The sequence below is a fragment of the Panthera leo genome, chromosome B1, assembly GCF_018350215.1.
Source record: "Panthera leo isolate Ple1 chromosome B1, P.leo_Ple1_pat1.1, whole genome shotgun sequence".
NCBI lineage: Eukaryota > Metazoa > Chordata > Mammalia > Carnivora > Felidae > Panthera > Panthera leo.
In genome coordinates this window covers 171490453-171778810 of record NC_056682.1, presented here as the reverse complement: position 1 = coordinate 171778810, position 288358 = coordinate 171490453, and the positions used below count along the sequence as shown (strand labels likewise).

At 37.0% G+C, this 288358-nt stretch overlaps 2 protein-coding genes and 1 non-coding gene across 8 annotated transcripts; 2 read left to right on the top strand and 1 right to left on the bottom strand.

Annotated features, from left to right (window-relative positions):
* The first annotated feature begins 46659 nt into the window (after positions 1-46659).
* Positions 46660-46814, top strand: LOC122218882. The gene has a single exon (XR_006202170.1). It is a non-coding gene; the product is annotated as a U12 minor spliceosomal RNA (small nuclear RNA).
* Positions 46815-64773: 17959 nt separating this feature from the next.
* Positions 64774-101291, top strand: UBE2K (ubiquitin conjugating enzyme E2 K). Of its 5 annotated transcripts, none has more exons than XM_042936572.1 (9): positions 64774-64948; positions 71459-71513; positions 72504-72567; positions 73666-73759; positions 78041-78099; positions 86143-86225; positions 97547-97646; positions 100564-100692; positions 101032-101291. In XM_042936572.1, exons 1-9 carry the CDS (start codon positions 64918-64920, stop codon positions 101104-101106), a joined length of 690 nt encoding a protein of 229 aa, XP_042792506.1. In that variant the 5' UTR covers positions 64774-64917; the 3' UTR covers positions 101107-101291. The 5 variants fall into 5 exon arrangements, with proteins under 5 accessions (XP_042792506.1, XP_042792509.1, XP_042792507.1 ...); XM_042936575.1 differs by lacking the exon at positions 64774-64948 and adding an exon at positions 70753-70838; XM_042936573.1 differs by lacking the exon at positions 64774-64948 and adding an exon at positions 70753-70838 and having other exon boundaries at positions 72466-72567.
* A 41064-nt stretch (positions 101292-142355) lies between these two features.
* Positions 142356-278583, bottom strand: PDS5A (PDS5 cohesin associated factor A). 2 transcript variants are annotated; one of them, XM_042936570.1, is made up of 33 exons: positions 278479-278583; positions 277449-277626; positions 233928-234131; positions 232767-232853; positions 232171-232268; positions 227364-227490; positions 224667-224747; positions 222429-222569; positions 219497-219612; positions 217043-217137; positions 216161-216306; positions 213863-214014; positions 212282-212395; positions 209947-210028; positions 208580-208628; positions 208256-208395; positions 201604-201719; positions 191234-191339; positions 189373-189533; positions 184893-185016; positions 183911-184069; positions 181192-181260; positions 179951-180087; positions 176731-176854; positions 176212-176416; positions 175641-175755; positions 161264-161396; positions 160527-160646; positions 156456-156518; positions 155570-155715; positions 154168-154276; positions 148832-149184; positions 142356-143431 (listed from the first exon to the last, which is right to left on the bottom strand). In XM_042936570.1, exons 2-33 carry the CDS (start codon positions 277584-277586, stop codon positions 143428-143430), a joined length of 4014 nt encoding a protein of 1337 aa, XP_042792504.1. In that variant the 5' UTR covers positions 277587-277626; positions 278479-278583; the 3' UTR covers positions 142356-143427. The 2 variants fall into 2 exon arrangements, with proteins under 2 accessions (XP_042792504.1, XP_042792505.1); XM_042936571.1 differs by having other exon boundaries at positions 278443-278521.
* Between the last annotated feature and the right edge of the window lie 9775 nt (positions 278584-288358).

The window sequence follows — 288358 nt, the reverse complement described above, 5'->3', positions numbered from 1 at the left end:
AGATTTATTATAAGCAATTTGCTCATGCAATTAAGGGGCTGACAAGACCCAACATCTGCAGGGTGAGTTAGCAATCCGGAGACTGGGGAGAGCCAATGGTAGGGTTCCAGTCCAAGTTCAAAGGCCTGAGAACCAGGAGAGCCAATTTTCATTTCCAATTCAAAGGCTGGCTGGCTTGAGACCTAGGAAGAGTTGATGTTTCAGTTTGAGTCTGCAGGCATAAAAAATTCTTCTTCACTTGAGAGAAAGTTAACCTTTTTGTTTTAGTCAAGTCCTTCAACTGATTGGATGAGAACCACCCACATTTGTGTGGGAATGTGCTTTACTTAGTCTATTGATTCAAATGCTAATCTCATAAGAAACACCTTCACAGATACACCCAAAATAATATTTTACCAAATATCTGAGCACCCCAAAACTCAATCAAGTAGATACATAAAATCACAGGTATTATCAACATATATAAATTAAAATATGTTTATTTCTTTGTCCTCCCTACTCTTTAAAATGTTTATAGTATCATTGTTCTAGAACAAATATATCGTTTCAGTATTTGTTATTTGAGTCTTATGAATTTCTTTTTCCAGTCTCTAAATGAGTTATTGTAGACAGTGTCTTTATTTCACAAATAACTGGAAAGAATAGGGTGATAATATTTATTGAGTACCAACCATTTATTTAGAATTAGCTATATACTTATACATTTAATTTTCACAGCAATCGACTGAAGTACGTAAGATTACTATCATTTTAGAGATGAAGAAGCTGAGACTCAGAGAGTTTAAGTAACTTGCCCTAAAGTGGTAGAATATGCATCTAGAAGTAGAAACAAATCTTAAAATGTCATATTCTTTTGGGGCATGTGGGGAGCTCAGTCGCTTAAGGGTCAGGACTCTTGATTTTGGCTCAGGTCATGATCTCACGGTTTGTGAGTTAGAGCCTTACTTGGGGCTCCATGCTGTCAGTGTGGAGCCTGCTTGGGATTCTCTCTCTGCCCTTTCCCTACATGTGTGCTCTCTCTCTCAAAATCAATAAAATAAACTTCAAAAAATGTCATATTCTTTCTACTCCAACTTATTATCATTAAAAAGCTATATGACTGAGGCAAACTAATTAATTTTGTCAGGCCTCAGTTTTATTTGCAAAATGAGTACAAACTAGATGATTTCCTTTTCCTTTAAGATTTTATTCTTTAAGTAATTTCTGCACTCAATGTAGGGCTCAAACTCACAACATCAAGATTAAGAGTCATCTCTACCAACTGAGCCAGCCAGGCATCCCTGAACTAGAGGATTTCTTGGGTCTCAATTGTTAGAGTTCATGGCAGACATTTAAAATTATCTACCCAATATCCATTAGCCTATTCTTCCTTGCCAAAAGAATAGGGACAAATTCATTTAGCATACTTCTTTTGGCCTTTCACGTTTACCCTTATTCTTACCTGAATGCAGACATGATACTAAAAGAGAAACATCATGTCCCAATTCCTTGGTGTAATGTTTGTTTTCTACTGTTCTTCTAGATAATGATCTTTTCAACTTCATCCCAGGATCCAGTGTTGACCTTCAAAGTACAATGTGTCTACTCAAGGATAGAAGCAAAATGATTATAGTTGTGCAAAATAAATATACATATATTTTAAAACCATAAGTTTTTCCTTAGTACAGGGAAAACTGTACTGATGTAATTTGGAAAATATAGAGAAATTGGAAATAAGAAAAAAATAGGAAGCTTATTATTCCTTAATCAAGAGAAAGAAGGGGTGCCTGGGTGTCTCAGTTGTTTAGGTGTCTGACTTGATTTTGGCTCAGGTCGTGATCTCATGGTTCGCAAGATCGAGCCCCACGCCAAGCTGTGCGCTGACAGCATGGAGCCTGCTTGGGATTCTCTCTCTCTCCCTTTCTCTCTCTGCCTCTCTCTTTCTCTCTTTCTCAAAAATAAACTTTAGAAAGAAGAAACCAGAAATTTTGCTGGTCATCGTGGAATAATCAAGTGTAAAACTGCAATAAACATATTCAGCAACTACTTTCAGACAGTGTACAATTAATTGCATAGACTGCAGTTTCTCAGAGAAAGAAAATTCATGAGGTGAGTCTCATGATTGACCAGCTCTCTGCCTAGGGAAAACTTCCTAACTATAGTGCAGATAGCTTGAGTCTGAGCAGAGCATAGGAATCCTACTGAACTGAGGAGGCAGGCATGAGAGTGTGTGGCCTCTGAGTTGGCTAAAATCTCTGAGTTGGGGTGAAGCATTGGAAAGGAACAAGCTGTACAGAAAGGGAGGTCCAGATACATCTGTATCTATATCTAGCTATACCTATCTCTATCTATATCACTATATATATTTTGTTCCATTGATCTATACAGTGCTACATGCATATACATGCATATTTATACATATATATAGAGAGAGAAAGATCTAGATCTAGGTATATAAATGTATATAGCTATATGTCTCCTGTCTATCAACACAGAAAAAGCATTTGGTAAAATAAAATAACCACTCATGACATAAATTTTCATCAAATTAAGAATAGAAATGTTCGTAGTCTAAGTATAAATGTACAAAAACTACAGCTAGTAGCACACTTGTTGATGGACAAAGGACTGCTTTCCCTCTAAGACTAGGCATAAAGATAAGATATCCACATGCAACACATCTAGTATTATTGTATTAGAGGTCTTAGCTAATGTAACAAGGCAAGAAAAAAAGATACAGAGATTCAAAAGGAAAAAGTAAAACGGTTTCTATTCACAGATCACATGATTGCTTACTTGCATAGAGAATCTTAGGGAATATACCAAAAAAGTGCTATAATTAATAAACAAATTTAGTAGGGAAGCACGGTTAAAGAATCACTTGTATGTCAAAATACTAGCAACAAACCACTGGGAAAAAAATGTAATGCTATTTATAATAGCATTTTAAAATAGCATAATTATTAAACTAAAAAAAAAATAGCATAATTAGGAACAAATTTAACAAAAGGTATCCAAGGCTTCTTCACTGAAAAAAGGTAAAGCCTGACTAAGAGAAATTAAGGATGTAAATAATAGAAAAATGCATTCAGGGACTGAAAGATCCAAAATTGTTAAGATGTTAGTTGTGCCCAAATTGATCTATAAAATCAATGCAATCTTTTTAAAAAATGTTTATTTATTTGTTTTTGAGAGAGAGAGAGAGAAGGCACAACTTGGGGAGGGGCAGAGAGAGAGAGAGAGAGGGAGACACAGAATCAAAAGCAGGCTTCAGGCTCTGATCTGTCAGGACAGAGCCTAAAGTGAGGCTTGAACCCACAAACTGTGAGATCATGACCTGGGTCAAAGTCAGACGCTCAACCGACAGAGCCACCCAGGCGCCTCTAAAATCAATGCAATCTTAATCAAAGTCTCTGAAGGCTCTTGGGAGAAATAGACAAGCTGATTTTTAAATTTGTATGGAAATGCAAGAAACTAAGATAACCAAAACAATTCTGGCGAACTTGTTATTTCAGCGCTATTTGTTGAAAGACTTTCCTTCCCCCCATTGAATTGCTTTGATGTCTTTGTCAAAAATAATCTTGTAACTGTGGATCTATTTGGGGGCTATTTTGTTCCATTGATCCATTTATTGATTTTATGCCAGTACAACACTATCTTGATTGGTCTATATTAAGATGGTTGTTTCTATGACTGGTTCTAGAGGCTGTAGCCCACAGGACAAGTACTCAGGAAAGGAAGATGGGTGTGATGTGAGAGAGGCAAGAACAAACTTAAATTTGTGAGGTTGAGCTGGATATCGATAGGATGGATTGGAACTCAGGTAGGCCTTTCATCACCTCAAAGCTTGTACCTTTAATGATGGGGGTGTAATGCAAGGAATCCATCTGGTGCCTTTTATCTAAGAGCTATTTGCCCAGGAGGTGATGAAGCTGAAGGAGATCTGGCAGGAGCTAGAGTTGCTTACACCAGCAGGTGAGCCAACAGAGATACCTGTAACACTTGCTGGTGCTCTGCACCGACATTACGAGTATGTGAAGAAGATGACTGCTACTTCATTTCTCATGCAAAAAAATAATCCCTTATGGCCCTGGAACTACGTGTTGGGCCACCATTCTCCATAGTTCCCTCACTTTTCTGTACCTTTTCAGAGCAAGAGCAGTGTCAGACCTTATCTTGGAATATCTTTTAAAAGATATTTGTATAGTGAACAGTCCCAAAAGAAAGATAAAGGGGCACCTGGGTGGCTGAGTCATTTAAGTGTCTGACTCTTGATTTCAGCTCAGGTCATAATCACAGTTCATGGGATGGAGCCCCTTGTCAGGCTTAGCACTGACATCTAGAAGCCTGCTTGGGATTCTCTCTCTCCCTCTCTCTCTGCCCCTCCCAACCCCTGCCAGCCTCTCTCTTTCTTTCAAAATAAATAAATAAACTTAAAAAAAAAAAAAAAAGAAAGAAGGAAAGAGATAGCGTTTTCCTCTGGGACAGAGGGCAGATTTATTTGCTCTGCAATATAGTAAGAAAATAATGTAGTAATGACACCTTCCAAGGCAAAAGTAGGGTGGTTTGCTTGCAGTCCATTATAAAAGATTGGGAGTTTTCCTAAGCTCAAAGTCCCTCAGCTGTGACACAAACCCATTACATGTGTAGCACCCATCCACCTGAGTCTACCTCCATGCCACCCCTGTGGGATTTGGTGGGGGTGGGCATGAGAGCAAAGGAAATGTATGAACGTGAAGCTCATGCTGCCTGCTTACGCTGTGAGAAATAAAGTTCTCTATCTCTAACCTGGGTATCTTATGTCTTCTGCCGGATGCATGAACTGTGGCAGATTTTTAAGAGGGCAAAATCTGGAAAATGTAGTCCCAGCTTAGCTGAATTGACACAACACAAATCCACTGCAGAGAGACGAAGGGAGAGAGCAATGAGGGGGGTGGAGAGGAAGGAGTATGTGGTAAAATGTTAACAATTGGTAAATCCAGATGAAGGCTATGTGGGTATTCACAACACTTTCTTTCTTTCTTTCTTTCTTTTAAATATGTAGTGATTTCTTTTTTTTTTTAATTTATTTATTTAGAGAGAGAGAGGGAGAAAGCAAGTGAGCACAAATGGGAGAGGGGCAAAGAGAGAGGGAGAGAGAGAGAGAATCCCAAGCAGGCTCTGTGCTGTCAGTGCAGAGTCCAAAGCGGGGCTCGAACCCACAAACCATAAGATCATGACCTGAGCTGAAACCAAAAGTCAGATGCTTAACCAACTTAGCTTTCCAGGTGTCCCTACACTATTCTTTCAATTGAAATTTTACAAAGTAGAAAGTCAAAAGGGGAAAATCACCCAGACCGCTATACGAGACAGAAGAGTGGGAAGAGTTGAAGCAGGGATATTAGTTAGAAAATCTTAAACACAAACCACAAACCAGAAATCTAGGAGCCATTTGACCAACTTCCTTTCCCACATCTAAACTATTACCAGGTCACAGAGGCAATGTAATCTCCTCATCAGCTTAAATTTTGACATAGTCTCTTTTTCACTACCAATACTTAGATTAGGGCAAGACTAATAAAACAGCCTCCTAATTGGGGGTCCTGCCTCCAGTCTAGCCCTCTACAAGCAATCCTCCATATTGCTGTCAGGATAATCTTCAAAGATCTTTTCTGACCATGTCATTTCCCTACTCAAAACCCTCTGCAGCCGGGACAAAATTCAATCTCCTTTACACAGCCTACATGAGATCATGATCTGCACCCCACACTTAACTTACACATGCATCAGAACAATGGTCACATCTTTGTTTCCCACGCACATCATCCTCTTGTACATGATATATCTGCTGCCTGGAATGTCCTTTCCACCTTGGCTTCTTGCTGCGTACCTAATCATCCTTTCATATTTGGTGACTGCGACATTCACTGGTGCTCTGAGACACTTTCCTAAACCTCACAGTGAGAATTTCCTCCTCTGAACTATTTCACAGCCTTGCACATGCTTCAGTTGTTTCACACAGCACACACTGTTATATTATTTATTGGCATGACTGTCTTCCCAACGAGGCCATGAGTGCCTTACAGGCAGAGACTGACTCATAGTTGTAATCCAATGCAAAAGACAGAGACGACATGTGGCAGGTGTTCTAGAACAGCTCATTGAAGCAAAGTGAAAATCCTGCCGCTATAAGAGAATTTAGGAAAGGCAGAGAAAATATGAAATACTGAAAATGCCAAGCATAAACTTTGTGTGGCTGAATTCTAAGATGCCCACCCAAAGAGTCAGCTCTGAGTCACTTCTTTTGAAGTTTGAAAACACAGAAATGAAGCAACTGAATGTAGAATTTTAACCACTTACTTTGAAAGAAAAGGTTTCTTGCTAGCTATTTGAAGAAATACAAAATGATGGCAAATATCTTTTTAATAAAATATCTATGGAAATTCAAGTCAAGTATTAAAACATAAGGCTAGTTCACCTCCCCAGAGGGAATGAATAACTTGGAAGAGGGAAAATGGTATCAATAAAATTTCTATTGTTGTCTTTTTCCTGCATTATCATTTTGTACTTTCTGAGAGATGGGACTCAATTTCTATTTCTACCATTTAAAAGGTCCTCCATAGTAATCTAAAAAAGCTGAACTCAGAGAAACAGGGAATAAAGTGGTGGTTGCTAGGGGCTGGGGGTTGGGTGGAGGAGGAAGTGGGGAAATATTGGTCAAAGGTACAAACTTCCAGTTATAAGATTGTCCAGTTCTAGGGGCTGATGTACAGAATGGTGATTATAGTCAATAATACCATATTATATGCTTGAGAGTTAAGAGAGTAGATCTTAAATGTCCTCACCACAAAAAAGAAATGGTAATTAAGTGACAGGATGGAGGTGTTAGCTAATTCTTCGGTGGCAATCCTTTGCAATATATAAGTGTTTGTACACCTTAAACTTATACAATGTTATATGTCAGTTATATGCCAGTGAAGCTGGGGGGAAAAAAGGTCTTCATTTTAACAATAAAGCTGTTGAATTACTGCCTGAAACTCTGCATTTTAGAAGAAACGTTGTAAATAGGATACTTTATAGTTATTATGTTTATGTAGCAGAACAGCTCTAAAATGCTTTGAAATAGGCAAAATAATTTTTAAAGCAAGGTTTTGTACTAAACTGTTTAATAAATTAATCTAAAAATACTACCTTGTAATAATAGTGTTCAACAGCACCAATACATAAAGGCAGTGTCAGGAAAATTGATGTCCTCAGCAAGAAGAACAAGGAACAGAAGGTGTAATGATAACAGATGACAGAGGACAAAGCAGAATTCATCAGCTCCTACTTGGCTTACATTTTCCATCACAAAGAATTATCCCCAAATTAAGAAAGGTAAGAGCTACATGTGAAAGACAGAATTTTATTCCAAGGCAGGTGAAGATGTAAGAAAGCATCCAGCCATTTACTGCAACTTCACCTCTCTGGTTTAGTGCCAGAATTTGAAATGTGGTGGTAACTTTGTTGGGAATCGGAGAGGTGCCAGAAGACTTGAGATGGACAAATGTCCTCATTTTCTAAAAGAAGAAACTATAAGCCTGTGAACACATTTTTTCCTTGGCGAAATTCTGGAATGGAAAATTAGACAAATGGTTTGTGAATCTCTAAAAAAGTGGTGAAAATAAGGCACAGCCTGAATTCACTAAAAAATAAGTGGATCTAAATGAAGTGTTCTACCTTTCTAATAGGGTCCCTACTCTCCCCAGTCTGACCCCTACAGGGTGATACAAGGGAAGAAGGCAGAACTCCAAGTGGGATGAGACTGAATTCCATTCCCAGCTCCCCCACTTGCCAAAAGTGAGACTTGGACACTCAGACTCTTGGAGCCTGTCTTGTAACCCAAATGTGACCGAGCTTCTTCAGGCTAGCCATGCTCTTACCCAGGGACTTACTTGACATCAATCTCACACATGGGGTCTTATTACAAAACAACAATGATTCAAACTTTGAAAGTATTGATAAATAATGGGTATTATGTCATACATGACACAGCAAAACTTCTTAAAAATCCCCTTATCTAGGGGCGCCTGGTGGTTCAGTCGGTTAAGCGTCGAACTTCAGCTCAGGTCATGATCTCACCCTCTGTGAGTTCAAGCCCTACATCAGGCAGCTCAGAGCTGCAACAATGGCAGCTCAGAGCCTGGAGCCTACTTTGGATCCTGTGTCTCCTCCTCTCTCTGCCCCTCCCCTGCTTGCACTCTCTCTTTCTCTCAAAAATAAAATAAAAACATTAAAAAAAAATCCCTTATCTAACCTCTTTCCCTAAAATTCTTCCTCTTGAGGGGTACCTGAGTGGCTCAGTCAATTATGCATCTGACTCTTTATATCCACTCAGGTCATGATTTCACAGTTCATGGGATCGAACCCCACATCAGGTTCTGTGCTGACAGCGTGGAGCCTGCTTTGGATTCTCCCTCCCTCTCTCTCTCTCTCAAAATAAATAAATAAGCATTTTAAAAAAGACAAATTATTAAAAAAAAATTCTTCCCCTTGAGAATCTACACTATCTCCTTCACTTCTAACTCTCTCAAAGCAAACAAACAAAAAACAAACAAAATTTAAAAAAACCCACTACTGTCTCCACAGCTTCTCCAGGTATGCTTCTGCTTTCCTACCAGTCGGTAAAATACCAGTATTTAGAAAAATGAATATGTAGTTAGCCTAAACCAGACCACACTTACATGTACCCTAGGGAGCCTGAATTCTATCACATCAAAAATTAAAATAATAACATCTATATCAGAGATTTTTGAAAGGACTAAATTAAAAGTTATATATGAAAAAGATTTGGGGGACACCTGGGTGGCTCAGTCAGTTAAGCGTCCGACTTCAGCTCAGGTCATGATCTTGCAGTTTGTGAGTTTAAGCCCCACATCGGGCTCTATGCTGACAGCTCGAAGCCTGGAGACTGCTCTGGATTCTGTGTCTCCCTTTCTTTCTGTCCCTCCCCTGCTCACATTCTCTCTCTCTCTCTCTCTCTCTCTCTCTCTCTGTCTCTCTCTCTCTCTCAAAAATAAACATTAAAAATTTTTTTAAAAATTTTGCCTCATCACTCAATAATGAGTAGGCATTATTATTCATCACTACTCTCACTTCTGTAGAGAGCAGGAAAATGGTATGGACCTTGTAGATCCTTATTTTGTCAAGGCATTTGACAAATCTTCATGGACAAGGAGGGCTGGATGATAGTACAGTTTATTAGAAGCTGGAACAATTTATACAAAGGTGAGATAGAAGTTTCTAGTCATTTGTTAAAGACCTCTATGGTTCTATCCTGTTAAATATTTTCATGAGCCATTTAACATAAAGGAGCATATTGGACACATGGTAATCAAATTTGTAGTTAATACAAAATGGGTGGTGATTCATAGATGACAAGTTTAATGACAAAATGAAGAATCCAGAAGATCTAAAAAGGCTGATACAAAAAGTAACTTAATATGTGTTAATGTAAAATTGAATTTCCCCCAATGGTTACCTCTCACATAATTATAGCACAATAACAAAACCAGGAATTTGACATCAGTACAAGGTGTGTGTATAATTCTATGTCACTTTCTTACATGGGTAGATTTGTGTAACCACTGCTACAATCAAATTCACTGGTGTTGACATTTTACCTTACTCCTTTTATGCCCCTTTATTCTCCTGAATTTGTAATATAATTGTTTTAAATATTTCTTCTACATACATTGAGAACCACATTAGACAGTGTTATAATTTTTGTTTCAATGGCCAAACATAGAAAACCCAAAAAAGTCTATTGTATTTACCTATATTTTTTGCTCTGTGTTCTTTCTCCTTGCATGATGTTACAAGATTCTTTATCATTTCCTTTCTGTTTAGAAGAGAACTTACTTTAGCCACTCTTTTGATGTACGTCTAATTTGGTGAATCTGGTGTCATATTCTTTTAGTTTTCCTTCGCCTGTGAATGTTTTGATTGATTCTTCACTTCTGAAGGATGTTGTCTCTGGATAGAGTTCTGGGTTGACAGTTCTCTTTCACAACTCCAAAAATGTTGTGCCATTTCCTTCTGGCCTCTGTGGTTTCTGATAAGAAGTCTGCTAATATTTCAATTGTTTTCTCACTATAGGTAATGTTTAATTTCTCTGAGTGCTTTCAAAATTTTCCTGTGTCTTCAGTTATTAAAAGTTTACTATGAAGTGCCTTGGGGCGCCTGGGTGGCGCAGTCGGTTAAGCGTCCGACTTCAGCCAGGTCACGATCTCGCGGTCCGTGAGTTCGAGCCCCGCGTCAGGCTCTGGGCTGATGGCTCAGAGCCTGTAGCCTGTTTCCGATTCTGTGTCTCCCTCTCTCTCTGCCCCTCCCCCGTTCATGCTCTGTCTCTCTCTGTCCCAAAAATAAATAAAAAACGTTGAAAAAAAAAAATTAAAAAAAAGTTTACTATGAAGTGCCTTGACATGAAATTCTTTAAGTTTATCAACTGTTTGGAGTTCAGTCAGTTTCTTGCATTGTTTATGAGACTTTTGGTCTGTTTGCTTGTTTGTTTTGCCAAATTTGGGAACTTTACAGTTACTATTTCTTCAAATACTTTTTCAGCCCTGTTCTTCCTCTCTGTCCAGGACTCTGTAGATACGACTATTAGACTTTTTGTCGTAGCCCCACAGTCCTCAAGATTCTGTTCATTTTTCTAAAAATCAATTTTCTCTCATTGTTCAGAGTGGTAATTTCTGTTTTTCTATCTTTAGGTTCACTGATTCTTTCATCTGTCCTCTCCATTATTCTGTTGAGCCCATCCATTAATATTTTTATTTTGGTTATTGAATATTCTAACTCTAAATTTCCATTTCGTTCCTTATATATCTTATTTCTTTCCTAAGACTTTGTTTCTTTGCAAAACTGTCTATTTTTTTAAAGCATGCTCATAATTGCTTATTGGAAGATATTTATGATATCTACTTTGCAATCCTTACAAAATAATCCTAACATCTGTGTCATTTTGGTGTTGGCATCTGTTTTTTGTTTTGTTTTGTTTTGGTTTTTTTTGCATCTGTTGTTTTTTTTTTTTTTCATTCTTTTTGAGATCATCTTGGGTTTTGGTATGAATGATTTTTTATTGAAACCTGTATATTTTGGGTGGTATAAGACTCCAGATCTCATTTATTTTTTAAATGTTTGTTTATTGTTGAGAGAGAGAGTGCACATGTATGTACGTGAGTGGGGGAGTGGTAGAGAGAGAGGGAGACAGAGAATCCCAAGTAGGCTCCATGCTGTGACCGCAGACCCAGACATGAGGCTCAAACCCACTAATCAGGAGATTGTGACTTGAGCCAAAATCAAGAGTAGAACGCTTAACTGACTAAGCCACCCAGGCGCCCGGATTCCAGATCTTATTTAGATTTTGTGTTTTAGCAGGCCTCCTCCACTCTGATGGGTAAAGAGGTGTGCTACCTCATTATTGCCAGGTAAGAGTGAAAGTGTTAGTTCTCTTCTATGATACCATGGGTGTAGGAAGGAGCATTTGATTACTGTTGAGTAGGGGCAGGAGTTATGGCTCCCTATGTGGCCTCCGCTGACACCATGGAGGTATTTATGGCATTGGTACCACTGACAGGTGGTGAAAGTCCTGACTCTATTAGGCCTATCCTGACACCAGTGACAAGGAGAAGGAGTGTTGTGGGTGAAGATGGAAGTCCAGGCTCCCCATATGGTCTCCACTGACATCACAGGGAATCCTATGCTCTTAACCACCAAGCAGAGATGAAAGTCATAGCTCTTCACTTGGCTTTCTCTGACACTTACCCAGGTAGGGGGATTGGGATGACTCATTGGGATGACTGGAAAAAGTGGAAAGGCTCCCCACGGGGCCTTTGCTGGTGATTGTGTGGGTGGAGCCACAGGTTGTTTTCTGTGATGTTTGCATAATGTAGAACAGTTAATGTTCAAAGGTTTTTTTTGTCTAGCAAACTATTCCTTTCCTGGTCCTTTGGCTAGAGAGAACAGGCTTTTCTTGGGGACATTCTTTTTTAAATCAGTGTCCATTGGTAGTTCCAAGGTGCTGGTTTTTCTAATATCCAGTCTGGAATATATGCAGTGAAAAGAAAACCTGGGAACTCAGCACCATGTTATTCCTTGGTTCCTAACATCGTTAACTGGTCGACTTTCTCCTCTCCATGTATCCAGTAGTTTTAGTTGCACTCAGGGGAAGGAATAGGGAAAAGTACATCTATTCCATTTCTTCCTGGATGTAGAAGTCTATGCTAACTTTTAAAATCCTCTAACTTTTAAATACCTCCATCAACCTGAGGAGGTAACTACTATTATAGCCATTTCAGTGGGTAACCCCATTTCATGGGGAAAGTGAGTACAGAGAGGTTAAGTCATTTGCCCAAGATCACCCAACTAGTAAATGAGGATATGAGATTAAACTGAAGCAGTCTGGTTTGAACCCATGCTCGTGACCACCACATGGGCTTCTGACAACCATTTATTGATTGATCACTCCATTTTGGTCAAAGTATCATCACATTTAATTTTATTCATTAATTCAAAAAATATTTATTGAGCACCAATTATGAATCACTTTGTACTAGATATAAAGATACAACATAAAAAGACATGGTCCCTTGGGGCGCCTGGGTGGCTCAGTCAGTTGAGCTTCCAACTTCGCCTCAGGTCATGATCTCATGGTCTGTGAGTTCGAGCCCCGCGTTGGGCTCTGTGCTGACAGCTCAGAGCCTGGAGCCTCCTTCAGATTCTGTGTCTCCCTCTCTCTCTGACCCTCCCCTGTTCATGCTCTGTCTCTCTCTGCCTCAAAAATAAATAAACGTTAAAAAAATTTTTTTTTAAAAAAAGACATGGTCCCTGGCCATAAGATGATTACAGTCTAGTAAAGGGCATAGAAATATGAATAAATAATCATAATAGAACATTGAGTGCAATAGTAGATATATGTGGTAGATACAGTGGCTGCACAAAAGAAGACATGAGTTTGTTTGGAGAAGGAAGGAAAGCTTCACAGATGTTTAATTTGGATCTGGAAAGAATAGTATTTCAGTAAATGGATGAGGTAAAGAAGGAATTCCAAGCAGAGAGAACAACGTACACAAAGGCATGAAAGCATGAAAATAGATAACATCGCATGGTTGGGAAGCAGAAAATAGAATGACATAGCTGTTGTTCATGGTGCATTGTTGTGGGGTAGAAGGTAGCATTTTTTTCCCCAAATTATCCTGACACTATCTATTAAATAGTTCATTATTTCTCTACCAATTTGAAATGCCACATGTACTGCATCCCAAATCTTTATGAACTGTTGAATCAGTCCATTCTATCTATACTACCTATTCAGAAAAATGTTTTGATTCTCAGCAGCTTTAAAGTATATTTTAATATCTAGTAGTGTCTTTCTTTTCCAAAGATTCTTAGATTTGGGATGAAATGGTTCAGCGGAGAAAAAAAAGTCCCCTCAGAATTTTAGTTGGAATAGCATTAAATTTATAAATTATTTTGGGAATAATTACTAAGTTATTAATAATTTATGGGATAAGATGCAAAAATCATTAAAAATTTGAGTCTTCTAATAAAGAAATGTGTATTTTTTTGTCTTCTCAATAAAATTTCATGGTTTTTCTTAATGTGCTATGTAATTATAGTGTTTATTGCTAGATAATTATTTTAGTTTTATCTTGTGAAAACACAATTCTGAAATTGATTTTTTAAATTATTATCCAAATACATAGTGAACTCATGTCAAAGTTTTGTTTAATTCATTAATGAGAAAATCAGTAAAATTCTGAGCTGTTTCAGAAAAGGAGAACTAGGGGTTCCTGGCTGGCTCAGTTAGTAGAGTGTGCAACTCTTGATCTCAGGATGTGAGTGTAGAGATTACTTAAAAAAAAAAATCTGGGGTGCCTGGGTGGCTCAGCTGGTTAAGCATCTGACTGTGGCTCAGGTCATAATCTCATGGTTCATGAGCTCGAGTCCTGTGTCAGGTTTTGTGTTGACAGAGAGGGGCCTGCTTGGGATTCTCTCTCTGCCCCTCCTCCACTTGTACTTTCTCTCTCAAAATAAATAAACATTAAAAAAATAAAATAAAACCTTTAAAAACAAAGGAAAAGGAGAACTAGAAACATATAGCTAGTGGAAAATGGAATGCTGAAATAAGAACACTAAATTAGATGCAAAAATGGTCAGTGTGCTAAAGGACAATAAAATATAATCTTGGGCTTATCCTCACTACCAACAGAAAAAAAAAATCATTGCACCCTATTCATTCCTATGCATTCAGTTCAACTATTACAGTAAAAAATCTGGTCCCTAATCAATTAATCAATTAATGGTCAGAGTTACAATTTCTGAGTCAGATCATCCTTGGGCAGCTTATTTTAAAATGCATTTCTTAAAATGCTGAAGCTCAGAATAGCCAACATAGTATGAAGAAGAAAAACAGGGGCACCTGGGTGGCTCAGTTGGTTAAGAGTCTGACTCTTGATTTAAGCTTGGGTCATGATCTCATGGTTTGTGAGATCAAGCCCCACATCAGGCCCTGCGCTAACAGCTCGGAGCCTTCGTGGGATCCTCTCTCTCCCTCTCTCTCTGCGTCTCATCCCCCCTCTCAAAATAAATAACTAAACTTAAAAAAACAAACAACAACAAAAAAAACCAAACATAGTCTAACCATATACTTAGGATATAACCTAGCAATTAGTCTCTTAGGTATTTACCCAACATAGTTGAAAACTTATGTCCACATAAAAATCTGCAGGTGGATGTTTATAGAAGTTTTATTCATAATTGCCCCAAACGAGAAGCAACCAAGATGTTCTTTAGGAGGTGAATGGATAAACTATGGTACATCCACACAATGGAATGTTATTCAGTGATTAAAAGGAGTTAGCTATCTGGGGCGCCTGGAAGGCTCAATCAGTTAAGGATCCAATTCTTGATTTCAGCTCAGGTCATGATCTCACGGTTTGTGGGATTGAGCCCCACAACAGGCTCTGTGCTGACAGCATGGAGCCTGCTTGGGATTCTCTCCCTCTCTCTCTGTTCCTCCCCAACTTGTGCTCTCTCTCTCTCTCTCTCTCAAAATAGGTAAACATTTAAAAAAAATTTTTTTAATTTTAAAAAGGAGATAGTTATCAAGCCAGGAAAAGCCACAGAAGAATCTTAAATACATATTGTTTAAATGAAAGAAGTCAGTTTGTAAAGGATACATACTGAGTGATTCCAACTACATGACAACATGGAAACAGTGAAAAGGAGACAGTGAAAAGATCAGTGGTTACCAGGGAGAAAAGGAGAAAGAGGTGGAAGAGGGATTAATAGGTACACTACAGAGGATTTTTTAGGCAGTAAAACTCCTCTGTATGATACTGTAATGGTGGATACATGATATTGTGCATTTGTCAAAGCCCGTACACACAAAACCCCATATATACACAGAGTAAACTCTAATGTGAACTATGGACTTCAGTTAATAATGATGTATCAGGATGTCTGGGTGGCTTAGTTGGTTAAGCATCCAACTCTTGATTTTGGCTCAGGTCACGATCTTAAAGTTCATGAGAACTGTTTAGAACAGGTTTAGAGAAAATTCAGTAAATACTACTGAGAGTTCCCATATTACACTTTCCTCATCCCTCACAGTTTCTTCTACTATTAACATTTTGCACTAGTGTGGCACATTTGTTATCCTTGATGGACAAAATATCCTTTGCATTATTTCTTAAAGTTTATAGGGGCACCTGGATGGCTCAGTTGGTTGAGTGTCTGACTTCGGCTCAGGTCATGATCTCGCAGTTTGTGGGTTTGATCCCCACATTAGGGCTCTGTGCTGGTAGCACAGAGCCTGCTCGGGATTCTCTCTCTCCCTCTCTCTCTTTCTCTCTCTCTCTGCTCCTCCCCCATATACACTGTCTCTGTCTCTCTCAAAATAAATAAATTAATTTTAAAAAATTCTCAAATACTCGTTATTTCTGGAGCAGTGGTTCTCAAATGTTTCCCTGTCCCAGAATCACCTGGAGGATTTATTAAAACATAGATTGCTAAACTCCAATTCACAGTTTCTGATTCAGTAGCTCTGGGACGAACGCCAAGAATTTGCATTTCTAACAAGTTCCCAGGTGATGCTGATGCTACTGTGAACCACTGTTTTAGAATAGCCTAACCTAAGTAGTCTTCCCCCCTTCCAGTTCCTCTCCATTTCCTTTCAGGTTACTGAGAGCTGCCAGTATCAATCTTTCTAAAATGCAGTTTCCATATATCACTACCTTAATAAAAAACCTTCAATAATTCCCTAATGCCTCAGATATAAAAACTCACACTCTTTTGCATAGCATCAGATAGGATTCTACAAACTTAAGAGAAACAGGTCATTTGATCCAAACAGTAGTTCCTTTTGGATTACAAATTAGTGTCTTTTTTTTTTTAATGTTTATTTATTTTCAAGAGACAGAGAGAGACCGAGTGAGAGCTGGGGAGGAGCACAAAGACCAGGAGAAACAGAATCTGAAGCAAGATCTAGGCTCTGAGTCATCAGCACAGAGCCCAATGTGGGGCTCGAACTCATGAGCTGTGAGATCATGACCTGAGCCGAAGTAGGATGCTCAACCAACTGAGCCACCCAGGCGTCCCACCAATGTATCTTTTATTTCTTTTTAAATAACTGCTTTACTGAGGTGCAGTTTGTATACAATAAAATTTACATTAAAATTTTTGTTTTTATTTTGGAGAGAGAGAGCATGAGCGAGGGAGAGGGACAGAGGGAGAGAGAGAGAATCTTAAGCAGGCTCCATGAGTGTGGAGACTGACAGAAGGCTTGATCCCATGACCCTGGGATCATGGTGAACTGAGCTGAAATCAAGAGTCAGATGTTCAACTGACTAAGCCACCCAAGTACCCTCAAATTTACATTTATTTAGGAGTGATGAGGCTGGTGAGGCTATTTGTTTTTTAAAATAACACCTTTATTGGGGCGCCTGGGTGGCGCAGTCGGTTAAGCGTCCGACTTCAGCCAGGTCACGATCTCGCGGTCCGTGAGTTCGAGCCCCGCGTCAGGCTCTGGGCTGATGGCTCAGAGCCTGGAGCCTGTTTCCGATTCTGTGTCTCCCTCTCTCTCTGCCCCTCCCCCGTTCATGCTCTGTCTCTCTCTGTCCCAAAAATAAAAACGTTGAGAAAAAAAAAAATTAAAAAAAAAAAAAAAAAAAAAAAAATAACACCTTTATTGATATATAATTTATATACCATACAATTCACCTGTTTAATGTGAACAACTCCATTGTTTTTAGTATAGTCATAGAGTTGTGCAATCACCATCATAATCCATTTCAGAACATTCTCATCATCCCAAAAAGAAATTCTCAATTCCATGCCCATTTGCAGTTACTTTCCATTCCTCCCTCCTTGCTTCCACCCCTCCCCTCCAGGCCTAGGCAACCAGTAATTTATTTTCTGCTTGTATAAATTTATCTCTTCTCAATATTTCATATAAATGGAATAACACGATATATGGCCCTTTGTAACTAGTTTCTTTCACTTAGCATGATGTTTTTAAAGTTCATCCATGTTGTAATATGTGTCAGTACTTCATTTCTTTTAATTGGTGAATAATATTCCATTGTATAGATACACCACATATTGTTTATCCATTCATCAGTTGATGGACATTTGCACTGTTCCCATTTTGGGGCTATTATGAATAATGTTACTATGAACTTTTGTGTATATACTGATTGGTATCTTAATATTTAAAATTAATTCCTAAAACCACAGCCTCTGAACTCCCAACACATGTAATTTCTGTGCCACTTATTTTTATTTAATTGTGTTTTAAAATTTTAAGGTTTCTTTTTTTAAGTTTATTTATTTATTTTAAGAGAGAGAGCGGCAGAGGAGCAGAGAGAATCGCAAGCAGGCTTCATGCTGTCAGCTCAGAGCCCAACTCAGGGCTTGAACCCATGAACGCTGAGATCATGACCTGAGCCAAAATCAAGAGTTGAATGCTTAACTGACTGAGTCACCTAGGTGCCCCTATTTTATTTTATTTTTTTAAGGGAAATTTTTAATTTTTAGAGGAAGGGGTTGGTGTTAATTTATCTTTGAAAGAGAGAGACAGAGCATGAGTGGGGAGGAAGAACAGAGAGAGAGGGAGACACAGAATCTGAAGCAGACTCCATGCTCTGAGCCATCAGCCCAGAGCCTGACATGGGGCCCAAACTCAAGAACTGTGAGATCATGACCTGAGCCAAAGTCAGATGCTTAATAGACTGAGCCACTCAGGCATTATCTCTCTCTCTCTCTCTCTCTCTTTAATGTTTATGTATTTATTTTGAGAGAGAGAGAAAGAAAGTGGGAGAGGGGCAGAGAGAGAGGGAGAGAGAAAATTCTAAGTGGGCTCCACAATGTCAGTGCAGAGTCCGATGAAGGGCTCAATCTCATGAACTGTGAGATCATGAGCTAAGCTGAAATCAAGAGTTGGACACTTAACTGGCTGAGCTACCCACGTGCCCCAAGATTTTATTTTTAAGTAACCTCTACACTTAACATGAGGCTCAAACTTAGAACCCTGAGATCAAGAGTCACAAACTTTACTGACTGAGCAATAAGGTGGCACTTATTTTTAAACTACCATATGCTATCTTGTATTTGTATGTATTTTAATGAGATATTCTACTTCCCCCAATAAATTGGTAGTTTCATGAGCAGAGTCCATATCTTATTCCTCTATGTATCTCTAACATCTAATATAGTTACTTGTATACTCATAAATGGTGATAATAGTGGCTTTTATTCAAAGGTAAGCTTTGCTTGGGAAGAAAGAGAAGAATAATCCTCTGCAGTTAAAAGCTTGAGATGATCCCTCACATATATGGTCAAATAATTTTCAACAAGGGCCAAGACCATTCATTGGGGAAAAGACAATCTTTTCAACAAATCATGCTGTGAAAACTGACATCCACATGCAAAATAATGTAGTGGGACCTTACCTTATACCATATTCAAAGATTAACTTAAAATGGATCAAAGACCTAAAAGTAACAGCTAGGGGCGCATGGGTGGCTCAGTCGGTTAGGCGTCCGACTTCGGCTCAGGGTGTTTTCTCAGGGTTCATGAGTTCAAGCCCTGCGTCGGGCTCTGTGCTGACAGCTTAGGGCCTGGAGCCTGTTTCAGATTCTGTGTCTCCCTCTCTCTCTGCCCCTCCCCTGCTCACGCTCTGTCTCTCTTTCAAAAATAAAGATTTAAAAATTTTTTTTAAAAAGTAACAGTTAAAACTATAAAAGTCTTAGAAGAACTTTTTAAAATAAATAAATACTCCCTACAACTCAACAAAAACAAAACAAACAACCTGATTTAAAAATAAGCAAAAGAGGGGAGCCTGGGTGGCTCATTCAGTTGCGCACTCAACTCTTGATATTGGCTCAGGTCATGATCTTGCTGATTGTAGTATCAAGCCCCGCATCAAGATCCATGCTGAACATTGAGTCTACTTAGGATTCTCTCTCCCTCTCTCTCTGCCCCTCCCCAATCCCACCTTTCTCTCTCTCTCTGTAGATAAGTAAATAAACATTTAAAAAAATAAGCAAAAGACTGGGGTGCCTGGCTGGCTCAGTCAGAGAAGCATGAAATTCTTGATCTCTGGGTTGTGGGTTCAAGCCCCATGGTGGGTATAAGATTACTTAAAGAAAAATAAAATATTATAAAAAAATAAGCAAAGGACTTAAATAGATATTTCTTCAAAGAAGGTATACAAATGGCCAATAAGCACATAAAAAGATGCTTGACATAACTAATCATTAGAGAAGTGCATATAAAAAGCACAATGAGATACCACCTCACAGCTGTCATGATGGTTATGAACAAAGAAACAAAGTAAGAAATGTTGGCAAGGATGTCGAGAAATTGGAACCCTGTGCACTGCTGGTGGGAATGTAAAATGGTGCAGCTGCTGTGGATAATTTTGTGGTAGTTCCTTTAAAAATTAAGTGTGTTGGGGGGGCACCTGGGTGGCTCAGTTGGTTGAGAGTCCAACTTCGGCTCAGGTCATGATCTCACAGCTCGTGAGTTCGAGCCCTACGTGGGGCTCTGTGCTGATAGCTCAGAGCCTGGAGCCTGCTTTGGATTCTGTGTCTCCCTCTCTCTCTGCCCCTAACCCACTCATATTCTGTCTCTGTCTCTCTCAAAAATAAATAAATATTTTAAAAATTTTTAATAAATAAACACATTAATTAATTAATTAATTAATTATGGGGGCGCCTGGGTGGCTCAGTCAGTTAAGTGTCTGATTCTTGATCTCAGTTCAGTTCATGATCTCATGGTTCATGGGATTGAGCCCCACATTGAAACCCACATTGGGTTCTGTGCTGACAGCATGGAGTGTTCTTGGAATTCTCTCTCCCCCACTGTGCTCTCTCTCTCTCAAAATAAATTAAAAATAAAAATTAAAAGTGCCTTTAAAAAAATAAATAAATACAGGGCTCCTGGGTGGCTCAGTTGGCTGAGCATCCGACTTCAGCTCAGGTCATGATCTCACACCCTGCGTTGGGCTCTGTGCTGACGGCTCAGAGCCTGGAGCCTGCTTCGGATTCTGTGTCTCGCTCTCTCTCTGCCCCTTCCCCTGCTCATGCTCTGTCTCTCTCTGTCTCTCTGTCGGCGCCTCCCCGAAAAAAAAATTTTTTTAATTAAATATGGATAGGGCACCTGACTGACTCAGTTAGTAGAGCATGTGACTCTTGATCTTGGGGTTGTGGGTTCAGGCCTCACATTGGGGGTAGAGTTTACTTCAAAAAAAAAGTTAAAAAATTAAATATGGATTACCAAGTAGCCCAGTAATTTTACATCCAGGTACAGACTCACAAAATAATTGAAGCAGGGTCAAAGAGATAATTTGCACACATATGTTCCTAGCGGCAGCCAAAAGATGAAAACAACTGAAGTGTCCATAGATAGATGATGAATAAACAAAATGTGCCATATATATACAATGGAATATTATTCAGTCTTAAAAAGGTAGGAAATTTTGACACATGCTACGACATGGATGAACCTTGGAAACATTACAAATGAAACAAGCGAGATACAAAAGGACAAATATTGTATGATTCCATTTACTTGAGTACTTAGAATAGTGAACTTCACAGAGACAGAAAGTAGAATAGTGGATACCAGAGGCTGAAAGGAAGGAAGAATGAGAAATACAGAGTTTCAGTTTGGGATGATGAAAAAATTCCAGGTGGTGATGGTTACACAACAATGTGAAGATAATGCCTTGAACTCTACACTTAAAAATGGCTAAAATGGTAAATTTTATGTTATGCATATTTTACCACAACTTTTAAAAATAAAAAATAAAAGGTTTGGGGCACCTGGGTGGCTAGTTGATTAAATATCTGACTTCGGCTCAGGTCATGATCTCGTGGTTTTGGGGTTCGAGACCCGTGTTGGACTCTATGCTGACAGCTCAGAGCTTGCAGCCTGCTTTGAATTCTGTGTCTCCCTCTCTCTCTGCCCCTCCTTAACTTGCACGTACCCTCTCTCTCTCTCCCTTCCTCTCTCTCTCTCTCTCTCAAATAAATGAACATTAAAAAAAATTTAAAAATAAGAAAAAATTAAAAGGTTGAGAAGAAGTGTTGTAAGGAAGCCTAGTGAGAGCCTGGTATAAACCCTTGGTACTTAGGTTTATATAATGACAGAAATCTAAAAACCTAATTATCTGGTGTAGAAAATAAGGTTTTATTGTTTTTTAAAAAATAATATTATTTATCAATAAGTGTGCTTAGACTACTTACTACTGCAGACATATTCAAAGCTCTAATTGTGGTAGTATCTAAGTGCTTTCCTGCACTTTTCAGATGGGAAATATGGGAATGTATGTTTCTTAATCAAATACACAAAATTGTGGAATAATAAATTATCAAATTTTTAAATTATGCTATTTAAACTATTTTTATTTAAAATTAACCTTCTGGGGTGGAGGGGAAAAAAGAAAATTAAAAACACAAAACTAACCTTCCTAATGTTAACTTAAAAATATATTATACTATTAGGTTAAAAATGTATAAGAATTCACAACATTGTTAATACATTGACATCATAAAAAGAAGGATAAGATGTAATTTGTAATTGCATCAAATCCTGAGCACAGTGCTTTTGCTGAGATGTTCACATGATAAGTCTTCCTCCTGCTACTTTGGATTATGCTTTTCATTACAGCTCTCTTACGCAGAGAAGCCTGGCCTCTGTAGGGTCTCCTGAGAGTGCCTAAGTCATGCTGCTCACTAGCTTCAGAGGGCACAGGGGGAATCATTTGCATAATGCTCCCCTAAATCTCTCGGAAGAGACACTAAAAGCTGGATCCTTCACCTTGGAAAGGAGCCATTCCCTGGGATGGTGCAGTTGAATGCTCAGCTACAGACATCTGCAAGTGGCTATGAATTTCTACTCCAGGAAGCACCAAGAAAGGAAAGATATTTGTCTATTATTCATAGAGCAATACCTGAAGTGGTCACTTTCAGTTGGTCCTTCTGAATTAGGTCATCACCCTGGTGGGGAAAGTTGGAACACTGGCCTCCTCTAAGTAATCCTAATGCAGAGGCTACAGAACAGTGGAGACAGAGTGGCAACTTTCCTCAATAACAGCAATATCCAGGAAAGTAAGAAATAATGGTTATACCTTGGTATATCAGACAGGGCCTTGGCAGGAAGCAGGTGGTTTATCAGAAGAGTTTGTTAAAGATACTATAAAAGTTACAGGAAGCTGACAAAGGCTAACAGTAAGGACCACATGGTACCTCCAGGTTTGAAAGGGTAAAGGGAGCAAGATTATCAGAATCCTGGAAGAGCAATAGCAGTAGCTATAGCTGAAAGGGAGATCTTGGACAGAAATTTTAGCCTTTGGTAGCCACTACGGCATTGGTGAGCCTTGGCCTCATCTCCTGCCAGAGCCTCCCATCCATTGACCACATTCAAGTGGAATCCAGAAGATAATGAAGTCTTATTGATGTGAAGACAATATTATAGATCATACTTTCAGGTTCTGGGGGCACAGAGTAAAGAATGTTGGAGAGTAGATTTGCAGAAAGCAAACAAAGACCAGCTGACCAACTTAATGAGGCTGATATGATTTATGAAATTCTGTATTCTAAATGAATAATAAATAATTGACATAATTGACATAATCAAGTAGGTAGAACTAGTTGTGGATTTTATTCAGTGGGAAGTTCATGGTCTTTGAGGTGACCAAAGGAAGGGGATTTTGAAGAGTGGCTTCTAAAGGATTAGGATCTTTTCACTGGAGCCCCAGAAATTCTAGGCTCTAAAATAAAGGACTCTGGTGTAGAGGACAGAAAGAAATTAACCAACTCAGCAAAAACAATTGAGATGGTCAGCGGAGGGTAGTCTATGGGAAAGGTGGATAGTGTCTTAAACATGAAGTATGAAGGCCCTGTAGCCTTGTCCCAGTTGTAGCTGCATATTCCTTGGAAAGAGTGAAATGATAAAGTCCTTCCCTTAAAAAGTCTCACCTATAGAACCTCTGCACCTAACAGGAAACAAATCAGTAACTTAAGACAAGGAAACATATTCTATGCTATTAAAATCAGCTTTCCACTCCATGCTGCAGATATCCTGAAAGCCATAATGGTGGGAGTTATGCTTTATTCTCTAAATTTAGAAAAATACAGTGTGCATTACAATCAATACTGTGGTGCCCACTGGCCTGGGGCTAAGTTTAGAAGTTCGACTGTGGATCTAAATGCTGCTTTCCACTCTTGCTGCTAGAGCTCCTCACCCCAGCTGGGGCGGGTAGGGGAGAGAAGCTAACAAGATGGGAAGGGCAGAATTCAGTGAAAGAAAAAAGGCAAAATGACCTCAGAGTTATGACTGGGTGTTTCAAAAAAAAGTTAAATGAGAGGCTTGGGTAGAACAGGCAGTGATGAGAGAAAGAAAGGAAAAAAGCTGGCAAACACAAGGTCAGGAAAGAGCAGTAGGGAAAAAAATTGCTCTGCCTTCTGAACAACAGGAAATTTAAATCTGAAGAGCAGTAATAGTAACTAGCAGGAATTACAAAAAGGAAGACTGGCTATTATTATCAGGAGTTAGCAAAGCACTATAATGCCTTACTTCATTTTTTTTTTTTTTTTTACGTGAATCAACACATCAAAACACATTGTTCTGTTAGACGTGATGGAAGAGTTACTAGATTAACTCCATTAATCTGAAACCAAGTTTACAAATTTCACATATATAACAAGTTTATGTAAATTATATATTCTTTTTTTTTTACAGGAACTTTTTTTAATTTTAATTTTAATTTTTAAATTTATATCCAAGTTAGTTAGCATATAGTGCAACAATGATTTCAGGAGTAGATTCCTTAATGCTCCTACCCATTTAGCCCATCCCCACCTCCCACAACCCTTTCAGTAACCCTCTGTTTGTTCTCTATATTTAAGAGTTTCTTATGTTTTGTCCCCCTCCCTGTTTTTATATTATTTTTGCTTCCGTTCCCTTATGTTCATCTGTTTTGTATATTAAAGTCCTCATATGAGTGAAGTCATATGCTTTTTGTCTTTCTCTAATTTCGCTTAGCATAATACCCTCTAGTTCCATCCACATACTTGCAAATGGCAAGATTTCTCTTTGATTGTTGAGTAATATTTCATTACATATATATGTATATATATATACGTATATATATACGTATATATATATATATACACCACATCTTTATCCATTCAACTGTCAATGGACATTTGGGTTCTTTCCATACTTTGGCTATTGTTGATAGTGCTGCTATAAACATTGGAGTGCATATGCCCTTTTGAAACAGCATACCTGTATCCCTTGGATAAATACATAGCAGTGCAATTGCTGGGTCATAGGGTAGTTCTATTTTTAGTTTTTTGAAGAACCTCAATGATGTTTTCCAGAGTGGCTGTACCGGTTTGCATTCCTACCAGCAGTGCGAAAGAGATCCTCTTTCTCCGCATCCTCGCCAAAATTGGTTGTTGCCTGAGTTGTTAATGTTAGCCATTCTGACAGGTGTGAGATGATATCTCATTGTCATTTTGATTTGTATTTCCCTGATGATGAGTGATGTTGAGCAGTTTTTCATGTGCCAGTTGGTCATCTGGATGTCTTCTTTGGTGAAGTGTCTATTCATGTCTTTTGCCCATTTCTTCACTGGATTATTTGTTTTTTGGGTGTTGAGTTTGAGAAGTTCTTTATAGATTTTGGATACTAACCCTTTATCTGATATGTCAGTTGCAAATATCTTCTTCCATTCTGTCAGTTGCCTTTTAGTTTTGCTGATTGTTTCCCCCACTATGCAGAAGCTTTTTATTTTGATCAGGTCCCAATAGTTCATTTTTGCTTTTGTTTCCCTTTCCTCTGGAGACATGTTGAGTAAGAAGTTGCTGTGGCCAAGGTCAAAGAGATTTTTGCCTGCTTTCTCCCCTAGGATTTTAATGGCTTCCTGTCTTACATTTAGGTCTTTCCTCCATTTTAAGTTTATTTTTGTGTATGGTGTAAGAAAGTGGTCCAGGTTCATATTTCTGCATGTCCCTGTCGAGTTTTCCCAATGACATTTGCTGAAGAGACTATCTTTATTCCATTGGATATTCTTTCCCGCTATGCCAAAAATTAGTTGGCCATACGTTTGAGGGTCCATTTCTGGGTTCTTTATTCTGTTTCTCTGACCTGAGTGTCTGTTTTTGTGCCAGCACCATACTGTCTTGATGATAACGGCTTTGTAATACAGCTTAAAGTCCGGAATTGTAATGCCTCCTGCTTTAGTTTTCTTTTTCAGGATTGCTTTGGCTATTTGGGGTCTTTTCTGGTTTTACACACATTTTAGGATTGCTTGTTCTAGCTCTGTGAAGAATGCTGGTGTTACTTTTTTTTAATGTTTATTTATTTTTGACAGAGAGAAAGAGAGAGACAGAGACAGAACATGAGTGGGGGAGGGGCAGAAAGAGAGAGAAAGACACAGAATCTGAAGAGGCTCCAGGCTCTGAGCTGTCAGCACAGAGCCCGACGCGGGGCTCGAACTCACAAGCTGTGTGATCATGACCTGAGCCAAAGTCAGACGCTTAACCAACTGAGCCACCCAGGTGCCCCAAAATAGTGAGGGTTTTAGGGGCATCTAGATAACTCAGTTGGTTGAACATGACTCTTGATTTTGACTCAGGTCACGATCCCAGGGCTGTGGGATCAAGCCCTGTGTTGAACTCCCACCCCCACCGGCACTGAGCATGGAGCCTGCTTAAGATCCTCTCTCCCTTCCCACTCCCACCCCCACGTCGCACACACAAGCATGCACTCTCTCTCAAAAAAATAAAAAAATTGAGGATTCCAAACAGCATTATTTACATGAGCTAAACAATATTTGTTAGAAATTAAAACAAAATAAAACAAAACAAAGAAATTAAAACAAATTATTGGAACATATATTTAAACATATATTTAAAATAACTATAGGGGCGCCTGGGTGGCTCAGTCGGTTGAGTGGCCGACTTCGGCTCAGGTCATGATCTCGCGGTCCGTGAGTTCGAGCCCCGCGTCGGGGCTCTGTGCTGATGGCTCAGAGCCTGGAGCCTGTTTCAGATTCTGTGTCTCCCTCTCTCTGACCCTCCCCCGTTCATGCTCTGTCTCTCTCTGTCTCAAAAATAAATAAACGTTAAAAAAAAATTAAAGTAACTATAATAAACCTATTACATACTTACGTAAATATCTTTAGTGAGAAATGGGCTATATTTTCTAAGATAAAATCTCTTTAATGCCTGACTTAATAGAATGCAGCTGGATTTTCATATATGCTTTTGCATTCAGTATGTTGCATATATTGTTTTGGTTGAAGTATATGAAGAAAATCCAACCTCACACAGATATGTAGTTGGAAAGGGAAGAAATACTTTAATAACTTTTTCAGATATTTGTGGATCTTATTCTTCAGTACTACACTAAATCCAGACAAGGGGTCCTTCCTCAAAGGTTAGTTGCAATGTGGAATCTGAAATATTACCAGTGAACTTTTTGTACTCTGTTATATTAAATCTACTGGTCTGTCTCAAACCTTGAACAGATGCTTTACCCATGCATGATTTTGTAACATCATGCCTTGGTCATTTGGAAAATATTGGTTCACCGACTTAATGCGGATCTTCCAAATATGAACACATTTCATTGTACAATTAAAAGCATTCATATTTGTTACAATCACCACCAATTTAATCAGAAATATCTTTGGGGCGCCTGGGTGGCTCAGACAATTAGGCGTCTGACTTCCGCACATGTCATGATCTCACAGTTCTTGAGTTCGAGTCCCGCGTGGGACTCTGTGCTGACAGCTCAGAGCCTGGAGCCTGCTTTTGGATTCTGTGTGTCCCTCTCTCTCTGCCCCTCCCTCACTTGCTTTTTCTCTCTCTCAAAAATAAATAAACATAAAAAAAAAAAAAGAACAGATGACTTCAATTAAAAAAAAAAAAAAAAAAAGAGGGGAGCCAGGGTGGCTCAGTCAGTTAAGCATCTGACTTCAGCTCCCGGTCATGATCTCCCGGTTCGTGAGTTCGAGCCCTGCGTCGCACTCTGTGCTGACAGCTCAGAGCCTGGAGCCTGTTTCAGATTCTGTGTCTCTCTCTCTCTCTCTCTGACCTTCCCCCTTCATGCTCTGTCTCTGTCTCAAAAATAAATAAGTGTTAAAAAAATTAATTAAAAAAAAAGAAATATCTTTAAGTGTATTGGGAAGCTGTCAAGTCACAATGGCAGATATATTTTCTAAAGCTCAAATTTTCAGTTGAAAGTTTAACTTTTATCATTGGCAAAAAGTTCTGCCAGTTATGTTCCTTGAAGTGACAGGCTTACCTAGTTCATTTTTGATAAAATATTGCCAAATACCCAACCCTTGATAAACATAGTTTGTCTCAATCATTTTAAGTAAAAATGGTATTCCATGGAAATAGTGTCTAATTTAGTTCACAACTCAACCAATTTCACAGACTTTACCATGTGCCTTATGCAGCAGAAGTGCTTTCTCTATCCTTCCCATAAATCACACAGAATATGAAGAAGGCATGTATTCAAAAGTTTAAGTTTAATAACATCAACACTTTCTGCTGCTTCTTCAAAGGCATTCTAAAGTGAAACTGGTTAAAAAAAAAATAAAACAGGGTGGGGGTGGTGCCTGGCTGGCTCAGTTGGAAGAGCATGAAACTCTTGTTCTTGAGGTTGTAAGTTCAAGCCCCATGTTGAGTGTAGAGATTACTTAAAAATAAAATCTTGGGGTGCCTAGCTGGCTCAGTTGGTTCAGTGTCTCACTGTTGATTTTGGCTAAGGTCATGATCTTATGGTTTATGGAATCAAGCATCAGGTTGAGCTCTGTGCTGACCACACAGAGCCTGCTTGGGATTCTCTCCCCCGCCAACCCCTCCCCAGCTCACTCTCTCTCTCAAACTAAATAAACATTAACAAATAAAATAAAATCTTTTTTAAAAAGTGAAACTGGTATTTTTTTTTTAAAGTAAGTTCCATGCCCAATGTAGGGCTCAAACTCATGATCAAGAGTCTCATGCTGCACCGACTGAGCTAGCCAGGTGCCCCTAAAACTGGTATTTTTAACAGTGAGTGTGTGATATTAATAAAATTATTACTAGTACAGTAATTGTTTTTGTCTACTATTGCTTTTATATCATCAGTGCAAATGTCAACACAGTATAAGGCAAATAATGCCTTAGTTGTACTAAGATTATAGTTTGGTCATTGCAGACTGACCCCTGAAAACATCTCAGGGGCCCCGACATTTCTGTGGATTACACTTTGAGATGAATTCTCCCTATCCCTGACAAAATGTAATTCCTGCAATTCCAGAGGTGTTCTGTTTCTTGTTCATTGATACACCTTTAGGGCCTAGATCATGCCTGGCACATAGTAGACACTCAATAAATAGTTGATTAATTTTTAATGAAGTAACCAACCAGAACTACATCATAATAATGAAGAGTTTATAATCTGCATTACTGGAAACTCATTTTTAAAAAATTAGTTTTGAATAGGTGAAATATACAAGAGGTTACATGGTGAAAGTCTCCCATTTTGCTTTCTCGAAGGCATTTAAGTTGCTTTCTCAGAGATAACCAATACTGTCAGTTTCTTATGCATTTTTCCAGTGATATTTTGAGGATTCACAAACATTATATACACAAGCATATTCATTTCTTCCCTCACATACATGGTGGTATACTGTACACAATATATCCTGCATAGTGCTTTTTAAAAAGTAAACTTTGGGGCGCCTGGGTGGCTCAGTCGGTTAAGCGGCCAACTTCAGCTCAGGTCATGATCTCATGGTCTGTGAGTTCGAGCCCCGCGTCGGGCTCTGTGCTGACCGCTCAGAGCCTGGAGCCTGTTTCAGATTCTGTGTCTCCCTCTCTCTCTGCCCTTCCCGTGTTCGTGCTCTGTCTCTCTCTGTCTCAAAAATAAGTAAGTGTTAAAAAAAATTTTTTAAAAAGTAAACTTTTTGTGGGGTGCCTGGGTGACTCAATCAGTTAAGTCTTCCACTCTTGGTTTAAGCTCAGATCATGATCTCACAGATCATGAGTTTGAGCCCCACATTGGGGTCTGCACTGATAGCACAGAGCCTGCTTGGGCTTCTCTGTCTCCCTCTCTCTCTACCCCTCCCCCATTCGCTCTCTATCTCTCTCTCAAAAAATAAAGAAATAACTATAAAAGTAAAGTTTTTCTTTTGGAATAATTGTAGATTTATAGAAAAGTTTCAGAGATGCTTATGTACTCTTTACTTACTTCTACTAATGTTAAGTCTTACATAACCACAGTACCATGTCAAACTGAGAAATTAATATTGGTACAATACTATTAACTAAGTTACAGAATTTATTTAGATTTCACTAGTTAAGTCCTTTCAGTTCTAGGATCTAATTCAATACACCACATTGCATTTAGCACAGTGGTTTTTTTGTTTTTTTTGTTTTTTTACTTAAAATGTACTTTGGGAATTATATCAGTTAATATGCAGTTGCCTCATTTTCTGGAAGGACTGTAGAATGATTTTCTATAAGTAGAATATCAGGATCAATGATTATGTGTATTTAAAAATTACCTAGCCTCTCTCCCCCAAAGAAATGACCATACTCTTCTAAGTAGACCGCTCTGTGATTTGAGTGCTGCCAAGTTTCTTTGAAGTCCAAGATTAAGATTAGGGACTGAATGAAGCTGATAAATGTAAAGTACTAAAACAGTTTTTGCACACTTCAAAATAATTACTTTTAGTGTACCAACACAAATACACATAAAAATTGCATGATTTACATTACACCAATAACTCATTGTACCATGACCCACATGTATAGCTGGTTCCTCTTAGGACCACTAGGGGGCTCTGCTAGAAGGGTTTTTATAATTTATGTTAGTCCACTCAGGGAAATGTTTCCAAATGATGCTTTAGAATTCTGACCTCTTAAAACCTCAAAGACATCATATAGTCCAGCTTCCTTATTTTGCAGATGAGGAAACCAAGGTTGGCTAAGATAGCATGGAAGAGAGCTGGAATCAAAAATCCCCTCTAGGTTCGTGTGGCAGAAGTTCAAGAATTTCTTTTCCATGTGCCTCCACTTGAATGATTCACTGCTAATGGCTATTTCCTTACTGTTGCCATAACTTTAGTAATTTTTGCTAAGACTGTATTTGTGATATTGTTCTAGGGTACTTTACTAATTGATTAGGTGAACGGAGTTCATGAAATGAAATAAAAAACTTCTAAATAACCTTTTTTTAAGTTTAGAAAAAAATTTTTAATTTTGTTTTATTTTTGAGACAGAGAGAGACAGAGCATGAGCAGGGTAGGGTCAGAGAGAGAGGGAGACACAGAATGTGAAGCAGGCTCCAGGCTCTGAGCTGTCAGCACAGAGCCCCACGCGGGGTTGGAACTCACGAACTGGGAGATCATGACCTGAGCCGCAGTCGGACGCCCAACTGATTGAGGCACTCAGGCACCCCTAAATAACCTTTATTACTTATTTCGGAATGTTCTACTTAAAGTACCTCTCAGCACCAAAACCATATTGCTTACTGAAACCCTAGCAACCACTTTCAAATTGCCTTTCAAACTTACTTTCCACTTAAAACATTTTACTCTTATCTTCATTTGTTCATTCAATATTTATTGAGTGCTTACTAGTGCCAGACACCGTCGTAGGCCCAAGGCTTACAGAAGTAAAGCTGCCCTTTCCACGCCAGAAGCATGTATTTCTCCATTTTTCACTTTAATATACAAACTATTTTCACATGCTTTAGTGTGGTGGTTCTCCTAGTGTGGTCCCTGAATCAGCAGCAGGGGCAGCAGCACTTGAGAACTTGTTAGAGATGCAGGCAGATTGTTAGGCCCACCCCCCACACTAGGGATGGGGTCGAGGAATTTTTTTCTTTTTTTAAGAAGCTCTTCAGGGATTCTGATGTACACTCATGGTTAGAAACTATTAAAAGTCGGGATTAATTATCTAAGTAGTTCAAAGATCAACATCTGACTTCTAAATCCATCTCAGGCATATCCAATGAGTACCGGTTTCAAATACACCTGCTGGGACCCAACAATGACCACTCTTAATTCAGTGATTTGTAGTACCTGGAATGATCGTAATAATACTGCCACCACAATGGCTTCAGAAGGAAAACGAGCGCAGTGGATTTTCTGGGCTTATACCAACAGCAAATGGGCCAGATCGAGTTCTGGAAGGGTGTTTTTATAGACTAGACACAACCAGGCACATTAAGCCCGTGGGTTCTGGGACTGGCTGAGTCAGGACGGCGCTCACAGCCGAGTGGGGCCGCGTGAACCCGTTAGGTCGGGCTCAGCCTTCAGTCAAAGGCCACGGCTGGAAGCGGCGACCACACCACAGAGGCTCGAAGAGGGGCGGAGGCACAGGAGAGGACCCAAGAGACCCGGGCAAGGCTGGCCAGCGCGGAAGCCGCACCCTCCTGGCCCCAGACGCCGGCAGGGCGGAGCCACGCGGCCGCAGCTCCAGCAGAGACGCGCTGCGCGGCGCGGCGCGGCGCGGCGCGGCGCGGGCTAGCGTTTGAGGCGTATGGGGCTACAACGGGAGCGGCTGCGCCGCTCGGCCGGGTCAGCGTCTTGCGCATGCGCGGACCCGGCGCCATTTTGGTGGCCGGGCGCGGAGGTGATTCCACACTGAGGAGAGCGCGGCGGCCGGGGTGGCGGTGGCAGCGTTCGTGTGCTCGGGTGTGAGTCGCCGAGGGAGGAGGCGGTGGTGGAAGAGGTGGCGGCGGTGGCGGTGGTCGTAGCGGTGGCGGAGGAGGCGGGTACGAATCAGCTGCGGGCGGAGACATGGCCAACATCGCGGTGCAGCGAATCAAGCGGGAGTTCAAGGAGGTGCTGAAGAGCGAGGAGGTCAGAAATGAACTCCCGGACATCCCCCACCTCAGCCCAGGGTGGGAGGGTTCTTCCAGTAGCGACTTCAATGTCCCCGGTAACCCCTGGGTGGCCCTCCTTGCGGTCGCCCATCTGCCTGTGGGGAAGCAGCAGTCTCCCCCTGCTTCCGTCGCCTTCCCCTCCCCTCCCCGGGCCCTGGGATGGACCATCTCGCGGGCGGGTGGTCTGGAGAGGAACACGGTTTGGGGGGCAGATGGAGAAGGGGGCACTTCTTGGAGGGGTGTGGGCTCTAGAGAGAGCCCCGAGGCTGTGGCAACAGCTGGAAGTGTGGCTGTAGGGTGTGGAGGGAGCAGGCCGAGCCTGAGAAAACCCGGGAAGTGGGTTGGGGGAAGGGGAAAGGTGGTAACTGGATCCGGAGAGCCGCGCTGCTCAAAGGCCCACACTTTTAAGGGTATTCTACATTATAGCCTGTTTGGCCTCCACTGTCCTTTCCTTAGGGAAGGAACGGTAAAGGATCTTAGGTGTTGATGAAAAGAGGACGATCAGAGTTACTCCTCTTAGTTCGGTGTTGGGAGAGAAGAGGAGACATAAGGGATACTATTTTATTTGAATGGGGGATAAGGGAATTTTCACCTGAGGTAGGAAATTAATTCCAAATTAGATTATCTCGTTTTCACGCTCCCCCCCCCCCCCCCCCCCCCCCCCCCCCCCCCCAGTTCCTAGGCCTCTTTTCTGTTGACATCTAAACCTTTTTGACTGGGTGAAGGCAAGTTGTTTGGTGTATTAAAGGCATTTAAATATTTTTCGTTAGGAAAAAATAATGGAGAGTAGAAGTAGCTTATTTCAAAATACTGTTTACAAGTTACATATCAGTCTCTCTTAACACAATGCCTCTGTGACTGTTGGGTTGTGCCATGAAACTTCATTATGATGTCCCTCATAGTTAACTTCTTACTTTCGAAAAACAGCCCTATTTAAAACATGGGATTTCACCAGATATTAGTACATTATTATATCTCCTTATTGAGTAGGTTTATCCCGATGTAACCTGAAATTATTTAAAAAAAAAAATTTTTTTTTGTCTCAAGCTGTTTATGAGTCCTGAGGAATTTAAATACTTTAGTGTTGGCCATATTTATGTATATAACATATTCACAACATCCTAGTGATTTGACTCAAAACTATGCAATTATCAGTACAGTTTTTCATACCCAAATCAACAAGAATGTCAAGTTTTTCCTCCTTGGATTTAACAGAGATGAAAAAGTAATACTGAAATAGTTATTTTCAAGATGTCACATACCATTATAGAATGTATCATTGCTATTTGTATTTTTCTTATGTTGAACTTTGATAATCTCAAAGATTTGTGAAATTCAGCATTCTAAATATGTGATGAGTAATTAACATAAATGATAACACTTGAGCTTTATATCTGTCACTGATTCTACAGTTATTATCTTTCCAATTAGACTTGGAGAATATAATTCTTTAAAATTACTTAAAAATAACAAATACTAGCAGATTTACTGAAGGTTGTAGTATATAAATAATGATGTGTTTTACAGAGCATGTGTATGAACTCTGACCTCTGTATTTGTTCAAGTGCCAAAACTCTGAATGGAAGGATGACTTTGTATTTTTTGTGATACAGTGCAGAAATAGGGTCATAAATGTCTGTACTGATAAACGTGAAACAATGATTCTAACTTTTTATTTGCAAGAAAATATATTCCAGCACAGTTGACATATATGTTCCTAGTGAAAGATTCATCTAATACTGTTGCCAACAGCCTAAAACATTTTTTCTATAAAGTTGTACATGCCTGAAACTTAATGTAAGACTTCTAATGCTTTATTTTTTATTACTTAAAAATGGTAAGTTGCTGCTTGTAATTCATATGGTCTCTTTGCTTTATATGAGGAGGCTTTCACCATATTTTTAGTACTTCCAATTAAAGCTTAAAAAAATCTTGTATTGCTCTCGTAATGCCTATTGTTAAAATAATACTGCTCTTTATATGTAAGGGATGATGAGGGCTGGCTTCAAGTAAGCGTTATAGTTTTTCAGACGAAGAGAACAGGAAATGCAAACACAAATTATTTTAAGAAGAGTGCCTTTATAAATTTGGAAGGAAACTTCTTCCAGAAAAGAAGTTGCAAAGAGCATTAAGGAAAGGGTCAAATAATTTAAACTGGATTATAACCAATAAACAGCTTTATTTTAACCAATGTTGTATTTCATCCTATTTTAGTAGGCCCAGTTCTATAAGTGTATTATGTTGGTTTTTTATTTGGAGCTCTTTGAAGGACTTGTACAATCTACATGTTTCCTTATTACGTGTGTAAATGCAGTATTTTGAGCGTCTGGTCAAGTAATCAAGTATTTCATCATGTCATCTATGTAAATCTCCAGTTTTCAAAGTTTGTTTCATATACTTGTATTTACTAAGAATACTGACTGATTTAAGGGCTTTTTTTTTTTTTTTTTTTTTTTTTAAGTTCTTTTATAAAGATAGCTGGTATCTGCTGATTCTGACCTTAAGAAGTTATAAGTGGGCATTCTTGGAGTGTGTTAATTAAAATATAGCCTCCAAGATAAATCAAATGTGAAAAGCAAGGTGCAGAATAGTGTGGAGGAGGCCACTATTTGTGTTGCAAGAAGGGGGAAATATGTGTATTTGTCTCTGCAGGTGAAAGGATTAATGAGGAGAAATTGCTAAAATGTATTAGTTATGTATAAAGGATTTGGGTGTCTGGGGTAACTGGCATCAAAGGATCCCTTTTGAATTTTGAGACATGCAAATATGTTATTTACTTAATAAATAAAGGCATCTAGGCCTTTTTTTCCTGGAGACTGTTTGGAAATCCATCCTTTTATGTGTCAGACATTAATTTTAAATCTGTGTGAATTTTAAGTAGTATTTCAAATTGCCAGGAATGGGAAATTGATTAAAGTACCTTTTATAGTTACTTTATGAGTCGAATTACATAAGTGTTGATTGTGAGGGTATAATAAAACTATAATCTATATTCACAGATTGTGTTATTAATTATTATTGCTGTTAATAACCACTATTTGTAGAGTGGCTCTCAGTACCATTTATTTATGCATTATTGCTAATTTTCAAGAACAATTCTTTAAATTAGATTTCTTATTTCTTAGATGAGGAAATTGAGATTCAAAGAAGTTAGATAATTTGTCTGTAAACATACAGGTTTTGGGTTTGGATCTAGATCTCCTAGTTTTTATATTGTATCACACTGTCATGACTTTCCAAGGATAGGCATACTTTAATTATTTAAAAATAGTTGAGACTGGTTTGTGTTACTGGTTAAAAGGATTTAAACCAGTCTAATAGTTTAAACATTAAAATAAGTGTTACCTGTAATTAAAGATTTACTTGCATTTCAATACGCAAAATCCTTTTAAATTTGAAGCTCAGTGAAGTAAAATGCCCTTAGGTCAATGCACGTACTGTTGTTTGTTTTTGTGTTATATATTACCTGTAGTTTTTTCATATTGTAGCTGCACTTTGCTAACATTCTTTTTAGGATTCCAATAGGGAATATTTAAATCTGTGGCATTAAAAATTGGTTTCATGAAAACTGTTACTGTGTAAGTTTTCTTTTAAGTGTTTAAATGGATTTTGTATTTAGTGTCATTTTAAATTTAATATATTTTATATATAGAGCTAGTAGGCAAATCTTTAGAAGTTAAAGTCTTGATTACTGTAGACCATAGTTCCTCATTTTTGGCACTGTTGACATTTTAGGCTGATAATGAATTCTTTGCTGTGGGTGGCTCTCTGAGTTGTAGGATGTTAAGCAGTATCCCTGGCTTCTATCACTGGTGGCCGGTAGCATAGCCAACCCTCCTCCCTACCCTCCCTGCCAGTTATAAACTAAAAATGTCTGCAGACTTTGCCAAATGTTGAGAACCGCTGCTATAGAAAAAACTTTAGAAGAACGTTTCAGACTATTAACTATGTAAGATGTGTGGTATAATTTATTGAACGGATGAATGAATAGTAAAGGTACAAAAAAATTTTATAACATGGCTATTACTAGCTTTGAATGTTGTTTTGTTTTTAAGACTTTGAGTTTTTCCCTTTGTAAATTAATGATCATCTTTTTCTTGTAAACTTTTTCCTTTTTGATTTAAAGAGAAAGGTGAAATTCCCTGCTGAAAATGAATGTAACCAGAATTTGAACGATATTTTTAATAAGAGTACAAAAGTGGTTTGCTTTCACAGTTACATAAGTTACAGCTCTGTATAACTTAAATAGTGTGTGTTATGGGGTTCTCTGTGTGGATTGAGTGAGGAAAGCTTTTGATTGGGTAAAAAAAAAAAAAAGGAGTCTGGCTCAATAATACTGTTTGGGTTGCATTTCTTGTTTTATTTCACTATTATAAAGATTTTGATCAGGCATAGCTTAAAATTTTTTTTTAATGTTTATTTATTTTTAAGAGAGAGACAGAGCATGAGTGGGGGAGGAGCAGAGAGAGGGGGAGACACAGAATCCAAAGCATGCTTCAGGCTCTATGCTGTCAGCACAGAGCCCGACGTGGGGCTCGAACCCACGAACCATGAGATCATGACCTGAGCTGAAGTCGAGCTCTCAACCGACTAAGCCACCCAGGCGCCTCTGATCAGGCATAGATTTAAATGCATAGGGGATTCCCTAGCATGTCACCGTTTTGTAAAGAATATGTGTTCTTATTTTCCAGTAAATAATGATATTAACAGTTATTGAGCATATTGACCATAGCCCCAAGAGACTTGGTTGGAGATAGATTAAAACTTAGTTAAATACAAAGGGTAAATGTTATGGGAGTTCTGAGGGTGTGTGTATGGAGGGAGGGTTTTTTTTTCTTTTTTTTTTTTTTTTTTTTAAGTTTTCATTTTAATTCCAGTTAGTTAACATACAGTGTTATCTTAGTTTCAGGTGTACAATATTGGAGGGAGGTTTTTGAGCTAGGGTCCAAAGGAAGGTTAAGACTGACCTCAAATTTCAGAAGACAGTGCCAGAGGAATTACAGGAATACTGGAATTTATAAGTACATTTTTTTTTCTGTAGGCACCTGAATTGGAACTAGGGAGCAGAGATGATTGGCGAAAATTAGGCAAGAGACACATTTACATATTTTGAAAGATTGCATACACAGCCCTGATATACTGAAAACACGGTTGTGGAATTAACACCTAAGTATCTTCACTGTTATCTTTAGGAAAAAACACCTTTTTCATATCAAAGTAAAATTTAACAATAAGGTGTGACCAGCACCCAGATCAGATCTGAAACAATATTATAAGCACCATAGGAACCCCCAACTGCCCCTTTCTAGTCACTTTCTGACTTGTTTTTTGAGAGAGCGATGGAGACAGAGCATGGGAACAGGGGAGCGGCAGAGAGAGAATCCCAAGCAGACTCTACACTGTCAGTGCAGAGCCCGATGCAGGGCTCAAACCCACAAACTGGGAGGTCATGATCTGAGCTGAAACCAAAGGTCAGACACTTAACCGACTGAGCCATCTAGGCGCCCCACTTTCCTGACTTCTAATAGCACAGATTAACTTTAAATATGTTTGAGTAAAAGAATAGACACAAGTGTATACTATATGTGTTTTAATTTTGAAGGTTTTCAAAAGATAACCTTTATTTGTTCAAAAAATATTTAGTGGTGTGTATATATATATATACACATTAGTGGTGTGTATATATATATACACATACACATACATAACGTGTACAACAGACTATTGGCAATGAAAAAGAATGAAGTCTTGCCATTTGCAACAATGCGGATGGAACTACAGCGTATTATGCTAAGTGAAGTGTCAGAAAGACAAATACATGATTTCACTCAAGTGGAATTTAAGAAACAAAACAGATGAACATAGGAGAAGAGAAGGGAAAAGAAGATAAAAACAGAGGGAGGCAAACCATGAGACTCTTAAATACAGAGAACAAGAAATTGAGGGTTACTGGAGGGGAGGTGGGTGGGGGGATGGGCATTAAGGAGGGCACTTGCTGGGATCAGTACTGGGTGTTGTATGTAAGTGAAGAATCACTGGGTTGTACTCCTGACACCAATACTACACTGTATGTTAATTTGAATTTAAATTAATAGTGTACTATATATATCTACTCATATATACTATATACTACATATAATAGTGTCTTAGAAAACATGTTAAAATGCATGGAGTATTAGAATTGAAAGACACCATACATCTAGGCCAAATTCCTCATCTATAAGATCAGGAAACAGGCCTAGAGAGAGATTGATTGTTGTTCAGTGACACACATCTGGTTAACGAACCCAGGATTTTTGCATACCAGTCCATTCCACCCTTTATATATGGTCACTTTACTGGACTTTTTTTTTAATGTTATTTTTGAGAGAGAGTGAGGAAGGGACAGAGAGAGGAGAGGAACAGAGGATCCGAAACAGGCTCTGTGCTGACAGCAGCGAGCCCAGTGGGCTCCAGCTCATGAACATGAGATCATGACCTGAGCCAAAGTCAGATGCTTAACCAACTGAGCCACCCAGGTGCCCTGGTACTGTTTTTTTTCATGAATAATACTATAAATGCTAATAAAACTTCAAGTAAGAGTGACAGTTTAATATTGGCTATTGTATTTAAGTATATCTTGCTTTTTTTCCCCCTCTCGGTGTTAGAACTTAAATTTGGGAGGAGGCAGAGATATTTCACTCCTTAAGCATGATACAGTAAATTTAGCTTAGTAATTAAGAGCGTGGGCTTCAGAATTAGATTTGATTTGAGTCCTGGCTTTTCTACACTTAACCTGCAGCACTGACTCTGTATCTTAGTTTTCTTATTTGTAAGAATGTAGGAAGATTAAGAGCATCTGTACAGTGCTTAGATCAATGCCTAGGACATATAAATGAATAGCCTATAAGATACCAAAGTTAGTGATATGTTCATATTCTGCTTATTGTTGTTCTTGGATCCTTCAGTGGTGTAGTGATAGCTCTATGAGAATTTGCCTCAAGAAAAGATTTAAGATGAAGGAGCTTTAGTACTTCTGATAGTGATTCTTTGTCATCTGTGTGCAAACAACCTGTGGCCAAGGGGAATTCAGAAAAATATATCTGGGTTTTGTTCTCAAGGTGTTAATCTTTCTTTAGGAGACAGTTAAAAATTGGGGAAGAGTTTTTTAAAATGTGATCTTTTTAAGTGAAAAAGAAATACATTATTTGGAAGCCTTTCAGATAATACAGTGGATTATTTGGGATTTCTTGATATGGCTTTGGTTGCTTTGAACTGAACTAAGAAAACCAGATTCTAATTCTATGGTCTATGTAATCTTCAATCTCTTCGTAAAATTCCTAATTTATTATTTGTTTATTTATTTTTTTAAATTCCTAATTTAGGGGCTCCTGGGTGGCTCAGTCAGTTGAGCGTCCGACTTCGGCTTGGGGCACGATCTCGCGGTCCGTGAGTTCAAGCCCCGCATCGGGCTCTGGGCTGATGGCTCAGAGCCTGGAGCCTGCTTCCGATTCTGTGTCTCCTTCTCTCTCTGCCCCTCCCCCGTTCATGCTCTTTCTCTGTATCAAAAATAAATAAACATTAAAAAAATTTTTTTTTAATTCCTAATTTAAAATTGGGTCTTGGAAGCTAGAAAGTGGCAGTCACATCCATCTAACATCCGTGGTGGTCTCTTAGTAATTCTGAGATGAGAGACCTTCATTTCATCCAAAATTCTTGCCCTTTTTCTTCCTTTAGTTCTTTGTTTTTATTACAAATTTAAAATAATAAATACCTATAATTGAATGCATGCTGTCTGCCATTTTATGTGTATGGCAGCCTTATGAGATTGGTGTTATTCTTGTTTTCCAGATTAGAAAATTGGAGCTCTGAAGAAACTAAATAATTTACTCAGTATCAAGCAATTTATTGGTGGAACAGGGGTTTGAAACCAGGTCTCTGACTCCCAAACATTTACTGATTAAGGTGTAAAAAAGAGTGTACAATCATATCTTCTGCTTGCTTCCTGCTCATTATTTTTAAAGATTTTTTTTAAATTATGGAATATTTTACACTTAGAAGTTTAGAAGACAGTCAGTCGGTGTGAACATCTTTTATGTCCATGGTATAGATTTAACAGATCTTAACTCTCTTATACTAGATTAACTTTTAACTCTCCCCTCTCCCCCAAGAAGTTAAACAAACATACAGATGAAGATCACTTTGTAACCTTTTCCCTATTCCATTCTCTTAGAAGTAATCATGTGCAGAAGATGGCCTATATCCTTTCCATTCATACTTTTGTTTTTACTATTGAAACCATAGTATTTTTGAGTGTAAAAATACTTTTTAGTGTTTTTAAAAGTTTAAAAAATTTTTTTCATAGTTGACTAATATTCTATATCGGCAACTTTTCTTCTTAGCCTTTTTTTTTTTTTTTTTTAGAATTTGTCCATGGCAGTGCATATTGCTTTAGTTCTTTAAATTATGTAGAATTCCACATCAGGTTTTGTTTGTTTCTTTATTCATTCTCAATGGGCAGCATGAACTTTGAACATTTAGCCCTTTAAAAAAAGAGAAAAAGAAAAAGAAAAAATCAAATATCATTATGTTTTCTTGGGCACATAAGAATTTTCCTAGGAAGTAGAATTGCGGGATCTGTGTGTGTTTTGCATCTTTTACATCACTGGGTGTTGCTTCATTGTTCTATGGATGATTGTATCATTACACTTCTCTAGTGGTGTATAGGTTCTGGTGACCTGACATTTGTAAGACTTAGATTTTTGTCAGGGCCCCTGGGTGGTTCAGTTGGTTAAGCGTCTGACTCTTGATTCCAACTGTTAATTTTGTCTCAGGTCATGATCTTGGGGTTTGAGAGATTGAGCCCCATGTGGGGCTCTGCTCTCATAGTGAAGAGCCCACTTAAGATTCGTTCTCTCTCTCTCCCTCCCTCTCCCCCCCTTCTCATACACACACCCCACACACACACACACACACACACACACACACACACACTAAGCATAAAAAAAAGGACTCAGATTTTTGTCAGTCTGATGGATGTGGAATTGTAGCTTATTCTAATTTTAATTTCCTTCACCAGTAGAGATATTAAGCATATTTTTGTGTTTATTGGCCATTAGGCATTCTTTTGTGAAGTTAGTGTTTTCATTCCTTACCCATTTAAAAAAATTTGGATAGTTTGTATTTTTCTTATTGATTTGCAGAAATTCTTTATGTATTTATATGTATTTACATTATGTGACTTTTTTTAACTTTTGTGCTCTTTTTTTTTAAATTGTGGTATGCTATACATGTAAAACTTAAACATCTTGTATATTTTTAAGTGTACAGTTTTAATGGCATTCGTTAACATTGTACAACCGTTACTACCATCCATTTCCAGAACTCATTTCATCTTGTAAAACTGTGAAATTCCCACCAAAAACTCTTTACTTCTTTTGTTGCCCAGTCCTGGAATTCATCACTGTACTTTTTGTCTATGAATTTGACTATTACATGTTATTTGTCCTTTTATGACTGTCTTATTTTGCTTAACTTTGTCATATTATCTAACTGAAGTTTAATTTTTAAGTAGTCACATTTTTTGGGCGGTACCTCTGCCTCAGTTGAGTGTGCAACTCGATCTTGGGTGAGTTCAAGCCCCACATTGGGGGTAGAATTTACTTGAAAGAAAGCAAGAAGTCACATTTTTCTATCTTTTCCTATATGGTATGCTTTTTGTATTTTGTTTAAGAAATCTTTTCCTACTTTGATTATTGTAAAGATATTCTATGCTTGGTTACAGGAACAAATCAAATATAGGTTATATTCCCTAACTTTTTTTTTTTTTTTTAACGTTTATTTATTTTTGAGAGACAGAAACAGAGCACAAGCAGGGGAGGAGCAGAGAGAGAGAGAGAGAGAGAGAGAGAGAGAGAGAGACAGAATCTGAAGTAAGCTCCAGACTCCCAGCTGTCAGCACAGAGTCTGACGTGGGGCTTGAACCCACGAACCGTGAGATAATGACCTGATCTGAAGTCAGATGTTTAACTGACTGAGGCACACAGGTGTCTCCCCACCCCCCCCACCCCCAGTTTTTTTTTGTTTTTTTGTTTTTTGTTTTTTTTTGGTATTCCTTAACTTCTGCGTTCAGGCTTTTATCCTGACCATATAATATGGAAACTACTTCAGGCATTACCAGTATCTTCCGATACATCAGACTAACTTCTCAGCGGTCCATTTTGTATACCTTTCACTTCCATTTCTGTATCAGAACTTGCCTCTCTTGGTTACTCTGATCCTGCTTTTCTGGTTTTCCTTGAATACTATCGTTTATTTTTTGTTTTTGAGAGATCATACATGCACTCGAGCAAGGGAAGGGGACAGAGGAGCAGAGGGGGAAAAAGAATCTTAAGCAGGCTCCCTGCCTAGTCCAGAGCCCGACTCAGGGCTTGATCTCATGACCATTCGGTCATGACCTGAGCTGAAATCATGAGTTGGACACTTATCCAACTGAGTCACTCAGGGGCCCCTGTGTCACTACTCTTGGTAAGTTGATTTCTTCTCCCATTCTCCATTTATCTTTTAAATCTTTGTTTCCTCTTTTACATTCCTTTTAAACACTCTAGGTCAGGTTTGCAAAGCTCAGATGGGCTATTTATAGTAAAACTGTTTGCTTATTTACACTTACTTCTCTGCAACCTCTGTTCAACCCTCCTAGTGCCACGCCACAGAATTTAATTTTTAAAATATGATCTTGTCATTTTCCTTTAGGTTTTCTACTGCCCATTGTACAGTCAAAACTTGCATACTTTTGTTCTAGTCTATCTTTCCTGACCTATATCCTGTCAAGTCTCAACACAGTTGCATGCCTACATGTACCTCACTCTCTCAGACCTTCAGCTACACTAAATTGCATACTGTTTAGTGCTGTGTCTGCCTGGGATAAGCTCTTACCTCCTCCTTTGCCTTTTGAAATTTACTTACCCTAAGATGCCTTTCCTCATAAATCTCTCATGAAAACACAGTTTACTTTTGTTCTCCAGTGTCACTTAGGATTTTGTTAGAGCAGTTACTGTGTTGGTAACTGTACATATGTTTTTCTGCTCCTACTCGATATCATTGAGCTCCTTGAGATACTTACTCATCTTTATTTCTTCACCTTGTATAGTGCCTGGAATGTAGTGTGGGCTTAGTAACATTTAAAATAAGCCACGGTGCTTGGATGGCTCAGTCAGTTGAGTGTTCAACTCAACTCAGGCCATGATCTTACGGGTCTTGAGTTCTAGCCCCACCTTAGGCTTTGTGCTGGCAGCATGGAGCCTGCTTGGATTCTCTGTCTCCCTCTCTCTCTGCCCCTCCCCTGCTCATGCTTACTCTTTCAAAAATAAACATTAAAAAAACATTTTAAGCCAAAAAAAAACTTTGATAGGCACCTAATATTTTTTTGGAGCTGCTGTCCAAAGTGCAAAACCTTTGCATAGGTTTAGGGCAGGCCTGTTAACTCGGTTAATTATTTTCAGCCTTTTTGCAATTACATATTTTTCTAGTGATTACAAATGCAGGACTGGTATATGTAACCTTCTCTCAAGTGACTGGGTATTTTTAGGTTTCTTTGTTTTGTGTGGACTCTCCTATTTGGGATTGGCATACTCAAGTGTAGATTTCTGATACTATTGCTTTTCAGCAGTGATAATACATTTTGTGCTTCATTTTTCTTAAATCATTTTGTAGTAGTTCCTTTTTTCTTTAAATATATAGAATATACTGAAGTTTATGCATCTGTTGAACATTTGGTTATTTTCCAGCTTTTGCTGGTGTACATGGGTAAGAATTTTGGGTGTGTATCTTAGAGTCATTGGGTGTTTGAATGAGGTATTAGGTGGTTAGATGTGTCAGACATTGTATCTATAGGCTTGCTCATACTTTGGCTATATCCTTAGGTGTTTACTTAGGTGCTTTATCTCTATCTGCTGGCTCTTAGGAACTGTGAGTGTGAGTCATTGAAGGCAGAGACTTATCTTACATTTTCAGTTCTCCATTGTTTAGCACACTGCCAGGTAAGCAGGAAGCACTTGTTTTCCCACATGAGTTTAAGGACTTTTTTAAGTGCCAGGGAGCTCATCCCCAATCACTGTAAAAGTAATACTGCTTATTCTGCTTCTGAGACTAGGGACTATAGTATATTGATAAAGGTGGCCTCTAGACCAAGTTGGGTTTCTGTTTAAGTGTTGATAATGTAGTCAGGTTGTGATTTGGGGTAATAGTCAAAGCCAAAAACTGGGAAATAAGATGGTGGAAAGGCAATCTATTTTTGTTTTATTCTGTAGTTTTCCCTGTTAAAGATTTCAAGGAGCATCTATTCAATATTATATATGACATCGTCTGTATCAGTGTGGGTTAACTCTTAAGTTTACATTTTCTCCACTTATTCAACAAATATTTTTTGAATGCCACCTATGTTTGTTAGTAAGATATAGTCTATGCTATTATGGACTAAATTATGGTCTAGTAAGGCAGTGACACATTGACAATTGTATGTGTGTTTGTTGAGTTTAAATAAGGAGAACTGTGGGGGTGAGGTAACCTAACCTCAGGGAAAGAGTTCCTTGGGAATAACCCTTAAACTGAAACTTGGGAGAATAAATTGGAATTAACTTAGTCATACATTAGGATCATCAATTCTTATATGCCTATAGAAAGCACTAATAATCATTATACAGTCAAGAATGTAGAACCATTTAATTACTTTTCCCTTTTAAATAGCCAATTTTTGTGAATACAAAAGTAACACATACTTGCTTATTGAATTTTGGAAAATACATAGAACTATAATAAAGTAAAAATTATGTGTAATCCTACCCCTGGGGATAATCCTTTTCTTATGTTTTTGTTTTGTTTGTGATATATTTTAGATATACAGAGAAACATCTTAATTTTGGTTATTTCCTTCCATTGGTTTTTAATGTGTGTTCATATATACACGTATTTAGAAGTTGTTTTTTGTTTTTTAAGCGAGGCTTTTTTTTAAATGTTTATTTTTTTTAAAATTCTTTTATTATTTATTTTTGAGAGAGGGTGTGAGCATGGGAGGGACAGAGAGAGATGGAGAGACACAAAACCGGAAGTAGCTCCAGGCTCCGAGCTGTCAGCACAGAGCCCAACACGGGGCTTGAACTCCCAAACCATGAGATCATGACCCGAGCTGGCTGAGCCACCCAGGTGCCCCTAATGTTTATTTTTGGGAGAGAGACTGAGCGTGAGCGGGGGAGGGGCAGAGAGAGAGGGAGACACAAAATCCAAAGCAGGCTTCAGGCTCTTCTGCTGTCAGCATGACGTGGGGCTCAAACCTGTGGACTGTGAGATCATGTCCTGAGCTAAAGTTGGATGCTTAACCGACTGAGCCACCCAGGCACCCCCATATTTAGAAGCTTTTAAAAGACCTTTGAATATAATTCGAATTTGACTTGCATCCCAGATTTGTAATTTTTAATGTCTTTTAGTCATTTGAAGCTGTCTTTCTCTACTAGAGTCCCTACTCTTGAGAAGCTCTAAAGTAAGCATCATGGCTCCTCTTTGTATCATCAGTATCAACACGTCTTTAATTTAACAAATATTTGAAGGCTTCCTTTATGCTAGGTATTGCTGTGTGCTGAGAATATAGTGATGAGTGGGGCAAGGTAAGACAGACAAGTGATAAAAGTGCGGAGAAATATGTTGTATAGATGAAATTAATTAGTTGGGGTTTTTTTTAATGTGTATTTTGAGAGAGAGCATGCGTGCTCGCAGGTGGTGTGCGCACTCGCAGGTGTGCGCACAGGTGTGAGGGGGCAGAGTGAGGGAGACGTTGAATCCCAAGCAGGCTCCATTCTGTCAGCGCAGTGAGATCATGACCTTAGCCTAAATCAAGAGTCAGATGCTTAATCGACTGAGCCATCCAGGAGCCCCTAACTGGTTGTTTTTGATTGTATGTTTAGAAAAGGCCTTTTCTAAGACTTTAGACTTAAATTGAGATCTTAATGATAAAGCTTGTTTCTAGGGGAAGAAAATTCCAGATCAGAGGAAATAGTTAATACAAAACCCATAAAGTAGGAATGAATTTGATATGTTTAAGCAAGCAAAAGGAGGTTATTGTAGCTGGAGTACTGTAGGTAAGAGGCAGAGAATGACGTAGGCAGGAGCCAGATGACATAAAACTTCTAGGCCCAAAGTAACGAGTTTGTATTTTAAGTGACTCTAAGAGCCATTTGAGGATTTAAAGAAAGAAAAGAACAAAATTTTTGTTTTTAAAAGACCACTTGGATGCCTTAAACTTCTGAGTAAGAAAAAATAACGATTTGGGTGATGCCTGAATCCTCACTGCTAATGTGAGATGAGATGAATTTCTGAGTGGGTAAAGGTTGCCCCTAAGGTGACCTGCCTGTTTTGTGGGATCCTTGGGAGTCAGGATCTGCCTGTCCCCCCTTTAAAAAAAAAAAAGACCACTTTCGCTGCTGTGTGGAGAATGTATTAACCAAAGATGTAAGGAAGAAGGATTTAGGAGTTAGGGGTTGAGTTTGGCTGGATGTAACCAAAGAAATGGTAGTAGTGGGTTAAACAATAGGTAAAGTCAAGAGAGAAGTATCCTAGAGTTTCGTGGTTAGAGGTTTTAAGGTGTTAATAGACTACTAACTTTGAATTTACCAGTAGGAGTTTGACCCTTGTCCTTAAACTCTTCAAAATGCCTGGCAGAGGTTCAGACAACATTTCTGAATTTTCAGAAAGGGAAACGCATTACCTACATGTCCAGCTGAGTTCACCCTTTTTTTTTTTTTTTCAACGTTTTTTATTTATTTTTGGGACAGAGAGAGAGACAGAGCATGAACGGGGGAGGGGCAGAGAGAGAGGGAGACACAGAATCGGAAACAGGCTCCAGGCTCCGAGCCATCAGCCCAGAGCCTGACGCGGAGCTCGAACTCACGGACCGCGAGATCGTGACCTGGCTGAAGTCGGACGCTTAACCGACTGCACCACCCAGGCGCCCCTGAGTTCACCCTTTTTAAAGAGCTTTCTGAGAAATCCCATTCAGTGACTTCTGTTTTTATTTATTTTTTATCCAGGATTGTGTCATAATTTCTTGGTTTAAGGAAGACTAGGAAATGTTTTTAGCGGAGCACATTGCTCCCCAGTTAAAATCAGTGTTTCATTAGTAAGGAAAAAGAAAAGAAAATTGGTTAGGCATTTTGTCATGTGGGGGTGGGGAATGGCAGGAATGAACTTAGGAAGATTATTTGGGAAGCCTTTCTAGATAGCGTAGGCAAGAGATGATTGTAGCTTGGGGTTATGATAGAATAGGAGGCTGAAGAGAAGTATTTGGAATATGTTTTAAAGGTAGGGTCACAAGAGCTTGCTGATGTTACAGATGAAAAGTGAAGAAATGAGAAAAACACCTAGACTTTTGTCTTTAGCAACCAGACAGATGATGCTGCTAATTTCTGAGATGGGAAAGAGTGGGAGGAGCACATTGAAATTGTCTGGGAAGATTAAGATTTTTGCTTTGTTCTTGTTAAGTTAAAGCTTAGACTGGATGACTTAAGTCTAGGAGAATTTAGTTAGAAAAGGAGGGAGTCTAGGACAAAGTCCTGGTTTTTGTCATGGACCCCTAGCATCTTTTGAAGTTGAGCCTAGAAGAAACAACAAAAGATAAGAACAGTGAACTATTAGTGATATATTAGGAAAACCAGGGAGTGTGGTATCATTGAAACCAAGAGAAGACAGAATTCCGAGTGTGGTCAACTTTATTATGGTGCTGAGTGGGAGAAATGACATTGAATTTGAGATGCAGTGATTATTGATGACCTTGACTGGAATATTTTCATTGGAATGCTGAAGACGGAGTTATGATTGGAGAGAGTTAGTAAAAGAAAATGAGATAAGGAACTGACACCTTAGAAAGCTAAAGCAACTTTTTTAAGGCTTTGCTTTGACAGGAGCAGAGAAGAGGGGGAGCTGCAGAAGAATATGACTTCAGAGATCTTTCTCAAAAATAAAGAAGCATTTAAAAAAAATAGACACAGAGCGAGAGTGGGGGAGGGGCAGAGAGAGGGAGACACATAATCCAAATCAGGCTCTAGGCTCTGAGCTGTCAGCACAGAGCCCGATGTGGGGCTCGAACCCACGAACTGTGAGATCATGACCTGAGCTGAAGTCAGACGCTTAACCGACTGAGCCATCCAGACGCCCCAGCTTCAGAGATCTTTAAAAAAAATTCTGAGGGGCACCTGGGTGGCTCAGTCGGTTAGTCCTGCAACTAACTCTTCATTTCTGCTCAGGTCATGATCTCACGGTTCATGGGTTCGAGCCCTGCATTGGGCTCTGCACTGACAGTTCAGAGCCTGCTTAGGATCCTCTCTGCCCCTCCCTGCTTGTGCTTTCTCTCTCTCAAAATAAATAAACTTAGGGATGCCTGGGTGGCTCAGGCGGTTAAGCGTTCGACTTCAGCTCACATCATGATCTTACAGTACATGAGTTCGAGCCCTGCGTCGGGCTCTGTGCTGTCAGTTCAGAGCCTGGAGCCTGCTTCGGATTCTGTGTCTCCCTCTCTCTCTACCCCTCCCCCACTCACGTTCTATTTATATCAAAAAATGAATAAATGTTAAAAAAATTTAAAAATAATAAACTTAAAAATTGATATTGATTATATTTATGTGTTGATGGATGGGAGAAATTGATTATGCTAGAGAAAGGAGGAGTAATTGAATGTGTAACGTTCTTGAGAAGAACGGAGGGGTGGTATCACTAGCATAAATGGAGGAGCAAAGACACTTAGGGCAAATGTTAAGTTTTCATTTGGGATTTGTGGTCTTCACTTGAACATGAGACCAATTAATGATGGTTGTGTGTTATTGTCCCCAACCCCAGCAGTGCTGCTTCAGGCAGACACAGAAAGGATTTTTGTTTTTTGTTTTCAAGTTAATTGGGGAATAAGTTTAACTAGCAGTGGGGCTTTGCCTTATGAGTACCTCGAAGGAACAAAAGCACCAAGGTTTGCAAGGGAGTGATTGATAATGAGGGAGAGTGGTGATGTTCGATTAAGCCAGCTAGTAGCTGGGTTTGGAGTACTAAAGTGAACTTGATTTCAAGAATTTCGGAATCTGAGAAACTTGAAATGGATTTCAGAGAAGGTGTAATTTTGGTGATGACAAAATCGAGTGTATGGCCATGGGTTTAAGATCTTATGGTCTGTAAATATCAGAAGCACAGTCTTTGTTTCTTTGTTGTTTTTTGAGAATTTAGAAATGTACAAAGATGACACATGTAAGCAACAATCTCATCAGTCACAGATATCTGTTGCTATTACCATCCTTTTTTTCTTTATACCAAATCAATGTCTTGGTTACATACCAAGTATTGTTTTGTACTTTTTTCTCTTAATATATCTTGTATTTTCTGTGTGACATTAAATATTCTTTTAAAACGTTTACTGTTTAGGGGTGCCTGACTGGCTCAGTTGGTGGAGTATGTGACTCTTGATCTCGGGTTGTGAGTTTGAGCCCAAATTTGGGTGCAGAGATTACTTAAAAATAAGATCTTTACCTGGATAGCTCAGTGGGTTAAGTGTCCAATTCTTGATTTCAGCTTAGGTCATGATCTCATGGTTTGTGAGTTTGAGCCCCATGTTGGGCTCTGTGTTGATGGTGCAGAGCTTGGTTGGGATCCTCTGTCCTCTCTCTGCCTCTCCCCTGCTCATTCTCTTTCTCTAAAAAATCAACTTTTTAAAAAGTTTAAAAAAAAAAATAGGGGTGCCTGGGTGGCTCAGTTGGTTAAGCATCGGACTTTGGCTCAGGTCACGATGTCACAGTTGGTGAGTTCCAGTCTTGTGTCAGGTTCTGTGCTGACTTGTGTCAGGCTCAGAGCCTGGAGCTTGCTTTGAATTCTGTGTCTCCCTCTCTCTCTGCCCTCCCCTGCTCACACTGTCTGTCTCTCTCAAAAAAAAGCCATTAAAAATTTAAGTAAAAATAAATAAAATCTTTAAAACAAAATGTTTACTGTTTAAATATTAAATAGTATTAAATATTAATAGTAAGTTACATATTTAATATTTGGTATTGCCTGACTAAACCATCCTTTTTTTTATTATTATTTTTTTTTAAGTTTTATTTAAGTAATCTTTACACCCAACATGGGGCTCGAACTCCCAACCCCAAGATCAGGAGTTCTATGCTCTTCCCACAGAGCCAGCCAGGTGCCCCTAAACCATTCTTTTGTTGAACATTTAAAAGTTATTTTTTCCACTGTGTGTGTGTAGAGAGAGAAAATGGAATATCTTTACATAATTTTTATATGAGTTTATTTTCCTAAGATAGATTTCCTGGAAAAAAGTTACTGGGTCATAGTGTCTGAACTTTTCATATGCTTATGACCAAAGTGCTTCCCAGAAAGTTTGTTGTCAATTTCTGTAGTACTGGCACTGCATGAGGCAGCCCATTTCATCATATTCTCACCATTAATACAATCTTTTTTTAAAGTCAAATAGAAAAATCAATTGTCCAATTTTATTTTTTTATTTAACTTTTTATTAAGAAAACTTTTGGGGCACTTGGGTGGCTCAGTTAGTTGAGTCTGACTTTAGCTTAGGTCCTGATCTCGCAATTGTAGGTTCAAGCCCCACATCAGGCTCTGTGCTGACAGCTCGGAGCCTGGAGCCTGCTTCAGATTCTGTGTTTGTCTCTCTCTCTGCTCTACCCCCGTTGTGCTGTCTCAAAAATAAGTATTTTAAAAAATTTAAAAAATTTTTTCAAGTGGAAATTTGAAATATACTTACATTCTCACTACCTAGGTTGAACAATTGTTAATGTTGCGGTTATGAAGATAATTCACTACCAAAATCTTGAGCATATATCTCCTAAAAATAACATTCTTTTACGTAACCATGGTATCATTATCCTACCTAAGAAAATGTTAATTCCTTGATATCTAATATTCATATTACCTCAGGTAACTAAAAAATGTTTCATAGTTTTTTGGGGGGCGGAACAGGATCCACTTACAATTTACAAATTGCATATGGATGTAATTTTTAGTCTTTTAAAATTTACACTGGTTCTCCCCACACACCCTTCTTTTTTTTTCCTCTTTTTGACACTGAAAATCCTGGAGATTTCCTTATGGTGGTGCTTTTTATATTTCTTATAAACTGGGAGTTTATGTGTAAAGCTTTGACTAGGTTCAGTTAGACATTTTTGACAAGTATAGTATATAGTTCATACTGAGTCAGTTTAATAGATCTGTAATAATATCAGGTTGTTTAGTGATGCTAGGTCAGTTGGATCTTGCCCGAGTCAGTTATTTCATTGGGGGTTGCAGAAATTTGGTTTTCCTAATTACCAATTTTACATTTGTATAGCTAATTATATATAGATGTATATATATATATATATATATATATATACATCTATATATTATATATACGTATATGCAAACACAGTATTCTTTTAGAAATGAGTTTTCTGTCACCAACTGGAATGAAAATTATTATTAAAGATTTGGTATAATAGTCATCTCCACTGGCAATAAATGGTTTTCCCCTTTTTCTTTCTCTTTCTTTCTTTCTTTCTTTCTTTCTTTCTTTCTTTCTTTCTTTCTTTCTAAGTTCATTTATTTTGAGAGCTAGAGAGAGAGTGTGAGCAGGGGAGGGGCAGAGAGGGAGAGAGAGAGAATCTCAAGCAGGCTTGGCACTGTCAGGGCAGAGTCTGACTCAGGGCTCTAACAAACTGTGAGATCATCACCTGACCCCAAATCAAGAGGCGTTTAACCAACTGAGCCACCTAGGTGTCCCATCCTCTTTCTCTTTCTTTCTTATCAGTGTGTGGATGTCTTAGTCCACCTGTGTTACCATAACAAAATGTCATAGACTGGATGGCATAAACAAAAATTAATTTTCTGACAATTTTATTAGAGTTGGAGACTTCCAAGTCACAGCTTCAAAAGCAATTTGAGATTTGTTTCAGTTGTTTGAAATTTTTGTGGTTAAAATAACATTTATGCAAAATAAATTCATGTTGAATTTTATGAAAGTGTTTGTGTTTAGGGGTGCCTGGGTGGCTCAGGGTGTCCAACTCTTGATTTCAGCTCAGGTCATGATCTCACAGTTCCTGTGATTGAGCCCCACCTTGGCTCTGTGCTGACAGTGTGGCACCTGCGTGGGATTCTTTTTTTCCCTCTTCGCCCCACCCCTGCTTGGTGCACAGGCACTCTCTCTCAAAGTAAATAAACTTTAAAAAAAAGTGTTTAGATGGAAGGATTACTCTAAGTGGTAGAAGTAATAGTATAGTTTGTCTTTCCCTTTTTTAAGAAAACTAATTTTGTCTCAATTTTAGATACATATTCTTTGTCAAAGTAAAGGCTGTATTTGTCAGATTAAGGCATTTCCAGATACCTTTTTGATAAAAGTTTTCATGGAGTGAAGTCATTCTTGAATTCTTAGAATAAATCCCTCTTGGTCATAGTGAATAGTACTTTACATTTGTAATGGTATATTAACCAAGATTTTACTCAGAGTTGTATATCTTTTCGGTGAGACTTGCCTGTATTTGTTCAGAATTGTCCTGATTAAGTTTGGGGGCATCAAAGCCATATTTATTTTACAAAATGTGTTTATGATTGTTCTATCCATTTCATTGTTTTGAAACCATATGGGATTATTCTTTGTAAATTGGGGTGGATGTGTGTTTGAGAACCAGGTGGCTTTTTAGAGTGGTTGCTGAAAGGCATATTTTTTTGTGAATTTTTCTTTTTCTGTGTTAATATTTTGTTCACATTCAAAATGTTTGTCAGTTTAGGTGTCTTTTAAAAAAACTTTTCCGTAATACATCTCATTATTTATGATGTTATTAATGTGTAAGTAAACTGAGGGCGTGGTTTGCCTCAGTTTTTAGTTTCTTTTCTTTTTCCTGCCTTTAGTTTACTTATTCTTTGTCTTAACAGTTGAGCCTGTGACTTTTCAATTTTATTTTAGTTCCATGTTTCTCTTCCTTTTTGTTTCAGGTTTTTTTGTTTGTTTGTTTTTTACTTATTTATTTTTAGAGAGAGAGAATCTTAAGCCTCCATGCTCAGTGTGGAGTCCAAAGCAGGGTTCGATCCTACCATCCTGGGATCATGACCTGAGCCGAAATCAAGAGTGGATGCTCAACTGATTGAGACACCCAGGAACCACATGTTTGAGATCTTTAGTTTTGTTAGTTTTTCTTTTTTGCTGTCAGTACGTTTTATCATTTAAAGTTCCTTTGGCTTTGGGGCACCTGGGTGGCTCAGTCAGTTAAGCGTCCAACTTCGGCTCAGGTCATGATCTCACGGTTTGTGGGTTCGAGCCCTGCATCGGGCTCTGTGCTGACAGCTCGGATCCTGGAGCCTGCTTCTGATCTGTGTCTCCCTCTGTCTGCCCCTCCCCTACTCACGCTGTCTGTCTCTCAAAAATAAATAAATGTAAAAAAAAAAAAAAAATTAAAGTTCTTTTGGCTTTTTTTTTCTTAAAGCTTCTGTATTTTGAGAGAGAGAAAATCCCAAGCAGGCTCCACACTGTCAAGAGTTGGGTGCTTAACAGACTGAGCCACCCAGGTGTCCCTTAAAGTTCCTTTTTGACTTTTCTTAATGATACAGGAATTTGGGTGATTAAAAAAAAAAAAAAAGGTTGTTTTAAATTAAGGATATAGTGTCATTGTGAAAAATTTTTTAGTACAGAAATAATACAGGGTAAAATTTTTTGATACTTACCCTTTCCTTCCTCCCCTGAGTCCTCATCTTCTCTTTCAGAGGGAACTTTCAACAATTTTTTTCTATGCATTTATATATTTAGTAAATACAGGAACTCTCAGTTTATGAATTTCCATAAATAACAAGGGTATAGCCACACTAAAAGCATTTTAGCTCTGTGTGTGATGATAGTTGTTGTAAAAGAAAGCTTGTGCAGTATCCCAAGATTTAAGAAGAGCAACTTTTTTCAAAGTTTTATTTAAGTAATCTCTATACCCTATGTGGGGCTTGAACTCAGTGACCCCAAGATCAGGAGTTGCATGCTTTCCAACTGAGCCAGCCAGGCGCCCCCAGAGTATTTTCGTTGCTCTGGAAATCCTGTGTCATCCTGTCCATCTCCCCACCACCACCACCACCACTGCTGACCTTTCTGCTATCTCCATAGTTTTTTTTTTCCAGAATGGCCTATAATTGGAATTGCACAATATGTAGCCTTTTCAGATTGGCTGCTTTCACTTAATAATAGGCAGTTAAGCTTCCTCTGTATCTCTTCATGGCTTGATAGCTGTTTCTTTTTATTGCTGAATAATATTCCATTGTCTGGATTTACCACAGTTTATCTATTCATCTACAAGTATGTCTTGGTTGCCTCCAAGTTTTGGCAATCATGAATAAAGCTGCAATAAACATCCACATACAGGTTTTTGTGTGGACATAAGTTTTCAACTCCTTTTGGGTAAATAACCAGGGAGTATGATTGTTGTATTATATGGTAAGAGTATGTTTAGTTTCTTGAGGAACTAACATTGTGTCTTCCAGAGTCACTGTATAATTTTGTATTCCCACCAGCAATGATTAAGAGTTTCTGCTGCTCCACAGTTTGCCAGCATTTGGTCCAGATTTTGGCTGTTCTATTAGGTGTGTAGCGGTATCTCATTTTTTCTTTATATTTGTTTTGAGAGAGAGCTCGGGCAAGCGGAGTGGCAGGGGGAGAATCTGTAGCAGGCTCAGTTCTGTGAGCATAGAGCCCAGTGTGGGGCTAGATCCCATGAACCATGAGATCATGACTGGAGACAAAATCAAGAAATCGAGTCAGATGCTTAACCCACTAGGCCACCCAGGTGCCTCATTATCTCATTGTTTTAATTTGCATTTCCCCCATGACATATGAAGTGGACCATCTTTTCATATGCTTATTTGCCATCTGTGTATCTTGCTTGGTGTGGTGTATGTTAAGGTCTTAGCTCATTTTTTAATTGTGTTGTTTGTGATTGTTGAGTTTTTACAAGTTTGTTGTGTATTTTGGGTAACAGTCCTTTATCATATGCATCTTTTGCAGATACTTTCTCCCAGTCCCTTTTTCCTTCATTCTCTTGAGATTATCTTTTGCAGATCAGTTTATTTTTAAGAAGTCCTACTTATCAGTTATTTCTCTTATGGATTGTAGCTTTGATGTTAACATGTAAAAAGTCATAGCCATACCAAGTTTAATCTAGATTTCCCCATGTTATTTTCTAGTAGTTTTACACTTTTGTATTTTACATTTAGGTCTGTGATCCATTTTGAGTTAATTTTCTTTTTTTTTTTTTTAAGTTTATTTATTTATTTTGAGAGAGAAAGAAGCCAAGCAGGGGAGGGGCAGAGAGGGAGAGAGAGGATCCCAAGCAGGCTCTGCACTGTCACCACAGAGCCCAATGTGGGGCTCGAACTCATGAACCATGAGATCATGACCTGAGCCGAAATCAAGTGAGACACTTAACTGAGCCACCCAGGCACCCGGACCAATACCATGTCTTGATTACTGTAGCTTTATGCTAAGTCTTGAAGTTGGGTATTATCAGTCCTCTGTTTTTTTAGTTCTTTGATACCATTCATCAGAACTTAATGGTTTTCCTCATAGTTTTTGTTTTGTTTTGTTTTAATGTTTATTTTTAGAGACAGAGAGACAGCACAAGCAGGGAAGGGGCAGAGACAGAGGGAGACACAGAATCCATGAAGCAGGCTCCATCCAGTCTCTGAGGTGTCAGCACAGAGCCCGACAGGCTTGAACTCACAGCACGATCATGACCTGAGCCAAAGTGGGATGCTCAACCAACGGAGCCACCCAGGCGCTCCACCTCATATAGTTCTTTTACATATTTTGTTAGATTTATACTTCAGTATTTTAGGTTTTTTGGTGCTAATGTTAAGTGGTATTGTGTTTTTAATTTCAGATTCCACTTGCTCATTGCTGATATATAGGAAAGTGATGGACTTTTGTATATTAATCTTATATCCTTTAACCTTGCTATAATTGCTTACTAGTTCTAGGAATTACTTTTGTCATTTCTTTCAGATTTTCTACATAGATGGTCATGTCATTTGTGAACAAAGACAGTTTTATTTTCTCCTTCCTAATTTGTATGGCTTGTCTTTTTTTCTTATGGCATTAGCTAGAACTAGTATAATGTTGAAAAGGAATGGTTAGAGGGGATATCCTTGCCTTGTACCTGATCTTACTGAGAAAACTTTAAGTTTCTGACCATTCAATGTGATGTTAGCTGTAAGTTTTTTTGTAAATATTATTTATCAAATTGAGAAAGTTCCACTCTACTCCTAGTTTACTGAGTGTTTTTATTGTGAGTTGGTTTTGGATTTTGTGAAGTGTTTTTTTTTTGCATCTGTTGATATGAGTGTGGTTTTATTACTTTAGCATATTGATGTGGTTTATTACATTAATTGACTTTTGAATGTTGAACCAGCATATATACCCAGGATAAATCCCACTTGGTCATGGTGTACAATTGACCCTTGAACAACACAGGTTTGAACCACACAGGTCCACTTTTACATGGATTTTTTTTTTTAAGTTTGTTTGTTTAGAGAAAGAGAGCATGAGCAGGGGAGGAGCAGAGAGAGAGAGTGTGTGTGAATCACAAGCAGGCTCTGCACTGTCCACGTGGAGCCCAATGTGGGGCTCAAACTTCCGAACAAATCTCAAGATCATCACCTGACCTGAGATCAAGAGTCAGACCCCTTAACTGACACTTAACACTTAACTGACTGCACCACCCAGGTGCCCCTTGACTTTTTTCTCATACGTATATGCATTCAATGTGACTCTTCCTCAAAGCACTACTTTTATCACATCCTGCAAATTTTGATAAGTTGTCTTTTTTTGTTTTCCTTTAGTTTAAAATATTTTAAAACTTAAATTAAGGTGTCTTCTTATGTGTTATTTAGAAGTATGTTGCTTGTTTATATTCAATTTTTTATTTAAATTCTAGTTAACATATAGTGTGATATTGTTGTCAGGAGTAGAATTTAGTGATTCATCATTTACATACAACACCCAGTGCTCAACACAAGTGCCCTCCTTAATACCCATCACCCATTTAGCCCATCTCCAACCCAGCCTCCCTCCATCAACCCTCAGTTCTCTATTGTAGAGAGTCTCTTATGGTTTGTTTCCCTATTTTCCCCCCTTCCCATGTGTTCCTCTGTTTTATTTCTTATATTCCACATATAAGTGAAATCATATATTTGTCTTTCTCTGCCTGACTTATTTCACTTAATATAATACACTCTTTCATCAGTGTTGTTGCAGATGGCAAGATTTCATTCTTTTTGATGGTTGAGTAATATTTCATCGTGCATATATACCACATCTTAATCCATCAGTCGACAGATATTTGGGCTCTTTCCATAGTTTGGCTATTGTTGATAATGCTGCTAAAAACATTTGGCTACAGGTATCCCTTCAAATCTGTATTTTTATATCCTTTGGGTGAATACCTAGTACTGCAGTTGCTGGATCACAAAGTTCTATTTTTAACTTTTTGAGGAACCTCCATACTGTTTTCCAGAGTGGATATACCAGTTTGCATTCCCACCAACAGTGTGAGAGAGTTCCCTTTTCTCCACATCCTCACCAGTACTTGTTGTTTCTTTTATTGTTATTTTTAGTCATTCTGACAGGTGTGAGGTGGTATCTCATCATGGTTTTGATTTGTATTTCCCTGGTGTGTGATGTTGAGCATCTTTTCATGTGTTGTTAGTCATCTGGATGTCTTTGGAAAAATGTCTGTTCATGTCTTCTGCCCATTTCTTCACTGGATTATTTGTTTTTTGGGTGTTGAGTTTGATAAGTTCTTTATAGATTTTTGAATTCTGGCCCTTTATCAGATATGTTATTTGCAGATATCTTCTCCCATTCCATAGGCTGCCTTTTAGTTTGTTGATTGTTTCTTTTGCTGTACAGAAGCTTTTTATCTTGATGAAGTCCCAGTAGTTCGTTTTTGCTTTTGTTTCCCTTGCCTCCAGCAATGTGTCTAATAGGAAGTTGCTGTGGCCAAGGTCAAAGAGGCTGCTGCCTGTGTTCTCCTCTAGGATTTTGATGGTTTCCTATCTCACATGCAGGTCTTTCATCCATTTTGAATTTATTTCTGGGTATGGTGTAAGGTAATGATCTCACAGTTCTTAGGATCAAGCCCCCCATGTTGGGCTTTGCACTTCTGTCTTATCTTTTATTGAGCATTTTATATGACTCCATAGTGGATTCATCTGTTTCTCATTATAGTTTTATTGTTATTGCCTGATGTATTTTGAAATTCGGTTCTTAATGCTCATTGACATCTTTATCATTATGCTTTTTATCCCTGGTAATCAATTTTCTTTCTTGCTTGCTTGCTTGCTTGCTTTCTTGCTTTCTTGCTTTCTTGCTTTCTTGCTTTCTTGCTTTCTAGCTTTCTAGCTTTCTAGCTTTCTAGCTTTATTTATTTAAGTTCTCTACACCCAACATGGGGGTCAGATTTATGACCTTGGGATCAAAAGTTGCATGCTCCTCCAGCTGAGGCCATCCAGGTGCCCCTATTCCTGGTAATTTTTCTTGCTCTGAAATCTACTTTGTCTGAAATTGAAATGACTACTCCAACTTTCTTTTGATTACTGTTAACATAGTGTATTTTTCTCCATCCCTTTATTTTTTCCAAAATTGTGATAAAATACACTTACCATTTTATTATTCACATTGTCGTGCAACTAATCTCCAGAATCTTTTCATCTTTCAAGATTGAAACTCTCTGTCTATTAAACAATAACTGTTTATCCTCCTCTTCCCCCAGTTTCTAGCAACTGCCTTTTTACTTTTTGTATCTGTAAGGGGACTCATACAATATTGTAGTTTAGTGACTGGCTTATTTCACTTAGCGTAACATCCTTAAGGTTCATCCATGTTGTAACGTGTCAGACTTCTTTACTTTTTAAGGCTGAATAATATTCTCTTATGGGTATGTACCACATTTTGTTTATTCATCTGTCAACAGACACTTGAGTTGCTTCTGCCTTTTGGGTTTATTGAATAACGCTGCCATGAAAGTGGGTGTGCAAATTATCTTGAGACCCTACTTTTTAAGCATGTACCTGGAAGTGGAATTGCTTGATCATATGGTAATTCCATTTTCAGTTTTTTGATGAACAACCATACTGTTTTCCATTGTGGCTGTGCTGTTTTACATTCCCACCAGCAGTGTACTAGGTTCTGGTTTCTCCACGTCCTTGCCAACACTTGTTATTTTCACCTTTTTTTTTTTTTAATAGTAGCCATCCTTGATAGATCTGTGTGTCTCATGACTTTGATTTGCATTTCTGTAATGATGTTGAGCATCTTTTTATGTGCTTGTTGGCCATTTGTATATCTTGTGGAAAATGTCTATTTAAGAACTTTACCCATTTTTTAAAGGGTTTTTTTTTTGTGTGTTTTTAAAGTTTGTTTATTTTTTGAGAGAGGGGAAGGGGCAGAGAAGAAGAGAGAATCTTAAGCAAAGCTCCATGCTCAGCATGGAGCCCAATGTGGGGCTCAAACTCACGAACCATGAGATCAGGACCTGAGCCCAAATCAAGAGTCAGACACTTAACTGACTGAACCACCCAGGTACCCCTACCCATTTTTTAGTTGGGTTCATTTTTTGTTGATTTTAGGAGCTCTTTTATATATTCTAGATATTAATCACTTGTCATTTATATGATTCGTAAATATTTTCTTCCATTGTATAGGTTGCCTTTTGACTCTGTTGACTGTGCTCTTTGATGCACAGGAATTTTTCACTTTGATGTAGTTCCAGTTAATTTTTACTTTTGTTGCCGGTTTTGTTTGTGTCATATCCAAGAAATCATTGCCAAATCCAGTTGTCATGAAGCTTTTCTTTTATTTTTTTTTTCTTAGTTTTATAGTTTTACCATGCCTTTTACTGTTAACATGTTTTTGCCTTTATGTATAAAAATGAGTTTTGGGACATCTAGGTGGCTCAGTTCGTTAGGCCTCTGACTCTTAATTTCAACTCAGGTAATGATCTCACAGTTCTTAGGATCAAGCCCCCATGTTGGGCTCTGCACTTCTGTCTTATCTTTTATTGAGCATTTTATATGACTCCATTGTTTCTTCTCTTAGCATATTATTTGTGCTTTTTTTAAAGTTTATTTATTTAGAGAGCACACATGAGCACACAAGCGGGGGAGAGGCAGAGAGAAAATCCCAAGCAGACTCTGCACTGACAGCATGGAGCCCCATGTGGGGTTGGAACCCACAAACCGTGAGATCATGACCTGAGCCAAAGTCAGGAGTTGGAGGTTTAACCGACTGAGCTACCCAGGTGCCCCCATTTGTGCTTGCTTGCTTTCTTTCTCTTTCTGTTCGTTCGTTCTTTCTTTCTTTCTTTCTTTCTTTCTTTCTTTCTTTCTTTCTTTCGTAGTTGCCTTTGAATTTGCCATATACGCTTATAAGTGCCCTTTCACATAACACTGTACTAGTTCACAGGTAGTACAAGTACTTGGTAACAAAATCTACATTTCCTCTCTCCTGTCCATTATAACATTTGGCATTCATTTCACTTACACATAAGGTTTAATCACCAGGTACTTCGTTGTTATTGTTTTGAACATAATTGATCTGTTAGATCAATTAAGAATAAGAAAAATCAAAGATTTTATTTTACCTTTTTCCTCTAATGCTCTTCCTTTCTTTATGTAAATTCTAAGTTTCTGATGTGTTTGTTTTTCCTACTTCTTGAAGAATCTCTTTTAATATCAGTTTTTTTTTATGTTTATTTATTTTTGAGACAGAGAGAGACAGAGCATGAACGGGGAAGGGGCAGAGAGAGAGGGAGACACAGAATCGGAAGCAGGCTCCAGGCTCTGAGCCATCAGCCCAGAGCCCGACGCGGGGCTCGAACTCACGGACCGCGAGATTGTGACCTGAGCTGAAGTCGGACGCTTAACCGACTGAGCCACCCAGGCGCCCCATGAAGAATCTCTTTTAATAGTTCTTGCAAGATAGGTCTGCTGGCAACAAATTTCCTATTTTTTTAAAAACTTTTTTAACGTTTATTTATTTTTGAGAGAGAGAGAGACAGAGCACGAGCGGGGGAGGGGTACTGAGAGGGGAAGACACAGAATCTGAAGCAGGCTCCAGGCTCTGAGTTGTCAGCACAGAGCCTGACGCAGGGCTCAAACCCACGACAATGAGATCATGACCTGAGCCAAAGTCGAAGTCGGATGCTTAACCGACTGAGCCCCCCAGGCGCCCCTCCAATTTTTATTTGAGAAGTCTATTTATCTTTATGTCTGAAGAGTAATTTTGCAGGATATAGAATTTTACATTGGTGGGGCTTTTTGCTTTCAGCATTTTACGTTTATTTGTTTGTTTGTATGTATGTATATTTGTACCCAGTATCTTTGCTCCTTTATAGGCAAGGGGTTTGGTTGGTTGGTTGGTTGGTTGGTTTTCTGGCTCCTTTCAAGTTTTTCTCTGTTTCTGATTTTCTTCAGTTTGAACATGATATGCCTAGCTATGAATTTTGGTGGATTGATCCTGTTTTATGTGTTGTTGTTGTTTTTTAAGTTACTTATTTTGAGAGAATGTCTGTGAGCATGAGTGGGGGGGAGGGGCAGAGAATTGCAAGCAGGTTTTGTGCTGGATTTTAAGAACCTTGAGATTATGACTGAGCTGAAATCAAGAGTTGAACGCTTAACTGACTGAGCCACCAGATGCACCGGGATTGATCCTGTTTTATATTCTCTGAGTTTCTTGGATCTGTGATTTGGTGTTTGTCATTAATTTAGGGAAATTCTTAGTCACTATTGCTTCAAATATTTCTTCTTTCCCTTTCTTCTCCTTCTGGTATTCCATTACTTGTATGTTACACCTTTGAGTATTCTGTTTTGTCTTTTTCATTTGCTTTTCCTTTGCATTTCAGTTTTGAGAGTTTCTGTTGACATTTCTTTTAGCTCACGGATTCATTTTTAATTTTGTTACAATTTTTTTTTAATTTCTAGCGTGTTCTTTTGATTCTTTCTTAGAGTTTCCATCTCTCTGCTAACATTACCCATCTGATTTGGATGTCAAATTTTTCCATAATAGCACTTAGTGTATTAATCACAATTTAAAATTTTTAGTCTGATTCTAGCATTTCTGCCATCAGAGTCTTTTTTTTTTTTTTTTTAAAAGTATGCCTTATAATTCTTTTCTTGAAAGCCACACATGATGTACTGGGTAAAAGGAACTGAGGTAAAGAGGCCTTTGGTGTGAGACCTTCTGTCTGTCTGACCAGGGATTAGTCTCTGTTTGCTGATTGCTGTAGTGTAGATGTCAGAATCTAAAATCTCCTCTGATACCCTTGTTTTTGTCTCCCCTGTTGCCTTTGGGGTTCTTTAGAGACTTTTTTTTTTGTTTGTTTATTTAGTTTGAGAGACAGAGAAGAGGAACAGAGAGAGGAGAGAGAATTTAAAGCAGGCTCTGCACTGTCAGCACAGAAGCCTATGTGGGTCTCAAACTCACAAACTGAGATCATGACCTGAGCTGGAACCAGAGCTGGATGCTCAACCAATTGAGCCACCCAGGCACCATCTTTAAGTAAGGTCTGAGACCTGCAGTTCTTTGAGTTATAACCCCTGTTATTGCACAGGAACCCTATTGATGTGGTGGCTGGGGGAGGGAAAGCACTTTATAGTCCTGTAATTGGGTCTCAGTCTTTTTAGCTGTGATTTTAAATGCTTCTCAGTCCCCTTCCGCCCTTAGATGTTACTGGAAGTCTGGAGGGATTTGAAATCGGATATTTTCCCTTAGCTTAGGTTGGTTAGATCTGTTAAAAAAAACTCTAGTTGGTTAGGGTCTGGTGAAAGTTTCTCTTGAGGAAAGGCCTTATTAGGCAGAATACCCTGGGTGTAGAGGCACCTGGGTGGCTCAGTTCGTTGGTATGACTTTGCTCAGATCATGATCTCATGGTTTGTGAGCTCAAGCCCCACGTTGGGTTCTGTGCTGACAGCTCAGAGCCTGAAGCCTGCTTTAGATTCTGTGTCTCCCTCTCTCTCTCCCCCTCACCCATTCACACTTTGTCTCTCCCAAAGAATACCCTGGGCTTATTTCAGAAAGGCTTCTTTCCACTTCCTCCTGCCAGAAGCATGAGGGCATTTTCTCTTATCTTCACTGTGTAAACCTGGTAGGGATCCTGGAGGTAAAAACTCAACAAAAGTGGGAAGGCTCCTTGGGAGTTTTTCCCTTTAAAATTCATCCTGATTGTGTCTCTAGCAGTTTGTCAGTTACAGTTTAGGTTTTCCTACCTGAGTAATGGTTCATGCAGAGATGCTTGTGAGCTTTTGCCCTGGTAAGTTTTGAATCTTATTTTCTGTCTTCTCAGTTTTGGGGGCAGCAGTTTGCCCTGAGACTTCAATTCTCTGGTGGATTTAAGAAGAGTTGTTGGGGGCGCCTGGGTGGCTCAGTCGGTTGGGCGTCGGACTTTGGCTCAGGTCATGATCTCATGGTCCGTGAGTTCAAGCCCTGCATCGGGCTCTGGGCTGACAGCTCAGAGCCTGGAGCCTGTTTCGGATTCTGTGTCTCTCTCTCTCTCTCTCTGACCCTCCCTTGCTCATGGTCTGTCTCTGTCTCAAAAATAAATAAATGTTAAAAAAAAAAAAAAAGAGTTGTTGATTTTCAGTTCCCTTTTTTCCTTCTGTAGGTGGGAGTGATGTCTTCCAAGTTTTTACATGTTGGATTGGAAACCAGAAGTATACTCATTTATTTTTGTTTGTAGTATTCTCTATTAAATTGCACCATAATTCCTGTGGACAACCCTCAGTTAATGGATACTTAGGTTATTGTTTTTCATTATATTTAATGTTTCAGTGATTACCATTATGGTTATATATTTTTTTCTACCTATAATGAAATTATTTCTTTACGCAGTTTCTAGGAGTGGTAATGCTGGGTTAAAGAGTGTGACAAATTGTATGGTGTTAATCCTTCTTGTTGTATTGCCATTAAAAGGGTTTCTGAGCTTTATTGGTATCCCTTCAACTTTAACTAGTATTGGATATTAAGAATTTTGACAGTTTAGGGGCACTTGGGTGGCTCAGTTGGTTAAGCATCTGACTTTGGCTCAGGTCATGACCTGGTTCATGAGTTCAAGCCCCACATTGGGCTCTGTGCTGACAGCACAGCACCTGCTTGGATCCTCTATCTCCCTCTCTCTCTCTGCTCATGCATGCTCTCACTCTCAAAAATAAACATTAAAAAAAATTTTTTTAAAGAATTTTGCCAGTTTAGAAAATGAAAAATGTATGATAAGATTACTTTGCATGTGGATGTCCAACTGATCTAACACTGTTTTTGTTGAAAATATTTTTTTTTCTCTATCCAGTTGCCCCTTTGTCAAAGATTAGTTGACTACATAGGTATGAGCCTTTCTGAGTTTCCTATTCTGTACCATTGGTTTGTCTTTCCTCTTACCAATACAATGTTGTTGATTTTAGTAGCTTTATAGTAACCCTATCAGAAGTGGGATTTAATCCAGCCAAAAAATGGGAAAAGGAGTGACTGTTCTCATACAAGGTAAGGTGAAGTAGTGTACAAATGTGGCTGTGGATATCACCTTTGTTTTCATATTCTGATACGATTGTAAACATTAGAAAGTTTTAATCCAGGCATGTTTTAATTCTGGGCATGTATTTCTTTTATAAATTAGTAAGCCAGTTCTGGAATGTATGGAGCCCTTACTATGCGCTAGGTACTGAATTAAATTTAGACCCTGTTCTTAAATTCTCGCTCCCAGTAAGTGACTTTTAAAAGACTATTCTTGATCAGGATGATTATGTTAGGAATCACATCCCAGACTTAATTCCTGAAGATTGTTAAATAGTTCACACTAGTAGTGTGGGAAAAGGTTAGAATTTCATTGAGGATAGAAAAATGAGACCTACACAGCTTACATTCACATAACTTTCTCTTTGAAGTGTTCTTTATATGAGGTCAGTCATTTATTTTTTCATTCTGGATTTCACCCATTCTTCCCCATTCCATCTTGTTCATTACATTATCTGTCATCCTTTATTTTACTTGTTTTATTTAAAGATTTTATTTTTAGGGACACCTGGGTGGCTCAGTAAGTAGAGCATCTGACTTCTGCTCAGGTCATGATCTCAGATCATGATCTCTGTCAGCACAGAGCCCGCCTCGGATCCTGTGCCCCCCTCTCGCTCTGCCCTTCCCCCATTTGTATGTGCATGTTATCTCTCTCAAAAATAAACATTTAAAAAAAAAGATTTTCTTTTTAAGTAATCTCTATACCCAATGTGGGACCCAAACTTCTAACCCTGGCATCAGCAGTCACATGATCTACTGACTGAGCCACCTGGGTACCCCTGCCATCCTTTATTTTTACCCTCTCCCTCTCTACTATAGCTATCTCACTAGCATTTAAACTTACTATTTAATGGTTATGTTAAGAAAACTTGTCCTTCTACCCTCTTTCTCCAACTTCTGCTCTACTTCTCACTTACTCTTTATAACCAGAATTTGTTCTCTGTATGGTCTCCATTTCCTCACTTCTCATATACTACCCAATTATAGTGGATAAATTACCATTTGACTTTTGCAAGGACCATCAGTCTTTTTAACGTGTTTTGTAGAAAAAATTCTTTATGTGTTTAAAATAGTTTTCAAACAGTACCTTGGTCTCCCATTTACCCCAGATCCATAGTTCTTAGTTTTACTACGCTTAAGCAAACCACTATTGCCAGTTTCTTATGTATGTTTCTGGAAGGTGTGTGTGTGTGTGTGTGTGTGTGTGTGTGTGTGTGTGTGTACACATTCAGGGCTTTCAATGTGAAGAAAATAACTATTTTGCTTATTTTTTCTTTATGCAGTCTTAAGAGTGATATTTGTAAAATCTAAAATTTCTTTGAGTAAGTGTAAAATAAAAATTCTAAATGATAAAATATTGTGTTATAGTGTAAATAAAGGTGTTTTTTTCTTTTTGGCATATATCAGGGCATCCTGTAACTGATGGTATCTTAGAGTCAGTGAAATAAAATGTGTATATCTTGGCTCACGAGTCATTTTTCAAACCCGGCTTCACTAATTATTAGCTCTGTGACCTCCTTGTATCTCAGATTCCTTATTGGTAAATACATAAAATTGTTAATGAGGGTTAAGCGAGTTATTACATATAAGTCAAAATGCTACTTATAAGGTGTTACATAAGTATTAGTATTAGCTATGATTATTACTGTGAGCAACATTAACTTACTCTCTCCTTAAACATTTTTCTTCCTTTGGTGCCAGTGATAACAGACTATCCTGATTTTTGCTGTCTTGCTCATCCTCATATCTTTAGCCCAGATCACTCCTGAACTCTAGACCTGAGTTTTCAACTATGTACTTGGCCCTTAGGATATTCAGTTCTCAACATGTCCAGAACTGAATTTTTTATTTTCCCTTTCCCCAAACTCTGACCTCCCAATTTCTTGTTTATCTTAGTTTAATTATACTATCATCTACTCAATGGAAAAAGCAAGCTGTAAGAGTGATCCTTGTTTCTTCTTTAAGAGGTTATACACTTTGTTTTAATAGCTTAGTCCTAGAACTCTTACCTCTCTTCTCTCTCTTAATTAATTTACTTCTTTTCATCTAAGTAGATTTTCTCTCTGTTTCTGCTTTAATCTACCTCCAGGCTTTTTTCCTTCCCTATAGTTGGTTATTCTTTAAAAGAATCAAATCTCCTTGTCAGGTTACAACTTTCAGTGTTTCTCATTGTTTTTCATGACCCTGCATAATCTGGCTCCTGCCTACCTTTTTTGCTTCATTTCTGCTCCTTTATTCTGTGTATTCTAAGCACATGGGTGGCTTTTCAATTCTTAAACATGCTAGGTCCTTTTTTGCTTCTGTTTTGTACAGGGTGGACTTTCTACTTGAAATGCCATCATTGGCTTTACCAGATTAAATCTTTTAATGGTAGTTTCCTCAGGGAAGCTTTTTCTTACTCTAAAGATTCCATCTTTGTTAAATATTACTCTCATGATATCCTGTACTTCATTTAATAATATTACAAATTATTGTTTAATATTTAAGAATAAAGGCTCTGTGGGAATAGGGTGGGTTAGAGAACATTTCTGGTCAATCATTTTTACCACTCAATCCCTGTTAGCCTTGTGAATAGTGTTAGCCTTATGAATAGGATACTCAGTAAATATTCATGGGGTTAATATGTTCAGAACTTTTAAAAAAAATTTTTTTTTTTTTTAACGTTTATTTTTGAGACAGAGAGAGACAGAGCATGAATGGGGGAGGGGCAGAGAGAGAGGGAGACACAGAATCGGAAGCAGGCTCCAGGCTCTGAGCCATCAGCCCAGAGCCCGACGCGGGGCTCGAACTCACAGACTGTGAGATCGTGACCTGAGCTGAAGTCGAACGCTTAACCGACTGCGCCACCCAGGAGCCCCCAGAACTTTAATTATTCTGCATTATAGATTGTGTGAAGTATGTGATAGAAATTCACAAAGTAAAATTTAAATGACACACTGTTGTAATTGGAGAGGCTATTATTTCCTGGTTCTCTAGAGCTGTACTTGTCCAGTACTGTAGCCACTGGCCACATGTGACTTTTTTTCAAGTTTTAAAAAACTTTTTGAGTTTAAAAAATGTACAATTCAGTGGTTTATAGTATGTTCACAAAATTGTGCAACTGTCACCATTATCCAACTCCGGAACATTTCCCCTAAAATAATCCTTGTACCCATTAGCAGATCTTTCCCATCTCTCTTCCCTCTCCTCTCCTAATAACCAATAATTTACTTTCTGTGTCTGCAGATTTGCCTATCACATGTGTCTTTTGAACACTTGAAATGTGGACAGTCCAAATTGAAAAGTGTTACAATTATAAATTACACACTGGATTTTGAAGACTTTGTATTTTAAAAAAATGAAAATATCTCAAATTTTATTTTGATCATAGGTTAAAATGATAGTGTTATATATATATATATATATATATATATATATATATATATATATATATATATATATGAGATAAATAAATCATTGAAATTAGTTTCTCTACTTCCTTTACTGTTTTTAATGTGATTACTAGAAAATTTTAAAGTACATTTGTGACATACATTATTATCTATTGAACAGTACTGTTCTAGAACTTGCAGTTGGTAAGGGTCATAAATGTTCCCCATGGCCATCTAGTCTCATAGTTTCCATATCAACCTGCTTTGGGTATGTGACATGCCCCAAGTTTCAGAGGATCTTATTTTATTTTACTTTATTTTATTGAGAGTGAGTGGGGGAGAGGGGCAGAGGAAGAGCAAGAATCTCAAGCAGTCTCCACACCTAGTGCTGAGGCTGACATGGGGCTTGATCTCTTGACCCCTGGGATCATGACCTGAGCCAAAATCAAGAGTCAGATGCTCAGCCAAATGAGCCACCTGGACCCCCCTAGAATTTTTTTTATAACTGCTTGAAAGGTGGAAATCTTTCTTATTTGGGAGGGCCTTAGGATAGTAGGGGAAAGAGAAGTCATTTATATTAAATTATGTGAACATAATGGCAACTGTTAAATCTTAAGCCTCTGGGGCACCTGGGTGGCTCAGTTGGTTCAGCATCTGACTTTGGCTTGGCTCAGGTCATGTTCTCACAGTTCATGAGTTTGAGCCCCATGTCAGGCTCTGTGCTGACATCTCAGAGCCTGGACCTGCTTCAGATTCTGTGTCCCCCTTTCTCTCTGCCCCATCCTGCTTGTGCTCTTTCAAAAATGAATAAACATTAAAAAAAAATTTAAAAAGCCCTTTTAAGCCTCATTTCCAACAAATTAGGAAAAACTGAATTTCACATTCACTTGCATTACACCCTAAATTTTGGTAGCTGTGATTTTTTTTGACTTTTTTTTTTTTTTTTTTTTTAACGTTTATTTATTTTTGGGACAGAGAGAGACAGAGCATGAACGGGGGAGGGGCAGAGAGAGAGGGAGACACAGAATCGGAAGCAGGCTCCAGGCTCTGAGCCATCAGCCCAGAGCCCGACGCGGGGCTCGAACTCACGGACCGTGAGATCGTGACCTGAGCCGAAGTCGGACACTCAACCGACTGAGCCACCCAGGCGCCCCAACCTTTTTTTTTTTTTCTTAAGTGAGAGTGCTAGCAGGGGAGAGGAGCAGAGGGAAGAAGAGAGAGAATCTCAAGCATACTGAGCATGGAGCCCAGTGGATACTCAGTGCCATGACCCTGGGATCATGACCTGAGTTGAAATCAAGAGTTGGGTACTCAACCAACTGAGCTACTCAGGTGTCCCACTACTTGTGATTTGACTAGGACACAAATTAATAGTTTCTTTACTGGATATAAGAATTTATCTATAATTTTAGGGGTAATGTAGAGCTATATTGGTTTATCTAAATTTAGGTTGAAATTTTTAGAGTAAATTTTCCAGAGTAAATACAAGTAAGACTAATGTGACAAATTGTCCTTAAAAAACATACAGTATTTGCTTTCGTGGAAGTTTTCTGCTCCAACATCATTGTTAAAAGTCAACACATTACAGTGTTAAATGACTATACATTCAGCATTTACTATATGGCGGGCATTGTCTTATATACTGTATTAGTTCATTAAATTCCCCCATGAACTGTATGTAGTAGGTACTTTTATAATCCCCAGTTGACAGATGATGAAACTGAGGTACAGAATGGTTAATTAACTTGCTCAAGGTCACATAGTAAGTTTAAACAGGTTAAATAATAATGTACTTAGAGCTTGTTTATGTATGTATGTATGTATGTATGTATGTATGTATGTATGTATGTATGTATGTATTTAGAGGCAGAGACCGTGTCAGTGGGGGAGAGACAGAGAGTGAGACAGAGAATCCCAAGCAGGCTCCACACCATCAGCACAGATCCCGATGTGGGGCTCGAACTCATGAAACCATTAGAACATGACCTGAGCCAAAACCAAGAGTCAGACACTTAACCAACTGAGTCACCCAGGTGCCCCTGTACTTAGAGCTTTTATGATAAAATCTTTGTTTTTAGTTTTTCCTACTAGAATGTAAGCTCCAAGTGGGCAGGGACTTAGTTTTGTTCACTAACACTTGATATATCTTTCTGGCATATAGTAGAACCCAGGAATTATCTGAAAGAATTTTGTGATAATGGTATCAATTCACCAAAAGACTTGGCCTTGGAAATCTATTAAAACTGCTTTAAGTCCGCACCATTGCAAATTGGCAGTAATGTTAATTTACCACATCCAAATTACGTTCAACATTATGTGCTATTTTGCATGTTTTCTGTTATATTTTAATAATCTTTACTAGGAACTGTAGTTCTATTCATCTCTTTTCCTTTTATCTGTTAGAAATGCATTGGAGCAGCAAAGGGACATCAGAAAAATCAAGACCAGCAGAGGTCCCACTGTGTGTTTAGTTGAGTTGGCAGAAGAAGGTATAGAAAAGCAGTTTTGCAGGTGTTCTCATAAAAAAATGTAGTACAGTGATAACACATTTCTTCAGGGTTTCATCCAAAAGCCTTAGCATTCCTGGTCATTAAAATGAATAACACATTGTTTTGTTATTTATTTTAAGAAACAACATTTCCATTCTTAGACTGGAAACACAACTGTGAAATAAATTTTATAAAATAAGGCTTTGAAAGCAAAGGTTTTTATAATTGATACTGTCACTTCTATCCACAATATTCTCATTTAAATTGGGTATGTATTCTCATTTTACAGTAATAAAATTGAGAGATACTAAGTGACTTTGCTGAATTAATGCCACAAGTAAGTGGTAGAACTAGGATTCAACTCACATCTGTCCGACTTCCATACTTCTTTAAATACTGTCATTTTTTACCATTTTCTATCTTCCTTACAATACTTGAGTCTTAAGTGGGATTTTAAGTTAGTTTGCTGAGGGCACTGGGATCAGAATTTTGGATTGTGGAATAAACTGGATATTAAACTGTGGAGGTAACGAAGGGTAATTGTTATGTGATGGAAAAAGTAAGCTGTGAAAAATCTGTCTTTAACTTTCCATTTTCTTTTTATCTTTGGTTATCTGCAGATAAGGACCTTACTCTAGACCATATAGGATGCTTCTTTATAATGGATTCATCATGGTGATTGTATTTTTTTTAGCTAATTTAGTAAAATTTTCATACACTTATAGTGTACTTTCTCTAGAGAAAAGAAAGAAAAAAAAGACCCATTTTCCTCTAATTATAATTTGGGGGTAATGAGGACAGAAATAGGACAGAGGTATACTAATAAAATTAGTAGTTTTTATTTAGCATTTTACTAACTCAAGAATTGGTGGCAATCCAGAAGGCCGCTTTAGGTATAGGACAGAGGTATACTAATAGGACAGAGGTATACTAATAAAATTAGTAGTTTTTATTTAGCATTTTACTAACTCAAGAATTGGTGGCAATCCAGAAGGCCGCTTTTCTAATTTCTGTTACCTCCTCTTTTCCTCCCAAAACTTTAATCATGTCCTTTACTATCCTGACATTTTAGGGCTATTTACTTCTTTTTGGAAAGGGAGTACTGTGGGAAGCTATAAAGAACTTAGAAAGCATTGATGATGTGCAAGATCTAATTACTCTTATTTTACTTAGAACTGTCAGGGGAGAAATGGAAGTCCGTAGTTCTACTTGTGGCTTCTTAAATTGGTTAGTGAAAGTGTATATGGCGCCTCTGATTTTCATTTTAACATTATTCATTCCTGTGCATACTAGACGAAGTATTTTATCATTGGTAAAATTGTACATTTCATCTTCTGCAAATACCAAGGATGTTAATGATTTTTTAGGGCATAGGATAGAGTTTGCCATGGTATGTTTATCATTACTTTTAATTTTGGTATAAAATTAATTTCAGAAAAATATGAAATACTTTGATCCCAAATATTAGAAGGTTATTAAACCTAATTGTAATGTTTTTAAAATGCATAAAGTTTTAAAATCTTATTAAAAGATAAGATTAATTAGGAGTCATGTGAAATCTTTTAACATTTGGGTTTTAAGTTACAGATTTTTTCAGTACTTAACATTCTGTATTAAAACTGTTTAGCACAGCAAAAGAGTAAAAATGGTATTTTCTGTTGGAAGTTGGGGGAAGAAGGACCTTAAAACAGTAATTCTTACATTGTCATCCATTAACAAGTTTAAGAAGGTAGGTTTGAAATAAAAAAATTTATTATTGAAATCTTGTGAGGCTTTTTCCATAAGAGCAGATATATTGTGTCACTTAGGTAACATGTTACTTAAGTAACAAAATATGAAGTCCTAACCAAAAAAATGAAAACGTAACTGATATATTAAGGATTTATGTTTTTAACAATTGAGAAAAGGAGATTTGCCATATTAGGAATATAGACCTAGACTAGTAAAGTGTAGTGTAGATTAGAAAATATAAGTGGAGAGCTCGTTTGCAGATGAGTACTTTTGAACATGAATGTGAATTCCACTGGAGGGTTTTCTGAATCATTTGAAGGTCACCGTTGACTCAGAATGGATTGAGAAATTGAAATGATACTATAGATGTGAAAGGACTTAGAGAAATACAAAGTGGGAAGTAAATAGATGTAGATAAATTTAAAAGTCTGTTTTGAAAAGTAGGTAGTTGCCACTGAAGTAAACTAAGCAGTTTAGCTTAGTTTAAAACTAAGCAACTTAAATTGAAGAAGGCATTAGATGATTCTAGTGAGGCATTGATGCTTCAAGAATTTTCATGGAAAGAGAATGCTTGGAGTTTTCACCATCTGGGTAGATGGTATATTATTTCAGTTAACCTAAACATCTAGAGTTGTGGTTAGTTCAATTGAGACTTTATACACTAAATGGCTTTTAGTGACCTTGAATTTTCTGTTTATATGTATAGAATCCATGTAACCTGGGTTGTAGTATAACAGCATTCATCTACAGATGAATAGATGGATCACTTTGGACTGAACATACATGAAATTGGCAAATGTAAAATAGGTGTCTGCTATTTTTGTCTAAACATTCCAGTAAAGTCAACAAGCCATTGTACTGTTCAAAGTGGTGTTATTTCATTAAAAACATTGAAGTGAAAAATTGTTAGCTTTTTGGTTTTAAATATTCTTAAAACTGGCTAATTAAATCCTAGAAAAGCACAGGCAATTATTTTTACTAGAGGAGATAATCAAGTTTATGAAAGAGGGTCTTCAAAATTTTTTATAGGTAATACTTTAAAATAGGCTTTTTTCTTGCTGATATGACTAACATTTATTTTCTGTTTATTTTTAAGACGAGCAAAAATCAAATTAAAGTAGATCTTGTAGATGAGAATTTTACAGAATTAAGAGGAGAAATAGCAGGACCTCCAGACACACCATATGAAGGCAAGTACTTTTTTCTGTATCAAAATATTGTGTGTATTAGAACTTGTCTGAAACATTAAATCAGAATAATCTTAAGCATCCTTAAAGTACATGGAAGGTAACTTCATTTGGCTTAGGGTATTACAAGAATATTTAAATAATAATTTTAGGTATTTATATAGACTGATTTTTCTTACTGAATTTTAGCTAATTTTTTTCTTTCCCCAACATAGATTTAGTTAGGGCCAAATTACAAGTTATATAGTTAGAATTTAACAGGGGAAAACATCTAGCATGTCAAGCCTCTAATTTACATGGACTGTAGATGCTCAGTTATCCTTCATATGGTATCTATAACAAACCTTGCCTTAAATTTCTGACTGATAAAATATTTATTAAAAAAGCTTCCCTCCCCTGTTTGTCATTTAGCATTTCATTCATTCGTTCGTCTTCGTACAGGCTGTATTCCAAATATTTAATTTTCTTTATTCAGGAAAGCTTTGAGTGATCGTTTCAAGACACATAGAAAAGAAAGGAGGCAACTTTGCTGAACTTTGTGTTCACAGATTTAGTCTGTAGTTACTTTAGACAGTGGAATTGGGTGGTAAGATAGAAGGAAGCTTTATAGCTTTTTATTTCCTCATTAGGCAAACCTTCGGTAATGAATATTATTATAAATTTGGGTTATATAGCATAACCAAGGTTCTTGCATATAATAGGCACTCAAATGTATGGTTAATAGAAATCATATAACAGAATTTGTAGTAGTAGCATTTATTGACTTCTTATTTTTAGAGCTTTACATGTATTTTCTTATTTAATCTTTGCAACAAACCTTATGAGGTAAGTAGTTATCATTGTTTCATAGATGAAGAAATTTAAGCTCAGAGAAGTAACTTGTTTAAGGTCACACATCTAAATGGCACATCTGGGATTTGAGTCCTAATAGCCTATGACTTCAAAGCCTATGTTTCTAATTACTTTCTGCTTTCGAATGAATGAAGATTGACTGAATATTGGAAGTGGTGGTTATGTCTATTTTGATTGGGGCAGTCTGTAATGAATAGTTAACCAGAAGTTATCAGAAAACCAAAAGTTATCAGAAAAATTCAATATTCTAGAATATCTTTCAATTTTCATTTAAATTTTTAAAGACCCTAGGATGTCTTTAGCATATTCTACCAAATCTTAAATGATAAAATTTTATTTTGTTTTATAGTTCATAATTGCCATTTCTTGACCTCATTTAGTTTTAGATTGTTTATTGAGTGCCTCCTATATGCCAGGCCTTGTCTGGATGCTTTCATGGATGTTATTCACTTAGTCCTTTTGGCAGTCATTAGGTGGAAAAGAGATCTTTCGTTGTCTTATAAAAATCAAGTTCATCTTAATAGTAGATGTTGTATGTAATGATGCACTAGCAGCTTCTTAAAGGCAGGCATTATAAATATTCTTGAATTTTTTAGGTTGTTTAGGATAAAAGACAGTACGGCAGTAGCATTATCATTCTAGAACTCTTCCAGCAAACTGGTATTTATAAACAAGGCACCTCCTGAACCAAATTAAATAGGTAGAATGTTCATTATTCTCTTAGCAACCCTTAATAAAAGTAGATGAATTTTTAGAAATTGGATATAATACTCATTTGTAGTAATAATAAGTTATATGTATATATGTGTGTGTATATATATATATGTATGTACATATATACACACACACACACACACACACACACACACACAAAACATACTCTTTATTAATTGGAAACAAGTTTGGTCATATTTAAGTTTATTTCTGCTGCTGCCACTAAGTGAGACATTAATGTTGATAAGACTGGTTGGTTTGTATTTTTGTTTGTTTTTTGATAGACTAGTTTTAATATGCTTTTTGTATAAATTGTATTCTTTTTATCATAAAACTATTGAAGAAAAGCACTGAATATTCAAGGGCATAAACTTAGATACTATTTTTGAGACATGAACATGAGGAGTATTTTGATAATATTTATTGCAGGGTTGATAGTTTTTGATAGTTTTTGTTTTGTCTTTTAAACCTCAATAGCTAAGGCAAGTGTTTCCATGTAGAATGTTAAAACGTTTATAATCATCATTAACTAATGAGGCAACTATGTTGTGTTAGAAGTAATCAGGTTGAAAAGTAGAATACCCATGGAAAAATTACTGTATTGCACATGTTATTTAACTCTCTTTTCTTCTTTTGCCTTAAGAGCTGAGTGGCAAAGGAGCAATTTAGTTCTTGAGCCTTTTTTCCTAAGAGGAGTTGTGAATTTATGGAATAGTTGTTGATATTTTAAAAACCTTACCCCTTCCCTGTCTTCCTTTTAGATTAAGTTAAATTTAAAGATTATAAAGTTTTAATACCTAAAGCTGTTCATAAAGAAATGATTTATAGCGAAAACTTTTAATATGAATAATGTAGTTATAAAGTTAGTTCTGTCACTCTGGTATATTTATATATATCCAATAATATTATGATTAGTGCAGTGGTTATATGTTGAAAGTTGTCAGAAAATAAGGCAAGACAGAGCATATAAATGGCATGTAGAGTAAAAATAGGATTGGGAGACTCTAGTCCACTATTTACATAGTATATCTGGGCTCTCATGCCCCTAAGAGAGAGTTTTGGACATTCAAGAAGGAACAACTTTATATGAAAGGTTATAAAGACACCATAATCTAGAATTTATCAGAAAAAGTAAGATTCTTAGGAAAAAGAGCCTACACATTAATCAGGACAAATTTATTATACTTCTATTTGAAGCTAGCATTTGTAACTGTAAATATAAATATAAACAGGTGTATCTATATACACAAAACTTTCTCAGGTACTCTTCTCTTACCTATCCTTGTTTGTTTCTTTTGTTTTGACTACTTTCCTTTATGTTTATTTCACTGTTGCCATATGCTTTGTGATTTCAGGCACATGCATCAGTTCAACTCATGCATCAGTCATTATGGGATTCCATTAAAAAGAATTAGCAAGAAAAGGGCTTGAAGAAAGTGGTTACCAAGTGAATTGCTCTTTTGTTTTTCTCCCAGATCCACATTCATCTATTCTTAACAATGGAGGAAGTGGATTTGAGAAAATCCAAGATATACTGAGAATGGAATGTATGAAATTTTGAAGTTAATAATGCTAATGCATAGTTTTTGTTTTATTTTACTTTCATTATAGAAAGTTTAAGATACATACAGAAGACAAATGGTATAATGAATCCTTGATATACTCCTAATCCAGCTTAAATAACTATCAACTCAGGGCCAGTCTTTGATCTTATCCATCCCTTGATTATTTTGATGCAAATCCTACGCATAGTTTCATATGTAAATACTTCGGTAGCACAGTTTTACTATGTTTTAGAATAATGAGTATTCTACATTAATGGGTCATAAAATCTTAGTTTTAGAAGGTTCCTTAAAGTTAGGATTCAAATTCACCCTCTCATCTAGTGGAAGACTTCCTCTCCAGGGTTTTTTGAGAGACCATTATCTTCCCCTTGAATTACCCCAGTTAATGGGAAGCTAGATAAACTTCTTTAAAATACATATTTGGCTGCTAGTTGCTCAAGATAACTTCAAAACAGAAAGTTGCCTTCTGTTTATATATTACTGGTTAGAACCACCTCTTTTGTTGTGTTTAAATACCTATTTAGAGGAAGATAATAGCTTTTTGTCTTTATGCCTACCTGTTACTGTCGAATTTTATTTTTTAAATTTTAACAAGAAGTGTTGGCCTTTAATTTAGGGCACAAGTTAAAAGTTTGGGGCATTTCTGCATGTGAGAGAACCAGTTAGAAATAGATTTTTTCAGTTTATGACATAACCATATGTCCTTTTTCTCTGTACCATCTCTGCCTTTATACCTCCTTACCGTTTTTTGTTTTTTGTTTTTTTTTTTTTTTAATTCCTTCCATATTGTTTGTTATTTAGCAACTCTTCTCAATGTGGACTAGAAGAAACAAAAGGAGACGGGACCTGTCCGTATTACCTAATTGTTCCAATGAAGCATTGGATTGTCTGTGGATTTAATGTATTCATCTATCTCCAGTCCTATTATTCACTGATAAGCTAATATAGTTATATAAAATGGCTATTTTATATGCTTTAAATAACCTTTAAAAACTAGTGTTTTTTTATTTCCTTTTTGGGTTTCAGTGTTAAAATGAATTTGTTGTAATTGAATATAAAGTAGTACATGTTTTGAGATGTTGTATCACTGTATTTGGCTTCACACATTTGACATGAGCAGCATTCTTAACTTTCTGTTTTCCCTGTTTTTTAGGAGGAAGATATCAGCTAGAAATAAAAATACCAGAAACATATCCATTTAATCCCCCTAAGGTATTGTAAGCCTATTTTTTGTGCATGAACTTCTAAAATTTTTTTTTACCCATTTAATTTATATTTTGGTGCTTACTAAGATTACAGCTTTTTGAGTTGTATGTGTAAATTTAGTGTGGACAAGATTTCAGGTAATGGCAGATGGTTTGCTTCTGGAATTAGAATGGAAAGCAAGCTTACTCAGAGACAGCTAGTAATGGCTCTAGACAGGAATAGGAGTTTCATCTGACAATGGCTTAAATTCTAGGTCTGGAAAAATTGGCAGTGTTTCCAAATTTAGCGAACCCTTATACAAATTCTTACTTGCCTTGAAGAAGTATTTTTTTAGGGAAGAATATATTCTGAATTCATTCAGTAGTTATTTGAATACTGTGTGCCAGTATAGCAATAAATAAGACATACTGTCCTTCCTTTCATGGAGCTCACATTCTAGCAGGAAAATAAAATTATGAACAAACAATTGTAACTGGTGAATGTTAAAAGATGAAACAGCCTGGGTCATGTATAACAAGGGGAACTGAATTAAAACTTATTTTTTCACTAAACAGCTTCCTTTATTTTATTTAAAAATTTTTTTTAATGTTTATTTTTGAGAGAGAGAGAGACAGAGCGACAGAGAGACAGAGAGACAGAGCGTGAGTAGGGGAGGGGCAGAGAGAGAGGGAGACACAGAATCTGAAGCAGGCTCCAGGCTCTGAGTGTCAGCACAGAGCCCGATGTGGGACTTGAACTCACAAACTCTGCGAGATCATTACCTGAGCTGAAGTCAGATGCTTAACCAACTGAGCCACCCAGGTGCTCCTGAACAGCTTCCTTTTAATCTTTTGCTGTCATCACTTTAGTTAGGCATTCAACTTTATTACTTTTCCTGTTTTGCCTATTTAATCACCTTTCTATCTCTGCCACTCCTGTTCATTCTTTGCACTGCTATAAATCTTCTTAAAGTGCAGTTTTGATGTTTCTTTTCTTTCTTTGTTAATAAAGTCTAAACTCCTTAGCTGGGCATTTAAAACCTTCTGCAGCTGGACCCCAATCATCATGTTCTGGAATTTATTCAACCTATTGGTTGTTCCCATTTAAGAAAAGACATGGTAATGGAAGTTCCAGGATGCGTTGGGGTCACCTACTGAGTTTGGAGCGTCTATTATTCTGTTGCTTATGTACATCTATTTTCTGATAACACCAGTTTGATTTTTTTTAATTGTCATAAAATACACATAAAATTTACCATTTTAACCATTTCTTTTTTTATGTCTTTTTTTTTTTTTTTTTTTAAATGTTTGAGAGAGTGCAAGTGGGGGAGAGGCAAAGAGAGGGGACAGAGGATCCAAAGTAGGCTCTGTGTTGTCAGGCTTACAGCAGCGAGCCCATTGTGGGGCTCAAACTCATGAACTGTGAGATCATGAGCTAAGCCAAAGTGGGAAAGTCAACTGGGCACCCCCCATTTTAACCATTTCTAAGTGTAATTCAGTGGCATTAAATATAGTCACGTTGTTGTGCAGTCATCACTACCATCCATTTCCAGAACTTTCTCATCTTAATCTGTTAAACAGTAACTCCCTATTACTTACCCCATGCCCACAGCTCCATAGGCAATGTTCTACTTTTTCTGTATGAATTTGGCTATGTGAGGTACCTCAATTAAGTGGAATCACACAATATTTGTCCTTTTGTATCTAATTTCACTTCATATAATGTCTTCAAGGTTCATCCATATTACATACAGCATGTATCAGAATTTCATTCCTTTTTAAGGTTAAATAGTATTCCATTCATATATGCTACATTAAAAAAATTTTTTTTTAACATTCATTTATTTTTGAGAAAGAGAGAGAGACAGTGCAAGCAGGAGAGGGGCAGAGAGGGAGACACAGAATCCAAAGCAATCTCCAAGCTCTGACCTATTGGCTGAGAGCTCATGACCTGAGCTGATGTTGGATGCTTAACTGTCTGAACCACCCAGGTGCCCCTATATATGCCACTTTTTTAACCATCAAGGAAGGAACATTTTGGTTGTTTCTACCATTTAAGCCTGGTTGATTCTTTTTTCTTGCTTTTTTTTTTTTTTTTTCTAGTATAAAAGTAGTTTGCGCTTTTTGTAGAAATTTAAGAAAATTACATATTGAATTATTTTAAAAAACATTTTTCAATATTAGCACTTAGAGATGGCCACGATTAAGTTTTCATCTTATATCTGTGACTTAATTTTCATCCTCATCCTGGTTACCCTCCACTGGTTTCAATCTAGGTTGCAGTGTTATCATTGGAATGAATAGTCACTTGAGGATACTTTAAATTGTTGAATACCATAAGTTTAACAGAAGATTTTATTTTTTACTTTTTTTTTTAAAGTTTATTTATTTATTTTGAGAGAGAGACAGCGTGAGTGGGAGAGGGGCAGAGAGAGAGGGGGGGAGAGAGAGAGAGAGAGAGAGAGAGACCGACCGAGACCCAAGCAGGCTCCACGCTGCCAGTGCAGAGCCTGATGTGGGTCTCAGACTCCCAAAACCATGAGATCGTGACCTGCTGCCACTTAACTGACTGAGCCACCCATGTGCCCATAAACAGATGTTAAACGTTTAGTGATAAGGTTGCCCTCATAGCCTACAAAAACTTTTTAATGGAAACAAGGAGGAAGAAAGAAAAGACCTCAAAAGAGACTGCCCTCAACCACTATATTTTTTACCATTAAATAATGGCAGTAGCAGCTGTCACTTGGTTTGTGCCAAAAATTTTATATGCCTTTCCTGCGACAGTGTTTATAATAGTTCTAATAAATGAGGGAACTGAGGCCTAGAGGTTAAATAGAACGCAAATCCCATAAGGCCCAGTGTGCTCCACTTTTTTTTATCTTAATGAGGAAGGAGTGAGTCATAATCTCTAAAACAGTAAATATGACTCCACCAAGAACAAGAGCAATTCACTGAAGTTCAGATGTACTTCAGCCATTTAACTGGCTTTATGATTTATTTTAAGTAATCTCTGTGCCCAACGTGGGGATCAAACCACAATCCTGAGATCTAGAGTGGCGTGTTCCAAGTGAGCCAGCCAGTCATCCTTGGCTTAATTATTTTAGGCAAACTGTCTTAACTGCTGTGTGCCCCAGTTTCTTCATCTGTAAATCCTCCCTTGGGATTATAAAGATTAAAGGAATTAATCCATGTGAAAATTATTTCAATAATTCTATCAAACATTTTTTCACATATTTGATACATCTGACATCAAGATACACCTTTCAGTGGATGTGATGTCATAATTTAATTGGCAGAGTTTTTTTCTTAGGGTACATAATCTAATGGTGTATTAAATAATTCATGGTACCTGAGATTTAATGAAATAGTAGTACTTAACAACTGTGCCTACACAAAGTAAGCATTATGTAAATATTAGCATTAACCAGCGACTGCCACTCTAAAAGGCCCTTCTTGAAGCAGTCTGTTGGCTTCCCCTCTGTGACATCATTTGAAAATTCAGCATTGACACTTAAATTTCCTGTATAAATTGACATTCTCATTCATTGTTGGAGGGAATGTAAAATGTTGGAGTTGCTTTGGTACATAGTTTAGTCAAAATGGTTAATACAGGGTTAGCTTATTCTACTTTTAGGTATCTACCCAATAGAAGTGAAAACATCTGTCCACATAACTTGTACATAAATGTTCATACCAGCACTATTCATAATGACCCAAAAGTGGAAATGACATAGATGTCCATCAACTGAATGGATACACAAAATGTGGTAGGTTCATGCCATGGGATATTATTTGTGTTATAAAAATAAATGAAGTACTGATAATGTGGTACAAGATAGATGCACTTTGTAAACATCATGCTGCATGAAAGAAGCCAGACACAAAAGGCCACACATTGTATGATTTCATTTATATGAAACATTGGAAGAAGCAAATCCATAGAGACAAAAAAACAGATAGGTGGTTGCTTAAGACTGAGACTATGTGAAGAATGGGGAGTGACTGCTGATGGTTACATAGTTTCTCTGTGAATATGCTAAAAACCATGGGGTTGTGCACTTGAAATGGATAAATTATGATCTCAGTGGAAGTGTTTATTTCCCTCTATAGTCTTATATAGCTCCACAGTGATTGCGTAGCCCTGGCTCTGTTTCAGGCACTTGATATTTTATTTAATCATTGAAATCACTGTTTTATAAGTCCTTTTCTTATTAGCACAATGAAAAAAAGAGACTCATAATCTAAGAACAGAGTTCATGTTGCTCTTCAGACCACAACTGTCCTAATTCCAGCCATTGCATATTGGGGTACCTTCAAGATTTAGAAAAGTCTTCCTTCAATCATTCAAATGTGTTCCCTCTGGCTTCAACTAGTCAGTTGTAGTTATAATTTAGTATTATTTTAAATATGGTACTCATTTATGGCATTAAGCTTTCGCAGTAAATGTTAATGAACATATAAATGTGTTCTAGATATGTACCATATTGATTTGAATTTTTACTGATGGGTAAATATAACAAAGAATGGAGTTATATTTGTAAATTTCTGGCTGGATTATGTTCACATATGTTTAATATTGTGGGCTTATGCTTAATTTTAAGCCTCATGAGATAAAAGTATCAAAGGTAGCTGGCTAAATTCTCTTACTGTGCAGGTAAAATTGCCCAAGATTGAAACTTAGATTGAGGAGCGCCTGGTTGGCTCAGTCGGTTAAGCGGCCAACTTTGGCTCAGGTCATGATCTCGCAGTCCATGAGTTGGAGCCCCGCGTCGGGCTCTGTGCTGACAGCTCAGAGCCTGGAGCCTGTTTCAGATTCTGTGTCTCCCTCTCTCTGACCCTCCCCCGTTCATGCTTTGTCTCTCTCTGTCTCAAAAATAAATAAATGTTAAAAAAAAAAAAATTAAAAAATAAATAAAAAAAAGAAACTTAGATTGATAGCTTAATAGTGGTCACAGAGTATTTCTTATTTTTATTCTGCAATAAATTACTAACCTGAAGAGCAAAAAGTTTGCTTCTAGATGGAGGAGGTATATCTTTGAGTCAGCTGAATATAGTGTAAGAAGAATTTTATTCAATGCATACAATCAGTGTTATTTCTGGAGTGAACTATAATGAAAAAACTCATTAAATTAGGAAAACTCTAGCTCAGTGATTTGTCCAATTATGTATTGGAGATTAGGTTGTGAATTTTCCTCTTTCGCCTTGGCATTATAAACATAGTTTTTATATGTGAAATTAAGTATAAATACCATTGCTAATAACCTTTTTTAAAAAAATTTTTTTAATGTTTATTTTTGAGGGAGAGACAGACCATGAGCAGGGAAGGGACAGAGAGAGACACAGAATCTGAAGCAGGTTCCAGGCTCTGAGCTCTCAGCACAGAGCCCAACATGGGGCTTGAACTCACAAGCCATGAGATCATGACCTGAGCCAAAGTTGAATGCTTAACTGACTGAGCCACCCAGGCTCCTCTCATTGCTAATAATTTTTAATGGGTCTGCCCACCTGCACAGGCATATTTAAAATAAAATAGTATTTTCTTTTGTACAATAAGTTAGTTAAAGTTGGTTTAATATTGTTTTGTGATCAGGGTCAAATATGACTAAAGTAGGTCATGGTAAGTGTCATTGTATTGTTACTTTTATACTTCATCCCCTCCAAGTTTTTTTGACATTTTTGTTGATATATAACAGAGATGTTAGCACTATGGGAGAAAGTGATGAGTATAGTAGATCTGAATTGTGTGTACAGAATAATAGGACAAAATTCTGGACACCTGTGGATACCATTGGTGATAGTAAGGCTTGAGAAAGATAAAGACATGAAAAATCTGAGAAAGGAGGTAGTTGATAAAGAATAACAAAGAAGAGAGGAATAGGGGAGAAAGAGTGGTAAACCACAGAAAAAACTAGAACATTTATTTACATCTATACTAGTGGATAATCAGTGTCTTCTTGAAAAATTTTTTATTATATCATTTTTAAATTCAGAAGTATTTATTCTAACTGTAGATTATAGTACAAGTAAGAGTTTAATAATTTCCTTGATCTTGCATATATGCATGTTTGTCTTCGTATGTCTATAGAGATCATGGTTTGAAGATGACTCTTTAAAAAGCAAGATACCTTAGATCACTTGCCTACACCATAAACATTCTGACAACTTCAGCAGTAATTTAAAATTAATTTTCCAATCTTGTTGAAAAGATTGAACCAACTTTTGTTTTAAAGTCACAAAATGCTATAATGTCCTTGAGTTACGGAAATTATGGCATCTGGTTATTTTATATCTTTAAAACATATCTGATTCATTACTTAAGGCTCTTTAATGACTTCTCATTCCCTTCATGTAAGCCCGCTTTCTGAAACCAACCTTAGCCTATCTCTCATGTCATCTTAAAAATATATATATATATTCAGTTTCAGAAGTCTGGCTTACATGAAGGGAATGAGAAATCATTAAAGAGCCTTAAGTAGAGTAGTGAATCAGATATGTTTTAAAGGTTACTCTTGGGTTTCAATGTGGAGAATGGATTTGAGGAAGCAAAACTGAAGGTAGTAAAGTCATTAGACTGTTTAGTAACCAAAGTGTAGAATGATGGTCTTGTTTAATGAGATTGTGATTCTGTGGATGTCATCTTTGAAAGCAATAAAATTATTTTAAGAACAAAAAAAGGATCAGGGCATGGAAAGAGCCCCTCAGTTTTAGGTATTTTGTTGAAGTGCTTTTCCAGCATATAAGTTAATGAGTAATTAAGTGAGGAAGTAGTAACAGGTAGTATAGACAAATTGAATCACAAGGAGAAAAGTGGAAGCTATCTGTTTAGCTTCTTTCCATAAATAGCTTAGATTTGAAGCATATATTGATGAGTCAATTTTTGGAAAGTACTATAAGCTTGGCTTTTATAGTAATTAATCTATTAGGTGTAAAGGAGTTTTGACTCCGGTGACTATTGTAACCTGTTAGATATAATAACAATAATAGGTTCCCTCCCCTCCCCCCAATAACAGTTGGTCCCCCCCCCCCAAAAAAAAAAACCTCATAAGTAAGAGACGATGAACTACATTTCATTTCATGGTGATCTGTTAGAGATAGCATTTTCACTTTGTTGGTTTCTTACTCATCAGTGCTGAGACAAATAGGCAATTGGAGACTCAGAATCTGAAATGAGATTGTATAAGTGTGTGTGTTGTTCTATTGCTGGCTAGTTGTTTGATTTTGGATAAATTTTCTTTTTTTTTTTTTTTTTTTTTTTTTTTTTTTTTTTCATTTTATTTTTAAAAATTTTTAATGTTTATTTTTGAGAGAGAGAGAGTGTGAGTGGGGGAGGCTCAGAGACAAAAGGGAGACACAGAATCTGAAGTGGGCTCCAGGCTCTGAGCTGTCAGCACAGAGCCCAGCCTAGGGCTTGAACTCACGAATGGTAAGATCAGACCTGAGACAAAGTCAGATGCTCAACAGACTGAGCCATCCAGGCATCCCTGGATAAATCTGTTAAACACTAAGCCTTAGTGTCTCCTCAGTGCCAGTATCTTCCAAATGTTTGTTGAATTATTTTTTTAAAAAGAAATTGAGGGAAAAAAAATGTTGCAAAATATTAGAAGCCATCTTACAGCTACTTACTACTTAAATGCTTCCAAGCACTGATTTTACTTACTTTGTCCTTCACACCTCTTCTGCATCCTACTTGACACTAAATAAATTGCCATTTACTATCTGTATTAATTTTGATTTTATATTACTTCATCTACCTAAGTGGATTTTAGTCTATGTTGTAGTTATTATAGCATGGAATATTATGCTAGGTAAATTATAAACACCTAATAATTGTTGGGTTTCTTTAGAGGCAGAACATTTATTAAAAGGTTTAAAAATAATGTATGTCAGTGACAACATTCAGCTTACTGAATGCTTTGTCTTCCACACCCCTCCCTTCAGGTAGGCAAAATGATGGTAATGTAAGTATGGACATTTTTTTTTAATATGAAGATTTCATTTTCCTGTAGTTCTATTTGAACTATATGTGTTTTATTTCTGTTACTTAAAAACTCAAGTGTGCTTTATATTCTAGGTCCGGTTTATCACTAAAATATGGCATCCTAATATTAGTTCCGTCACAGGGGCTATTTGTTTGGATATCCTGAAAGATCAATGGTAAGAGATTTTGAATTCACCTTCTCCCCTCTCTCATATGAATTCCAAACTATATTTAGAGTGTTGCCTGTGTAATTGCCTCAGAACATAAGCATATATTATACTTTCTCCTATTTGGGCTGTAATTTTGAAACTTTATAAAGTCTCTTAAGTGCATAATCAAAAATGTGGTAGATTTGAGATCACAATCATTATTTAAATAGTGACTTATTAGGTAACGTTAGATACTAGCTCTTACATCTTGAAAAGCTTTGATTTCATTTATTTTGGTAAATTTAGTTCTTGCTATCTCTGAAAGATGTTTGTGAAAGACTAACATAATTAAATATTGAAGTAATCAGCTCTGACTTGGATGTAATATAGGCAACAAAAATATTGAAAGTTGTGTTAATTGGACAGAGTTAAGGTTCTCAGATTTGAAGAAAGGAGTGCCTTTGTAGGTGATATCTTCATTTGTATGGCACTTTATACTGCTTTCACATGTTTTGTCTGATCTGATTTTAGCACAGTGTTCTTACCCTTTAAATTCAAACCTAGCTCTGCCATTTACTGAACTGTCGTCCTGAGCAAATTACCTAGCTTTTGTGCCTTAGTTTCCTCATCTCACAAATAGGGTTAACACCTGCTTCATAAGGCTGTTAAAAGTATTACATGAATTGGTTTATGTAATTTTCTTAGAGTAGATCCTGGCATAGTCTAACAACATGGATGGAAAAAACTAAAGTATAAAAAGACATTGGAGTGGGAGAAAACAGTAATAAGTTTATGTGTTTGATTTGTTAAGAAATGGAAAGAATAGAACCTGAACAGGATGAAACAGGAATGACAACATTTAGTGTTTGGATGATTTGGTTTATTTAGTAACTGGATAAACAGACAAGAGTTGTCGGTTTGGTTTGGTTTTTCTACTCTTTTTTTTTTTTTTTTTTTTTTTTCAATATTTGTTTATTTTTGAGAGAGAGAGACGAACAGACACACCATGAGTGGGGGAGGGGTAAAGAGACAGGGAAACACAGAATCCGAAGCAGGCTCCAGGCTCTGTGCTGTCAGCACAGAGACTGATGTGGGGCTTGAACCCATGAATGGTGAGATCATGACCTGAGCCGAAGTCAGATGCTTAACCGACTGAGCCACCCAGGTGCCCCTTGTTTTTCTATTCTAATAGCACATCTGGGTAAAGCCGCCTCCCTCAGATCATCTCTTGGGATCTAGTTTCTTGATATATATTCCATACTGTTAAACATTGAGTAGTGTGGAATAGACCTAATCTGTCCTTCTTTTAATTTGTAGCTTTTTGCAATTTATAGGACTCAGTATTTTTATCCATAAAGTTATCTGAAAGGCCCAGGCCCCTTATAATAGCTCAATCATTCAGTGGTACTAAGGAATGTTTGCAGACATTGTACTTTTTATTCACTTGGTTTCTGGGATATTAGGTCTTCTATTTCCCCCTTTCCTATGTCCACTCCCAGACTCCTTGACTCCTTGACTCCTTAACTAGTTTCTCCCTTTTCTCCTGGAGCTTTGCACATGACAGTACTTGAAAGCTAAGTCTTTACCTATGCTCCTCTTCATCTATACTCACTTTCTTGGTATGCTTATCTGATTTTATAACTTCACTTTTTAAATACCAGCAACTCATAAATTTATCTTTCTTGAACTCCAGGCTCATATCCTGCTACCTGCTTAACATCTTTACTTGACTATGTATATAGTAGACATCTCAAACGTAAACATGTTGAAAACTGAACTGATAATCCCCTAACCCAAAACCTGGTTCACCCCATCTAAGTTATTGACAGCTAAATCCTTGCATTTGCTCTGGCCAAAACATCCTCATGATCCTTGGTTCTTGTTTCTCTGGTACCCTGTATACCCTGTTTGCAAATTTTGTTGGTGAAACCACCAAAGTCTTATAAGCAGTTGCACTGCTACTAACTATCTGGCCCACATCACATTACTTCTTTCCTGGATGATTACAGTAGCCTGCCCCCCTGTTTGTAACTTTGCCCTACTCAGCAATTCTCAGCAGCTAGAATGATACACTCTCCTCCCTGTTCCCCCCGCCCCCCTTTTTAAAAACAAATAAAGCTCTAGACTGAAATTTTCCACCGACTTCCCTTTTTGCTCAGAGTTAAGCCAGCAGTACTACCACATCTGATTATCTCCCTATAGATAGTTGAAAGAAGATGGTGAATGTGTAGAGAGAGAACTTGAACTTTTGTACTGAAACACTTTGTGTCAACTATTCTCATTTCCTTAGGCAGGTGTGAAGTAGCTAAATTTAGTCTCATTTCATATCTATATAATTGAAATGTTAAAAAATAATATCAGATAAAATAGGTGAGATTGGATATACATGGATAATCCTACCTACCCTCTCCCCCCCACCCCCCCATTTATTGAGGTATAATTGGCAGTCAGTGGATATTCATGTTTAGGCTTCAGAGCTGGAATTTGGTAAAGAAAACTACAAGATAGTAATCTTCAGAAAAATAAATTGAGTAAACATTGAATAATTTGGGATAGGTGTGCTAGAAGACAGTTTGTTAGTCTTGGTCTTTTATTAGTATATATGGATGGCGATTTACCTTTAATATTTAACAACTTAATGTTAGTATGGTTTATTTCTTAACTATACAATGTGTTGTATGAAGAAACTATTCTCTGGTGTTTTTCCACTGACACCTATTCTGAATATAGGGGATAGAAGAAAATAACTACACATAAAAATTGCACTCAGTGAAACTGCCCTTCCAAAAGCCATAAACAGGCATTAAGAGAATATTTAGATGACTGATAAGCAATACTCAGTGTCATTAGTCATCAGGGAAATGCAGATTAAAATTACAATTAGATACTACTACACACTTATAAATAGTTCTCTTGCATTGATGGTAGACATATGGTTCAACCACTCAACCAGCGGTATCTACCAAAGCTAAACATACACCTTTGATATAGCATAGCAAATCCACTCCTAAGTCTATATCCAAGAGAAATAAGTGCATGTCCACCAAAAGACTTGTACAGGAATATTTATAGCACATTTAGTCACACCATAACAACCCCATATATCTATCTATCTATCTAGACATATATATATATATATATATATGTCTAGATAGATAGATATGTCTAGATAGATAGATAGATATATATGTCTATATAGACGTATATATATATAGACACACAAATAACATGGATTATTCTCACAGGCATGTTGAGTGACAAAAGCCAGACGTAAAAGAGCATGTACTGTATAGCTTTTTATAAAATTTAAGATAAGCCAAAACTATGATAGAAATTAGGACAGTGGTAGGGGTAGATGAGGGTTGTGAAAGGGAGTTGCATGAGAAGGCTTTTTGGAGTGCTGGAAGTACTCTATATTTTGATCTAGGTGATGATTACATGGGTGTTGTATACATATATAAAAATTCATCTAGCTGTATAACTCTGCTTATTATACTTTAATAAAAAATTAAAACAAAAGTTGCCATTTTTAAGTAGTTGTCAGTGTTTTAAATAAACATCGATTATGTTGATGGTCTTCTGGAAGACCCTTAATAGAAAATAACAGTCAACAATAGAGACAGTTCACATGGCTATTGTACATATTGAAGGCCTTACTCTGTATGCATGAATATATATTTTTTAATTTTATTTAATTTTTTAAATTTATATCCAAATCAGTTAGCATACATATAGTGCAACAATGACTTCAGGAGTAGATTCTTTAATGCCCCTTAACCCATTCCCCCTCCCACACCCCCTCCAGTAACCCTCTGTTTGTTCTCCATAATTAAGAGTCTCATGTTTTGTCCCCCCCGTTTTTATATTATTTTTGTTTCCCTTCCCTTATGTTCATCTGTTTTGTCTCTTAAAGTCCTCTTATAGTGAAGTCATATGATACTTGTCTTTCTCTAATTTCACTTAGCATAATACCCTCCAGTTCCATCCACCTAGTTGCAGATGGCAAGATTCCATTCTTTTTGATTGCTGAGTAATAATCCATTATATGTGTGTATATGTGTGTGTGTGTGTGTGTGTGTGTGTGTGTGTGTGTGTGTGTGTACAACCACACATACATATATATACATACAACCATATGTATGTATGTATATATATATATGTATGTATGTATAACCACATCTTCTTTATCCATTCATCCATCGATGGACATTTGGGCTCTTTCCATACTTTGGCTATTGTTGATAATGCTGCTATAAACATATGTCCCTGTATGCATGAATATTTAATTTGCCATCTTAACTGTGTTTCTGTGATCTGAGCAAAATTGATTTACTTAAGATAGATTTGTAAGGTATGTCAACCACTGATTATTAAAATTAGCTGACACAAGTTGAAATTTCATAATCCTGTTTACCTGTTAGGATTTGTTTTTTACATACTAAATCCTAAAAATCTCAATGCATTGTGTATTTAGTTAGTACTGTGTAAAACAATAAATGGAATGAAAGATTGTATGTTCAGTTGTATGCTTTTTTCACATTACTATGTTTAGATTTAAAATTTAGAGCAGTCAAAAAATTCATATATTTCTTTACACTATCAAAGATGTTATAATTTCTGTAGTACTTAGAGCCAGAAGACTAGGTTTTGTTTTGATAGTAATTTTATTACAACTAAATTAAAACAATGTCATTCTTTACCATTAATTTTCTTGTCTAGCTTTTTAAAACTTTACATTTAAAGTGGTTTTTTTCCTCTATCATTCATTTTTAAAAATTTTTTATTGGAGGGGTGCACCTGGGTGTCTTAGTCAGTTAAGCATCTGACTTCAGCTCAGGTCATAATCTCGCAGTCTGTGAGTTCAAGCCCCACATCAGGCTCTGTGCTGACAGCTCAGGGCCTAGAGCCCGCTTCAGAATCTGTGTCTTCTCTCTCTGTCTTTCACTCTCTGCCTCTCCCCCAGTCACACTCTGTTTCTCTCTCTCTCTCTCTCTCTCAAAAATAAATATTAAAATTTTTATTTTGTATTGAAGTATAGTTGACATACAGTATTAGTTTCAAGTGTCATTTATGTTTATTTTTAGCTAATTTTTTTTTTTAATTAAAAAAATTTTTTTTAAGTTTATTTATTTTGAGAGAGACAGACAAATTGGCAAGTGGGAGAACGAGAGGGAGAGAGAGAATCCCAAGTAGGTACAGAGCCCAATGCAGGGCTCAAACCCACATAACTGTGAGATCATGACCTGAGCCAAAACCAAGAGTTGGTGCTCAACCGACTGAGCCACCCAGGCGCCCCTAGCTAATTAATTCTTAATGATTTATAAATACCTCCCCCAACATTTTATTAAGAAAAATTTCAAGCATACAGAAAACATAACGTTTTCTCTTTAAGATTGTTATGAATGAAGTCTTAAGATTTTTTTCTTCCATATTGAGAGCAAACTATCCCTTCTAACATGTTCACCTTTAGGTCCTTAGTTTCTGGTTTTGAAAGTGGTAATTTCAGAGGTCTATTATAGTAGTTTGTGTCTTCCCAATAAAGACAGTGGAAATAAAGGAAAAGTATTTTTAAGTATTTATATTAAGGACTTATGACTCTCAAAGAGAAGAGCTTCTCACTTTAAAAAATGTGTTAAAAACTGAGAACAAACTGAGGGTTGATGGGGGGTGGGAGGGAGGGCAGGGTGGGAGGGAGGGCAGGGTGGGTGATGGGTATTGAGGAGGGCACATTTTGGGATGAGCACTGGGTGTTGTATGGAAACCAATTTGACAGTAAATTTCATATATTAAATAAATAAATAAATAAATAAATAAATACATAAATAAATAAATAAATAAATAAAAATAAATAAAAAATGTTTTTGAGGCTCCTACATGGCTCAGTCTTGAGGGTTCAACTCTTGATCTCAGCCCAGATCATGATCTCACGGTTTGTGAGATTGAGCCCTGTGTCGGATAACAGCACAGAGCCTGCTTGGGATCCTCTATCTCCCTCTCTGCCCCTCCTCCCACACATTCTCTCTCTATCGCTCTCGCTCTCTCTCAAAAACAATGTTTTTATACTGTAAAATGCATATGACATAAAATTTACCGTCTTGGTGTTTTTAATTGACCTATAACATGGTAATCTTAGCTGTTTAAAATAAGTATACAGATGAGTATTATTAAGTATATTCACATTGTTGTGCTACCAGTCCCCAGTCCCCAGGTTGTTTTTTTTTTTTAATAAGACTTTATTTTTTTAGAGCAGTTCTAGGTTCACAGCAAAATTGAAAGAAAGGTATAGAAATTTCCCATATACTCCCTGCCCCCACACATGCATAGCCTCCCCCATTATCAACATCCTCCATCAGAATGGTACATTTGTTATGGTTGATGAACCTACATTGACCTATCCCAATCATAGTTTATATTATGGTTCACTCTTAGTGTTGTCCATTCCGTGCATTTGAAGAAGTGTATGACATGTATCCATCATTGTGGTATACTGAGTACTTTCACTGTCCTAAAAATCCTCTGTGCTTTGACTCTTCATCCTTCTACCACACCCCCTCCCCACCCTTTCATGTTTTGAAACTGAAACTCTTCACCTCTACACTTATTTCCCATTCCTGTCTTGCTCCAGCCTATGGCAACCACCATTCTACTTCATGTCTCTGTGAATTTGGCTTTTCTAGGTACCTCATGAATCATAGTATTTGTCTTTTTATTCCTGGCTTCACTTATTAATTTAATGTCATCAGGATTCATCATGTTGTAGCATGGGTCTGATTTGTCTTTTTAAGGCTGAGTAATATTTCATTGTGTGTAGATAGATAGATAAAGATCACATTTTCTTCATTCATGGGTTGATGGAAATGAGTTACTCTCACCTTCTGGCTATTGTGAGTAATACTTGTTATGAACATGGGTATACTAGTATCTAAGTCTCTGCTTTCAGTTATTTTGGGTCTGTATCTAGAAGTGGATTTGTTAGATCATATGGTAATTCTGTGTTTAGGTGTTTTTTTTGTTTGTTTTGTTTTTTGAAGAACTGCTATAGTGTTTTTTGTAATTGTTGCTCCATTTTGCATTCCCACCAACTATGCCCAAGGATTCCAGTGACTCTACATCTTCACCAGCAATTGTTATTTTTCTGTTTTGTTTGAGAGTAGCCATCCTAATGGATGTGAAGTAGTGTCTCATTGTTTGGTTTCCTTAACAATTAGTGATGTTAAGCATCTTTTCATGTGTTTATAAGCTATTTTTATATCTTCTGTGGAGAAATGTTTGTCCAGGTCCTTATTTTTTGAGTTTTTGTTGTTAACAGCAATTCTTTATATATTCCAAACATTAACCCTTTATCAGATATGATTTGCAAATATTTTCTCTCATTCTGTGGGTTGCCTTTCACTCTATTGATTTTATCCTTTGCACAGGTTTTTCTGTCTATACAGTTAACTTGGATGTAGTTACACCAGTTTCTCCAGTTTTCCTATTGTTGCCTGTGCTTTTGATATCCCATCCAAGAAATTCAACCCCAATTGTGAAGCTTTCCCCCTATGTTTTCTTCTAAGTGTTGTATGGTTTTAGCTCTTATGCTTAGTTCTTTGATCCTTTTTTTTTTTTTTAAGTTTTTTTAAATTTATTTTTGACAGAGAGCATGAGTGGGGGAGGGGCAGAGAGAGGGAGGGAGACACAGAGTTCTTTGATACATTTTGAATTAATTTTCATATATGGTGTAAAGCAAGGGCCCAAATTCATTCTTTTGAAAGTTCATCAAGTTTTTTTTTAACATTTATTTATTTTTGAGAGAGAGAAAGAGAAAACTTGCAAGAGTGGGGGTGGGGGCAGAGAGAGAGGGAGACAGAGGATCTGAAGCAGGAAGCTCTGTGCTGACAGCAGAGAGCCCAACGTGGGGCTCGAACTCAAGAACCAGGAGATTGTGACTTGAGCTGAAGTCGGATGCTTAACCAAGCCACCCAGGCGCCCCAAGAGCTCATCAAGTTTTAAAGAAAAATGTTTATTGCCTTGAGATAAAAATATAAATCTATCTATGTAATGTTATTAAGGTTTTGCTAAGATTTGTGAGATTTTTAAGTTTATTTATTTATTTTGAGAGAGAGAGAGAGAGAGCGTAGGGTAGGGGCAGAGAGAGAGAATCCCAGGCAGGCTCTGCACTGTTAGTGTAGGGGCTGACATATGGGGCTCAGTCTCATGAACCATGAGATCATGACCTGAGCTGAGATCAAGAGTTGGATGCTTAATTGACTTAGCCACTCAGTTGCCCAATGATTTGTGAGATTTAGACGGCTTTTATTTTACATGTTTTCATTGTTTTTATTACAAGTTAAAATTATAGTGAGTTTAATAATTGTTTTAGTATGAAATATTCCTTTGAGTGAAGATTTATCTTTAATATTCAGATAACTTTCCTTGAAAAATAATTATATTAATTAAAAATTATGTAACTTAAGATTTTGTTTAATGTCACGGATTTTTTCACTGGTGTGCTTAAATAAGTTCAATGGAATATTAGAGTAGCCAGCTTAACTTTATATATCCTATTTCTGTGATAATTTGTATTTTTGTCTCTTCTGGATGATTTTCAGGTGATGGAGGTGAGCTTTATGCTGATACATGTAGGCAGCTTTTGATGTTCACGTACCTTTAGACATTCTCTTCAAAATTACCCAAATAGAGGGGCACATGGGTGGCTTAGTCAGTTAAGTGTCCAACTTTGGCTCAGGTCATGATCTCACAGGTTCATGAATTCAAGCCTCACATTGGCCTCTTCTGTCAGTGTGGAGCCCACTTCAGACCCTCTCTCCTTCTCTCTGCCTTTCCCCCACTTGTGCGTGCACACACTCAGAAATAAACATTAAAAAATTTAATTACCCAAATAGACAATGAAAGTAGTGTATTTTTTTTAATGTTCATTTGCTTTGAGACAGAGTGTGTGAGCAGTGGAGGGGCAGAGAAAGGGGGAAAGAGAGAATCCCAAGCTGTCAGCACAAAACCTGACTTGGGGCTCAATCTCACCAGCTGTCAGATGATGGATGACCTGAGCCGAAATCAAGAGTTGGACACTTAACTGACTGAACCACCCAGGTGCCCCAAAAGTAGTGTACTTCTAATTAAGAAAGATTTCACCTTGTCACAGTGATAACGGCAGGACAAGAATGAACATTTAAGTGCTAAATACCGATTTTTATGCTTTGATTCCTGTCTTAAAAGAATATCCATTCTAAAGATGGTGTACCTGTTGGTTGAAAGTAACTTTTGTAAGCTCTTAGGAAATATAGAACCTTATTATTATTTTTTTTTATGTTTATCTATTTTTGAGAGAGAGCACATGCAAGAGAGGGAGGGGCGGGAGGGGGGGAACAGAAGCAGGCTGTGCACTCTCAGTACAGAGCCCAGTGCGGGGCTCAGACTCAAAAGCCATGAGATCATGACCTGGGCCAAAGTCAGATGCTTAACTGATGAGCCACCCAGGTGCCCTGGAAGTTTAGAACCTTGGTTTAGAAAAACAATCTCCATTTTTCCAGCCCTGTTTCAGAATTAGAAATTTCCATTACATAACCATATATAGTGGTTTAAAAAGCTTTTAAAATCCTGTTCTCTTTAATGCTAGTTTAGCATTTCAGCTAACTTTTGTGTCATAACCAGTCTCTTCCTTTTCTGATTAAACTTCTCAAAAAGGTAGATTGAGAAATAAAAATTTTTATTCTGGTAGCATTTTTTTTTTTTTAATTTTTTTTTTTTTAACGTTTATTTATTTTTGGGACAGAGAGAGACAGAGCATGAACGGGGGAGGGGCAGAGAGAGAGGAAGACACAGAATCAGAAGCAGGCTCCAGGCTCTGAGCCGTCAGCCCAGAGCCTGACGCGGGGCTTGAACTCACGGACCGCGAGATCGTGACCTGAGCTGAAGTCGGACGCTTAACTGACTGAGCCACCCAGGCGCCCCTCTGGTAGCATTTTTGATGATTCATTTGTGATGCAATTTTTCTCTCATATATAAAATACAGAACTACAGTTTTGATACTGATTTTATTATATTGGTTTAGAGTAGCCCTTCTCAATTAGCTCAGGCTGTAATCCCCTAAAACAGTATTTCTCAAACATTAGGTTGCATCTGAATCACTTGGAGTGGGGTGCCTGAGTGGCTCAATCAGGTGAGCATCTGACTCTTGATTTTGGTTCAGGTCATGATCCCAGAGTCGTGGGATTGAGCCCCATGTCAGGCTCTGCACTGAGCTTGGGATTCTCTCTCCTTCCCCCTTGCTTGTGTACTTGCTCTCTCTCTAAAATAAAAAAATAAAAGTTGTTTTAATTAAAAAAAAAGTGTTTTAAGATGTTAACTAAAAAAACATCACTTGGGGTACTTGTTAATCCTACCCTGGCATTTCTGATTCAGGAAGTCTGGGATGAGGCTGAGAATTTTCATTTCTTACAAGTTTCCCAGGTGATGTTGACACTACTGGTTGGTGAAACTACACTTTGTGGGATACAGTGCCTTAAGGCATCTATTGTTGGTTAAGGCCTCCATTATTGGTAATAAATTAACCTTTATTGTAATAGTCAAAGATGGTACCATTCTTGGGAAAATTGAGAAAATAGTCACTTGGTAATTTTCTCTGTTCCGTGGTTAAAATGAGGAATCCAGTTGAAAAGGATTGGATTAGAATGATCTAATTTGTGTGGTTAAAATGGGCTTATTATTTAATGCTCCTTCAACTTTTTAAATATTTCACTGTTGCATTTATTATATTTATGAATATTTCTATACTGGTCAGACAGCTTTTTTAACAGAAACACGAGAATCCTTGCTGGTTATGTAGATACCATTTTTTTAAATAAATACTTGCTTAAAAAATACATTTAGAAGCATGAATTTAGTGGTGATATATTTTAAGTAAACTTGGTCTGTTTCAGAATGTTATGGAGTGCTTTTAGGCTTTCTTGAAAATAAGGGATATTTGCTTGATGGTATCTTATATGTTTTTGGAGTGGCATTGAAAGAAAGTTACACATACTAGTTTATCACTTCATGTGTAGAGAAGTGGGTAGAAAATTAAGTCAGTGGATAAAGTTGACTAGAAGGATATTGCCAACAAAAAGAAAAGGAAGGCCAGTTCAGGACACTTTGAATTGTCTTAAGAAATAGACTCCATTCATTTTAAAGTCAAGAAGAAGAAAAATATGGTAGGTAGATATATAAATTTCTACAGTTTAGCTACATGATTAAGATAAAATCTAAATTATTTTTATCTCCAGTTTTTATATTTTATTCAGGAAACATCCACTTTGGTTTTTGTCATGCAGTGTGTTCTTAACTGGAATATTTTCCTGTTTGAATTTTAGGGCAGCAGCAATGACTCTCCGCACGGTATTATTGTCATTGCAAGCCCTGTTGGCAGCTGCAGAACCAGATGATCCACAAGATGCAGTAGTAGCAAATCAGGTAAGGTAGCTGCTTTTATAAGACCTTCTTATACTTACCTATAATTCTTTACTACCATAGTGGTTTGCAGTGTTAACACATGAGCATAGTTCCATTGAAACTAAATTTGGAAATGGTTTTCTTTCTTGTGGTAAGATAATTTTTTCAGATATAATAGTGAAAACTTAATTTACTGATTTTTAAAATACTAATTTAATTGGATATGTGATAGATGCTTTTTTTAAAAAACACATCAGTGGAAATTTTCAAACACACAATGTGAAAAGAATTACACAGTGAACACCCATAGTCCTGCCTACATCTGGATTCTGTGATTATTTACTGTACCTGCTTTATCATGTGTGTATCCATCTCTGTCCTTCAGTTTAGTGATGATCCCTCCCCTGATGATCATTTTAACCAGCTCTTGCTATAGCTGAAGTGGCATGGTAAATGTTACCAAGGATCTTAACAGAGGACAATAAATTACAAGTAAATAATGTTTTATTGCCACACCCCTTTGTTTACTTTCCAGCCACAAAGTGGCAGAGTTGAACAGTTGGAACAAAGACGGTATGGTCTGAAAATTGAAATAATTATCTGGTCTTTAGAGAAAGTTTGCCAACCTCTAAGCCATTAGGATTTACTGAGCTTTTTTTTTTTTCCCCATCTAAAAATTTTTCTTCTCTTGACTTGAGATACAACACTCTCTTCATCTTGGTAGTTGTAGTTGTTCCTTCTTAGTTTCTACAATTATTTCTCTTTTTCCTCCCTCTTAAATATGGTTCCTTGGTTTTGACACTGTTCCTTTTATTTTCCATTATATATGGTAACTTTGGTGATCATATCCATACTGATACAATCACCTGTAAGTTGAGAAAATGTTTAGGCTTTGACCTCTCTCTGAGCCCAAGAGCCTATTCAGAAACAGGATAGCCCTATATGAATGTTTCACTGATACCTCAGCACAGTATTCCCAAAACTGAACCTAGAATCTTAAATCCTGTGAACTTTCTATCTTTATATTATACTATCATCAATTTAAATGTCCACATCACAGACTTGGAATTTCTTTCTGTCTCCTTTTCTTTTGTTGATTCCATTCCCAGTATCTCTTTCATCATACTTCTCTGATTTGCCTTAGTTCACATTTTTAAAAATGTCTCCATTCGACTGCTCTTATACCTGCCCCTTCTTCGGCCTCTTCCTTCCCCCATCTTCTACATTGATACCAGTTAGCTTTGTAAAGTACAAATCTTATTTTACTTTACTACTAAAAACCTATTGGAAGCTCTGCTATTACCTACTTGGTAAATCCAGATTCTTTAGTTTGCAGAGCTTTTCCATGATTTGAACTGTCTACAAACCCAGCTTATCTCATCTAAATTCTTACTGTTCCTTGGATTCCTTGCCTTTTCAAGATGGGATTCATTTATACTGGTTATTTCCCCCAATTTGTCATGTTTCCTCTGCCTGAGGAAACTTTCCTCTTAGTAAAACCTGTTCCTTTCCCTTGAAAAGCTGTTCACTCCTTGTTTAATGTATATCCTTGTTAATATGGTCTGTTGTTTGTCTCAGAGTGCTTAGAATTAGGGTTTTACGTGCTACATATATACACTGTTCATTCCCTCTGGGTAGTCAAAACCATAGCTTGAGTCTCAGCTTTGAGTTCCTATTGGAGATCTGAGCCTCAAAGCCTGAAGTTGGTCTAAGCACTTTCTTCTTGTTCCTAAAAGAGTTCAATAATTTGACTTATTCTCTTATTAAGAATTAACATGGTAGAAACTAGGTTTTTCATTTTAATATACAGTAGAAGCTTATCAGTCTTAAAATATTCAATACTTTTAAAAGAAATATTAAAATGAATTGAATAGTTATTTTAAATTTATACGTCACTTGTTAAGTAATGTTGGCCTCAGAGTATTTGAGAATAAATTTATCTCATTCCAATGAGAATGGGAAGTATTACATTTTAAAAGTACTTTATGGTACTTTTAAGAGATAAGTTCAGGGGCGCCTGGGTGGCGCAGTCGGTTAAGCGTCCGACTTCAGCCAGGTCACGATCTCGCGGTCCGTGAGTTCGAGCCCCGCATCAGGCTCTGGGCTGATGGCTCGGAGCCTGGAGCCTGTTTCCAATTCTGTGTCTCCCTCTCTCTCTGCCCCTCCCCCGTTCATGCTCTGTCTCTCTCTGTCCCAAAAATAAATAAAAAAAAAAAAAAAAAAAAAACGTTGAAAGAGATAAGTTCATAAACCTTTCAAAACATGCTGTAAATCAGGGCACCTGCCTGGCTTGTTCGGTGGAACATGCGACTCTTGACCTCATGGTTGTAAATTCGAGCCCCAAGTTGGGTGTAGAGACTACTTAAAAATAAAATCTTTTTTTTTTCCTTTAAGTAGTTTCCATGCCCAACATGGGGCTTGAACTCAACCCCATGATCAAGAGTCCCATGCTCTCCAACTGACCCAGCCAGGTGTCCCCAAAATAAAATCTTTAAAAAAACAAACAAACAGGCATTGCACATGGCATATCCTTAAATCACTGTATGCTAATACAGCTCTAGCAAAACAGTGAAGTCTAGTTGTATTCTGTCCTGAACTGTGGTTAGTACAAAGGTCAGTTACATTTATTAGTGAATGTCCACCTAGTTTTAGAAGCAAATAATTCTGTTTAGCTGTATAATGTTTGACACTTCACGTCCAACTTCAGCTCTGGTCATCATCTGGAGGTTCATGGGTTCAAGCTCCACATTGGGCTTACACTGGCAGTGCAGAGCTTGCTTGGGATTCTCTCTTTGCCCTTCCCCTGTTTGTGCATGTGCTCTCTCTCTCAAAGTAAATAAACTTCAAAAAAGAAAAGAAAAGAAACAAGTTCTTAGGCAATTAGGTATTGAATACTACTACTGTATTGTCATGTCATTTGATTTTTTTCTCCATATAGTACAAACAAAATCCTGAAATGTTCAAACAGACAGCTCGACTTTGGGCACATGTGTATGCTGGAGCACCAGTTTCTAGTCCAGAATACACCAAAAAAATAGAAAACTTATGTGCTATGGGCTTTGATAGGGTAAGTATATAAAAGCATACTTATTTTGATACATTTATTGATTGACTTAAAATTATTGCTGCAAATCCTTGGCTGACAAAAGTGTTTCAAAGATACTCTCTAAATCTAGTTTTGATAAACTTTCTTCTGTTATTATAATCAGTGATTTTTCTTTTCCCTTTGCTAATTCCAGTCATTGGTTTAGGAGCTTTTTATGCACTACAAATGCCAGGCAACTTAAAAAAAAAAAAAAAAGAAAACAAGGTGTGATTTCTCAATATAAAGATAGTGCATGATTCAGTATTTTAAAAATATTTTCTTGAGATTTGATTTTTTTGTGTCCCCTTTTCTTCTCTACAGAATGCAGTAATAGTGGCCTTGTCTTCAAAATCATGGGATGTAGAGACTGCAACAGAATTGCTTCTGAGTAACTGAGGCATAGAGAAAGAGCTGCTGATATAGTCAAGCTTGCCCTTTCTTGAGGAGCATCAACATCTGTTATTTTTAGGATTCTGCATAGATTTCTTTTAAACTGGCATTCTTGCCTAATGATGTTATCTAGGCACCATTGGAGACTGAAAAAAAAATCCCTGCTCTGTAAATAAAGCTAATTAAACGTCTGTGTAAATTTAAAAAGGGGAAATACTTTAATTTTTTTCTTAATAGTGTAAAAATTCTTTGAGCTAAGCTGAAACCATGGAAAAAACATGCTACTTTAGTGTTTAGCAGTGTACCAAGACTAGCAAGAGTTTGCTTCAGGATTTCGTTGAATAATTAAGATAATATTTTGAGTGTGTCAGGGCCATTCAAATTGTTGGTGTTGCATCACAGCTACCTTAACTGTTTTTAACATGGATCCTCTGTGCCTGTGAATTTACTTGCATGCTTGTACTTGACTTCTTAGGATGGGTAGCTGAAAAGACCACCATTTTAAGCATTTGAGAATTCTTAAATATGAGATTTATCCAGAATTGAAGATGGTGACCTATTCAGAGCCTTTTTGTCCTTGTCCACAGACTGGGACACCATATCTATTTTTCCCCCTCTTACCACACACAGCTAATATTCTGATGGTAAATTTGTATTCTGTATTTGTTGGGGAAATAATGCCGAGGGGCATTACCCCTTGCTCCATTTTTAGGTCGTCCATTTGGAATGTTTTGTTACAATTCTCCACTCCTAAAACTTTCCTATGTGAGTAATAACGTAAAAATGGAGCTGCCAATTTTGTTCCTCTTGCAGAAACAGCAAATATTTGATGTTGCAGTATTCCCAAGATTTAATGAAAGAACCCAACTTAGTTTTTCAGTGAATTTGACATCTTTCTATTTTTAAACTGATGAAATTTTCTTTGAGCTCTTCCAAGGATGCAATCAACTATTTGCAGTTTTTTAGCCTAATTTTGGCTTTATAGAGATTGCTTTATCAGGTACTTTAAAAGTCACTCTTGCTTGCATTTACCCCTATTGACACATGAAAGCTGTGTGGTGTTTTACTGTACATACTTCACATACACATAGGAATAGAAGTGTGTTATAAATCTAGCTTTCTTTATGATGTTTCTGATAATATGAGAATTGAAAACTTTACCTTTTCTTGTACATAGTCAGACTTTCTATTCGTATTAAAGTTACATTTCATTCTAAGTTCAAAAGTTTGAAAATTATTAGTTTTGCAAGCTCAAACACTAATGTGACCATTTTATGAAGACTGAAATGGACTTATGCAGTCAGTTCTATACATAGAAACACAGTTCTTATTAAATTTTCAGGACCAATGCAAAATAACAAAAATGTAATGGAATGAGAATGAATTAAAGTAAGGCTGTATATTGAAAGTCATTTTATAAAAGGTTTGCTTTCTTCAAGTGTTATTTATCCTAAATTACAATCGTTAAGTGTTTGCAAAATAATTTTGAACCATAAATTCAGCATAATTTCATTTGACTTCTCAATAATCTTAGAAGCAATAAAAGAACCATTATTAAATATATTGTAATGTTAAAGATGTGAAGGTTCTTCCAAAAACTTGTAAGGCTTTCCTAATTAATAGTAAGCTCTTGTAGTTGATATTATTGCATACTAAACACAAGTTGGTATGTTTTTTTCCCCTATGTGTTTGCTTAAGTATAAATTCCTTTATACAATCACCTCCTTTAATTGTTATAGTTTAGTTACTTTCTAAGATGCCAAAGGAAATAAGATTTTTCTTTATTTATTTTAAATAGCTAAAACCTTGTACTTTATATTTTGAAGTAAGGTTGGGATTGTGTGAAAATGTGAACAGTTTTGTTCTACTGTTGGTTAGAATTAACTTTTTTTTTTTTTTTTAAGTGGAGGGTGGCTTGGTAATACTTGGATTATTTTAAATATCAAACACATCTACCCAATTTACTATTTGCCTGTATTATCAGGGTATATTTAATTCTCCTGTGGTTAGACAAAAGAACGAACTCAGAGATTACTAAAGTCAAGCATTACATACTTAGCTCTTGGAGGCAGCTATACCTTTATACCTTGCCTTTGATTTTTATGCACATTAACCCCATCTACTCCTCTAACTATTCAGTGCCCAGGAAATTGAAAAGTACAATATTTGGTATGAGAGGTTCTCCATAATGCAGTTTTCACTTCAAAAATTTATTTACCTCATTTACATTAAATGTGATAATTCCTCTTTCTGATGTATTTCCCACTGCCCTTCTTCTTTTTTATTTCTCTACAGATAGATGTATTTCCCCAAACATAGAAATTAAGGCAATTGCTTTTTTTCCTTTGGTCTTACATGTTTGGGAAAAGGACACTGAAAGTGCAGGTCTAGGGGAAAGGTACCCTGGTAGAAATTATTTTTATAATTCTCAGTTTTTTGTGATTCGTCGGTTGTAAAGGCCTCAAAAATTATGGTTAAATATATATATATAAATTTATATATATATAAATTTATATATATAAATTTATATATACATATATAAACTATGTACAAGAATATATATATATATATTCTTGTACATAGTCAAGAATATTTATATATATAAAATAGTATCTCATTTAGAGCAGGCAGATTTGCTAGAGGTCACTGATAATCTAGTAGGCTTTTATTATAATTGGGTCTATTTCCTGGGTATGTGCCCGACTTTTAAAAGGACAAATACTTGTATAGTATTTCACTACAGATTACTGAATGAATGAATAGCAATTTGTCACCCAAATAAGTATACAGTAGATGGTTTATAAATATTTGAGGAACTTTGTACTAAATTAGATTCTGAGTTGGCTACCCAAAATATTTGGAATTGTGACTGTGGTTTACTTAAACACATAACACATAAAAGTATGTATATGTTTGGATTCTGAGTATTTTGCTTTTGAGGAGAGTAATCTATGAAATGAACGTAAGACTGACTTTTTTCTTTTTGGAAGTATTTCACATTTGTGATTGTTGGTGGCGCTTAAAACTATGCAAAAATAATTTTTTTAAAGTAACTCTAAGAAAGAATTGGCATTTAAAGTGGATATTGCTTATTTTATGCACTACAGAATACAACATATTGTGTTACTATTTAGGCTGCTTATTAATAAGTTTATCGATGTGAAAAAGCAGATCTTGGCTATAAGTGTATGCCTGATTTGAGCTTTTAAAACTCTGCAATAGGGGTATGATTATGATTCCACAATACAGGAAATTATAGGAATACAATAAAGCATTTTTATTGTTTTAAAGATTTAAGATGGATTCAGGCACGGAAGGGTTGGAGCCAGGTATACTTTCTTGTACAAAGATGGAATCAATGTTTGGATGTGAAAAAGGAAGCTGTCTGTTTACAGTTAATTTTATTTCATGGACTTTAGAAAATGATGTTGTATTAATCACTTTTTCTAGTTCAAGAAATTTCAATTCCAGGGTACAAACCATTGATTTAAAAAATTTGCATTTCCATTCCTTTAGTACCAGTTTAAAATAAATGCTTAACATCACCTGTTTGCTATCACTGGGGAAGAAGGCAATTTGAAGTACTTACTGATAAATGGCCTTTTTCTCAAATGTTACTTTTCTGCAGTGTCTAACACATAATGTCACATGTTCTGTTTGCACTGTTGCAATATGGATCAAAAATCTTGTGGCATAGGGATAGGGGAATGTTAGTATCTCCCTTGTCCTGTTTGTTCTGTTACTACTTTATTGGACTGATCTACCCTCATAAACCTGTGATCACCTAAATGTAAGTTGTGATTGTGTCACCTTTTGCTTGGTTATTTCAACCATGCTGCTATATATAATCAGGTGTGGCACAGTTTATCAGTTTGGTTCTAGGGGGTGAGTGAATACAAATCATTGCACTGTGCTGTTAAACGATCCTTGTGTGCTTGCTGTTACCTACTTTTTACAGGCATCATAATAAAAGCTAGACTATTTCTTTGGGGGGAAAGAGACTTATTTAATGTAATTTAAAGACTTTTCCAATAGAAAATGAAATACTATTGAAAATATCTATTTTTTAGCTTTCAGCAATTGATGGTGCTTTGTTGTGGTGTCTGCTGGAAGTCTACTGCCATTATAGGGATTCTCATTAACCTCACTGAGAAAGAACCTTGCTTGTTAGCTTCTCTAGATCTCTATTCTAAACAATCTGTTAGTGATGATAAATTCTGTAGGAGGGTCTATTCTGAGCCATTAACTTCCTGTAAGGGGAAAATGGATGGGTTAACCAGAAAGACCATTGAAACAGGGTGGGTTATGGGTGGAGGGTCGGGTATTTGTCTTGAGAATTAAAAGCTACGAAACACTTTTGTACACAACTGATTTTTTAAAAAATAAACACATTTTTAAAGATGTTGAATTTTTTTTCCCCCTTACTGGGAATTCTTAAAAATAAATGCATGCATGTTTTCCCCTGAAAATGGTTATATCTTCTTTCTGGGTACTCCTCTTAGGGATAGGCAGTTAAGCTTCCACATTGCTTTGAGCAAGAAAAGAACCAAGTAGATAGGTCTCTTAGACAAAGTTCATAGTGATGAGCATATGATGATAAGTGGAATAAATTATATTGGGTCTTTGAATTTAAAACTGCATTGAAACTGTTGAATTCTAAAGTTATTTATTTGAAAATAGAACATTGGTTAGGTTCGAATCCAAAATTTAGAGTAATCCAGAATGAATCTGTACTGAAAGTAATGTTTGTTCTTTTTTTATATATGCACAGAAATCATTCTGGAAATGAGGGTGCCTGTTACCATGGAAAAAAACTGAATTGTTTCAGAAAGTCCTGGGTTACTATCCTTGGATTACCCCCTACCTCCAATTCTGATAAGAGAGGCTATGTTGGTTAGGGTTTGTACTAGTTCTTTCACAGGGTGAATCTGATTGTTACTTTATGTCTCTAGGGCATTCATAACCAGCTTTCAGCAGACCTATGACTTTTCTGTAGCCTGGAGATGGAATTTGCTCCTGGCTGGAATACCAGCATGAAGTCCTCTTTTCATGGAGCAAGCTGAATCTTTACATATTAAATCAAGAATAACAGATGGAATTCAAGTGAGCTCTCATACCCATCCCTAGCAAAGGATGGTCAGTCAGGTTTAAAGATTTTCAGTGAAAAGCATGAAGTTTACTGATCCCTTTTAGAAGTATATCCCACAGTAATGTGTCTGCTCTTGGATTTATGTAATGTTCAATTTACCCCATTTAATTTCAGTAAAAAGACATTAAAGCACAACTTAACTCTATTTAATCTTCCTATTGTAAATTATCTTTTAATTAGATACAGAACCAAGGTCAAGAAAGCCAAGCTGTTTAAATACTCTATACAATATTTGTAGAGCCTTTTTTAAAGTATACATAGGTAAAGCAAAACAAGTACTATAAAACTGGACATTGGAGAAACCCAAAGTATATTTTAATTCTTACAGAGTTGATATACCTAATACTGTGTTTCTCATTTACAGCATAAAAGCTTTGCTGCATATGCAGAATATACCTACCTTGATTGAAGGGCAGCTAGCAGTGTCTTTTCTTCACATACACCGCTAACATAGAGTTGTTTAGTTATTGTATTTGTTCCTCAGTTCATTTTTAATATGTGAGATCTATATATTCCTTTTGGTACACATTGTTATTTGCATTAGATGAGTGACCTTTGTGTCTTGAGCAATATTGAGGAGCAAGAGTAATGACATTGGCATTGCACTGATACTCTTCTAACAATATAGAATTCTAGAATTTTAAGGAGAAAGGGTGACCTTACAGTCTCATTCCTTTATATATATGTAATTAAATGAGTTAGATACCCAGAGACATGGGGGTTTTGTTGTAAACCCATCATACTGTTATTTATATGTCCCTACTAAACCTGGTAGCATTTTAAGACCTGTAATGCTATTCTTGTTTTCCTTAAAAATAGGAAATATGGAGGGATCATTTGCAAGCATGAAAAGGAAAACCAGTTCAGGTGGGAGTAAGGTCTTCAAGGAAAGTGTACCCAAACCAGTCAAACCAATGGTATGAATTAAACAGAATGTTTTGGTAATTTCAACCGTAATTAAGGTTCCATGACTTCTGCTGATGTTGATTTACATGTACCAAACATACTTTTTTTTTCTGTTTTTGGAATAAGAAAATAGCATTCTTTGTTTATCAAACCCATAAAAAATGACCTTTTTAAACCATAAAATCTAATAGACCCTAAAAACTATTTCATTCCATTTTTTTTATTTTAATATTTTATTCCACCTCAGTTACTTCTATAGTTGTATGTCATACTTCTGTGTATATGAGGAGAGCTATAGCTCCTTTCAGGTCAGCCTTAAGATGTCATGGCACAGAAGTAGTCAGAAGGCAACATTTTTTATAAAGGAACGAATTTGGAGTGCCTTGCTGGCTCAGTTGGTAGAGCATGCGGCTCTTGATCGTGGGGTTATGAGTACAAGCCCTACACTGGGCATAGGACTTACTTCTCCCCCACCCCAACCCCCATAAAAGAAAGAAAAATGAATTCAAGGTAATAGTAATTAGCATGGTTGATTTTCCTTTAAAAATGTTTTCCAAATGATAAATGTGTATTTTTAACAACCATCAGTAGGGAAGAGTTCATAGTGGAAAATCTATAATCCTTTTCCTACCTGTAGTACTAATCCATTGAGACCATAGCTTTTAAATGTTTCTGGTGGGTTTTTTAAATAGTATTTTTAAGTTTACTTAAGGAACTTCTACCCCCAAAGTGGGGCTCGAACTCAGGACTCCAAGATCAAGAGTTGCATGCTCTTCCAGCTGAGCCAGCATTAGAAGCACTAAATGTTTCCGGTTTTTGTTTTTATTTTACCTAAGCAATGTACTCACCTCTCTGTAAGTAACTCTAGGCTTTGTTGTTAACACTAAGTTAATTATATTTCTGTGCCATCAATTATACCTACTATCTCTTGACCTCCTTATTTTTGTCCCTAACCTTTACCTTCATTTAGTACAGATGGTCCCTGACTTAGAATGGTTTGATTTACTTTTTTTTTTTTTAACTTTATGATGGTGTGCAAAAGCAATATGCATTCATTAGAAGCTATACTTTGGATTTTGGTCTTTTCCTGGGTTAGTAGTATGCAGTATGATATTCTCTTACAATGCTGGGCAGTAGAAGTGATCTGCAGATGTCAGCCACATGATTATGAGGGTAAATAATGATACACTTAGAACCTTTCTGCACACATATAGCCATCCTGTTTTTTACGGTTAGTGCAGTATTCAATAAGTTACATGAAGTATTCACTTCATTATAAAATTGACTTTGTGTTAAATTATTTGGCCCAACTGTAAGCCAATGTAAGTGTTTTGAGAATGTTTAAAATAGGCTAAGCTGTAATGTTAGGTATATTAAGTGCATTTTCAATTTATGATATTTTCAGCTTACTATTGTTTTAATGGTACATAACTCCATTGTAAATTGAGGAAGATCTGTAATGGAATTTAGGTTGAGGGAGGACTGTTGCATACATGAAAGCATTGAGAAAGTAGGGTGACTTTGGGGGCAGGATATGTATAGGTAAGGGGCACCTACTCGAATAGAAATTGCTTTGGAACTGATGTAGAGTTAAAAAGTAAACTGAAAACAAGGAAGTTATATCTAGATTGAGGTAATAATTAGAAGGTGAAGATAGAAGGAAAAGACTATGAAAGGAAGGAAAGGCAAAAATGATGAAAAGGCACAAAGATCAAGGTTTTAAACCTGAGAAGGGCAGGGTAGGAAGGGAAAAGAGTGCTGTGTGGGAGGGAAGACATCCATGTAGGGACTGCAACCAAAAACCTTATTCCTAAATGGTAATCCTTTTAATGTGCCCACGTTGCCCTTCCAACCTTCTATCACCAACTCTCTCAGCCTAATTCAGTAGATTAATACTTTGTTCACTGGGCCTTTGAGGAGCTGCTTCTTTTCCAGACATAACTCCTTATACTCTTTGTTACTTTCCATAGGTCTTATTTAGATTTTTTACATCACCCAGCAGTTCTTTTTCCCAATACCTCTTTCCATTAAACTGTTTATGCTTTTTTTTTTTCTCTTCTGCCTATTTCACTTTCTGTCATACTTAACAAATGCTGCTTCCTGAATAGTTTGCTTCCTTGACCTTTTCTTTAGTCTTTAACTCTGGCAGTTTAGGTCTGGCTTATATCATTAATATGAAAATTGGTCTGAAAATTCTGCAGCCTTTCGAATTACAGATAACAAAAAAAAAAACGAGCACTTTACTTGTCCAGAGGTAACATGATGACTGGCATTGTCAGACTAAGAATATGGGTTTGCTAGCCAAAATCTTTCTTGTTTTATTTTAAAAGCATTTTGTGTGTGTATGATAAAAATATGCTCATTCAGGAAACTTAGACTTAAATTAAGTCCTAATCCTATTTCCTAGAATTTACTTAATATTCTGGAGTATTCTTTAATGTACTGTTTTTATACAACTAAGCCAATACTTGTCAATATTCAGCTTTTTAAAACATAATCACAGCTCTTTAAAATTTTTTTATGTAAATATTTTAAATGGCTATAGGTAAGCCATTTTACATACCAGTTACCCTACTAGAGGTGTAGATTGTTTTGGATTTTTCTCTGTTACACATTATGCTGCATGGGCTTCTGATTAAAAACATGATGGGTGCCCCAAATGCTTTAATACTAGCTTCTTCCTAAAACTGGACTGAAATGACATATTTTTAAAAGTAGTAATCTATAGAGACGAAGCATGGAAAAGAAAACAATGCCAGAATACTTTTGGAAGATGGAAAGCAGACAGAGGAGTAGAAACTGATTTAGTAGTAGAGCACATGTAGTTCAAACCTAATTGTCTACAGGAGTGTTTATTTTAAAAGTAAGATGATTTGTTCCTTAAGACTCAAAGACCTAGAGCTAGGAGAAAACAGACCTTGCAGAATGTGGGTATGAAATGTTGGGCTGAGAGTGGGGATTGGTTGACAATGTATTTCCTTCTACCCAGTAAGGTAAGTAGCTAGGTTACTACTCTATCCTTACCATGGAAGTAGAAGTACTCTTGAGGATTTAAAACAAGTCTTCAGATTGAGATACTGTTATAGATTGGAAATGGAGTTCAATTAAAATTCTGTATACTTGGATAGTAGATTCCTGGTTTCTAGAATGCTGACAGTTAAGTCTCAGGGAAAAGGAGACAGGATCCTTTTCTGTAGAAATTCTATCATCCCAGAGAAAAGACCTTCAAAGAGATTCAGACATTTGGAGATTTTCCAATGAGAAAGCAAAGTTCCCTACCCAGTGAACCTCAAAGTATGAACAAACTCAAGAATTACCAGATTAAAAAAAAAAAAAATTTTTTTAACATTTATTTTTGAGAGAAAGGAGACACAGAATCTGAAGCATGCTCCATGCTCCAGTATGTCAGCACAGAGCCTGACATGGGACTGGAACTCATGAACCGCGAGATAATGACCTGAGCCGAAGTCCGATGCTTAACTGACTGAGCCACCCCTCAAGAATCACCAGATTTTTGAAGATTGCTCCACCAGTAATGACCAAGACCAAAACAGGATCAATACAGGGAGAAGAAAATCTGAAAATATAACTGTCTTCAAAGATAAGATATTGCATCCATGAGAAAAGTACGGAATGCTTTATATAAAGTAGATTTTGTAAATTATAATTCACATAAAATTTAGTTAAAACATTTGAAGTTTAAGGAGTACAATAAAAATTTTAAAATACAGAATGTTTGAAATTACAAGACCACTCCAGAAGGTTCAACATCTGGCTAATGGGACTTCTTAAAATGGAATGAGGCAAAGTATTAAAAAAATAATCAGGGAGGGGCTCCTGGGTGGCTCAGTGGTTATATGTCTGACTTCAGCTCAGGTCATGAACTCACTGTTTGAGCTCTACCATGGGCCCTGTGCTGACAGTGTGGAACCTGTTGGGATTCTCTCTCTCTCTCTCTCTCTCTCTCTCTCTCTGCCATTTAAGGACACTCCTTTCTACTTTGAAAAAGCCTACTGCACACCCCACGCAATGAATGAAAAAACACCCACAGCGGGCCATATTTTGTTTCAGAACATTAGGAAAATGAGACAGCCCAAAAAATGGAATTGGGTATAAGAATTTCATCGTTTCTTAATGATACGGGAAGCTAGGACAATGAAGCAGTGACTTAGAAGTTTTGAGTCAAAATTATTATTTTTTAATATTTATTTTGAAAATGAAGAGGGTAAGGGTAGAGAAGACAATCACAAGCAGGCTCTGTGCTGTCAGTGCAGAGCAGGACTTTGGGCTCAAATTCAAACCATGAGATCATGACCTGAGCTGAAATCAAGATGCCCAACTGAGCTACCAAGGCACCTGAGTCAAAATTATTTCTAAGTATTCTCAGCTGAGGTGTCTGTAGACTAAAGATACTTTCATATATTCAAGGTCTCAAAACATTTTCGTCTTTCATTATCTTTTTCCTGGGAAGCACCTAAATGATACGCTCGCCAAAATGGAGGAGTAAGCCATACAAAAGAAAGACAGCTACAACATAGGAGCTGGTTATGTCTGAAATGAGTGAAGAGAAATCCAGAATGTCAGCTGTGCAGCAAGCCTAAGCAGCCATTCCAATACATAGAGGACCAGAAGGATGAAATAGTCTGGAGAAGATCAACAAAATGAAAGGAGCTGATATATTATCTAATATATTTTTACCATGTATAAAATTACATTGCAATTAACTGGAATGCAAGGAAAAAATTAATATTGGGTACATAGAAAAGTAATCAAAAAGAAAAAAATGTAAAAAAGAAGGTATGGTCTTTTGGCAATCAGTAACCATATAGTCCTAATGTAAACTGTTATATCAGAGTTGTCAAATACTAAGACATGAAGAAAGGAAATGGTCTGTATTTATGTTTTAAATCAGTGAATACAAACGTAGTAGAAGTTTTCATATTATTTTGAAAATGTCTTTATAGAATGCAATGAGATGTGTGTCAAGATATGCTGTGTGCTTTTAACAGACTTGCTGAGATGTAATCACATACCATATTATTCACCTATTTAAAATGTACAGTTCAGTGGTTTTTAGCATATTCAGAGTCAGGCATCTGTTAGCTCAATTTTAGTCCATTTTTATTACCCCAAAACAAAACTCTGCAGCCTTTTACTAGTCATGTGTTTTTTAACAATCTTTCAGGGGGCACCTGGGTGGCTCAGTTTGTTGGACGTCTGTTGATTTCCGTTCCGGTCATGATCCCATGGTTCAAGGGTTCGAGCCCTGCATCAGGCTCTGCACTGACAGTGTGCAGCCTGCTTGGGGTTCTGTCTCTCCTTCTCTGCCCCTACCCCGTGCTCTCTTTTTCTCAAAAATAAATGAATAAACTTTAAAAAGGAATCTTTTAGGAGCTGCTGGGTGGCATAGTTGGTTAAGCGTCGGACTCTTGATCTCATTTCAGATCTTGATCTCAGGGTCGTAAGTTCATGCGTCACTTTGGGCTCCGCACTGGGAGTGAAGCCTACCTTAAAAATCTTTTAGTAATAGTTGACTTAAAATCTATACTTATTACTTTGATAAAATAAAAAATGTATCAAACTACTCTTTTTTTTCCCCTTAATTAAGGACAATCTACAGAGGTTTGCTTTATTGCTAAAATACTTTCCTGTGATGTACTAATAAATAGTAACACTAACATGTGAAAGTGTCACCCCACTCTTGCTGAAATTTATGAATTTGTTTAAAAATACTTAATGTGAACATGCAAGAAATGTGGGTTTTTAAGATGTGATGGGGGCGGGCACCAGGGGGTGCTCAGTTGGTTAGGTGTCTGACTTTGGCTCAGGTCATGATCTTGCAGTTTGTGAGTTCAAGCCCCGTGCTGGGCTCTCTGCTGACAGCTCAGAGCCTGGAGCCTGCTTCAGATTCTGTGTCTTCACCTCTCTCTGCCCGTCCCCTGCCTGTCTTCTCGTTCTCTCTCTTTGTTTCTCAAAAATAAACATTAAAAAATTTTTTTAATAAATGAAAATTAAAAAAAAAGATACACTGTGATTGGGAACCTTTCAAGGGCTGATTTGTATTGGTATGCTTCTCTGTTCAGGTCTCTTGTTCACTTGAATTTTGCAGTCTTAATTATTTCTTAAGAAATTAGAATACTTCTTAAGATGTACTTTTTAAAAATTCTTTTCATTTTACAATTGAAGAAACAGGATGGGCAACAGACCAGGACTCAATGAATAGTAACCTAACTGAACCAGATTTCAAACTTAGACATTTCTCACATCCTTACCTATGTTCTTATTTTACCATCCTATTAAGAAACATCTTAGTTATTTTCAAAACTATATTGAACATCTGATTTCCCTTTAGCATTTCAGTGCTGGCTTCTGATTAAAACTAAAATGGATTGGCACATTTATCCCTCATTTCTCCTAAAGACAACATATAAAGGAATACAAGATAATTATACATATAAGCTGACAGCAATGAAGAAAAATAGGATAGACTCAATAATGAATAAAAATCCTGCAAAGTAGGAACCAAATGGGTATGCACTAGAGCTATATAAGGAAAAAACTACAGCTTAGGTAAAATACAGAGAGCTTTGAACTGTGGAGAAGGATGGGCCTTGAAGGAACTAGGCGTTGTGTGAAGATATAAGTTGGATAAGGGGCTAAAAATGGGAATTAAGTGAAAATGAGGATATATAACTTTCATTTGGTGGGGGGAGAGCAAGAGACAGCGTGAGCTTAAGGATCTTAAGGCACCCCTAAGATTTTAAGTAATCTCCACACCCAACGTGAGGCTCGAACTCACAACCCTGAGGTAAGAGTCGTATGCTCTTCTGAGGGCCAGGCACCCCTCCCTCCAGGATTATTTTAAGAAGAAGGCTGGCATTCAATAAACTATAGTCACGGTACTCTCAATCATCTTTCAGTGTCTATTAATCATATGCAGGAAACTAAGATAAAATTTGAGAAAAGCCTTCAACATGAAAGAGAGGCCAATGTGAAAAGAAAAAAAAAAAAATAGCCTGGAGGAAATAACTTAGAAGTTAAAACAGAAATCAAGGTATTGATGTTGAAGAATTCATTGCACCCACCCAAAACGAACAGGATGCTATGAAAAAGAAACTTGGGGTGCCTGGGTGGTTCAGTTGCTTAAATGTCCAATTCTTGATTTAGGCTCAGGTCATGATCTCATGTTTGGTGGGATCAAGCCCTGTGTCTAGCTCTGCACTGACAGTGCAGAGCCTGCTTGGGATTCTCCCCACTCTCTCTCAAATAGATGTTAAAAACAAAACAAAGAGCTCTTAGAAGTTTTAGTGATTACAGAGGTGCTTGGGTAGCTAGCTCAGTCAGTTAAGCCTCCAACTCTTGATTTGGGCTCAGGCCTCCTCTCACAGTTATGAGATAGAGCCCCATGCCTGGTTCTGTGCTGGGCATGAAGTTTGCTTCCCTCTCCCTCCCCTGCTTGTGCTCTCAAAAATTTTTTTTTCAATGATTACAAAGTTAAAAATTTTTTTATTTTATTTTATTTTTTGTTGTTTATTTTTGAGAGAGGCATGAGTAGGGGAGGGGCAGAGAGAGGGAGACAGAATCTGAAGCAGGCTCCAGGCTGCCATCTGTCAGCACAAAGCTCGACACTGGACTCAAACTCAAGGATTATGACCTGAGCCAAAGTCAGACACTCAACCGACTGAGCCACCCAGGTGCCCCAATTTTCTCTTGGCTTTAAGGGGCCCCCAAAGCATTCCTTTTAATAATGATAAGACCACTACCATCTGGCACCCACTTTATCACAACAAACTGCTTAAGAAACCAGTCCCAAGGAGGAAGCTGTAATCTTAACTGATTACTCAAACTTCTAAGACTCTTCAAGGCCTAATCCCATCATGGTGTGTGTGTGTCTGTGTCTGTGTTTGAGAGAGAACATGCACCTGAACAACAGAGAGGTGAGAGCGGGAGAGAGACAAAGAATGAATCTTGACTCAACGTGGAACCCCATGCAAAGCTCGATCACACAACCCTGGGATCATGACCTGAGCCAAAATCAAGAGGCCAGAAGCTCAGCCAACTGAACCACTCAGGAACCCTGCCTCAATCATACTTTTGATCTTGGTCTACTTTATTCACCCAATTCAAGACTCAGGGTTATTTGACAACACCTAAACTTTTAACCCTGTAAAGCTATTGCATGATCTAACCCAGTCTAACTGGCCCTCTCTTCACCTTCTTCCACCATGCCCTAATTCTTAGAATTGTCAGGAGCAAAATTGAATCTTTATTACTTCCTGAGGCCACTCTTTCCCCCAGAGTCTCCTCAACTGGTGTTTATATTTTTTTGTTTTATCCTGTCATCTTTGAATAGAGACAGTTACACTTATCTTCCAACTTGTATTCTGTTTATGATTGCCTAATTGTTCTCAGTGTAATGTTGAATGAGTGTTGAGAGAAGAAATTAATTTAATGTAATTTTTAAATTTTGAACTAGCCTCATATTCTTGGAATGAACTCCACTTGGTCATGATATATTATCCTTGTTATATGATGTTGGGTTCAAGTTACTAATATATCTTTTTAATGTCTATTTATTTTTGAAAGAGCATGAGCAGAGGAGGGGGAGAGAGAGGAGGGGACAGGGGATCCAAAGTGGGCTCTGCACTGACAACAGCGAGCCTGGTGTGGGGCTTGAACCCATGACCTGAGCCAAAGTTGGATGCTCAACCGACTGAGCCACCCAGGTTCCCACAAGTTACTAATATATTTTGTTGAGAGTTTTTGCATCTGTGTTCATGAGGGATATTGCTCTGTAGTTTTCTTGTAATGTCTTTGGTTTGGCTAATGATAGTCTCATAAGATGAACTGAGAAACTTTCCCTCCTGTTTCATTTCTTGAAGACATTTTGTAATACTCATATTATTTCTTTAAATGTTTCACATAATTTGCCTGTGAAACCATCTGGACCTGGGGTTTTCTTTTTTGGAAGATTTTGGGTACAAATTCAGTGTTTTTAATAGATATAGAACTATTCAGATTGTCTCTTTCATTTTGAGTAGATTTGGGGCTTTTCAAGGAAGTGGTCCATTTCATCCAGAATGTTAAATCTATGGGTATAGATATTTCTTTTTTTTTTAATTTTAATTTTATTTTTTTAATTTACATCCAAATTAATTAGCATATAGTGCAACGATTTCAGGAATAGATTCCTTAATGCCTCTTACCCATTTAGCCCATCCCCCCTCCAACAGCCCCTCCAGTAACCCTCTGTTCTCCATATTTAAGAGTCTCTTATGTTTTGACCCCCTGCCTGTTTTTAGATTATTTTTGTTTCCCTTCCCTTATGTTCATCTGTTCTGTGTCTTAAAGTCCTCATATGAGTGAAGTCATATGATATTTGTCTTTCTCTAATTTCACTTAGTGTAACACCCTCCAGTTCCATCCATGTAGTTGCAAATGGCAAGATTTCATTCTTTTTGATTGCTGGGTAATACTCCATTGTATATATATCCCACATCTTCTTCATCCATTGATGGACATCTGGGCTCTTTCCATACTTTGGCTATTGTTGATAGTGCTGCTATAAACATTGGGGTGCATGTGCCCTTCAAAACAGCATACCTGTATCTATTGGATAAATAACCTACTAGTGCAATTGCTGGGTTGTAGGGTAGTTCTATTTTTAGTTTTTTGAGGAAACTCTATACTGTTTTCCTGAGTGGCCGCACCAGCTTGCATTCCCATATGGGTATAGATGTTTCTGTAGTATTCCTTTATTGTTCTTTTAATGTCTGTGGGATATCTAGTGATAGCTCCTGTTTCATTCCTGATATTGGTAATTTATATCTTCTCCATTTTTTTCTTACTCATTCTGACTAGAGATTTATCAATCATTGCTTTATGAAAAAATCAGCTTTTGGTTCCATTTATTTTTTTTACTATTTTTTTTAACTTTGATTAATTTCCCTTTAATATTTATTGTTTACTTCTGTTTGCTTTGGGTTTAATTTTTGCTCATTTTTCTTAGGGTGGAGACTTCAGGTACTGATTTTAGATCTTTTTTTTCTCATGTAAACATTTAATGCTAAAAATTTTTCTCTAAGCACTGCTTTAGATTTATCTCACACAAATCTTACTATGTTGTATTTAATTTTCTTTCAGACTAAATTGTTTTTTTTAATTCTTTTGAGACTTCCTCTTTGATCTAAGGACTAGTTTATTGTTTAATACCAGATATTTAGGGATTTTCTAAATATTTCTAATAATTGATTTCTAATTTAGTGCTCTTATAGTCTGATAACATGTTTTTCAGATTTTTGTTACTTAAATTTGTTAAGATTTTCCATATGGCCCAGAATATTGTCCATATTGGTAAGTGTTCCATGTGTACTTGGAAAGAATATGTAATCTGATATTTTTGGGTGGAATATTCTGAATGTCAGGTAGGTCAAGTTGGTTGATGGCATTTCTCAGGTCATCTCTATCCGTACTGATTTCCTGCGTACTTATCAATTACTGAGAGCAGAATGTTGACCTCTCCAATTATATTTATGGTTTTATTTTTTTATATACTTTTTTTTTCATCTTTTTGCCTTGTGTATATTGAAGTTCAGTTAATTTAGGTGCCCTGTGTTGGAGATTTGACATCTATCATTTTCTAATGTCCCTCTTTGTCTCTGATAGTATTCCTAGTTCTGAAGTCTATTTATGTGAAATTAACTATATACTCCAGCTTTCATCTGGGTAGTGTTTGCATGATATATTTCTCTCTATCCTTTTACTTTTAACATATCTGTGTCTTTATTTTTAAAGTAGATTTCTTGTAATTATCATATATACAATTGGATCTTGCTTTTTAATCCAGTCTAACAATCTTTTTATTTTTTAAAAAAAAAATTTTAAGGTTTATTTATTTTTCAGAGACAGAGATAGCATGAGTCAGGAAGGGGCAGAGAGAGAGGGAGACACAGAATCTGAAGCAGGCTTCAGGCTGTGAACTATCAGCACAGATCCTGACATGGGGCTCGAACTCACATGACTGCGAGATTATGACCTGAGCTGAAGTCAGATGCTTAAACCGGCTGAGCCATCCAGGCACTCTTATTTTTTTTTTTTTAAGATTTTGTTTTTAAAGTAATCTCTACACCTAGGGTGGGGCTTGAACTTACAACTCTGAGATCAAGAGTTGCATACTTCACTGACTGCACCAGCTAGGCACCCCCCCCCCCCCCCCTTTTAAAGATTTTACCTACAATCTCTTTTAATTTGTGTGTTTAGACCATTTACATTTAAAGTGATGATTGGGGCGCCTGGGTGGCTCAGCCAGTTGAGCATCCAGTTTCAGCTCAGGTCATGATCTCCTGGTTCACAGGTTCAAGCCCTGAGTCAGGTTCTATGCTGACAGCTCGGAGCCTGGAGCCTGCTTCATGGATTCTGTGTCTCCTTCTCTCTCTGACCCTCCCCCGCTCACACTCTGTCTCTCTCTCAAAAATAAACATTTAAAAAAAGATAAAAAAGTGATCATTGATATGGTTAATTTAAAATTCTCAGTAGCTTTTTTAAATTTCACAGCCCAGATTCCTGAAGTTTAGACATATATACTCCTTGTTATTCACCTTCTTCTTTACCCAACCTAGATTCTATTAACCATCATAATTATTCCTTGTCCCTTGCTTCCTGATCTTTGCAAAGTCTCATGTGTCTGCCTACTCAATTGCTATACCTACATAGCAGAATTTACCTGGAGAAAAACACACAGTTATGCTGAATGTTCTCCCTGTGAGCTGATAACCACTATTTTCAAGTGTGCTTTTAGCACTTAGCTTCAATGTTATATCTCGCTAATCATTTCAGTTTTCCATTCTCTGATGTGACTATGACTGTTGTACAACTTACTTGCTTCAAATTTCCAACAGCTACTTCTAATTTCTCACAGCTAATGAACTAATTTATTTTTCTAACTTTTTTTTTTTTTTTTTGAGAGAGAGCGCAAGTGGGGGAGGTGCAGAGAGAGAGGGGGACAGAGGATCCAAAACAGGCTCTGTGCTGACAGCAGCAAGTGCAATGCAGGGCTTGAACTCACAAACCATTAGATCATGACCTGAGCCTAAGTCTGATGCTCAACCAACTGAGCACCCAGGCACCCCTGAACTAATTTCGTATATTATTGAGAGATACAAGCAAGGAGCACTGCATCTTTTCATTATCAAGTGTAGTGGTCTACTGGCATCTATTATATACTATCTTCTGTCTTATCTGTTTTCAGATTTTCCTCCCATCTTTTTCTCTTAACATTATTTCTCCCTTTTTACTTCAACCTGGAAACTTGTAATATCTCCATCTTAAAGAGAAAAAGGAAGCCTTTATAGGCTCCATACCCTGTCCAGTCCAGGATTTGAACTCGTGCAACCGTCTCCATGCTTTTCACCCCTGTGCAGAACATTTCAAACTTAGGTTTAAAAAAACAGAATCTTTGCACTCTCTTCACCTCCACCCAAAACTGCTGCTTCCTCCATCTTTCCTTAGGTATTTGAAAGGTATTATTTACCCTGTTGCTCAAGCCAACCACCCCCCAAATCATCCTTCACATCTATCTCTGCCTAATGGCCCATAGTCATTAGCAGCTCTTATTAGCTCAACCTTTAAGTATGCAGTTGACCTTTGAACAGCACAGCTTCTAACTGTGGGTCCACTCTGTGGATTTTTTTTTTCCACTGAATACAGGTACTGTAAATGTATTTTCTCTTATGATTTTCTTAATGTCCTTTTCTCTAGCTTAATTATAAGAATATAGTTTATAATACATATAACATACAAAATATTTGTTAATCAACTGTTTATGTCATCTGTGAGGCTTCTGGTTAGTAGTAGGCTACTAGAAATTAAGTCAAAAGTTATATGTGAATTTTCAACTACCCATAGGTTTGGTGCCTCCAACCCCCACAGTGTTCAAAGACAACTGTTCTGTCCTGATTTCTACCTACTGCTGTTGCTACCTGCCTAAGCAAGCCACTTTCACATTTGCTTTGACTACTAGACATCCTCCATCCTTCCACTCTTGAGTTTCTATTGTCCGTCTGCCATGTGGCAGCCAGAATGTTATCTTTTTAAAGTGATACTTTCAGCTCAAAATGAATTTTAACTAAATTTAGAATAAAATCTGTTTTCTTACCATGGCCACTACACTTTGTTACCTTACTGCCTGCTCTGCTTCTGACTATTCCTCCAGGTTTATCCCATCTCTCCCTTGCTCACCCTCTTCTAGACATACTAGCCTCATAATATTTGTCAAGAACTTCATGCTTCTTGCAAGCTCTGGTCCTTGGAAAACCCTGTTCTATCTGCCTGGAATAGTCTTCCCCCAGATCTTCACATATGTTGCTCAATCATTTTATTCATGTTGAAGTTCAAACGTCAGGCCTTTCCTGACCATTCTAACGAAAACAACATCTGCTTCCATTCCCCTGTCCCTCTACTTGTTAATTTTTTAATGGTATTTACTATTAACCTTTTTATTTATTTGTGTGTTTGTTTGCTTTAAAGTTTATTTATTTTGATAGAGAGGGAGGGTGAGCATGGGGGAGGGGCAGAGAGAGAAGGAGAGAGAGAATCCCAAGCGGTCTCCTTACTATCAGTACAGAGCCCGACATGGACTTGAACTCATGAACTGTGAGATCATGACCTGGGCCAAAATTAAGAGCCAGATGCTTAACTGACTGAGCCGCCCTGGCGCATCTAACCTTTTAATTTTATCCAACGTGAGGATTGAGATTTGTCTTATTTGCTACTTTATCTCCAATGCCTAGAACATTGCCTGGAACATAGAAAAATATGTAGGTCAGTCACCAGTAAATATTTGTCAAGTAAATGAATAGTAAATAAAGTAGAATATGTCTCAATGAGGGTCAAAAAGCAGAAAATAGAAGCAAGAATATGAAGCATGTACTGGCATGTACAGAAGTTCAGCAGCTAATCCCAGAAAGAAAACAAACTATCAGTGGAGAATAGAAAAAATGTGGGATTATATTACCAAATAAATAGTACAAGAACATCTCAGGGCTGTGTCCTGATTTCAGTTTCCAGATTGAAAGATTTTCCAGCTTAGTGCAATCAATGAAAAAAAACATATATCTTTGTCAAAATTTAGAGCCCTGAGCAGAAACAGTGATCCTAAAATGTCCCTTGAAAGAAAAGAGCAAGAATCAATAGCATCAGATTTCTTAAAAACTCACTGTATTCTAGAAGACAGTATAAAAGTTTTTAAACACTGATAAAATTATTTTCCAAGTTTTTTTTAACTTTTTATTTTAAAATTATTTTTATTATTTAAAAAAAAAATTTTTTTTAACGTTTATTTAATTTTGAGACAGAGAGAGACAGAGCATGAACAGAGGAGGAGCAGAGAGAGAGGGAGACACAGAATCTGAAACAGGCTCCAGGCTCTGAGCTGTCAGCACAGAGCCCGACACGGGGCTCGAACCCACAGACCGTGAGATCATGACCTGAGCCGAAGTCAGACGCTTAACCGACCGAGCCACCCAGGCGCCCCTATTATTATTATTTTTTTATGTTAGAGTGCAAGCAGGGAAGAAGGACAGAGGGAAAGAGAGAGAGAATCCCACAATTGGCATGGAGACTGATGCAAGGCTCAGTCCCACAACCCTGGGATCATGACATGAGCTGAAATCAAGAGCTGGTTGCTTAACTGAGTCACCCAGGCACCACCCCTCCATCTAAATTTTCATTCATCAGTCATTTGGGATGGAATAAAACCTTTTGTTTTTAACATGCAAAGAGTAAAAAATATTGTACACACCATTGTAAGAAGTTGTTGATACTCTGCTGTAGGAAAATGGAGTATATCAAGAAATAAAGATACACAGAGTCAAAGAAATAGGACCTAATCCAGAAAAGCAATAAAGGAAGAACCCATGGTAACAATATACAAAGCTCCAAGCTTTATTAGAGCAGGATAGGTGGCTTTGGGTGAGAGGACTCTTAGAAAGACAACTTGATAAAATACTTGATATAGACACAGATTGCCTTATTTCATAACCTCATTTATTACCATGTAAGTCAGGCCCTTGCAGTTGTACACTTCATGTCCTATGTGGATGAAGCAACTGAAAATGCATAAGAGAAAGACCATTGTAGGTACTTTAGGACAAGACCCTATAGTAATAGGAATAGTTAACTTTGTTCTTCCTCTCTTCCTCCCTCCCTTCCTTTCCCTTTCTCCCTCTTCCCCTTTCTATTTCTCTCTCTCCCCCTTTCTTTCTTCCTTCCTCCCTCCTTCTATCCCTTCCTCCTCCTCCCTCCCTCCCTCTCTTCCTTCCTTCCTTCCTTCCTTCCTTCCTTCCTTCCTTCCTTCCTTCCTTCCTATGTATACTAAGTGCCCATAATTGTTCTGAGTACTTTTTACATGTATTAACTCATTTAATTTGATATTACAACAATCCTGTAGATCCTGTCCTCATTTTACAGGTAAAGAAATTGACAGATTAAATAATTTTCTCAAAGTTAACACAGCTAGAAAGTGCCATATTTAGAGTTTGAACTTCAGTACGGCTGTAGAGCTGATAGTCTTAACTAATATTCTGTAGGTCCACTTAAAGGACGAAATATAATTAAAATACACAACTTAGCTCTTTATGAGCCAAACACTTTCAAGGCAATAAATACTTGATAATCAATTTAACGAAATGTAGTGATAAATCTATATTGCAAGTTGGGGGGAGTTCTAAGAATGCCACATTTTTATTTCTTTTAGAGCAGATGGTAAATATATCCTGAATTTATAAAGTAAGAAATACTATTCAAAGCATATTATTTAAAAATATGGCTACTCTGAAGAAACGGTTTATATTACAAGGTATTTTATTTCCTAAATGTTTCTCTAAGTACACATTGTGCTTCCTGCCTCTATGTATCTAAAATTACTGTTTCTTCTTTTGCATATGATTCTCTTTCATTTCTATACATTGAAATCTTATCCTTCAAGTCTACCCCCAAATGTTGCCACCTCCAAGAACCTTCCCAAATCTCTCAGAAGAACCCTTCCTTCCTTCCTTCCTCCCTCTCTTCCTTCCTTGTCTCCTTCCTTCCCTCCTCTTCCTTCCTCCCCTCCTTCCTTCCTTCCTTCCTTCCTTCCTTCCTTCCTTCCTTCCTTCCTTCTTCCCTTCCTTCCTTCCATGTGAATGGGGGATGGACAGAGAGGAAGAGAGAATCTTTTTTTTTTTTAATTAACTTTTTAAAAATTTAAATCCAAGTTAGTTAACATATAATATTTCAGGAATAGAATTTAGTGATTCATCACTTAGATATAACACCCAGTGCTCATCCCAACAAGTGTCTTCCTTAATGCCCCTCACAACTTTTAGCCCTTCCCCTGACGCAACACCCCTCCAGCAGCCCTCAGTTCTCTGTATTTAAGAGTCTCTTAGGATTTTCTCCCTCTCTGTTTGTATATTGTTTTTGCTTTCCTTCCTTTATGTTCATCTGTTTTGTATCTTAAATCCCACAAATGAGTGAAATCATATGATACTTGTCTTTCTCTGACTTATTTGGCTTTGCATAAATACACTCTTGTTCCATCCAGTTGTTGCAGATGGCAAGATTTTGTTCTTTTTGATCACTGAGTAATATTCCATTGAATATATATACTACATCTTTATCCATTCATCAGTTGATGGACATTTGGGCTCCTTACATACTTTGGCTGTTGTTGATATTGCTGCTATAAACGTTGGGATGCATGTGCCCCTTTGAATCAGCACTCCTGTGTCCTTTGGATAAATACCTAGTACTGCTATTGCTGGGTTGTAGGGTAGTTCTATTTTTAATTTTTTGAGGAACCTCCATAATGTTTCCCAGAGTGGCTGTACCCCTGTGCATCTCCACCAGCAGTTCAAAAGAGATCCTCTTTCTCCGCATCCTCGCCAACATCTGTTGTTGCCTGAGTTGTTAATTTTAGCCATTCTGACTGGTGTGAGATGGTATCTCATTGTGGTTTTTATTTGTATTTTCCTGATGATGAGTGATGTTGAGCATTTTTTCATGTGTTGGTTGACCATTTCGATGTCGTCTTTGGAGAAGTGTCTATTCATGTCTTTTGCCCATTTCTTCACTGAATTATTTGTTCTTTGGGTGTAGAGTTTGATAAGTTCTTTATAGATTTTGGATACTAACCCTTTATCTGATATGTCGTTTGCAAATACCTTCTCCCGTTCCTGTCGGTTGCCTTTTAATTTTGCTGATTGTTTACTTTGCTATCCAGAAGATTTTTTATTTTGATGAGGTCCCAATAGTTCATTTTTGCTTTTGTTTCCCTTGCCTTCACAGATGTGTTGAGTAAGAAGTTGCTGCAGCCAAGGTCAAAGAGGTTTTTGCCTGCTTTCTCATCTAGGATTTTTCTGGCTTCCTGTCTTACATTTAAGTCTTTCATCCATTTTGAGTTTATTTTTGTGTATGGTGTAAGAAAGTGGTCCAGGTTCATTCTCCTGCATGTCACCGTCCAGTTTTCCCAACATCGTTTGCTGAAGAGACTGTCTTTTTTTCTATTGGATTTCTGCTTTGTCAAAAGTTAGTTGGCCATACATTTGTGGGACAATTTCTGGGTTCTCTATTCTGTTCCATTGACCTGAATGTCTGTTTTTGTGCCAGTACCATACTGTCATGATTACAGCTTTGTAATATAGCTTGAAGTCCAGAATTGTGATGCCTCCAGCTTTGGTTTTCTTTTTCAGAATTGCTTTGGCTATTCAAAGTCTTTTCTGGCTCCATACACATTTAGGATTGTTTGTTCTAGCCCTGTGAAGAATGCTTATTTTGATAGGGATTATGAGAGAGAGAGAATCCTTATCAGGCTCCACACCCAGCCCTGAGCCCAACTCAGGTCTCCATCTCATGACTGTGAGATCATGAGCTGAGCCTAAATCAAGAGTCAGACACTTAACTTACTGAGCCAGCCAGGTGCTCCCCAGAAGAACTTTATAAGTATTTCAGTACATATATCCATTATACTTTATGTTCTTGCTAGTCGTTTACCCTAGTTGGTTGTGAACTCCTTAAACACAATCTTGGTGCTTAATAAATGTCAAATGTGCATTGAAGAAATATCCAAAGGAACAGAGGAAATGGGACTAAAAATGGCACTATTAGCAACATTAATGGCATCAGAATGATGGAGCAGATGAGAACTAGTCATTGCATATTGGCAATAGTTTCAGCATTTTGTTAGTTTTCTTCCAGTAATCTGAGCAGTTTTGATCAACTCATGGAAATTAGCAATCAGTTTAGAAGTTAGAAAATGGTGGGGTGCCCGGGTGGCTCAGTCAGCTAAGTGTCTGACTGTTGGTTTTGGCTTAGGTCATGATCTCATGGTTCATGAGTTTGAGCCCCACATTGGGCTCTGTGCTGACAGCACAGAGCCTGCTTGGAGTTTCTCCTCCCTCTCTCTTTGCCCCTCCCCAATTTGCTCTCTCTCTCAAAAAAAAAAAAAAAATTAAAAAAAATTATATATATATATATATATATAATTTTTTTTAATTTTTTTAAAATTAAATAAATTTAAAATTAATTAAAATAAAAAAATTTATATATATATATATATATATATATATATATATATATATATATATATATATATATATAAAAAGAAGTTAGAGAATGGTGAGCCAAAATGGAAAAGTTTGGCTGTTAAAAAGGGAACTAAAATAATTACCAATAGAGTCAGGTGAAGGTTTGCTCTCTAAGGTAAGAGAAACTTGTGCATGGGCACATTTTGTGACAAAAGGAGAAAAGCCACTGGGGAGAGAATTGAAGATGCTGGGGAGATGGAAAATAATCTCTTGGTCAGAAAAGTGGGATATAGAACATATATAATCAATAAGTATATAAAGGGGTGCCTAGTTGCCTCAGTTGGTTGCAACTTGATCTTGGGTTTGTGAGTTTGAGCCCACAGTTGGATGTAAAATCTTTTTTTTTTTTTAAAGAAACCTATAAAAATTGATATAAAATGCAATTTAAACATATTTTTTAAATTTTAATGTATTGTTACTATTTTGAAGGAGTTATTGTCTGGAGTTAGATGGCTGCAAATATACACTGTCAGTAGGAGATGCCATAGAGATCTTTCAGGTAAATCTCATTTTGCTGGTGAGAAATTCAAGCTGAATTGTGATTTGCCTAAGGTCATCTATACACTGCTAATGAATCTTGTAGCTGGGATTTGAACTATTTCCAAAACTATATTCTCCCCATTTCTCTACCCAGTTTAGAATACATATCGGCTTCCTGATGAAATCCTACTTAACTAAATGTCACTTTTCTGAAACCTTTTAAGTTTCTTTGAACTCCCTCTCAGGCACAGTAAATTTTTTCTAGTCTCTTATATTTTTTGTGTAAACTATTCTTATATAGCACAATTAGTACAATTTGCTGTCATGTCAGTCATTTCCTCTTTAAGGGTTGGAATCCTGTCTTTTTACCTTTTTTTTTTTTTTTTTTTTTTTTTTACCTTTTATCCCTAGTGCAAAGACTGGCAGAGAACTGGTGCTCAGCAATGTTTTCAGATTGGAATTCTTATTATGAATCATTTTGGTCTGCGGAAATAGTCCCTCAGGTGCTATTTATAAACCATGCCAAAGAGATCCAGGCAGTTTATGCTTATGAACAAAATTTTGAAAACATAAGGCATCTAAATAGCCAAATAGAAATGTGAGGTGTCTCAACTTAAAAGTCCCAAATGACTTGGGTGATTCTAGTGATTGGAATTTGAGGCCTCTGTAAAAGCAGGCTAAGGGCTATTCTAAGAAATGAATTGGAAAAAAAAGGAATATGAATTGAAAGCTTTGTTTATAAGGGTTGTATATTGATTATAATTTTTCTTTTAAGGGTCTATTACTACTTTACCTCCTTCACATATTTCTTATCCATACCTTTTAAGGTATATATAAAAAAAGATTTGAGGCAAGTTGTAAGAGCAAGTAAAATTAATTATAAGTAAATTAATTGTATTAGGTCTAAGAAGAAGAGAATAAAGAGTGAAGACCAAAGGACAAGAGGACTATGCAAGCATGAAATTGTTATGCATCCCAAAGTGCTTATGCCCTCTAAAAGGGGCCAAATCAAATACCATTAGTACTGTGTCCTGGCCAAAGTCCAGGATCTCTGGGTGATGTCTGTTGCTCTTCTTACTCTGATCCTGTCTGGATACTATGTAACTTGTGGACTAATTTGAAAACTTAACTGCATAACATACTCTATATAAAATAGTGTAGAAAAGTGGAAAATAGCTTAAAATATATAAATATTTCTTATTTAAACATTTAAATTTTATACAAATTACTGAAATATATAAATGTTATTCAAATCATATAGCAAAATGTAGTTCATTGCTGCTTCTTATATCTGCAACTGGTCATGATGCAGTAGCTGATAAGTGTCACCATTATGATTTTTCTTTATTACAAATTCACTTTTAATTAGCTAACACCTCAATAGATTTGGTTTTTAAAAAAAAATTTTTAATGTTTTATTTTTGAGAGAGAGAGACAGAGAGATGGAGTGGGAGTGGGAGAGGGGCAGAGAGAGGGAGACAAAATGTCCAAATCAGGCTCCAGGCTCTGAGCTGTTAGCACAGAACCCGACGTGAGCCTTGAACTCACTAACTGTGAGATCATGACCTCAGCCAAAGTCAGTCAACTGAGCCACCCAGGTGCCCTGAGGTTTGGTTTTGTTTTGTTTTGTTTTGGAGATTACTAGTTTCCCCAGATTCCCCCACACCCCTTACTGCCACTATTGTGGAACAGTAGTAATATAGATCATTCACCCCAATCAGTACTGTAACATTTTTTCTGTCAGTGACATACCCACTGTATTTAACACCTGGGGTGAATCATTTTTGAATACCTTTTATGCTACAAAATTATTTTCAGAAATCATGAAATAAATACAAAAAAACCTGAAAATTTTATTGAACATCATATATATATATGATGTTCAATAAAATAAAATTTAATGTTCAATAAAATTTAAAATTATATATATTTTAATATATATTATATATAATATATATAATATATATATATTATATATATTATATATAATATATATATATTATATATATTATATATAATATATATAAAACATGCCACCCATGTTTTAAAATTTTGCAGTACAAAAAAGGAAAAGCAGGGGTGCCTGGGTGGCTTAGTTGGTTAAGAATCCAATTCTTGGTTTCAGCTCAGGTCATGATCTCATTTTATTTCTCTCAAAACAAATAACAACAAAAAAAGAAAAGTAGTAGACTATGGTTTTATTTTTTTAATGTTTATTTTTAATTATTTTTATTTTTGAGAGGAGGGGAGAAGGGCAGAAAGAGAGGGAGGCAGAGGATCTGAAGTGGGCTCTGCGCTGACAGCAGAGAGCCTGATGCTAGGTTCAAACTCACAAATCATGAGATCATGATCTGAGCTGAAGTCAGACACTTAACTGACTGAGCCACCGGCATCTTTTTTTTTTTTTTTTTTTTTTTAATTTTAGAGAGAGATGAATGAACAGGGGATAGAGGCAGAGGAAGAGACACAGAAAATCTTAAGCAGACTCCATGCTAAGCATGGAGCCTGACATAGGGCTCAATCCCACAACCCTGGGATCATGACCTGATCTGAAATCAAGAGTTAGAAAATCAAGTAAGCTACCCAGACACCCATCTCTTGCTGCATTTAAAGTTCTCTCTTCGTTGTTGCCTTTTGTCATTTTAATTCCTATGTATCTTGGTGTGGACCTCCTTGGGTTGATTTTGTTGGGGGGGCTCTCTGTGCCTCCTGGATCTATATTTCTGTTTTCTTCATGATTTGGGAAGTTTTTAGCTATTATTTCTTCAAGTAAATATTCTGCCCGCCTTTACTCTTCTGGGATTCCTATAGTGTGAGTGTTAATGCTTGATGGTGTTGCTGAGTTCCCTTAGTCCATTTTCATTTTTAAGTACTTTTTTCTTTGTCCTCTTCCATCTCAATCACTTTCTGTCCTCCGGGTTGCTGACCTCTTCTTCTGTTTCCTGTAGTCTACTATTTATCTATGCTAGTGTATTTTTGATGATTCTTCCCCCACCCCCCGCATTTTTAAATAAGTTATTTCTGCACCCAACATGGGGCTCAAACTCACAACCCTGAGATCAAGAGTCACATGCTCTACTGACAGCCACTCAGGTGCTCTATAGTGTATTTTTCATTTTAGTTATTCTTCATATTTGATTTTTTTTATGTTTTCTGTCTCTTTGCTGATAGTCTCACTGAGGTCCTCCACTAACCCTGCTACTCCCAGGACAATGAGTATCTTTATGACCATTAATTTTTTTAAGTTTTTTTGTTTTGTTTTATTTATTTTTGAGAGAAAGAATGTGAGTCGGAAAGGGTCAGGGAGAGGGGGACAGAGGATCTGAAGTAGACCCTGCACTGACAGCAGTGAGCCTGATGTGGGGCTTGAACACATTAACCATGAGCCATGACCTGAGCTAAAGGTGGCTGCTCAACTAACTGAGCCACCCAGGCGCCCCATTATGACCATTAATTTAAATTCTCTGTTAGGCATGTTACTTATCTCTGTTTCATTGAGCTCTCTTGTTGACTTTGTCCTGTACTTTCATTTGGAACATACTCCTTTGTCTTCTCATTTTGTCTCTCTTTGTTTCTATGTGTTAGGAAAGTCAGATACATTTCCTGCTCATGAAAGTAGCGGCCTGGGGCAGCTGGGTAGCTCAGTAGGTTAAGCATACAACTAACTCTTAATTTTGGCTTAAGTCATGATCTCACAGTTGTGAAATTGAGCCCCACATTGGGCTCCACACTGGGCATGGAGCCTGCTTAAGATTCTCTTTCTTCCTCTGGCCCTCCCCCACTTGTGCTCTCTTGCTCTCTCAGAAAAAAAAAAGAATAAAAGAAAGTGGCCTTATGAAGAGGAGGTCCTGTAGTGCCCTGCAGTGCATTTTCCCTTGTTCACCAGAACCCAGCACTTGAAGGGTATCTCCTTTGTATGTTGCATGCACCCTACAATTGTGGCTGAGCCACATTTGCCTCAGTCCAGTCATCTGCAATGGCTCTTTTTGCCTTTTTGGGCAAGTTTTGGTCCCTCTGTTGTTAGTGGGCTTGAGTTGAGTCAGACCAGGCATTTGCCAAGCTTTGGTAGCACTAAACTACAGGGCTCCCTCCTCTGTTGTCCCCTGAGAAGCTCCAGTTGGTGGGTAAGGCATGCAGTCAGACCAGGTGTTTGCCCCCCAGCCACTGCTACAGCCACAGTCTGACTGGTGTGAGTGGTTATCTTCCCTTCTCCCTTTGGAGGGAGTCACTTTGGAGTGGTCCTGACCACTCTTGAGGCTACTTACACATTGCTAGGCTTGTGGCACCACTTTGGATGGATTCCTGCTAAGGGCATGTTGTGGGGGCAGATTGTTAGGGGAAAGTGGGGGCAGGGTGCATGGTGCCTGCAAGGTCCTCATTGGTCTGCTGTGGAAGAGAGCTTGCAGCTGCCTGGGAAAAGTGCCCAGGCTGGGATGGAGGGGACATGTCCACAGGAGAACATAAGGTAGAATGCACTGTTAACAAGCTAGGTGGAGAATGTTTGTGCTGTGCTGGTTCCTATAGTGTCCATGTATCTAGGCTGGGAGGTGTGAGAGGGAAATGGCACCTGCCAGCTGTTTTGTTCTTGGAGGAGTCTCCCAAAGATCCCTGCCCCTCTAGCACTTGCTATGAGATTAATAAATAAATCTTCTCATATACTGCGGGAGTTTTTCAAACTGCAGCTTGTATGCTGTATCTCAGTGAGGGTGTTTGTTATGTTGTCTCTTGAAGGATGGGGACTCAGTTTCCTGTCACCCTCCTGTCTCTCCCAGAGCCAAACCAGTGATTTTTTTAATTAAAAAAAATTTTTTTAATGTTTATTTTTGAGAGAGAGAAAGAGCATGAGCAGAGGAGGGGCAGAGTGAGACGGAGACAGAATCTGAAGCAGGCTCCAGGCTCTGAGCTGTCAGCACAGAGCCCAACTTGGGGCTCAAAGTCAGGAGCCATGAGATTGTGACTTGAACAGAAGTCTGATGCTTAACCAACTAAGCGACAGAGGCGTCCCTCCCAGAGCCTAAACCAGTGATTTTAAAATTCTAGGTGTTGGGACACTTGGTCCTGACTCTTGATTTCAGCTCAGGTCATGATGTCACTTCTCGTGAGATCGTGCCCCACATGGGGGCTCTGTGCTGATGGTGGGGAGCCTGTTTGGGATTCTTTCTCTCCTCTCTCTCTCTGTCTCTCTCTATCTCTCTCTCTCTCTCAAATAAATAAACTTAAAAAAAATAAAATTCCAGGTGTTAAGCCCTACTGCTTGTAAGCACTCATGCAGTTAGGCCCCTAGGTTTTTCGAAGACGAATGTTACAGGGTTTTGTCTTTACAGTGCTGGTTTCTCATGCCTGGGGGTGGCTGATGTGGGTCAGCTTCTCTCTCCCCTTCCATCTTCCCAGAGTCCCTCCCTCCCACACAGAGTCCTGTGGGCCCATTTGGAAACTGTGTTTCCACCCTTCCTACTCTCTTTGATGTGGCCTCTTTACATTTAGCTGTGCTGAATGTGTTCTGCCCATCTTCAGTTCATTTTCTGGGTTATTTACACTGATGTGGGTGTTATCTAGGTGTATCTGCGGAACAAGGTGAGCTGAGGAGCCTCCTACTCTGCCATTTTCTCTGAAGTTCTCTCTCAATTTTTTTTTTTTTTTAATGTTTATTTCTGAGAGAGAGTGCAAGTGAGGGAGGGGCAGAGAGAGAGAGGGAAACACCGAATTTAAAACAGGCTCCAGGTTCCAAGCTGTCAGCACAGAGCCTGACATGGGGCTTGAATTCAGGAACAGAGAGTTCATGACCTGAGCTGAAGTCAGACGCTTAACCAACTGAGCCACCCAGGTGCCCCTAAATTTCTGTTTTTTGAGCATTAAGTCCTTCAAATTTATTAATGATATTGTCACAATTTTTTATGTTCAAAAAGTGGCTATCCCCAGATTTGTCATTTATTCTCACTCACTAGTTAAGTGAAGAACACTATTTTAATTTTTGAAAAGTATTGCAAAGAGATCAACAAATTGTAGGACAAGTCTTAAATATAATTTTTTTTAACGTTTATTTATTTTTCAGACAGAGAAAGAGCACGAACGGGAGAGGGTCAAAGAGAGAGGGAGACACAGAATCTGAAACAGGCTCCAGACTCTGAGTTGTCAGCACAGAGCCTGATGTGGGGCTCGAACTCACGGACCATGAGATCATGACCTGAGCTGAAGTCAGACGCTGAACTGACTGAGCCACCCAGGCGCCCTGGAAAGGTCTTAAATAGAAAGTTTAAAGTTAATGTGTGTCAAAATTTCAGAAAGTCCCATGTCACAGTATATTCCAGAAATTGCAATACTGTCAGTGTTTTTGCTTTTCAGGATTGATTCTGGCAATTTCAGTAGAGAAAAATTCAAACACACAAACTCCCCAAATTTTCATAAAGAATGACAAAGCTGAAGTAAATGAGGCTTATCAGTTTATCTGATTATTTTGAATCTAGGAGCTTCTGTCTTCTGCCTAGAATGTGAAGAAAGCTTTAAAGAGGGTGTTTACCACCCTAACACGAAAAAGCCAGGGGCACCTGGGTGGCTCAGTCAGTTAAGCATCCCAACTCTTGATTTCGGCTCAGGTAATGGGCCCAGGGTCATGGAATTGAGCCCTGTGTTGGCCTCTGGGCTGAGTGTGGAGCCTGCTTAAGATTCTCTCTCCCCCTCTGCCCTTCTCCGCTGCTTGCAACTCTCTCTCTCTAAAATAAAAAAATCTAATAAATTCTTCATATAATAAACATTAAGAAAAAAAAAAAAGAAAGAAAAAGCTAGATAATCTACAAAGTCATAAATTTTCTTGAACCCATCAGAGAATTGAAGTAACCAAATGGCCTGAAATCTAAACAAAAGTGCCTCAGGCACAAGGGGAGTTTTCATCTACTCAGGTGCTTCTACATGGTCATTCATTAACACTCACAAGGACTACTGGGCACAGGTGGAGCCCAGAGACAAACCTTTCTTGGTAGTGCAGGCCTAGGAAGGTGAGCAGCTGTTGCTGTGCAAAAGAAACCAAGCCCTGGACTCTTCTTCTGTAACAAAACTTGTAGCTGCTGGGGAAGGAAAGCAACTGTCTATCTACCTCAGTGTGTAGGTGAAGATCAGATAAGGTTGGGGAAAGAAAAAGAAATCCCTGTTCCCTGGGGAAGGGGCAGAAAACCATCCTGGAACCAGACTGGTAGAGGCTCCTACTGTGGGGGAGAGGTCACGATCACCAAGGAAGCCATCCCTTAGGGCTTTCTTTTCTTTTCTTTCTTTCTTTTTTAAATGTTTATTTTTTTGAGAGAGACAGAGAACAGGACCAGGGGAAGGGGAGAGAGAGAAGGGGAGAGAGGATCCAAAGCAAGCTCCTTGCTGTTAGCAGAGACACTGATGCGGGGTTCGAACTTGCGAACCATGAGATCATGACCTGATCCAAAGGCAGATGCTTAACTGACTGAGCCACCCAGGCACCCCGCTTGGATGGTCTTCTACTAGCAGATCCATCTTTTAGTGAGGCCTCTCTTCCTGGATCTTCTCACTGTGTCCTTAGGTGGCCTTTCCTCCATGTGTGGACAGAGCATGCACAAGTGAGTTCTCTGATATTTCATAAGGACAGAAACTCAGAAGGAACTGACCAGTCATGATGAATGTGTTGGGCTCTAGTTTACAGTCTTTTGTGTCCTTGGTTAATAAGGTCAGCTGTGGCCATGGCCATGATGGAGAAAGTGGTTTCCAGATCTGCCTAGCTGAGAACCAGACTGACTCCAGCAAGTAACCCTGTGATGAGTGGAGCTCACTGATGGGAAGAGCGCTTTGCTTGTAAATTCAATTATTATTAGTTGTGGTGTGTTTTGTTTTTTAATAATGGTGTTTTTGACATGATGTGGATTTTACAGTCTGGTACTTAAGTAGATACTGCATTGTTTTGCATAGTTAAATATTTTTTGGAAGATGTCTCATCTTTTTTTTTTTTTCTTTTAAGTGACCTCTACACCCAATATGGGGCTCAAACTCATGACTCCGAGATCAAGAGTCACATGCTGACTGAGCTAGCCAGATGCCCATGTCTCATTTTTCTTAAACTTTATTGAGGTATAAATTATCTTAAATATATAATTCAGTGGTTTTTAGTAAATTTATTGAGTTGTGCAACCCTCACTATAATCCAGTTTTAGTACATTTCCATCACTCTGATAAAATCCCATGGGCACATTTACAGTTATTTGTTGCTCTAGCTCTTAGCCCTAGCCTCAGGCAACTACTATTCTATTTTCTGTGTCTATAGATTTGCCTTCTCTGGATATTTCATATAAATGGAAGCATATGATATGTAGTTCTTTGTGTCTGGCTTTTTTCACTTAGCATAATGTTTCTGGGATTCATCTATGTTGTAGCATGATTAATATTTTCTTCTTTTTTATTTCTTAGTAGTCCATTGTATATATACATTTTGTTTATATATTTGATATATATGTATAGATCAAATTTTGTTTATCCATTCACCAGCTGATGGAGTCATGTTTATCTTCATTTATGCATGATATTGTTTGCTGAAGATGTACATGGAGGCAATGGAATCCAATAGGTAGTCTCATCTCAACTTCTCCCCCACTGTCTTATATTCATTATCTGTTTCCTTTCTTGCCCATATTTCAGTCACCATCAAGTTTCAGAGCCACTGTCGGCCTCTCAGTAATCTGGTGGAAAAGCCTAAGCCAGAAGCACTGAGGGGCACCTGGCTGGCTCAGGTGGCAGAGCATGCAACTCTTGATCTAGGGGTTGTAAGTTCAAGCCCCACATTGAGCACAGGGTTTATTTTAAAAAACAAAAGTCACTGAGTTATGTAGTCAGACTGTTTGGGTTTAAACTCCTGATTTTACTTTTTTATACCTTAATTTTTTGTTACTTTTTTAAAAATTTGAGAGTGAGAGAATGCGCACAGGTGAAGGAGGGGCAGAGAGAGAGGGAGAGAGAGAATCCCAGCCAGGCTCTGCACTGTCAGCACGTAGAGCCCTACATGGGGCTTGAACTCATGAAGAATTCAGGAACCATGAGATCATGACCTGGGCCGAAACTGAGTCAGACATTTAACCGACTGAGCCACCCAGGCGCCCAAACTCCTGGTTTTAAACTCCCCCATTCTTGCTGAGGAGACTCGGGCTTATTGTTTAACTTCTCTGAGCTTCAATGGCATGTGTAAAATAGACATGAACATAGTAGATGATTTATGGGCTTATGAGGATTAAATATGCCAGTATATGTACAGTGCTAACCTTTTTTTTTTCTTAAATGTTTATTTTTGAGAGAGAGCATAAGCGGGGGAGGGGCAGAGGGTGGGGAACAGAGGATCTCAAGCAGGCTGTGCTCTGACAGCAGCTAGCCTGATGTGGGGCCTGAACTCAGTAACCATAAGATTATGACCTGAGCCAAAGTCGGATGGATGCTCAACCAACTGAGCCACCCAGGCACCCTAAGCTTTTTTTTTTTTTTTAGGTTTTTTTTTTTTTTTTTTGAGGGAGACAGCGGGTGAGGGGCAGAGAGAGAGGGAGAAAGATAGACTCCCAAGCAGGCTCTGCACTGTCAGTGCAGAGCCCGACACAGGGCTTGATCCCATGAACCATGAGATGAAGACCAGAGCTGAAATTTAGAGTCAGATGCTTGGGGCACCTGGGTGGCTCAGTCGCTTAAGTGTCCGACTTTGGCTCAGGTCATGATCTCGCAGTTCGTGAGTTTGAGCCCCATGTCGGGCATCTGTGCTGATGACTTGGATGCCTTGGCGATGGCTGAGACTGCTTCAGATTCTGTGACTCCCTCTCTCTCTCTCTGCTCCTTCCCCACTCTCAAAAAAGAAACATAAAACAAAAAAAGTTGGATGCTCAACCAACTGAGCCACCCAGGTGCCCCTACAGTGGCTAAGCTTTGATAAAAGTTATTTTCATTAGCTTTGAGTGTGGGATAGGGGACTAGATCTTCGGTAGAACAAATTTCTTCTGTGCCTCATTTTCTTTATAGTTAAAACAGAGCCAGGTGAGACTAGGCAATCAAGGACCAGCAGTCTCTGATCTGATGGTTAGTGTAGGAAAAGTGCTTAGTGGCCATTTTTAAGAAACCTAACTTATCCTTGCCTCAGGAAGGAAAGAAAATGAGGAAAATGAGAAGCATTTCAGTGGTGCTTTCCTAACTAGGAAAACATTTTGGTTTCCTCTACACAACCAGTTCCAACACAAAAGAAGGCCTGTGTGCCAGGCTGAGATCCTACAGTACAAGTCCCCTTCATAGCCTCTAGAGTTCCCTGACTGGGCTTCCCTTGGAGCACTTGCCCTTCTGAGTATCTAGGAGAGGTGGTAATACTTCTGAGGAACCCCATTCTCCAGCAGAGCCAGGTTTGCCCTCCTTACCTCTGCATTTTTTTTTAAGTAGGCTTCATGCTCAGCACAGAGCCCAGGAGCCCAACACAGGGCTTGAACTCACAACACTGAGATCAAGACCTGAGCTGAGATCGAGTCAGATGCTTGATCAACTGAGCCACCCAGGTGTCCCTGCATTATTATTATTTTTTTTCTTAAAATTTATTTATGAGAGGGGCGCCTGGGTGGCTCAGTCGGTTAAGCGTCCGACTTCGGCTCAGGTCATGATCTCGCGGTCCGTGAGTTCAAGCCCCGTGTCGGGCTCTGTGCTGACAGCTCGGAGCCTGGAGCCTGTTTCAGATTCTGTGTCTCCCTCTCTCTCTGACCCTCCCCCGTTCATGCTCTGTCTCTCTCTGTCTCAAAAAAAATTAAAAAAAAAACAACAAAAAACGTTAAAATTTATTTATGAGAATGTGTGCATGTATACAAGCTGGGGAGGGCCAGAGAGAGGGAGAGAGAATCCCAAGCAGGCTTTGTGTTGTCAGTGCAGAGCCAATGCAGGGCTTGAACTCAAGAACCATGAGATCATGCTGAGCCAAAATCAAGAGTCTAATGCTTGGGGCACCTGGGTGTCTCAGTCCATTAAGCATCAGACTTTGGTTCAGGTCATGATCTCACGGTTCGTGAGTTTGAGTCCCATGTCAGGTTCTGTGCTGACAGCTCAGAGCTTGAAGCCTGCTTCAGATCATGTCTTCCTCTCTCTCTGCCTCTCCCCCACTTATGCTCTCTCTCTCTCTCTCTCTTAAAAATAAATAAACATTAAAAAAAATATTTAAAGAGTCCGATGCTTAATGGACTGAGCCACCCTGGCCCCCCACCCCCTGCATTACTTTAAGGCACATTTCCATCACCACTTTTTTGCTACCTTGTTGCTCTTGTGAGGTAATCCAAGCCTTGTAGGGTTCCTGCCTGAATTTACAGAGCATGTTTTCTTTGCCTCTCAGCAATCCATGCTCTCATGATTCAGCTTTCCTAAGGGGCAAAGATTCTAGTTGCAATGGCAGCCCTTTCTGAGCCTCTTTGCTCAACTATTATTGCTGAAAAATATTAATCATAAGCAGGGATATTAAAATGGAAGTGAACTCAGGCAGAAATCCTTCTAATCTCTTCCTTCCCACATTCAGAACCCTATTCTCCTCAAAGCCAAATGGCTGTAAAGGCCATGTTTACACAATGGCTTTCTTCCTGTCTCCACTCATTGTTATGGATATTTGTAATTCCTTCATCCTTCCATTGGACTGTAATATTTAGGTAGTTGTCACTCTCAAAACAAATGCCAAAATTATCAGTAAGATAGAAATGCATCAGTGAAGATCAGGTCTTTGGACAACAGACACTTTGTTAAAGCCATTTATGTTGTCATTGTCACGAAAAGGTGCAATCAGCAAGAGAGTAGAGATGATGTAATATTTGGTTTATAAAATCTTTGTTAAAAAGTTTTCCTCTGGGGGCACCTGGGTGGCTCAGTCAGTTGAAGATCCGACTTCAGCTCAGGTCATGATCTCGCAGTTCGTGAGTTCGAGCCCCGTGTCGGGCTCTGTGCTGACAGCTCAGAGCCTGGAGCCTGCTTCAGATTCTGTGTCTCCCTCTCTCTCTGCCCCTCCGCCACTCACACTCTGTCTCTCCTTCAAAAATCAATAAACATTAAAAACAATTAAAAAAAAAAGTTTTCCTCTGACTCAGCCTTGGAGACTGGGACCTGCTTGACTACTAGGGCATGGTGGATGCCTTGTGATCAGTACAAGATTCTAGTTGTATTTTTGGAGACAGAGAAAGCAATGGGATCTGCCTAGTTTTGATCCCAGTGAGCTATGGTTTCTAAAAAGGGGCCCTGCTGTTCATAATTATGATTCCATGGGCAGACCAAGCTGCCAATGCCAGATGGTCAATAAATGCAAACCCTTACTTACCTCCTGGACCTATTCTACATGTGACATTTAAAATGGGGCATCTTGTGGCACAGTTGGTTAAGCATCTGACTCTTGGTTTGGCTCAGGTCGTGATCTTGTGGGTTCATGAGTTGGAGCTCTGTGTCTGTCTCTGTGCTGACAGTGCGGAGCCTGCTTGGATTCTCTCTGCCCCTCCCCCTGCCCTTGTGCTGTCTCTCTCAAAATAAATAAGTAAATTAAAAAAAATAAAAGAACCTGTGTAAAATGGTTACAAGTAAGGTAGTTCTAGGGGTACAGCCTTTGGCCTTTCAGTTCTTAGTCTGAGGTAGGTTGCAAAAGGTTGCAAGGTCTGAGGTCTGAGGTAGGTTGCAAAAGGAAGGTTGCAAGAGGTCCTCTTGTGTTTTGAGGCTGACCTTTCTCTTGAAGGGTATACTCCATTGTAAGCCAGGTGAAACCAGATGGCAAAATTGCCAAACCTTTTTGAGGAAAATGGTCACAGGAACTTTTTTGGGATGGGGAGGGGGGGGGTGTATGGCTACCAGGGTGAGTCTCTTCTAAAAAAGGCTAAGATCAAAACTAAAAGGGGTGCTTCAAGGGGACATGCTTGGGTCTCCACCAGAATTCAGTTCTTGGAAAGAGCTTTGTATACATAGTTTGTGCAAAGAAGGCACAGGAATTGCCAGCACACTCAAATTTGCTTGGGAAGGGAGTGCATTCAGGACAGTGGGTGAGCAAGTTTGGGGACTGGGACCAGGTCTTCCAGAGTTTGCAGATGGAGTAATGATTCACTCATGGCAAGTGCTCAAGGTGTGTTTGCACTGCTGAAATAGCAGGCTTCTTTCTGGTCCTTCCCCAGTGGTGGGTTTGTCTTCCCTTAAGATCACATCTGCCCAGGAGGTTCTCAACGTGGAGAGCCACCCCTGCATCAGATCCAGCTCATCCTGAGGCCGAGGTTTGCTTTGCCCACTTTTTTAGGAACCTACGTCTCCTAATACTTCTCAGAATTACACTTCTGTTGAAAAGGTAGAGATTTTCTGCTTCTACAGCATCTATCAGGGCTCTGAAGTCCAGACAATGACCTGAAGCAGTCATATCTGCCTGTGTTGTGCTATTTGCTTTCTATTGCTAGTCCTTCTAAGGCCCCCAACTTAGTGTTTTTAATGTCAGTCCCTGGCATTGTGCCTAGTCTGGACAGATTAAACAAATCCCTATAATGAGGAAAATCGCTACCACTTATCCTTTAATTTTCTTACTGGCTTCCAGACTTGGACCTTACTCCTTACATGTATAAATGACCCCACTGATTGTTTTCCAAACTTCTCCCAGGAGAATGGATCCAGTGCTGTTTTCTAAAAGGAATGGCTCTTATTTAGAATGCATGGTCTTTCCTAGGAGTCACTAGAGAACAAAAAGGAGGAAAATGCTGTAAATTGACAATCAATATTGATAAATGTTATTTGAGAAATACCCCCAAATAGAAATCCCAATCACCAGCCTGGCCCAGATTCCTTAGAAATGAGACCTTGTACACGTTCCTATTGGCCTTTCAAATAAGACATGAAATAAAGGTTTATTACTGATATGGAAGTGAAAATGTAGAACTCTGGCTTCTAGGCGGAGGAGGTGTGTGATTATGCACACTTGCTTCCGTTGATCTACACTGTTGCTGGTTTATAGCCAACTTTTAACTTCTTGTGAGCAATGCCATCATTATGAGGCAGGCAGCAAAGCCTATTGTCAGACTGTTAAGAGACTTGGTCTCCAGTAGTTTCTACAGTTTATCCGTATGAATGGTGCAGACAGAAAAGTCTTGACAATGCAAATATCAAAGTGTAGAATGATAATCTCAGAGTAAAATACAGAACCAGGCATTTTATTCCAGATACATTAATGTAATCTGCTTGTTCTGAAGTAGTCCTTAAAACTGTGCATGTCCAAAATTGGCAATAGATGTATCATAGTATAAATGGAAGGCCACTTTTAAAAGTTAAAAAGCAACTTCTAAAGTTTCCCAAATGTCTATCAGAATTTATCATCTATTATGTTCTCCCTCAGTCACTGTAGGTCAGATCAGAGTATGTAGCCAGGAGGTTTGATTTGATTTCGTTATGATTACATTCGATTTCTTATAAGGATATGCAGACTCCAGAATCCAAACAGAAAATATGCAAAGATATTTTATCAGCTTGTGACATACCAGGGGGTACATGAATATTCAGGGTTCCACACTACTATATAATGCTGCATTTCTTGGTTTTATTTGAAACAATGCATATTTTTAGCATTTTATGGTAGGATTTTACACTCATCATTTACACAAATTACAAGGTTCTGCTTCAAGTCTTTAAAAAATTTTTTTAAAAATTCAGCCCATGTGCAGCACAAGAATATGCAAAACTACTTTACATTATACACACTTTTTATCAAAGGAGATACAAAATTCTGGCTTGTAGTTTTAGACAAATACAAGAAGCTTCAAACTAGACACAAAGGGTTAACATTAATTCTCAAATATAAGTCTGCACTTTGTGTTGTGTTTCTCTGAGATGTGAATATCAAATTCCTAAGGGATTTAACTCTTTCCTTTTTCAAAGGAAAACTGACAAATGTCCCTTATATGTCCCTCCCCTAGCATCTGAATCTTATCATCCTATTCTCCCTTCCCTTAGTGCCAGACACTTGCTTGCATCACATTATGAAATTGGGGGGGGGGGGGGGGGCATTTACATACACCTGTGGACCAGATCCTTTTAGCTAACTCCTCTCCTGCAAAAATCTAAGCAGCCACAAACAGATGCAAATGGTTCTGCTACATTATGTTAAATATGAAGTAACCCTAGATAATCTAGTTGGCTGTGATGCTGAGTAATCAAAAGGAGAAAGAAGGTCCCTACCAGTGTGCTTTTTATTGGTGATATGATTGGTGGCCTTACGAATCAAGTTGTCTGATGCTAAGAGCACTTTAAAATCTTACTAAATATACATGTCCACTGTTTCCTTGAGGGACTTCTCTGATGCTTATGCATAGATATTCAGCATGTTGGAGGCAGTATTTTATACTTTCCTTCTAAAGGGTTATGAAGAGGCAATAAGGAAGAGAGGGCTTTTCCTGCCCTTTTAAAAGATACTGTTTTCTATCACTTGTATCCGTTGTTCCCTAACCATCATCCGATACCTAAATGTGTGTACATGCATATTTGAAAGAATGACCCATCTTTCACTGGGTCAATATACAGCCAACTCTTGATTATCTAGGAGATCATAAGTGACATTACCAGCAAATCTCACATTTAACATAATCATTCTTTTTTTGACACTGTTGCACATCCCTCAGAGGCTATCAAGACCAAGTTCTAATGCAAATGTCGTTTAATGTCCTCTAACCCTCACTAGGAATGTGCAAGGAAACCAAATGAACACATTCAGTTAGAGCTCCGGGAAAGAGCCTAAAGTACAGAATGGGGGGCAGCTACAACTCTGCGTGTGAGAAAGGACAAATTTCAAGTTCCTCCTGAGTTAGCTCTTGTAGTATACTTGCCTTCGTTATTTTGATTTAAATTGTTATGACTGCAAAATTCAAAACCTGAGGCATAGTCACTTTTATATAGATAATGGAGAGTTGACTGTAACATGTTGTTTCTTTATGACTTTAGCCCTTTCACATAAAAAGAAACTCACAATATGATAAAAAGATTAAAAAAGACTACCGTATGACATCTAGAAGCATTTATTTTATGCAAAAACTTAAATATGATGATGTGTACACAAAGAGTGTACACACTACCTATGCTGAACAATATGCCAAGAAACAATATATTGATGCAACAGTCGTCTTCTAAAATAAACATAAAAACTGAGCCCAGACCGGCAGACAAAAGCAAAATACTTATTTCCCAACAGCACAATGCTGAAAATTGATAGCAATCCTGAACACTTCCAACTTTCCTTACAAAGCTGCCAAAGTCCAACTATTTTAAAAAATTGACTTTTTCTTTACATCAATAATAAAAATCTGGTGACAAACATTATAAAACCAAATGCTGGGCAGTCTTTACTCCTTTAAAATTCCAAATATTCCAACATAATCACAGGAGTAAAAACCATTTTAAAGTGATATGCTTTACGAAACAAACAACAATATGTACATTTATTGCAAATTATATTAAACTAAAATGGAGGGGAAATCAAAATATGAAGTGATATGAAATCAATAATAATTTTAATTATTTTCTCACTCTGATAAAAATCAGAAAGCAACATTTATAAAATTGCCACCACATCACTTTTCATAGCAGGGAACTGAAATCTGTACATCTCATTTTTGCAGAAAAGTAGGCAGGCAGAAAGAATTATACATAAAAGTTTCCAAAAGGAAAAACAAAGAAATATTTAATCTGATTTCTTTTCTTCTAAAAAATTAATTCAGTAGACTTCTATTTTTTTTCTTGTGTAACACGGGAATTCCTGGCTCTAAAATTGATGAATTTTCAGTGTCAGTGTAAGGACATCCTGTTACTTTCTTTAAAATAAAAACTGCAGCATGGAAATTAATGGTGTATTATGCCTTTAAACTCCAGATATGCAGGAACTGGAACCAAGTGTTAAGCAATTTGCTTAATTATTGACTTCTCCTAAGAAAAGTCTGAGGGGAGGGTAGGATAGAGTTGCTTTTAGCCTCTCTCTCAAGAGTTTCTGCTGTACATTTCCATCAAAGGACTTGTGGTCATGTGAAAAGGAAGTAATAGTTTCAGTTTTCAAGGCAGAAAGTGTGTTCTGAAGTTAACTTCATTTTCTGTTCAGGGACATTTTGAATCCAAGTTTTTGCAGAAGCTGGAGTCTGCTTCTGTTTGGCCTTCATTTTCTCCCTTTGCAAGTGAGTTTTCTTTTTACCTTGGGGATGGGAGTAGAAGAGAGCAAAGTTAGAAAAGATGTAAACAGGAAAATAAGCCAAACCAGAATTATTTCATTTCTATAGTTATTATCTAAAAATCTCAATTTTTTTTCCATGTTTCACTTGAGGCTTGTTTTAAGAAACCTTTCTATAAACTATATAAACACAAAATACCAATGAAAAAATTTTCATTTTTAGTCATTAGGTGCTGCTACTCAGTGGCGGATTTGCTTACAATAATAAAACAATAAGAGCTATTTATTTGAAATAACTGCATGGGGCACCTGGGTGGCTCAGTCGGTTAAGCGTCCGACTTTAGTTCAGGTCACCACCTCGTGGTTTGTGAGTTCCAGCCCCGGGCTAGGCTCTGTGCTGACAGTGCGGAGCCTGCTTGGGGTTCTTTGTCTCTTCCCCTCTCTCTGCCCCTCCCCTGCTTGTGCTTGCACTGGCTCGCTCTCTAAACATTAAAAAAAAGTGAAATAACTAATTTGTTATTAGTATTATTTCAAAATGGTTTTACAGAAGAAAAGTTACTGGACACTATGGCAAAATGAATTTATAAGCAGCGAAGTTCTGACTTTTGAACTGGGTGAACTTACATTTTAGTATACTAAAAAACAAGGAGAAAGATTTAGCTTAATTCTGTTAAGAGATTAGAGGAGTTGAATCCCCACCACTCCTCTTGCCCTAATAAGGAGAGACATTCTGATATCTGGAAGCAAGAGCTTCTCCTCTCACCTAACTCCTCCTTCAGAGGAAGAACCCATCTAATAGGTGAGGGGTGGTGAGGTGGGAGGAGCTCAGCGTGCTGGGCTTGTCCTCTCCTAGATTCGTTTTTTGCCTCCAAAAAGAGCCATTCTGGTTGGTTTGTGGTTGTTCAATTTAGAGGCAAGACATTAGTAGCCACCTGGCCTGTGATTTCCTTGTTGTAATCAGCCATATTAGGATTAAGACTATTTCTCCTTCTCAATGATTCCAAACTTGGGACAGAAAGATAAGTGAGTTGTTTACTTATATTCCACTAAATATATGTTTTATAAAGGTAACGCTTAAACAAGTGATTGATTCTTAGAGATTAATTTGTTATAATATACAAACTTAATAATGTGATATCAAAGAATCCTCTACAAGCTGCCTGCTGCACCTTCAGGAAGCTTCCGTGTACTAGCTCTGAGTCTTCAGTATCTTCCTGGCTGCTCTCACAGATAAAAAAAAGTCTAAGTAAGGCTCTATACCCAGTGTGGAGTCCAACATGGGGCTTGAACCCACAACTCAAGACTTGAGCTGAGATCAAGAGTTGGATGCTTAACCAACTGAGCCATCCAGGAGCCCCTGCTCTCACAGATTTTTACATTTTTTAAAAATTATTTTTATTTTGGGGGGCTTGGGGGGGGGAGGGAGGGAGGGAGAGAGAGAGAGAGAGAGAGAGAGAATCCCACCCTGAGCCCCTGAGCCCTGATGTGGGGCTCCATCCCATGACCCTGGGATCATGACCCGAGCTGAAATCAAGAGTCAGACACTTAACTGACGACTCAGCCTCCCAGGTGCTCCAATATACAAGTATTTTAAAGCACTCTGTTATACAAGTTTTGTATGTATACGTAATGCCTTAGAACTAAGACTTAATTTTACCTTAGAAGTAACAATACAGCATGGTAGTTACAAACTCTGGAGTTGACACTGGGTTTTAATCCTGGCTCCATTATTTATATAAACAAAGACACCAAAAGCTACATGGAGCCTCTATGCCCGGGTTTCCTCTCCTTGTAACCTAGGAATGATGATAGTACTTACCACATAGAGGTGTTCTAAAGATTTAAAAGGTTAACAAAGAGCTTAGAAATGAGCCTGGCTCATAATCAGTACTATATTAGTGTTAGCTATCATTATTCCTATATAGCAATTTTTTTATTGTAAAATTTTTATGACCTAACACTTGCCATTTTAACCATCTTTAGGTACACAGTTCAATGGCATTAAGTATATTCACACTGCTGTACGATCACAGCCTTTCATTTCTAGAATGTTTTCATCTTCCCCAAATGAAACTCTGTACACTGAACACTAATGCCTACTTACTCCCTCTTCCTCCTCCCTGGCAACCACCACTCTTTTTGTCTCTATGGATGTGATGGTTCTAGATACCTCATATAAATGGAATCGTATAGTATTTGTCCTTTGGGGTCTGGCTTATTTCACTTAGCATAATGTCCTCAAGGTTCACCCACATTGTAGCACGTGTTGGAATTTCATTGTTTTATGTAGTAAACTAAAAAAAAAAAAAAAAAAAAAAACAACACTCGTACTTTTTACTGTGTCAGTTAACAGACCGAATGTGAAAGTTTTCTGTTCTCTTCTGGAGTTGACAAGCTAAGGAAATCAACTCTTTGAGGGCAAGAACCTATCCATATTGGATACATTTGTATTGCCAACACCCAGCATGATGCTTATCACTTTTATTAAGTATTTGTTAAAAGAACAAATGAGAAGTATCAGGAGCAATACTGATGGGCCTATAAGGGATTCAATTCTGTGCAAGAGGGCATCATGAGCACTTTAGTTTCTGGAGTAAGTTCGGTTTCACTGAAGAGTACATCAGGATTCTAAGCTTAAGTCATAACGCCAGAATATAAGGACAGAGTTGTGTATTAGGTTTAGGAAAAGATAAAAGGAAGCTTGGGAGAATGTTTCAGAATGCACTTCGATATTTTGGTTAGTGTGAACAGTTCAATCAGAAGCTTCTGAAATATGTGTGCAAAATACTTGATCTAAAGTACTGAATTAACAGTACAGCGTTATCATGAACATCTAATTTAACCATCTAACTTCACTGAGAATACAGAATCATCACAGAACTCTGTGTTTTGGCTAACACATGCCCCCTGTGACCTACTAACCAGCATACTTGAGACTTCTAAGGTGCTTTATCACTCAAGACATTTTTAGTTTTTGAATAAGGCTCAATACTATTTTTTAATCAAGACCAGTCTCTGGCAAATAAGCCATTTTTGTTGGTTTGTTTAATGATGTTGGGGCACACATGGTGCAGCAAACGTGTAGCAATGGGTTTTATAATGCCCTAATCAGAGACAAGGTCTGGATGCTACTGACAGTGTTTTCAGGGACTAAATATGTACCTGGATGTTTTGGTTAGAAGGCAAAAGGATAGTTAACGACAGGTAAGTCAGGTGGCTCAAGTGGCCTGTGTGTAATCACACACAGTGTAATGGATGTAATGTAATGATGTGATGATCACATCACAGTGTAATGGAACAGCTAGAACAGAATTTCAGAAACCCTTCAGAAAACTCTTGGCAATCTTGAGGGAAACTGTTCAACTTTTGTATGATTGAAAAGTATAGTAAGGGACAGAGAAACTACAATTAAATAATTAAAAATGGTTACAACAATTACTGAGCATTTACTCACTATGAAAGGCACTTTGCTAAGTACTTTATGCTTATTAATCTATTTAATTCTTAGGACAGTCCTTTGAAGAACGTATTATTATACTGTCTTACTGATGACAAAGAGGAGGCTGAGGTTATAAACATGTTCTAGGTCAAAGGTGCAGATCTGAGGAGAAAAATGCTAAATTTGCCCCCAGTATCTTTCATTACTGTATTTATTAGTCCATAAAACTAAAAAGGAGTAGGAGAAACACTCATTACTTAGATCAGGTTTGGGCCTGGATCTGCTACTATGAGATGCTATCTAGAGGCAGATAAAATATAGGAAAATTTAACAGCTCCAAACTTCAAATTTCATGAATGGTAACTTAAAAAATGTACTTGTAAACACACATGCTGCAGGCAATACGGTACTTTATGAAAATACTGAAGCAGGATGGTAGGGTATCCTGAGATGATCAAAACTGTTTCTTTCCTAGAAGGAATTAAGAAGCTTACAGTCTAATTCAAAGGGAGCTGAGTTAGGTACGAGTATACAAGGGAAAAAGAAGGGGGGTAGGGCTAAGTTCTAACAGGACACCAAATATGAAAGGAGCCAACTTTTGGAACTCCAGCTGAAACACCACCATTACAGGGGAGAAAAGCTGAAGTCCCAGCCCAAGAATGAGCAAAGATGAACAGCTGTTTCAGTGAGAGTGAGGTTGTTTCAGTGGAAAGTGAAGGAAAAGGTAAGTTGTTGACTTATATTAAAATTAATTGTAACAAGAGGAATTAAAGAGCAGGATATACCTGTTTGTGTGTCATGACTTCTGTCTTCTCCATTCTGAGACTTTTTTACCCAAAACGCAGCCCCTTACATTAAGTAAAGCCCATGTAGTTATGTGAAGGATACCAAGCAAAACTTAATATTGTCCTTGCTAACAAGAAATATTAAAACATGATATCCTAATTAAAAATTAATCAAAGGAGGTGTACCTGGTTGGCTTAGTCGGTTAAGCATCCAATTCTTGATTTTGGCTCAGGTCATGATCTCTCGGTGATAAGACTGAGCCCTGCATCTGGCTGGGTATGGAGCCTACTTGGGATTCTCCCTCTTTCCCTCTCTCTCTGCCAGTCCTCCCACCCCTGCCCACATACTCTCTCTCTCAAAATAAATAAACATTAAAAAAAAAAAAAAAAAAAGAGCGCTGGTGTGTCTGACTCTTGGTTTCGGTCCAGGCCATGATCTCATGGTTTTGTGGGTTCAAGCCCAGCCTCGGGCTCTGTGCTAGCAGCACAGAGCCTGCTTGAGAGTCTCTGTCTCTCTCTCCAGCCCTCCCCCACTCACACTGTTTCTGTCTCTCTCAAAATAAATAAACTTATAAAAAAAAAAAAAACAAAGCATCAACTTCGGCTCAGGTCATGATCTCACGGTTCGTAGGTTCGAGTGCCACATTGAGCTCTCTGCTGTCAGTGTGCAGCCTGCTTTGGATCTTCTGTCTCCCACCCCCCCTTCCGCCCCCCTACGCACATGCTCTCTCTCTCTCTCAAAAATAAAATAAACATTAAAAAAAAAAAAGATAAAAATAATTTTTTTTTTAACGTTTATTTTTGAGACAGAGCGCCAGCAGGAGAGGGGCAGAGAGAGAGGGAGACACAGAATCTGAAACAGGCTCCAGGCTCCGAGCTGTCAGCACAGAGCCCAACGCGGGGCTTGAACTCACAGACCGCGAGATCATGACCTGAGCCGAAGTCGGTCGCCCAACCGACCGAGCCACCCAGGTGCCCCAAAAATAATTTTAAAAAATTAACCAAAAGGAAAAAGGAGATCTCTCTTCAAATTGGTATTCTGGAGGTTATGAGGTAAAAGCAAATGCCATTATAACCTACTCAGGAAAACCAAGGGCAGTTTTCATTCCCAAGTGCCTAGGTGTTTGGGGGTGATTGGCACATACTAAGAATAAAATAAAATGTCTAAACTCAAAGTTCAGAAAGAATGGTGTACATTACCTTTGTAAGTCAATTTGTCTCTCTGCTGGTGTTGCCTTTTTGGCTATGTCTTGCAGTTTGGGTGCTTTGGCATTACCTGCTTCCAGACCCCCAGGGCTTTCCTGACTGACTGCAGCTCTCTTTCTTCCTTTGCCAAGAGGTTTATTTATATCATCATTTTTGGTTGCATTGCCCTGAGATTCAGACTTCGGTCGACGTCCTCTCCTGGGTTTTGAAGGGGCAGGTGGTCCTGATTCATCTACTTTCTCATCTGTTTTTTGTTGAATATTCTCTGCACCAGCTGCGGTTACTGTTCTTTTCTTTCCTCGGTCACTGCTGATGTTGCCCTGGGTAGTCTGATCAGAATTAATTTCCTAAAAAAGCACAAAACAATTCTATAAACACAAGTTCCTTAAATATCAATGATCTATACTAGAAAGAAGTATTTTGAAAATATTCAAAAGGAGCTGGAATTCCATGCCTTTTTTTTTTAAGTTCCATACCCAGTGTGAAGCCCAATGTGGGGTCCAAACTCACCACCCTGAGATCAAGACCTGAGCTGAGATCAAGAGTTGGACACTTCATCAACTGAGCCACTCTTAATTCCAAGGCTTCTAATCCATTGCTTATATCCCTTGAGGAATGTAAACTCCTTGAGGGCAGGGCCTGAGAGCAGTGCCCACCATGGTACTTGGCACATGTACTGTACACAATAAATGCTTATTAAATAATATGCACAGATGGTATATATAAAGCGGAGAAAATCTACTTGGTTTTGCTATCACCCTCATTCTAAAGGAAAAGGTCTTCTTAAAAAATTTTTTCCTTTTTAACATTTATTAGAGAGAGAGAGAGAGAGAGAGAGAGAGAGAGCGCGCGCGCACGCACGTGCAAGCATGAGTCGGGTAGGGGTAGAGAGAGTGTGAGACACAGAACCTGAAGCAGGGTCCAGGCTCTGAGCTGTCAGCATATAGCCCAATGCAGGGTCCGAACTCACGGACCAGGAGATCATGACCTGAGCTGAAGTTGGATACTTAACTAAGCCACCAGGCGCCCCAAAAAAGTCTTTTTAACCAATGGTATGTTTTTTTTTTTTTTTTTTAAGTTTGTTTATTTATTTGAGTGGGGGAGAGGGGGAGAGAGGGGGAGAAAGAGAATCCCAAGCTGGCTCCATGCTCTCAGCATGGAGCCGGATGTGGGGCTCCAACCCATGAACCCTGAGACTTGAGCTGACTGAGCCACTCAGGCGCCCCTCCCCCTTTTAATGTTATTTTTGAGGGGGGGGGGGAGAGGGGGAGGGAGAGAGGGAGATAGAGAGAGAGACAGAGAGAATATGAGTGGAGGAAGGGGCACAGAAAGAGGAAGACAGAGGATTCAAAGTGGGCTCTGCATGGAGAGTAGAGAGCCCAAGGCAGGGCCTGAACTCAAAAACTGCTAGTCATGACCTGAGCCCTGTTGGCCACTTAACTGACTGAGCCACCCAGGTACCCCAATCAATGGTATATTCTAAATTTATCACTTTTTAAAAAGGATAGCATGTTTTCATAATTGAATATGTTATTTTCTTTTTTTAATTTTTTTTTAATGTTTATTTATTTCTGAGACAGAGAGAGACAGAGCATGAGTGGGGGAGGGGCAGACAGAGATGGGGACACAGAATCTGAAGCAGGCTCCAGGCTCTGAGCTATCAGCACAGAGCCCGATGTGGGGCTCGAACTCACGGACCGTGAGATCATGACCTGAGCCGAAGCCGGACGCTCAACTGACTGAGCCACCCAGGAGCCCCGAATATGCTATTTTCTTTATGATGCATTAAATTTCTGTAGTTCTGTGCCATGAAGTTCTTCAATTTCTCACTCCACTTACACATTCTAATTTTTGTCACTTTTGCTGCAATCATTAACCTTTTTTCTGAAAAAAAATTTTTTTTGTTTACCAAATAGATTAAATCCTCTAAAATGTTAAAGTAATAAAATCCCATTTTAAAATGTATTTTATTTTTTATTTTTGAAAGAGAGAGAGAGTGGGAGTGAGGGAGAGGCAGAGAGAGAGGGGCAGAGGATTTGAAGCAAGATCTGTGCTGAGAGCAGAGGGCCTGATGCAGGGCTCAAACTCACAAACCATGAGATCACAACCTGAGACAAAGTCAGACACTTAACCACCTGGGCCACCCAAGCACCCCACCCCAGGAATATTTTTAAAACAGTATCAAAGCAGGACATTCATCAAGTGAAAAGTGAAGGATTGTACACAGAGAAAAAAGGGAAAGAGCCTGGAAGATATAAGGAACTTGGACCATAAGGAGTGATGGGAGAGTGGTATGGAACAAGGTAGGAGAAGCAAGCATGGACCAGATCATGAATGCCTTACACGACAGGTTAAGAAATTTGATTTCATTCTAAGTGCTAATGAAAGTCACTGAAGGCCTTTCAAGACAGGACAAACATAATTCAAATTACATTTTAAAAAGATCGAATTGGCTGCTGTATGGTGACTGGACTGGAAGGGAGCAAGAATACTAACAAGAAGGTTAAAACTACTACAGCATGAGAAGTTGAGTTGGGTCAACACCCTGCTGGGTAGCAATGTCAAGTGTTCCACTTTTTCAAGGAAGCAATATGGAAATATCTAATCTATAATACACTTTACTCTTTGACTCAGCAATCCCACTGCTAGGAATTAAGCCCACAGAAATAAAACTATCAGTATATGTTTAATGCACATTTACTATTTAATGCAACACTGTAGTGGCAAAAAAAGGGGAAAGATTTAATGTATATACACACACATGAAAATGATAAGAAAAAAATTAACAAAGATTAGGCTTTTTAAAAGGAAACAAATATTGCATTAAAAATCATGTACGCGACTTGGGGCACCTGGTGGGTCATTTGGTTAAGCGACTGGTTCTTGATTTTGGCTCAGGTCTGTGAGTCTGAATGCCACACTGGGCTCTGTGCTGCTGGTGCACAGCCTGCTTGGGATTCTCTATCTCCCCCTCTCTCTGCCATCCTGTACCCTCTCTCATAACTACATGACTCTCTACATGACTGTATTTACATATTTATGAACATTATGTGCATATGTCTACTAAAGAACTCATATAAAAGGCAAATGAAAGAGGAAATCCATTGGTCAACCATAGGTATACAGAAAATGAAGACTCCTAAAGAGGAATACCGGCAGCATCGCCTGCCTGAATCCATGGGATGAGTCTTGCTTCTTTTAACTACCTCCCTTACTCATCTTTCATATTATAATTTGATTTGCCTCTCAGAGTAAATAACAGGAGAAAATGTCCTGATTTGTTGACATGCATAGTTTGCTGGATAATTTTTATATACATAATAAATTGGTTTATGCATTAATTTCTTTGAAAAATTGGGTTAGCAAGAAACACTCTCTTAGATCTTTATCTTCTTTTAGTATACCAACAAGATAGTTTTTTGAGACTACAAGACTTTTGACTCAGACCCCCTGGAAAGAAATAACATCAACTTATGGGAGATCTGACTGGTAGGTGATTAAGTTTTGTCAAAATACAAGCCCTGTGTGTTCAAGGTGACAGCAAGTTTGTTAAAACATTCTTTGGAAGTGTGAAAAAGTTAAAATAAGGGTTTGGAACAATATAGCATCAGAGATTAATTAGAAAGTAACATTTTGGCTTCTCAAAAATTAGAATTTAAATGTTGTTTACTGTTTCTATTTTTAAAAAATGTTTATTAAAAATTTTTTTTAAGATTTATTTTGAGAGAGAGAGAGAGAGAGAGAGAAGGGGCAGAGAAAGGGAGAGAGACAATCCCAAGCAGGGTCTGCACTGCCAGTGTGGAGCCTTGATGTGGGGCTTGAACTCATGAACTGTGAGATCATGAACTGAGCTGAAATCAAGAGTTGGATGCTTAACTGATAGGCCACCCAAGCGCCCCTAAATGTTCATTTATTTTTGAGAGCACACATGCTCATGCAAGTGGGAGAGGGGCAGAGGATCTGAAGCGGGCTCTGTGGTGACAAGAGAGAGCTTGACACGAGCTTGAACCCGTGAACCATGAGATCATGACCTGAGCGGAAGTTGGACGTTTAACCAACTGAGCCACCCAGGCAACCCTATCTTTTTCCATTATAAAGTATAATTGACATATAACATCAATTTGTATCTTACACAGAATTGGATGTTGGGGCGCCTGGGTGATTCATTGCTTAAGTATTCAACTTCAGCTCAGGTCATGATTTCACAGTTCGTGAGTTTGAGCTCTGTGTCGGGTTCTGCGCTGGCATCTCAGAGCCTGCTTCAGATTCTGTCTCCCTCTCTCTCTCTGCCCCTTCCCCACTTGTGCCCTCTCTCCTTCTCTCAAAAATAAATAAACTTAAAAATAAATATTTATTCCTATACCACCTCTTAATGCACATGGTAAGTATGTTTAAATGGATGTCTGTGGCAATATGCACTTTTGCATGTAAGTCTCAAGACTGTTTAATTCTAACAAGAACCCCACAATACTTAAGTCTGTTGGCTTCTGAATTCCAAGAGTTCTGACAGTGAGAGGCTCCCTGTTATCTGAATCTACTGAAATACTGAAGTTCTGATAATAAATAGAAGAGGTTGAATAGTGACTGATCTAAAAATGCATCCTCATCTATTCAGCTTGAGTTGGATAGTTCAGTTATTGTGGAATAACTGTACAGCCCTGTATTTTATGTACCTGAGAGGGATTCCTAAAACATTTGAAGAATACTGTGTGTGTGTGTGATGTGTGTATGGTGGGCAATAAAAAGTAAATGTGTCAAGAATATGATTCTGTGGGAAAAGAAACAATAGTATTTCCATGCCATTCCTACTGAGGTAAGTTATCAATTTCATTCTACAGTTTAAATGGAATCCCAGAGAAGTCAAGCAATCTGCCTAAGTAAACACACAGCTAGTGACTGGCAGAGCCAGGTCTGATTTTCCTACCAATGTTTCTCTCCTGCTACAACTGTTAAGAAAATTAGGTGCCCTAATTATAAGGTCAACAATGAAGAATGCAGCTGTTAATAATGTACACACTCACCACAGGAGCCAACAAACTCTTGAAAGTAAGATCTCAAAAACTCTCAATTCCTAGTCTTTCAAGTTTTGAGAGCAGAAGTGTGGGAGAAGGATACTGTTATGGGTGACCACATAAACTCTTGAAATGAGCGGACATAGGAAGACTCATTTTCTGGAGAGTGAAGCACAATAAATATAGCCAAGAGGTGGTATATAAAATGTAGAATATGGAGTATATATTAACTTGTCCAGTGTGGGTTTCTTAACCTCTACCATGAAACTGTAATAAGAATCTCTGGGAGAAATCCACTTGTTAAATTTTAAAATTTACCTTATTCTTTACCGGATCAATATTCTTTACAGGAGTGACAGAAATAATTCTCACAGGGTTCTCTTCATTTTCACTAACTCCAGTTTCTACTGCCTCTGAACTCTGTTCCCTGTTGAAGAAAAATAAACCAAAGCTTCTTTATTTCACCACTTGGACAGAAGGTTTACCCTCCCACTACAGCAATAAGGAAACAGAAGCTCAGTCAAGTGAAGCAACATTAGCAAAATTCAAATCTTCTGTGGTTACAGACTATTGGTCTATTATATGGTGTTATTGGTGCCATTTAACCTTACTAATGAAAGACACAAATGGCTGCCTAAAACCACCCGAAAGAAAGATTAGTTATCAAGAAATAAAATAACAAAACTATTCTAAGACTTTCTCTCGTGTGTGGGAAACCCTAAAACAAAACAAAAATACAGTGATAGATGAGTGTATAGTATAGTTGTTTCCAGTCTTTTTTTTTTTTTTTTTTTCTTTTTAAGGTTTTATTTTTAAGTAATCTCTACACCCACTGTGGGGCTGAAACTTACAAACCCGAAATCAAGGGTCAGTCAGGTGCCCCTCTGGTCTGTGTTCTTAATGTTCTGCAAGGGAAGGAGGCTGGAAGAACAGGCCAGAGGGGACGTGTCTGGAGACCCACCATTTCTGTAAACCACAGATGTTCCATGTTAATTTACTTTATATTTTGGGGTTCTACTGCTAAAAATGTGTTTAAAACAATACCAACTGAGTTTATACTTAAAATTTCAGGAGTAAGAATCAAATCTTTAAAAGCTTCAATTTCTAGTGTTTTTAAGAGTAACGCCTGGTGGAAATTCTTATGTAGTAGCTAACATGGTAAAAATGTGACATGTTAAAATAAGCATGGAATATTCTTAGTCCTTAGAAATGTCATAACAATGTTATCTTAACCCATGCTATATTAATTTGAATTAAAAATTAAAAAGCATAAAAATCCAATTTAACGGTTATATATTCATAGTTTTCCTGTGTTTTCTTATATAAACATTTCCATATACATTAGTAATAATATATTAGAAATTCTTACATTTGTTCCATTTAACTTTTTTACACTTAGAATGTTATATGGTTTCACAAGGTAATAATACACTGAATTTCCATCATTAATTATACTGAAACTCAGTGCCATTATTTTATACCAAAATGTTTCTTAAAGTCCATTTTTGTGATACAGTGCTTTAGGTAAAAATTAAAAGATCAACCAAGTATCAAAGCCTGGAGCCTGCTTCGGATTCTGTGTCTTCCTCTCCCTCTGCCCCACCCCCACTCGTGCTCTGTCTCTCAAAAAATATATAAACGTTAAAAAAAAAAAAATCTTTTAAAAGATGAACCAGTTAGTGAGTGATAGTAACACAAACAACTGGAGAAAAAAACTTGCCTTGATCGGTTTCCGGTTGAAGGGTTCAGCTCTGAATTTACATTAATGTTGCTTCCAGTCTCAGCTCCGGTGCTTCTAACATATGGTTTTCTTCCTGTTGCTGATAAAGGCTTGTTTACTGCACCTAGTACTCCAGCAGGTTTTGGCTAAAAGTTACACATATGCATGTTATTTTATACCTTACTATATAAGGCATTCATATAAATTTAGACACATGTAAAAGAAACTGTTTAGCCTAAGCCACGGAATTGTTGTTACTTTGGAAAGTTAAATCCTAAATTTATTAGAAATGATAATTTTGCAAAATTGGGTTTGTCTGAATACAAGTCACAAGCATTACTTCTACTTAAAAATAACTAGGCAATTAATTATTCCTTATTGCTCAATCAAAATGAAAAGTGCCCCTGAAACAATGCGAAGTACATAATAAATAAGACATAATAAAATATCTTATGAATAAACAATTAAATGTATATAGTAGTTTAGGCACTGTTTTTCTCAAAAGTTAAATTTCTCTTGCTCTTTTATGTTAGGTGTCATGCTTTTATAGAATATTAATTGTCTAACTCATTAATATTTTAAAATTATTTCTTTCAATCTTACATATCTAAATTTATTATGACACTTTTCAAGAAAATCTGCTTTGTGGATTCTAAGTAACTTGAAGCCTACTAGTACTGATGAGAACACATGCCGTAATTCAAAAGGGTCATTTATGGCAGAAGAAAGCCTGAGAGTACAAATGCCTTAGATGCTATAATTCACAATATGATCCCTAAGAATCAGGAACATAAAAATCCATGGGACATTTAAAGGTTATTTCTAAGAATAGCAGAAATAATATACCCATGCAATAAAGATTTCCAAATTATCTACTACATAATACCTTTCCTGTTAACAGAAGCACTCTGGTCTCTTCTGAAATATAACTCTTGTCATTACAGAAGTCCTATCAAAAAAAAAAAAAAAAATCAAAGTGAATATGTCTATTTTTACTGTCCAAATAAGACTTCTCAGGCATTGTGCCTTACAATAACAATTACATTTGGGCTAGCATATACATATCAGTTGTTCAAATAAAGCATATTAAATGAACTACATCATTAAGTCTAGCTTTAACTCAATGGCACATTAAGAACTAGCAAATATCAGAATTCAATTACTTAAATCATATTTTAAATAAAACACACTATTTTTTTTTTTTTCATACAGTCCAGGGCAAACAAGGCTCCAGTTTATTAACTGAACTACTTTCTCTACTCTATTATAAAATCGACTTCTTTTGGGATCCCAAAACATCCAAAATGGTACAGAGCATATTTTAGGCACTTAATATTCACTAAAATCACTCCACCCTGGATCTCAAGAAAGTTATCCTCGTTGAAAAAAAAAATCTGCCACTTGAATTAAAACTATTGTGTTTCTTGGGGCGCCTGGGTGGCTCAGTCGGTTAAGCATCTGACTTCGGCTTAGGTCATGATCTCACGGTCCGTGAGTTCGAGCCCCGCGTCGGGCTCTGTGCTGACAGCTCAGAGCCTGGAGCCTGCTTCGGATTCTGTGTCTCCCTCTCTCTCTGACCCTCCCCCATTCATGATCTGTCTCAAAAATAAATAAAACATTAAAAAAAAAAAAAAAAAACTACTATTGTGTTTCTTAGAACCATAAGACTGTCCAAATCACATAGGTATATATACTGTCAAAATATCATTCAGTGAATTGTCCACCTAATGTGGACACTGATGGACTCCTGAAAGTTTTATCTACACAGAACTTAAGAATCCTTTGATGCTTCTGTTAAATATCCTGGGAACAGCGCACAAATAAACCACAATGATGTCACATAAGTAAAATGATTTACTATGACCAAGAAGTTCATTATTTAAAAAAATTTTTTTTTCAAGTTTATTTATTTATTTTGAGAGAGAGTGAACATGAACTGGAGAGGGGCAGAGAGAGAGGAAGAGAGAATCAGAAGCAGGCTCTGTGTACTTCACAGAACCCAATGTGCGGCTAGATCTCACAAACCATGAGATCATGACTTGAGCTGAAATCAAGAGTCTGCCACTCAACTGACTGAGACACTCAGGTGCCTTGAAGTCTATTAATTTGTTAAGTAATATCACTTAAAAATTATTTTTTCTTTTCTAAGTTTACCTTCATACTAGTGTCACAGGAAAGAACAGATGGCTTAAATGTGCCTATAAAGAAGTCACAATTTCGGCATGTGTTCCAGGCAAAGTTATTATCTTTTTTTCTTTCCTCCCTTCATTTTTTTTCCCCCCACAAAGGCTTTTATGCAGCTACAAGAATCGTTACAAAGCCTAGGCACCAAAGTTCATTCACTTTATTCACGAAGATATACTATAGCCTCACTAGGCTTATTATCTTAATATGCCTAGTCTTCTAGTGTTTGAATTTATACCAGATTAAAAGCAACATATTAGAAAAGGAAATGAGAGGGGCGCCTAGGTGGCTCAGTTGGTTGAGCGTCCGGCTTCAGCTCAGGTCATGATCTCGCAGTCTGTGAGTTCGAGCCCCACATCCAGCTCTGTGCTGACAGCCTGGAGCCTGCTTCTGATTCTGTGTCTCCCTCTCTCTCTGCCCTTCCCCTGCTCACACTCTATCAAAAAATGAATAAACATTAAAAAAAATTAAAAAAAAAAAAAAAAGAAATGAGAAAAGCTGTTCACTGAAACCAGAAAATACTAGTTCTTTTTAAGAAGGCTAAAAACACTAAGTTTCAGATATCAAAACAAAAACAACTAAAGTTAGGTATAGTGACAAACAGCAATTTAATTCTTTTTATTTTTTATTTTAAGTTTATTTATTTTGAGAGAGAGAGAGAGATGGGGGTGGGGTGGGGATGGGAGGGGGAGAAGCAGAGAGAGAGAATCCCAAGCAGACCCCGCCCCACCAACCGTGAGATCATGACCTGAGCCAAATCAGATATTCAACTGACTGAGCCACCCAGGAGTCCCTTTATGTTTTTTATTTAAAAAAAAAGTTGGCTTGATCTCATGAATCACGAAATCATGACCTGATCCAAAACCAAGACTTGGATGCTTAATTAACCAGCTGAGCCACCCAGGTGCCCCATCTCTCTTTCTCTTTTTTTTTATAAAGTAGGCTTCATGCCCAACATGGGGCTTAAACCCATAACCCTGAGATCCAGAGTCCCCTGAGAGCCAGAGTTGAAGGCTCTACTGAATGAGCCAGCCAGGTGCCACACAACAATTTAATCCTTGTTCATGGGATAGTTATTGTATGAAGATTATATCTGGGTACTATTCTTATCACGATAGCCTTAGGTCAACAATAAAGTAAATTTAAATTCAAGAGCTCACATACGATTATTTTTTGAAATTCTATTTCATTATATCTTTAAATGTTTATTTTAGAGAGAGAGAGGCAGAGATAGAGGGGGACAGAAGATCTGAAGCTGGCCCTGCACTGACAGCAGAGAGCTTGATGCGGGGTTCGAACTCACAAACTGTGAGATCATGATCTGAGCTTAACCAACTGAGCCACCCAGGCACCCCTTATATATGACTCTTTATAAAGACCAGTAAATTCAATTAGAGGGCAATAACTTTGCAATCTTTATTATTCCTAACAAAAACCAGGCACAGTAAATGCTGAATACTAAATCATTAAAGAAAATCTGTTTAAAATTTTTGGCAAAGTATGGCATTCAAAGTAGGAAGCTCCATTTCCTGGTATGTTCTTCTGTAAAATACTCTTAGGAACGGTATTACCCTGAATATTCTGAAGCATATCTTCAGGTTTGAAAATGCATAAAAAATTTTTAAATGTCGTATTTTTTCCAATTAAAAATACTTAGGCTTCTGGGCGCACCTGGCTGGCTCAGTCGGTAGAGCATGCAACTCTTAATCTCAGGGTTCTGAGTTCAAGCCCCACAATGAGCATGGAGACTACTTAATTTAAAAAAAAAAAAAAGATTCTGTTTTTTAAACAAAGCACAGGAAAGTTAAAACTTCAAAATACTTCCTCAAAGAAGGAAGTAAATAGAAGAGTTAAAAAAAAAGGTTTTTAAATTCCGATTCAGAAAAAGAAAGAGCTTTAGTTAGCTGGAAAATTTACTTACATGGAAAACTTAATTTGTTGATAGCAGAATAAATATACTGTGTATTAGTTATTACTACTATTTATTGAATGTTTACTATGTGACAAACTCTTAAAAACCTAGATGTAATATTAATAATCATATGTATTATCACCTGCATTTTAGACAGAAATTGAGGCTTAGAAGAGTTAACTTGTCTAAAGTCCCTCAAGTTAGAAGCAGTTGATTAGAATACAGGTTTATCATTTGCCAAGGCCAATTCCATTAATGCTAACATTTTATTTCCTATACAGATGTATATAGATTTATAATGTCTCAAACATTTGGTTTATTCCTTATCTGACAAAATAGTTTTAATAAAGTGAGATTAAAATAATTTAAGATCTGAAAATTCCTCTTACATACTAGAAATATCCAAAAGGAATAGCTCACATAAGAATACTACCACTAAGCTTGAATTGCATTCTCCTACTCTGTAAGGTGAGAATGATACTTGTTCATTGGCTTTGGAAGACAATCCCCCATTCCTAGATACAAGTACAAAGAGGTATTTTTTATACTCTATACTCAAGACAATCCAGTATATGCCACTAGAGTTGATGGTAACTGAAATTTAAATCAGTTTAGTGTGGGGGTGCCTGGGTGCCTCAGTTAGTTAAGCATCTGACTTTGGCTCAGGTCATGATCCCACAGTTTTTGGGTTTGAGCCCCATGTTGGATTCTGTGCTGACAGCTCAGAGCCTGGAGCCTGCTTCAGATTCTGTGTCTCCCTCCTCTCTCTCTCAAAGATACACAAACATTAAAAAAAAAAAAAAAAAAAAAAAAAAAAAAAATCAGTTTAGTGTGGTAGAACAATGAGCAGAAAAAAATTACCTTTTCAGGTTGTGTAAAAAATTTCATTGGGAGGACTGGATCCTTTGGTGAGTCTGCATTGCACAAAGCACTTTTACTATTTATAACACACAGAGCCACATCACATACTGTATAAAGTTTCTAGGGAGGAAAAAAGAAACATCATATGTAACTTTCAGTAGTACAAAATAACCACAAGCACCAATTCTAGCCAATGTACAAAATGAAGTAAAAGAGGGATCTGTGGGTATTATTTATTCCTTCAACATTTTACATTTGTGTCTGGCACTTCTTATGTAGCCTCCTGGTAAACAAACAAAAAAACCTTTACCTTAATTAACATGAAGTCCAAGTATGCATTAAAAACAAACCTCCTAAAACCATTATTATACTATATGTTAACTAACTTGGACTTAAAACAAAAAAACCCAAATAAATCAAACCAAACCAAAGGAAAAGGAATATCTACTTGTGTATAACTTACTAAAAGGTTCATAAGATAGCAGAGTAGTAAGTTTTATTAATTTTTATCCCCCTACTCTGTAGAAGTTTTAATGTCCTTCTTCAGGGTAATAAACATTCCTCAAATAATAGAACTCAACTGTAACAAAATACAATAAAACTGACCATAAATATATATTTTTATAAACATTCTGTAATCTAACATATATTATGTAATAAGAAAAAAAATGGGACAAGGACCATCATATTTTTTCCTATAGTGATCTAAATACCCACTAGCCTAACACATATCTTACTTCATTTGTCTTGGATTCATCTGGAGACTGGGCATCTTTTGTTAACTTGATGTTCTCTGCCATCTTCTTCATAAAGGCATGGCTATTGTTTTCATTCTTTGTCATTAAAACTTCAAGCATGAACCATAGGCACCTAAATGATAAACATTTGCCTATTAAAAGAGACTAAACGTAGGTGTTTTGTTTAATGGACTAAATATCTTATTGGGAAGGTCTGTTGTCTGAAAATAACAAAATAAACATAAAATATAAATAAACTAAACCATAAAACAAAACATTAAAAATGAAAACATAGCTTAATATGAGAAAGTTTGACAGTTTCCTGAGGCATGTAAAGATTCATTCTACAGGTATTTGATAAGCGTTTAGAGGACTTCACATGTGTCATTGCCCAGCAATGATGAGGAAAGCAGGGACAGCAAAGTCTTCCCATTTTGACTGTTTACAAACTATGTAGGTCTAGGATTTGCATGTAATTCTGCTGTGACATGGCTGTGAATTGCATGTGCTATGAGGCTGATATGCACACTAACCAGGCATTCAGCTAAGCAGTCACATCTCAAACTATTTTTGCTGTTTTCCACTTGTTACTGTATATTCATTTAATACACAAAATATCTGAAGGGAACACCCAAATTTCTCAGTAAAAGTGAATCTCAAATCAGGATGAACATTAGAATCACTGGGAACCTAAATCGACATCTAGGGTAAGTTCTGTTTACAGTAAGTTCCTAGGATGATTCTCAAGCAGGCAATGGACTTATTGCTTTACTGCATCAACAGGGGAGAAAACATATGATGATAATATATGCATACTTCTTTGCCTATATTCTATATAAATGTTTTAAGAGACTACTTACAAGGGGAAAATTTAGCACTAGGTTAATGAGTTCACTTTTAGTAGTCCTGTTTTAAAAGAACTATTAAACTGAGTCCTTTAAGGCTAAAATAAAAGGACACCAGACAGTAACTTAAAGCTGTAAGAAGAAATAAAGAACACTAGTAAACACAACCACATAAGTAAATATAAAAGCCAGCATTACTGAACTTTCAATTTGTAACTCTTTTTTTATAGGATTTTATTTATTAAATTTTTTTTTAATGTTTAATTTTGAGACAGAGAGAGAGAGAGAGAGAAAGAGGAAGAGACAGAGAGAGTGTGAGCAGGGGAGGAGCTGAGAGAGAGAGGGAGACACAGAATCCTAAGCAGGCTCCAGGCTCTGAGCTGTCAGCACAGAGCCTGACATGGGGCTCAAACCCACAAACCGTGAGTGAGATCATGACCTGAGCTGAAGTCAGATGCTTAACCGATGAGCCTCCCAGGCACCCCTTTACATAAGACTTTAAAGGTATCAATGTATGACAGGAAGCCATCAAAATCCTCGAGGAGAAAGCAGGCAAAAACCTCTTTGATCTTGGCCGCAGCAACTTCTTACTCAACACATCTCCGGAGGCAAGGGAAACAAAAGCAAAAATGAACTACTGGGACCTCATCAAAATAAAAAAGCTTCTGCACAGTGAAGGAAACAATCAGCAAAACTAAAAAGCAACCTACAGAATGGGAGAAGATATTTGCAAACAACATATCAGATAAAGTGTTAGCATCCAATATCTATAAAGAACTTCTCAAACTCAACACCCAAAAAACAAATAATCCAGTGAAGAAATGGGCAAAAGACATGAATAGATACTTCCAAAGAAGACATCTAGATGGCCAACTGGCACATGAAAAAATGCTAAACATCACTCATCATCAGGGAAATACAAATCAAAACCACAATGAGATACCACCTTACACCTGTCAGAATGGCTAACATTAACAACTCAGGCAACAATAGATGTTGGCGAGGATGTGGAGAAAGATCTCTTTTGCATTGTTGGTGGGAATGTAAGCTGGTGCAGCCACTCGGGAAAACAGTATGGAGGTTCCTCAAAAAACTAAAAATAGAACTACTCTACGACCCAGCAATTGTACTACTAGGCATTTACCCAAGGGATACAGGTGTGCTGGTTTGAAGGGACACATGCACCCCCATGTTTACAGCAGTACTATCAACAATAGCCAAAGTGTGGAAAGAGCCCAAATGTCCATCAATGGATGAATGGATAAAGAAGATGTGGTATATATACACAATGGAGTATTACTCGGCAATCAAAAAAGAATGAAATCTTGCCATTTGCAACTATGTGGATGGAACTGGAGGGTATTATGCTAAGTGAAATTAGAGAAAGACAAAAATCATATGACTTCACTCATATGAGGACTTTAAGAGACAAAACAGATGAACATAAGGGAAGGGAAACAAAAATAATATAAAAACAGAGAAGGGGACAAAACAGAAGAGACTCATAAATATGGAGAACAAACTGAGGGTTACTGGAGGGTTTGTGGGAGGGGGGATGAGCTAAATGGGTAAGGGGCACTACAGAATCTACTCCTGAAATCATTGTTGCACTACATGCTAACTAATTTGGATGTAAATTTTAAAAAATAAAAAAAATAAAAATTAAAAAAAAAGAGAGAAAAGGAAATGAAACAAACAAGAAAAAAAAAGACTTTATAGGCATTAAATGCACAGAGTAACAATTACATCTATGTAAATGGAAATAATGTAAAAAGACAGAATTGCTATGAATAACAATTATTAAAGGGAGAGGGATAGAGATTATAGGAGCACAGGGTTTGTATCCTATTGAAACTAAGTTGCTGTTATTCAAACTAGGTTGTTACATATATTATTTGGAATCTCTAAGAAAATAACTAAAAATTCACACAAAAAAGGGAGTAAGAAAGGTTCACTACAAAAAACAACTAAATACAAAAAAGAGAAGCAGTAGTAAAGGAAGTTAAGTAACAACATATATAACACAGAGAAAAACAGCTTTATGGCAGAAATAACTCTTTCTTTATTGGTCATTATGTCAAATGAAAACAGATTAAAACTCCCAATTAAAAGGCAGAGATAAGCAGAATGGGAAAAAAAAATCTACCTACATCTATCTATGAGAGATTCACTTTAAACATTCTTTAAATTTTTTTCTTTTTTTTTTGGAGAGAGAGAGAAGGCATGTGTGTGAGCAGGAGAGGGGCAGAGAGGGAGAGAATCTCAAGCAGGCTATATGCTGTTCAGCAGAGAGTGCAATGCAGGGCTTGACCCCATGAACCATGAGATCATGACCTGAGCCAAAATCAAAGTTGGACTCAACTGAAAGTTGGAGTATCTGAAAGTAAAAGGATAAAAAAAATTTTTTCTTTCATGCAAATAGTAACAAAATGAGGGCTAGTAGCTATTTTATGATCAAACAAAATAGATTTAAAGTAAAAAAAAAAAAAAAATTATAAGGGGCACCTAGGTGGCTCAGGTCATGATCTCACAGTTCATGAGTTTGAGCCCTGCATCGAGCTCACTGCTGTCAGTGCAGAGCCCGCTTTGGATCATCTGTCCCCTTCTCTTTCTGCCCCTCCCTTGCTTGAGCGCGCTCTCTCTCAAAAATAAATAAACATTAAAAAAAAAATTAAAAAAAGATTATAAATAAATAAAAAAAGATTATAAGACAGCCAACTACAATGATAAAAGGTTCAATCCAGCAGAAGATAAGATTATCATAAAACACATACAAACCTAACAGAGCCTCCAAATTTTATGAAGCTAAATCTGACAGAATTGAAGAGAGAAACAGATTAATTCTGCAGTAATAAACAGATTTAAAAAAAAAATTTTTTTTTAAGTTTATTTATTTTTGAGACAGAGAAAGACAGAGCATGAACGGGGGAGGGTCAGAGAGAGCGGGAGACACAGAATCGGAAGCAGGCTCCAGGCTCTGAGTCATCAGCCCAGAGCCCGAAGCGGGGCTCGAACTCACGGACCGCGAGATCGTGACCTGAGCCGAAGTCGGACGCTTAACCGACTGAGCCACCCAGGCGCCCCATAAACAGAGATTTCAATGTCTTATTTTCAATATTGGACAGAAAAGACTGAATAAGAAACAGAGAACTTGGTCTGGTTCAAGATGGTGACATAGTAAGACCCTGAACTCACCTCCTTTCAGGAATATATTGTATCTACAGCTACATATGGAACCAATTTCCTCTTTAAAAACTTAAAAGGCTGACTGAGTGATGACTACACATTAGGCAAACAAAGAAATAAAAACATACCAAAGTGGGGAGGAGAGACTGGAATACAATCTCGCCATAAACCCCACCCCTGTTGCTGTGACCCATAATTGTGAGGGAACGGAGCTTCTCTCTGAAGAGTGAAATGTTAAAACCCCACACTGGGCACCCAACTTCTAAGACATGAACTTGAGAGAGGAGTCCCCAAAATATTCTACAGATACTGGGACCCACAAGTCTGCAGCAATCTGAGAAATGCCTCTTAAAGGGTTCATATGCTGGAATGGACCCACTCCAGGGCCCAACTCACAGGCACCTCAGAGTAAAGAAAGCTAACCTGCTTATAACCTTGACTTGAGGGGCAGGCATCTAATGTAACTTACATACCTAGGAGGCTGCTGGAACACTCTCCAGGGACAGAGACTGGTGACTGCCATCTTTGCATTCTCCCTTTGCTGTGCTCTAGAGGACCAGTAGCTCCCAGAAGGGAACCTTTACATTTGTTTTGTGCCTTTTGTGGGTGCTGCCCACGGGAACATTTCTAGAACACCTGGCTCTGGAAGAACAGGGGGGCTTGTGTTTCTGGTCACAGGGGAATGTAATAATCACCCAGAAAGAAGTTCATAACCTTTGCTGGCGCCCCAATTTTTGTGACTGCTGCCAAGGGACAGCTCTACATCAACTAACTCTGGTGGCCAGTGGGGCTTCTATTCATGAGTCCCAAAGGACGGTAGCCAATGTGCTACCAGCTACCACCCCACAGGGCACAGCAAGAGGCCACTGACCCAGGAGCTGGGTCTTTCTGAGAAGTAAGCCTATCAGCTAATCATCATAACTGTGGCCTAAGGGTCAGGCTTCTAAACAAAGCAATCATCTAGAGGCTGACTGAAATCCTTTCCAGAGACCTCAGAGGGCAGGCGCTATCTTCAGACTCACCCTCCACCAGTGTTTCCTGGAAGAGAGCTTGGAGTCTGGTGCCTGATGTTTGGGGGACAACCCTTAATCACCCGGCTCTGTTGGCTGGAACAGCTTGCATTCTTGGGTCCCAACGGACTGTGGTAATCGGAGGGACTGCCTTTGGCAGGCTACCACCCTCAGGACACTGCATAGGCAGCAGACTGAGGTATACTCTCAGTTTTTCTGTGAAGAGGCCACTCTGCCTGTACTGGAGCTTTGGACTAGGGGCAGGACTCAGGTCTGGCCTACATTTAGTGGCCTATGGTGCTTCCAAAGGAACTCAGGCTATCAATGCCACCCTGGTGCTCTTTAGTCCTTCTCCAGCTTGTCGGTATCTCCCAGAAAGGTGCTCATACACTCGTTTAGAACCCGACTTTTTGCCACCTAGGGGACATACCTCAGGATTGCTTGGCTCTGGTGGTGAGGTTTATGCTTGTTGCTCCTCAGGACTGGATATATCTGCATGCATTCATTCAATTTTATTTAACTTTATTTAATTATGTATGTATGTATGTATGTATGTATGTATGTATGTAGGCAGGCTTCACACTCAGTGCAGAGCCCAATACAGGGCCTGAATTCATGACCCTGAGATCAAGATCTGAGGTGAGATCAAGAGTCAGATGCTTAACTGACTGAGCCACCCAGGTGGCTCTGTATCTGCATACTTTTAAATAAAAGCAGCTGCCTGAAGGTCTGGCTTCCAGTCAGTCTGAATCTAGGTACAGTGTCTCCATTATGGGACACTGACAGATCTTGGCACATCCTTAACTACTGGGAGCTATTAAAAATATAACAGGTTGCTTGGACAAGCACAAAGTTTTGAGAGATGATCAAGAAATGGGGTAGAGCTGAATGAAAAGGTTCAACTCCTCCATAAGGTCATTCCTTCAAAACTGGAAGAGATGTTGTTTCATATACTATACAGAAACCAATACAGAGGGTCAAGCAAAATGAAGAAATTCAGGAATATGTTCCAAATGAAAGAGTAAGATAAAACCTCATAAAAAAAGCCTTATCCAAAGGAAGAGAAGTAAACTGATGGAGTTCAAAGTAATGGTCATAAAATGCTCACCAAACTGGGGAGCAGCATGGATGAACAGTAAGAACTTTAACAGGGATGAAATTATAACAAAGTACTAAATAGAAATCAGAGCTGAAGAATACAATAAAGGAATTGAAAAATACAATACAGGGGTTCAACAGCGGACTAGATATGAAACAGAAAATATGGATCAATCTAAAGATAAGGAGGAGGAATGCACCCCATCAGAAGAGCAAAAAGAAAAATAAATGGAAAAAAAAAGTGAAAACAGCTTAAGGAAATTAAAGGATATCAAATGGACTAATATTTGCCTTGCAGACCTTCCAGAAGAAAAGGAAAGAAAGGCAGAAACCTTTTCTGAAGAAATATGACTGAAAACTTCCTGAATGTAGGGAAGGAAACAGACACCAGATCCAGGATGCCTAGAGTTCTAAAATATTTGAACCCAGAGGCCTACACCAAGACACATTACAATCAAAATGTCAAGGGGCGTCTGGGTGGCTCAGTTGAGTAAGCATCTGGCTCTTGATTTCGGCTCAGGTCATGATCCCCAGGTCATGGAATGGAGCTCCACACTAGGCTCTGCACTGAGTGTGGAGCCTGCTTAGGATATTCATATTCTCATATTCTCATATTCTCTCTCTCTCTCTCGCTCTGTCTCTCCTTCCTTCCTCCCTCCCTCCCTCCCTCCCCCCCTCGCCCCTTTCCTCTCCCTGGCTCACGTGTCTCTAAAAAAAATTTTTTTTTTAAATTAAAAAGTTTTGGGGCACCTGGGTGGCTTAATTGGTTAAATGTCTGACTCTTGATTTCGGCTCAGGTCATGATCTCATGGTCTTGAGATCAAGCCCTGCACTGGGTTCTGCACCAGGCGTGGAGCCTGAGATTCTCTCTCTCTCCCTCCTTCTTCTCCTCCCCCACTCACGTGCACTCATGCTTTCTTTCTCTTAAAAAACCAAAACAATAAAACAGAGTCTCCTGGGTGACTCAGTTGGTTCAGCATCTGACTCTTGGTTTAGGCTCAGGTTATGATCTCACGGTTTGTGAGTTGTAACACCACATTGGGCTGACAGTGCAGAGCCTATCTGACATTCTCTCTCTCTCTGCCTCTCCTGAGCATATGCACTCTCTCTCAAAATAAATAAACTTAAAAAAACAAAACAATAAAGTGTCAAAAGTTAAAGAAGAGAATATTATAAGCAACAAAAGAAAAAAAAAATGTTACATATAAGGGAACCCCCCTATAAGACTATCAACAAATTTTTCAACACAAACTTTCCAGGCAAGGAGAGAGTGGCGTGACATATTCAGAGAGCTGAAAGAAAACAACTTCCAACCAAGAATACTCTACCTGCCAAGATTATCTTTTGGAATGGAAGGAGAGAGAAACAGTTTTCCAGAAAAGTAAAAGCTAAAAGGAGTTCATCACCACTAAACCGGTAGTGAAAGAAATGTTAAAGGGATTTCCATAAGTAGAAAAGAACCCTAATTAGTAATAAGAACACATGTGAAATAATATCACTGGAAAGGTAAATAAATAATAGAGGTCAGGTAGTAGACTAATTACTTATAAAGCTAGTATGAAGGTTAAAAGATGAAAGTAGTAAAAATAAATGATTCAATAATTAGTTAAAAGATATATAAGATAAAAAGATGCAAAATGTGACATCAAAACATAAAATGTAAGGAGGAGTTAAAATGTTGAGATTTAGAATGGAATCAAGTAAGTTGTTATCAACTTAAAACAGACTGTTGTTAAGTTTTTATATGTAAGCATCATGGTAACTACAAAATAAAAACCTATAGTAAATACACAAAAGATAAAGGGGAAGGAATATAAGCATACCACTAAAGAAAGTCATCAAACCACAAAGAAAGTAAATGAAAGAAAGGAACAGAAAGAAACTACAAAAACAGTCATAAAACAGTTAACAAAATGGCAATAAGCATATACTTATCAATAATTACCTTGAATGTAAATGGATTAAATTCTCCAATCAAAAAACACAGAATGGCTGAACGGATAAAAAAACAAGACTCATCTATATGCTGCCTACAAGAAACACATCCAGTGAAAGTGAAGAGATGGAAAAAGATATTACATGTAAATAGAAACCAAAATAAAGCTTTAGTAGCTACAATTGTTATCAGACAAAATACACTTTATTTTTTTCAGTAGGCTTCACATCCAGCACGGAGCCTAACATGGGGCTTCAACTCATGACTCTGAGATCAAGACCTGAGCTGAGATCAAGAGTTCGACATTTAACCCAATGAGCCCCCCAGACAAAATACACTTTAAAACAAAGACTGTAATAAGACACAAAAAAGGGTGTTACATAATGAGAAAGGGGCCTTTGTAAATATTTATGTACCCAACACAGAAAGACCTAAATATATAAAGCAAATATTAGCAGACCTAAAAGAGAAACAGAAATACAATAGTATTTATATAATTATTACAATTCATAATATATAGGGACTCTAATACCCCAATTATATCAATGAATAGATCATCCAGGCAGAAAAACCAATAAGACGACATCAGTCTTAAATGACATGTTAGACCAGATGGTCTTAACAGATATATTTACAGAACATTCCATATAAAAGCAACAAATACACATTTTTCTTAAGTGCACATGGAACATTTTCCAAGTTAGATCATATGTTAGGCCACAAAGCAAGTCTTTTTTTTTTTTTTTTTTAAATGTTTATTTTTCAGAGAGAGGGAGAGAGAGTGTGAGTGGGGTGGAACGGAGAGACAGGGAGACAGAGGATCTGAATTGGGCTCTGTGCTGACAGCAGTGAGCTGTCTATGCACCCTGACACAAATAAGTCTTAATGCTATCTATGCACCCTGACACAAATAAGTCTTAATGAGTTTAAGACTGAAATGGTATCAAGCATCTTTTCTGATTACAATGATATGGAACCACAAAATTACACTAAGAAAACTGAAAAATTCACAAATATGTACAGATTCAACAACATGCTATTGAATAACCAATGAGTCAAAGAAGAAATCAAAAGAAAAATAAAAGATATACCTTGAGACCAACAAAATGGAAACATACCAAAATTTCTGGGATGCAGCAAAAGCAGTTCTAACAGGGAAGTTCATAGCACTAAACGCCTACCTCAAGAAACATAAAAGTCACAAACTAATTTTACACCTCAAAGAACCAGGGGAAAAAAGAACAAATGAAGCCCAAAGTTAGAAGTAAAGAAAATAACAAAAATTAGAGCAGAAATAAATGAAATAGAGAAAATGACAAGAAAAAAAAATGATGAGACTAGAGCTGGTTCTGTGAAAAGATAAACAAAATTAGGGCACCTGGGTGGCTCAGTCAACTGAGCATCTGACTTTGGTTCCGGTCATGATCTCACAGTTTGTGGGTTTGAGCTCTGCGTTGGGCTCTGTACTGATGACCGTTTGGAGCCTGGAGCCTGCTTCAGATTTTGTGTCTCCCTTTTTCTGCCCCTCCCACGCTCTCTCTCTCTCAAAAATAACTAAAACATTTAAAAAAAAAAAAAAAAGTAAACAAAATTGACAAACCTTTAGCTAGACCGACCAAGAAAAAAAAAGAGGACTCAGAAATGAAAGGAGATTTATGACTGATACTACAGTGATACAAAGGATCATAAGAGAATGCTATGAAAAATTATATGCTAACAAACTAGACAACCTAGAAGAAATGGATAAATTCTTAGCAATATACAACTTACCAAGACTAAATCATGAAGAAACAAAACGTGAAAGACCAATTACTAGAAAGGAAATTGAATTAGTAACTGAAAACCTTCCAACAAGCAAAAGTCTAAGACCACAGAGCTTCACTGGTGAATTGTACCACACATTCAAAGAAGAATTAATATCAATCCTTTTCAAATTTGTCCAAAAAAGAGGAGGAATCTCTTCCAAAATCAGTTTACAAGGCCAGCAATTATCCTGATACCAAAACCAGACAAGGATGCCACAAGAAAGGAAGCTACAGGCTAACATTCCTGATGAGCATAGATGCAAAAATCCTCAATAAAATATTAGCAAACTGAATTCAACAATACATTAAAAGGATCATACACCATGACTGAGTGGGATTTATTCCAGGGATGCAAGGATGGTTCAACATCCACAAGTGAATCAATGTGGTATATCACATTAACAAAATGAAGAATACAAATCATGATCATCTCTAATTGATGCAGAAAAAGTTCTTAACAAAATTCAACGTATATTTATGATAAAAACTCTCAACAAAGTGATTATAGAAGGAACATACTTCAACATAATAAAGACCACATATAACTTCATACTCAATGGTGAAAAGCTGAAAGCTTTTCTTCTAAGATCAGGAACAAGACAAAGATGTCTTTACCACTTTTATTTACAAAGTATTCGGAAGTCCTAGCCAGAACAACTAGGCAAGGAAAAGAAATAAAAGGCATCCAACTGGAAAAGAAGTAAAACTGTCATTAGCTGCAGATAAGATGATATTATACATAAAAAACCCTAAAGACTCCATCAAAAAACTGTTAGAACAAACTAAAGTTGCAGAATACAAAATCAATACACAAAAATCTGTTGCATTTTTTACACTAATAATTATTAGAAAGAGAAATTAAGAAAACATTCCCATTTATAATTGCATCAAAAAGAGTAACAACCAGGAGTATAGTTAGCCAATAAGGTGAAAGATTTTTTTTTTTAATATGCCAACCACTGTTTGATTATTTTACACATACTATCTCCTTCAATCAATCCTCACAACAACTTATTATAATTTTATAAATATGAACATTAAAGCATAGAGAAATTAAGTGACATGAAGTAAGTTCACACAACTGGTAAAATGGTAGAATTTGCGCACAAATCTATTTGGTGACACAATCCAAGCTCAAATCATTATGTAATACTGCATTTCTTAAATTTTTTTAATGTTTATTTATTTTTGATAGAGAGAGAGAGAGAGAGAGAGCGAGCGAGCATGAGCAGAGGAGGGGCAGAGAGAGAGGGAGACAGAGAATGTGAAGCAGGCTCCAGGCTCTGAGCTGTCAGCACAGAACCTGATGCGGGGCTCGAACTCACAGACTGCGAGATCATGACCTGAGCCGAAGTCGGATGCTTAACCGACTGAGCCACCCAGGCGCCCCTATAATACTGCATTTCTTTAATACAGCAACTGAAGAGTCTCAAAAATATAAGGATGAATTAACACAATTCCAGTTAGAATACATAAAATTCTCCCAACTAATCCCACACAATGTAAAACATCAGGACATTTTCTCATTCTTTTTCTTAGGGATAAGGAGGTGGTTAGGGATCATTTTCAAAGTAAAATAATAGTAATACCAGGTTGCCTAGGTGGCTTAGTCAGTTAAGGATCAGACTTCAGCTCAGGTCATGACTTTGTGGTTTGTGAGGTTCGAGCCCTGGGTCAGGCTCTGTGCTGACAACTCAGAGCCTGGAGCCTGCTTCGGATCCTGTGTCTCCCTTTCTATGCCACTCCCCCACTTGTGCTCTCTCTCAAAAATGAACAAACGTTAAAAAAAAAATAATAGTAATGCCAAGGAACTGAAACTTCTAATGTTAATGTTAAATATATTGTAACTAAAATATGGCAAATGAAAAACTTAAATTGTCTTTTGTAACTAAAATAAATCTTTCTGATTCAATTAATTCTTAAGAGTCCATAAAGAGATAAACACTCTTGTTACTCAAGACTGACTGATTCCCAAAACAGTATAATGGTTACTGATAGACTGAATTTAATCCTATGTATTTTAAAGTATGGCTATATATCATTTTGGTAAAGAAGAGAATAAAAAAGTATTATAAAGGGAATAAAAAAGTAATTTTGATAGATTATATGACCCCCCTCAATTTCTCATGTTATAAAGCTATCTTTTCTTTCTTTTAAAAAAATTTTTTTAAATGTTTTTATTTATTTTTGAAGGAGAGAGAGAGAGAGAGAGAGAGGGAGAGAGAGAGAGAGAGGAGAGAGAGAGAGAGAGAGAGAGAGAGAGAGACTGAACACGAGTGGGGGAGGGGCAGAGAGAGAGGAAGACACAGAATTTGAAGCAGGCTCCAGGCTCTAAGCTGTCAGCACAGAGCCCGATGCGGGGCTCAAACTCACGAACTGTGAGATCATGACCTGAGCCGCAGTTGGATGCTTAACTGAGCCATCCAGATGCCCCTACAGCTATCTTTTCTTGACCACAGTCATGCTTCTGACCCATACTGAAAACTAGAAGACATGAAAGATACTGAAAATGCACAAATAAATAGAAAGATATTTTGTGTTCATGGACTGTAAGAATATTGTTAAAATGTCCAAGCTATTCACAGCAACCTACAGATTCAATACAATCCTTATCAATATTCCAATGGCATTTTTCACAGAACTAGAAGAAATAATTCTAAAATTTTTATGAAACCATAAAAGATCCTGAACAGCCAAAGCAAATAGCGACACAACAAATTAATAATTTCCACAAAGTTAAATAACCAGTTTGAAAAACATATTATTTAACACTTCAATTTACATGGAAACTTAAAATAATTGCTTAACGATATTAAAAATGTTGCATACTAGACAGAACAACAAAAAGTGCCAGTGATTTCAATTCTAACTCCAATTACTTCTTGTACATCAGTACTCTCCTTCCCATATTATTATATATATATATATATATATATATATATATATATATATATATATATATATATATAAAATAGCTTCTTCTCTTAAGTCTAGTCCTTCTTTCACATGACTGCTTTGCAACTGAAATACAGCTAAAATGTTCTCTGACATAGACCTCACGTTCTAGGCAAACACATACATCAGGTTTTTATTTTATGGAAGTGCTTTCTGGGAAACCCCAAACTCAAAGTTTTTAAAGAAAAAAATTGTAAATACAAATGTAAACAATTAAAAAATAAGCAAAAATTAGAATTAGAAGACATTTTAGGAGTTAATCTATTTTATCTCCTTCATTTTATGAATAAGGTAATTGAAGGCCAGAGAAGTTTTTAGTTACAGAAAGACCGTATTACTGGAATAATGTGTTGGAAGCAACAATAATGAAATGACAAGGCTTCAAAATGTAAGGAGCTCATAGTCCAATGCTTAACAGTAATGTTGGACAAGATAACATCTCTTCCAGTTAAGATACTGACACAATTTCAGTGACAAAAGCTATAGGAGGCATAGATAAATGTTGATTACAACCTTAAATAAGATTAGGAATAAGGTTTAATGACATACATACAAAAATCATAATACTTTTATTATATTTTTTAATGTCATACATACAAAAATCGTAATACTTTTATTATTATATTTTTTAATGTTTATTTATTTTGAGAAAGAGAGAGACAGAGAGCAGGGGAGGGGCAGAGAGACAGGGAAACAGAGAATCCCAAGCAGGCTCCTCACTGTCAGCATGGAACCCAATGTGGGGCTTGACCTCACAACTGTGAGATCATAACCTACGCAAAAATCAAGAGTCAGATGCTCACCTGGCTGAGCCACCCAGGCGCCTCTCAAAAAAGCCACACTTTTATTTAAAAAAAAAAAAAAAAAAAAAAAAATTTTTTTAATGTTTATCTTTGAGAGAGAGAGACAGAGTGTGAGCGGGGGAGGAGCAGAGACAGAAGGAGACACAGAATCCGAAGCAGGCTCTAGGCTCCCAGCTGTCAGGACAGAGCCCAACATGGGGCTCAAACTCACAAACTGTGAGATCACGACCTGAGCTGAAGTCGGACGCTTAACTGACTGAGCCACCCAGGCACTCCAAAATCATAATACTTTTTATTTATTTTTTTGTCAATTTTTTAAATGTTTATTTATTTTTGAGAGAGAGCACGTCTGCAGGAGGGTGGGGCAGAGAGGGAGACACAGAATCCAAAGTAGGCTCCAGGCTTTGAGCTGTTAGCACAGAACCTGATGCAGGGCTCGAACTCACGAACTGTCAGATCATGACCTGAGCTGAAGTTGGGGACTTAGCTGACTGAGCCACCCAGGTGCCCCCAAACCAGCCTATTTTAAAGACACAGCTGACAGCAAATAGGAAACAATCAGAAGAACCAAAAAGAGCTTGTTAGATGGAAAATTTTTCTAAGATGAAACAATAATTTATAAGAAATAAAACCACAGAGAAGTTTTTATTCTAATGGGAACAGTAACAGGAAAAATATTCGGTATCTTATTAAAAAGTAAAAATAACTTCTAGAATTCTTGAAATTCTACATGACTTACTCTTTAATATCACGAAGCTGGTCAACATCTTGTGATCTTGTAAAATCTGGATCATGGGCTAGCAGGTGAATCATGTATGGAACTACATATTCAGGCAACAGTGATAATAATTTCTCTAAAGTGAAAACATTATTATCAACAACAGTAATAAGAGCTTTTATAAAATCCCTCTCTAGTTTGCTTTTTATCCACTTCAGTTTCCATCTTTTTCCTCATTTATTTTAAAATTAGAGGCAACATGGTATCTAGAGGATACTGAAACACTTTTATTTCAATGTGGAAAGCTATTAAAGCCAAAAGGATAATTTGAGATTATATACTGAGTCCTTGGTAAAGCTAGGAAAGTAATTCTTTACTCTCTGACATCTGAGCAATGTGTTTAAATCAAGCCACACTGCTGATCCCGTAAGAAAAATGTTAAGTACATCACAACTATAGTGACAGCATCCTTTAAAAATCCTAGTGTTATTATTAACTACAATAGAAATATGGGAAATAAACCCCCTGCACCCCCCAAATTGGTACATTGACAAGATATGTTTGCATACTGAGAGCTTTCAAAATTACTTACCAGTAGCCATGGGATTCTGTTTAATGTACTCCCTGCGTATACTGATATTTTTTAGTAAACACTGTCGTGCATGTGCTCTTCTCTCCTTCACAGGATCTTTGGCACACAAGGCAAAGATCGCCATGTACTCCAATGGGAGTAGTAACTTCACAAGTGCCTTATGCAACTTCTGAGCAAATATCTGCCTTACTTGGTAGCACTCATCCTACAGCAGCAGAAAACCAAAAATACTTAAATAAAAATACTAGTACCTTTAAAACTATGACAAAATAAACTCATTTCATTAAGAAAAAAAATTGGCAAACATTTACCAAACAGCAGTTTATTCTGAATGCCTTCATTAAAAAAAGATCATAGTTATACTGGGGGAAATAAATAACAATATGTATAAGATACTTAGTTAGAATAGTTGTAATACAAATTCTGTTTGTGCACACAGTAAATGGATCTGTATCCATAAAGGTAAATGTACTTAACTTTGAAGGGAAAGTAACTGACAAAAATAAGATGATTACTTACATTAATAACAAGTGCACAGAGCTGAAACTGTTCTGGGGTTATAATTTCATGGTAACAAGGTTCCTGAGCAAGCTTCATTATGGCACTACCAGCAGCTAATCGCAAGCGAGACATATCAGATTTACTATAAACAAACAAAAAAGAAATAAACATTTCCTATAACCATTATCATTCATAACAATGCTTTGGTCCCTTTTTGAGTGTTATGATCTTTAGCATAACTTATGCTTAAAATGACATAATATATAAATATGGGAAAGCTACTTTTAGTTCTTGAACTCAACACAGGGAAAAAGGCTCAAATCATTGTGACTAATAAATTTATCTGCCTTCATTTTTAGTTATGTTCTAGCCTAGATCCTCTACCATACATAGACAAACAACCCTGCTTATGATTCACAACTACACTAAGTGTAATGCTGGGAAGAACCATTTACATCAGGAACAGTATTCCTCATTTTAAGAGGAATACACATTCATTGTAGACAACTGATTAAACCACCTATCATATCAAATCTATTTCCCACAGTTTTTAAATGCATATGTAGCCATTAGGAGGTGATTTATACCACGGAAAAGGAGGTAGCAGACAAGGGAAAGGATATGAGCTGAGAGCCAGTGTCTATTTGGGGTACTAGTCTCCGGGGCAGACTTCGTTTTGTAGCAAAAAAACCCCAGGAGGTTGAGCACTACCATCCCGCCCAGTAGTTTTTTATTTCCTAAATGGTAAAATGTGACAATGGATGAGATGAAAGGACAGTCTTCTTTCAACTTCTATGTGAAACATAGCATGGTTATGATATTTAAAGACTTTAGGAAATGAGGAAAGCTGGCTGAGTCCATTATTATCGTACAAGAAAACGTCGCACTCTTGGACAGGAGGATTGTCAAAGTGAACACTGGTATTATTATTATTATTATTCTATTTATTTTTTTTAAGAGAGAGAACATGAGCTGGGGAGAGGGGCAGAGGAAGGGAGAGCAAGAATCTTAAGCAGGATCCACACTCAGCACAGACTGACGTGGGGCTCGATTCCATGACCCTGGGATCATGACCTGAGCCAAAGCCAAGAGTTGGACACTCAACCGACTGGGCCACCCAGGTGTCCTGAACATTGGTATTTTTGAGAGAACTTCAAATGGCTTCTGACTCAAATGATTCAGGGATTAAAAAATAAACAAACAACTACCATCTGGGTACTTAACTCTGTTAGGCAGTGAGTGAACACTTCACAGGCTTTATTTAATTTTCACTCTATGAGGAAAGTGAGGTTTAGAAAAGTGATTTATACAAGTTCACACAGCTAGTAAATGGAGTATAGAGTTGTATAAGTTTCTGATTCTAGAGCCCAAGCTAAATTTACATAGCATGGTTACATTAGTGTATAATTAGCATAGGATATGTAACACCTAATTTAGATCTGCCTAATATTTCATGACATGTGTTCCGTAGTTTACCATTCCCCTATTTTCTGTGATGATAAAAAAAATGCTGAAAATATGTTCATATACACATTTTTGTATGATTCTCTTATATTTCATGAGTATAAAAATAGTCAAAGGGTAACATTTATAGGGAACTATACCCAATGTGCCAAACTGTCCTGCCAAGACTGTGCTAATTTATATTCACAGGAGTAAGGAGGGAAGCCATTTCCCTGATCCTGTGAAGCAGTGATGACTTTAAAAATTTTTTTGTTGATTTGACAGGCAAGAGGTATCACCATGTTTAAACTGCATTTATTATATTTAGTGATGTTAAACATTTATTTTTATTTTTTAGAAAAGTTTTGCTCATGTTATTTGAATGTGGGTAAAAGGAAAGAGTGGGGAAATAGAAGAGAGAAGTGTCCTTTTCCTAGTGAATATAAATGATTAAAAAAAAAAAGTTTTATTTATTTTTGAGGTAGGGGGAAGGGAGGGACCAGAATCCCAAGCAGGCTCCATACAATGTTAAACATTTTTAAAAAGGTAAACTGATAATTTGTAGTCTTCATCTCTAGTGGGTATCCTATTTATAACTAATTTATAAAGAGCTCATTATTAAGCCTTTGCCATACACTGTACATAGTTTCCCCCAATTTAAAAGTTCTCATCATTGCTAACTTAGCTCTAATCTTCTAATCTGTTCCTACAAAGCTACCCTTGGCTTATTCTATGAGAAAGATAATTTCTCATGGTTTTCTTCAGTTTATCAAACCATTCAGCATCTCTACTGAAATTGCTCATTTCCTATCTCCTCCACTAGAATGCATATTCCTTAGAAGGAGAGATTTTATACCTTTAAAACAAGCATAGCAGTACCTAGGATGACAGTGCTCAATACTCAATGCATACATGAATACTTAAATCTGTCTTGTAATAAAACATTTTAAAGTAGGAAAACATCACAAGTAGAACTCTGTAGTTTTATCTGCTGGTACTCCTGGACTGTAGTAAATCAAGAATTGAAACAAACACGGATCATGAAAAATCTGGCTTTTATTTTCATCTTAAAAGGAATATGGGGCACACGAGTGGCTCAGGAGGCTCAGGTCATGATCTCACGATTGTGAGATGGAGCATTGCAGCCGGCTCTGTGCTGGGCATGGAGCCTGCATGAGGTTCTCTCTCTTTCCTTCAGCCCCTCTTCCCCTCTGGTGCTTTCCCAAAACAAAACAAAACAAAACAACAAATAGAAAGAAGCAATAGTGATTTCACAAAGTGAAAATGTGTAGAAATGGAAACAATGTGTATGTGGCTTTTGCTTTTTTTTTTTTTTTTTTTTTGCATTTGCAGAACCTTGTATAATCTTCTGCAAACCACCAGGAGGGCTGTGACTTTTCCTCCTTTGAACCTCCACTGAAACTTGCATTCATTTCACAGTACTGTCACTCCACTTGTTCCATCACTATAATATAGGGTGAAAGGTAGAAACTGAATCTTATGTTTTCTCTGCAATGCTTTTCATGTGTTTTGCAAAGCGCAGTATTTCAACAGGTATTTGCTTAAGTGAACCAAATGTTGAAGGCAACTGTAATACATAGTGATTATGACTAAAAGTTTCCTGGAAAAAGTCTGGTCTTTAAAAGTGAAAAGAAACATTCCATTATGCTTGAGATGCAAACCTGGAGTACATCAGCTCTGATCCCAAAGCATATGGTACAATTACAACATTCAATATTAATTAGGCAAATAATTCCTATGTAAGGTAAAAATTGGAAAGGAAGAAAAATCTCACCTGATTCTCTTTTGCTCTGTCAGGTCACCCTCACTAACCAACATCGCTGATAATAATCGAAGAGTTGAATTGGCAGATTTAGACTGGTTGTTTTTCATACCCAACAGCCACCTTACCAGAAGTTTAATTGCCTGTACCTATAAAATATTAACATGCTAAAAAAAGAATGGAACTTAAAATTTCAATTAAAGGGAAGATTAATTTATGTTAATTAGATTAATGAGGTTGCTTAATTGCTGGTAAATATGTTTTATGAAACAAGTCTGTAGGATAATAACCATAGCAATAAGAATATTTATCTTGTTGAATCTGTAATAGGCACTTTTCCCAGAGCTGTAAATGTTTTAACCTATTTGATGTCCCAAACAATTCTACAAGGGAGGTATTTTCATTTCCAACAAATAAGGCAACTAGGACACATTACTATAATAGATAACTTGCCCAAAGTCTGGCTCGATCTCAGGCTTTTCACATTGCCCCAAAACTTCAAATTATTTGAAAATACATTTTTTAAAAATAACTATTTAAACTATACCTGTTACAGTGATTAAAATGTGCCATTTAGATAGACTTTAATATTTTTTGTGGTACTGAAAAAACTATTTTGAAGAAATTATGAAGTGTGATGCTGTGTGACTATCCTGAAATATAAAATTAGGAGATTTCCCTAATTATTTGTGGTCATAATTACTTGGAGGTTTACACTCAAAAGACTGCTACCAATACACATGGAAAAATTAGCTAAAGCATCTAGGTGTTATTTACAGTATTTATTGACAACCTGGAAAAAGGAATTGATGGAACATGACTATGAAGCCACAAAAGGTGAAACAGATTTTAAGATAATGAAGACTTGTTGTCAACCCAATACTACCACTTTAAAAGTTAGCTTTATTGAGGTACATTTTGCAACTATCAAAAGTTACCAATTTGATGACAGCTATCCACTTTTGCCAAGTTAATATTCATATTTTTGTAGAGAGTGGTAGTAAGGCTAGACCTGAGATGCTTCTGAGCATCAATACCCTACAAACAATTTCTGTGTAAAACAGCCTCATTGAAATTATTTCACCAGGCAGGAAGTTCAATGGAAAATGCTGACATATATGTAAATAACTCCATGAGGACTACAATTTCTTTGAGAAACACAACTTTTGATACTCATTTAAAGTCAAGTTAAAGGGTATCTATGAATGTTCATTATTTCAACATAAAAGTTATCAAGGCCTACACAAATTTACCTTTGCTAGTACTTCAGGGGAAACCTCTTCATCTGGAGACCATAATTTTCCATTCTTCTCACCTGTTGACTATAGACAATTAAATATATTTAATTCTTAGAAAGAATTTTGAAGTTTCCTTCATTAAGTTTTTCATGCTGAATAATGCAGTGCTCTAGGAATCCTACAGGAAAGTCACCAGGGCTTGAAAAAGAACAAAGTTGGAGGACTTGAGCTTCCTGATTTCAAAACTTACTACAAATCATACACCAGTGGAATGAAACAAAGAATGCAGAAAATCCTCAACTATATGGTTAACTGATTTTTAACAAGGGTGCTGAGACCAATTACTTCAACAAATGGTGCTAGAAAAACTAGACGTCCAAGAGCAAAAAATAAAGATGCATTGTTACCTTATATTCAAAATTAATTCAAAATAGATCAAAGATCTTAATTTAAGAGCTAAAACTATAAAACTCTTAGAAGATATAGGAGAAAATCTTCATGTTGTTTGATTTGGCAAATATCTGACAAGGGTTTAATAGGATATATAAAGAATTCTGAGAACTCAGAAACGATAAACAACCCAATTAAAAGTGTGCAAATGACTTTAAATATCCAAAGATACATAAATGGCCAAAAGCACATGAAAAGAAAAAAAAAACCCTCTACATTGTTAGAAGGTCTTCACATTGGTTGCCAGCCATGTCTATCAAATCATTAGTGAAACACAAAACAAAACGATGAGATACTACTTTATACCCACTAGAATGGCCATTATCAAAAACACAGAAAAGAGTAAGCATTGGCAAAGCTGTGAAGAAACAACACAAAATGGTATAGACACTATGGAAAACAGTTTGGCAGTCCCTCAAAAAGTACAACATAGAATGACCTTGGGAGCCAGCAATACCATTCCTAGGCATATATCCAAAAAGATTTGAAAACAGGGATGCAAATGTTCATTTCATCATTATTCACCAAAGTCAAAAGGTGGGAAAAAATCCAACTGTCCATCAACAAATGAATAAACAAAATGTAGGCTACACATACAATATTATTCTGGCATAAAATGAATGAACTTCTGATACATAACACAAATGAACCTTGAAATGATTATGCTAGTGAAATACACCAGGCACAAAAGGACAAATATTGTATGATGAGAGGTATCTAGAACAGGCAAATTCAGAGTCAGAAGAAAGTACAACAGAGTTTACCAGAGGCTGTGGGGATTACTGGTTAATGAATGCAGAGTTTTCGTCTGAGATTAAAAAGTTCTGGAAATAGTGATGACAGTTACACAACAATGTGGGTACATATTTTAGGTGGTGGCTTGGGTCATTTTGGAGAGTTATTTGGCTTTCCTGGGTATTTCCCATGTATACAGGAGGCATACATGGTATTAAACTTTTTTTTTTTTTTTTTTTTTTTAGTGTTTATTTATTTTGCGAGAGAGAGCACAAACGAGCAAGGGAGGGGCAGCGAGAGAGGAAGAGAAAGACAGAATCCCAGGTAGGTTCTGTATTATCAGCGTGGAGCCTGACGTGGGGCTTTAACTCATAAACCCCGAGGTTATAACCTGAGCTGAAAGCAAGAGTTGGACGCTTAACCAACTGAGCTACCCAGGTGCCCCTCAACTTGTTTGTTTCTTAAAAAACAAAACAAAACAAAACAAAAATACCCACCCAACAACAAAAACAAGAATGCTGGTGTGTATGACGTAAGTGAATTGTACACTTAAAAATAGCAAAATTGCCAAAGTTTAAATCATGCATATTTTACCACATAAACAACAAAAAAGAACCACCTTAAACTACAATCTATCAACAATCAAGTCATTTAAGAGGGGTCTTAAATTTCACACTGGTTACCAGCCACATCTATCAACAGTGCAAAACACAGCCTGAATGTGTTAAGTGGGAAATGACACTTTGGCTATGTTCTTCTATCCTTGTCTATTACATCTAAATGGGGGAAGGGAGAGGAAGGAATGCACTAAAATGTCTTTCTTTTTAAGTTTGGATATCGAAGGCTCCAAGACTACTGGATCATGTGGAAGGAATAGGTAAGCTGGATAAAATAGCACTCCCTTGAAAGTCATCAACAATGATCCAGCAGGTAAAACAGACTTGTCTTCATTCAACATTCATTTTTAATTTAGATATACTTGGTAAAGTGAATTCTTAATCAGGTATGTGTTTCAGGAATCTCTTGGGGAGCCTTTTCAAGCTATACATTCCTGGGTTCCAGCCCGGAGCTAATAAATTAGCATGTGCACACACACACACTGTGAGCACCTACCCACCCACACACTTCAGCAACTAGAACAGAGTATGAGTCTAGTGCCAAAACTGCAATGTAATTATATTCCGAAATGCTTAATACAATTCAAAATGTTAAATACAATTCTACTTATATTTTTAACAACATTTGGTAAAATTCTAGCACTCCAGTAAATTGTCCTTCAAATGTTAGGATAACAGCATTTGATTTATATTTTTTACTTAATGATTCATTCATCTCATGTTCTCATTTTTTCTTTCTTAAATGTTAAGTTCTGGTAATAGCTATACTGAAGTCAGGATGTCATTTGGAAATTTAAGTAAATAAATGAGGGAAAACACGCAATAATTTAAAAGAAAAAGAAAATTAAATAGAGAGGCAGAAATGTTTCTGTGATGAAGATATAAATAGTTTTAGTCTCATTATTCTAAATTTAATTAAATTAGAAACTTACCCTGTCATTCATTAGCAGATCTTTCACAATAAAATTTGCTACTACAGATTTCATTGGGGAAGCAAATTGATCTGGTGCTAACATAGAAATGTGGCCCAATGAAACTAATGGAGTTATAAGTTGTTCTGGTACATCAGCATTCAGACTCCTACTGAGTGGCTATAAAAATAAAACAGTCAAAATTACCAATTTTGTTTTATAAATATCTACATTCTATGGAAACAGTAAATGCTCCTGACCCTTCTGAATTTATTGTGCCCAAACAAATCTGTTCTAATGATATGATCAAAAGTAACTTCAGCCATATCAGACACTTGATTCTTATTGTACTTACTGAAATTTAATATGATGAAAGAATGCAGAAAAAAGAAAAAGAAAACAAAAGCCCACGTAAAAGGCAGAAGTAAAAACAAGAACATTTCTGCATCATCAAATCAGCATTATTTTCAAGCCATTTACAACAATAGGCTTGTTATGTTGGTGGATTTCTTATCCTGTGGGGACATTTTAAATGCCCATGGACCATAAAAAATAAGGGTTCAAATGGTTTTGTTGATACTATATCCAATTTACAGAAACAAGAGTACTTTTCCAGTAGTGGGATCAGGCCAAGGATCATACATAAGAAAAGGCAAACAGGATTAATTTTCAGGTAGGGTTGATAGGTACTTTAAACTGGGTGGTTCAAAGTTATCTACTAATACTTTCTGAGGATAAGTGGACCACCGAGCCAATAAAGTGAAAATTAAAATGTTCTAACACAAACACACAAAATATTCTTCTAAATGTAGTATTTGAACATATAATCTGATGTAAAGTTTGTGAATACAGTGCTGGAAAAAGAGTGTCCCTGCTCCCATGGAATATATATACTAGGGTGAAACTAAATAGCCAAAAAAAAATTTACCTTCCATCTTCAACAAACCACACAGCATAAGAATAAAAATCAACATAAACACATCCTATATATATATATATATACCTCAAAAATCTGTGCAAGCTGGACTTCTTTATTGGTGAATATGGCATGTATACAATGAACAGCCTGTTTTGCTTGGTGTGGAGTACCTCTCTTTGCTTTCTGATGTAAAATGGGAATTAAGGTCCTGCAAAAAAATAATACCATAATTAAAAAAAAGCCCATATACTACAAGTAGTTCTCCTGGTTGTCTCCTGCTTCCTCTCCCTTAACTGCTTGGATTTTTGCTGGTAGAGAAGCCTCTCTTAATTTTTAAGCTGTACGTATGTATGTATGTGCGTGTGTGTTATATATACGTGTGTGTATATATATATATATATATACACACGTATATATGTATGTATATACACACGTATATATACGTGTGTATATATATACACACACACACATATGTGTATACACATATATGTATACACACACACGTATATAATCTCTACACCCAATGTGGGGCTCGAACTCACGACCTGAGATCAAGAATCCACCAACTGAGCCAGCCAGAAACCCTGATAAGACTCTGTTAAAAATTACCTCATCTGCAGAAAGGTTTAAAGCTCCTTCTCTATCCCCAACTATAATACAAGAAACGTCTCAAGAAAAAGGCTACTGCAGGAGATAATTTTTATTTTAAAGCTACCTCATGAATATGGAGAAATAAACAAACCACCCTTAATTTATAATCTAAAACTTGCCCCATGTTATATTTTTATATTTACCTTCCAAGTACATATTCCTAATTTCCCACTTCCCTTTCACAATCCCTTCAGTTATTAAAAATAATTTTTTTCATGTTTATTCATTTTTTGAGAGAGAGAGACAGACAGAGGACGAAGTGGGGGCAGAGAGAGAGGGAGACATAGAATCCGAAGCAGGCTCCAGGCTCTGAGCTGTCAGCACAGAGCCCGACACAGCGTGAGAGATCATGACCTGAGCTGAAGTCGGATGCTTAACTAACTGAGCCACCCGGGCGCCCTTCCCCTTCAGTTACTTTATTTTTTTATTTTTATTTTTTTTACATTTTATTTATTTTTGAGAAACAGAGTGAGACAAAGCGTGAGCGGGGAGGGGCAGAGAGAGAAGGAGACAGAATCTGAAGCAGGCTCCAGGCTCTGAGCAAGCAGTCAGCACAGAGCCCGATGCGGGGCTCGAACCCACAAACCGTGAGATCATGACCTGAGCCGAAGTCGGACGCTCAACCGACTGAGCCACCCAGGCGCCCCCCCCCGCCCCCCTTCAGTTACTTTAAAGCAGCCATGGAAGGGCACATGGGTGGCTCAGTCAGTTAAATGTCTGACTCTTGATTTTGGCTCAGGTCATGGGTTCACGGTTGTGAGATCAATCCCTCTGTCGGTTGTGAGATCAATCCCTCTGTCGGGCTCAGTGCAGAGCACGGAGCCTGCTTGGGATTCTCTCACTCCCTCTCTCTCTGCCCCTCCCCTGCTCAGGCTCTTTTCCTCTATCTCTCAAAATAAATAAATAAACTTTAAAGTAGCCATAGACAAAAAGTAGCAAAAGGTCAAGTTTTACTAAAAGGCTGAAATGAAAGCAGTTAAACAAAGTATGCAAGGATAACGACACATATATATTGGTAGAAGAGTAATAAAAACATCTAACGATTATTGAGTACTTGTACCAAGCACCATTCTAAGTGTTTTTATGTGGATTAATTCAATTAATCCTCATAGTCACCCAAATAGGACTATTACATTTATTAAACAGATGAGGAAACTAAAGCACAAAAATATTATTTTATTTAAGCTTCTTTTTTTTTTTTTTAACGTTTATTTATTTTTGAGACAGAGAGAGACAGAGTGCGAATAGGGGAGGGGCAGAGAGAGAGGGAGACACAGAATCCGAAACAGACTCCAGGCTCTGAGCTGTCAGCACAGAGCCCGACGTGGGGCTCGAACTCACGGACTGTGAGATCATGACCTGAGCCGAAGTCGGACGCTTAACCAACTGAGCCACCCAGGTGCCCCTATTTAAGCTTCTTAAGGTGATGGAGCTAGGAAATGGTGGAGTTGGGACGTGAAAATGTGTACTTCTTTTCCAAAATCCATGCACTTAACCTCCATACTGACATTGAAGGTCAAAGTAAAATAATAGGACAATATGGAAATAACACATTACAGTCTTAAAGCATTAAATGTTGATATAAGAAAACATTATATGAAGATGTAAGTACCAACCTATAAAAGAACAGGTATACACAGCAAGTAGATAGACAAAATACTCATAAAGAAACATCAAAATGTGGATAATGACTCTTTCTCTCCCTTATATTTCCTAAAGTTTCAGCTTGCTTTTTTTTTTTTTTTTAAAGAAAGAGAGAGAAAATGACAGGGTAGGGCAGAGAGAGAGGGAGAGAGAATCTTAAGCAGGCTCCACACTCAGCACAGAGACCAATGGGAGGCTCCATCTCATGACCCTGAGATCATGACCTGAGCCAAAATCACGAGTTGGATGCTTAAGTGACTGACCACCCAGGTACCCCAAGTTTTAGCTTTTTACAATGAACATTTAAGTATTCTTTTAATCAGAAGAAAAGCTATTTAAGGCAAAAAAAAAAAATTTAAGGAAAGATACTTGTCATACATTTAATGCAGTGGTTCTATTTTATAGATTATAAGGTCAGTGGTATCAAATACAATGATGACAAAAGGTCCTCTCATGAAAATGGGAGGCTAGACATTAAAAGCAATACCCCAGATCCAAGGTCATGCACCTCAACCAAAAAACTGGGATGAATATATGCTAGTCAGTATAAATCTGATTTGACACTTACGAATATGACACATTTCTCTGTGTGCAGATTTAGAATTGTTAAGAGACAGATTTCCATGGCCCAGTAGCCTCCTTAACTGAACACTGTTAAAGTCTTTCTCACAAACTCATTTACCAGAGTAGCAGTTCTTGTAAATAACACAAGTAACAAAGACATAGTGTTGATCAAACTGTTGTTAAATGTGTTACTAATTCTTCTTAGCCTAATGAAATTACACAAAAATCAACTTTAACCTTTTCCCTTGCTTTTCTAGTGTGCTATATAATCCGATGATGTCATCAGGGTTGTTTCTGAGGCTTGCATTGTTTTTGCTCCTCTGCTTTTCAATGATTTTCTCCTTCCTTCCTTATTAGTCTTAAGAACAGTACGTTTTATTCCTTGTGTCCAAAGTTAACTATTTCACCTACCCCCATTTTCCACTGCTTCTGCTGGGATAGAATTCCTTTAAGAAGAAATCCTTTACCTTAAAATAGGTTTTCCTACCTTGAAAAACTCACCAGAAACTTTACCCTAGTGTGTCAATGATTTTTTTCCCCAATGTACAAGTACAAAGATTATGACTTCTAGGCTATAAACACCTTGAGACCAGGGACTAAGTGTGGTAATTCTTTTATATTAGTCAGTACAGTTCTGAGAATGAAGAGAATGTACAATAAAATATTGACTTATTTCTCAAATTAAACTATCAGCTTACAAATTTAATAAAAACTTTAGGAATCAGGGGACGCCTGGGTGGCTCAGTTGGTTAAGCGTCCGACTTTGGCACAGGACATGATCTCACGGTTCGTGGGTTCGACCCTAGTGTTGGGCTCTGTGCTGACAGCTCAGAGCCTGGAGACTGCTTTGGATTCTGTGTCTCCCTCTCTCTCTGCCCCTCCCCTGCTCATGCTTTGTCTCAAAAATAAATAAAACATTAAAAAAACAAAAAACAAAAAACCAAAACTTTAGGAGTCAGTAGTCCTCTTGTCCTATTATTACCCTGTAAGGAAAAACGGTTTGATTTGGATATATCCAGAACTATTTGCATATACCCTGAACATCTGACTCAGCAGCTATCAACAATGTGTTTTTCCTTCAAAAGACATCTCCCACGTTTTTTGTCTAAATATAAACTCTCAGCACAAGTTTGATCCTAAGGCAACCTCTTTATGATGTCGAAGTAAAAATATCAAAATGTATTTCATTCTTATGATGAAAGAGAAAAGGTAATCTTGAGGGAGAGATCAAAATTATAAAACCACCACTGCCAATAACCAGGCAACTAATAAGATATGCTGTTAAACACACTAGTTGATTATCCCATTCTTTGGTGAGACAGGTTAGTAGCAGCTACTGAATTTAAACCAGTTGGAGGGAAGAAAATGTACATAGATAAGGAAGAAACGCTAACCACAAATTTGCTAACCACAAATTCTAAATTCTGTGATAACTTTTGATTATTAATATTAATATTCAAAAATAATCTTGTTATAAACAAAGTTTCAGTTTGTTCCTCTAATTTCTTTCTCAGTTTGTTCTTCTAATAGTAGGGGAGGAGTATAAGGCAGAGAAAGGATAATACAAAGGATACAGAAAAGTTGCTTCTAAGTAAAAGTTGTCTTTCCTCTCCCCTCTCTCCTATCTTCCTACATGAAAAAGAAAAATGACTGGCTCCTACACTTAAAACACTTTTGTGTTTACCATGAGAAAAAATATACTCACGATCGTATCTGGGGTAGGTCTGTTTCTATTTTGTGGCCTGTATTTCTAAAAATTTGTATAGCAGCTTCTGCTACCTTGTCATCTTCCATTCTGAGGCACTGTAACAGGGACTCATATGTCTCTGCAGAGTGGAACGAGGTAGGATGTGTGAAAGACAGAACCTGGAGGAATAGATATAGCTTTAGAAGTACAGACAATGGTTTTCATTCAAAGAAGAAAATTATTTTCTACTATAAATACAATTCAAAATTATGGGCTGCATATGCTAGCTATACAGAATAAAGATTTTATTTCATAGTCTCCTTTGTAATTTGTTGTGTTTAATGACATGTGAAAAGAAATACTGTGCAGTAGACTCCTTATGAGAGTTGATATATAGCCTTTGCCCTATTTTCTTCTTTACCTCTTAGTCTGTTCTGAAACTGGGAATGCAGAAAATGTGGCTCTTTTTTTATGGACTGTGATACTGTGATGTAAACAAAATGTTAACACAGAGCTTTATTTCACTGGCAAAACGATAGTCTAAAAGGAATATTTTAAGTGAAATCCATCACAAAATTCCACTGGTCATAACTATAAACAAAGAAGCCATAACTGTGAACTTTTAGTCACGATTAAAAACATGTACATTATTACTCCTTTATTTATTACTCTAGAAGTCCCAGTCTATCCCTAAGGAATTTATAGCAAGTTGGACATGTCTACGAAATTTACTTTCCATGAAGTGGAAACAACTTAGTTAGCATAATATCAGAGATAAAGGCTACAAGTGGAGAGGTGTGGGTAGGGGATGGAGTATGTAATCTTCATTAACTTACTTAATAAGCATTTATTTAATGGGTTATAAAGTAAAGAGATGGTCTCATTCGGTGAGATTCTTGCTGATAATATTTAGATAGTATGTTGACATGTTAGTAATAGGGTTGATAATATAAAACCTTGTAAATTTTACTTACAGAAAAATGGAGAATCAAATTTGAAAAAATGAATCAAAACTATGAAAAATGCTTATCTTCAAGATTTTACTCTTAAAATTATTTAAAAATATCTCATCATTAAAAATACAAAATCTTTCCATGAAATTAAAGACCATTCCAATACAATCCCATCACTCTCTTTTCTATCTAATGTCCATTGCACTGGTTTGTCTCTTCTCCCTCAGTTCACACATTATAGTTATCTAAATACCTCTTTCCTTCAATTTCCTCTTTACTCCATCTGATGAAAGCTCTGTTAAGTGCCATGCCATAATGAAAGCCAGAAGGAAAGACCCTGATAACACCTTTCTGCTCAAAGAACATTACCAATCTAAAACCAACCCTGTATCCCGTTATTCCCCAAAGCAATCCTTTTTTTTCAGTTAGGCTAGACTCCCAACAATCCCTAAAATATGCCAAGAATTATTCTCTTTCACGATGCTGTGTTACCTTAGATTAAGCCATATCTTGTCCACAAAGTCTTGCCTGATCTGCCTCTAATTGCTCTATTTTCTGAATTCTTTGGCATAATATGAGTAGCAATTGTTTAAAAATTTCCTGATAAGACAGATACTGTCATATAATTCCTGTCAGCAGATGAAAGTTAAGACTAGATCATTTAGAACATACTGTTACAAGCACATGTTGTTAAATACAGGTATGCAAATGAGGAATGAAATAGCAAATCATCAAAACATGATTTTATAATGTAAAACAATTACATTATTGTAATGTGAAAGACATACATTTTTATAAAATATGATTTCTACTACAAATGTTTAATTTTTCAGTTTCCAATGAAATAAAGCCCAATCCTTGCATATCCTTAAGGGAATTGGAATTAAGACTGGAAATTCATGGAGACAGAATTATTTTAAAAGTACCTTAAGAAGTTCAAGTCCTGAACGAATAGCTGTATCTGGACTTACACCCTCCTCTTCATCATCTGCTGTTCCCTCTATTGATTTATTCATCAGTTTTACCAGTGCACTATTAAAATAAGAAAATCTAAATTAGCCACCTTAGTAGATCAGTAATTCCTAACTACATTGTGGTAGAACACATACAGAACCTAAACATTAGCTACAAGTACGTTCCTGGAGGAAAAAATTATTTTGTGACTTAAAAAAAAATGTTTATTTATTTTGAAAAAGAGACCTTGTGCGTGAGTGGGGGAGGGGTAGAGAGAGTAGAGAGAGAGGAAGAGAGAGAATCCAATGGCTCCATCCCACGAACTGCTGAGAGCATTACCCAAGCCGAAATCAAGAGGAGAATGCTTAATGGACTGAGCCACCAGGCAACCCTATTTTGTGACTTTTTAAACTTTGCTCCCAACTTGACAGCTGAGATTTTTACTTTATCTACCCACAACCTTGCCGAAACTCCATGTACAACTCTACTGAAAAACAACAAGATTAAAATTAAATGATATGTACTGGAAAGATAATTTAACATTGATTTCTATATATAAAGAGATTGCTTACAACAATAGAAAAACAATAGATGGCAGTTGCTAAATGAAGAAATGACAATTCACTCAAAGTAAAAAACAAATGCATGGACAAAGGAGTTTAAATTAATCCTTGGTGATTAATTTACTGAATCAGTAATTCTATTCCTAAAGATTTAGAGAAAAGTTCATGAGAAGCATCATGTTATATTCATAAACAGATTCATCAATAAAAAAACATTTAATTGTCCAACATTATGGAATTAGTTTTTCAAACATACCTAACCACCACAAAACAGAACATTACCTGTGAATAAAAATCAGACTATGTAGCAACATGGTACTTTCAATTAATTAAATTAATTAATTAATTAATAAGCAAGGTGAACGCTTTTTAAAAATGTTTCTTTATTCTTGAGAGACAGAGATGGAGTGCAAGTGGGGAAGGGGCACAGAGAGAGGGAGATACAGAGTCGGAAGCAGGCTCCAGGCTTTGAGCTAGCAGCACAGAGCTGGGCATGGGGTTAGAACTCATGAACTGTGAGATCATGACCTGAGCTGAAGTCGGACACGTGCCCGATAGAGCCATCCAGGCGCCCCTGATTTTATTTTTTCAAATGTTTATTTATTTATTTTCAGAGAGAGAGAGAGAGAGCGAGAGAGCGAGCAGGTGAGCGCGTGCACACACAGGAAGGGGCAGAAAGAGAGGGAAACAAAGAATCCCAAGCAGGCTCCATGCTCAGCATGGAGACTGACGCGGGGCTCGAACTCACAAACTGTGAGATCATGACCTGAGCTGAAATCTAAAGTCGGAGGCTTAACTAACTGAGCCACCCAGGCGCCCCAACGTGGTATTATTTTAAGTAAAAACAAATATGATTTTTTTAAATCCTTAATTTAAATTTATTTTAAAGTTTTAATTAGTTAATATACAGTGCAATATTGGTTTTGGAAGCAGAATTCAGTGATTAATTACTTAAGGACAACACTCGGTGCTCATTACAACAAATGCCCTTTTTTTTTAAATTTTTGTTTCCCTTCCCTTATGTTTATCTGTTTTTTAATTTTTTAAAGAATTTTTAAATGTTTATTTAGTTTTTAGAGAAAGACAGAGTGTGAGCAGGAGAGGGACACAGAGAGAGGGAAACACACAATCTGAAGCAAGCCTCGGGCTCTGAGCTGTCAGCATAGAGCTGGACATGGGGCTTGAACTCACAAACTGTGAGATCATGACCTCAGCTGAAGTCGGGACGCTTAACTGACTGAGCCACCCAGGTGCCCCACAACAAATGCCCTTCTTAATACCCATCACCTACCTAGCCCATCCCCCACCCCCCCCCCCCCCCCCATCAACCCTCAGTTTGCTCTCTATCGTTAGGGGTCTCTTGTGGTTTGTTTCCCTTTCTTCTTCTTTTTCTCCCCTTTCCCTATTTTCATTTGTTTTGTTTTTTAAATTCCACATATGAGTGAAATCATATGATATTTGTCTTTTTCTGACTGACTTATTTCACTTAGCATAAAATATTGTAGCTCCATCCATGTTGTTGCAATAGATGTGATTTTTGGTTTTGAGGCTGTTTCCTCATCAGTAAACTGAAAAAAAAACCAACAACCCTTATTTTGGGGGCATTAAATTATTACAGCAAATGACCTAATACATAGCAAATATTTAACAAATGAAAGTTAATCGTAACTGTTTCAGGTTAAAATTTTTCCCTTGGAAAAATACACATATTTTAGTCAAACTATTAAAAAATTTTAAGTATAAAATACATAAGGTACACAGATACATCTTCTATATAATTTAAACCACTTTTAGTACTTTTATTTCCCTTTTAACATCACAAGAATAATTTAAAAACTTCCTCAGTATCTTCAATTGATAAACATTTTTTTAAAAAACAAATTAGGAGTGTATTAAACACTAGCTGGAAATATAATTTATGTATCATATAACTCACCTATTTAAAATGTATAATTCGGTGGTTTTTAGTTTATATTCACAGGGTTGTATAACCATTACCACAATCTAATTTTAGATTTCACCCCATTCCCCAAAAAATCCCTTTTCCAATAGGAGTCACTGCTGTTCACTCGTATCTCCTCTATTCCTAGTCATTTACTAATTTGCCTTCTGTTGCTACACATTTGCCTATTCTGAATATTTCATATAAATAGACTCATATGATATATACGTAGTCTTTTATGAGTGACTCCTTTCACCTAGCAAACTGTTCTTGAGGTTCATCCATGTTGTACTATGTATTAGTATTTCATTTACTTTAATCCTGAATAACCTTCTAGTATATGCATATAAGACAGTTTATCAGTTGATGGACATTTGAGTTTTTTTCTATTTTTTTTCAGCTATTATGAATAATGTTTCTGTAAACATTCATATCCAAGTATGGACATATATTTTCACTTCTCTTGGGCATATATTTGTGAGTGGAGTTGCTGGGTCATATAGTAACTCTGTTTTAACTTTTTTTTATATTTAAAGTTTATTTATTTTGAGAGAGAGAGAGAGTAAGCAGGGGAGGGGGCAGAGAGAGTGAGAGACAGAATCCCAAGCAGCCTCCATGTTGTCAGCACAAAGCACAATGTGGGGCTTGAACTCACAAACTGAGATCATGACCTGAGCTGAGATCATGAGTTGGACACTTCACCGACTGAGTCACCCAGGCACCACAAATGTTTATTTTTGAGAGAGAAAGAGCACAAGTGTGCATGAGTGGGGCAATGTGCACAAGGTGGGCAAAGGCAGACAGAGAGGGGGACAGAAGATCTGAAGTGGGCTCAGCACTGACAGCACAGAGCCTGATGCGGGGTTCAAACTCACAAACTGAGAGATCACAACATGAGCCAAAGTCACACGCTTAACTGACTAAACCACCTAGGCACCCCTCTATGTTTGAACTTACTGAGCAGCTGCCAAACTGTTTTCCAAAGCAGCTTCATCATTTTATATTCCCACCAGCAATATATGAGGGTAATAATTTTTTGACGTCTTCTCCCACTCATCTTTTTTATTATAGCCATACCAGTGGGTATAAAGTGGTGTTTCATTGTGAATATATATATATATATATATATAAATATATAAATATATATATATATATATATATATATATATATATATATAAAAATATTCCCATCTCCACAAAAAATTGCCTTATGCCCCGTGTGGTCAATCTCCTTTTTCCACACTGGCAATCACTGACCTGGTTTCTGTCACTATAATTTTACCTTTTCTAGAATTTCACGTATTTTGCGTCTGACATCTTTTATGTGACATATAATTCTCTTGAGATTTCTCTACATTGTTGCATAGAATCAATAGTTTGTTCCTTTCTATTGCTGAGAAGTATTACATTGTATGGATTTATCACAGTATGTTTATCTAATTACCAACAGATGAACTTTAGAGTATTTCTAGTTTAAAGATATAAATAAAGCTGCTACAAGCAATTAACTTGAAGTCTTTATGGGAATTTAGGTATTCTTTTTTTGTAGGCAAATATCTAGTACTGTCATTCCTGAGTTGTATGGTAATATTATATGTATATTTAATGTTACAACAAACTATCTCCTGTATCACCAACACCTGGTTCAGTCAGTCTGAAATATCATCAATACTTGGTATGGACAGTATCTTTAATTTCAGCCATTCAAATGGGTATGTAGTGGTTTCTCACTGAAATTTGAATTTATATTTCCCTAATGAGTAATAATGTTGGTTGTCTTTTCCTGTGCTTATTTCCTATTTGTATATCTTACTTGGTGAAGTCTGTTCAAATCTGTCCCCTTTTTTTAAACTGGATCATTTATTGAGTAGGATGCTTAACTTAATGAGTTACCCAGGTGCTCCATCATTGTTTATGCTTTTTATGTCCTATTTAAGATATCTTGCTTACCCAGTATTTTGCTCTACAAGTTTTAGCTCTGACATATATTAAAAACAAAAGTTATTTCCAATTTGAGAAGAATATCTGAAGTATGCTTTCTATTTGGACGAAATCCTGTAAAATGATACACGAATTTAACAAGATTACAAATGTGTTTGAAAAAATTTATGAGTGTATCTAATTATTTTTAAGAGGTTATGCATGCATTTATTTAATAAGTATTTACTGACCACCTATTATCTGCCAAGTCTTAGGGTCTATCCTGGAAATACAGTGCAAAACAATACAGTGCATCATCTCTGCCTTCATTATAATGTGGGTGGATCATCATTATGAGTCAATAAGCTGTAAGAGACCCAAGTCTTAAAACCAGGACCGCAGTCCTTTCTCTTATAAAAGTATTTTCGTTTCTAAATTAGAGAAATAATACATACTCCATATGCTTCATAGGGGTATCATGAAGCAAAAGATTATCACCAATTCAAGTGTCTGTTCAAAATTGCTTGGGAAGTCTTCTATGTGTCTCTTTCTCTTTTAATTTGTATAACAACTGTTATAAATCTTCACTATTCTAACTCAGGTCTAAATTCTTCCACTGAGCAGACTACTTATATTACTTTTAACCTGACAGAGAATAAAGGAGGCCATGAGTGAAAACTAATTTTCTATACCCTATCTTCTAAATTCCTCTAATTTGTATCTATCATTTTTTCATATCATGGAGAAGATTTTCTTCTTTCTGCTCTTCTTCTTTAGGGATGTTGCATTATAATTCTACCCCCCTTCCCCCATCTTCAGCCTCTCTTCTTTTCTATTAGCACCTCTCAAAGGTATTTAAATATTCAAAATTTCTTCATTAAAAACAACAAAAGACCCTTCTTCAGGCTTACTCTCTTTCCATTATCTAATTTTTCTCTTTAACATTTTATAGCTAAACTGTCCACAGTGGCTGTCCTACATCCCAATTTACCTCCTAAAGCAGACTTTGGAAGTGTAACAAGTTATTTATCCCTTGGATTTTCTCCTATCTCAAGGCTGCAGAGTGGACCCTATTAGGATCCTGTTGAGCTAAGTCAATCACCTCTGGGCTTGAGCAGTCTTCTCTGCTCAATTTTTATCATTTTCTCTGTGTACCATGATGTGGATGTTGGGAAGGGCTATCTTATGCTCTTCTCAATCCTTGGTAAACTGGGCTTGCCCCTGATACTCCAAAGAAACTATCCTGGCCATAGTGACGTTTTTCCTTTTTCTAAATCCAATGGATGATTTTTAGTATCTATTTTACTTCCGGATAGCATCTGACCTCTCCAACTTTTAGTCCCTCTTTAGCTTCTGTGTTACCACTCTTTCCTGATTTTCCATTTAAAATTTTTTAAAAAATGTTTATCTATTCTTGAGAGAGAGACAGAGACAGAGTGTGAGTTGGGGAGGGTCAGAGAGAGAGGGAGACACAGAATCTGAAGCAGGCTCAGGGTTTTGAGCTGTCAGCACAGAGCCTGACGCGGGGCTCGAACTCACAAACTGTGAGATCATGACCCGAGTTGAAGTCGGACTCTTAACCAATTGAGCCACCCAGGTGCCCCTGATTTTCCACTTTTGACCATGCCTCCTTAAAAACAATTTTTTTTTTTAAATTGAAGAATTGACATACAATCTTATATTAGTTTCAGGGGTAGAGGAGAGTGACTTGATATTTATAAACATGAAATGGTCACAATAAGTCTAGTTACCATCTGTCACCATACTATATTGTCAAATTTTTAAAAAATTTAATGAATTCCTTATCTTGTAGCCAACCTCTTAATTAATTTTCCTTAGGATTCAGTCTTCAACCTTTTTCTTTTAAAATTTTACCCTCTCCCTGAAGGTAAAATTTTACTCCTCTCTCCCACTATTACAATCACTACTTCACTTTCAACCACTATCTATGGATAAATAACTAACTGGAGCACACATATGTGTATTTGTATAAACACAAGTCTGGGGAAAATATACTAAAGAAAAATTGGTTATATTTAGGATGATTTTCTACTATCCTCATTCTTTTCTTCCAAAATCCTTCATTATGGTTAAAGCACATACAACTTTCCAACTACTTCTTAATTGCCTTTGTTTTTGTCTATTTATTCTTCCTAGAATAGCTACTAAAGTTCATTTGGTAGTTACTATGTGCGAGGCACTGTGCTAAGTGTTTTATATATCCATGTTATTTAAGCCTCTCAACAATTCCAGTTGTTATTTTATTGCTGTGTATTGTTATTGTATTGTAAATGTATTATTATCCTTATTTTAAAGGTGAGGAAATTAAAGCTCAGAGTAGCTTAAATAATCTACCCAAGGACACAGGGCTAGTGGCCTGTTCTTCTGCAATCTCCACCTGACTACTCTCCATAATTCCTACTGATCTTTCACTACCCATTTTATGTGTGATCTATTTCAGAACCTGCTCTAATAACAAATTCATCCCACACAATTTGGGTTAAATAACTATCCTTCCCTAGTTACCCAATGTATTTTACAAATTGCTCCATTAAATGTGTGTTAAATGAAGAAACAAACCCTCTATTCACAATAGTCCATAAAGATTTGGTTACACAGAAAGAATATTATATGACATATTTCTCATTAAAATAAACTAGAATTTTGCATGAAAGTAGTCTCTCAGAAACCCTAACCATAAGTTGATTTCTCTGAGCCCAAACATGATGCTACTGAAAAAGCAGTGTTTGGTCTGTTAAGACTGGAGATCAACCACTAGCTTTACTATAATTTACTAAAGTAATGAAACCCTGTGAAGCCTCACGGAGACAAAGAGCAAATGCCATTATATGTATCTTTCAAAGTCAATACGCAAAGGCAGAGCACTATCTACATGTACTATATCCTGATTTACCCCATTAAAATCAAATGGCATAGAGCAAAGGACACTGACATCAAAAATAATAAATGTGTTGGTGGGAATATAAATATATGGTATGGCCACTGTGGAAAATAGTAGGGAGGTTCATCAAAAAATTAAAAACAGAAATATATGGTCCAGTAATTCCACTACTGGGTATTTACCCAAAGAAAATGAAAACACTAATTTGAAAAGATATATGCATCCCTATGTTTACTGCAGCATTTTTTTTTTTTTTCAACTTTTTTTTTTTTTTTATTTATTTTTGGGACAGAGAGAGACAGAGCATGAACAGGGGAGGGGCAGAGAGAGAGGGAGACACAGAATTGGAAACAGGCTCCAGGCTCCGAGCCATCAGCCCAGAGCCTGACGCGGGGCTCGAACTCACAGACCGCGAGATCGTGACCTGGCTGAAGTCGGACGCTTAACCGACTGCGCCACCCAGGCGCCCCTACTGCAGCATTTTTTATAATAGTCAAGACATGGAAGCAACCTAAGTGTCCAATGGCAGATGAACGGATAAAGATGTGGTATGTGTATGTATGTATGTATGTGTACACACAAGAATAATATGCAGCAATAAAAAGGGATGAGGTCTTGTCATTTGCAACCACATGGATGGACCTAGATGATATTATGCTAAATGAAATAAGTCAGAGAAAGACAAGTATGATTTATGATATTTTTGATTTACTCATGTAGAATGTAAAAAAACAAATGAATAAACAAACTAAAAGCAGAATCAGAGCTATAAATACAGAGAACTGATGGCTGCAAGAGGGAAGGGGGATGGGCAAAAGGGGTGAAGAGGAGTGGAAGATATAGGCTTCGAGCTATGGAATACATCATCGGAATAAAAGGTACAGTGCAGGGGATATAATTAATGATATTGTAACAGCGCTGTATGGTGACAGATGATAGTTATATTTGTGGTGAGCCATAGCATATGGTATAGAGATGCCAAATCACTATGCTGTACACCTGAAACTAATTAACATTGTGTCTGAAATATACCCAAATAAAAAAAAATTAAAACAGAGGTGCCTGGGTGGCTCAGTTGGTTAAGTGCCTGACTCTTGATCTCAGCTCAGGTCTTGACTCAGGATCGTGGATTCAAGCCCTGCACTGGGCTCTGCATTGGGTGAAAAGCCAATTAAAAAATAAATAAGTAAAAACAAAAAAATTAAAATAAAATTACTTCCATCCTTTGGAAAAATAAAATAAATCTAGGGTTTTTGTCATTACCCAGCTGTGAACAAACCACTTACTCTCTGAAAACCTTACTTTTCTAAGCTCCAACTCTTAATTTCAGCTCAGGTCATGATCTTGTGGTTGGTGAGTTCGAGCCCCATGTCAAGCTCTCTGCTGTCAGTGCAGAGCCCACTTCGGATCCTCTGTCCTCCTCTCTCTTTGCACCTACCCCACTCACTCACTCTCTCAAAAATAAACAAACATTAAAAAAAAAGAGAAAAAGGTAGACAGACATTGCTGTTATAAGCTGAATTGTGTACCCCCAAATTAAATGTTGGAGTCTAATCTACAGTACCTGATAATGTGAGTATATTTGAAAGTAGGGTCTTAACACAGATAATTAAGGTAAAATGAGGTGAAATGTGTGAGCCATTATTCAATATAATTATTGTTCTTATAGGAAGGGAAGATTAGGACACAGATAAAATAAGACCCTATAAGGAGACAGTGAGAGGAGGCCATCTGCAAGTCAAGAAGAGAGGCTTCAGAAGAAATCAAACTTGATGGCACCTTGATCTTTGACTTGTGACCTCCAGAACTGTGAGAAAAATTAATTTCAGTTGTTAAAGTCACTCAGTCTGTGGTATTTTGTTATGGCAGCCCTAGAAAACCAATACAACTGGCATTTCAATACAACCAAAGCAGTAATTCACATACAGTGAAATAACTAATAGCTAGAATCAGGTCTCCTAATCCAAAGCTATTTAAAAAGAAAACCAATAAAGGTTGCCTGGGTGGCTCAGTTGGTTAAGCATCCGATTCTGGCTCAGGTCATGATCTCGTGGTTCGTGAGTTGGAGCCCCATGTTGGGCTCTGTGCTGACAGCTCGGAGCCTAGGGCTCCGCTTCAGATTCTGTGTCTCCCTCTTTCTCTCAAAAATAAATAAACATTAAAAGAGAGAGAGAGAGAGAGAGAGAGAGAGAGAGAGAGAGAGAACCAATAAAAACAAAAGAAAACAGAGAGAGAGAACCAGTAAGTACTATATAGTGACCCAACATGAAAAGGAAGATATACAGCTTGTCTACAGGAAAAATGATTAGTGCAAGGGAAAAGTATTCACAGAAGTTTACAACAGAAATCATCAGAAACAACTGAAATGCATGAAATTATGGAAAACACTTAATAAAAAACAATAGCTGTTAATGTCTATTGTGCCAGGCTTCTTAGTTTTTACGTTATCTCTAATTCTGACAATCATATGACAAGGAGATGTTATACACATATTAAAGTTAAAAATAAAATTAAGAATTCAGATAGATTACCAGGCTTCTTCAAAGACACAAACTGGTATGTAGCAGACACATGCTGTGACACCAGATTTGTCTAATGGCAACTTGTTCTCTTTTCAAAATACTATTCTGTTTTCACATATCTCAACTGAACAGTGATACAATACATACTACAGGGATGTTGTGTGGCCATCAAAATGGCTAAGAAAACTCAAAGATTGACTGACAGCCTATATAGATTTAAAAATTTCTTCTTTTTCCATTTTTTGCGTTCTAGGGTTTTCTTTGATGAGCACAGATAGGCTAAAAATAAAACACAAGAACTCTAAAAAAATTAAAATCATTGAAGTAAGTCAAAGACTAGAAAATGAGTAAGCCCTTCTTTCAACTTGAATGATATATTAAAAAGGTATACAGGGAGACTTTTTAGGTTTTCTTAGGGACCCAGAATTTAAACTTACCACACTGTGGTTTCAGACCATATGCTATTTTTGAGTGAATAGATTTCCTGGCTTACCTTATGGCTTCTGAATCAATGTGCACAGGTGCAATTCTTTCCAACAGAAATTTGACCATCTCTAGAAAAGGGTTTGTTGGCTGCTTAGGATTTGCAAGTTTTCGAGCTATTTCTCTCTATAGAAGGGAAAGATTTTACCGTAAGTATGATTCACATTCATATTTTTCAAAATAAAAGTGACTATAGGTATCAAAAGCATTTAAAGATTCAAAACCAGCAGAATCTGCTTTAGACTTGACTAAATTTCTGCTTTAGACCCTGACTAGAATTATATACTCATTAGGTTATCACTGCAAAATCTGTACTGTGAAGGACAGAAAGGGGATAACATTGTGTGATTTATGCCTTTTATCCTATATTTCTCCCATGAAATTATTGCTTAGTAAACAATCTTTTTTAATGCTCTTTCAAAAAGTTAACAATTAATACTTTCATGGGTATCTTTTATTAGTTTATTTCATAATTTGACAGAATATTATGCTTTCAGTTAATGATTTGTCTTTTTAAAGAGGGGGAGATTCATAAGTACGTAATTATTTATAAAATGTTTAGTTCTGGAAAAACATAGGTGATTCCAAAGATGGTGGCATTACATCAAATAGTTCCTACAAAGAAAACATGTTATTGCTGGAGTTTCTAAAGAATATATTGGGACTTTATTAGAGAGCCTGATTCTCCCAAAGACAAGGTTAAATTCACAAAGTGCTGGGCACTGGGGGAAGAAGTTTAATCACAAATTTAATCAACACAATTTAATCAACATTTAATGAATATTTCTGCTGAATAAATATAAATTTTGGGTGAGAAGATAATGCATATTAAAAGTACATCCCAAACTATAAAGCAGTAACAAATAATAGTCACTTTATATGTTTTTTCATAAAAAACATAAAAAAATATATATTCAGGGGACAAGGGAAAAATGAAACAATTTCTACTATAATTTCAGTGATATCTTGACACAAGTTAATTTTATAAAGACAATATTAAATTGGATACCATCCATGTTTCTCATTAGAGTGTAAGTCTCGGGAAAACTTATTAGTCATTAAGAGATGCTTGATTTATTTTGCAAACTATAATTAACTTAGCAAAACTTTAGCATTTGAGAAAATAAAAATAATTTAGTCAGTGTTCAGTCCTTACATACTTTGCTCTAACCCACAGGTATACATTTTAAATCTGAATTTAAGTACAGTTACTATCTTTTGAAATCAAATTTGTTTTGTGCAGGTCTCCCCAAAAGGGGACTTTTTTTTTTTTTTTTTTTATCCCTAGCATAAAATTTAATTGCTTTAACCTAAAATAAAGTCAGTGATCATTTAATAACAAATAAGCCTACTGGAAAATTGCTAGGCAAACTATACTAGTCAGTACCCTGGAATAGGTTACAAAAAAGAAAAAAAAACTAGGCATTAAGAGAGACACTTATGGTACTAGAGACAAGCATAGAAAAAATAAAGGAAATGCTAAAGGGAAAAAGAATAATTCACAATTACATAAACCTAGTAATAATACCATATAAAATACACCTATGTACATAACAACACTAGATATAATTAACTTTTAAAACCTAATGTTTTTATATTCCAATATAACCTTACATTTAAGTAATCTTTCATAATAATTATTGTATGTGATAATCTTAAGTGATACTGGGAATACGCAGCAAGCCAAATTAGTTTGCAGCAACAAAAACCAACTAGTTTGTAGCTTTGTTTTCTTTATGCAATTAAGAAAAAAAAAAAACCACCCACACATACTTCCAATGCACAAACAGAAACATCTAAGACCAACAAGAAGTTTCATAACTGACAAAGCTTCAAACAGAAGTAATCATATGTAATCATTTTAGGAAATGACAGCAGAATGAATAAAGAAAATGAATTCTTTCTGCATCTCTGACAATGTTTCCAAAATTTCTCATCAACTATGCTAACACTACAGATTGATACTATTACTGATACATATTTACTAGTTACAGAAATTGTTTAGTATATTAAGCACTCTTACAGAATGTCAAACAAATAAATAGTCCCTATTCTCAACAAGCTTATAATTTTTTAATCCTGTTATTATAACACTAAAGAGCTTAAAAATTCTGCATTTATATATCTCCTTTGTTCTTCATACTTTTCCTTTCTCATTTTGACAATAAAAAATATAAATGTTTGTTAAAAACATTGTACTCTTTCACATACACAGTAAGTATCTCCTCTCATATACTTTGCTGTTTTCCTAATCAAAATGTCTCCTAGATTTAACATTATCCATTTTCACAGTTGGAATCAGTAAACTAGATAAAGCATAATTTCTCACAAGAAGCAGCTTCTAAAGGTTTAACTTTCATGATTCAGTGACCTGTTCTTTTCAGTTCCTAAACATAATTCCAATGTGTGTGTATGGAGGGCAGGGTGGACTTCCCCCAATCAACAAGCAATTCTCCAAACACCAGCAGGGTGTCCTACAATTCAACTCAATTCCGACACTGTCTATCCAAGATAGGATTGGTTTCCACAGGTTAAGGGTTCAGTCTTAAGGGACTGCCTCCCACCCCTGCCCCTGCCCCTGCCCCTGCCCCTGCCCAGGTGTAAGCCCAGGTAGTTACCTATACTTCCGACCAACTGGCTGTAAATCTAGGTTCCCATAACCCCCTCCTTCCTTGGGTCTGATTAACTTGCTAGAGTAGTTCTTGTAACTCAGAGCAATATTTTACTTACCAGATTACTATAAAAGGATATCTAACTAAGGAATAGTCAGATGAAAGAGATGCATAGGGCAAAGTATGTGGAAAGGACAGGGAGCTTCCATTCCTTCTGCGAGTCTGTCACTCTCCCCAAATCTCTACATGTCCACCAACCCGGAAGCTCTCTGAACTTTGTCTTTTTTAGTTTTTATGGAGGATTCAATACATAGGTTGATTGATCAAATCATTGGCCACTGGTGACTGACCTCAGTTTCCAACCCTCTTATCATGTAATTGGCTCCAGAGGCAACCAGTCCCCATCCTTAGGCCTAGTTGCTAAAGGCACCACATTAACATAACAAAAGACACCTACGTGGCTTTCTGCACTTTGGTAACTTAAAGGGTTTTTACTTCTGTACCAGAAATGGGGGACAAAGACCAATATATATTTCTTACTATAAATCACATCACCCCTGTATATCATTCTAACTATAGAAAGATTAAATTAAAAGAAAACAGGAAACATTTGATGATTGTTACTAAATAGCATGCATTAGCATCTCTCTCCCTTTCCATTCTTTTCTTTACCTCCTCCAGGAACTATACCAACCAGTCTTGAATTCCAGACTTCTAAACACAACTGCTGAGAGGCCACACATCATTATCTTTTTCTATCCCTCCAATATCTTCTCCGATATCCAGTTACTGAGGCTAGAAATACAGCCAGTCATTCTTGATGTAGTGGTCTAATCCCTACTTACATAATTGTTAAGATTCAATTCAGGAACCACTTATTCTCGAATAAGCTATTCCAATTTCCACCCTGGCCTGGAATGGGGGCTGTTCTTTTGTGTTACAAAGGACACGATTCTTTCAGAATACTTACCACGCTATATTCTCTATTGAAATATTTGTCTGCCTCTGTCACCTAAACTACAACCTCAGTGAGAGACTATGTATAATACAATTTACTAAATTATGCAGTGCATTATAATGGTGTAGGCTTGATCAAGGGACAACCCAAAATTTGGCCTTCAGAAGATACAATGCATATTCAGATAACCCTGTAGAAGGGTTTTTTAAGGTGTGATCTGTGAAGTACTCTAGCAGAATCACTTTGAGACCGTTAAAAAGATGGAGATTTATGATCCCTTTCCACTTATTTTAAGAATTGCCAGTGTTATGTATATGTAGTACCACAAAAATTACCATTTATTTACATCTTATGGGGTAGCGCAAGGGTCTTATTTTAAGTCATACACAAAATTTCATTTCATCTTAATCTAACAATCTCATGAGGTTGATAATATTTACAGATGAAGAAAAGGAGGCTCAGAAATACTGAGTAACTCACTAACAGTCACAATGGTAGTAAATGGTACAGCTGGAATTTAAACCTAGGACTGTCTCAAATGCTCCATTAATAAGCTTCCTGGAAAATCTTGAAATTTAGGAGCCATGGTCATGCTAGAGCATCAAATAGCAAGCAGAGCTCATGCTATAGCAAATATGTGATCCTTCTCTAGAATAAAGGTGTGGAAACTCAATACCTGAAGTCCAAAGGGAAAGCAAACCTGAACAGCAGACACTGCAATACCACTGCTCATCCTCTCTCACTATACCATTGTGTATATATGTATTAAGCCATAGTATGGGTCTATTGTTACTCCTTGCTCAAAGTATTAGATCTCCCTTCCTACAAAACTCTTGTTACTGAGTAATGTTCACTTCTTGAGAAGAAGTGATTGTCATTTAGAAAAAAAGGAAGTGGTGATACATACACATTAGTAGGGGATAGAGAGAAATTCTGAGAATGAAAGCTACACAGAATGACAGAAACTAAATTTTGTGTATTTCTTTATTCTTTTCTTCTATTTCAGAATGAGAGCAGCAGGAAAAAAGAATGTGATAATAGAGGATGTATATAACTAATAACAGTAGCCCTTGGGGAGAAGGACAAAAGGATATAGATATTCTGGAAAATGGCAAAAACTAACAGTGGTGTTTTCCTGAGTGTTTAAAGAGTATTATAAATCTTATTTTATACTCAATATACAGATAAGTTAAATAATGTGCTCAGAATACACAATGCTCATGTAAAAGCCAGAAAACAAATTACTGTGAAACCATTCACCAAAGAAAACAAACTAAAAAATGTGAAGAGTCTTCTAGAATAGACTTCTATTAGCTATTCTGTGGACCATTGCCTAAAATATCTTCAGAATAATTTCCCCTCCAAAAAAGTATCATCACCTTGCTCTTTCCAGTGCAACTGCAGTCCTCATCTCTACTTTCCTGGTTGCTAAAATCAGGAGCACTGATTGGCTACACTGCATGGCTGTGGTATTCATCCTGAGATATTTTGGTTACAAACATCTGTTTTGCATATACTTTTTGGATTTAGAAACTTTTATGGTCTGACAAATAGTAGGAATTCATGTTATTGCCATTTTTTCAAACTCAAGCTTAATTTCTGTTTCTCTCAGACCAAAAACACCACCTGATTGTTCTTTCTCAAGGTGCACATTTGTTGAGCAGTACTCAGTTTGAACTGGCTCTTCCGGTAAACAATGGAATGTATAGAAAGAACACAATTGTGGACTTATGGTAGATCTAGACTCTATCTGAAGCTCAGCCACTATCACCAGATGTAAAATACTGGATAAGAAACCTTAAAATTCAATGTCTTTATTTGTAAAATCAAATGCTTAAACCAACTATTTCTAAGGTCTTTTCAAGCTATTTCATTCTATGATCCAATTATATTAGTTGATGCCCTGCAGGACACAGCACTCTGGAGCTAGAATTCTAAATCCCAAAGAAGTAAATGAAACCTTTAAATGTTTTCGGCAAACCACTCATTCAGAAGTGCAAAGGTTGAGGGAGTCTGGGTGGTTGGTATATCCATATTCCCAGACCCAAAAGAAGAGTCCACTGTTCTCTTCCCTAACTTGGCTTCCCCACATCTTTTCCTAATTCCTGGTCTTTTTAGATCCACTTAGAGACCCAGTATCCCTAGAATGAATAAAAAATACCTATACCATGCTTTCATACCATTTCTTATACACATGTATCATAGTCCTCATCCCTTTATTACATAATTATCCCACTCTAATTCTTTCTAGAACAAAGTTAGACATAAGTATCTGAAATATTTTTTTTCTCTTATTCATCTCTGTAAGCCTAGTCCCAAACATAGCAGTTGTAATATATGTGCTATACCACAGAAATACAATGTATTTAAATCCTAAAGGGCCATGTATTAGGACACACAGTCAGTCAGTCTCTCTCTCTCTCTCTCTCTCTCTCACACACACACACACACACACACAAAATCTTCTAACAATCCTGTGAGGTTTTCACACATAGATGAGAAAAATGAGGCTACAAAATATTGAACTTACTAAAGGTCACACTGGTAGTAAATGGTATAGCTGAAATTCAAACACAAAACTCATAAAATGCTGAATAAATGAATGGATGAAGTTCTTTCCTGATATTTTCAATGAATACTGGTTTTCTATAAAATACAGAATCCAGGAATAGAATGAAGACAAAAGCCTAAATGGGAAATTACCTTCTCTATAAATGTATATATGACAATGTAACGGTTGCTAATTTATTGACAAGGGTTATCTCCATCCTAATACAAGTGAAGAAAATGTATGCACACACAAGGATTTAGAAAGTTCTATTTACATTAACAAATGTCTACTAAATGCAAAGCATACTGTCTTGCTCAATTCCTAGGACCAATCTCCCTAGCTTAGTTCTCCAGTGTTTTCCCTGGAATTTGGCTGAACACTGGTGAGACAACTAAGCTGATCACAGATATACTCCTGAGTAATTCAGAGCTCACATTATAGTTAAATTAACACAAATAATTTATGTAAGGCAGGTTTTAATGAAATATAAATTTCAATAAGCAAAGCTAAAAGAACAAATGTACAAGTATAATTTACTAACCACACAAACATCTGCCTGTTTGCAAGAACAGGTTGGACTGATTAATAACTCCAGCTGAGACCGCAATTTCTCATCATCACCGAGAACCTGGTTAAATTTCTTCACAAAATCTTGTGCTTTCCCAGGGTCAGGCAAATTCTCTAAAAAAATTAAAGAGAATCAGTATTATAAAAGAAAAACTACTCTGCTAAACTAAGAGCAAGCTCTCTTAAAAATTATGCTGAATTATTTTCTCTTACTTCATATTAAATTGTCCCATTGGGTAAGTTATTTGCCTGTTTTGATGTTTATTATGTTATATATGGAATGAATAAGCAAACTCACTTGCTATGGTCATCAGTTTTCCAAACATGGCAGAACAGTTAGCCTCTGACTGAAATTTAAAACAAAAAGAAGTCGTATGAACAAATTTCTGTAAGAAAATCCAAACTCAGTATTATACATTTTTTAAAATTAAAAAAAAAAAAAAAAAATCATCACAAACCAGCCACCAGAAAATCTATACCAGAAGTTGGTAACAAAGAATTGTGGAGTAGCCACAACTATTAAGTCAGGACAAACAGAAGGAAAGGTGATGTCAGAAGGAAGGTATTTAAAAATTAAAAAAGGAATATACAATTTCCATAGAGAAAACATCTTGCCAGAAGATTGAACTGAAGATAACTGAAACAATTATACCAAAATTACTGTGAAACCATACATCAAAGAAAATTAACTAAAAATGTGAATAGGAAAAAAAAATTCTTCCTGAATAGTTCTATTACCTATTTTATGACCTATTACTAAAATAACCTCAAAACAAAACAAAACAAAACAAAAAAACAACTCAGAAAATCACCTCCTTTCCAAAAAGTACTTCTGGTGCTCGCTTCAGCAGCACATATACAAAAAGTACTTCCGTATTGTCCAACACAATAAAGTATGAAATTTGAGTAATTGGATCAGAAATTGGTAAACTACGGTCCTACAGACCATTTGTTTTTATTAAAGGTTTGCTGAAACACACACTGTTTATTTACATACTGTCTATGACTGCTTTTGCAATTTTATAAAGGCAGAGTTGAGAAGTTCACCAAGACTTTATGGCTGGCAAAGCCTAAATTTTTACAACCTCATCAGTTACAAAAAAAGTTTGCCAACCCTTGCTTTAGCATCAATAGATCTTTGAAGGGTCTCTGTCTATGATTCCCTAGTTAAGAACACCTATTCTAGCAACACATTGAGAAATATATTAAGAAATTATTCAAGTTTCTTTCCCCCATCTTCCAGAAAACATTGGGCAGAATTTTTTTGTTAATTTGACTTTGGCATATTTATAGGATTGGCACTGGATTTGATACTGACTCTATATTGAAGGACCAAAAAATCATGGAGTAAAAAAAAAAAAAACCATGACTTTATATAGAATTTTATCTTGAGACTTAATTCTTTGAAAACTGATGAACTATGTATAAACGCTTAGTATCTAAAATGATAAACTAGATATCACCATTTCTTTGCTCATGCTAGAAAATAAAATTTTGTTATATTCATTTACAGTGAAAATTTTGTTTAGAAAACTACAGAAATTATGCGTAACTGACATTTGGAAAATACTCAAAATACTTTTTGCTTGCTTCATTATATGTAACTAGAGAAAAACTGAATAATGACCATAACAAACTATTAATTTAAACAAATCATGAACCTACTGTAGGTTGCTTGTGCAAATCCAATAGTTCTCGTACATGACTTCTAAGCATGTTCTGACACTTCCACATTTCATTGAGAGCTCTGTTAATAAAGTTATAAGCATGAAAAAGAGATAACGTAATATAACAATTCTGGTAACTACTCAACCATCCTACTTTTCTTGTTGCCTTGTATAAATACACCATGCTTGTATATCTACCTAAAATTTTAAGCACCAGCACTGACATTTATTTATTAGGATTAAGACAGGTTAGTTTAAAAAATTTTTTTAAACATTTATTTATTTTAGAGAGAGACAGAGTAGAGGATGGGCAGAGAGAGAGGGAAGAGAGAATCCTAAGCAGGCTCTGCTCTCTGTGCTCCACTCTGTGAATGCAGAGCCTAATGTGGGGCTCAAACCTACAACCCGGGAGACCATGACTCGAGCCAAAATCAAGACTGATGGCTCATGACTGAGCTACCCAGGCGCCCCAAGACAGGTTAGTTTAAAATGGTAAACGTAAACCTTCTTATGAGAGAAAATATTTGAGAAGTTTAGGAGGATGAAAAAAATCTTTCCAGGTAAATGAAGGGACTGAAAGACATTCTAAGCAGGGATAGCTAGAATGTTCTGGCATAAAAGATAAAATGTCATCAAAATGCCTGCAACAAAGGAAACTTAAAAAAAATTTACAGATTTGGAACACAGACTATGAATGGAGTAGTATCAGGAAGCTGGAACATACTGTAGAAAAGGATCAGATTGTAAAGGCTTTTCATGGCAAGCTAAGACATATGTATGAAAGGCTGGAAAAATGAACTTCTTAGAAATGATGTAGATTCAAGGAACCAAATTTAACTTGAGTGTGTTTACTCTAGACTACTCTCTCTATGAAAGCAGATTTTCTTCTCTCACAAACAGTCCATAATTCCAGGTGTCTAGAGGACCTCTGAGATATTAGTCTATCTTGGAGTATTGTTTGCCAATATTCTGAAATATAAACAGAGACTAAACCTTAGGCCAGGAATTTACTATCTACAGTGAGCATTAGGAATCACTCACAAATTAAAAACAAATGATGGCTAATGCCTCCTTACACGATGCACTAAGGATACTACGTTACTTCTGTAGAATTTCTGCTGAAATGTATAAACTTAATCTAACAATGAGGAAACACTAGATGAACCCAAATTGAGGGAATATTCTACAAAATAACTGGACTGGACTATGCAATACTCTTCTCCAGTCATCAAAGTCCTAAAAGACAAAGAAAGAGAGAGCAATGGCTTCAAGTTAAGAGACCAGACACATGACAATCAAATGCAATCTGTAATACTACAAAGGGGGAAAAAAAAACAAAACCCAATAAAGCACATTACTGAGACAACTGAGGAAATTTAAATACATATTAGATTAGACAATAATATTGTATCAATGCTAGATCTCTTGATTTGTCAAGAATACTCTGGTTATATCCTATTCTTAGGGAATATACATTGAAATATTTAGGGGTAACGGGATCTAATGTCTGCAAATTACTCTCAGATGGTTCAGAAGAAAATATTTATGTAGAGATAAAGAAAAAGTATATGCAAATGGCAAATGATAAAGCAAATGATGAATCTGGGTATAAGGACATCATAATGCTCTGTACTATTCCTGCAGTCTTTCTGTAAATTTGAAATTATATGAAAGTTAAAAGATAAATATACAAAATATACACATATTGTAATAAACACACACACACACACACACACACACACACACACACACACACACACGCTGAGGTTCTTTTCAGAAGAACCAGGTATCTCAACAACAGGACTTATTTACTTTTTAAAAAGCTTTATTACAGTGGAGTGACCACATATCCCAGTGGCCTAGGACAGTTAAAGTTTATATCAACTGTCTGATCAAATATATTAATAGTGCCTTTCAGTCTCAAAAATATCCCAGTTCAGACTACCAATCATATGGTCATTCTACATAGAGGTGATCTGGATATACTCTCTTGCTAAAGAAGTAGTACTTAGTTCTTAGACATAGTATTGTAAAGCTCCAATAGTGTAATTTAGACTCTAGTCAACAGGCAGACAAAAGTAATTTTGACATGGGGATTTCTTTGAATCCCTGAAACGATATATATATTACGGACTCAGGTGCCAAAATATTATGTATATAGGAATATTTTTGCTTTTAAATTTACCTGAACTTGTGAAATTTTTCTCTATAAATATTTACCTGAGGTTCCTGGTTCAACTAGAAGAAGCAACAACCCCATCAACAACAATTAGATAAGGTGAAGTAATTTTATAAAATCTTTACTCCAAACATTCATTTAAAAAGTAACTTACTTGACAGCATTTGGATCCAAACTAGCATATAAATAATATAAGCATTTCATTCTCTCTTCTGTTTCCAGGTTGTGGGGGACAAGATACTGAGCAAAGATTTTCTCTACCAACAGTCTATGAAACAAAAAATACCCACCAATAATATAATTATTCTATTTTTTAGAAGCAACAGGCATTTTATATGTTAACCATCTTATGCAAAAATATCAGACCTATATGTGCAAATGGTGATGCCTATATGTGCAAATACAATGGAAAATATTATTATGTGACTGGTTCCTTTTCTTGGAGTACAGTTGTGGGTTGGGTTTTTTTTTTGTTTTTTTTTTTTTTGAGTAATCTCTATGCCCAACATAGGGCTCAACCCATGAGATCAAGTCGCATGCTCTACCAACTGAGCCAGGCAGGTACCGTGGACTAGTTATTTTTAAACTTACAGCTAGTTGCGATTTGTGACTTTATTTTTTGTCAGTGTGGAACATTTGTTCTAAAAGGGTCATACATTACTCCTAAACACAAGGTGCTAGGCTGTTCCACCTATTCTTCTTCATCAGTCCTGATCTATAATAGTAAATTACTTAACACTACATATAAAGCTAACAATCAAGAACAGCTAATTGTCAAAAACAAAAACATTAACTTCCTCTAGTTATAGTTCAACTCTTTCCCCGTGGTGTCATTACATAAAATCAGAAGGATCTTCCTTCATATTGCTTCCTGAAAAGTTAGCTTTTCCTGGGCACATCTGATCTCTCTTTTCTCCACAGTCTAAATGCCTTACCAATACTGCAATAACTTTCTTGTAAGCTTATATTTATTATTCAATATCACTGGAATAAGAAAATACAAGAGATCCTCATTTATCAATGAAATGCACAGCCAATGATACCAAAGTAGTCAGTCTAATGCAACAAAACATTGCAAGTATTCTGCAAAAGCCAAAATCATCACTACAATTCAAAACAGAATTACAAAACTTGAAAAATGAAAACCTAAGTCCTTACCACTAGAAAAAAAATTTGTAACTAAGTTGCCATATCGTGATCGTTTCCCAATATATACAAATATAGAATGTTATACACACCTGAAACTAGTATGCTATGTATCAATTATACCTCAATAAAAAAAACACCACAGTACTACCTCTATTATATTTACAGTGTTTCAAAAAAGGAAGCATAACAACTAGCAGTTACTGAATAGTGCTGTATTGCCAGGCATTGGGCTAGGGAGCTCTATGTTCATTTTTTTATTTAATCTACATTACAATCTTGTAAGGAAAGCTTTATTATTACTCCTTTTTTTGGATAAAACCAAGATATACAGAAGACGGTTGTGCAAAGACACACGTCTAATAAGGGGCAAAATGAACATCTGGCCTCTGGTCTGACTCTGAAGCCCGTGTCTATTTCATTAATTATGCTACTTGACAATTATTGCTAGTCTTATTTAAATATAGTATGTATAAACACAATAAAGTGATTTCTAAATTTAGAAATAATTATAAAATAGAAGTAAATTATGTTAAAAAAATTAAAAGCGTTTTTATATTCAACCATTCTACCAACATATTAGACTCACTTGTCATCGATGCTATTCTGATAATAAATATGCAAAAGCTTGTCCTTTATCCAGCTGACTTTCTCTGCAGCTTCTTTTCCTGCTTCACCATGAAGACAGTATTTCTTATAAAGCTGAGCAAGACCCATCATAGCTTCTTTTCTTACTCGCCACTAAAAAGTATAGTTTATTGAATGAGTGAGATACCAAACTTTAGAATGCTAATCTGTAAAAAACTGCCATTTCTTCAACTAGGTTGTACAATCAGACTTACATGTATATAAACTAGCACAATATTTATTTTCCTAAGCAACAAATTGCTTTACCAACACTGAACAGGTTCTTATTTATAAATCTGACTACTTTAAAAATTGTCTAATGCAAATACTACTACATCAACCTACCAATTTATTTCCCTCACAGCCAAGCCATCAGTAGTAAATCTTACAGAAGACTTCATTAGATTCTGTCTAAAAAAATGTGCCCAAGTTTTAGAAGTGATTAAAAGGTAAAAGAGAAAGTGTGTGATTTACTCTGCAACCAAAAGCCCTATGATCTGGAATCCTGTATCCTAATTAAATTCATTTTGTTATTAACTCAGAATAAGAAGAGCAAAATTTAGTATCAAGATCTTAGAATTACAAAGTTGGAAAGTACCTTAGCGATCATCTTAAGTGAACTTCCTTACTTTATAGATTAAATGGGCAAATGATTTACCTAGCCACATACTACTAGTTACTGGAAGACTCTTTGGGACTTCTAGAGACTGGAACGGTTTACTAGGAGGAAAGAAAGGTAGTAGGAGGAAGGTAGATAAAAAAGGAGACTATAAAAACCTACAGTTAGAACCATAATAGTGAGATGTAGTAAAACAAAACAACAAAACAAAACAAAACAAAACCAGAAAAGATATTTATCCCAACAAGTCAGAACATATTATCTTTGGTTTATTTACATTAATATTTCTTTATAATTTTTTGTACAATTTCCTCATTTTTAGGCTATTTAGTAGATGAATGAAACTCTGTCCCCATACAACAAGTAATGGATGTCGTGTGACATTTCTCACATGAAACCAAAGACTGTAAGCAGTGAAATCTAAAGATTAAGTCCTGTCCTCACATTTTATAGAAGAGAAAACAAATTTCAGAAAGCTATACCCAGGGCCATCTAATTTATTACACCAAAATCCAGGTCCTAAAATGTCTAGTAGATGCTATATGACCATACCATGCACCCTCAGGAAGATTAATTTATTTAACTCCTTCGGAAAGTATAAACATTTACAGAAGCTGGAGCGAAATGTTACTAAAAGGAGGAAATAACACAAATGGTAATACCTTAAATCAAGTGTGTGTATGGGGGTGGGGAGAGAGTTACCAGCTAATCACTAGGTAGAGTATCATTTCATTTAAATTAAAGCCAAGAGGAAAAACTTGTTCAAAGTTAGAATTACTGATACAGTTGCATATGTTCAACAGTGCCCACTTTACATATTTGCCTCCTCTATTTTAAAAGAAAGAATAAATACCTCTTGCTATATTTCATATCCAAGAAATGTAGTTTTACTCTGAAATTATTACTAAATGACACTGGTTTTAGGAGGACAGTGTGTTTTAAACTATGCGTCAAATAAAATAGCACACTGCAAAGGCAACCTCTGTTAAAGATGTTAGTAAGAAGCATGTCTAATCAGCCTGCCTTGCATGTCTGTCTCTTGCTTATAGTTGACACTATTCCTTAGGAACCACTTTTGTTGTTCTTAGTACTACTCTTATCAACCCATGTTTTCAACTGTAACCAGAGAGAGGAAATCACCCAAAAAAGTAACTAAAGAACTATCATTTCTGCCCTTAGCTTAGCAAAGCAATACAGAAATATCATTTTCATATAAAGTAACATATTCTTTTAATTCAATGAGTGATAGACCCAGCTAAGTTTATATAACATGTCAATTTTGAAAATGCTAACTATAAGGAAAAAAAAAACAAACATAGGTGATCACTATTCTTTTGAAACTCATCATATAAGTGAAAAGGTAAAATAAAACTTTAATTGAGCTGCTCTTTTTTATAAAGGTAGGCTAGAAGACAAACCCATGCCTAATATCTGAAAAGCTATAGAACCCAATGTATTCATTTGTAAAGGTAATTAAAAGATACACAGAAAACATAAAAATTTTTAGATTTTTACTTAGTACTGTATTGATTTGAACTTCACACATAAAAGTTTTAGGTATACTAGGAATAATTCCTATTGTATTTAACAAACACTTTAAATATAGCAAATTACAAAAGAATAAAATTCCTCAGATTTTACCCGTTTATCCAGTGTTCTTTCCCTTACAAAGCCAAGTAGCTGATCATTCACTAAGGCAAGGTCTCTTTTGGCAGCTGTTATTATAGTAACAATGACATCATGACGAATTGCTTCTTCTGGATCATGTGATCTAACTTTCAAATATTCTGTAATATAAGAAAAAAACTAAAGCTAAATGTTAGCTATGATATTTGTCATGTTCAGAATGACAGAAAAAACCAATGCTTTATGTTTTTATCCATACCAAAACAATGTTTGTAAAATGTGGCATGAATTAAAATAATTTTATTTTTGAGGAGGCAATACCCTACATAATCACAAAATAAACTAGACCACACTAGGTAGCTATTACTGCAAAGTCACATCTTAATAAATAATGTATTTTACCTCAACTACTCTGGAAAAGTCAAATCACAAAGCAATATCTGATTTATATAGTTCAAAACTTAAGTTACAATACCTCTTTTTTGGTAAATACCATTTTGATAAAAGCATTTATTTACTAACACTAAATAAGTGAGTTCAAATGCTCTAAGTTCAAGTGAAGAATGAGAAATTCTAGTCTACTCCAGAAGATACTTTCCCACTTACTATTAGATATGTTACTATATTTAATTATCACATAGGTATAATTATTTGTGCCAAATCCAATGTCTACTTCCTCAAATGACGATTTCCAAAAAATTCCAAAGGATTACAATATGAAGATTTCAAATATAATTTTATTGTACAAACATAAAATCATTTATAGTTCATGACTGATAGAAATCTGAAATAATGTCAGAGTTAAAACCTATTCAGAAACTAAATTTAAGATCAAAGCTCCCATCTAAATGTATTTGTGTAATTGCTCCCATATTTGTAATAAATCAGCCAGCTTACCTGTGAGATCCTTTGCTAAATCTGGATGATTCATTAAACAGTGGCTGGCAAATTTCACACTTTCTAATCTCACAGGAACGTGAATGTCATTAAATCTACATGGAAAAAGTTGCTAAAGATTAGTTGTAAAGGCAACATAATTACTGTCAAATAAGGTATATCCACATTATATAAATGGCTGTTAATTATTATGACAGTTAATGGGTTCTGAAGGTAGAATATAAAGAAATACATATTTTCACAAAAACATTTTTGAAAACAGAATGTTTACCACACCAAAACAAACAAAAGTATAAACATATCCCTCAACCCACACTATCTAACTCTGTAGTGCTCCAAATTTAACAGCCTAAAATGATACAAAACAAACAAAAAATAAATATTTAAAACCTAGAAAATCTACATGAAAAAAGTTTATGGAGGGAAAATACTAGGAGGAATAAGAGGTAGAAAGCAAGAGAGAGGCAGATCCAGAAGTTCAAAGATGATTTTATAAAATGCTTGTGTCATGCTGCCTTACAACAAAAGTTTCAAACCCTGCGATAAACTTGTATTTAAATGCTCTTTTAAAAGGTCTAGTACATTGTAAAATTGCAATAAGTATGAAACACTTCATGTAGATCCACAAATGTAAATAAAGAGTTAAGCTCAGCAATTCTCAAATTTAAAATTTATTATGGGCAATTTAAAAACATTTATTAATTATAAATAAAGTGATTCTAAAAAGCAAGAAATATTTTTATTTTTGAAGTAATCTCATAAAATAACCAATTAAAGTTATTTAATAAACATTTTACGTCCATGGCCTTTTACTTCCTTAAACAATTTTACTTTAATAAATCATGCATTTAGCATTTATAATTTTATTTTTAAAATATTTTAAAAATATTTATTCTGAGAGAGAGAGAGAGAGAGAGAGAGAGAGAGCGCGCGCGTGAGCGTGCGCACAAGTGGGGGGGATGGGGTGCAGAGAGACAGGGAGAGAGAGAATCCCAAGGCGGCTCCGTGCAGGGGTCAATCTCACAAACCATGAGATCATGAGTTCGATGCTTAATTGACTGAGTCACCCAGGTGCCCCTAGGATTAATGATTTTCTAACTGCCAGAAAAAAATGAAAACATTACCATTTATGATCAAGTAAATTACAAAGTATCAAAACACTTACTGCTAAATAGCTAAGGTAAATAATATGGTAAAACTGGTAATACTTCTTTGTTTCTATGAATCAGAGACTGATTATTAGATATAGCAGTGAATGTAAAATTATGAATATAAGAAACTGCTTACAGCTGATTTAGTTTTTACAAGTGATTATTTTGCTATAAACACTGAGGCAATCACAAGGACAAAAATCACTCTTCTGTTTACTGACAAGTACAGTTGCTTCATTATCTCTAAGTTCTCATAAAATCAAGTTTAATTATTCAAAATAGCATTTAAAGACCTTCAAAATGGTCTGTTCTGGGAAAGTAACTTAAGACTGTCATTATGTCAGTGTCAGAGATTTCTCAGATTTGTTTGTTATACAGTAATATTTAACTTACTATTATTATAATGAATTTATCTTAACATAATTTCTAAGCCCACCTTCTGAACCAGTTGAATTGATAAATCTAAAATGTTCTCCAGAATACTAACAGTAAAAACTGGCTTTTCATGGTTTGAAGCAAAGCAACATGTACAGGGAATGCAAGAGGGAATCTGATAAATTTCATATTTTTCAACCTTACCATCATGTTGAATAGAATCTAGTAATTCTAGATTCTTGAGAAAGAACATTAAAGGCTATCTGAATTGGGTGCCTGGCTGGCTCAGTTGCTCAAGTGTCCAACTCTTGATTTTGGCTCAGGTCATGATTTCATGGTTCGTGAGTTCGAGCCCCACATCTGGCTCCTGCGCTGACAGCACAGAGCCTGCTTCAAACTCACTCTCTCTTTCTCAGCCCCTCCCTGCTTGTGCACTCTCACTCTCTAAAAATAAATAAATAAACTTAAAAAAAAAAAAGCTATCTGAATGAAGAGCAATTATTTTCAATTTCAAAGTCATACAATACCACATTAGTTCACAACATACATGATTCAATTAGATAAGCTACAAACCTAAAAGATAAACACTAGTAAATGAATACATTGCTGGACTGAGGAATGGCATGGCCTGGATCATTATGTCTTCAGTCTCATGATTTAAAAATCTTAAGACTGAACATTTTCAGATGTTGCCTAATGACATTATTTTAGCAAAGATTAAAAAATGTTATGTGGTAAATAAAATAATAAGCATTCTTCATAAAAAATCTGATCTACAATTTGTTCTCCAAGAAAGACAGCAACATAGATACTAAAAAACAAACGTATCAATTGAAGTTTTGAAATGTATGGTTTTAATCAAGCAGACCATACTGACTGGCCTCTGAAACGTAAAAATTAGAATCCATAGAACTATATGTTCTCTTACCGTCCAAGAAAACATTGCCAAAGAGGACGATTCTGTGTTGCCAAATCAGAATCTTTAGAACCAAACAATTTAGCTAAAAGTCGAACAACAGCTAATCGTTCTTCTCCATCATTGCTCTAAGGAAAAAGAGAAAATAAATGAAGTCAAGGTTTATTCATCAGATTATAGAAAACAACATGATATATTCCCAAGAAGCTATAATTTCCTATTTCTGCTTACAATGACGAGAATTTTAAAATATCATATGCTCATATGCTCTTATTTACTATGTAGAAATTGATGTGAGTCCATGTTAGATCATTTGGTTCTTTGCTCTTATTTCACACCCCCTACAACTGCTAATTTATGGCCCCTCCAACTGCTTGTTTGCAATCTATAATGTAGAAATATGAAGATAATCATTCAATTCTAACATTCCCTAAGAGTTTGAGAAAAAATTCTGTGAAGGGAAAAGCTGCAAATAATTCCCACCCTAGTAAGTTTTCTTGTAAGAAATCTTTCCTGCCATTTGAGCTCCAGGGTAAACTCATATCAATTAAAATTTTGATATATGAAATTTTAAATGAGGATCCCCTAACTTACTGGAGAACAGGACACTGAAGAATGTCATGATTCAGGAAAACTCATTTTAATGGAAGAGCAAGAATTTTTAGAAGATTTAAAAGGTCAGGTGAACTGAACGCTACAAAAAAAAATCAAAACTTAGTTTGAAGTTGTTTTTCGATAAAGGCCTCCAATTTTCTTATCCTAAATCAATATATGCTATGAATTCTTTTCCAGTTTCACTAGTGATGTCACATCTTAATAGAAATTAAATTATTCTGAAACCATATGGTATGTGAAACTTTAAAAATCACATATTCATGTGCTCACTTCGTTCGGCAGCACATATACTAAAAATCACATATTCACTAAGAAAACAAAGACAGTAACTAAAAGCAATTGCTAATTTTTTTCAAACATTCAAATTGTTTTTGAATACCAGAAATACCAGTAATACCAGAAATCAAATAAAGAAATATTAATGGAAAAAGATACTACATTAAAAAAATAAAGGGATGGGATATGGTCTTTGTTACGAATGGCTTATCTTTCAGGAATAGGGGTTTTATGGGTAAGAGAGGCACACTTATCAAACATGTAAAAATGAAAACTATATCAAGCTTTAACATTTATAATCATAAAAATGATTTTCTTTGATGAAGTTTTTCTCAAGCAATGTGACAACAATACAGATTAGAATCTTTTAGTAAGCCCAATCAACTAATCAACATGATTTATTTTTTTAAAGAAAAATCAATCTATCTCTTAAATGTCAAAAACTAAAATAAGTGGAAGTTTATTCTACTGGCAACTACTTCAGTAGTTTACTGATTACTTCAAATGATGTGACATTTCAATATCTATATTTTTAACTACTGAAACTGAATGAAAACTTGCCCCCCTACCTTTTTAAAATTTAAAATATATTCCTTGAGTGAAGTTGGAATATGGTTATAGTGATGGTAAATTTTTTTTGGTGCAAAAATCACTTGGTGTCTCCCTCAGTTAATTTAAGTCCACACAAAGAAACCTAGAAATCTAGTTCTTAATTCCTTCCCACCATCTATCATGGCAATCTTGTTTAAGGATTTAAGAGGTGTGAGTTTTCATATTCAGACTCTATGAAGAGATTGAGAGAAAAAATTTTAATGCCTTATGCCTAGAAATAATTTGATATGGGAACATCTTTAGGCTGTGGTTAAATTCTTAATATTAAAAAATAAAACAAAACCTTGTTCTTCATGTGATATTTTCCACATAACAGGGTTTTTAAATTTTTTTTTATTTATACCGCCCCCCCCCCCCAAGATATAACAGAGTTTCTTAGAAGCTTGGTACGATGTCCTTTTATACTATAAATAATGAATATTTATAATAAAGACAATATAGACAATTCTTAATTATCATGTACACGTTTTTTAAAGAGTCTAAAAATTGGAGTTCTAATCCTAAATCTTTTTATTTTTTTCTAATGCTTATTTTATTTTTGAGAGAGACAGAGCATGAGTGGGAGAGGGGCAGAGAGAGGGAGAACAGAATCTAAAGCAGGTTCTAGGCCCTGAGCTGTCAGCACAGATTCCAGGGCAGGGCTCGAACCCACAAACCGTGATGTGAGATCATGGCCTGAGCTGAAGTTGGACACTTAACCAACTGAGCCACCCAGGTGCCCCTCAAATCTGTTTTAACTGTGTAATTGGGCAAAATACTTCATCTTAAGGTTTTCACTTCAAAAATCAAAACCATAATGTTGGTCCTAACTATACAACAGTTTGATTTAAGGATCAAGTAAGATACTGGATATATAATAAAGCCCTTCAAAAAGTCCAGAATATTAAGCAAATATAAGCTGTTATCTCCTATAGTGTGATTGGGATAGGAGATCAAGTGTCAAGTTTTCATATATTTGAGGAGTTATGAATTCCTTGTTGAGTTGGCCATAAAAAAAAGAGTATGCCCTAAGTCATACAGTAAAACTTTTATCCTTGATCTATACCATGGAAGGTTCATACAGTTAAATCAAGACTCTTTGAGCACTCAGTTTGAAATCTTTTGAAGTTCTTAAACATACCTACATAATAATAAATACTATTTAATAACAATATGTATTGTAAGGGATAATACCATTTTGCATACCTATTATTTGTGTCATTGTGTTTATCAGATATTCAGCAACTAGGAGAGTTATAATTTTCTAGTATAATTCTATGACACCCAAATGAGAGAGACTGTTTTACTGAAATGATTAAAAAATGTACACCTTAACTAAATGTAAGAAGTTGAACTCACGTTTTATTCTTTTATATAGAACAACTATATTTATATCTTTTACAGTTATATATAAATTTTTCTCTTAAAGCTTAAAGGGCTTAAAAATTATAGTCAGTCCTACCTTTAGTTTGAATTCAAGCTGCGGCATGACAGATAATAATAAATGCGGATCTATCGCAAAAAGTTCCTGAATCAGATCAAATACATGTTCTGACAAATCACTTACTGACGATCTTCCCAGCACCAGGACTTGATTGAAAAACTATAGGAGATAGTAAACAAAAATAAAACATCCATTTAGTTAAAAAATTTGACATATTTTTTATACACGTGTCTAAAAAACATAGATTTAGGCATTACATATATAACTGAAGGGGATGAAACAAAACAGGTATTTCAATTACTAATATATGATAGAATAGTCACTAAAATAAACCTCTAAATATCAAAATAGGAATGTCCAGGGAGAAAGATAAAAAAGATTAGCTTTCTTCTAAATTAAGATAGCATTTCTAGGAATCTTAACTTTCATAAAAACAAAACAACTTAGTTTTGTCACTCATTATAAAGAATTTTACAGAGAAATTTCTTTAAAACAGAAAAATTTTAAAGACAGTCTTTTTGTTTTTTATTCAAGTCTGACTAATTTTGCCATTAGTTTAATAATAGAGAATACTTAGGGGCACCTGAATGGCTCAGTCAGTTGAGTCTGACTCTTGATTTTGGCTCAAGTCATGATCTCACAGTTCATGGGATCAAGCCTCGCGAAGGGCTCAGTGCTGTCAGCACCTGGGATTCTCTCTTTCTCCCTTTCTCTGACCCTTGGGTAGAAAGGGTCACGCTGGCTGTCACAGGACTCTATCTCACAAACTGAGATCATGACCTGAGCCTAAATCAAGAGTCTGACGCTTAACCCACTGAGCCACCCAGGCACCTTGAATTTTTTTTTTTTTTTTTATAAAAAAAATGTATTTGAGAAAGTCAAATACATTTGGATTCAGAGGACCAAGTGAAAGAAAGGGTGATGATATAAAAGCTAACTGATAATTTAAAAGAATGCTGGGAAGAAACAAAGACTATCAAAAGCACAAATTAAAAGAGACCTCTACTCCCTGCCAACATACATAACACACTTATAAAAAATATATTTAAAAATGCTAAAGAGGAAGTTGCACATAACTGACCTAAGTATATTTCTGGTAGTATCATCAAACAATATATATCCTTTGAAAAGCAACATACATGAAAAGTTAGGTAATATTCATACTTATTATACAGACCATAGAAAAAGAATTAAAAATAGTTTTAACAAGTTAAAAAATACACATACACAAAAAATGAATAAGCACAGAACAGTAATTTTGGAAGGATATATGAAAGTCTATTGGTAGAGGTTATTTATGAGAACTAAAAAAAGGGTATTCAGGGTTGAAGAGAGACACTTTTCACTGTATATTCTTTTGTGAAAAGAAACTTAGTTTTACCATATTTAAATATTAATTTAGTAATATAAACAATACTAATAATCCATACCACTGAATATACTCCCACTTGGGTTTTTTTTTTTTAGTGTGGAAAATAACTCAACAATAGATAAATGCTACATTCACGAAGATAATTAATTACTAAAAAGAAAACATTGAACAAAATCTAAATGCAAGATAATAAGGAAATGGTTAGGTAAATTATGGGTATATGTCAGTTCAAAAAACATTTATAGTCATTTCTATTATAAATAAGATAATATCAAAATATAGAGATATATATAAATACAGACAATTCAAAATTTTATATAGCATATTTGAAAAAATAGAGGGGTGTGAGCACATGTGCAACAGTGGAATTAACTGATACATTAAAAGAATTATAAATTACTCTAGATAAGTGATTTTTTTAGGTAAGAAAAAGAACAAACTTCCATTCAATAAAGTAAAAGCAGTATTCTTATTAATATGTAACAACTATTTAAGACAGAAACAAAACAGTTGAGAGGAATGACCCAGAAACATAAACATAAATGGACACAGAGAGCCAAAGGTAAAGAAAGGAGAAAGTAAGAGAGATCAGCATATTGGGGAGATAAAAAGATAAATATAAATACAAATGCAGTAAAAGGGGTGAAGTTGTAGACAAGTTTTCATAAAATATCTTCTATCTTATGCCATTTAAAAATGTCAAAGCTTATATATGTATTTTATATTTGGTCACATCTGGATATATCAGTTCTTTTATGTATTTGTTTTAAATAGGTGAAACTGTTTATAGGCTAAATAAAACTATATGTAAAAGATCCCAGTAAGTTAATACAATGGATTAAGAATTATACAATTATAGAGTAAATATAAACAGAAATACATACATTGGCAATGCATGCCTCAATAGTCTGGACTGTCCTTTTCAACAGGACTTTTGCAAGGTCAAAGGACTGTTTATTTAAGTTCTGAAACACAATAAAAATATGCAAAGTTACAAAGGAGTTTGTGAATTTATGAGACAGCACCATAACGCTATTATCTTCAAATCTATAAACTATAAAGCAAAAAATATCACTGGATCTCATTTAAGGTTTTACCCAATATTCTCTAGACAAGTGGTCTTAAATGCAGAAGTTGCAAATAGTGCTGTAATTCAAAAACAAACATACATTAGTTAGCCAAAAGCTCAACCCTATAGTATGTTTAGTTTTATTAAATAGAAAATGGACCTTAGGGTTTTTGGGTTTGTTAACCAGTTTGAACTATCAATTCTACCCCTGAATCCTAAATGAATACACGCACACACCCTAACCCATCATCCTAAGTATTTCACTGTCTAATCAATATGTCCTCTAAGAAAGAGTACACCTGCAAAGTATCTCAAGAAAAACAGCTGGTCAATTATACTTGTGAAATGTTGAATACTGTGTTTGCTCCTCAAGATTCCCTGTACACTGTAACAAATTAAAGGGTCTGAGAAAGATCACAGAAAAGACATATTTAATTTTTAAAAACTTACTTGGAATGGATTTCTCATTTTAAAGAGTACCTATCAATATTTCTATACTTGGGAGTTTTGGACCAAACTGAGATTCATTCACCATCATCCTGCACCTCTCCCAAAAAGATGCTAGGAAACTTTTTATGCAAAGAGCCAGATGGTAAATATTTTAGGCTTTTTGAGTCATACAGGTACTGCTGCAACTATGCAATTCTGCTGTTGAGCACAGCCACAGGCAAAATGAAAATGAATGAGCATGGTTGTGTTCAAATAAAATTTTATTTACATATATAGCTAGTAGGCCAGATTTGGTTCACAAGCCACAGATTCTTGACCCTTGCTCCAAGATTTTATTCTACTGGCCAAAGGATAAGATTAGCTCAAAATTAAGGCAACCTTTCTATTTCCTAAAAGGATATATATATTTCTTTTTTTTTTTTATTTTTTAATATATGAAATTTACTATCAAATTGGTTTCCATACAACACCCAGTGCTCATCCCAAAAGGTGCCCTCCTCAATACCCATCACCCACCCTGCCCTCCCTCCCACCCTGTCCTCCCTCCCACCCCCCATCAACCCTCAGTTTGTTCTCAGTTTTTAACAGTCTCTTATGCTTTGGCTCTCTCCCACTCTAACCTCTTTTTTTTTTTTTTTTTCCTTCCCCTCCCCCATGGGTTTCTGTTATGTTTCTCAGGATCCACATAAGAGTGAAACCATATGGTATCTGTCTTTCTCTGTATGGCTTATTTCACTTAGCATCACACTCTCCAGTTCCATCCACGTTGCTACAAAAGGCCATATTTCATTTTTTCTCATTGCCACGTAGTATTCCATTGTGTATATAAACCACAATTTCTTTATCCATCAGTTGATGGACATTTAGGCTCTTTCCATAATTTGGCTATTGTTGAGAGTGCCGCTATAAACATTGGGGTACAGGTGCCCCTATGCATCAGTACTCCTGTATCCCTTGGATAAATTCCTAGCAGTGCTATTGCTGGGTCATAGGGTAGGTCTATTTTTAATTTTCTGAGGAACCTCCACACTGCTTTCCAGAGCGGCTGCACCAATTTGCATTCCCACCAACAGTGCAAGAGGGTTCCTGTTTCTCCACATCCTCTCCAGCATCTATAGTCTAGGATATATATATTTCTTAATCATAAAAATACTAACTAGAATATAAACACCAAATATGCTATCTATTCCTCAGAGTTTTTCCTTTCTTATTTTGCCTGACATATACTTCCCCCTGTTTGCCATACTCTCAAAATTCTGGCCAATTACAGATTCATTTGAATTAATAAAATGCAAATCATATTTAGAGGCAGGAGAAGAACTTATAATAATTAACTGTGTTATTAGAGAAGTGTAATTAGATACACCTTTCATCTAACATCTGATAACAGATCACTGAACCATTAGAGGTAAAGAGCAAGAAGGTGAATATCACTAAGGTAGACTGAGTATGGCCCTGTGGTAGAGTCTGTGGAAAGCTAAGTCCTTCAGTTCCTTAGGAAGACTTAGCAGAGAGAAACAGAAAAAGGAACCATAGGGAGAAATACACAGCTCTGAATCATCTCTTTCCCCTTAACATTAACCATATAGTTCCTGCTTCTACCAAATCTCTTTTTCTGAAAATGTCCAAGAAAAATGTAGGATATGGATTCTGAAAAGAAATACAATTCCTATGTTCCACGTCTATGTTACAAAGGAGGCAATATTTTTTTTCTTTCCATAAAAACCCATAAATCACCCCCCCCCCCACCAACCAAAACCTAACCAAGATAGTACTCTCACTTCTTTTAATTCCCACATTAGATATGAGTGGTGAATGTGAAAAATTCTTGTTTTCCAGAAAATAGGCAGCACTTCACTGAATGAAAATCTTCTACCATTATAATATGTTAATCAGTAAACCTTCTAAAAACAATAGCTAAAAGACTGATGTGTGTTACATTATTTTATTTGGGACTGGAGAATGATAGTGGGAATAATTACATGACATTGCAATCAGTGAAAAACAACTATTTTTAGTTGTTAAACAACATTAACCTTTAATATCTTCATACTATACAGACCTTATGTGCAGGAATGAGGTTAATAAGAATGGAGTCCAATAATTCTTGAGTAACTCCATCACCTTCCATGATGATAGAACTCATCAAGTCTAGCATGTGCATTTGTACCTTTTTATTGTGGCTATTGCTTAAAAAAAAAAACAGAAAAGAAAAAAATCGGGCTTACAAAAAGAAAATTATATTTCCCAGTTTAAAACAACTATCTCAGATATAAAAGAATTTTCCACTTGAGGGAACCATGCCAATAATGGCAAAGAAATTTTGATTGCTCTATTTACTTTCTCCCTCAGCTGTATGGTACCGTATTTTACAAAACCAAAGACCTTTAAAATGAATTAAGTCGCTATACAATTAGGATTCAGAGTGAGTTAAATTCAACCAAACAAAAACATCAACTTCAAAGAAAGGACATCTTTGCTTACATGACCCCAGATTCTAAAAGGTGATAAAATTTCAATTAAGAAAGTACAAGATAATGAAAGCAGACAGTCTTTCATACCTTGTATCCTTTTAGATCTTAATATATTTCCCAAAATAAAACTTTATATAAACACCAAAACAGCCTCAACCAATACAAGTAATTTTTGCTATAAATCTTTGTCACTAGAGATTTAATTTACCAATACTGAAATCAAAAGTCTGATATCAAATGTTTACCAGAATTTATGACTAGAAGGTTCTGAAAACGTCAGTAGGTATCTCTCAAAGAATTTCAAATAAATGAAAAATCAAGCCTAGAGGCACTTTTACTCCTACTTCCTTAGCCAGTGAAGAGTCAAATGTAGGCTTCCTCAGTAAATGTCTCTACCGCTGATACAGTGCTTATCTAAAAAGACTAGCTATAAAACCTTTATAAGTGGTAGAACATCTAGTTTTCTCTCCTTCTGACTGCATCTTAACTAAAGACCTGACCTGTCTACTTTCACATTTATCAGATATATACGTAAAGACAAATCAAAAGAAATGATATAATTTAGTTATACTACTATATACAGGGAAGTTTAAATCAAGACCAAATTTTAATATTATTTACATATCTCTTAATTAAAAAAAATAATAACATGAAATAATGTATAGGAGACCTGTGGAGCACTTGATGGTAAAATGCAAAGATGACAATTTCTTAAGTTGGTAGAAAAATTATCATATTACATACACCGTTTCCTAGAACTTTTGGAAAGATACCCCATTGCATGCCTTCTTCCAAATATCCTGTCTACTAAAGAATATTAGATCATGATGAATCAACTATATAGTGTTAAGGGGGAGTGTGTGTAAGGGGGTTAAAAAAAAAAAAAGAAATATTCAGGTTGACACACACACACAAAAAAAGTGAAGAGAGTAGTTAACTCTCAGACCCAAATATACTTTGGGATAGGAAAGGACTAAAGTGAAGATGGTTTCAACAGGTTCTAGTCAAGATGCAATAACTGGGATAGAATTTACCTTCCTACCTGAAACAACTAAAAAACTGAACAAAATATATGAAACAACAGTTTTCAGACATTGAACATCATGCACATGTTTCTGAGAGAGGTTGACAATTTTCCCAGCTTATTGACTGGTAAGTTTCCAGTGTGGGTAGGGAAGATCCTGACAGAGACTAGTGGTTTTCCTGAGTCCGGAAAGACTAGAGTTTGCAGGGGAAAGACTAGAATATCAGAGGGGAGAGACCTATTCAGAAAGCAGGTTTGTAAAGGGTATCCCCTGAATCTTCAAATACTTAAAGACCAGGACTTGCATGTGAAGAAATTTCTTCAGTTTAGGGAAGATACTACCTGAAAGGAGGGAGCAGAGTGAAGAATCCTTGGAACTTACAAAAATCTTAGAATAGTGCATTTTCCAATCACAATAAAAAAATCTCACAGTTCACAGAGCATCTCGTAGTCAGAAGGCTAAACCTACATATCCAAGCCTCAGTAAGTCTCAAGCACAAGAAGAAAGAAAACTTCACGATGGTACATCATAATCAAATTGCTTGAAACCAGTAATAAAGGTAAAATCTTAAAAGTGGGTAGAGAAAAAAAGATACATTGTGTAGAGAGGGACAAAGATTAAAAATGAAAAAACTTCTCATTAGAAACAATGAAAACCAGAAAAAGATGGAGCAACATCTTAAAAGTACTGAAAGAGAGAAAAAAAAAGAAAAAAGCCTATCAACTTAGAACTCTTACCATGAAATAACTTTCAAAAATGAAAGTGGAATAAAGATATTCAGACACATAAAAACTGAAAGAATTCTATCAGCACCAGACCTGAACTATAGAACATGTTAAAGGAAGTCCTTCAGACTGAAGAAAAATAATAGCACACAGAAATCTGCATCAACACAAAGAAATGAGGAGCACCAAATGGTAAATGTGTCAGTAAATACAAATCAATGAGCTTCTCTTTCTTTTTTTTTTTTTATTTATTTTTGGGACAGAGAGAGACAGAGCATGAACGGGGGAGGGGCAGAGAGAGAGGGAGACACAGAATCGGAAACAGGCTCCAGGCTCCGAGCCATCAGCCCAGAGCCTGACGCGGGGCTCGAACTCACGGACCGCGAGATCGTGACCTGGCTGAAGTCGGACGCTTAACCGACTGCGCCACCCAGGCGCCCCAATGAGCTTCTCTTTCAAAAGGCAAGTCTTTTACTCATACCTCATTGTGAATTAAGTAGATAGATAATGAGGTCAACAATAAACTTAGATCTTTAGGTTCAGGAAATAAAAATATTAATGGATCAAAGAAAGGTGTGTGTATGTACAAGTAATTGTGAGAGGAAAGAAGTGTAAGGGCAGAGTGCGAAATGGACTTAAGGGGATATTTAAGGTCAATAAGATGGGCAGACTGATGGCAGTTTTAGGAGTTTTTAAATTTTGTTGATTTTAATTTTAAAAGAAAAAGTTGCGAAAATGTGACAGGATGCACAAAATGGCCACAAATTATTCTCATCTCTGTATTCATATGCCTTTAAAATGTTGTTCCTCCCATGAAGATATGGAGTCTAACCAACCTTTGTGTCTGGTCTTGATTATGTGCTTTGTTTGGCCAGTAAAATATAAGTAAACATAAAGTGAGTAGAGGTTTAAAAAGTGCTTGTGAGGTAAATCATGCTTTTTCTTGCTACTTTTGAAACCTAGTCAGCATTTGAAAAGTCCTGGGCTACCTTGCTGGATGATGAGAAGATGAGAGAGACACATGACCTAGTTGTCCTATTTCTCAGCCAACTGCCAGACGTCTTGCCAACTGACTGCAAATACATAAGTGAGACCACCCCAAACCAAGAAGAATTGCCAAGCAGAATCATGAGCTAAATAAGATGGGGGCTATTTTAAGCTACCAAGTTTTGGGCTGTTATGCAGCAAAAGCTAACTAACACAAAAGGTAAAGTTTATATATTTTACCATTTATTTACAGGCCTTCAGTTAGTTGCCACAGGAAGCTTTTTTCTCATGCAGTCTCTTTATAAACGTCTATTTCTATACCATTCCAGTCCAGTCCTTTCCTGTTTATTCCAGGTTAAATTCTATTCCTACCATTCTATCTAAGGAAATACAAAACATGATAGTATTCATAAAAAACTACAGAAAACCCTAGAAATGTGCTGTCCAATATGGAAGCCATTAAATAGTAGCCACTTGGCTATTAAACACTTGTAGTATGAACAGAACCACATATTGAAACAATAATGCTTTTGGAGGGGCGATTAGGTGGCTCAGTTGGTTAAGCATCCAACTTGGGCTCAGGTCATGATCTCACAGCTCATGAGGTAGAGCCCTGTGCTGGGCTCTTGTGCTGACAGCTGACAGCCTGGAGCCCGCTTCAGATTCTGTGTCTCCCTCTCTCTCTGCCCCTCCCCTGCTTTCTCTCTCTCTCTCTCTCTCAAGAATAAATAATAAACATTAAAAAAAATTTTTTTTAAATAATGCTTTTGGATATTGTGGGATAAAGTATATTATCAAAATAAATTTTACTTGATTCTTTCTATCTTTCTAAATGTGGTTCCTAGAAAATTTTAAATTTAGGGTGCCTGGGTGGCTCAATTGGTTAAGCATCCAACTCTTGATTTAGGCTCAGGTCATGATCCCATGGTTCATCAGTCTGAGCCCTGCATCAGGCTCCAAACTGACAGTGCAGAGCCTGCTTGAGATTTTCTCTCTCTCTCTCTGCCCCTTCCCCACTTGTGCACATGTTCTCTCTTTCTCAATAAACTTTATAAAAAATTTTTAAAATTTATGTGAGATATGTTTGTATATAGTGCAATGCTATAAAACGTATCTCAGAAAAATGCTTGGTTTACTGTACAAAAAAACAGAACAACAAAACACAACACTGGACTGAAATCAAGAGCTTGGGCTGTCCTGTTCAGTGATGTGTCCTTGGGCAAGCTACCACACTCCTTTCCCTGTGCATTACGGTCCCTACTTATGTAAAGAGCAATGCTTAAGATTTTTTTCTAGCTCAAAAATGGGAGTCAGTGTGCTTCCACTGAAGTACTACGATTTCCAGCACTCACTAATGGTACTTAAATACTTATAATTTCCACCTCATAACTTAGTACTTCATTATATAAGGTCTCACACCATTTGCTTTATAAGATTCAACCAATATAACTGATACTATAATTTCAAATGGTAGTATGAGAGCAAAGGCAGCTTTCAGACAACAGATCTTATTTTCCTCTTCATTTCAAGTCTTCTAAGGAAAACAGCTTGTTAAAAATCTAAAAGATCTTAGTTACAGGCACAGTACACAGTACACAGTACTCCAATATATGCACAGCAAGAAAAAAAGACAAACAAATGCTTAAAAAATAACTTACTTGATCACTGAGAAGAGAGTCCTAAAAAGCTGAATAAAAATTTCATTGCAATCTTCCAATTCGAAGCAGATGTTATATGATTTAACCCAAGCTAAGTTCTTAAATAAATAAATAAATGATTATTTACACATGCACAGAATAATTACACAAAAGCAAACTCATTACCAAAATTTCATTTTCAGAATTACAAATGTATATTAAAGCTTATGAAGATCCAACTATACAAAATTAAAGTTGCTAAACTTTAGTTCTTCATATACTGTGACCTTTAAAAGACCTCTATCTGTTAGCATTATCCTTTAACTGAAAAATACTAAACTGTTAGATATTAGTAGACATATACACATACTATATATAAGGAACAGTGAAAATTAATTCAACTTAATCCCTCTTCAGATTAGAAGAGAATAAAAATAGAAAAATGAAAACAGAGTTTCAAATAGAACAGATTTTCCAGCAGAATATACTTCATCTTAAAAAAGATATTTTATTAAAGGGGATTTGTATAAAACAAAAAAAATTCATTTTACACAAGAAAGTTACTAAAAGGAATTTATTATACGAATAGCATGATATTTATTAAAATTTTTTTTTACCTCTAATAAATAAAAGTATCTATTAAACTGTGGACTCTTTGTATCCTCCAAACCTTTTAATTGTCTGGTAATAAACAAAAATATGTCCTGTTAAAACAAAATGATAAAATACATTAGTTTAGATACAAATACTTAATACTCTTTCTTTCACAATACACTAATAATAATCTGTATATATATTCTCTATTACGTATTATAAAACACAATTCTCCTTTAGCTGAATGACTTGAGTGAGACTGGTTTAGTCCATTATTCCAAATAATGCGAACAGAGCAAATCATATAAAATTATATCCTTTAGAAATGATAAAAAAAAAAAGTTTACTATTGCCATAAATCTTTAGGCTTTCTCATTCTAGGAGAAACATAAGTTCTGTATCTTATTACCCTTTCTTCGACTACAGAACTGCATTATGCCAAACAACCATCTTCATTTTAAGAATCTGCACAAGAGTCTTTCCATTACTATTTCCTACATGTAAATAGTGATTTTTAATATCTAGCTTGAATCTGTTGTGCAACTACAAATTTGTGTGGAAAAATAATAACAGACTGGTTTAAAGGTTGTACTTTTCATGACAATAGTGTGCCATTTCTTAATAAGCTTTCTTTAGAAGTTTTAACCCAAAATAGAATCAATATGCAAAAAACTGACTTGAGGACTATTAAAAAGAAAGCAGCTCAAAGTATTAAAATTTGCCAAGAATAAAATTATTCAGAATATGAAGTGAGCTCAAGAGGAACTGAAAAGAATTCCTCAAACATTCCAAACAAAGGCAGAAATCTCCAAGATGAGCATAATGTAATTTTGCATGTAACTTGCAGGGGGAAATCATCATTTGAATATGTAAATTCTGTTACACTACTGTTTTAAAAGTGTCATTAATCCACTATTTATCCCTACAATTCAGCCATCTGGGCTTTGTGATGGGTTATCATGAAGGTTACAGATGAGGAGACAGGGACTAGTTTTGATCTAAACCCTAAATGCCTCATAAAAATACCATTTTTGTGGATATACAAAGAATTTTAATTGAATGAATAATTTGTTTTACAATTTATGATATAATCTTATGATGATAGGTGAATAATAATAAAAACTATGTCCCTAAAGGTAACCTAAACTAGAAAAGTAAACTAATTCTGTAAAGACTATATTTACCTTAAGTTTATCGTGGGAAGTATACGGAGCTTCTGGGGCATAGATTCGAAAGATGTCAGCCAAACAACATGCTACAAGGAGACGCACATCTTTATTGGGATTCCTGAGGAAAAATTCAGATGCAAGATGCAAGGCTAGTGGGAGATACTGCTGTTTTTCGTCTTCTGAGTCCTGATCCATATCCATAAAAGTTTTTACTACCATCTGAAAAAATGTATGAAAGGAAAAAAAAAATACTCAACTCCTAATATTTAGAAATTAGTAGAGGATATATATTTTTTAAAACTCATGTCCATTACAACACAAACTAGTAATCACTATCAGAGGATTCATAATCAAGTGTAGTATGGACACTTTAACAATATTCTTCCAATCCTTGAGCCTGGATTCTTCGTGAGAGTCATTTAAGACTGTTATCATTTTACACCTACCCCAGGTAAAAAGTTCTTAGCTTCATATGAACAGCCAGATTCATATGATATCTTGTAACATCATCAATTATGTTTCTTTTATATTTTATTATAAAAGCTGTCTTGACTTAGGCTCTTTTATTTTTAAGTATTTAAAAAAAATTATTTATTTATTCTTGGGGGTGAGGGAGGGAGCAACACATGAGCAGGAGACGGGCAGAGAGAGAGGGACAAAGAGAAAAAGAGAATCACAAGCAGGCTCCACACTGTGAGCATGGAGGCCCATGCAGGACTCGAACTTAGAATCACAAGATCATGACCTGAGCAGAAATCAAGAGTCAGATGCTTAACTGACTGAGCCACCCAGGCACCCCACCCCCTTTTTTTTAAGTTTATTTATTTGAGAAAGAGAGAGAGAGAGATCATGTGTGTGCTTGTGTGCAAGCAGGGGAGGGTAAAGGGAGAGAATCCAAAGCAGGTTCTGCACTCTCAGCATAGAGCCTGATGCAATGCTGAAGTCTCACAAATTGGGAGATCATGACCTGAGCCAAAATCAGTGTTGGAGAGGATGTGAGAAATAGGGGACCCTCATGCACTGTTGGTGGGAATAAATTGGTGCAGCCACTGTGGAAAAGTGTTGAGGTTCCTCAAGAAATTAAAAATAGAAACCATACACCCCAGTAATTCCATTTCTGGTTATTTACCTGAAGAAAATAAGAACACTAATCAGGAAAGATATATGCACCCTGATGTTTACTGCACCATTATTTACAATAGCCAGGATATGGAGGCAACCTAAATGTCCACCAACCGATAAATGGATAAAGGTGATACATACACACACAAGAGAGTATTACTCAGCCATAAAAAAAGAATGAAATCTTGCTATTCATGACACAGATGAGCCTACAGGGTACTATACTAAGTGAAATAAATCATACAGAAGATGACATTATCATATGTATTGAATTTTATCATTTTTTCTGCACCTACATATTTTCCTAATTCTGTGAAAGTAAATCCCACTGACTAGTCTTCTAATTTTATTTTTTTATTTAATTTTTTTAATTTTTTTTTTTTAACATTTATTTATTTTTGAGACAGAGACAGAGCATGAACAGGGGAGGGTCAGAGAGAGAAGGAGACACAGAATCTGAAACAGGCTCCAGGCTCTGAGCGGTCAGCACAGAGCCCGATGCGGGGCTCGAAATCACGGACTGTGAGATCATGACCTGAGCCGAAGTCGGACGCTTAACCGACTGAGCCACCCAGGCGCCCCTAGTCTTCTAATTTTAATCCAAGTTTCTATTCCTAAAATCTAATTTTAGTCCAAGCTTCCATTTTAAAATAAAGCCAACTAGGTCATAGCATTTGTACACTTCTAGATTTGAGATGCTATTATTTCAATTTTTGCATTTCTATTCATGAAAGAAACTGACCTATAACTTTAAGACAACTTGTCCATTTTAGCAATGAGGTTGTACTGGCTTAAAACAAATAGAGAAGTGATCCCTTCTCTTCTACCATGGAAAGTTTGTAGTAAGACTGGTTTTATCTTTCTTCCTTAAATATTTAGTGAAGTTCAACTCATCAAAGAAGGAATCATAAAGGAATTTAGAAAATACTCTGAACTGAATGACAATGAAAATATAAATTATCAATACTTGTAGGATGCAATTAAAGCTGTATTTATGGGAAATTTATAGCCATAAAAGTATACATCAGAAGAATGAAAAATCAGTGATCTACATGTCCATCTCAAGCAGTTAGAAAAATACCAAGTTAAATAAAAAGGTAGAATCAAAAGAGGAAAAATTAAGAACAGACACCAATGAATTGGAAAACAAACATACAAAAGAGAAAAACCAAATAATGCCAAATGTTGACTGTTGAAAAGACTGATAGAATTGACTTGCCTCTACAGGAATAAATCGAGGAGAGAGAGAGAAGTCACAAATTACCAGTATTAGGAATGAAAAAGAGGACATATTACCCATTCTAATAATAATAATACATGGTGGGGGGGCTGTCACATGAAATACACTACCTGAATAATCCTCTTTTTTTTTTAAGTTTTATCTTTGAGACACAGAGAAAGTGCATGCATGGAGGGGAAAGGGTGGGTGCGGGGTGGGGTGGGGTGGGGAGGTGTACTGGGGAATCCCAAGTAGGCTAACTGTGAGATCACGATCTGAGCCAAAATCATGAGTTGGACACTCAACTGACTGAGCCACCCAGGTGCCCCTTGTGGGGAGGTTTTTAATTTCAGATTCAGTTTCTTTACACAGAAACAGGACTATTCAGGGGCGCTTGGGTGGCTCAGCCGCTTAAGTGTCGAACTTCAGGGTCTGACTTCAGCTCAAGTCACAATCTCATGATTCATGAGTTTGAGCCCCGCATTGGGCTCTGCGACAGCGCAGAGCATGCTTTGGATCCTCTGTCCCCCTCTCTCTCCGCCCCTTCCCCACTTGTGCTCCCTCTCTCAAAAATAAATAAACATTAAAAAAAAAAAAAAAAAAAAAAGGTCGCCAGTAAATCAGTGTCTCACTCACAAGGTTGATGACTCCTTCAAAGCTAATTCAGCCAAACTTTGAAGTCATTTAGAAATATCTTACTAAGTATTCTGAAGCAATCTGAGCAAATTCAGTTGCAGGTGAGAGTTAAAGTAAAAAAGGCAAACTGTACTCCTAAATGCCATAACTAAAGAGTTTTATATTTTATTATACATGAAATGGGAGTCATCAAAAAATATATGTCAGGAGAAAAGTATATGTATTTGTCATCTACTGCTATGTGACAAAATACCCCCAAACTCCATGCCTTAAAACAACAAACATTTATTTGTCACACAGTTTCTGTGGAGGCAGAATCGGAGAGTGACTTAGCCAGGTGGTTTTGCTTGAACTCTCACATGAAACTGTAGTCCATCAAGGCTACAATCATCTGAAGGCCTGACAAACCTAGAGGATTTGTTTTGAAGGCAGATCATTCACATGGTTGGTAAGTGGGTACTGGCTTTGGGCAAAAGGCATCAGTTCTTCTCTATAGGGGCTCTCTGGACAGGTGCTTGAGTGTCCTCATGGAATGGCAGCTAGCTTTCTCCCAGTAGTGACCCAAGAATGCAAGCTGTAGACGGCAATCTTTTTTTTTTGTTTTTTAATATTTATTCATTTTTGAGAGACAGAGCGTAAGTGGGGGAGGGGCAGAGAGAGAGGGAGACCTAGAATCTGAAGCAGGCTCCATGCTCTGAGCCGTCAGCACAGCAGCTAATATGCAGGGCTAAAACCCATGAACCGGGAGATCATGACCTGAGCTGAAGTCGGATGCTCAACCAACAGAGCCACCCAGGTGCCCCATAAATGGCAATCTTTTATGACCTACCCTCACAAAGCATATACTTTCATTTCCACAATAGCTTATTAATTACTCAGGAGAGTCCTATTCAGCTGGAATATAAGGAAAGGAAGATCATTCAGGGCCATCTTGGAGGCTACCTACCATAGTATGTCTCCTAATATTTTCATCTTGTTTGGTCCTCTCTCACAAAGACTCTGGGTTTGAGCTCACTGCTTACTTTGACCAACAGGACATTAGCAAAGATAAAGCAAGGAGAGGCCTGATAACCACTTGCACACCGGGGCTGGAATGCTTCCTGCTGGAACCTAGCAGCCACACTTAAGAAAACCAGACTATCCAAGAAAGAAGAGACCACGCGTACAAACCTGGAAGATGAGACAACACACAAAGAGGCAGACTATGTGGAGAACTCAGAGCTCTAGCTGAGCTCCCAGCTAAATTTAGCTTGTAAGAGTAACCCCAGCTGATACCACCTGGAGCAGTCAAATCACAGAACTGTGAGAAACAATAATTTTAACCCACTAGGTTTTTACACAACAAAAATTAACTGAAACCGCATCCATTCTGCAGTTGTTTTTTTTTTAATTTTTTTTTAACGTTTTATTTTATTTTTGAGACAGAGAGAGACAGAGCATGAACGGGGGAGGAGCAGAGAGAGAGGGAAACACAGAATCTGAAACAGGCTCCAGGCTCTGAGCTGTCAGCACAGAGCCCGACGCGGGGCTCAAACTCACAGACCATGAGATCATGACCTGAGCTGAAGTCGGACGCTTAACCGACCAAGCCACCCAGGCGCCCCCATTCTGCAGTTTTTTAAATATGCCTTTCTGTACTGCAGAGGCAGGAAAGCTAAAAACTATATATCCTAGGTTCCCTTACAATGGGGTTACAGTTGTAATTTTGGTTTAGCCAATCACAAGTACTTATTCATGATTTTGTAAGTGGAAGTGTGGAAGAAGTTGTATTACTATTGCTTCTACTATTATCTCTATGTAGATATAGATATATATTTTTTGGCTGGCAACTGTGAAGTAAAGACATTTTGTGGTGTAGAGTAGCAGCAGTAGCATTAAGCTTTGAAGAGACAAGAAGGATGCATCCATTTTGTGCTGGTACTGAACTATTAGGTGTGTGAGGCTCTAGAGCAATCATTATGGCAAAGTAATTACTTATGACAATATTTCCTAGAAGTAGGTACTATTATCATCTAAGTTTATGGATAAGGTAGGTTGTGCACTCTGGATCACAAAGTCCCAGAACAAGATCAATACCAGCACAGAAGGAAGGGAGAGAAGAAAATAAAGAAACTATTAGAGTGTGTCACATATGATAAGGTTATTATTTAGTTCAAATCTGGTTTCAGATTAATATCACATACATGGCTGTTTGAACTGGAGAGCACAATATAAAGTATTTCTTAACATGGGTTGTAGTAAAAAGTATTTTTTGAAAGCTATGATAATGCTTATTACTTCCTTGCCAATATATTACATCCTATTTGGACTGACATATAATTTAACTTTTTTAAAAAAAAGTTTTTATTTTTGAGAGAGAGAGTGCGTGCGCATGCACATGCGTGGGTGCATGAGGGGGGAAGGGACAGAAAGAGAGAGGGAGACACAGAATCCGAAGCAGGCTCCAGGCTCTGAGCTGTCAGCACAGAGCCCAACACAGAGCCCAAACCCACAAACTGCAAGATCGTGACCTGAGCCAAAGTCGGATACTTAAGCGACTGAGCCACCCAGGCATCCCACGTATGATTTAACTTATATGAAATATCCAGAGTAGTCAAATTCACAGAGACAGAAAGTAGAACAGTGATCATCAGTGATTAGAGGGAGGAGGGAATGAGGACTTAGTGTTTAATGGGTACAGAGTTTCCGTTAGGGATAATGAGAAAGTTCTGGAGATGGATGGTGCTGATAGTTGCATAACAATGTGAATGTACTTGATGCCACTCAACTGTTATCAAAAATGGTTAAAATGGGAAATTTTATATTATGTATATTTTGCCACAATTTAAAAAATCGGTACAAATGACTTCTAAAACTGGAGAAATATTTTTCTTACTTACATGTTAATGTAACAACCAAGCGAAATAAACACAAATATATCAAAATACGAGTTAAGAATATAAAGTTCTAGATGAAGTAATAACAGTGTAATAAAAAAAAAAAAAAAACAGAAACACAAAAGAACATTTGGTCCTTAGGAATAGCTAGTTAAGTCTTCAAGAGAGGAATGCTATCATATACACTGTCATTAAATATAGACAACTACAGCATGAATGACCTAACCTGGCAAAAACACAGATGTGGATGACCGAACATCACTGTCCAGATGAGCCCAAATACAAACATCAAGAATGGCATCTTAAAGAACTGAATGTAGTGTTTTTGTTATAAATGGCTTTGTGCTCATATAGGGCATGTGAGTAGGGAGAGAGGAAAAGAGAAGTAAAAATGGAAAAAGTTAACATCTGGAGAACAAAGAAGGCTCTTTTTACAGTTCTTGCTGCTTTCCCAAGTCTGAAGTTTTATCAAAATAAAAAACTAAAATTAAGAAAGAATATTTACCATAAAATACAGGACAAACACACATATACTAATAGTTGAAAGTTTCACCAAACAAGACTTGTCTGAAAAAAAGTTTCTGATTTTAATAGAACATATTTATCATTGCATTATTAGCTTGACATAGAAATGTCAGATATGGAAATATAATTACATTTACAAAGTATTCTAATTCTAATTCTACTTTTAAAACTAAAAAATAGGGGCCTCTGGGTGGCTCAACTGGTTAAGTCTCTGACTTCAGCTCAGGTCATGATTTCACAATTCGTGAATTAGAGCCCCATGTCAGGCTCAGTGCTGACATCTCAGAGCCTGGAGCCTGCTTCAGACTCTGTCTCTCCTTCTCTCTCTGCCCTTCCCCCACCCTCTCAAAAATAAACATTAAAAAAACTTTAAAAAATAAACTGCACGCTTCTTTCACCTAAATTTTGTTAGGAAAATAATTTTTGTCTGTTAACAGCTATATCCTTACTGATTAGAACAGTGACTGGCACAAAGTGGGCATACACTTTTTTTTTAAAGAATATTAAAATTCATGAAATGAAGGCACCCCTCAGATTTCCTCTAACCTAATCACCTAAACAGCTACCCTAATCACCTTTTAGATAATATGTAAGATTTCAGAAATTTCAACCAAGCCTGGGTGGCTTAGTTGGTTGGGCATCCAACTCTTGATTTAGGTTCAGGTCATGATCTCCCAGTTTGAGATCCAGTCCCACATCAGGTTCTGTGCTGACAACACAGAGCCTCCTTGGGATTCTCTCCCTCCCTGCCCCTCCCCTGCTCATGCTCACGCGCTCTCTCAGAAATAAACATTAAAAAAAAAAAATTCAACTCCATTTAAAAATAAGGGAAGGGAGCAGCGCCTGGGCGGCTCAATCAGTTAAGCCTCAGACTCTTCATTTCAGCCCAGGTCATGATCTCCTAGTTCATGGGTTTGAGCCCCACATTGGGCTCCACACTGACAGTGCAGAGCCTGCTTGAATTCTTTCTCTGACCCTCCCATACTCATGTTCCCTCTCTCTCTAAATAAACAAATAAACTTAAAAAAAAAAAAAAAAAAACAAGGGAGGGGAAGAAGTGGGAGAAGGGGAGAGGAAGACATACAGAGAGAGAAATGGAAAACTAGAGATATTAACTGAAGAAATGAGTTAATGGTAGGTCTAGTACTAAAAACTAAAACCTCCATCTCAGGATTACTAATCTAATATCTTCCTGAACACCATTTTAACTCTCACATGCCAGGGTTTTAAGTTCTCAAAATTTTCTTCACTTTACTTTTATTATTCTCTTTCCTCACTAGGACTTTTAAATTCTGCAATGGCAATAAAATGTATTCATTTGTGTAGTCCAGAATCTATAAAACTGTACTGATACATAGCACTCTACTTGTTGAATTATGAATGTTAACAACTAGTTCAGACAATCTCTAATGTATGCTAATCTTTAAACAACAGCAAAAAAAATCCACCTTTCAGAGGTGAAAACGTATACACATGGTAATTAAATAAACATAATTTTTATACTAAAATGGTGGCTCATTCACTGAGTATATACATGGACCACCAGATCAGAATGAGCACTGAGCTGTTTGCCAATATGTATCCCTTTTCCAGTTTCATGTGATTATTTAAACATAAATCTTTCTATCCAATATACAGCTGAGGTGAAACCTGAAAGAGCAAGTGAGGCAGGAACACAGTTAATGCATAAACCATTAGAACTACAAAAATAAGTCTATCTAATGCATGTTCTAATTTTGGAGTTCAACAGATTAGAGCAGCCTTTGGGCCTAAAGCTCAAAGTTCAAGTGACATAGTGACCAAACTTATCAATTATTGTCTTTTCATTGCACATAGATTCTAAATCTCCTTCAAGAAAACTTCAATATTCTTTTTTTTAAAATTTTTAAAATGTTTATTATTTATTTTTTGTAAGAGAGACAGAGCACGAGCAGAGTAGGGGCAGAGAGAAAGAGGGAGACACAGAATCTGAAGCAGGCTCCAGGCTTCGAACTGTCAGCACAGAGTCCAAAGCGGGGCTCAAACTCACAAACCATGAGATCATGACCTGAGCCAAAGTCAAACACTTAACCAACCAAGCCACCCAGGTGCCCCAAAAACTTCCGTATTCTTAAGAGCCCCAACTAGTTATCTCAAAAGTGAGTTACTTTCGGGGCGCCTGGGTGGCTCGGTTGAATGCCCCAAATAAACATTAAAAAAAAAAGTGAGTTACTTTCACACTGAATACAGTTTATAAAACTTACATTTCGTCTTATACCCTTCTTACATCATACCCTATTTTAGTCTAATTCTCAAAATCAAACTCAGTGCTTCTAAGTTGTTCTTAAAATATCTATTTTAATGTTACCACAATTCAAACCATGGTTCCCACCAACCAACATCTTACGACATTTTAAAACATAACTCATACTTTTATCTTACTTTTATGCATGTATATATACCTGTATGTATACATATGTATATACAGATGGTATGTGTATTTATGTGTATGTACACATATGTATATGAATATACTTGTAAATATAAAGTGTATATTGATTTCAACTCTTCACTGTAGTCAAACTAGGATTGTTTATTATCTTCCAAAAACATCCTGAGCATCTTTATGGCTTTGCACAGAAATAAGAGCTCAGAGAGCTCAACACTTAGTAAAGAAATATATGCATATATCTTTGAACTGCTTCTACCCCTAACCATACTCCTCACCTCAAAATACACTCTTGATTAAAATATTACCTGCTCTTCAAGTTTCTGCCCAAATTCTACTTCCTCTTCTTGAAGCCCAATTTGACTACCCTAGTCTGAAAGGATCACTGACTCCTTTGAATTGTAAACACTTTATCAGTTACAAAGCATCACCTTGCTTACAGCGTAGCGTCACCTTGCAATGGTTATTAATGTAAAAACTATGAATCCTCAAAACGATTTTGATCTAAGGTCTAGGGGCCGCATTGTGCGTATTCTACACAGGTCCTATAAAGTAAGATATAAATGTGTAATGTTTTCTGAAGGAATGAAACATACTAGAATAATCTTGATGTGCTCTACACTTTAGTGGTCGACCAAGTCTGAGAATGGAAATCTCTCTGAAATTCTGATTTGTCATTAACTGTGCAATCAATATACATTTCAAGACTAAGGGCTAATATTAAGATAAAACCAAAAAATAAAAATAGAACTACCATATGATTCAGCAATTCTACTTTTGAGTATTTACCTGAAGAAAACAAAAACACTAACTTGAACAAATATCTACACCCTCACATTCATTGACGCATTATTTACAACTCCCAAGATATGGAAACAACTTAAGTGTCCATAGAAGAATGAATAAAGAAATTGTGTTTTACGCACACGCATGCACACACACACACACACACACACACACACACTCACAATGGAATATTATTCAGCTACAAAAAATAATGAAATCTTGCCATTTGCACCAACGTGGATGAACCTCAAGGGTGTTATGCTAAGTGAAATAAGTCTGAGAAAGACAAATACCATATGATCTCTCTTTTATGTGGGATCTTAACAAAACAAAAACAAAACACCAAGCTCACAGACACAGAGAACAAACTGGTGGTTGCCAGAGGTAGGGGGTGGGAGAAATGGGTGAAGGGTTTAACTTTTTAGTTTAAGTAAGTTGAATAATTTATAATTGAAAAAGAAAAGAAAGAAACCCTGTACCTGGGCAAGAGGGGAAAAAAATCCCACAACAAACAACAACAAAGCACCAATATACCTATTTCATTCAACTTCAACAAATTAACTTATTCTTTGGGAAAAAATTAATTGTCTTACTAGGTTTTGTAGGTTTTAGTAGGTTTGTTTTGTTATTAATATATTTACTTAATGTTAGAGTTAAAAAACATGTATATTTAGGGGCGCCTGGGTGGCTCAGTCAGTTAAGCATCTGACTTTGGCTCCGGTCATGATCTCACAGTTTGTGGGTTCGAGCCCTGCATTAGGCTCTTGCTGACAGCTTGGAGCCTGGAGCCTGCTTCTGATTCTGTGTTTCCCTCTCTCTCTGCCCCTCCCCTGCTCACGCTGTCTCTCTTTCTCTCAAAAATAAATGTAAAAAAAAAAAAAAAAATTAAAAAAAAAAAACATGTATATTTGAGAGAGAGAGAGAGAGAGCGAGAGAGCGAGAGAGCGAGCGAGCGAGCATGAGCAGGGGAGGGACAGAGAGAAAAGGAGAGAGAGAATCCCAAGCAGGTTCTGCGCTGTCCCAACTATGAGATCATGACCTAAGTCGAAATCAAAAGTGAGACACTCAACCAGCTGAGCCACCCTTGCACCCCAATGTTAGCATTTTTTAATGAGATAAGGTTATCCTCTCATACCTAAATTGTGTGGCATAGAAAAGTTAGATGCTACACCTACCACTATCCTCTTCCTGAACTCCAAACCCAAATCTATTCTAAAGGTCCATTTTATCAGTCCCAAACCATTTAATAAGCATATACTACAAAACTACAAATGATTCCTGCAAGTTTCTAAATTAGAGGGCATGTTTTAAGGTAACCTAGTACTCCTAGGATTCTAAAAATAACCTGGACACTGACTCTAACACAGGCAGTCATCACAGAAGCTATTTTAGCTTCAAGGGAAATTCATAAGGTCCTAAAATATGAGTAGCCTTAAAGCCTGAGAGTCTCATACTGAGGCTTCAGAGGTGACTTTCGTTTTAACATAATCTTAGAGGGGCCCCAGGTGGCTCAGTTGGTTATGCATCCAGTTTCAGCTCAGGTCAAGATCTCACGGTTTTGGGAGTTTGAGCCCGCATCCATTCTCTCTTTTTCTCTCTCTCTCTGTCCCTCCCCTGCTCGAGCTGTCTCTCTCTCAAAAATAAATAAAGGGGCACCTGGGTGGCTCAGTCGGCTAAGCGTCAGATTTAAGCTCAGGTCTTGCAGTCTGTGAGTACAAGCCCTGTGTTGGGACTCTTGGCTGACAGCTCAGAGTCTGGAGCCTGTTTCAGATTCTGGGTCTCCCTCTCTCTTTGCCCCTCCCCTGCTCACTCTCTCTCTCAAAAACAAATAAACATTAAAAACAAACCAAAACAAAATTAAAAAAAAAAACAAAAAAACCATAATCTTAGATGTTCTCTAACTTTGGGGTACTTGTGAGGCTGAAAGGCAAAATGAGTTAAGGCAACATTATACAAACCCATTAATTATTCTACAGTTTGACCTTCATATAATAGAGAAAATTGTCAGTGAAAGCATATTTTTTATAGGTAGAATATCTGTATTAGTACTAACAGCTCTCATTTGAGTTTTTGCTATGTGAAGGCATATTTCATATTTCAAGCTATTTATTTATTTATTTATTTATTTATTTATTTATTTATTGAGAGGTGGGAGGGGCAGAGAGAGGGACAGAAGACCCTAAACGGGCTCCATGTTGTCAGCCCAGAGCCCAATGTGGAGCTTGAATTCATGAACTGTGAGGTCATGACCGGAGTGGAAATCAAGAGTTGGATGGTAAACCGACTGAGCCACCCAGGTGCCTATCTAGTAATTGAAATGTACTATTAACTCCTCTAATACAATGATTACTTATGGAAGGGCATTAACAGCTCCATTTAACAGATGAGGAAACAGGCTAGGTAACTTGCTCAACAGCATAAAAATTCAAGTCCAGGCAGTATGGCTTATCACTCTCATGTCTCAACCTATATATTATATAGTATAGTATAGCAGGATGAGTGGTTATCCAAAATGGCTACAGAAAAATAAAATACTTACACATAAAGCAAGTATACTATAGAAACTATACTGTTATAGGCTATAAATACTAACTGGTTATGTTCTCAGGCCACCTCAAAAAGCCTACTTTTCTCAGTGTATTTAGGTGAAGACTACAGTAAATAATTTAGATGGGGGCACATGGCAGCTTAATAGAGGTCACTGATGTATTACTTTAACTTCAAGCTTTCTAACTTTCCTTTTCCTAAAGGTGGATTATTTGCCCTACTCTTTAAATGATCAATCATTATTCAAGATCTTTCTACTCAAAAGTGCAATGAAAAGCTGCTGGCTTATCTTAAGGTTAAGTGGATTCGAATTTAGAAGAAAGAAGGAAAAGAAAAATGAGGTTCAAGCAGACAAGTGTATATATGTGGGGAAAAAACAGATGGAATTAATTATGGTACAAGCAGTGAAAGCCAGAGGATAAGCAATAGCAAGTACAGGGAAATTCTCCAGGGGTAAGATGAAAAGGGAATGGTGGGAAAGAGTAGACAGTGGCAGGGAAGCAGAACTGGGCAAAGACTCCTATATCAGTTGCCAAAAAAATACTTCTGCCCAGGAGAACTTGATGATTGCTACTGAAAGGGAAAATCAAAAGCTGGTTCTTTGAAAAGATCAACAAAATGGACAAACCTTTAGCTAGGCTGACCAAGAAAAAAGAGAGAAGACTCAAATAACTGGAATCAGAAATGAAAGAGGGGATATTACTATCAACCTTACTGAAGGTCATTATAATAAAAGGATATACATATACATTATAATATAAAGGAATACTGTGATGAACTGTATGCTAATAAATTAGACTACTTAGATGCAATGCATAAATTCCTAGAAAAACACAAACTACTCAAGAAAAAAATAGAAAATCTGAATAAATCTTTAACAAATGAAGAGACTGAAATACCAATAAAAAACTACAAAGAAAAGCCCAGGCCCAGGTGGCTTTACTGCTAAATTCTACCAAACATTTAAATAATTAATGCTAATTTCCCCCCAACTCTTCCAAAATATAAAAGATGGTGAAAACACTTCCAACCCATCTTACGAGTTCAGTATTAACCTAACTCCAAAACTAGACAAAGATATCACAAGAAAACTATTAGACCATTATCTTTTTAAAAATACAGGTGCAAAAATCTTCAACAAATACCAGCAAACAAAATCTAGCAACATATAGAAAGAATTATACATTATGATCAAGTGGGATTTATGCCAGGAATACAAGGTTGGTCTAACATTTGAAAATCACTTAATGTAATACATCATATCAATAAAATAAAAAACAAAAATCACATAGTCATCTTAGTAGATGCAGAAAAAATATTTCACAAAATCTAATACCCTTTGATGATAAAAATATTCAAGTAATTAGGAGTTGAAGGGAAATCCCTCAACATGATAAAGGGCATTTACAAAAAACCCACAGCCAATATCATTTTTAGTGGTGGAAAACTGGTTGCTTTTCCACTTAGGAGCAAGGCAAGGATGTCTGCTTCTTACCACTTCTATTTAACATTATTATACTGAAGGTTCTAGACAGGACACAAGGGCAAGATAAAGACATGAAAGTATCCAGATTAGAAATGAAGAAGTATAGTTATCTTTATTCACAGATTACATGATCTTATTTACAAAAATGCCTAAGGAATTCATTAAAACCAATATGAATAAATAAGTCTTACAAAGTTGCAGGATCCAAGGTCAGTAAACAAAACTCAAATTTCTAAATACTTGGGGAAAAAAACAATCTGAGAATGAAATTAAGAAAATAATTCCACTTACAGTAATACAAATTATATTTAGAATTTAACAAAGGAAATGTAAAACTTAGACTCCGAAAACTACAAAATATTGAAGAAATTAAAGATCTAAATAAATGGAGAAACATCCTATGTTCGTAGATGGGAAGACAACCCTAAGATGGCTGCGGTTCCCAAACAGATATGCACGTTCAATAACATGCTGACATGCTGATTGTGAAATTCATACGGAGTAGCTAAAATAATGCTGAAGAAGAACAAAGTAGGAAGATTCACATTTCCTAATTTCAAACCTTACTATAAAGCAACAGTAATCATGATGGTATATAAAGTTCTTATCACAAGGGAAATAAAACATTTTAGTATCTACACAGGATGATGGATGTTAACCAAATTTACTGTAGTAATTATTTCACGATATATGTAAATCTAGTTATTATGTGGTACACCTCAAATTTATACAGTGTTGTATATCAATTATATCTCAATAAAACTGGCGGAGGGTGGGAGGCAGTGTGGTACTGGCACAAGGATAGACACACAAATCAATGGAACAGAATTAAGAGTGCAGAAATCAACCCATACATCAATGATCAACTATTTTCAACTAATTTTCAACAATGATATACCAGAGTCATCCAATGGGGAAAGAACAGCCTTTTCAATAAATAGTGCTGGGATAACTGAACATTCACACGCAAAAGAATGAATATGGACAATTACACAATACACAAAAATTAGCAACTCTTTATCAATTTCAATTTTTCAGTACTTTGATAGAAACAGAGCAAGGACCTAAATGTAAGAGCTAATGCTATAAATTTCTTAGGAAAAAACAGGCATATATCTTTGTGACAATCATTTTTAGATACAACACCGAAAGTATAAGTGACAAAAGGAAAAAAAAAGATAAATTAGACTTCATCAAGATGAAATATTTGTACTTCAAAGGATTACACAGAACAGGAGAAAATTTCTGCAAATCATATACCTGATAAGGAGCTTATATCCAGAATATATATAAAGCACTCTTATAATTCAGTCATAAAAATGACAAATAACCTAATTTAAAAAAGGGCATAGAATTTGAACAGGTATCTCTCCAAACAAGATACACAAATGGCTAATAAGCACATGAAAAGATTAATATCATTAGTTACCAGGAAAATGCAAATCAAAACTCACATGAGACACAACTTTAGATAATTACAACTGTTGAAAAGAATGTGGAGAAATTGGAAGTCTCATATACTGGTAAAAATATAAAATGGTACACACACTTTGGAAAAGTTTGTCATCTCCTCAAAATGACCAGTTTCCCCGTAATTCCACTTTTAAAAACAAGATGTATGGCCACACAACGATTTGTACACAAATGTTTATAGCAGCATTATTCCTTTTTAAAAGTTTATTAATTTTGAGAGAGAGAGAGAGTGAGCGAGCGAGCCCAGGAGGGGCAGAGAGAGAGAGGGAGAGAGAGAGAATCTCAAGCAGGCTCTCCACTGTCAGCATGGAGCCAGATGCGGGGCCTAAACTCACGAACCATGAGATCATGACCTAAGCTGAAACCAAGAGTTGGACACTTAACTGATTGAGCCACCCAGGCCCCCTGTATAGCAGCATTATTCCTAATATCCAAAAGGTGGAATCACTCCAAATGTCCATCAACTGACAAACAGATAAACAAGATTTGATACAACCATACAACAGATTGTTATTTGGCCATAAAAAGAAATGATATACTGATGCTACAAAATGGGGGAACCTTGAAAACATTGTGCTAAATTAAAGAAACCAGTTGTGACAGACCACATGTTATATGATTCTGATTATATGAAATATCCGGATAGGGGAAATGTACGGAGACAGAAAGTAAATTAGTTACTGCTTAGAGTTGGAGGGGCATAGGAAAGCAACAACTAAAGGATACAAGATTTCTGAGGTGATCAAATTGCTCTAAAACTGACTGTGGTGATGGTTTCACATATAGATCTGTAAATATACTAAAACCAGTGATTGTACACTTTAAATGGGCGACTTCTATGTGAATTATATCTCAATAAAGCTGTTAAAAAAAAAAAAAAGAAAATATGAGGCGCCTGGGTGGCTCAATCGGTTGAGTGTCCAACTTTGGCTCAGGTCATGATCTCGCAATTTGTGAGTTCCAGCCCTGTGTTGGGCTCTGGGCTGACAGCTCAGAGCCTGGAGCCTCCTTCGGATTCTGTGTCTCCTTCTCTCTCTGCCCCTCCCCAACTTGTGCTCTGTGTCTCTCTGTCAAAAATAAGTAAAATATTTTTTTAAAAATTAAAAAAAAAAAAGAAAATAGGAGCGCCTGGGGGGCTCAGTCGGTTAAGCATCTGGCCTCAGCGTCATGATCTCGTGTTCTATGAGTTCGAGCCCCACATCGGGCTCTGTGTTGACAGCTCAGAGCCTGGAGCCTGCTTCTGATTCTGTGTCTCCCACTCTCTCTGCCCCTCCCCAATCATGTTCTGCCTCTCTCACTCTTAAAAATGAATAAATGTTTTTAAAAAATTTAAAAAAATATATAGATCAATATAAATGAATTGCAGAGCTCTCCTAAAATCCTCATATTTTTCTACAAAACTATTCTTTTAAATGTTAAATGTATAGTTCCTTTAAGGCAATGAAAAAGATTCAACTGACAAAACTATGATTCATAAACCACCTTCTGACATTAGGAAAGAGAGTAACTAGAAGGGAAGACCCATAATTGCCCTAGACCATGTAAGCCAAACAAGCTAACCATGACTTTTCCTATATAATCCCTGGAGACTGACATCTATACCATATATTACTCTTCCCCTAACAAGTTCTTTCGAGAAACTACAAGAGACTGCAAAGGCTCAAAGACAGGACACTTTTCTGCAAGGCAGAGTGCTTTCCTTCTATTAAGAGTAAAAGGCCTAGGGAATTATCAGACAATATTGTAATACCACCAAATTAAAGAGGGGTGGGGAGGGACACATTAGATTATAGTGTGTGTACTATATAGCCCTTTACTATAAATGTGGAGGAGGGAGAAAGAGAAAAGATTCTACTTACATTACTTGTTGAGTATCTGGGATTTAGACATCAATCTTCAGATTCTCAGTTGAGAATTCCCAGACTAAGAGTTTAAATTTACAATTCACTCTAGGTCAAAGATCCAATTAACATCCTGGCATTATATTTCCTTATTCACAGAGGGACCATATACCCCAATTTGCCTCAGATAGCCGTAGTTCACAACTGTTGTCTCAGCATAATTACTAAAAGTACCTCTCATCAATTTATCTCATCAATGTTTTTCATCTTTATCCTGCTTGAACCCCCTCATTAGAAACTTTTATTTCTAGGGGCACCTGGGTGGCTCAGTTGGTTGAGTGTCTGACTTCAGCTCAGGTCATGATCTCACAGTTAGTGAATTTGAGCCCCACATCAGGCCTGCTGCTTGCTGTCAGCCCATCAGCATAGAGCCCCGCTTTGGAGATTCTGTCCTCTTCTCTCTGTCTCTACCCCCGCTTGCGCTCTCTCAAAAACATACATTAAAAAAACCCAGAAACTTTTACTTCTAGTATCCTTAACTGTAAAATTTCCTTTTTAAAACATTCTATCTCCCAACTCCTCCATTTTTTAGTCTTACTAAATCTACCATTTGCCTTTAATCTGAACTCTAAATCTTCAATCATACTCTATACACCTGCCACCTCCTCCTTGCTTATCTTTATCTTCCTGTTGGCCCACACCCAAATGTACCATTTCAATCATGCTCTAACAATACTACACACACCCCCATCCTGGATTTGGTAATTCTTGACTTTCAATCTCCAATCCAGAGTGGTATCTATTAGCTGAGTCCACCAGGCCAGCAATGCTAATGATTGATGAGCATATATATCCACTCTACCTTAATCTCTGAAACAGAGCTTTCCCTTACAGCACAGAAAGAATACAAATTAAATTTGGATTTATTCAGACCACAGGTGTGAATCTTATTCTGCTTCTTAATGCATATGCGACCTGAATAAATTAGCCCTTCAGTGTCTGTAAGACAAAAACAAGAATATCATCCTAAGAGATTGTGATATTTCAGATAACGAACATGAAGTTCCCAGCCTACTATCTAGCATACATGGCTCTGTGATTAATAATTAGTGTATTTTATCAATTCTAAGACCCACTTTTAACACATCTGATATAGAGATGTGACTTAAAATTAGTGGTCTTACAGAAAGTGACAGCCAGAAGTCATTGTAGGAGAATTGTTGTTGCTTGCACTCATACAAACTTCAGTTTGAAAACTTTATGCTACGATAATGCCTGATAACATCTACTAAACACTAGCACCAAATCTTGCAGCATTAAGTGTTAATGGCTTGGAAGAACAACTCAAAAACAAAAATGGAGCACTCTTAAAAGATATTCTGCATAACTAGTATTTTTGATGAAAATGACATATGGAGAAACATAAATGTCAGTATCTAGTCAAAAAGATTTAAGAGGGCCAAACTCTGAATATGAACATTTTCAGAATGACAGCCAATTTATTTCATTTTCCTTTATGAATGTGAAAATATGAAAAAAAAATTGTTATCTACATGAGCTCTTTCAACAAGGTAAAAATTTCTAGCTGTTAAAAAAATCATCAGATCATAATTTAATTGGTAATCTTTTTTTTTTTTGACAGTGGGCTCACATTCATGGAATTGATCTGCCTTCTACCTGTCTTATCACTAACAGCTAGCTTTACAGTGCAGTGGAATGGTTTACTGTTATAATACCATGGGAGAAAACAATGACCTGAAAAGGTGAGATTCTCTTTTATAAAATGTGACATATGCTCTAAATTTGTGACCAATAAATTATGCTACTTCCCTTACAGTACATGGGCCTGGAATTTGAAGGCTGGAAATCAGAGTGCTTCCTCTATTATATCTAACACCTTACATTACATTCAAAGAATTTTTACCCTTATCCCTAAAACTTTTGGTCTGTAGAGATTTTGGTTTCCAAAAGAATACTTCTTTTATAGGACAGAATGGTTACACTAAAGCTGAAATTGCCACCTGCCCATCTGGGCTATTCAAGCCACTGAAACAACAGGTAAAGAGGTTACTATGGGAAAACTAGGTTGCTACTACGCTATCAGAATAGGGAGAAAAAGGTTTGAATTAAGCAGATGGGCCAGGACAGTGTTCTCCATCCAGTGGTGTGAATAACTAACCAGTTGTGGCTCTTTAAAAAATTCCAATACAATTGTAAAATACAAAATAATGCGCTTAGATGTTGTAGCAACAGAAAATAGGCAATTTTAGAAACATGTTTCTAAATGTTTACCCTCAATTTCTGCCTTTACCCTGTTATGCAGTGGTACCATAATCTCAACAGCTAAGGCACTTCTTAGGATTTGTTGTTGTTGTTTTTTTTAATGTTTTTTAATGTTTGTTTGTTTTTGAGAGAGAGAGAGAGAGAGAGAATGGGCGTGCACGAGTGGGGGACAGGCAGAGAGGGAGAGGGAGAGAATCCCAAGCAGGTCCCACACTATCAGTGCATAGCTTGAACCCACAAAGCATGAAATCATGACCTGAGCTGAAATCAAGATTCGGATACTTAACCGACTAAGCCACCCAGGTGACCCTTAGGATTTCTGTGTGCAATATTAAAAGTTCACAGGAAACTACATTGTCCTAATAAAGTCAAGGGTTTCAGTCAGATCACTTGAGGATGAAGTTTAAGGACAATCTACCAAGTTAAAAATAAAACCTGACCAACTCAAGCCGAAGTACTGGGTAAAGGCAAAAGAAACAGAATGGGTTATGGAAGAAGGTTATTAACTAAGGCCCTATAACCAGTACAAAAATGAGGGCTGTAAACAGCTATGCAATTCTGGTGTCACTGCTTGTTAAGATGTGTGTGTTGGTGTATTAACTTATTTTTCTTTTCCTTCTATCTAATTACTTTATTTTTATTTTTTTATTTTAGAGAGAGAGTGCATGCAAGTCAAGCAGGGAAGGGGGGGGGGAGGAGACAGAGAGAGAGAGAGAGAGAGAGAGAGAGAGAGAATCCCAAGCAGACGTGTGGCTTTGATCCCATGACACTAGGATCATGACTCGAGCCAAAATCAAGTATCAGACGCTCGACCGATTGAGCCACCCAGATGCCCACCCCTCCTAATTATTTTAGATAAGAACAGTCAGTAGTGGTTTCCAATATATGTGCTTAGGGGACTGATAAACTTTTTCTGTAAAGGACAAGAAAGTAAATGTTTATGGTTGTGTAGGCCACAGGGTCTCTGTCATAACTACTTAACTGCTATATTAGTATGAAAGCAGCTACAGATAATATGTAAATGAATGAACATAGCTGTGTTCCAATAAAACTTTACTTATTGCCTTTGAAATTCATATTCCATAAATCTTTCAGGTATTATGAAATATTATTATTCTTTTGATTTTTTTTCCCCAACCATTTAATATAAAAACAATTCTTTGCTTCTAAGTCTATAAAAATAAGCACCAGGTCAGATATGACTAACCCCTGAGTTAGACTATACAGGTGGATTAGTGTTTTAACTAGAAAAGCAATTAACACCCAGAATTGGGTATACTGTCACCCAAAGATTGGCTAATGTGACTACTGAGAGCATCTGGAAAGAGATGAGAGCATCCTCATTTCTTAAAGACGGATAGTTGTACCTTTTAAATGAAAGCATGAAAATAATTATTCTTGTTCTGTGGAAATTCAAATATCAGGAGAACGGTGTGCTAATTATTTACATAATGTCTGTCAACTCCAAAACCACCCTTCTATACTATGTTCTCTGATGATGAGACTAGGATTCTGGAAAATACATTGCACAGACTTCTTTTGACAGGAAGCAAAGTGATAGGAGAGCAGGAAGAGAGAAAAAGGACTTTCTTCTTATTTTTCTTGCTATTCCTGCCAATGTCACTCCAGTAGTCTTCAGCTTCTTTCAGCACTCATAGCCCTTGGTTGTATTTGTATAGTAGTACTTGTTAGTATTTTTATTTTTTTAAATTTTTTAATGTTTATTTTTATTTTTTGAGACAGAGAGAGAGCAGAGGAGGGGCAGAAAGAAAGAGGAGGACAGAGGAACCAAAGCAGGCTCCTTGCTGACAGCAGACAGCCGGATATGGGCCTAGAACTCACGAACCATGAGATCATTACCTGAGTAAAAGTCAGATGTTTAACTGACTTGAGCCACCTAGGAGCCCCTATTGTTAGTATTTTTAAACACTGAATAGCTTTAGAAAGGAGCTCTGGCTGCAGACTGGGTAATGTTTCTCCATGAATTCAGCTATAACTGAAGGATTGTTAAGCACTTATATGTGAAGCTCACACATTAAAGTAATTTCAACAACATCAGCTGAATTACAAGAAATGTCAAGCTCCTTCTTCCTGTGATTGCCAAAAGTTTTAACAAAAAGTGAGAGCTCTATTTCCAGGCTCAAACTCCAATTCCAGCAGCATTTTTAGGACTGTAGTGCACATGCACAAGAAATTTCCACATTTCAAAGCCCATTTCAAACTGTAACTAAGGAGCTTCCATCTACCCTATAACTGGAAGCAATTAATCTACAATATAATGACATGTTAAAAGGCAATTATCAAGAGAAGAATATAAAAGAATTCTATAAATGCCTCCCAAACAATGAGTATGTTCAATTAAATCATATGCTCATAAACAGGTATCAATCAATATTTGGGAATGTCTACCTCTGTGAAAAAACACTTTTAAATGAAATACACAAAACTGTATTACAAATTAGCATTAATAGGTGAATATCTGAAATCAATTCTGGTGATAGGGAACACAAACTTTGAACCTCAATTAAGTAAAATGTTAGTTCTACTCCCCCCCCCCCCAACAATTCACTCTTCTCATTAACAGACCTGTATTACAAAAAAATGTACTGAATCATTATTGTTTGAGTTTTGTAAAAAAAAAATCTTGTGGAGCAATCCCTACCAAAATAACACCAGCATTCTTCAAAGAGCTAGAACAGACAGTCCTAAATTTGTATGGAACCAGAAAAGACCCCAAATAGCCAAAGCAATCTTGAAAAAGAAAACCAAAACTGGAGGCATCACAATCCCAAACTTCAAGCCGTATTTACAAAACTGTCATCATCAAGACAGTATAGTACTGGCACAAAAATAGACACTCACATCAATGGAACAGAATAGAGAACCCAGAAATGGACCCTCAAATGTACGGCCAACTAATCTTTGACAAAGCAGGAAAGAAGATCTAATGGAATAAAGACAGTCTCCTCAGCAAGTGGTGTTGGGAACACTGGACAGCGACATGCAGAAAAATGAATCTGGACCACTTTCTCACACCATACACAAAAATAAATTCAAAATGGAGGAAAGACCTAAATGTAAGACAGGAAGCCATCAAAATCCTAGAGGAGAAAGCAAGCAAAAATCTCTTTGACCTTGGCCACAGCAACTTTTTTCTCAACACATCTCAGGAGGCAAGGGAAACAAAAGCAAAAATGAACTACTGGGACCTCATCAAAATAAAAAGGTGCACAGCGAAGGAAACAATCATCAAAACTAAAAGGCAGCCGACAGGAATGGGAGAAGATATTTGCAAACGACATATGAGATAAAGGGTTAATATCCAAAATTTATAAAGAACTTGTCAAACTCAACACCCAAAAAACAAATAATCCAGTGAAGAAATGGGCAAAAGACATGAATAGACACTTCGCCAAAGAAGACACCCAAATGGCCAAACGACACATGAAAAAATGCTCAACATCACCCATCATCAGGGAAATACACATCAAAACCACAATGAGATACCACCTCACACCTATCAGAAGAGATGTTGGCGAGGATGCGGAGAAAGAGGATCTCTTTTGTACTGCTGGTGGGAATGCAAACTGGTGCAGCCACTTTGGAAACCAGTATAGAGGTTCCTCAAAAAAACTAAAAATGGAACTACCCCATGACCCAGCAGCTGCACCACTAGGTATTTATCCAAGAGATACAGGTGTGCTGTTTCGAAGGGGCACATGCACCCCAATGTTTATAGTAGCACTATCAACAATAGCCAAAGTATGGAAAGAGCCCAAATGTCCATTGACAGATGAATGGTAAAGATGTGGTATATATACATAATGGAGTATTACTTGGCAATCAAAAAGAATGACATCTTGCCATGTGCAACTACGCAGATGGAACTGGAGGGTATTATGCTAAGCAAAATTAGTCAGAGAAAGACAAATATCATATGACAGATATCATATGACAAATATCATATGACAAAACAGATGAACATAAGGGAAAGGAAGCAAAAATAATATAAAAACGGGGGGGGGGGGACAAAACATAAGAGAATCTTAAATACTGAGAACAAAGAGAGGGTTGCTGGAGGGGTTATGGGAGGGGGGAATGGGCTAAATGGGTAAGGGGCATTAAGGAGTCTACTCCTGAAATGCTATATGCTAACTAACTTGGATGTAAATTTAAAAATAAATTGTAAAAAAAAAAAAATTTGTGGAAATTTGTCTTCCCTTATTGTGTAAGTACCTACACAGTACCCTTCTGACTCACAAAGCATAAAATATCTACTATCTGGCCCTTCAAAAAAATCTACTTACTTAAGATAAAGGAGTCCTTGCCTCTACCCAAAAACCACATACAGTGTTTAAGTACTGTTATTCAGAAGAGCAAAAAAACTATTAACCCAAACATCTATCAACAAAAGTATGGATAAATAAAAGAAATTACTGCACCTCATAACAATAAGGTTGAATCTCAGACATGATACTGCATGATTCCATTTGTATCTAGTTTGATGGCAAAACTAATGTATTTTGATAGAGATCAGAAGAGTGTCTATCTCTGGAGAGGAAACACTAGTCAGCCTGCTACAGTGCCAGAAATGTTCTGCACTTTTGTCTGGATAATGATTGTGCGTAAATACACATATAAAACTTAACAGAATATTACATTTAAGGTTTATGCACTTTATATAAATTATATACATTTTTAAAAAGAAAAAGACACATGTTAATGCCACACAGATCATCTCCCAAGTCCTTGAGACTTTACATTTTTCAGGCTGTACATATGGTTGAAGAGGACATAAGAAAAAGTAGGTAAACTTGAAAATCAATAGGAATTATCCAATTTGAAGAACACAGACAGAAATGATTGAGAAAAAATAGAGCTCCAGTGATCTGAGGGAAACATTAAAAAATCTGACTTGTGTAACTGGATTCTACAGAAGAGAAATGACCAAAGTGTTCTTTTTTTTTTTTTTAACGTTTATTTCTGAGAGACAGAGAGAGAAACAGAGAGAGAGAGAGAGCATGAGCAGGGAAGGGGCAGAGAGAGAGAGGAAGACACAGAATCCGAAGCAGGCTCCAGGCTCTGAGTTTTCAGTACAGAGCCCGATGTGGGGCTTGAACTCACGAGCCACAAGATCACAACGAGCCAATGTCAGACACTTAATTGACTGAGCCACCCAGGCGCCCCCCAAAATTTTCTACATCTGGTTAAAGACATACATTTACAGATCCAGGAAGCTCAGTGATATCAAGGCAGGACAAGTATGGGAGAAACACACCCTTTGAGACATCACAGTGAAAACTGCTGAAAATAAAGAAAAAGAGAAGTACCTTGAAAGCAGTTAGAAATTGCAGATTACATACAAGGAACAAAAAATACATATAATCACTGACTTCTCATCTGAAACACTAGAGAACACAAGATGATGGAATTATGTCTTTAAAGTACTGAAACTCATGGGGCGCCTGGGTGGCTCAGTCAGTTGAGTGTCCGACTTCGGGGTGGGTCATGATCTCACGGTTCATGGGTTCGAGCCCCACATTGGGCTCTGTGCTGACAGCTCAGAGCCTGGACCCTGCTTCGGATTTTGTGTTTCCCTCTCCCTCTGCCCCTCCTCTGCTCACGCTGTCTCTCAAAAATAAATGTTAAAAAAATTTAAAAAATAATAAAGTACTGAAACTCTCAACTCAGAACTTTATATCCAAAAAAATAATATCCTTCAAAAATGGAGGCTAAATAGACATTTCCAGACAAATAAAAACTATATAAAATTACCTCAGCAAATCCTCACTAAAATATACTAAAGGAAAGTTGCTCAAGCTGAAGGGATATTATCATCAGGTGGAAAATCCAATATTTGGGAAGGAAATGAAAAACCCAAGGAATGCAGTAAGTACAAAAATATAAAAGTCTATTTCCCTGCAATTTATTTAAAATACACAGAACTGTTGGAGCACCTGGGTGGCTCAGTTGGATGAACATCCAACTTCAGCTCAGGTCATGATCTCACAGTTTGTGGGTTCGAGCTTCACGTCAGGCTTTGCACTGACAGGATGGAGCCTGCTTTGAATTCTGTCTCCCTCTCTCTCTCTCTCTCTCTCAAAAATAAACATTAAAATTTTTTTTCTTTTTTTTTTAATACACAGAACTGTTGGGGTGCCTGGGTGGTTAAGCATCCAACTTAGAAGTTGTTTAAGCATCTGACTTCAGCTCAGGTCATGATCTCATGGTTGGTTCATGAGTTCGAGCCCCACATCAGGTTCTCTGCTGTCAGCGCAGAACCTGCTTCGTATCCTCTGACCCCCACAATCCCCCCACCCCTCCCAAGCTCATGCTCACACATATGCGCCCTCTCTCTAAAAAAAAATAAACATTAAAAAAAATACAATACACAGGGGCGCCTGGGTGGCTCAGTCGGTTAAGGGTCCGACTTCAGCTCAGGTCATGATCTCACGGTCCGTGAGTTCAAGCCCTGCGTTGGGCTCTGTGCTGACAGCTCAGAGCCTGGAGCCTGTTTCAGATTCTGTGTCTCCCTCTCTCTCTGCCCCTCCCCTGTTCATGCTCTGTCTCTCTCTGTCTCAAAAATAAATAAACATTAAAAAAAAAAAATTAAAAAAAAATACAATACACAAAACTGTTTAATGTGGGGTTTACAAATATATCTTTCGCATAAAGGGAGGGGGATAAATGGACCCATACTGATAAAAGGTCATTACATTTTACACGAAGCAGTATAAAAAAGTCAGTAGACTACAAAAATTAAAAAATGTGTACTACAATCCCTGTGCAACCAGATATAGATGCAGAACACAAAAGTATGCCCATAAAGCCAACAGATAATTAAAATGGAATTCTAAAAAAAAAAGCAAATTAAGATAGAAGACAGGAAAGGAGAAAAACAAACATAAATAGAATCAGTACAAAATGGTAGATATATATCCAACCACATCAATTAAATATAAGTGACTTACACACTCCAATTTAAATGCAAAAATTGTTCAAATGGATATAGCAGTTTTAAAAAATTTAAAAAGCATGACCCAATCATAAGCTGGATGTGTTTTAAATATAAAGACATACAAGTTAAAAAAAATTGAAAAATATATAATGCAGATAAAAACTTACAAAAAAGGTGGAGCTTAGACATCAAGAACATTTCATAAGGCTAAAATGCCAACTTATTATGAAGGTCTAACAATCATAAAACCAACAATATGTGCCTTAGAACAGAATTATAAAATAAATGAAAAAATAATCAATAGAATTAAGGGAGAAATATACAATTCCACAATCACAGGTTGAGGCTTTATCACTCCTTCTCAGCAGTAGAACCAGGCCAAAATTTGTAAAAATCAGTAAAGACTTAGATGATGAATAACCATTTCAATCCCCTGACCAAAAGGACACTAACTGACCTTATAGAACATTATGTCCAACAAACAAAATACACATTCTTCCCAGGTGCAAATGATATGCTTGCCAAGTGAGGCCATATTGCTAGGTTAAAAAAACAAAACTTAATACATTCCAAGACTGTAATCTTATAGAATATGTTTTCTGATCACAGAAATTAGAAATCATTATCAGATACTTACAAATACTTCAAATATTTGGAAATTAAATCACAATTTTTAAAGAACTCATAGGTCAAAGAAAAAAATCACAAAGAAAATGAGAAAACATTTCTAACTAAATGGTAATGAAAACATCATAACTAGTGAGATGCAATTAAAACAGTGTTTTGCAAGAAATGAATAGCTTTAAAAAGCCTATTTCAGGACAGTGGTTCTCAAACCAATTGGTGTTTCCCCCCCCAGGAGACATTTGGCAATGTCTGGAAACATTTTTAGATGTTTTTACTGGGAGGTATGGGCCTGGAACTGGTATCTAGTGGGCACTTTTGTAGGATGCTGCTAAACATCCTACAATGCACAAGACACCCCCCCCCCCCCCCAAAACAAAGAATTACCTGTTCTAAAGTGTCAAGAGTGCAGAGGTTGAGAAAACCCTGTTAGGAAACCCAATCTATATTAAAAAAACTGAAATCAACAGAAAACAAGAAATAGAGAAAATTATCAAAACCAAAAGTGAGATCTTTGAAAAGAGTAACAGATTTAACAAACCTCATCCAAGACATCAATTTTAAAAAGAGAACCAACATGAGGAATGCAACAGGGGAGTATTACTACAGAGCCTATAGACATTAAAAGAATATCAACTTTATGTGGCCAAATAACTTAGAAGAAATGGACAAATTCCTTGAAAATACAGTTATTACCATACATTGTTGGTGAAATTGTAAAACAGTACAACTATTCTGGGAAAAAGACTAGCAGTTGCTTACTAAATTAAACATAACCTATCTTATGATCCAATGACTACACTCATAGGTACTTATCCAATATAAATAAAAGCATATGCCCAATACAAGACTTATACAAAAATGTTTATAGCACCTTTATTCACAATAGCCTAAAGTACAAACAGTCCAAATTTCCATCAATACAAGAATGGTAAAACAAACTGGAATATTCATACAATGGAATAGTATGGAGCCATGAAAAGATACAAACTAATGATACATGGGTGAATCTCAAAAACATTACGGTGTATGAAAAAGGCCTTGCACACAGGTAAATACATACTATGTAGTTCTTATATGAAGTTTTAGAAGAAGCAAAACTAATCTTGGTTTTAAAAAACTATAAGTGTGGTTACCCCTATGGGGGTAGTAAAGGAGCAGGGATTAACTAAAAGGGGGCATGAGGGAACTTTATGGGATGATGTTAATGTTCCATATCATGATAAGAGTTTGGGCTAGGGGTGCCTCCGGGGCTCAGTCGGTCAAGCATTGGACTCTTGATTTTGGCTCAGGTCATGATCTTACAGTTGTGTGCATCAAGCCCCACGCTGGGATCTGCGCTGGGAATGGAGTGTGCTCAAGGTTTTCTCTCTCCCTCTGCCCCTTCCCCGCTTATGTGTGTGTTCCCTCTTTCTTTTTTTACCTCTCAAAAAAAAAAAAAACAAAAACCCTAAAAAAGAATTTGGGTTATACATGAACAAGCATCTATTAAAACTCATCAAACAGTAGTTAAAATATGTATATTAATTACCCTCTCACACAAAAAAACTATACTAACCATGAATTAATGATACTCATGGTAAAGTGTTTAGGGGTAAAGTATATGATGAATGCAACTCACTTTGAAATACATTAAAAAAGGATGGATGGATAGATGTATTCATACACACATACACACAGACAAAAAAGCAATATATAGCAAATCCAGTTCGATTAGATAAGAATTGATTCAATCTCTAAAGCTAACAATCTGACAAAAGAGAGATGTTTACTTCTGTGCATAAATATTATGTGCCTCAGTCTGTTTTTTTTTATACATCATGTCCAGCATTCAATCAAAAAAGATGGGGGGTAGGGGAGATAGTTCCATTGTCAACAGATAAATAAATTAGTAGAAGCATACTTAGAAATGGCCCAAATGCTAAAGCTATCAGACAAGTACTTTAAAATAATTATAATATGTTCAAAGATATAATAGAAAAGGTGGACAACATGCATTAAAAATGGGGAATTTCAGCATGTAAACAAAAACCGTATGAAACTGCTGAACATTACTGAACAGACTGTAGGCACAGTAGGAAAGGAGAAAAAAATGAAAAGAAATATTTCAAGAGATAATAGTATTTTTCAATAATGAAAGATAAACTATTCATCCAAGAAACTCAGAGAACCCTATGCCAGATAAATACAAAGAAATACATAAAAGATATGTAACAGTCAGAAAAAGAAAAAAATCCCAAAAGCAGCCCTCTTACTAAAGGATAGGGTGATTTGCTATTTGAAATGTTTTAATTACTATCATATATTTCAAGCACTGCCAGTTTGCAAATAATTAAAGTGAGGTGATAAGTGATAAAGCCATAAACACTGTATTTTTGATGATTCAGAAATCCCACAAGAAAAAGAAAAAAGTCCCACAGGAATCAAATCACACATGTAAATAAGAACAATTAGTTTTGGAATGCCACAAACTATTGAAAATGCAAAACAGATCAATGCTTACTGACCCTTCTATTTTGGAAAAAGTACAACTCTCATTAGTAAAATATATACAAATTACCAATTTAATTTGAATTTTTTAAAAACTCCAACATGCTATATTTGTAGCCATCAGCTCAAATTAGAAAGACTAGGTTAGAATGAGACTTCATTTGGAAACCCAGAATGTCTGCTTTCATAAGTAAATAAACCCATCAAATGAGCTTGTAAGCTAATTACCCTTAGGGATTATTTTTGCTAGATTAAATTTGTATAACTACTAGTAAAATTGTATAACAAAATGTGGATTAATAAGAGTTCTAAATAATAGACTTCCACCAAATAAGGTAAACGAGGTCACGGTATACATAGTTGTGTGCCTTCCAAATAAATTCAAATGTTTTCAGGATAGAGCTAAGTTTAAAATAATTAGGGAGTAAAGTTTGTTTCTGGGCAGAATTTAAGCTTAATGTAAAAATCCTAGAACTAATTTTAAAAATCTTCTTTAGATAAAATTTTTGAGAATAGTTAATATGAAATCTAGCAATAAGTAAAATATCTTTCTGGGGTTCTCAGTGCATATTCTCTGTATCACGAACACTGGAGGGACTGACTAAAAATATAGGGGGGAAAGTGCAAAAATTGAGCCCACCTCTAAGCTACTAAATTGGGGGTGGAGGGTGGGAGATTACCACATAATCTAATTTTTTTAAGTTTATTTATTTGGTGGGGGAGGAGCAGAGAGAGAGAGGGAAGGGCAGAGAGACAGAATCCAAAACAGGCTCCAGCAAGGCAAGCGTTGAGCACGAGAAGGTGGGGCCCAAACTCAAGGACTGTGAGATCATGACCTGAGCCAAAATCAGAAGTCAGGAGCTTAGGGGCACCTGGGTGGCTCAGTCGGTTAAGCATCCAACTTCGGCTCAGGTAATGACCTCCCAGTTTGTGAGTTCGAGCCCCGTGTCGGACTCTGTGCTGACAGCTCAGAGCCTGGAGCCTGCTTCAGATTCTGTGTCTCCCTCTCTCTCTCTGCCCCTCCCCTGCTCATGCTCTGTCTCTCTCTGTCACAAAAATAAATAAACATTAAAAAAGAAAAAAAAAATTAAAAAAAAAAAAGAAGTCAGGAGCTTAACCGACAGAGCTACCCAGATGCCCCTCTAATTCTTTTTAAAACCAGGTATCTAATTATTTTTAATGTTTATTTATTTATTATGAGAGAATGAGATTCACTTTAAACATTTTGAAAAAAATATTTTTTTGAGAGAGCATGCATGTGTATACACATACATGAGTGGGGGGGAAGGGTAGAGAGAGAGGAAGAGAGAGAATCCCAAGCAGGCTCCTTACTGTCAGCACAGAGCCCCATGCGATGCTGGATCCCACTAACAGTGAGATCATGAACTGAACCAAAATCAAGAGTTGGACACCCAATTGACTGAGCCACCCAAGTGCCCCAGGTAATATTTAAGAATTCTACAAATCTAAGAACCACTAATGTAGATTAAAGTATCCTCATTATCTCCAAGATTTAAAATCTTCTGCATCCACCCCACTTTGGGTGAGCATGAGCCCTGTTTTAAAGCGGGTAAGCCCCATTTCTCTCTCCCTCTGCCCCTTGTGGGCTTCTCTCTCTCTCCCCTTCTCTCTGCCCCTTGCTCACTTATGCCCTCTTTCTCTCTCAAAACAAACAAACAAACAAACAAACAAACAAACTTCTGCATCCAGTTAAAATCTGGTAAATTTGGCACTCAGAGTTCCATTTTGGCCAAGTAAGAGAAGTCAAAATAAGGAATATTAAGAGAACAATTCAACTCAGATAAAAAAAAAAAAAAAAATAAGTAATACATAAATAATAAACATTTGAGATTTTCCATGGTAAAAAATATATATATGAAGGGGGGAAGGATATATAAGCATGGCACTATTTTATTTTTTAATTTACATCCAAGTTAGTTAGCATAGCACAGACAATTTTTAGGGCACTGAAAATACTCTAGATGTTATTGTAAAGATGAATACATGTCAATATGCATTTGTCCAAACCCAAAGAATGTGCAATGCTAAGAGTAAACCTAAGGTAAACTATGGACTTTGGGTGGCTGTGATGTGTCAACATGGGTTCATTGTTGATAACAAACGTACCATTCTGGTGAGTAATACTTATAATGGGGGAAGTCATGCATGTGGGGGGAAGGAGGTACAGTAAAACCTTGGTTTGTGAGCATATTTCATTCCAGAAACATGTTTGTAATCCAAAGCACTAGTATATCAAAGCAAATTTCAAGAACCACTGGCTCAATTGTGATCATGTGACATTCATATTGCCAGACATCCCTCGTTTATCAAGTTAAAATTTATTAGAAATGTATGCTCATCTTGCAGAACACTCACAGAACAAGTTACTCACAATTCAAGGTTTTACTGGATTTAGTGTATATGGGAAATCTATACCTTCCCTTCCTTCAATTTTGTTGTGAAACAAAAATTGCTCTAAAAAATAAATTCTTTAAAAAATGTTTTAAGGGATTATTTAATAATATGGATATACTCATTCTGTATCATTCAATGAAAATGAAAACAATACATTTATAATATAATCAAAATTTTATTTAGAAAAATTTTAAAAAGGAATATGGACTCTGGGTGATGATGATGTGTTAATGTCCACCAGCCATAACAAAACATACTACTCTGGCACTAGATGTATGGGGAGGAGGAGATGGGGAAAAGAGGGGGGATAGGAGGGCAGACAAAGTTGTTGGGAACTCTGTATTTTTTTTTTTTTATGTTTATTTATTTTTGAAGGAGAAAGAGAGTGTGTGTGCTCACAAAAGCAGGGGAGGGGCAGAGGGGGGGGGGACAGAGGATGCAAAGCAGGCTCTGCAGTGCCAGCAGCAAGCCTGATGTGGGGCTTGAACACATGAACTGTGAGATCATGACCTGAAGAGCAGTGGAATGTTCAACCAACTGGGCCACCCAACTCTGTACTTTCTATTTAATTTTGCTATGAACTAAAATTGCTCTTAAAAAAGTCTATTTAAAAAAAGCATTAAGTGATTAATAAAAAGTATAGAAAAATATAAAGAATTGAGACAGCAATAGTATGTTATAATTTTAAAAATTTGATATCACCTAAAAGAAATGAATATAATAAACAAAATTATTTAACATTACTCCCAAGAGATCTAAAATCAATTTCATTTTATTACTGCCTGATGATTTCTACCACTTTTTTCAAAGCAATTTAGGTACATGCTTCAAGAAGAAAACCAATTTCTAAACTTCTGCCAAAAACAAACTAGTCTTCTTATACATGCTCACTCATCCTTTAAACATTTTTATTCAACGATTTTCTTTCTGTACAATGAAAAATTTACCTCTACTTATTTTATAATGTCTAGATGAAGGATATTTAATTCAGACATTTGAAATTATAGGACAATTACACATTGCCACTGAACTTACTTTTCAAGTATTAAACTTAATAATTTGGCATCAATTTATTATTAACATTTGAGGACATGAGCTAAGTGAAATAAACCAGTCACAAAAAGACAAATACTGTGTGACTGTACTTATATGAGGGATCTAAAGTAGTCAAACTCTTACAAACAGAAAACAGAATGATGGTTGCCAGGGGCTGAGGGGGAAAGGAGTTAAGTGGGTACAGAGTTCCAGTTCTGCAAGATGAAAAAGTTACAGAAATCTGTTGTACTAACAATGTGCACATGGAAGGGGCAGAGGGAGGCACACAAAAAATGCACAGGGGCACCCCTTGATTTTGGCTCAGGTCATAATCTCACAGTTTGTAGGTTCGAGCCCCAGGTCTGGCTCTGCACTGACAGTGCGGAACTTGCTAGGGGTTCTCTCTCCCTCCCCCTCTCTCTGCCCCTCGCTTGCTTTCTCTCTCTCAAAATAAATATATATATATTTTAAATGCACATAGTTAATGATGCTGTACTGTGGACTTAAAAATGATTAAGATGATAAATTTTATGTTACGTGTTTTTCAGTACAATAAGGAAAAATCAAGCAAAGATTACATTTATCAGCGGAAATAAAGAGTTAAGTTATATATGTATGTATAAAAATTGAATACAAACAGGGGCACCTGGGTGGCTCAGTCAGTTGAACAGGAGATTCTTGATTTCGGCTCCGGTCACAATCCCAGGGTCACGGGATCGACACTTGCATCAGGCTCTAAAGATTCTCTTTCCCTCTCCCTCTCCCTCTGCCCCCTCCCCTGCTTGTGTTCTCTCTCTCCTAAAATAAAAACTGAATACAAACAGAAACCAAGTGTATATATATAAAACTGATAACATAATCATACAAAAGAATTCAAATTCAAGTAACTAATAAATATGGTACTCTGTACAACCCTAGGGGGACAAAAAAACTGTAAAAAAATCTTGCAAGGGATACTGATATAGCACTGAATTTTTTCTTGAGCTTAGATTAGGGTAGTACAAAGAAAACAAATTTATCAAAGTTAAGGGAAAACAGGGTTTATACTGTAGGAAAAGGATGATACAAATAGGAAATGGAGGGGTGCCTGGGTGGCTCAGTTGGTTAAGCATCTGACTTCATCTCAGGTCATGATCTCATACTCTGAGTTCAAGCCCCATGTTGGGCTCTGTGCTGACACCTCAGAGCCTGAAACCTGCTTCAGATTCTGTGTCTCCCTCTCTCTGTGCCCCTCCCCTGCTCGTGCTCTCTCTCTCAAAAATAAACAAACATTAAAAAAAATTTTTTAAAAAGCAACAAATAGGAAATGGAGAAGTTTAAGAAAAACTGCAGTGCTGGGTTTTTTTTTCTTTTTTTTAAGTAAGCCCTGCACCCAAGGTGGGGCTTGAACTCACAATCCCAAGATCAAAAGTTGCATACTCTAAGGGTGCCTGGATGGCTCAGTTGGTTAAGCACCCAATTTTAGCTCAGGGTCATATCTCATGGTTCATCAGTTTGAGCCCCCCATCAGGCTCCACACTGGCAGTGCAGAGCCTACTTGGGACTCTCTCTCCCCCGCCTCCCCTGCTCATTCTCTCTCTCTCTCTCTGCTTCTCCCCTACTTACACGTGTGCTCTCTCAAAATGAATAAACTTAAAAAAAAAAAAAAAGTTGCATGCTCTATAACTGTTCCAGCCAAGTGCCCCTGCAGTGTTGGATTTTAATTAAACAGAATGAATACATGGTTTAAAGTATTTATGTGCATTTCTTAGGTCTACACACTGAAAGGACCTGGATAAATTAAATCCTACTACCAATGTGAACATGATGCCAATGCCTAGACCTTGGTTTATAAACACCACTCTCTACTGAAAATGGAAATAGGCCTCTCTGGAAAAAATGAGCTATCCAAATCTGGGGCAAGAAAGCACAAGGTGAACAACTTGTACCAGGAAAAAAAAAAAAAAAGGAGTGCTGAAAGACTCAGAGAGACATGTCAAAAAGATACTAGATGTTTCAAAAGGACACCAAAGCCAGCATGCTCATTTTGGGATAATTTGTCTCTCAAAGAGAATAAAGATAGTAATATATTATAATGCATTGAATGAAGAATCCATGACTATTTTTTTTTTTTAATATTTAATGTTTATTTATTTATTTTGAGAGAGAAACAGCGAGAGAGAGAGAGAGAGACAGAGAGAGAGACAGACACACTGTGGGGGAGGGAGAGAGAGAATCTCAAGCAGGCTCCACACTGTCAGTACAGAACCTGATGCAGGGCTCAATCTCATGAACCATGAGATCATAACCTGAGCTGAAATCAAGAGTTGGACACCTGACGGACTGAGCCAGCCAGGAGCCCTCATGAGTAATTAAAGTGGAGTGGGGGCAGGCTCTTCTCTACGGATGTAGAAGGAATGATAGAATCTACACATGTAGAAGGAGTGATAGAATCAAAAAAGGTGACATTTTGTAACAACCAAAGTAGATGCTAAATCAGGTAAGTAATTGCTGGAAAACAAATCAAACTGCCACCTTAAACATTCCTTATTAATTGCAAAGTGGGGAAAGGTACATTTACAATGTAAAGAGTTGACCAACTGTAACCAAGTGATCAAATTTAGCATAAACCAACTGGATAAAATGACATTTTACACCTCCTGATGATGCAACTAACTATACATTACCACTTGCGTGGTAAAGTACTTGCTAAAAAAAGTTCAACCTGAATCTAAGCATGAGGCAATGAGACAAAAATAGACTATGGAACTCCTATAAGGCAAATGCTTCAAAAATGTCACATCGTAAATAACTCTCCCCTCCAAAAACAGTGACAGAACTTTCTAGATTAAAGTAGACTAAAGAAACATTACAAATGCAAATGATCCTATACTGAAACTTGGATGGAGGAAAAAACCCAACTGTTAAATAAAAGTCATTTTTAGGGCAACTGGGAGAATTTTATTATGGACAGTATAACAGATAACTGTACCAATTTGAGTGTGATAATGATCATTATTCTAAGAAGAATGCTGAAGCATTCACAGGCAGAATGTCATGATTTCTGCAGGTAGCTCTCAAACAAAAAGTGTAGGTTTGTCTCCCTCTGTGTGCGTGTATATGGAGAAACATAAAAGCAAACAAAAGTAACAAAATGTTAACAATTGGTAAATCTAAGTGAAGGGATATGGGTGTTGAAGGTACAATTTTTTCCAACTCTCCAGAAGTCTGAAATGTCTCAAAATAAAAAGTTGAGGTAAATCTTTTTCTTTTTAAAAAGAGAAAGAGAGAGCCAAGTTGGGGAGAGCAGTAGAGGGAGAAAGAGAATCTTAAGCAGGCTCCAGGCTCAGTGCAGAGTCCAACCTGGGGCTCAATTCCATAACCCTGGGATCATGACCTGAGCCAAAATCAAAAGTGGGACAATCAACCAACGAAGCAACCCAGGCACCCCCCAAAAAAGTTGAGATAATTCTTTTTAGATAATTCCTAAAAAGGGGGTAAGCACTGGAAAAATCATCATCATAATTAGGCAGAAATACTCTCTAATAAAAATTCAAATAATAAAAGAAACAGGATTTTAAGATCAAATCATGAGACTCTCCCATAATTTTTCTCTAGCACATACAATTTTTTTTTTTAATTTTTAAAAATGTTTTATTTATTTTTGAGAGAGAACGTGAGCATGGGAGGGGCAGAGAGAGGGGGAAACAGAGAATCTAAAGCAGGCTTGGCACCGTCAGTGTAAAGCCCAATGTGGGGCTCAAACTCAAGAACCGTGAGATCATGACCTGAGCTGAAGTCAGATGCTCAACCAACTGAGCCACCCAGGTGCTCCCCATTTATTTAAAAAAAAAAAAAAAAAAAAAAAAAAAAATTCTTACAAATTTTTCCTACAGTATTTAAAATAAACTTTACAAATTTAGCAAGTTGGCTGCAGATATATACTACTGTTTTTGAAATTAAGTGTTTTTCAGATTTATGAATACAGCTACAAAGTTTGTAGTTAGCATACTCTAATTTGTCATAAGAGCTCCTGTGGTAGATTAAAGATGGCTACAAATTCCTTTCTTCTTCCATTGAGAAGCAATCATTTTTTCTCCTATTGAATGTAGATTGGGCCACAACTACTTTAACCATTAAAGTAAGGTAGACATGACATTGTCAGTTCTGAACCAAGCCTTTAAAAAGTACCGGCAACTTCCTCCACAGTGTCTTAGAGCCTTGAAACCATGCAGAGAAGCCCAAAGATTACATCATAGATAGGAAAAAAGAGCACAGCTGAGTTCAGCCTTACAGCTGTTCCTTCCAAGGCACCAACTGTTTGAGAAGTCAGTGTGGATCTTCTAGACCAGTCTAGACACCAGCTGAATACTACTGAATGAGCACAGTAAGCCATGTAGAGAAGAATAATCAAGCTAAGCCAATACTTACCCAAATTCCTGATTCACAAAATTGTTAACAAGAAAATTTGCTCACAGATGTCAAAAGGTAGAAGCAACCCAAGTGTCCACAAATGAATAAACAAAAGTGGTTTCACACATACACACACACACACAAGACACACACACGTACACAGTGGAATATTATCCAGCCTTAAAAAGTAAATTCTGATACATACAATGTGGATGAACTTTGAAGACATTATCCTAAGTGAAACAAGCTAGTCACAAAAGGACAATATTGTATGATTCTTATACTAGGCTCTTAAGAGTAGTCAAATTCAGAGACACAAAGTAGAAAGGTGGTTGCCTAAGCTGGGGGAAGGGGGAATTAAGGAGTTACTGTTTAATAGATACAAAATTTCAGTTAGGGTACATGAAAAAGTTTTGAAGATGGACGGTAGTGATGGTTATACAACAATGTGAATGTGCTTGTTACCACAAAACTGTACTTTTAAAAATGACTGAAATGATAAAATTTATGTTATATTTATTTTGTCCCCTGCCCCCTACTTGCTCTTTTAAACACTAGGTTTGGGGTGTTTGTTACACAGCAGCAAATGACCAGAACAGTTCCTCTATGCAAATGGAAGTCTAAAATAAGAACTGTGCTACAGTTAGTATTACTTCACAAATACACATTGGCTATATTTTAGGGGTTCATTTTAAGAAATCTTGCCTATTTTTTTAAATATTTATTTACTTATTTTAAGAGAGAGCAAGTGCACAAGCAGGGAAGGAGCAGAGGGAGAGAAGGAGAGAGAAAATCACAAGCAGGCTCTTTGCTATCAGCGCAGAGCCTGATATGGAGCTCGATCTCACAAATGGTGAGATCATGACCTGAGCCAAAATCAAAGGAGTCAGACACTTAACTGACTGAGCCACCAGGCACCCTGCCTATTTAATTTTTTAATTTCTTAGCAGAATCTTTTGCATTAAAACAAATATTAAAATATGATATATGGACAGAACTGAGACTAGAAGTTACATACTGAATTATATGTAAAATTAGCATCCTATGGGGCATTTAGGAATAAACAAAATTCTTTCATGGAAGTGAAAATAATTATAACCAAAGTATGTATTTCTGGGGTCCACCTGGAGGAAAAGAAAGGAAAAGATTTCACGGCCTTCCTGCCTCTAATCTATTCTTCCCCTCTCCCAACCTACATTTGATGAGAAAAGAGTGATGCTCTACCTTAATCAAGCACTCTATATCCTAATTCCTAACTATATCAAACAAGGCATACTACAGAAACCAAAAGTGAGAGCGTGGGGCAGAGGGGAATTGTGGACACATAGAGGAAAGTGACAGAAAAATACAAAAATACAGAAATAACAGCTGGTGGGAGAAAAATGGGGGACATATTCACAACAATAAAACCCTATTACTTAATCTTTCCTAATTCTTAGCACCAAAGTAATAAAAATTTTGATTTCTGTGAAAAAAAGAATATGGCAGATTTGGGTATGGAGTTAATAGCCAGAGAACTGTCTGGGGTTACTGAGCTCTTAAGACCAGGTAATAAGAAATGGACATAAGAAACGATCTTTGGGGCAGCTGGCTGGCTCAGTCAGAGAAGCGTATGACTCTTCGATCTTGGCACTGTGAGTAGAGATTACTTAAATAAATACATACATACTTAAAAAGAAAAAAGAAAAAAGAAAAAAAAAGAAACAATCTTTAACCTGCCCGCCCCTCTCTCTAAAAACCAAGCCTTATCAAGGACTTCCCATTTCCAAAAAAGCAAGTAATGAACAAAATGTGAATAGCATGTAGTTCTGTGGTAATACATGATATGAGACAGACTGCATATAACAAATTGTGGGCAGAAGCACTTAATGGAACTTTGTACAACACTGTTTATAGGTGTATTTGAATATGTTATAAAAGTTATCAGACACGACTGCTACATTAGTTTCAGAATCCTTAACTATATAGAAGGCAGGCCATTTGTGAACTATTGATCTTGATGCTTAATGTAACCTTAGTAGTAAGCTACCTGCTATCCTTTCTAACAGATAACTAACTTTTGTACAGCATATAATTGTACCATATGTAAGCAACAAAACTGTTTATTTATTATTATTATTTTTTTAAGTAGGCTTCACACCCAATATGGGGCTTGAACTCACAACCCTGAGATCAAGAGTTGCATACTCTGAGGTGTCAGGTGGCTCAGTTGGTTAGGTATCTGACTTTGGCTCAGGTCATGATCTCACAGTTGGTGAGTTCAAGCCCTGCCTTGGGCTCTGTACTGACAGCTCAGAGCCTGGAGCCTGCTTTGGATTCTGTGTCTCCCTCTCTCTCTGCCTCTTCCCACCCCCTGCCCACAATTCTGCCTCTCTCTGAAAAATAAATAAAACATTAACAAAAAAAAAAAAAAAAAGAGTTGCATGCTCTACCAACTCAGCCAGCCAGGCAACCCTAAATAACAAAACTGTTAATGATCATTTTCAGCTTTCTGTAACTAGGGTTAGTCACAACATCTCAGACTCCATTTCTTCATCTGGAAAATCGGGACAAAACCAAATAACCTCTAAGCTACCTTTTGGTTCTAAAATTCTACACCTCTACATTATCATCTCTGGTATATAATCTCAGATAAAAAGTTGGTTGCCATTCACAATATTTTCAAACTATCTTATTTCAAAAACAAAATTATTTCTCTATTCTATTACTATCTTTTCTAATCCAACATTCATTCACTGAACAAGTATCTGTTGGGCACCTATGTTCCAGGCATTAAATTTGGGAGTTGGCAGGGTATAAAAGTAAACAGACATGGTCCTTGTATTCACAAAGATTACATATAAGTTGGGGAGACAAACCCAATATACATATGCATAAATGTATACCATAACTGTAATAAGTGATACGAAGGAATTAAAAAAATATGTAATGGGAAATCTAAGAGACCTCCTCTAAGAAGAACAAATGAGTGACAGAAGAACAAATGAATGACACATGAAGTTGAGACGGGTACACATATGGATCACATAATGTGGAATCAGTTTAGGCAGAAATGAACATGGCATGTACAAGGAAGTGACAGAAGGCCAGTGTGACTGGACATAACAATATGTGAATTCCTTAGAAGCTGAAATTAAAACTTTTTTTTTTTTTTTTTGAGAGAGAGAGAGAGAGAGAGAGCGCGCGCACATGTGCCAGCAAATGGGAGAGGGTGAGAGGGAGAGAGAGAGAATCTTAAACAGGCTCCACGCCCAGCGCATAGCTTGAAGCCCAAAGCAGGGCTCAATCTGACAGTGAGATTACAACCTGAGCCAAAATCAGAGTTGGATGCTTAAATGACTGAGCCACCCACGCGCCCCTGAAATTAAAGTTTCTAATGTATCTAAGTGTTTTAGCAATTCCAAAGACCTACTCTAAGAACTACTTTCAAGAAAGTTTCAAAGCATCATAATACCTTCTAATGTTAAAAAAGAATGCTGTCCTACATCTTGCAAAACAGCAAATTAACTTAGACTCCTTTCTCTTTTCACTTTACCATTTTCAAATGCATAATAAATATCACAACTTCTTAGTTCTACTCAGTTTAGATTCCTTTGAAGGAAATCAGCTATAAGAATGAAAATAAATATGATGCTATTGTTCTGGCTCTGCCATTTAGTTGCTCTATGACTGATCTTGGTGCATGTTACTTGGCCACTTTGGGCCGAATTTTCTCTTCTGTGAAATATGGGGAGTTCCAAAATTTCTTTTAACATCTTTGTAAGTCCACAATTATGGTTCTCTTGTAAAAATGCTTGTTCCATTCTTAAATACTGAAGAGAATGGACCAAACATCTCTGAATTCCACTGACCAAGATTTTACCTGCCTTTAAGCCCTATTTGTATTTATACAGCATTTGAACATTGTTGCTATAATTAAAAAAACTACTGAATTTATAATACTGGTGCATAATGGTCTAATAAACACAAAAATTATCAAAAATAGTTAAACACTGTTAAAAATCTCCACTTCCTATGAGACAGTACTACTTTAACCAACCAGGGATTCCTAGAAAGTACAAAGTCAAAACAGATTTAGAAAAACAGGGGAAAAACAAAATCATAAGACTGTTGAGAAAATTTAAAAAAAATTTTTAAGATTTTAATGTTTAATTTTTTTGAGAGAGACAGAGTGTGAACAGGGCAGAGGCAGAGAGAAAGGGAGACACAGAATCCGAAGCAGGCTCCAGACTCTGAGCTGTAGCCTGACTTGGGGCTTGAACTCAAGAACCTGCAAGATCGTGACCTGAACCAAGAGTGGGCATTTAACTGACTGAGCCACCCAGGCACCTAAGAAAAGCAAAATTTTAGCAGGATATTCAAAATGGTTCATATGTATGTTAATTTTAACTTCCAAAAGAACTCATAAGAAATAGATAGCCTAACCCAGGAGCACCTCAGTGGCTCAGTTGGTTGAGCATCGGACTTAGGCTCAGGTCATGATCTCACTGGTTGCTGGGTTTGAGCCCCATGCTGGGCTTTGTGCTGACAGCATGGAGCCCAAATTCTGTCTCCCTGCCTCTCTGCCCCTTCCCTGATCATGCTCACTCTCTCTCAAAAATACACTTTAAAAAGAAAAAAAAAAAAGATATTCTAACTTAATGCTCATTGTAAACTTGGTCATATGCCCATTTATATAACAGTATTTCTGATAATCTAACTTCAAGCACAAAAGTACATATAGTTGTAACTCCTTTTTTTTTTTTAATGTCTATTTATTTTTGAGAGAGAGAGAGAGAGAGAGAGAGAGAGGGAGACCGGGAGCGGGGGGAGGGGCAGAGAGGCAGAGAGAGAGAGAGAGAGAGAGAGACAGACAGACAGACAGACAGACAGACACAGAATCCGAAACAGGCTCCAGGCTCTGAGCAGTCAGCACAGAGCCCAACTTGGGGCTCGAACCCACAGACTGCAAGATCATGACGCAAGCCGAAGCCAGACGTTTGTGGTAACTCTTTTTTAACCAGATTATCCATCACCAGAAATCAAGATTTCAATATTCTTAATATGAAAATAAAAATTAAAAGATCTATTACTTAACAGCTTTGTATTTCATAATTTTTCAGCATCTCCAAACATTCAATATAACCTTAAGGAGCATCAATCAAGCACCTCACTTCACATATACCTAGTATCAAGTTTATTTTAATGGAAGCTATTGTGTCCTCTTCCTTCCCAAGAGGCAACAAATTGCAGAATCTAATTAGATTTTAAAAACTAAGCTACAGGAATACTTTAAATATTTATTAAACACTCACAACATTGTAAACACTTACTAGGCACTACACTAAGCTCTAAGAACAAAGGGGCAAGATGATTCCCTAAAAATACACTTTATCAAGTTGCCCAAGATAGAAATACTATCAACATTGTTTCTTCCCTCACTTCCCACCAAGTCTAATTGATTTCTAACTAGGAAACATTTCTTAGATCCTTCCCTACCTCTCTTCTCACTACCACAGCCCCACTTCAAGATTTCAACATCTTTCACCTATGTTCCTATTAACAGTTTCCTAGCAGGACTCCCTGCCTCAAATCTTTCCCTTTCCTTGCTCCAACGTAGCCCCAGTTGTGACAACCAAATGTCTCCAAGGTGGGAGTGGGGGTGGGGTGTCAAAGATGCCCTGGTTGAGAACCACTGCATCAAGTTGATCCCTTGACAAAAACAGCACTTATCTTGTAAGGCTGTGGGCAAAATCTATGTCTATGCAACAGAAAGCAAAAAAACTGACCAACCTAAGCTGAATCTTACAACTTTAATCTTAGGATCACTATGCTTTAAATAAGCTAACTTTATTAAAAAGAATTAAAATACTCTCTCTTGAAAACCCCTTTGAACATGTGGACCTAAATCATCACCTTACTTCAATTCTGAATTTTGAAGTCAGTACATTTTGTCAAAGTTTAACCATACTAAGTACATATTTAAGTTTCTGGATATTAGAAAATTGTGACAATTTAATAAAATGCCCTTGTGATTAAATCAGTCTCCTTAGAAGCTGATGAAAACAGGAACTTTCGTAGGCAAACTATTGCCTACATTTAAGGTTGTAATCTACTATGAACAGTATTCTCATAAATATTTCTAGAAAAAAGTTATAAAAACACTTAAATTCTTATGTTTGAAAAAACAGGCACACTCCTTTTAATTTCCCATAATGATTATGTCTCTACAGAACTTACTATTCAAAGATATAGCCAAGATAGAACAATACTTCTCGGAGAGAGTAAAAAAGGAGACTATAAGATACCTAAGAAAACCTGGTAGGTGACACTGTAAAGGCCAGGCCTAGCAGTGCAGTAACAAGAGAGAGCACCTCCCACCACAGAGGTCTAAGTGTGAACACTGTGTCCAGATGCTTACCTTCAGTCGCTTGATCATTTCATCCGTGGTGATCTTGTCGGTGATCTCCTTTACCCCCGGCGGGTAAGCGATCTTCCCATCTGCACTCACGACGCCACAGAGGGCAGTGGCAGGCTTGGGCTGCGCGGTGAAGTCCATCCTGGGGGACAACTTTTCTTTCACAGTCCTCTACCGGCCTCTATCGGTCAGAAAACAAAAGTTCAGCGAGAAAGGGGAGACTTTGTAACCTCTTTTTTCATTTCAAAAATCTCTAATCTGCAAAGGGCGCTTTCTCCAGGGAGGCCGGAGACTCGGCTGCGGCCCCGCCGCTCGATCCTCCCGGGCCTGGACCCTGGTGGCCGCCCCGCCGCCCCCACTCACGCGGGCCCCGCCAGCCCCGGACCCACGGGGCTCTCCAGCACCAGCCGCCGCGGCCGCGGGAAGCGCCAGGCAGCGCCAGGAGTTTCCCATTCCACCTTTCACAATGAAATCCACCCCCAAGCACCGAGGTCCGAAGTTTGGGATCCTCCCGAGCCTGGCGAGGCCCCCAAGGCTCCGGCTCGGTCGGAGAGAAACCCCGAGTCCCCGCCCGGTCGGTCCCCTCCGGGAAAGGAGACGCGAGGCCTATAGGGCTCGGCTTAGGCCGCAAAACTAGGGACCCAACCGGACCCACACGCTACGGCGGCTCCGGGAGACGAACGCCTTTGCCGGGCCGAGCTTCGGGACCCCGGGCGTCCCCGCCACGCTCCCGCCCCTCCCCTGTCCCGCGGGAGGGGAAAACAAGCCGCCCTCCACCCCAAACCCCACGCCAGGAAGCGGCTGACGCGGCTCTGCACTTCACATTTTGTTCCTTCAACTTCGGCTGAGGGACCCTGGCGGCTTCTCTCGGCTCCGACTGCTCGGCGCCGTCCGGCGCTGCCCAGGCCTTACTGGTACCTCCGGGCAGCCCCGCCGGGCCTAGGTCTCGCGCCCCCCCCCCCTCCGGTCTCCCCTTCCGTCCTCTCCCTCCACCAACCGAGGGCGGGAGCCGAGCCGCCGTCGCCGCCTTTACCTCCTCCTCCTCATGCGGGCGGAAGGTGCATCGAGCGCCCGGGCCTCTGTCAGGTGGTTGCGCCGCCGCCCCTCGTCGGGCTGCACACAAAGCGGCTCCGCGGGTCCCGCCGCCGCCGCCGCCCGCCCCGGAGCGGCGCTGGGGCTGGCGGTGCCGAGGAGGAGCAGCCGCCGCGGGGGGAGACGCGGGGCGACTGTGCGCTGGGCGGGGAGACACTGCCGCTCTCCGTCTGGCCGAGGAAGAGCAGCCTCAGAGAAGGCTCCTCCGGGAGCGTGTGCGCCTGTGTCCGCCCCGGACCCCCGCGGCCCGCCCGTCGGCACCTAGCGCCGGCCGGGTCCGCCGACCGGGACCCGGACGCCCCTTGCAGCGGCGCGCGCCCGGCCGTACGTGCCCCCGGGAGCCGGCGCTTCGCGCACACACCAGCCGGTCACGCGAGCGGTGCGAGAGCACGCGAGAGCAGGGAGCGCGCCTCGCTCCCTCCCCTTCCTCCGCCGGCCGTGCCTCCGCCTCCCTCGGGCCCCGGGCGGCCGCGCGCGGGGCGGACAGCGCCGCCACCCGGTTGGCGCCAAGACTTGCCGCGCCGAGCGCCTCTGGGAGGATTGAAACCAAAGGGCAAGCAGAGGAGGAGCCCCTGTGGCGGGAAGCGAACCCGGTCCCGGCGGTCCTGTAAGGGCACGAGGGACGAAAGGAGCTTTACGTTGTGCCGTGGAGATGAGCTCATGACTTTTGGGGATCATGAGAGACTTGACGGAACTGGTTGAAAGACTGTTAATTACTCGGTGAAAATGAACGGATTTCCTCCCCAGGGACAGAAGATCTGCAAACTGAGGAAAAGTTTTACAATATGGCACAACATGAGCTACTCAGTCTTGTTTCTTCGGACAGTCACTGGAGTTTGCCCTCCCCTCTTTGGATTTCTGAAATTAATATTTTGAAAGTTGCAAAAAATGAAATAGCATTGAGTCGAGTAGTTCTCAACGAAAGGTCTGAAACGTAGGTTTCCGGACTCCACTCTCAAACCTAGAGAATAAGGATCTCTGAGAATGGCACCCAGAAGTGAGCATGTTTACAAATTAGCTACATGGTTTTTGTGAATATGGGGAAAAAATAATATGTTTAAAAAATGTTCTAAGTATACCCAGCATAACTTTTTCTTTCATCCAAAGGAAAACCCAATGCTGCAGGTTTGAGAAGTTTAATGTATTAAAAAAAAAAAAAAATGAAGCAAATGAACCTCAGATGCACACATATCAGAAGAGGAAGTTGAAAAAAGAATGCAATAATATGAAATAGCATTCAGCTCTTGAAACTGACCACTACCAAAGTTTAAAATTATATTCGATTATTATTTCTGATGGATGTCTATTGGTGTTTACTGGGTCTGAAAAATATTAAAGGTACTGTACTCACTGAATTGTTTTTCAGATATATTACTCAAGGGAGTGATCATCTTGGAATAGAACTGGCCACTGTTGCTGATTTGCTAGGACTGCCCCAAAGTCAATGCTTTGTTCTTGGACATTTAGAGTACCAGACAATCCATTGAACTTCAATGGTCATTAAACCCATCAAAATCTACTCTCTTATAGGCGCTCCCTCTCAAGGTGTTTTTTTTTTACCCTGTCACATTTAAATAAAAGAGTGGTGCTTTTCATTTTTATTCTTTCTCTGAGTAATTTACCCATTATTAAGTGGAGTTTTGTATATGCTCATAAATTTTAATTTTACACAACTTATGACTTTGTTAATATTGTTTGACTTTATGAACACTCACAAGATAGTAAGTCCTAAGGATTACAACACATAAATAAAACTGAATTTATACAGTTCTAAAATTCAGGAATTCTGAATCTCTGCTTTTAACCTCTTTCCTTAAACTTTATTTCCACTTGGAGTAAATGAGAAGGGATATGTTTATTTGTGCAGCAATTATTTAAAGTGCCTGCTAGCAAGGCTTTGTTTTGGGCACTGAGAAAAAAATTGATAGTGGGGAGAGGGACCAAAATCCCTGCCTGCCCTGGCGGAGCTTAATTCATTTGGGGAGAGATACACAAGAGAATAAATAAATTGCTATGGAAGAAAATGAGTATAGGAAGAATGCAGATCACATCTAGCCTTTTAGGCATTTTGGTCTTTGGAAGGACTTTGGCTTGTACTATAACTGAGATGGGGAATTGCTGAAGTATTTTAAACAAAGAAGTAACATGATATGTGTTTCATGAGCCAGGCAACTTTGGACAAATTACTTAGTCTTTCTGTGCCTTATTTTCCTCATCTGTAAAACAGGGATAATAGTTTCTCTCTCAGAGGATCTTTGTGAGGAGTAAATAAGTTGACATTTGTAAAGTGCTTAGAGTAGTAACTGGCACATACTAAACTGTACATAATTTATATACATACACACACACATATATATATGTACATATAATATGAAAGAATCATTCTAGCTACTGGGTTGGAAACAGCATAGAGATGCAAGTGTAGAAGTAGAGTAACCAAGTATAAGACAACTACAAAAATCCCGAGGAAAGATGTTAATAAGGACCAGGTAATAACAGTGAAGATGATGAAAAATGTGACTATACGACATTTGAAAAGTGGCTAATGCAAACAGGGAAACAGTTTTAAAATCAAAATAGTGACATATGGCTAGTGACTATTGGACAGTACAGTTCTAGAGTACAGAGTTTGGAAGAGTGATTGACAGAAGATGAGGGTGGAAAATAAATTGTTCATACTAAATGCTACAGATGTTGAGCAGGATGATAGTTTAAAAGGATGAACTGGGGTAATAAGAGAGTAAAGCTGTGCATAGTGAAAGTGGACTAAAGTAAAAATATAACCAAAGATAAAAATATTCAAGATATTTAAAGCAGTTCTTAAGAATATGTTTATTCCATTTACTTGAAATTACTTATTTGCTTTTCAATTTGAAATGTAACTAGCTAAATCTGTCCTGAGTAATTTCGCAAGTTATAAATATGAATCATCCCTGTACCTCTGGTCACATAGAAATTAACCATCTGCATAATCACTATGAAACTTGAACAAAATGGTGCTTTATTTTAGTGTTTTTCCAGATATCACTGACATCTTGGCTTAGATTTGCTAAAATTTAGTATTTAGGCATACAATAGCATATCTACAGTGAACTAAGTAAGTTTGACATGTTTCACTAATGACTGATAAAGACAAAAAATATGAAGTCTGAATCATTTCAGTCTAGTATGACCAAGATGTTAATGATTAACTTGTTTGTCATAGTAATTTAAAAACTTTCTTTGAATTTTGTCTAATATCTTAGTCTCCATGCACATCTCTCTTCAGTTTAAATTGTGAAGGCTGATCTGCATCATCATTAGTTACATTAACTTTCTTAAACTTGTATAATCAAAATTAAATATTATTTAACTAGCAGGGACAACAAACTAAAACTAAATATTTTCAAAACATGAAAGAAACTACAGGTATAAACAACATGAGTAAATTTTAGTGACATAATATGACATCTTGTTTATAATATTCAAAAGCAAAGTTCAAGGTAGTGGTTACCCCTGAAGTACAAAGAGAAGCAGGAAACCCTGGGGAACAAGATGGGAGAATGAATGCACAAGTAGATATATTCTTGTTGAAGCTTTCGTCTTGGGAAGAGTGGTGGCTTCACATATGTTCTTTATATGATAAGTGAATGAATGTATAAATGAAGAAAGACAATCCATGTACCAATGAAGGATGTGTTTTTAACCCAAGGATTATGATTAAACCAATTCAGGGCATCTGATGTTCAGAAGAGAAAAAAGTAAGAAGACAAACTCAAGAAATTTCAAAAAATATTTATATTATAATCTAATATTTTTGGAAATTACAGTCCCCAGAGTCAAAGAAATTCTGCACCCCTGATGATTTTTTTCCTAATTGTGGTAGCAAAATGAGAAATTATTTGGAGTTATATTTTCTCAAATTGCTTCTTTCCTCAAGTTGCTAGTATTAGTACGATAAATGATTATAGGACTGAAAGAATTTTCAGGGCAATTAAACTTTGAACAATCACATTACAATGTATTTTTTATTATGAAGCTTGGGATGTCAGACTCCTATTGTTTTATATGATTAAAATAAGAAAGTAAAGTTATGATAAATATTTCTTCACTATAGTAAAGGCAGAAGAGATTCATTTATTGAAATGTATTAGAGAGGATAATAATAATTACCTCCCCTCCTGCAAACTGAAAACTCTTTTAAGAGAGCAGTTCCTATCCCAGCCCTACATATTCTCTCTCTGTCTTTCACACACACACACACACACACACACACACACACAGCTGACTGAGCCTGCAGTGACACCTGAACCAAGAACATGCAGTCCATAGGCGGAGCTGAGCCAAACAAAATATCATGAGACAGGATGTGAACTAAGACTCAGCAACAGATGGGACTTTTACCTGAATTATATCAATGCAAAACCGTAACGGTCTTTAGCTCTCTACTTATGTGTAGGCTACGGAAACCTGACCTGTCCTAATTTTTGTCTTCGTTGTTCTGTTTTCCTTGGACTCCCCCTAAGAATTGTTTCCTTACAGTAAAATTTCTTTTACTTGAGCTAATTTGAGTACATTTCTGATCTTACACCACCAAATATGACCTGGTTTAGAATTAACAATTGGACTTCATGAAATTTTAATCATCATCCATGAACCCAGCTTTACTGAATCAAATAGTACCCCCCCAAATCCATGTCCACCTGGAACCTCAAAGTATGATCTTATTTGGAAGTAGGTTCTTTGCAGATGTAGTTAAAATGAAGTAACACTAGATTAGGATGGACCCTAAATCCAATGACTGGTATTTTTATAAGAAGATATGCAGGGAAGAAGGCCAGGTGACAATAGAGATTGGCATGATATAGCTGCAAGCCAAGGAATGCCAAGGATGACCAGCAAACACCAGAAGCAAGGAAAAAGGCAAGGAAGGATTCCTCCCTTGAGCCTTCAGAGGGATTATGGCCTTGCTGACCTCTTAATTCTGGACAGAACAGTAAGAGAATGAATTGCTATTCAAACACCTCTGTGTTTGTGGTACTTTGTTACAGCAGCTCTAGGAAACCAATACACCAGCCACGTGTAAAATTCACCTTAAAGTTGATTGGTTAGTATTTTACCTTCTGAGATACAAATTTCATCACTCTCATTTTTGGATGTAACCCTATGCTTTTGAAAGAGACCTGTAGAACATTTATAAGGCTATGACCAACAGTTTATCTTATTTCTACATTTTTCTCAATTGTACTGTTTGTGAGCCTCGATTTATCTAGAATCTGCATTTTCATTTTTCCATTTTCTCACATTCCTATGAAATAAGAACAATATGCAAGCAAATATTTAAATAAATACACGACTACGGTGGAGAAACTGCAAAAATGGAACTGTTGGTTGGCACCCAGCTTCACCAAGCTTTGGCTCAAAGTATTCATTTGTCAGCTTATATGCAAAAGTCCAAAACTGGAATTTTGAAAGCAGTTTAGGAATGAGAATGTGTAATGTACTAAACAAGGTTGTGTAATTTTGAATGGACTGAAGTCACTGTCTGCCTGTGTAATAACCAAATAATTCTAAATAATATTTTCTGTGACTTACAACTATCAAATGTCATTATAATAATAACCATGGCAGATTGTAAGTATAAATAGCAGAACTTCAAATTTCTGGTTGAACTGGAAATGTAACCACGTTAGAACTGGTAGCCAACACTATCTGACTTGTCGAAGGAATGTGCCAAGAATTTGCACAACTTTTGCCTTCTGAATTGCTTCAAGTAATTCCAGAAACTCAATAGTTCTTGGACTGTAGGCTACCTAGATAGATACTGTTTTGGAAAAACTCTTCGGAGTTCAATTATGCATAGACTTGTCCAGAGACTAAAGAAAATTAAGCAGTGAATCTGTAGGAAATTTAATAAGAGCTGTTTCACCTTCTAATCATAACTGAGATTCATCATGATTTTCAGGGGATAGGAAGTTTCCTGTTAATTGAATTCTTTGACAAATTGAAATTTAACCAGAAAACTTTTCTGTCCACTCCATTGAAAATATTTCTGGAATATATCAGTTATCTTTTTAGTCTTTATAAAGCACAGGATAGTGAACATAATGGCAGAATCTTTGGTGTTTGAGCATACCCAATGCCTCAGGGCTGTCAATCTGAAAGCCACTTTAAATATCAAAACCATAGGTATAGAGTCAGTGATTGATTGAACTAAACACGTACTGAGACTAGAACTTTCCATGGAAGTTAGCTTCGTCTCCATGTGTATTTTAAAAAATCAATGGAGAGGGGCCAGTTAAGAACCTTTGGGTTTTGATACATTAAACTACTTAGTACTTACTATCTGGCAGATAAATGTTGAGGATGCAGAGGTGGACAAGATATTGTCCCTGAATTCAACAGGCAACTTGAAGTTTTAGTGTGTTTTTATTACCATGTTTTCATGGTAACATTATCATCTATCTATCTATCTATCTATCTATCTATCTATGTATCTCTTAAGCTAGTGTTAGTTTCCTTTGTTCCTTGCAATCAAAGAGAACTAACAGCAATAATAATAATAATAATATTAACAATTGTAGCCAATATTTATTAAGCCCCTATTAGGTGCCAGGGACCGTGCTAAGCACTTTAGGTACTTTATCTCAGTAGATGTAGATTTTTTCTGTCACATTTAAAAAATAAATTTGTTTTCCTAATTTAAATATTTTGGAACCATTTTTTTTCTGAACAAACTTTTTCAGAAAGCTTGGAAAGTACATGAGGTTATGGGATATATATGCTTTTGTCTTTCTTCACACTTTCATGTACTTTCTAAGCTTTCTGAAAGTTTGTTCAGATAGATTAATTGATAATAGATAGATCAATTGATAGATAAACAAGATAGTATTTAGGGAACCCATGAGAAGAATTATAGCTATGCCTCAAGAAAGGAATGGAAGAACTGAGAATCATCAGGATACAGTCTACTTTCTTCTGAACACCTGCTTCATTCTTGCTCTTTGAAGAGACATGTTTCTTTGCTTTTCAGTTTACCTGGCATGCAGAAGAGAACCATCCCTCATCTTCTGATTCTACATCTCCTTCATCTTAGATCAGCCAGACTAAACTAGAATTTCTTAGTCCAAATCCCAAATGCTAAATACAACAGATTTAATTCTGTTTTCTTTTACCCATAGCATTTATCATCAAGCATACTAAATTATTTATTTATTTATTTATTTATTTATTTATTTATTTATTATTTTTATTGTTTATGGTTTGTCTCTCCAGGGTCCATGTCTGGTCTAATCAGCTAGGGCCAGATAGGCAGGGTCATGTCTAAAATATACCTTTAATATAGGTGTGCTATTTTGAAGGGGCATATGCACCCCAATGTTTATAGCAGCGATATTGACAATAGCCAATGTATGGAAAGAGCCCAAATGTCCACTGAGAGATGAATGGATAAAGAAGATGTAATACACACACACACACACACACACACACACACACACACAAAGTTCCCAATGTACCCACCGATTTATTAAAAAAAATCTCCATTAGCATTGAATTCAATTATTTAAATGCAATTTTCAGAGTTTTGACTTCTTTAATCTTAAAAATGAATACATTATTCACATTTTAATAAATATTTAATATATATTAATAAGTTCAAAATTTATAACACAGTATTTTTTTTTTCATAAAATGAAACAGAAAACTACTATCTATAAGAAACTCCATTTCTGTGCCCTGATCTGCATCCCTGTTTGTCTCGATGTTAGTGTGGCAGGACATTCTTTTCCTCTCTGTATGCTATTCCCTTACCAGGGCATAGCACATACCATGGGGAACAGAAAGGCATCTGGCAATGGTGTGACTGAATGCCAAGAAAGAGACAGAGACGCTTTTGGAATATTAACACATTTGGAGAGGTCAGTCTTGTAATGTGGAAAGTCTGACCATATGTACTCCACTGATAGGATCTTATACACACCAGGTTGCATCTAAAGTAGCATAGAGCTGACTGGGTCACACCTTGTATCAGAGGTGAAGAAGAGATAGGATCCTGGGGAAAGGGTGCAGGTGTCATGGAGAGAGAAGAAAAGAAAGGGAAGGGCCAAAGGTAAGAATGCTTTTTCTTTGTTAGCAGTGAAAGGGATAGCCGAATAGGACAGCACAGTGGGCCTAGATGGCAGGACCCCTGCCCATCGGTGGTTGGGGAGGCTGATATGAAAAAAGTAGAGGATGGGGTGCCTGGGTGGCTCAGTCACTTAAGCATCAGGCTCTTGATTTTGCCTCAGGTCATGATCTCTTGGTTGTGTGTGTCAGGCTCTGCATTGGGCCTCGCACTGGGTATGAAGCCTGGTTAAGGTTAAGATTCTCTCTCTCCCTCTCCATCTCCCTCTGCCTCTCCTCTGCTTTCTCTCTCTCTCTCTCTCAAAAAAAAAAAAAAAAAAAAAAAAAAAAAGAGTAAACGAGCTCTTTCCAAATCCTAACTGCCTTGTGACTCTTGAGTTAGGAGGTCTGACACTAACTTGAAGCAACGCACTATTGTACATATTCTGCTACAATAGAAGTTGTGGGAGTGCAGGGATCTTTTTTGTTCACAGCTGTGTGGGAAACACCTAGAACCGTGCCTAGGATCTATAGACACTCAATAAATATTTGTTCAATTGAATCAAAACATCCTGAACTACGTGTGTATGTGTGACTGGCCAACAATATGGTTGTTTAATATTAGATATACCTCTCTGGCTTTCCCTATTCAAAGTATAGTTCTGGTATTTCATTAGAAATGAACTAGTACAGGGGCGCCTGGGTGGCTCAGTCGGTTAAGTGTCCAACTTCAGCTCTGATCATGATCTCACAGTTCGTGAGTTCGAGCCTTGTATTGGGCTCTGTGCTGACAACTCACAGCCTGGAGTCTGCTTCGGATTCTGTGTCTCCCTGTCTCTCTGCCCCTGCCTTGCTCATGCTCTGTCTCTCTCTCTCTCTCCAAAAATAAATAAACATTAAAAACAAACAAATTAAAGAAGTGAACAAATGATGTACTAAGGAGAGGAAGGGGAGAAGGAGATACTTTACAACCAGTTGTATTATTAGACTTTCACTGCTATTATCCTTGACTCCATTCGAGATATGGGAGAAATTAGGGTCAACATGGAGTAGAATTAGATTTTCCCAATATTACTTTTTTTAACATAGAAAAAAACTTTTTTTTTAATATAGAAAAAATTTTAAATATAGAATCTGCTGCTCTCTTCTTCCTTTTTTACATTATTTATCCAATCATTTCAACTCTGAAATGGACTGGCTTGGCCGAAGACCCAGGAGAAATAGGAAAGTGTTTTATACAGACTTTAAATAAGTTTTAATAAAAATACCATAGCTATCATTATGCATGCCAATATAGCAATGCATGTAAATAAATAGCTTCTTATTATATTTGAATATGAAATTGCAGGGGCGCCTGGGTGGCGCAGTCAGTTAAGCGTCCGACTTCAGCCAGGTCACGATCTCGCGGTCCGTGAGTTCGAGCCCCGCGTCAGGCTCTGGGCTGATGGCTCGGAGCCTGGAGCCTGTTTCCGATTCTGTGTCTCCCTCTCTCTCTGCCCCTCCCCCGTTCATGCTCTGTCTCTCTCTGTCCCAAAAATAAATTAAAAACGTTGAAAAAAAAAATTTGAATATGAAATTGCATAGGCAGAATCAGGGGTATTTTATTATTCAGTCAACTGAACTGTTTTAAGGTTTAAGTCTATCACTTAGAGTTTCTTTGAAACTCTAAGAATTCTGGAGTGGAGTTTTGGATTTTCCAACAAAATTTCCTTGACCCAATGACTTATATAAGGTTATTG

Bases quoted from the DNA above. Each gene is read 5' to 3' on its own strand.
- PDS5A (XM_042936570.1), bottom strand. From the start codon at position 277,586: ATGGACTTCACCGCGCAGCCCAAGCCTGCCACTGCCCTCTGTGGCGTC. The intron at 185,017-189,372 runs GTGAGTATATTT...ATTTTTTTGCAG, and splicing joins GACCTACCCCAGATACGATC to GACCTTAATTCCCATTTTAC. The intron at 161,397-175,640 runs GTAAGTCATGTA...TTTATCATTTAG, and splicing joins CAGCTTCGTGATATTAAAGA to GTGCCTATGGTTCATGCTTG.
- UBE2K (XM_042936572.1), top strand. From the start codon at position 64,918: ATGGGAAAAGGAGTGACTGTTCTCATACAAG. The intron at 64,949-71,458 runs GTAAGGTGAAGT...GGTTATCTGCAG, and splicing joins AGTGACTGTTCTCATACAAG to ATAAGGACCTTACTCTAGAC. The intron at 86,226-97,546 runs GTAAGAGATTTT...TTTGAATTTTAG, and splicing joins GATATCCTGAAAGATCAATG to GGCAGCAGCAATGACTCTCC.